Source organism: Schistocerca serialis, chromosome 2 (assembly GCF_023864345.2).
Source record: "Schistocerca serialis cubense isolate TAMUIC-IGC-003099 chromosome 2, iqSchSeri2.2, whole genome shotgun sequence".
NCBI lineage: Eukaryota > Metazoa > Arthropoda > Insecta > Orthoptera > Acrididae > Schistocerca > Schistocerca serialis.
In genome coordinates, this window is record NC_064639.1 from 380,431,107 (window position 1) to 380,719,464 (window position 288,358).

General features: G+C 41.5%; 1 protein-coding gene across 5 annotated transcripts; it reads left to right on the forward strand.

The window, feature by feature from the left end:
• The first annotated feature begins 32,142 nt into the window (after positions 1-32,142).
• On the forward strand, positions 32,143-193,572 carry LOC126457204 (aurora kinase A-A-like). Of its 5 annotated transcripts, none has more exons than XR_007585447.1 (9): positions 32,143-32,299; positions 32,421-32,494; positions 39,567-39,758; positions 71,937-72,071; positions 73,292-73,450; positions 80,730-80,961; positions 136,624-136,711; positions 167,580-167,656; positions 192,860-192,918. XR_007585447.1 is itself a non-coding variant. In XM_050093303.1 (8 exons), the coding sequence occupies exons 1-8, from the start codon at positions 32,273-32,275 to the stop codon at positions 193,566-193,568; spliced, it is 1,605 nt and encodes a 534-aa protein (XP_049949260.1). In that variant the 5' UTR covers positions 32,144-32,272; the 3' UTR covers positions 193,569-193,572. The 5 variants fall into 5 exon arrangements, 2 of the variants coding, with proteins under 2 accessions (XP_049949260.1, XP_049949261.1); XR_007585449.1 differs by lacking the exon at positions 136,624-136,711 and adding an exon at positions 133,772-133,902 and having other exon boundaries at positions 192,860-192,896; XR_007585448.1 differs by lacking the exons at positions 167,580-167,656; positions 192,860-192,918 and adding an exon at positions 133,772-133,902 and having other exon boundaries at positions 136,624-136,873.
• The last annotated feature ends 94,786 nt before the right edge of the window (positions 193,573-288,358 follow it).

Genomic DNA, 288,358 nt, shown 5'->3' on the forward strand with positions numbered 1-288,358 from the left:
AGGATGCTTGTAAGACAAAACCAGATAAACATTGTAATCTTGATGCTGTGTTTGAAATTTAAAGAACAAAGTAATTATTATCAAACAACAGAAACTCAAGGTTGGAATATCAACAATATTAGGAAAAGGATAGCTTGCTACTCAGAGTAAAGATGACTTGTTGAGCTGTAGACAGGCACAATGAAAATACTGTTACACATTATAGCTTTGAGCCAAAGCCTTCTTCAGTAAAGAAAAAAAAACACACACACACACACACACACACACACACACACACACACACACACACACACACACACGTATTCACACAAGCCAGCACTCGTCATACACACATGATCACTACCATCTGCAGCTCTGACATTACGGATATTTGCAAATATGCCCATGCATATCTGTATAGATGCAGTCTCTTATCCACAAAGCTAATACTACTGTGGATATCCACATCTGTGCAGACCTCTACCTGTAATTTATGAATTCTGAGCAACATATATAATTTACAGTGCCTCTAACTTTAAAAACAAACTGTCACAGGAGTCTGTATTTAACTTACAGAAATTTTCTGCATTACATTGTATATGGAACTCGCAGCGAGCTGAAGTCATATAAGATTTTCTTGTCTTGTCATTGCTACTTGAAAATATTGTATAACAGCATGAGTTTTTACATTTTTTGGAATGATTTTATGTAGTGTGTTGAAGTAATGACACTCATGTGTTTCCATTGAATTTAAATTGATATTTACTATTGTATTGTATTTCAATGATTTGTACTGTTTGGCTGTAACAGTTATAAATTGTACAGTGGCAAACTGAAAAGAATTTTTTTTGTTAATGTCTTGTTATTTCTGCTTGTTGAAGTGTTCCTGTGTGGGCATCAGTGGCACCTTTGTCATGGTGGTGTCCTTTTGCCATATCTAACGACAAAGCTTGGTGTGTTGTGGTTTCTTGAATGATTCTTGTCCAGTTAGCTGACGTTTCAGAAATTGTGCTTTTACTGCTTCGTAATGTATAATTAACTGTGCCGTGTCAGAACTTGACATCATGTATGTGATTTCCACTAGAGAATTTGTTTTATTGAACTGATTTGTTACACATGACTGATTTTATGAATTGTAGGTACAAATTTTATTTCTAAATGTACATTATTGTATTTCAATTGCATTCAGTTTGAAGATTGTGTTCTTATATTATCTGAAGTGTTGATAATTATATAATAAATGTTAGTGGTGGCTTTGAAATTCTGCTTATGGTCACTCTGGAAATCCCGCTATTAATCCTGAATTTCTAGCTAAGTACAAGAGCTACGACACTTGCAGTCAGCAAGCTTCTCTCCAGTATAAGTTCATTCTACAGCTGATTGAAAGTTCTGTCCTGAAGTGTAATGTTTGGTTTTCTTTTGTACACTCTCTCTCTCTCTCTCTCTCTCTCTCTCTCTCTCTCTCTCTCTCTCTCTCTCTCTCTCTCTCTAACTCACAGATACAGACAGACATTCAGGAGTGGTAATAGGACTAGAAGGATTTCTTGGTGGTGTCATGTATCATACACTGTAAAAACCCATTTTCACTTTCCTGCATTTTATGTTTTCCCACTTTGTACATTAATTTTGTTAGCCCCAACAGAAGTTCTGTACTTTCAATACAATGCTTTCATGTCACTACTGAAGTTGTGTCACAACATTTCCTACATTTTAAGTTTTCTTTGGCGTTATCACAACGTTTAGCACTGAATTTCCTACAAATTTCTGCCAAAAGTGCATGGTATTCGTGCTCGAAGCCGGCCTCAGAACAAAGTAGAAAATGCACACTATATACAAAGTTATCAATCATGTAACATAGTTTTAGCACGATAAGCAAGATTTTCATTGTTGGCATGTTGGGTCATGGATGCTTGTATTATAGGCTGGAAGAGTGGGAAAGTATGCTGAATCAGTGCCTTAACAATGATCACTATCTGGCGTTAGTGACTCTAGGAGCAGCCTTCCTTCTGGTCATTGTGTTGTTTTACAACAGCTTTAATTTAATTTCACATTAATTTATACAATCATGTTTGTATAATAAAGAAGGAAAAATCTGTATGTAATGGGGAGGGGGAGGGGGGGGGCACACAAGCACTCAGCCATTGCCTGTGTGGTTATGAAGGCATTGGCTGAATGGTAACACACACAAATATGCGCTTCCTTTTTCATTCCGATCGTATCCAATGGCATAAATAAAACATAGATCAAAAGCCTTTCATGAAGCCACATTAAAAAGATTTCATTTTCTAATGTGAGATTTATTATTGATAACCATTATAAAATTATGGTAAATAACACAATATTGGTTAAAACATTAAAGTTGGCAGTATTTGTACGCTTTTTTTGTGACAGTTCACTGAAGAGTGTAAAAAGGGGCTTTTATTCCATGCTGTTCCTAACTTATGGTTTCCACAATACATGCATTTTATCTAGTTGCAGCTATTACAAATGATATACCTTACATTGAGTTAACACACAATTGAGCCAAAACATTGTGAACACTGCCCATCACAACAGTTAATGTCACCTGGTGGCATTGCGGGCATATGATGTGGTAAGGAAATTATAGAAGTGGAACATAGGCATAAGGAAAATCATCGTATCAACATACAGTTCTGAAAAGCATTCAGTTGATATAAGCGATTTTAATAAAGGGTAGACTGTCATCGCCTGCTGCCTAGAAAGAATAGCTGAGAAATGTAACGCTGGTTGACCCTTCCTATGCTGCTGCTGCTGCGGGCATTTACGAAAAGTGGCTGAAGGATAAATAAACTATGAGTAAACAACAAGGTGCTGGGTGTCCCCACCTTAGTATATGATGCGTTGGTCAGTTGTTTATCCTCTCTGTAAAGCAAACTAGGCGGTGATCTGTGGGAAATGTTAACAACACAGTACAGTGCTAGTGTGGATCCAAGTGTTTCAGAGCATAGAGCTCAGTACACATTACCGAACTTGGGGTTCTACATGAGACAATCCCTTTGTGTTTCCATACTGACTCAGTGACATTCCCAATTGCAACTGCAGTGGGGTCTTTGAGATTGGATCACAGACCACTGGAAATGTGTTGCCTGGTTGGATTAATCGTGTTTCTTGATACGCTAGTTCCGTGGTTCTGCCCAGATTGATTGCACATGCTAGCAACTTCATGTGCATTACGTCTAACTTCGCTTTTTTCTGAGATGATTCCAAGTGCTTTAACTTCTTAAGTGGTTGGTACACTGAATCATCTCAGGAGAAAGCTAAGTTAGATGTAATATGGTTAAACACCCCGTAATAAGTAATTAACTAGGTGATATTGTCTCTCTTAATGGTACTTATCTGGAAAACTTATAGATGACAATAGTGATTGTACTTTGAATTAACATAGGTGGGGATGTTTGGCTGAATCCAACTCAGCAATCCTGCACTAACCATCTTAATAAAGTGTTAGTTTCTAGCTCTTTTCCAACAATTTGCATCAATAATACAGGGAGAGCACAAAGTCTTGCCCTGATTATAACAGTTTATTACAGAATAATCATTTGACAAAATAATTTACATTTGATGCCGTTACATAGGTTAGTGTTACTATTTTTTTATTTATTTTATTTTTATTTATTTATTTTAAAAAGACCACTTACGTTAGTAAACCTCAACGTGTACACCCTTGGTTGCTCGGAGAATGTCGAGGCAGTATTCCAGTTCCTGCCAGGTGTTAAGTAAAATGTGTTCTGTCACAGTACCCACAGCAGCTTGTATCCTAGCCTTCAGTTCATCTACGTCAGCAACTGGTGTGACGAAGACACTGTCCTTGATATAGCCCTAGAAAAAAAAGAGTGAAGGGGCATAATGTCTGGAGAGAGGAGTAATGTCCGGATCGGTGGATTGGAAGGAACGGTCCAACACCCTGACCACCTCCCTCTCCAGACATTATGCCCCTTGACTTTTTTTTCTGGGGCTATATCAAGGACAGAGTCTTCATCACACCAGTTGCTGAGGTCAACAAACTGAAGGCTAGGACACAAGCTGCTGTGGGTATGTGACAGAACACGTTACGAAACACCTGGTGGGAACTGGAATACCGCCTTGACATTCTCCGAACTACCAAGGGAGCACACATTGAGGTTTAGTAATGTAAGTGGTCTTCAAAAAGTTAATAAATAGATAAAATAATAAAAAAAATAATCAGGGCAAGACTTTGTGCTCATCGTGAATATTGGTAATAGAACAAGCAGTTTTATAGTTCAATATACTTTCTTATGCAGCACTAATGATAACCATCAGTTAATGAAATCTACATCTACATTTATACTCCGCAACCCACCCAAAGGTGTGTGGCGAAGGGCACTTTACGTACCACTGTCATTACCTCCCTTTCTTGTTCCAGTCGCATATGGTTCGCAGGAAGAACAACTGCCAGAAAGCCTCAGTGCGCGCTCGAATCTCTCTGATTTTACATTCGTGATCTCCTCGGGAGGTATAAGTAGGGGGGAGCAATATATTTGATACCTCATCCAGAAACGCACCCTCTCGAAACCTGGGCAGCAAGCTACACCGCGATGCAGAGCGCCTCTCTAGCAGAGTCTGTCACTTGAGTTTGCTAAACATCTCCGTAACACTATCACGCTTACCAAATAACTCTGTGACAAAATGCACCGCTCTTCTTTGGATCTTTTCTATCTCCTCTGTCAACCCGACCTGGTACGGATCCCACACTGATGAGCAATATTCAAGTATAGGTCGAACAAGTGTTTTGTAAGCCACCTCCTTTGTTGATGGACTACATTTTCTAAGGACTCTCCCAATGAATTTCAACCTGGCACCCGCCTTACCAACAATTAATTTTATATGATCATTCCACTTCAAATCATTCTGCACGCATACTCCCAGATATTTTACAGAAGTAACTGCTAGCAGTGTTTGTTCTGCTATCATATAATCGTACAGTAAAGGATCCATCTTTCTATGTATTCGCAATACATTACATTTGTCTATGTTAAGGGTCAGTTGCCAGTCCCTGCACCAAGTGCCTATCCGCTGTAGATCTTCCTGCATTTCGCTGCAATTTTCTAATGCTGCAACTTCTCTGTATACTACAGCATCATCCGCGAAAAGCTGCATGGAACTTCCGACACTATCTACTAGGTCATTTATATATATTGTGAAAACCAGTGCTCCCATAACACTCCCCTGTGGCACGCCAGAAGTTACTTTAACGTCTGAAGACATCTCTCCATTGAGAACAACATGCTGTGTTCTGTTTGCTAGAAACTCTTCAATCCAGCCACACTGCTGGTCTGATATTCCATAGGCTCTTACTTTGTTTATCAGGCGACAGTGCGGAACTGTATCGAATGCCTTCCGGAAGTCAAGGAAAATGGCATCTACCTGGGAGCCTGTATCTAATATTTTCTGGGTCTCATGAACAAATAAAGCGAGTTGGGTCTCACACGATCACTGTTTCCGGAATCCGTATTGATTCCTACAGAGTAGATTCTGGGTTTCCAGAAATGACATGATACACGAATAAAAAACATGTTCTAAAATTCTACAACAGATCGATGTCAGAGATATTGGTCTATAATTTTGTGCATCTGCTCGACGACCCTTCTTGAAGACTGGGACCACCTGTGCTCTTTTCCAATCATTTGGAACCTTCCGTTCCTCTAGAGACTTGTGGTACACGGCTGTTAGAATGGGAGCAAGTTCTTTCACGTACTCTTGTGTAGAATCGAATTGGTATCCCGTCAGGTCCAGTGGACTTTCCTCTGTTGAGTGATTTCAGTTGCTTTTCTATTCCTTTGACACTTATTTCGATGTCAGCCATTTTTTCGTTTGTGCGAGGATTTAGAGAAGGAACTGCAGTGCGGTCTTCCTCTGTGAAACAGCTTTGGAAAAAGGTGTTTAGTATTTCAGCTTTACGCGTGTCGTCCTCTGTTTCAATGCCATCATCATCCCAGAGTGACTGGATATGCTGTTTCGAGCCACTTACTGATTTAACGTAAGACCAGAACTTCCTAGAATTTTCTGTCAAGTCGGTACATAGAATTTTACTTTCAAATTCACTGAACCCTTCATGCATAGCCCTCCTTACATTAACTTTGACATCGTTTAGCTTCTGTTTGTCTGAGAGGTTTTGGCTGCATTTAAACTTGCAGTGAAGCTCTCTTTGCTTTCGCAGTAGTTTCCTAACTTTGTTGTTGAACCACGGTGAGTTTTTCCCATCCCTCACAGTTTTACTCGGCACATACCTGTCCAAAACACATTTTACGATTGCCTTGAACTTCTTCCATAAACACTCAACATTGTCAGTGTCGGAACAGAAATTTTTGGTTTGATCTGTTAGGTAGTCTGAAATCTGCCTTCTATTACCTTTACTAAACAGATAAACCTTCCTCCCTTTTTTTATATTCCTATTTACTTCCATATTCAGGGATGCTGCAACGGCCTTATGATCACTGATTCCCTGTTCTGCATTTACAGAGTCGAAAAGTTCGGGTCTGTCTGTTATCAGTAGGTCCAAGATGTTATCTCCACGAGTCAGTTCTCTGTTTAATTGCTCAAGGTAACTTTCGGATAGTGTGCTCAATATAATGTCACTTAATGCTCTGTCTCTACCACCCGTCCTAAACGTCTGAGTGTCTGTCTATATCTGGTAAATTGAAATCTCCACCTAAGACTATAACATGCTGAGAAAATTTATGTCCAAATGTATTCCAGATTTCAGTCTTAAGTTTCTGAGAAACCCTAATACAAACCGGCATAGGCAGAACGATACCGCATCATTGAATAGGATTTTGTTTGTGAAAAATCCCAAATTTATCACCTGATTATGGATTCAGTGACTCTGTGATCAACAAATTCTAATATATTAGAAGGCTTAAGACTTTATAGATTACCATATTACTCACATTTCTCTGTTTTTCATAAGATAAAAAACGCTAACACTGTCTTTTGTCAATGTATACTTCAACTCAGATCGATATAACAAGAAACTCAGCGATATAGTGTTTATCCTTTTTTAATGTCATCCACGTATGTGAATCCCTCTTAATACAGTTTTATTTTCTGACTCAACAGTATTTTTAAATGCCTCTTCTTTAAAAAAAAAAAGTTTCACTGCACTATTTTCTTCATCTCTTTAGTTAACATTTCTTTTCATTATCATCATTACAGTAAAGAAAATTATTAGAAAGCAAAGACCAACTCGTTGGTATTATCTTTCCAAAGTTCATTTTCAGTAAAGAATAGGAACATATTTTCGTGGTCTGGTCTTGACTTAATATTTTCTTATTTCTATGATGTTATTATCTTCACTTTTAAACTGATCAAAATCAAGGATGACATCTCTATAGAAAAAGGAACTTATAAGTTGGATGTCTAGTTTTAAATTGAGATAGCAAAATTTTATTCAGCGAAGTACATTATACACCAATAAAACTGTAGACGAGTGCCATTGTTTCCGAAACCTATTATTTGTTTGGCCTATATATAAAAAAGCAAAGACCAATTTTTTGGACGTAATTCTAATTTCTTATGTATTTTTTTGCATTTTTGCACCACCATGGATCCTTGCTCCTTCCATCTGTGTCAATACAGAAAAGTTTCCTTATCTCTAGCCAGATCCTAGTCCCACATATTGTTCCTGCATTGCTGCTTGGCTCATGAAATCCCCCCTAATGCCCGTACCATCAAATTGCCCATCTCTGGTTGCCACCCCTCCTTCCACAATGACCTCCACCTGTTCAGATTCCGCCAATCCTTATCCCTCACCAACATAGTCCTGCAAAACCATATCAACCAAGCCCAATCCTCCTTGCAGTACCTTCTCTCCATCCACAAAATTCTCCTGCTATGTAATCCCAAATTCCTGGAACCCATAACACACATTGAAACTCTTGCCCTGCAGGAACTTCAGCTACATGCAAAACGCAACCTCAAAAAGCTCTCCATCCTGCTCACTTCCTACTCCCGCCTCGGAATACCACTGTCTACCACTTCTACAACAATCTCCAAACCTCCCCCATGCCCCCTCATAGCCGACACACCCTGTCTCACAGACCTACTACTTTTACCCCACCCTCCAAAACTCCCTCCCACCACCACCACACAGAACTCAAAACCTAAACAAACCCGCAACACAGTCATGAACCTTTCCTCCAGAAGCCTTAGTCCCACAGAAATATCAGTCCCTTCCAAAGGCCTCACATTTTGGCCCACTCCCAAATTCAACCATGCAGGACTAGTTAAAGACCTTCTCTTCTTCTCCCAATCCCCACAGTGGAAACACTTTTTCACCACCAACCCGACCAATCAGACTCAACCAAAGACCATTATTGAACCTTGCCTAACTCAATTCACTCCTCCATCCAACCGTGATAAACACCCCTGCCTCCAAACCACCCCCTGTTAACTTTCCAGAATTTCTTATCCTTGAACCTTGCTTCACCATCATTCCCCAAATCTCTCAACATGCATATTAACCTTACATCCACAGAAAGAACTGCAGTCCACCATCTAAAAACTGATCCCGATCTTATAATCCTACCTGCAGACAAAGGCTCCACCATCGTAGTTTTGAACCACAAGGATTATGTGGCAGAAGGACTCCGTCAGCTGTCAAATACTTCCACCTACAAACCATGCCACACTGATCCCCTTCCAGCAATCCAGCAGGATCTCCAGTCACTACTCAAATCCTTAGGCCCATCCCAGAACCTCTCCCCAGAGTCCATCACTCTACTTACCCCTACCACTCCCCGCACTCCATTCTTCTACATGCTTCCCAAAGTCCATAAACCAAACCACCCAGGACACTCCATTGTGGCCAGTTACTGTGCCCCCACTGAGAGAATCTCTGCTCTTCTAGACCAGCACCTTTAACTTATTACCCGGAACCTATCCTCGTATATAAAAGATACCAACCATTTCCTCGACTGACTCTCCACAGTTCCTTTCCCTTTACCACACGGTGCCCTTCTTGTCACTATTTATGCCACCTCCCTGTACATTAACATTCCTAATGTCCATGGCCTTACTGATATCGAATACTACCTTTCCAGACGCCCTATGGATTCCAAACCAACAACCTCCTTCCTAGTCTCCATGACCAACTATATCCTCATGCACAATTACTTCTCCTTTGAAGGCATTACCTACAAACAAATCCGCGGTATGGCTGTGGGCACCCGCATGGCACCATCCTATGCTAACCTATTCATGGGCCATCTAGAGGAATCCTTCCTAAAAACCCAGAATCCTAAACCCCTCACCTGGTTCAGATTCATTGATGACATCTTTGCTCTCTGGATTGAAGCTGAAGACACCTTATTCACATTCCTCCAGAACCTCAACAACTTCTCCCCCATTTGCTTCACTTGGTCCTGCTCAACCCAACGAGCCACCTTCCTAGATGTTGACCTCCACCTCAGAGATGGCTACATCAGTACCTCCGTCCATATCAAACCTACTGACCACTAGCAATACCTCCACTTCGACAGCTGCCACCCATTTCATACCAAGAAGTCCCTTCCATTCAGCCTAGCCACCCGCGGTCATCGCATCTGCAGTGACGAGCAGTCCCTCTCTAAATACACCGAGGGTCTCACTGAAGCCTTCACTGACCGTAACTATCCTCCCACCCTTTTACAAAAACATATCTCCTATGCCTTATCTTTCCAGTCTCCCAAAGTCCCACAGTCCGGCCACAGAGGAGCATTTCCCTCGTAACTCATTACCATCCGGGACTGGAGCAACTGAATTACATTCTCCGCCAGGGTTTTGATTACCTCTCATCATGCCCTGAAATGAGAAATATCCTACCCACTATTCTTCCCACCCCTCCTACTGTGGTATTCCGCAGTCCCCCGAACCTACACATTATACTCGTCCATCCTTACACAACCCCTGCTCCCAATTCCTCAACTCATGGCTCATACCCCTGTAATAGACCTAGATCCTCCTACCACCACCTACTCCAGTCCGATCACTAACATCACCTATCCCATCAAAGGCAGGGCTACCTGTGAAACCAGTCATGTGATTTACAAGCTAAACTGCAACCACTGTGCTCCATTCTATGTAGGCATGACTACCAACAAGCTGTCTGTCTGCATGAACGGCCACCGACAAACTGTGACCAAAAAACAAGTGGACCACTCTGTAGCTGAACACGCTGCCAAACATGATACCCCTCATCTCAATTACTGCTTCACAGCCTGTGCCATACGGATCCTTCCCACCAACACCAGCTTTTATGAATTGTGCAGGTGGGAACTTCTGTGCAATACATCCTACGTTCCCGTAACCCTCCTGGCCTCAACCTTCGTTAGTCACTGTCCTCATCCATCCAGCCCCCTCCCTGTTCCCATTCCAGCACTTTACAGCCGTCGTTTCACAGCCACACCTAGTCTTTTAATTTCTTTTTGTTTTTATTTCTCTCCTTTCCGCTACTTACCCCTTCCCCCTTCCGCACCTTCTCTCCTGCCCTCTGTCTAAACTGCAACACTTCACTGTCCGCCACTCCCACCATACTATCCCTCCCCCTCCCCACCCCAGCCTCCTCCTTACCCCCACCCAGTCGCCACTCCCATCATGCACTGGTGCTGCTGGTGACAGTGTAGTTTCAGCTCTCTGAGACAGCAGGAGTGTGTGTAAGTTGCACTTGCATGAGTGTGCATGTGTGTATGTGTGTCCACTGCTACAAAGGCCTTAATGGCCGGAAGCTATGATTGTGTGAATCTTTTTATTGTGCCTATCGCCACTCAGCATCTCCGCTTTATGGTGAGTAGCAACTTCCCTTCTCTCGTATTATTGCTATATATAAAAAATAAATACTACTAGTGCCACCGCCACTTGAACCCTCGACTTAACATGTAAATAAAGCTCAACCTCTTCAGATGTTGGCGTCTGGTTACAACTTCATCCCAATAGTGTTACAGAACACTCTGACACATGTCACAGATTTCTCTAAGTGAATGCTAGTGCTGAACATAATTTAAAGGTTCCTTTAATGAAATCCTCAATAAGGGAATCACAAAAAAATTTTATCCATATTAGGGCAATCTGTACCACTAATTTTAACTTCCGTAACTAACTGGTCCCTGGTTGGAAAAATGTACAGCAGTTGAGTTATTTCAAAATACTCAGTGCAGCCTCCACAAACAAACAGAATAACTTACTACCAGAAAGCACTGTCTCTCTCGAGAAGGTTCTGTGCACCAGTTCAATAACATGGAACCAAAATCAGACCCAATGCTGATTACCAATAATCCTATGATCAAACACTTCCCAACAACAAACTGAATAGTCAGAGTTCAGTGGTGCTTATAACATAATTACTTAATTGACAAACTCAAATTTATGATTATTTTGAATCTTATCAGAGTCCTGACATTAACAAAGTATTAGTAGAACCCGGGCTAAAATCTTATTAGCTTAGCCTCAGCCACTTTAAGAACCCCATTATCAACAGGTAGTCAAACTAACAAGTTGACTTATGTGATCTCTTTGCCTTACCAGATTGTGTCTTTTTTAGGGTGCAAAAACAACCGAGCTCATAAGCAGCCATGTCATAACCTTCAAACACTAATTTAAAGAAAAAAGTTAAAAGCGAGTCCATCTTAAGCCCAATTGATGGAAGGAAAGAGAGCTAAAAACAAGGAATTTTTATTGGAGAAAGCTCCATAAAATGCTCGATAGTGACAGCTGAGGTCCCGAACCAAAGAGTAAATGTCCTTTGCCATATTTCTACAACAGATAAAAAGTAAAACAGACTGACAGCCCACACACAATTTGCTAAAATTGCTGATAACTCAGACAGCAAACATACATTAGAACATAAGAGGTTAAAAAAAAGGGCATTCGGTCAGGAAATGCTGAACCGTCAGAGGTTGATGACAGTAAGTACAGAGTGGTGGGGATCGCCACTTATCAAATACCAATGGCTAAAAAGACAGTGTCCAATACGCAACCTAGCTAAAATGATTCCTCCCAATAAGAGGGCCGAGAAGACATTGGCCAAGCCACTGGGAGAGCTTTAATTCCTTAGAGCTTGTTCCTGTGAAGAGAAGACAGTGGTGTTGCCAAAGTGACACCACCAGCTGACAGGCGGCAACATGGAGATCATCCGAAGGAATGGAAGAGCTAGCAGGCTGAGGTAGGAGGACTGAAGCCTTGACAGCAGTGTCTGAAGCCTCATTTACCTTCATATTGACATGACCAGGAACCCACATTAACATCACAGTAGCTCCCACAACAACAAGCAACTGGAAGCTTTCTTGGACCTGTTGCACTAAGGGATGGACAGTGTACAGCACACAGAGACCCTGAAGGCCACAGAGAAATGGAGCCTATGACACAATTAAAAAGCCTGTGCCACCTTATGCACTGATTGGCCTGATAGAGGGCAAAGAGCTCCGCTGTAAATATTTAGAAGTGTTCTGGAAGCCAATACCAAAAATGGTCAGTGCCAATGACAAAGGCACACCCAAGATCACGGTCAACCTTACAGCCATTAGTGTACAAGAAGATGCTTTCTCTAAATTGTTTACGAAGGTCGAGAAACTTACGGGTAATAGATTAAATCTGTAGTAGTTTCCTTGGGAAGTGAATGACGTCCAAAATGAAAATGGGCTGTCGCACAAAGCCAAGGCAGTGAAGGATACACACCCGTTGAAAACATGACATGTAGTGTGAAGTTAAGCTGCCAGAGCAGTGGCCGAAAGGGAATTCTGGGAGGTAACAGAGAAGAAGGGCACACTCCATAATGGCAGTCAAGGGAGTCATTGAAAAAGAGGGCACAGGGTGAGTGCCCAGGCTTGGCAGACAAGCGGCATGCATATCCACTGAGGAGAACATCATTATGGTGGCAGCTTCTGCGTAGAGACTCTCAACTGAGCTAGTGTAAAAGGTGCCAATGGCCAAATGTATTCTGCAATGGTGGGTTGTATTAAGATGGACAGACTGCCGATGAATAAACGAAACACCCATAGCCTAGTTTCGAATGGACAGGGGATTGGTAGAAACGGAGGAGAGTGATCTGATCCACTCTCCAGGAAGTACCGCTGAGGACACGTAGGACGTTGAGGGACTGGGTACAGTATGTGGCCAGATAAGACACGTGGGAGGATGAAGAAAGTTTTCCATCAAGCATAAGCTCCAAGAATGTCATAGTTTCAGTGAATGGAAGAGCAACAGGTGCAAGATGTAAAGACAATAGAAGAAACCCACTGCATTGCCAGAAACTCTTACACTGTTTTGTCAGTGGAAAAGTGAAAGCCATTGTTGATGCTCCATGAGTGAAGACAATTGATACATCGCTAAAGGTGCCGCTCATGAAGACAAGCCCATGGAGTACCGTAATGGATCGCAAAGTCGTTGATGAAAAGGAGCTGGAGATGCCTGGTGGGAGACAGGACATTAATAGGGTTAATGGCTATAGCAAAGAAAGCGATGCTCAAGACAGAGCCTTGAGGTACCCCATTCTCCTTGATAAAAGTGTCCAACAAGGCTGAGTTCACACATACCTTGAAAACACAGTTTATAAAAATTCCTGAAGAAAATGGGGCAGGTGGCCTCAGAAGGCCCAGTTGTGTAGAGTACAGAGGATACCAATCCTCCAGCAGGTGTTCTCCAAATCAAAAAATCATGGCCACAGTCCGGTATTTCCACAGAAAACCGTTCATGACATGGGTTGGCAAAGTGACAAGATGGTCAATTGCAGAATGGCGCACTCAGAATCCAAATTGTGCAATGGTTAGTAGATTGCAAGACTCTAGTCACCACTCAGTGGGCCATGAATCATACATTTCATCACCTTGCAAACACCGCTGTGAGAGAAATGTGGCAGTAGCTAGAAAGAAAGTGTTCATCCTTACCGTGCTTAGGCACAGATACGTCAGTGGCTTCACACCAGCCATCAGCCCAAATGCGATTGTTCGTCTGGAGAAGAAAGTGCTTGTTCACAAGACACAGGTGCTGCAGCATCTGAATGTGAACATCGTCCGGCCCCTGGGGCAAAAGATCGGGATGAAGTGAGAGCTTGGGCTGGCTCCCTCATAGTAAAGGTGGCATTCTAGCATTCATGATTCTGAGAGAAGAACAGTATCACCTGAACTCCCTCCACATATTTCCGAGGGTGGAAGGTGTGGTGATACTGGTCGGAGCTTGAAATCTCTGCAAAATTGTGGCCTGAAGTATTGTAGGCAGCAAGAGGGTCCTCAATGACATCATCTGCTATGGTCAGGCAGGAAGTCTGGGAATGGACCTTGATCCCAGAGAGCCAATGGAGGTTTGCCCCACACGACAGAAGAGGGAATGAAAGTTTTAGAAGAACTGGTAAATAAAAACCAGCTAGTCTTTTAGCTATCCTGAAGAATGTAGTGACACTGTGCATGCAACTGTTTATAATGAATACAGTTTGCCATCATAGGATGTTGGTTAAAAATGTGGAGAGCATGTCTCCGCCCACAAATCGTGCCACAGCACTCCTCAGTCCACCTGGGGACTGGGACAGGGTAAGGTAAAGACAAAGTGAGAGGTACAGAACATTCTGTGGCGCTAAGGATAACGTTGATAAGTTACTCTGGTCACCACAGCTGGGGAAATTTCGTTCATCATAGGTTGCCAGAGAGGAGTAAAGCCTCCAGTTGACCCTAGAAAACTGCCAATTGAGTTTGCACCATCGGTGGTGTCGGAGTCAGCAAACAGATAGCGCAGGGGAAATGGTCGCTTGAGAACGTGTCAGAGAAAGCGGACCACTCAAGATGATGGGCAAGCTGGACAGTGCAGAACAAGAGGCCCAAATGGGAATAGGTATGCGTGAAGTCTGAAAGGGTGTTGCAGTGTTAATACAGATGAGGTTGAATTGATTGAGGTCAGCCAAGAGGGTGCCTCTCAGACAGATTCTTGAAAACCCTCAAAGGGGATGGTGCACATTAAAGTCGCTGGGCAGCAAAAAGGAGTGAGGAAGTTGACCAGTAATCTGGAGGAAGTCTGCCCTAGTGACAGCAAATCATGGAGAGATGTAGACATTACAAAGAGAAACAGTGCAGCGAGGAAAGAAAATGGAGACTGCAACAGCTTGGAGTCAGGTGTTCAGTGAGATGGTTTGGTTATGGATGTCATCCTGAAAGAGCAGCATGAGTCTCCCATGACTTGGAATACCATCTTGGGGAGGAAAGATCAAAGGGGACCGGAAGGAAACACGAGAGGTCAAAGCAGTCACGAGGATGCAATTTTGTTTCTCGAAGACAGCAAATACCAATGCTGTGATTCCAAGAGCAGCCATAATTCCTCCTTACTGGATCTAATGCTACAAACATTCCATGGAGAAGAGTTATAATGGGTAATGGGGAGGAGGGAACAAAGGAAGGGTAGTCACCTCAGCAGCTGCCGAGTGCGAGCCTTTGAAGACTCACTGCTACAGGGTACAAGGCTGGAGGATCCTGTTTCATGAGATCTGAAGAGGTGTTAGCATTCTCCAAGAGTCAGTTTGCCAATTTCTGGGCAGAAAAACAGTAGGCAGTGCATACCAGTGAAATGGAGGTCGGGTGGGTTAGGTTATCACATAGTGACACTGTTGAAGAGGTCTCTTGAGTCAGAGAAGGAGAAAGCCATTTACCTTTGATTCATTTCTTAGAGCCTTTACAGTTGGCAAACGAAGACACTCAGATGGTTATTGGCTGGAGGTATGGAAAAAGTCTTCACGGGAGTATTCCTTTCGTCCTTTCCAGACTGCCAGTTGTGTAGCAGGTGATTCGCCACCAGGGGCAAAGATTTGGTGGCTTGTTGCGCAGCTGTAGGAGAAGGAGATGGTATGCTACTGTGATATTGAGCATTTTCAGAACTGCAGTACTGAATTGCAGGTTGCAAGTCTGTGTGGCAATGTCCTTTGTGGAGTGAGGCATAGCAAGAACAGTACTAAAAGTGCCAGATGGTAAAATGCAGGGCCTTCGACTAGCCAACAACTTGCAAGTGACAGGGTAGGGCACTGACCTCCTTCAGTATGTGATACCACAAGGAACCACGGTGCAGCTGAGAGAGTCTTTGAATATTTAGCCTCATTACGTTTATGTTTAGTTGATGTAGACTGAGATTGTGACTGGCTCATTGCGGGAAAGGGGGGGGGGGGCGAACCACCCATGATGCCAGTATCTCTGATGGTGTGCTCCTTCCAACTGGGGGCCTTCCTCAGAGAGGGACTCACCTTAAGTGATGTTTTACACCTCAGGCCACACCTCCCAATCTCCTGACAGAGAGACCAGTTGGTAGTTGGGAAGGCAACAGTCAGGCTATCACCCTTCCCTGAGCCTGGGCTGTACCTGGAGGAATGTGCGAACCCTACCTATTGGCACGGGGCTGGGAATTACACGTTACCCAGTCACTTGTTACGTGGAAAATGCTTGGGCCACCTTCAGGAGCGTAAAGGGAGGAAGAAGAAACAAATGCCAAAGAGAGGATACAGAGAATAGAGAAAGAAAGAAAAACATGTGAGTGACTGTTTCAATACTAGGCTATCAAAACTGCAAAATGCACTCCCAAAAAAATCCAAGACATGTTCTCCAAGGGAGGGGAAAAAGAATAGCAGGAGGATAGACATGCAGCACAGAAAGGAAAGAGGTGCTGCAAAGGCTGGGGGCCTGTGGTAGCCAAGCACAAGCTCCCAAAAGAGTGAAGAGCCTGTTGGGAGGGGGATTACTGGAAACTCACCGTATTGCAGAATAATACTGCAGCAATAAGACAAATGAGAGATTAACATCAAAATAAAACTTCAGTTGCAAAGAAAATGCACCATTTACTTCTGCATCAACATCTATATTGTGCAAACCATTGTGAGATGCAGGGCAGAGGGTACGTCCCGTTGTACCAGTTGTTAGGGTTTCTTCCTGTTCCATTCACATCTGGAGAGAATGATTGAATGCCTCTGCGCATGCAGTAATTATTCTAATCTTATCCACACAATCCCTAAGTGAGTGATATAGTGTTTCAAAAAGGACTTAACAACTTTGAAAATTTGTGTAAATTAATTCATAGTACCTACAGAGGTGATTGTAGTGTCAATTTGTAGGGAAATCAAGTTTTGTCTCGCGTTGTTCGCTGGTGCTGAATTGCACCTTAAGGAGTGCTAGCGGCGTAGCCTTAAAGACGATTGTCTTCACTGAGCTGAGCCTGTCAGCTGTGTGTTTTGGTTTGAAGAATCGAAGTCGGTGACAACAGTTCAGCATAATTTCCATAACAAGTACACTAAAGATGATCGAGAATGAAATTTTTACTTCATGAAAGGTGGTGCATCACCCCACTATCTGGATGATGTCTGGGATTTTCTCGGTGACTGCTTTCCAGGTGAATGGATTGGGCATGATGTGCCAATTTTTTTTTTCATCAAGGATATCGTGTTTGTACCTCCTGTGCTGGCTTCTCTACCTGAACTTAGAGCAGGAATTTATGCTGCCACTGAGCAAGTTACACCTGCAATACTACAGCAAGTCTGAGAAGGAACTGACTTCCGATAGGAAGTCACCTTTAGTTTAAGGTAAAAAAACTTGATGTGCTCCCCTACAAAATGACACTAAACCCAGCTCTATATCTCCTTTCAATAAATTTATATGAATTTTTAAAGTTGTAAAGTCCTTTTTGAAACACCTTGTATAGTAGTTTATGGTATATTCCTAGAGTAATCATTTAAAGACTGTACTTTAAACTTTGTTAACAGGCTTTCTTAGGACAGTTTACACCTACCTTTGAGAGTCTTTCAGTTCAGTTCCTTCATTACCATTCCGACACTCTCCCACAGATTAAACAAACTTGTGACCATTCATGCTACCCTTCTCTGTACATGTTCAATATCCCCTGTTAGTTCTATCTGGTATGTGTCCCATACACTTGAGCAAATTCTAGAACTGGTCCCACAAGTGGTTTGTATGCAATCACCTTTTTTAGACTCATTGCACTTTCCCAGTATTCTACCAATAAACCAAAGTCTAATATCTACTTTACCCATGACTGTACCCATGTGATCATTCTGTTTCACATCATTACAGAGTGTACATCCAGGTATTTTTATGACTTGGCCAGTGCCAACAGTGGCTCATTGATATAATAGTCATACACTGATAAGTCATTTCATTTTGTGAAGTGCAAAATTTTACATTTCTGAACATTTAGAGCCTGATTTTTCTATTAATATTGTCTGCATGGACATTAAAAACAATCTTAACAGAAGGCTCCCAACACACTTCCCCGAGGCGTACAAGATAACTTATTGTGTCCTCCTCACAAAAAAGTCAGTTCAGTCACAAATGTACAACAAAAAAATAAAACGCAGTGCATCCACAAGCATCTGCCGACAGCAAAAGGTGTCATAGCTTTTAGGTCAAAGATTATGCAATACTTCGTAACAAAAAACTGCTTTCGACGAGTATTACATCACAACATCTACATCTATATTCTACAAACCACTATGAAGTGTACGGCAGAGGGTACCTCCCGTTGTATCTGTTATTAGGGTTTTTTCCCATTCTATTCATGTATGGAGTGCAGGAAGAGTAATTGATAGACTGCCTCTGTACACGCTGTAATTAATCTAATCTTGTCCTCTTGACCCCTGGGCGAGCGATATGTACGCGGTGGTTGTTTATTCCTAGAGTCAACATTTAAAGTCGGTTCTTGAAACCTTGTTAGTAGACTTTCTCAGGATACTTTACGTCTATCTTCAAGAGTGTGCCAGTCTAGTTTCTTCAGCAGCTCTGTGACACTCTCCCACAGGTCTGACAAATCTGTGACAATTCATGTGGCCCTTCTCTGTATACATTCAATATCCCTTGTTATTAATCCTATTTGGATTAGCAATATTTTATAATGGGTCACAGGGGTGATTTGTAAACAATATTCTTTGTAAACTGATTGCACTTCCCCAGTAATCCACCAAGAAACCAAATTCTACTAGCTGCTTTACCCATGACTGAACCTACGTGATCATACCATTTCATATCCCTACAAAGTGTTATACCAAGTATTTGTATGTTTTGGCAGATTCCAGCTGCAACTCATTGATATTATAGTCAAAGGATACTATATTTTTTCACTGTGTGAAGTGCACAATTTTACATTTCTGTATGTTTAATGCAAGTTCGCAATCTTCGCACGACTGAAATCTTATCAAGATCTGACTGAAAATATATGCAGCTTCTTTAATAGAATACTTCATTATAGATAATTGCATAATGTGCAGAAAGTCTGAAGTTACTATTACTATTGTCCGAAAGGTCTTTAAGATACAACATGAACGGAAAAGGTCCCAACACACTTCCCTGGGGTACACCTGAAGTTACTTATACATCTGATGATGACTCTCCATACATGACAACATGCTGTGCCCTCCCTATCAAAAAGTCCTCAATCCAGTCACAAATTTCACTTTATGCCCCTTAAGATCATACTTACGACAATAAACATAGGTGTGGTACTGAGTCAAATTCTTTTGAAAAATAAAGAAACAATTTTACAGGGCACAGTTTTTTGTTTGAGGGATCTATGATAGATTATAGTTAGAAGAGGGGCTAACTCATCTGCAAATTCAATATAGAATCTGACAGGGATTCCTTCAGGCCCTGGAGCTTTGTTCAATTTTAATGATTTCAGTGACACTAATACTCATTTCCTTAATCTTTTCAGTGGTAAGAGGATTAAATTAGGGCAATTCTCCTGGATTTTCCTTTGTAAAGGAACATTTTGAAAACAGTACGCATTTCAGCTTTTTCTTTGCTACCCTCTGACATGGCCAATCAAAATCTGAAACAGTTTTAGAAACAAGGCCAAGGGAACGTGGAATGCCTAGGAAGGTTCAGGGAAGCATCTTTCACCCTTTAGTTTAAACACTTTATTTTAACAAGACCCAAAATTTTTTAATGGGGAAACATCTCCAGTGTTTACAGAAATATAACAACAAAGCTTAAAGGATTTGAATAAATAAAAACATAGCAAAAACCATAGATATACTCAAGCACTTGAGATAGATTTACAATTATCCAGTTCTTAAAAGAAGAGCTAACCAACTCTCTATGAGTGCACAATTTTAGCAAAATCTTACATTTTTCTCTCACTTAAACAAGCAACAGGAAAATTCTTTAAGTATTAACCATGTAAGGAAAAATAAATAAATAAATCTGAGATACACCCCAAAAATTTGCTTTCAACTCAAGTTTGTGAATGCTTATAAATTGCTTTATGTAACTCTTGATTCAGTGAGCTGTTTGCAGAACCATTGTTCCTCAGTTGTCACAGGTCCAGGCATCCTTCCACACCGTCACACCAGCGTCATCTTCTGCAAGGCACTAGAACACACTAAGGCCCTGTTAACGGTTGGCTCCATACTCTTCCAGAAGTAGTTTTTATAAATACACACAGGAGGGGAATACAAGTACAGCCCAAAATAGGACAGTGCCTTTGTGAAACCACAGCCAAAATGGAAGCACCGAGCTACCAGTGGCTCAAAAGGCAATGGGCAGAAAACAAGGCCCGCAACCCCTACAAGGCCCTATTGAACCAAAACACAAAAGAGATGTTACGAGCACCTTGAAGAAACAGCTGCCCAATTTAGGTCAACTTGGTAGAAGACAGCAAATTGCACAGTTCAAGGATGAGGTTTAAGGATACACATCCCATCACCTCAAAGATGTCAGGAAATATCTAGAATAGGATACCGGGTGGGCCCTCAGATTACCTGAATAAATATGAAACAACTGCCGTCAAGACAACACTATCCAGGTTCATTCTTTCGTGAATTACGTAAGCAAACATCTAAGCCATCAGTCAGTGTTTTGTAACCAGGCTCACAATTTGTATCCAGGATTCGAAGGATGCTGAGCTGCACAGCTCAGTTTCCTCCGCCAAACCCACAAAAAACCCCTCCCTTTTTGAGGCGTTGAGTGTTCAGGGAGAAGGCTAGTTCTCCTTAACCTGAGCAGCTTACCCCACTCAAGACTGCTCATAAGTAAGTTGACCAGACCCAATACTTGGAAAATCTCAGTGTGACCCAAAAACCAGGATACCAAATTGTTAGAATAGCCCTTCCCCCTGATTAACACTGGGGTTTCGGACAAAAACCTGTTTATCTATCTTGCCCCTAAATTCTCCATGCTTCTGATAACAACGATCGGCTAGCCTCTGATGGGCCCAATGAATGTTTCAACAGGCCTTCCCCCAATTCTCTTGCAGACTCTTAGTGTCAATATGCTTGGGTGGCAAATCGTTAACTGACCACTAGTTGGCCAGAAGTGAATTAACTTGATAGCTCAACACAAGGGAAGCAGGGGCAGCTTTCAGCGACTCATGTTGGGCTGTATTAAAAGCAAAATTAAGCCTCCCCACAGAGCAGTCCCACTTACTGTGGAAGGCAACAAGAGCCCCTTTCAAATTTTGGTTAACGCACTCCGTGAAAGACAGCTGAGAATAATAGGGGATGGTTGTGATATGATGGATAGCCTACTCAAAACAAAATCTCCTAAAGTCGTTGGATTTAGAAGCTTGGGCATTGTCGTTGACCAACTTGGCAGGCCAAAGATGGAAATTATCCCTGACGGATGTCGAATAGTAGTATGAGCTATAACCCTGCATCTAGGGATTAACCAACAGAAGCATGAGAATGTGCCCATCACCATGAATACGTACTGGTTACCATCACAAGTGCGTGGCAAAGGACTAATATAATTGATGAACCACTTATCAATGGGTTACGTGTCACTAGTGGATTGCAGAAGACCTTTACTGGGGCTAGAATTTGGTATGGCTCTTTTGCTGACTTCACATTAACTCACCATTTGCCGGACGTCCTTGTATAAGTAAGGCCAAGACATTTGGTGCTTAATATTAGTGATAATTTTGTGGACACCTAGATGCCCTCCAACCACTGTATGATGAAAGTACCGGAACACCAGCTGGGAGAGCTGACAGGGTAAACAGATCCAGAAACAACCTGACCCTGCCCCCGCGACAACAAACCAGGCCTTTATGCGTGAGATGGCTGGCCACCTGTGGCCTTAATCCTGGGCTCACTGTCGTGTCTTCCCCTGAGGTCCCCCAAAATGTTGTGGCACTTTGGATAGTATCTTGCCTACACAATCCTCTGCACCGGATTACTTCTCCGACTGCTGAGTCCCAACCTAAAACATACAACACAAGGTGTCGGTCACCTGATTGTCGGTGCCACGTGTATGCTTCACTTTGAATTGGAAAGCTGAAATTTGAACTTCCCAGCAAACTAAACAACTCACTTTATGTGGGCGTCCCAACAATCAACTGAGGGCTTGATTGTCAGCTTTTACAAATTCACAGTGCTCCAGGTAAAACCTAAACTTTTCTAAAGCAAAGAAGCACTGCTAGCACCTCCCATTCGTAGACAGAATACTTAAGCTCTGCCAGGGACAGCCTTCTAGATGCATAGGCCATTGATCTACATTCTCCTTCCTGCTCTTTGAGGAGGACTGCCGCTACCCCGCGAGTAGAGGCATCAGTTTGGACAACAAAGTTTTGAATAGGCAGGATGGGCAGGTTACTAAGAGCTTGCTTAATAGCTCCGAAGAATGCTTGGTGATTTTGACACCAACAGAAATTAACTCATTTCCTGCATAATTCATTAAGAGGGGCAGCCATTGTGTGAAGTTAGGCATATATTTGTGGAAATAGTTGTCCATCCCAATGGCAACCACTTTTTATTAACAGGAGGGTGAAATTTCACAGATCCTTCATATGCTCCAGATCAGTCCTAATCCCTTTGGCCAAGACTAATTGGCCAGGAAAGGAAATCTGATGGTGGGCCAAGGTAACCTTAGATGGTTTCACAGTCAAACCTACCTCCCTAAACTTCTCTAACACTGCTTCCAAATGCCGCAAGTGTTCCTCAAAGGGGGGGCTATAGATAATAATACCATCCAAATAGTTGTATACACACTTAAATTTTGAGTCGCCGAGCTCTCAATTCAGTAACCAACCTAGATAATCCAGTTGCTCCTGTTGACAGACAAAAATGAAAACTCTGTTAAATTCAAAAAGGTTCCAATCAATACAGAACATGATAAGACGCTTGGAATCCTAACAGCAGAATTTGGTAATAGGTTTGGTTCAAAACCAAAATGGTGAAGTACTTTTCTCCAGAAAACTGTGTGAAATGATGAATATCAGGTAAAGGCACAGATTCCAAGATAACCTTCTCGTTCACCGATCTGTAATCAACTACCAGTCTGAACTCCCCCTTGCTACCTTTGGGAAGCAAGAACATTGGTGATGCATAGGGGGAGGTAGAAAGTCTTATGACCTCCTCACGCAACATACTGTCTATCAGGACATAGAGGCTCTTCATTTTGAGGAGGGGGGGAATGGGAGATGATAATCTGTAGGGCAACTGATGAACTGGGACATTGTCAGTCAACTGAATTTTGTACTGGATCTTGCTAGTCATGCTGAGCACATTGGTGAGGACTTCCAGGAACTTATTGAGCAACTGTGAGAATTGATCCCTATATCATGGCTCCAAATGACTCAGTTCATAACACCCAGTAGCAGGCAAAACAGAACACACTGGCAAAGAAATATTACACAAGCATAAACCAATTTGTTCCTCAGGACAAAATTTAAAAGAAATAGTGCATTGCTGACCGTCCAACATTAATTCCACATGAGATATAAAATCACAGCCTATGATCAAATTAAGGGACAAATTCTTAACCACTAACAACTTAAAAGGCCAGGAAAACTACCCAATACTCAAACTACCAACAAACTCGCCAGCTAAAAGCAGCTGATGGTCGCTAACATATTGACATTTCTATGAAGAAGTTTGTAAGGGAGCAACCTTGCATAAAGATCAATTTTCCAGATACCAATGGTAGTATGGCAGCGATACTGAGCTTCCAGAATCAACGAAGGTACAACAGATGCCAGAAGCAGGAATAAACGTTACAGTCTCACAGTCCAGGATGCTGATTCCCACAGTGACTCATTGGCACTATAGTCATAGGACACAAAGTTTTTTGTTTCATTTTGTCAGGTGCACAATTTTACATTTTTGAAAATTTAAAGGAAGTTGCCAATCTTTGCACACTTTCAAATTTTATCGAGATCTGACAGAACAGTTATGCTTTCAGAGAGAACTTTGTCATAGATAATGGCCTTGTCTGCAACAAGTTTGAGGTTACTATTAATATTGTCCCCAAGGTCATCAGTATGGGGGGGGGGGGGGGGGAGTCCCAACACACTTCCCTGGGGTACACCCAAAGTTACTTCTACATCTGATGATGACTCTCCATCTAAGATAACATGCTACGTCCTCCCTACAAAAAAGTTCTCAACACAGTCACAAATTTCACTTGAGACCCCATATTATCGTACTTTTGACAAAAAGTGTGTGTGTGTGATACTGACTCAAATTCTTTTAGGAAATTAAGAAATACTTCATCTGCCTGACTGTCTTGATCCAAAACTTTCAGTATGTCATGGGAGAAAAGAGTGAGCTGGGTTTCACAAGATCGACGTTTTTAGCATCCATTCTGGTTGGCACTGAGGAGGACATTCTGTTCGGATATCTCTTTATGTTTGAGCTCAGAATATTTTCTAAGGTTTTGCAACAATCGATCTCAAGGATACTGGATGGTAGTTTTGTGGACCATTTCTCCTACCCTTTGTGTCGAAGAGTGTGGCCTGTGCTTTTTTCCAGGAATAGGACACGTTTTTTTGTTCAAAGGATCTACAATACATTGTACTGAGAAGAGCCACAAATTCGGTATAGAATGTGATTGGGATTCCATCAGGTTCTGGAGCTTTGTTAATTTTTAACCATTTTAGCTGTTTCTCAACATCACTGTCATTAATACTTATTTCTCTCATCTTTTCAGTGGTATGAAGATTACATTGGGGGAGTTCGGGGTTTTCTTCGTAAAGGAACATTTTGAAAACAGATTGACAATATTCTGCTATGGTAGTCACTGAAGGCTTCACACATTACTCTCTAGACAGCTAATTGTGTTTTATTCAGTATCTGTCTATCTATAGCCCTATGCTTTGTTTTACACCTTATAGTGCTTCGAGATTTTCCGCGTAAATTCTAGACCACTACTATCTTGAACACATGATATTTTAAATATAAGTGGGAGAGGGGAAGTGTATCTACTGCGCCACCTGTTTCTGTGTGCAGGTTGGAAGTTTGTTATGAGAAGACTGTAAGAGTGGTGGTCCACTGACTATGACAAGTGTTTGCCGCTAGCACCACAGATACTGTGTGAAAGAACACGGAGTAATTGTAGGCTATTCTTTGCTGTGTTAGTGAATGTGATTATTGTAAAAAGACAAACAAACAATTGATTATAGACTTTTAACTTACTTCCTGTCTTAGCCCTGTATGAGGCAAGACGTATGCAATGTCCATAAGTCATTTTGTTGTTAGTCCAATGCTATTATAAATATGTTTAATAGAGTCTAATGTTTGATGACTAAGTTGACTTGCAGAAGTTGTTGTCTGTGAAAGTTGAAAATAGATTATGATTGAACTGAAAGTGTTCTACAAGAAACCAAATTATTTCAAGAATAGAGAAATAATCTAATTAATTCCTATAACCAGCAAAAATCTTCAGAGAAGAATCTTTTGGGAGATCGACATAGCCTTATATCCAGAGAAGAGGATCGGCTAGTCACATCACGTATCTGATGAGAGTGAGGTGTGAATGCAATCCAGTTTCGCACCACTTCTAGTGTCATCAAAACTATTAGAACCTATTATTCAGTAATCTCTGTTTCTTTAAAAGTTTCTTTACAGTAACTGTATACCTTGGAGGGCCCCTCACATTATGAACTGTTCCACTGGTATATATGAAGGGCTTATTTCAATAGTGGTACAAATCCATTTTGTTCATTTTGAGATACAGAGTCCTGAAGTTGAATGAACACTGAAAAATCTGCAGTTGAGATACCAGAAATATTCAAGTATATGGCTTGTTGCTAGAGATGAACCTTCCTTTCTATTTGTTTGGATCATTAATTTCAGCAGCATTATAGACAGCAAAGTGGAGGTAATGGAGCAGTACCACTATTGAAATGTCCGCCCCTGGTAGCTGAGTCGTCAGCGCAACAGAATGTTATATCTAATGGCCTGGGTTCGATTCCCAGCTGTGTTGGAGATTTTCTCCACTCAGGGACTGGGTGTTGTGTTATCCTTATCACCATCATTTCATCCGCATCGACACGCAAGTTGCCAATGTGGCGTCAACTCGAAAGACTTGCACCAGGCAAACAGTCTACCCGACAGAAGGTCCTAGCCACATGGCATTTCCATTTTTACTATTGAAAGAAAATAAATTGAACATTGTACATAAACCAGTTAATTCTTTTAATTCAAATAATTTTTATTAAAGTTTAAATGTACACGTTCTTACTAAATTCACATGTATAATGGAACTACTGTCAGATATGTTTCAGGTCAATTGGTTTCTGTAAAACTAAGGATTACATTCTTCTTCTTCTTAATGTTCCAGATCTCTGTCTTCTGTTTGTAGAGCAAGGAAATAACTATGTTTGATAGCTGGAATATAAGGGAGCAAATCAAGCATATCCTCCTTTTTCTTTTTCAGCACTTTTCTCATGTGTGTGAAACTGCAATAATACCATATACATGTGATCTCCCTCTACCACGTTTGGGAGCAAAGTTTAGGACGTGGAAGTCAATAATTATTCATTTTTGTGCATACAAATTTATTTTTTCTCCCAGTATTCCTAATTGTTTCAAAAATATTGTCGAGGGAAAACAGAAACTCTTTCTTATTTGTTTTTCTATCTGGGCAAAATCCCTATCAGTTGGTAGTTATGAGTAACCTGGGACAGGAATTTAAATCAATAATGTTGACATGAAATTGAGGAGACTGTGTCACTTTCATTAGTGTTAGGGCAATGTTTATGTTCCTGTTTTGCCCACCACACGTGTCATTGTACACAACTACCTGTTTTTGAGAAGTGACACACTTTTCAATATCTTTCAATAAATAGTAACCAATTTCCTGTGAACCCCTTGATCCAGATTTTTCATCCCAAAAATACATATGGATTTTTCAGTCACTTAAATTGTGGCATCCAGAAATATACACGTACATATTTCTTTTGTAGCATGATATCGATGTCAGTTTAGTAAACGCAAGTGCTTTTTTCATGTGAAAGGTAAACACAAACATCTGGGAATCTGCTTCTTTACTACATGCTGTGTCTAGCCATTGCTGTTCTTGCAGCTTCAGCCCTCCTAAGGTGAAGCTCCTTTTCAGTTTGAAGCTTTCTTTTTTCTTCCGCATTGGTAGCAGCGTCCATTTCAAAGCTGAATTTGTTACAAAAAGAGTAAGTGTCTTTACGTGGTGGTCAAAATGACAGGTTGAAATCTTTGTTAAAGATTTTTCGATAGATTATATGCATTTATCTTTGTACAAATTGTACATTTTGGCCACACGCAGCTCAATACTGGGAAACTTTTGATGTGTTCCTTTACATCATTGATCAGACCTTCTGGTACAGAGAATTTGTTTTGATGTTTGCCCCTTCCATCAAGGTGAGGTGTAACTTCTTCCTTGCTTTTTGTTAAGAGCCTAGAGAGTCGTTCTTTAAAATGTCAAAAGTATTCAAGAAAAAGTTCTTGCATTCTATTGCACAGTTTTCGCTCACATGTAATCGATATTCATAAATTCAGCTTTTCTGAGAACCAGAGCCATCTCTTGGTCGTCGGCAGTTAACTGAATAAACCATTCAGATAACTATTTTGGCGATTAATATCACCCACAGCCCAGAAATTGTCGAATAACACCTTCCTCTCATTCTGAGAAATTCAATTGAAACATTTACGTGCACACCTGCTGTCCACATTGTAAAATGTTTTTGGAGGAATTATTTTACCAGTTGCTGTGACGTATAACCCCCCCCCCCCCCCCCCCCACAGTGCTCCTTTTTTTCTTTCGAATTTGATTTTCATATATGTCCATTTTCCTTGTTCCCTTGTTGCTTTGAGTACGCTTCCTTTTTGCCTCCATATTTGCGGCTGCACCGTTCGCACAGGCATCAGTAACAATGTCTCCTGTTTTGTTATTTTTTGCACTTTCATTGGAAGTTTTATCGTCATCAGTACTGGTATCTAGATATAGAAAGTAGCACAAGATGATTTATACCGCACCAGATGATTGAAAACATCAAGATGTACACCCTAATTTTCCGTTGCTATTGTCAACACGACCTTCATTCTCGCATATTCCTTTTTTAGAACAAAATGTCTATAACGCTGAGAGAACAGTAAGTAAATTCTTTTTGCCTGCAATCGTTTGAAAATCTAGATCATCAATTGTGTCACATTCACTTGATAATACTCCTGAATCCATCATCTTTGCAAGAAATAGCAACACGCTGCAATGCACAAAAGCACATGGACTTGTACCACAACTGAAAAAAATTCCTGCTTGCTTTCTCTAATGCGTCGGCATTGAGGTGCACTCCGTTGGGCAGCAGGATAGATCTGGAGATGTCCCACTATGCAAATAAATTAAAAACGACTTGTGTGAGTACATACGTGAGGATAAGTCAATTTTTTTGAAAAGTGGACTTATACCACAATTGAAATAAACCCTTCATATGTATACAGTCCATGGTCAACTATTCTTTTAAACTTGAACCAGAGTTCCTCTACATGCTTCTGTCCTGTGCTGAAAGTTTGAAGTTGCTCATTGAGAAATGACACTATCGATTTTTTATCTAGTTTACTGAACTTATTTATCTTTCTGCTTGTTTTAGTAGTCCTTCGTATTTTGGTAATCATTTTTGCTGCAAGCGTGTCTTGGTCACTGATACCATTTTCGATGTGGATGTCCTCAAAGAAGTCTGGTCTATTTGTTGCCATTAGATCCAATATATTTCCATCATGGGCAGATTTCCAGACTATCTGCTCTACATAGTTTTTAAAGAAAGGATTGAGTTATGTTTCACAGGACGTCTTATCAAGCCCACCTCTAAACAAAACTGCAATTTTCCCATTTGACTGTTGGATGATTGAAGTCTCCACCAATGATTACGTATGAATGGGAAACTTGCATACAGGTGAAGTCTCTAAAATTTTCAGTTACATGAGGAGATGGGTCTGGTGGTTGGTAGAAGGATCCAGTTACCATTTTAAGCCCACCACTGATACTGAGTCTTGCCCACACAATCTCACATGTAGCTTTAATTTCTATCTCGGTGGATGTGAGTTTCTTGTTTACTGTGACAAATACACCATCTCCACTTCCCATTTGCCTATCGTTTCAATATACACTCAAAGTTTCCCCAAAAATCTCACTGCCATCAATTTCAGGTTTGAACCAGCTTATTGTGCTTAGTATTATGAGAGTTTCAGTTTATATCAATAGCAGTTCAAACTCTGGTATTTTGTTGTGAATGCTTCAGCAGTTAACCATTACGATTTTAATTCTCTCACCTGTGGGAGGAATTTCTTTTGATCTCACACTAATACTTCTGGGTTTCCTACAGCTGCTGTTATCTGGATTGGGTGGAGAGTAGGCTAATCTAAAAAATCCTTGTGTGCACCCTACTCATAGTCAGCTACCTTGTAGCAGCCTCCGATGTGTAGTGGACACCTGACCTATTAAGAGACCCTACAGTCCACATCCATATGCCGCACATCCAGGAGGTTGCAGCCCAGCTTATCACAAAAGTTCGAAGTCTCTGGTTCAGTACTTCCACTGAATTCAGAAGCAAAGGGGCCACGACCAATTCTGGAGACAATGCTGCAAATTATGAGCTTCATTGAAAATACATGCACAACGCTGGTCTTCTCAACCGTCTCTACCAGTCGCTTGAATGGGCCAAGAATTACATCAGAGGCAAGATGATAGGCATAATTTGGACCGACGTGCGCCACAACGTGTGTAGGTTGCACTCTGTTCCCTCGATATCAGCCTGAATAGACTCCCAGAGATACACGCCGTGTGCACCTGGTGTGCTTTCCTGTCTGTTGCTGCCATTTCCCTAAGGGGATATCATAATTCGCTGTGTGTTAGAACTGCCAACGATTATGTGGACCCCTACCCCTTTGCATTTGCCTGTTATTGTCACTGGACAAAACTGGTTTTCCCAGAAAAGGGTAAGTGAGTCCTACTGGCCCAGTTTCTGGTTCAGAAAATGACAGCACCTCAAACATGTTGGTTAGGTGTATTGGTACAACGCTAAGTCCTCTGTGGACCCCGTCCACCCTGTACAGAACACCTAGCTGTACCTCTGAAACGCCACTTGCATTGCATTGGATGAGTAATGACAGATCCTGTTCTTTCTGCAGAGGAGACAGTATCCATAGGAGTGGGTAGTACTTGAAGTACCTTAGGTTCCAGTACCAAAGGTACATGACTCTCAGGAGCTCTTCCAACACAGCTGTTTGCAGCAGCTGTCAATCATTTAACAGCACCCAGGACGATTTCCAGCTGCGTACAAATGTCAGTCAACTCATTCCATGTTCTAGATCAGCATTCAGAGTGGCGCTGCATTTTTGCTGGTGCAATGTATTATAGGACGGTGAACTTTAAGTCTGCTTATTATTTTTTAATCTCTTGAACTAAGAAGTTGCTGATTCCCTATAAGAAATGAAAAAGTGTGCTCGTGACCATGATGCCAAGATTCACTGAGTGTAGAGGAGTAGTTATGTAACATAGCATGGCAGATAAGTGGCATATATTTCAGATTACCACATCTACATTCCATTTAACAACATTCACAGAAAAGTAACCAATAATTCTGCAAGGTGTCAAAAGTTAGGGTGTTCACGTCCTCTTGTGCTCTTACACAGCAGCCATCACTAACTAAAAGAATACAGGCACCGGTAACAACTGCTGGTGGTAACTGCTGATATTAGTGCAGAGCTTTACTCTATTCCTCTTTTCGATGCAACTGATAGAAATCATTTTTTTAACTGAGGTGAGAATGGCATGTAGACAACTGAATCAAAATTCTCTCTCATCTTGTTGAACTGTAAAAGAAATTGTTAGTATACATTCAATCGATACTGTCCTGTGCCATAATCTTACGTGACATTCTGGCAAAAAGAGGTAGCGCATAATATTATATATATTTCATAAGAAGAGTGAATTAGAGGTGAACTGTAGAATCCACTACCACTTTCTCAGAAGTAAAACTATCTCGGTAGACTGTGAATCCCTAGAGTTCAAAATGGAGTTTTACATTCTGGCGCAAAAGTCTGTAAAAGGTTGTTGGTAGACTTCAGGCAGTGAAATGAAAATCCCAATTCAGAAACAAACTATAGCTCATCGGCCTCACCTGTAATTCCTAATACGTACTGAGGTTGAAACACATTGCACTATGGAACTATTACCTGTAACTTGACAGAACTGATGTGTTGCAGATTTGATTTACTTTATTTGCCTCTGTGAAATCCTCCTTCCGGACAGAGTAAATAGCTTCACATGACTTGGGCATTATTTAACTCAATGCTTGTTTCGAAATTGCAGTTGACAATTTTAGCTCATTGTACAGCTACTTCCTGCTGCCAGGAGTATTAAAGTAATCGCCGACCGCACTAGTGGAGAAACTGTTCATCGCATACAAATATTTTTTCACATTGTACGAGGTTCTATGGGAGTCAAAGGGTAATTATATGTTTCCAAATCCATCCGCAAATAACTTCGCACAATTAAGGTTGTGTTCGCCCTGCAACTTGTGAAATAAATTTATGTGCGGAAACTTCATTCGCTTATGTTGCCATTGTCTACACAATTTCAATCCGTATTTCTGTTTCTCGGATTCTGTTTGCAAAGACAAGTTACGATCACAGAATATAACAGAATTATCTGCAATACGAATTTCTGAATAAATAAAAGAAATTTGAGGATGCGAGAGCCTAGACACTTGGTACTGAAATTTCATTTCTATGGCGACAGATGGCGAGCGAGCGGTAGACTGAAACTTGTGTCGTGTGAACACAAAAATTGCAGCGATTTATTGCATGCAAAGACTTTTGTGCAGATATTTGCGCATACAGACAGTTGTGTGTGAAAGGGCGTAGAGCACAATAATTTCTTGCATGTAAGTGCCGTGAAGAGTTTTATGTTGGTGCACGGCCGTGGTTGGTGATACTGTACTTGCATTGCAGCATCTTTGGTGGGACGTTCAAATTTAAATGACCGTAGTTTGTTTCTGTATGTTTGTAATGTTTTGTTGATATCGGTGTCGTAGTATAGAGAGAATCGTTTCAGTTTTTTAGAAAATGAACGAGACGTACATTGCAAGTAATGTAAGTACAGGAAGATGCGTAACGAAGGCTCTACACTCTTAGAAACTCCTGCCCCCCTATAATGAGTAATAATCTTTTCGCTTGCCTTTTGAGTGAATGGTATCTGAAATGCATTTTGCAGTCGACGCAGCAAGCAGCTTTAGATGCATACGTACAGAAGCTGAAAGAGCAAATAGCACTACGTAATGGAAAACCGTAAGTAATTTTTCTCACTAATTGCTTTGGTGAAAAGGCTGTCAATACTGGTTATTGTGCTGGAGTTGTATACACGCTAAATGATGTATTGTCATGGAGGGCACATAATGTGTATCGAAACTCTTAGCAGCTTATTTTTGCATGCTGTATTTGGCGTTATTGTAGTTTAGCTTTGCTTCTGGAGGTAGAGAGATACATTGCAGAAGCGTCCGATTCCACCAGTCTCTCTGACCCCACGACGTCATCGATATGGTGGAAACCGCTACTTGCAGCCTATACAAAATGACAACGACGTCACTACAAACACGAAGAAGAAAATAAAAATGAGACAATAACATCTCATGTCAAAACTAAAATTAAAGTAACAGGAGCCCGGCGGAAAATTGTGGTTTAGGGCGGGATGATCTAAATATCCTACAACTAAATAACACGGCACCATACGAGAAAAAATCTATAAACCTTTAAATTACATTCCTCTACACCAACAAAACTACAGGAACTGGACATCATCCGTGACCTATATAGCTCAACCATAGATATTGATACAAGAAAACTAGCACCTACAACTCTGAAAAGTGCAACCAAAACACAAAAACCCAAATACACCATATTCACTACATCAGTTAAAACACGACCGACCTACTGTGAAATACAACACACAAAACACCACAGTTACTCCAGAATAAAACCAAAACAAAAATTACTACCAACAAAAGCCTCTAGCAATACCACCTCGTGTACCGACAATGCATGCTGGTACATGCCACCAGAACTCTTGTCAACTTCATGTAGTTGCCACAAATGTAACTCCTAACATATTCAGCAATAAGACAACATCTGAGGAAACTATGTCAGACATCATCACCCATCTCAGAACATAATGATACACTTGTGAACTTCACTGTGATGTTCATATGTAACAAAACAATAAAAAAACGTAAACTGCTTTTGGCACAACTGTCACCAAGCTAATCAGACATAATAAAAAGGCAAGACATATAAACGAAAAAAAAGAAAAGGAAAAAAAACACCATAACTCACTGAAATCACTTCCACAACCCATGTTACCAACCAAAGCCCTACCTAAACTCAGATCCGTGTTAGCACGACGACAACCATAACTCAGATGAACCCACACCACACATTAAACCCTGCATATCCACATCCACAAACACAGCCAACTCAAAAACTCCATGCCTTAGTGATATCACAACACCATAGGTCAAAGCAGGCTTGACCCACTAAGGTTTATCAAACCCTACAACAGTACTGCCGTCTCTCTGGTTTCCCAAATATGTTAATCTGAAATGAATCAATTCTTAACAACTTGTTGCTCACCAAATTCAACTGTTAACGTCTCAGAAAAGTAGCAAGATAGGAATTTTCCCTGACGTGAGGAATGGAATCTAAATCTGAAAAAAAAATGGTAACACAAATTCCAATAAAACTGCTCTTTAAAAATGTCACAAAGTAGGTGCATGGTATGTCCTATAACCAAGGATAGGAAAACTAAACATTGTTTCTCTACATGTAGTAACATTTTTTGCTTAGGACACATTGTTGCAATTGAGATTTTTTTATTTTGCATTTGGTTTTTGTTTATGGGTATTTTATTTTGGGGTGAGGGGGTGGTTGGGTTGGGGGGGGGGGGGTTGGGGTGTGGCTGGGTTGGGTCTTTCTTTTGGTGTGTGTGTGTGTGTGTGTGTGTGTGTGTGTGTGTGTGTGTGTGTGGTTGGGGTCGAGGGAAGAGTTGCATTACAATGTGTGGTTGTGGCTGTTGGTGTTCAGGTATTGGGACTTGTTGAGCAAGGGAAGTGTTAGATTCCATTTTATGGCATCGGGAGCTGCTATTTAGCTATACGGATCAAGGGAAGTGGTAGATTCTAACTTGTGGGATCAGGAGCTGCTGTTGAGCTATATAGATCAAGGGAAGTGTCAGATTCCAGGTGATATAGTGTTTAGTGGAATTTTGGGAGTTTTGTGTTGCCTGTGTTTTTCGTCGTGGTTTTGCATGGGAGTGTCTGTCTGAATTTGTTTATATTTATTTTGTCCCCACCCAAAAACTCCGTATTTCCCGCGCTTGTCTCGCTAGTGTCATTAGGTTTTTGGGGAACGTGTGTGTGTTAGTTTTTCAATGTATTTTCATGTGTATCATGTTTACGTATTGACGTCATAGGCGCCATATTGAATTCGTGGTTTATGGTCATTTCCGCCATATTTGTGACGTCATGGGTCAAAGAAGATGGGTGGAATCGGACGCTTCTGTATTTCCGTGGAGGTTCATAAATATAGTTTCCACCAATATTTAGAACAGAACATTTTTTTTGTATTTCCACAAAATTAAATTTAAGGTTACATAAACTCCACCAGATAATAATGCTTAATTTGTTGACTATTAATGCAGGGATAAAAGTTAAGGACATAGCACCTGAAATTACCATCTGCAGTTCTGTAATCTATCCACAGTTCTATTGTCTACAAAGATTATAGCTGTTTTGCTAAATTACTGCACTTGGGAAAAAGTATTTCCAATGTGTATTGATTTTAATTATTAAAAGGAGATTGCTGGAACTAGTTGTAGATTTATAAATAATTTTCTAAGGTACATGGCAAGTTTCTGTGTGCAACAAATGTTATGTTCAATTTTGATTCCACCCAAATTTTGAAGTAACTACAAAATGTTAGTAATCTTTTGTCCTCTTGGACAGGGCTATAATCAGCCTATTATACTGGTGTGAATAAGTTTTATTACTCCAGTAAAGAAGGCACTTCAAACTCCAGACACAGAACAGACTCTATTAACAATGATAACAAGGCAAAAAGAATGTAAGGAAACAAAAGATTGTGTGTCATCATAAGTGGCAGAGATATAAAAACATCAGCTGTATGAATAAAATATTATTCACCTTCACACAGACTCTCATGACAAGCAGCACAAAATGTAACACTCCCACTCTTGTTTGATAATTTCAAAGACAAGATCTACATTTAGTTTCAAACTTTTCCTTGGTATTGTAAACCGGTCTGTCAGATGATCTTTGGACTAGACATAGGATACAATAAAAGAATCATCATTTATACGTTCATATAGTGAAATTTTGTCTGCATGTTTAGTCCTTTGGTGGTGGTTATTGTTTTATTGACAACTGCAATGGGATCTGGTCGACAACAAATAATTGACTTGTATGTTCCAATTTGACACCTAGCTCCACCAAGAATGTGCAAAGCCACATTATTTCAGCAGCTGCATCGGATGCAGGATACTCTGCTTCCGTTTTAGGTCTGGCAACTCATTTCTGAATGCGATATTCTGTATTTTTCTGGGGCTCAAACATTGAATACTGTGTATATGGGTGAAGATTTTTCAGTTGAGTTGTGAGTATGCTGATTACCATGTGCCTGCAGACACACTAAGGTGTACCGGTCAGTGACAGCTACTTCTGTGACTTTCTTTTCCCACTTCGTTACTTCTTTAGCAAGTGTGGAAATGGATTTATGTGTATAGAAATTGTAAAGAATGAACTTCAGTGGCAGTTTGAATCACCACTGGGAGAGCTCAGACAATTCAACTGAGATACGATCAGATAGTTGTACTACGGTTATTATTAAAAACTAAAACTTCGAGGTAAATTCAGAAAATCTACATTAACAGACAAGTCTTAGCATTTTAATGCATGTCGTGTACATGTATTGATACTTTAAAATATTGATTCTGTCCTTAATTTGAGACTGGCTGCAAACTAAAAGGAAAATTTCAGATCAGCTTTCTTAAAAACTGAACATTTGTCTGGTCTTCATGGCTTCTTACCCTGAAGACTGGAGAGATAACAAGTGTTGGCACTTTGTGACTAATCTTTGTGGTACATTATTATTATTATTATTATTATTTATTATTTCTTTACTGTCTAAGACGTTAAGTCTGGTTAAAAATGGAAAGTGACGCGGACCTTGATCAAGGGTCACTTCCTTTTAACTGTATGGTATGTGTTATATTGCATTTAGGAACATTCAGGTAATTGAACATGTATCAATAATTACAGCTTTCTGTAGTTGTATATACAAGTTTGGATGTAGCTGTATTGCATTGATGTACTGGTGGATATTGTGTGGTATGACTCCTGTAGTTGATAGTATAATTGGTATAATGTCAACTTTATCCTGATGCCACGTGTCCTTGACTTCCTCAGCCAGTTGGATGTATTTTTCAATTTTTTCTCCTGTTTTCTTTTGTATATTTGTTGTATTGGGTATGGATATTTCAATTAGTTGTGTTAATTTCTTCTTTTTATTGGTGAGTATGATGTTAGGTTTGTTATGTGGTGTTGTTTTATCTGTTATAATGGTTCTGTTCCAGTATAATTTGTATTCATCGTTCTCCAGTACATTTTGTGGTGCATACTTGTATGTGGGAACATGTTGTTTTATAAGTTTATGTTGTAAGGCAAGCTGTTGCTGTATTATTTTTGCTACATTGTCATGTCTTCTGGGGTATTCTGTATTTGCTAGTATTGTACATCCGCTTGTGATGTGATCTACTGTTTCTATTTGTTGTTTGCAAAGTCTGCATTTATCTGTTGTGGTATTGGGATCTTTAATAATATGCTTGCTGTAATATCTGGTGTTTATTGTTCGATCCTGATTTGCAATCATGAATCCTTCCGTCTCACTGTATATATTGCCTTTTCTTAGCCATGTGTTGGATGCGTCTTGATCGATGTGTGGCTGTGTTAGATGATACAGGTGCTTGCCATGTAGTGTTTTCTTTTTCCAATTTACTTTCTTTGTATCTGTTGATGTTATGTGATCTAAAGGGTTGTAGAAGTAGTTATGAAATTGCAATGGTGTAGCCGATGTATTTATATGAGTGATTGCTTTGTGTATTTTGCTAGTTTCTGCTCGTTCTAGAAAGAATTTTCTTAAATTGTCTACCTGTCCATAATGTAGGTTTTTTATGTCGATAAATCCCCTTCCTCCTTCCTTTCTGCTTAATGTGAATCTTTCTATTGCTGAATGTATGTGATGTATTCTATATTTGTGGCATTGTGATCGGTAAGTGTATTGAGTGCTTCTAGGTCTGTGTTACTCCATTTCACTACTCCAAATGAGTAGGTCAATATTGGTATAGCATAAGTATTTATAGCTTTTGTCTTGTTTCTTGCTGTCAATTCTGTTTTCACTATTTTTGTTAGTCTTTGTCTATATTTTTCTTTTAGTTCTTCTTTAATATTTGTATTATCTATTCCAATTTTTTGTCTGTATCCGAGATATTTATAGGCATCTGTTTTTTCCATCGCTTCTATGCAGTCGCTGTGGTTATCCAATATGTAATCTTCTTGTTTAGTGTGTTTTCCCTTGACTATGCTATTTTTCTTACATTTGTCTGTTCCAAAAGCCATATTTATATCATTGCTGAATACTTCTGTTATCTTTAGTAATTGGTTGAGTTGTTGATTTGTTGCTGCCAGTAGTTTTAGATCATCCATGTATAGCAGATGTGTGATTTTGTGTGGGTATGTTCCAGTAATATTGTATCCATAATTTGTATTATTTAGCATGTTGGATAGTGGGTTCAGAGCAAGGCAGAACCAGAAAGGACTTAATGAGTCTCCTTGGTATATTCCACGCTTAATCTGTATTGGCTGTGATGTGATATTATTTGAATTTGTTTGGATATTAAGTGTGGTTTTCCAATTTTTCATTACTATGTTTAGGAACTGTATCAATTTAGGACCTACTTTGTATATTTCCAATATTTGTAGTAACCATGAGTGGGGTACACTATCAAAAGCTTTTTGGTAATCAATGTATGCATAGTGTAGCGACCTTTGTTTAGTTTTAGCTTGATGTGTCACCTCTGCATCTATTATCAGTTGCTCTTTACATCCTCGTGCTCCTTTGCAACAGCCTTTTTGTTCTTCATTTATAATTTTGTTCTGTGTTGTATGTGTCATTATCTGTGTAATGACTGAAGTTAATATTTTGTATATTGTTGGTAGGCATGTTATGGGGCGATATTTAGCTGGGTTTGCGGTGTCTGCTTGATCTTTAGGTTTCAGATATGTTATTCCGTGTGTCCGAGGCTTCTTTAGTTCTGTCCTGAACCAACTAATCACACTAAAAGGGGGGTTAGCCCTATTGTCGCCTTTTACGACTGGCAGAATAATAATAATAATAATAATAATAATAATAATAATAATAATAATAATATTTATTGATAACAATCTTTATGAACAGTTAATAATAGCCATTGACATTGTTTTATTTCTTTTCGTTGTGACATGTCTTAATTTCTTGTGTTAGATTGACTGTTTCACAATTTCCTGGTCCATGTCAGTACTGCCAAGGACTGTTCCTTGAAGAGAGCAGGTGATCCACAATGAGACAATAGATACCTTTTGCTGCCTTGTCTGAGAAAGATGGTGGTTATTCCCTTTACACAGTTCCCTTACCTGTGGCAGCAACTCCCATCACCCTGCTGTAAAATGGTCTCACTGCAGCTTTAATTGATGTGATTGTTCTTACGGAGCAATTCTTTGCATTCAATATGTGTATGCGTAGTGGGATGATTTGCTTTGCAGTTTTGTTGACTTAAGTTTACGTGGTCTGGTTGTTACGACATTGAACTTGGATTCAAAGGAGCAGGACTGAAATTCTTGTGTGTTCATTCAGATTTAGCATTTCCCTAAAATGCTTATGGTGAATGCTAGTATTGTTCAGAGTGACATATACCATAGTTGTTCTACCTCAAATGAGTAAATCATCAACCTCAGCTTTCCTTAAATTCCTCAAGCACAGTGAGTCTAGCATGCTAATAGTCATTTAATGTATGTTCTGACACTTGTGAACTGGTGTTCTTAAGGTAGCTTTGAGATGACAAGGAGTACCATTTCTAAAAGATAGCCTTAATTAATTGCATTTTAACGTATTTAGAGGTCACCAGATGACAATTGTAATTCTGATGTAACTTTTATTATTATTGTTTCATTTCAATTTAACATTACGACAATGATTATGACAGCAAACCAGGTAAACTTATTCCCAAGGATTTTATTTGTGGCATGTATTTCTGCAGGAAGGAATGGTGTCTTGATGACTTCGAAATAGGCCGTCCTCTAGGTGAAGGGAAGTTTGGACATGTGTATATGGCAAGAGAGAAGACAACAGGGACTATAATTGCGCTGAAAGTAATGATGAAATCGGAAATTACTGGTGCCAGAGTAGAAAGACAAGTTCTCCGCGAGATAGAGATACAGACACATCTGAGGTATTGTATTCATTTTTTTGTCCAAATGTACAATGCAGTGAATGTAGACTTCAATAACATCTGATGTCATAGAGTGACTCACTCCAGTGAGTTCGTATATTTAATAGTTATACATTACTACCTTACTGTCAAGATGTCAAAAATGGGATTGCTTAAAAGTGACTATAACAGTAGTCTTCAGACTTAATCAGTTCTGTAAATATGAACAGAGGTATATTGATAAGTGAAACTGAAGCTTGTCACATAGGATAACATACTACAAAATATTTGAAAATTTTTCTTTCAAAGTTAAGTTTTTTTTACTTATATTCCTAATAAATTATTTGTGGAATACACTGGTATAAACACAGAAAACTTCAGATACAGCATGTTAGCTTTGGAAACATTGAAATCAAAATGGTGGTAAATATTTGGGTCTTTTTATCTCAAAATACGTTAAGGTTGGCTAACTAGGTTACTTGTACTGTGCTCTGATGGACTGATGGGAGCACATCAGAAAGCTGCAATCTTCATTTCATTGCTTCTGAAGCTGTTTGTTGTGGTCGTCAGTCCACAGACTGGTTTGATCCATCTCTCTATGCTACCCTATCCTGTGCAAGCCTCATCACCTCCAAATAACTACTGAAACCTACATCCTTCTGAATATGCTTACTGTATTCATCTCTTGGTCTCCCTCTACGATTTTTACCCTCCATTCTTCTTTCAAATACCAATTTGGTGATCCCTTGATGCCTCAGAACGTGTCCTACCAACCTATACCTTCTTCTAGTCAAGTTGTGCCACAAATTCCTCTTCTCCCCATTTCTATTCAGTACCTCCTCCTCACTAGTTATGTGGTCTATCCATCTAATCTTAAACATTCTTCCGTAGCACCACATTTCGAAAGCTTCTATTCTCTTCTTGTCTGCACTGTTTATAGTCCATGTTTCACTTCCATACGTGGCTGCAATCCATACAGATACTTCAAGAAAAGACTTTCTGACACTTAAATCTATACTTGATGTAAACAAAGTTCTGTTCTTCAGAAATGCTTTCGTAGCCATAGCCAGTCTACATTTTATACCCTCTCTACTTTGACCATCTTCAGTTATTTTGCTCCTCAAATAGCAAAATTCATTTACTACTATAAGTGTGTTTTTTCCCTAAGCTAATTCCCTCAGCATCACCTGATTTAATTTGGTTACATTCCATTATCCTCGTTTTGCTTTTATTGGTGTCCTTCTTATATCCTCCTTTGGTGTCCATTCCGCTCAACTGCTCTTCCAGGACCTTTGCTGTCTCTGACATAATTACAATGTCATCGGCAAACCTCAAAGTTTTTATTTCTTCTCCATGGATTTTAATTCCTACTCCAAATTTTTCTTTTTTTTTTTTTTCCTTTACTGATTGCTCAATATACAGATTGAATAACATCGGGGATAGGCTAGAACCCTGTCTCACTCCCTTCTCAATCAGTGCTTCCCTTTCATGCCCCTAGACTCTTAAAACTGCCATCTGTTTCTGTACAAATTGTAAATAGTCTTTTGCTCCCTGTATTTTACACCTGTCACCTTTAGAATTTGAAAAAGAGTATTCCAGTCGACATTGTCAAAAACTTTTTCGGATAAGTCGTAGGATCAGTATTGCCTTCCATGTTCCAACATTTCTACGGAATCCAAAATGATACTCCCTGAGGTAGGTTTCTACCAGTTTTTCCAGTTTTTCAATTCGTTAGTAAACAATTTGTTTTAGTATTTTGCAACCATGACTTATTAAACTGATACTTCGGTAATTTTCACACCTGTCAACACCTGCTTTCTTTGGGATTGGAAATACAGTGAAAACCCGCTTTTACACTTTTCATGGGACTGGTTTAAAATGTGGGAAATAAAATTTTAAGCTGTAAAAGTTATGTATAGGATATCCCCTGGCATTTTCGCACTTTATGTACATGCACAAAATAGGCATCAAAATACTCATGTCAGGGACTTATTCATTATCAAACAATGGTTTATTATCTAACAAAAACTGCTGATGTAATGTGAACTGACAATTGGGTAGCAGAAATGTTGGATTAAATTTCAAACGCCATTATCGATGTTTTTGAAATTCCCGCAGCTGTCATTCATAATTTAAATAATGAAACATTGCATCAGTTATATATTTTTTCATGCTTAGCACAGTGCATTTCGAGAATTTTTTCTTGATATCAAGTGAAAATATTTACATAAGTGCTCTTTGTGGTGGTTTCGTATGTGGTGTTCTGCGTCTCTTAAACTGTAGTGATCTTTTTGAGATTATCCAGTACTGTGCTTCCTCAGTTATGTAGAAAACCACAAACTCACAAACTATCACTCACATTGTTTTTTTTGTGTAACATCACAAAAAATAAATTTGTAAATATTGCACTTAACAATGAGAATAAATCTCTGAAACACGTTTTGCTCAGCATGAGAATGTACTTAATTTGCACTGTGTTTAAGCCGAAAACACTTCAGCAACAGCCACGCGGGTTAGCCGCGCGGCCTGAGGCATCTTGTCGTAGTCCATGCGGCTCCCTGCATCGGAGGTTCGAGTCCTCCCTCGGGCATGGGTGTGTGTGTTGCCCTTAGTGTAAGTTAGTTTAAGTTAGATTAAGTAGTGTGTAAGCTCAGGGGCTGATGACAGAAGTTTGGCCCCATAAGATCTTACCACTAATTTTTACTTCAGCAATGCAAATTGAATGAAGGTGTCAACTAGTGCTACAAGTCACCAAAAGACGAAACACACTAAATATGGTTCAACAGAAGTGTGACGATGATTACAATAATCGCATAACTGCGCATGCGCTGTAGAGACAATTTTGAAATTGTTGTGATTGGTCATGATACGTTTATTCATACAAACCTAGTTACTCCTATCAGCCACCATGCAGATGTGAATACTACTTGTCACCCAACATAATGCCAGTATCATTTTATGTCAGTTTTTTTTTCCACGAATATTTTTCATAAAGCATAAATTGCAGGCTAATTATAAATACGTTGATGCAAAGTCGTGTATGAATTAACATTGTGGATATAGGGAATTTAATGGGAGTGATAAAAAAATGTTGTAAATCGTGGGAAAACTTTAATTCCATGAAAGCAAAAGTATGGTTATACTGTATTATATTCTTCTTGAAACCTGAAGGTATATTGCTTTTCTCATACACCTCGCTCATCAGGTGGGAGATTTTTGTCATGGCTGGCTCTCCCAAGCCTATCAGTAGTTCTAATGAAATATTGTCTACCCCAAAGGCCTTGTTTCAATTTAGGTCTTTTAGTGCTCTGTCAGATTCTTCACACAGTATCGTATCTCCCATTTCATCTTCATGTACATCCTCTTCCATTTCCATATTATTGCCCTCAATACATCACCCTCGTATAGACCCTCCTTCCATCTTTCTGCTTTTCCTTCTTTGCTTAGGTGGCTTTCTTTTCTCGAAGGTCTCCTTAATTTTCCTGTAGGCAGTATCTAGCTTACACCGTAGTGATACATGCTTGTACATCCTTACATTTGTCCTCTGGACATCCCTGCTTAGCCATTTTGCGATTCCTGGCAATCTCATTTTTGAGACGTTTGTATTCTCTTTCACCTGTGTCATTTACTGCATTTTTATATTTTCTTCTTTCATCAGTTAAATTCAATATCTCTTCTGTAACCCAAGTATTTCTACTGCCCCTCGTCTTTTTTACCTACTTGATCTCCTGCTGCCTTCACTATTTCATCTCTCAAAGTTACCCATTATTCTTCTACTGTTTTGTTTCCCCCATCATTGACAACTGTTCCCTAATGCTTTCTCTGAAGCTCTCTACAACCTCTGGTTCTTTCAGTTTATCCATGTCCCACGTCCTTAACTTCCTAGCTTTGTGCAGTTTCTTCAGTTTTGATCTACAGTTCATAACCAATAAATTGTGGTCAGTCTGCACCTGCCCTTGGAAATGTCTTACAATTTAAAATCTGGTTCCTAAACCTCTGGTCTACCGTTATATAATCCATCTGAAACCTTCCAGTGTCTTCAGGCCTCTTCCACGTCTACAGCCTTCTTTCATGGTTCATAAACCAACTGTTAGCTATGATTAAGTTACACTCCACAAGGCAACTTCCTCTTTCATTCCTTACTCAGAGTCCATATTCACCTACTCCTCTTCCTCATCCTTTTCCTACCATCGAATTCCAGTCCCCCATGATGATGATTTTCATCTCCTTTACCTATCTGAGTAATTTAACAATAGCTTCCTAAGCTAGCATGCCATATTTGATTGGTTTTGTATTTGTATATTTTGAAAATAAGCAATTTCATTAATGCATCGCATAAAAGATCTCTCCAAAATGCACCATTTTTAGTACGATTTGTTGTGCAAAAGTGGCAGGAAGTACTACTCTGGTAGATAAAACTGTTCCCATAAACTGAAAGTTTGTGTGAATATTGCATCTCGAGCCATCATTTGTGCCCATGACAACTTTCTTCTACTATACATACTGCCTCAGTAATATATGCTTGGGCTCCAAAGGCAGGGAAAATGGCTGACGGTTAAGCTGCATATCTTAAATTTTCCTGTGGTCCAGCCATAAAAAACGTATATTTGAGGAAAATGCAGACTTGAGGAAAATGTTAAAAACCCCAAAATATGAGCAAAATGTATATAATTGGCTTATATGATTAAAATCATAATCCTCACCAATATGTTATATAAAATCTATGTAAGTGAAGGAAATTAAATGTACAATACAGAGTTTACACAATAATTTGTAGTAATGAATTTCATTGGTTCTTAAAAATCACAGATGTGTAGCAGAAGTAAAAACACATAAAAAAATTGAATTTGGTTTTCGGCTACAAGGTAATAGAGCTATTTTCTGACATACTACAAGCACAAATTATACACCAAAACACGTGTTTTTGGGAGATCTTTCGTTTTTGCTCATCCAGAAAACAAAAATTGATGAACATGTTGAATCAAACTGAAAACTTTGAAGTACAGTGAAGGGTGTGTGAATCTAGTGTGGGGTTGTTGTGTTCTTTCTGTAGTCAGTGGCAGCGCAGCATACTTTGGTGTCACAAGAGCAGTGACCTGCAGTGTACTGCTTGCAAACTTTTCCTTGTTCATTGTGCTGAGTAGTTAAAGTGGAGCATTCTGCAATATTGCCAACATGCACTGTTTGCCTTCGAACTCGTCGCTTGCTGTAGTGCAAACACAGCAGGTTTAGTGAAAACACATATATACACACGAGTTTTTCTTTGCATGTGGTACTTACTGATACCAATGAATACAAAATAAAGTTGAGGCTGCTGTGATTTCACTGTTTCTCTGTCCAAGCAATCTGTTACATTTATGACAATCTGTCTGCCATCGCAATGCATTAAACACCATTTAGGCCTCCAACGAAGACGAATGGGCCACCACACAACTGTTCACTGAACAGGTTCTGTTAACTGTGGTGCCACATATAGCAAATGGCGTAGCCTACATTGGCTAGCTGCAATTGATAAAGGCATGATACATTCTGGATTCTGTCAATGTGCTCTGATCAGAACTACCGTAAGCAAAAGTAATGCACAGTAGTGGAGGGCCTACGAGGTATAACAACATAAATTGAACCTAAGTGGAAGCTGTGGTCACTCCATTTACTATACACCAATCACATTGTCCATGTTATGGAGAAAGCTGCCAAGTAAGCTTGCCATTTATCACACTGTATGCTAGAAGTCACTGCATTAGCGTGACGTCACCTATTGCTGTTGGCTGAAGGTGGAAAACAAATATCAGAGATGTTACAAACATCTGAGGTATTGTTATCTGGCAGTTTTCACCATATTTCACAGTTTTCAGTTTATTTCGCCATATAGACTATAAAGTTTTGCCGTTTTTGAGTTGAACGTAAAATGAAAGAACCCTCAAAACTGCGTATTTTAAGATACAATTTGTAGCAGTAGTGTGTCGCGAAATGGCTGTTACCTTGTACATAACTTATAAAAGTGATGATCTTTCCAGTTGTGTGCTCTACAGTATTACTAGTGGCAAAACCCCTTTTTTCCTTAATAGTTTTATTATATAATGTAAAGTTTCCAAATTTCTTGCTTGTTTGTTTATAGATTTGCAATATGGTTGTGTCGGTTGACGTTACGAATGTCGGTAAAATTGCTGTGTAGGAGTAGGAGAATGAAATTCTCACACAGACTTCGATTTATAGCTTCTGTGCCTGTTGATACTTCATAATCTAGTACCTTAGAACTTTCGAATGTTTCATAGGCAGAAGTCTGTAAACGTATTACATGTGTTAGTGTGGCATGGTGGCTGAGCTTGTTGTTGAGTGGTGTAACAAATTGCCAGCCAATAAGAGCTCACTAGCTGATAATGGTTGTTTCCTTGATTCTAACCGAGCATATTCTTCGAGACTCAGTGTTTGGATTTAAAAGGTTGACAATAGATCATGTTGCTGAATACAGTACTTTGGAAATACATGCAAAAACATGAGACTGAGTTATAAGTGGCACAAGAAAAGGTGGTGGTTGGGCCTCTTCATCACATATTGGTTCATTCTGGAACACTTCGCGTTGACTGTCCTGCTGCAGCAACATAGCAGTAGTTGTATCATAACCATATGGTGAAGTTGGGTTGGCAACACCTATTATGTATTACATCAGCATTTCTTCTCTCACTCTCTTTTGTGCCTCTTACCACTTGTTCAGTCATATCAAATGCCAATAATAAGAAAATGGGATGGAGTCAAGTGAGGTCAAGGAAGAAACATAAAATCAGGGAATTTTTAGCATTGATCTTACGGGTTTTTCACAGGGGCTAAGAATTTATGGCATAGAATTGTGAAACACATAAAATCGAAGTTCCATGGTATAGCTGAGGTCTTGGGAGGTGGGTGGAACACAGTGATGCATTGTACATTGCATTTACATTTCGGTAGAACATCTAAGAATGATTGAGTTCTGTCTTGTTCCACTGCCATAGTGGAGCGAGTTCAGACACTGCAGGAATCTGTGTACTGTTTCCCAGCCAACTGGCCACACAACACATCTGCCATTAACTTAATGATACAAGTATGCCAGTTTAAGAACAGCCTTTTACAGAATCTTCTCAGTGCTCTTCACGTATAAATATGCTACTGCTGTTGTATGGGACAACTTGTGGTCACACCATCTGAATTTTTATGGTAGTTGCCGCTAAACAGAAAATTTTTTGCGAGGAATATTTGAAGACAATGTGCTGTCAGTGATCACACCACAAACAGGAAAGAAAATTCAGCACAGCGGATGTTGCTATTTGCACCCTCTCAGCATATGATTATAATAATTAGGTTTCCACATGGTCACCTGGTATCATAGAGGGGCCTGGATATATTGTTTAATAATGAAATTGATTTCAGATAAAACAAGATGTATGAATACAGGTGACGGTACCATGATGATCTGATGCTACTTGCAGTAGGTTGCACTTGTATGCCTTCTGTATTTATTTTTTGGCAAAGCACATCTGTGTCATTCGCACTGTCTCTGGTCAGTTCCTGATCAACCGCAGAGCTTCAAAGGACATTGTTTTCCTCTTCATGTGACTTGTTGGATCACCCTCAATTTTTCTATAAACTGTTGAGTAATTCATAGCTTGAATCCATAATGAGAGCAGTGTTGCTGCGCTGTCAGTCATCCTGTGAACTATCAGTCTCTGTCCTTGCAGCTGTTGGCTGGCTGCTATTTTTTCGTTAAAGATATTTGTCAAATGTGGCAGGCCCCTGGTAATGTTCCATGTTCCTTGGTAAGTTTCCTCTGCTGTGTTTGCACATGAGTAGGAGATGAGGTGCATGACAATGCTGCTATTAAATATTGGTAATGAAGTTGGAGTTAAGAGGAAGGTGTAATGCTTTCTCAAGTGCCGACATAAGGTCATGATCATTTGCTTTGATCATGAATCTGTCATGGATTCTCATCTGGTTACTGGTGTCTTTCTGTCACTGATACTATCTCTTTGCTGGTGGTCTGTTGTGTTTCATTGCCCAGGAGGCATTGTCGAACCACTTCAGTCCCCACCCCATCCCTGCGGGCCCGGGAGTTAGAATAGGCCCGAGGTATTCCTGCCTGCCATAAGAGGCAACTAAAAGGAGTCACACCTTTCGGCCTTTATGTGATGATCCCCTGTAGGGTCTGACCTCCATTTTTCAAAATTTTCCCGAAGAGCAGGCCTGTTGGGCAAGGGCACCTTAAATGGTGCATTGTGTCCATCGTGCATTGAGATCTGTAGCCCACTTTCTCGTCGTGGCATTGTAGTCCCACTCATCATCCATTTCTTGAGTGAGGACACCTTCCTGGGTGCATTTTCCTCCACCCACTATGCAGTGTCGTTTTCTGCTCCAACAATGACTATGGAATTCTTTGCACCCCGTATCCAGCATGGTAGCCAGTCCATTGTGGTGGGGCCCTCATGTACCCTGTTGGTTGTAGCCCTGTGACTACACAGGGATCACTCTGCTGATGCCTGCGCCATTAACTCCCCGTGAATGCCAAGGAGTAGATGTCCATCACCCTGGGGCATTGGGACTCCCAGCAGTGGCCATCCTGCCAGGTGGCCTATACTGTGGCTGGGTGGCACCCGTGGGGAGGGCCCCCGGTTGGAGTGGGTGGCATCATGGCGGATAATGCATGATGGAGTGTACCACGTCATTACTTGCTGGTGATCAAACGCCAGCAGTCTCTAAGCATTCCAAGTCTCAGTAGAATGCAAGGAAGTATGATCCTAAAATTGTTCTCCTCCATGGCCACACCATAAGAGGAATGCCAGGCAAAGGATGGCAGCAAACCTTGCTCGCCCCAGTACCTCGTATGTATGAGAGCTGATGGGGATTCCTTTGTCTTGATGGAGCATCAGTTTTTTGTAGAGCATGTAGAGGACAAGTTTGGAGAGGTGGACGACTTATCCAAAATGCGATCAGGGTCAGTCTTGATAAAAACGGCATCCTCTGCCCAGTCACTGGCATTACTTGCTTGTGACATGCTGGGGGATGTTTCCGTTACCCTAATGCCTCATAAGAGCTTAAATATGGTCCAGGATATTATATTCCACGGGGACCTTCTTTTGCAGTCTGACGTCAAGCTGCACGCCAACTTAGAGTGACAAGGAGTTCATTTCGTCTGGCACGTCCATTGGGGTCTGAGGGACAATCAGGTTGCCACTGGTGCCTTCATCTTGACCTTCGAGGGTGACGCATAACCTGAGAAGGCCAAGTTGATAGTCTGCTGCTGTGATGTTAAGCCATAAATCCCTTCCCCAATGCAGTGCTTTAAGTGCTGGAAGTTTGGGCATGTGTCTTCGCACTGTACTTCCAGCATCACATGTCGAGATTGTGGACGTCCATCCCATCCCAATACTCCATGTGCCCCGCCTCCCACTTGCGTCAACTGTAGATAGCACCAGTCCCCTTGCTCACCAGACTGCAGGATTTTACAGCAAGAAAGGAAAATCGTGGAATACAAGACCCTGGACTGACTGACCTTCACTGAGGCCGAGAGGAAATTTGAGACCCTACATCCTGTTGCTATGACCTCCTCTTATGCCGCTGCTTCAAGAACAGTTGTAGCCCCAGAAGTTCCGCGAATTCCAGTTGGCTCTCAGAGCTGGAAGACTACACCTGCCCCCCTGATGGTGGAGGGCACTTCCCTCCCTGTTGCCCCAGCACCACCTACCTTAGGAGCACTGTCTTCCCCCCAACCATTGGGGACACCAGTCCCCACTTCTGAGCCGGCGAAGCATAAGTTGTCTTTGGCTCCTCTCGCTAGGAAGGGGTCCCTCGAGTCATTCCCTTCCCAGGTTTCTGCTTGTAGAAACATGACACCCGCCAAAGGCTGAAGAGTCCAAAAGCAGCTGGTTGTAGAGCTTCATGATCATCCTCAGTCCTGGAGACTGAATCAGTGAAGCCCTCGCAGCCAGAGAAACCCAAGGATCAGTGAGAGAAATCCAGAAAGAAGACCCCAAGACCAAGGGAACTGCAGTGGCACCCACACCACTGCTGCGTACAAGCTCTGCGTCTGAGGATGAGGTGAATATTCTGGCGTCTGTTGAGGACCTAGATCTCGCCAGACCTTCAGACACAATGAATATAGCATGTTCAGGAAATAAGTTGGTGGCAGCAGATCACCCTGAGGCACAGACTGCCTAATGAGTGTTTCATGCCTTCCCAGTCTCGTGATCACATCATCCTCCAGTGGAATTTCGGTGGTTTTTTCCACCACCTGGCTGAGCTACAGCAACTGTTGAGCTTTATACCTGCTTCCTGTATTGCCCTCCAGGAAACCTGGTTCCCAGCAATGCGTACCCCTGCCCTTCATGGCTACAGAGGATATTACAAGAACTGTAGCAAATATAATAGTGTCAGGTGGAGTTTGCATTTATGTCCGGAACTCAGTTTGTAGTGAACCTGTGCCCCTTCAAACTCATTTTGAAGCTGTGGCTGTCAGGATACGGATGACGCAAGAAATAACTGTTTGCAACGTATATCTCCCTCCAGATGTTGCGGTACCCCTGAATGTATTGGCTGCACTGATTGATCAATTCCCTAAACCTTTCCATAACCCCTTGTGGGGTAGCACTATGCTTATTGGCGATGGCAGAGACGTTGAAAATGTACTGTCCCAACTTGACTTCTGCCTCTGAAATACTGGGGCCGAGACACATTTCAATGTGGCTCATGGTAGTTACTCGGCCATTGATTTATCAATTTGCAGCCCGGGACTTCTCCCATCTATCCACTGGAGAGCACATGACTACCTGTGTGGTACTGACCACGTCCCCATATTCCTGTCACTCCCCTGGATGGGCTTTAAACGAGGGTGACTGGGTAGCCTTCACCTCTGCTGTCACTGTTGAATCTCCCCCACGTGGTGTCATCGATGTTGTGATTGAGATTGAGCAGGTCACTACAATGATAATTTCTGCAGCAGAAAATGCAATTTCTATGGTGCCCCCCCCCCCCCCTCCCCTCCCCCCGGACCCGCTGAATTGGTGGTTGCCAGAAGTCGCTGAGGCAATTGAAGAGTGTTGGTGAGGTCTACAGTGACATAAGTGGCACATTCCCTAGAGCACGTAATAGCTTTAAGCGGCTCTGTGGCCACATTCGCCTGCTTACAAAATGATGGAGACAGGAGTGTTGGGAGAGGTACATGTCGACCATTGGGTGCCATACGTCACCTTCCCAAATCTGAAAGAGGATCGGATGTCTTTTTGGGTTCCAGACCCCAACAGGTGTCCCTGGTGTTAACATCAATGGCGTGTTCTCTACCGATGCAAAAGCGATTGCCGTGCACTTTGCTGAGCACTATGCTCGAGCCTCTGCGTTGGAGAACTACCCCCCAGCCTTTTGAACTCTCTAACGGCGGAGGGAAAGCAAAGTCCTCTTGTTCACTACACGCCACAGTGAACCCTATAATGCCCCATTTTCAAAGTGGAAGCTCCTCAGCACCCTTGCACATTGCCCCGACACAGCTCCTGGGCCAGATCGGATCCACAGTCAGATGATCAAACATTTGTCGTCTGACTTCAAGTGATATCTCCTCATCATCTTCAACTGGATATGGTGCAGTGGCATCTTTCTATCAGAGTGGCGGGAGAACACCATCATTCCGGTGCTAAAACCCGGTAAAAATCCTTTTGATGTGGATAGCTATCAGCCCATCAGCCTCTCCAACGTTCTCTGTAAGCTGCTGGAACATATGGTGTGTCGGTGGTAGTGTTGGATCCTGGAGTCACGTGGCCTCCTGGCTCCATGTCAGGGTGGCGTCTGCCAGGGTCGCTCTACCACTGATAATCTTGTGTCCCTCGAGTCTGCCATCCGAACAGCCTTTTCCAGATGCCAACACTTGGTTGCCGTCTTTTTTGACTTGTGTAAAGCATACGAAGCAACCTGGCGACATCATATCCTTGGCACATTGTATGAGTTGGGTCTCTGGGGCCCGCTCCAGATTTTATCCAAAACTTCCTGTCACTCCATACTTTCCGTGTCCAAGTTGGTGCCTCCTATAGTTCCCCCCTCCCCTGTATTCAGGAGAATGGCATTCCCTAGGGCTCTGTATTTAGTGGCCATTAACAGTCTAGGAGCAGCTGTAGGGCTGTCGGTCTCCCCTTCTCTGTATGCGGGAGACTTCTGCATTTTGTATTGCTCCTCCAGTACTAGAGTTGCTGAGTGATGCCTACAGGGAGCCATTCACGAGACGCAGTCATGGGTTCTAGCCCACGGCTTCCAGTTTTCAGCAATGAAGTCGTGTGTCATGAACTTCTGTCAGCATCGTACCGTTTATCCAGAACCTGACCTCTATCTTAATAGTGATCCATTCACTGTAGTGGAGACATATTGATTCTTAGGACTGGTTTTCGATGCCTGATTGACTTGGATATCTCACCTTCGTCAGCTTAAGTGGTATTGCTGGCAGGATCTCAATCCTCTCTGCTGCCTGAGCAACACCTACTGGGGTGCAGATTGCTCTACACTGTTGCAGCTCTACAGAACCCTTGTTCAATACCGCCTTGACAATGGGAGTCTGGTTTATAGTTCGGCAGCGCCCTCAGCATTGTGTTTACTTGACCCACTGCACCACTGTGGCATTTGCCTAGTGATGGGAGCTTTTAAAATGAGTCCAGTGACCAGTGTCCTGGTCAGGGTATCTACGACCCGGGACAACCGGGAGATCTGGGAAAAACCCGGGATTTTTTCATCCGGGAGAAAACCGGGAAAAACCTGGGATATTTTTTGAATTCCGGGAATTTTTCATTGTTTTAGTTTTCAGTTAAATTTTTGTAATTTTGACTAGTAAGAACCGACACACTAACAAAGGATATTACTGTATCTCGCTACTGCAGAATAATACTTCAACAATAAAACATAAACGAGAGAAAAAAATGAAAATAACTTAAATTGCAAAGGAAATGCGCCATATACAACGACGACACAAGTGCTCATGCAAGCGTCTGCCGATTGAAAATCTGTCAAAGGCCTTAGGAAGAATATGCAGTGCTTCATAACAACAAATTGCCTCCAATGAGCGTGAAGTCGCAACTGTTTACATTCGATTTGTTTTAGCAGTTAACGCGCGGGCTCATGCGCATGCGCAGTAGAGTCACGTTTGAGTAGTAGATTCTCCAGCTTCTGTCAACTGGAATGTGTCTGTTGGCTGTGCAAGCAGTCGCAGCAAGCAGCTAGATACTTCCGGGAAAAGGGGGCACCTAATTCATATTCTTGAGAGGAAAAAAACTTGTTTCACAAAGCACCTAGCATCCAGCGCACATTTGCCTATCAATTAGTCATATGATTTTGAAACGCTTCTCTGTTGGTATTTGAACACATTTTAAGTTGATTTCTGAATGAATCATAAGCTGACTTTTGAATGCATGCATAGTGTACATGATGTCTCTGTCAGGAGAATCCTCGTCGCATCTACAAATAAACTTTCCACAGACAAAAGGGGACGGGGCTATACGAGCTGAGTGGAGTAAAGCCGAATGGATGAATGGCAATCGCTGTCTGATTATGTGGCTGATTGGGTGTGGGAATGATCAGCGTTGTTGTAATTACTAGCGAAATCCATAGATTCATACTATCAGAATGGAAATAAACGACTGACAGGAATAACAAGGTGAGAAAGATTATGTATTATCTTCTCGGTGTGTCCAAGAAAATGAAGTTTTGACAGAAGATGTTTGGCCAGATCGCTACACTAGTAAGGACCAGTAGTACAGTCCCCGACTACCAGCCGCTTAAGTTCTATTATGGAAGTAACGCGGAAAACGTGTTGTACGAACACGTAACAACGCCTAACCGGAGAATAATTGCGGGAGAACTAAACCAGTGATTCTGGCAGGGTTAGTGAAGTTAATCGGCGAACAAATTTTGACAGTGGCAGCAATAGCTACAGAATTGGTGATGACTGGATTGTTTGTTAGAACGAGGACGGAGAAGAAACGAGGACATCGCACAAGTTATGGAAGAATAAGACGATTCCAAATTTATATAAAAATTTTGTAATACTAGTTTTCGATGTCATGCTAGAGAAGCTGGTGCATATGAATGAAACGTGAAATTATTTCGTAACATAAAGCTTTTTGCTTGTAGTAGGCCTAATAGGCATTTGATATTGATACTTATTGGATTATATTCTGTCACGTTATAAAAATGACCATTTTTGCCAAAACAGTCTCGTTTATTTGGTGTGTTATAAAATTGCTGCCGTATTAGAAAGGCCTATTTTGTTTTATCTAGCACACAGTGACAAAATAGATGTAATCAGATCGAGAAACCACACCAGTCTTAGGTATTATTTGTATTAACAGTTTTTTCAGTATTAGATAAATACATTTCGATTTTCCATGTAGCAAAACGTTTGACAAACTTTGATGAGGTAAAAGATTCTTTCATAGAAAGGAAAACACGCCATGTAAAGCTGTAGCAAGATTAGAGAGAGAAAAATGCTGGGAGCTAAGGTTTGAAGAAATGTGTAATTTCTTGCTTATCTCTTGTCAGTACTGGTTTTATACATCCTATATTTAATTTTATGACACACAAAACAGAAAGTTATTAACTAATGGGCAATGAAGAGTTCAGATTTTCCGAAGAGTTCTTGTTCTCTCGATTACAAATAATCCCATCCGCTATTAATTGCGAGATTTTTTTTTTTTAAGAGAGGCAGGCTGCCAAACCGGCCGACTGGGAGCAGTAGAGGCACCACAGGACATTTCAATTTCCACTCTCCTGAATATAGTTTGAACGTGCAGTAGAAAAATGCTTTATGAAGAGGCATGGAACTGCACTTGGGCATACTTAAGACCAAATAATATGTCTTACATTTCTTCGAATACATACGTTTTATGTTTCAGACTTTTCAGAAAGATGTGCGCTACAAGATGAACATATTTTGAAAATTCGATTTTATACGGGGCTGATGCGCAGAGTCGTGATGACTGGGTGGTGTGTAATGTCCCTACGTTTGTTAGGTTTAAGTAGTTCTAAGTTCTAGGGGACTGATGACCATAGATGTTAAGTCCCATAGTGCTCAGAGCCATTTGAACCAATTGATGTGCAGAACAATTTGAGCTATAGTGGGTAGTCTCCACGTGACCCGTGTTTACGTTCAGTGATTTTGCTGTTTCCCCTTCGTTTACTCTCACGTCAAATGAAAACAAAATGGATATCCGTGGCCGGGAGCTATCAAGTGAATTAAAACACATTCACATAATTACTAAAGGCTGAAATATGTCATTAGTTTCAGATTTTATTTTATTTCCACCTTTCTGACAGTCAAGCATTAATTGCCTTGCGGAACAATGAAGTTATTTTTGTCTGTTTGCTAAAGAAATTTGTCTATTGCTAATCTTTTCCGCTGAGGCAGTCAATGTATCTGAAACGAAATGTTTATTTCCACAGTACTGGGTAGTTTCAACTGTTCGGTGCATTTCAAGTGCACGTTTTCATTTTCTAGCACGTATGGCATTATGCCGCAATAAAGAACCAAACATGATATAATACAGTACTGGTGCTCCAAGAAAATTTACATCCCGAAAACCACACTTAAAAGCTTAATATCAGGTCGGGGTCTACGGTACTTCATTGGGAATCTGGACATACGAGTGTGCCTTTAAGTATGCACTTTAAATGTGCACATTTTGATATGGTTCACGAAATTCCGATGCTCTTCCAGTATCATCTTTCATTGATGATCTTTTACACGTATGTACATACGGGTTTCCTACGTCATGATATATACCCAAGCGCGGTGTCGCCTGTTACCTGAGCTCTCTGGCAACTGCTGAAACGAACCTATTTGTAACAGGACGCGGGAAAATATTACGATTGGTGGTTTGAAAAGCGTTACTTTCAAAGTAAATATTCTTTTACGTAGGTTGAACTACGTACAAGAATGGACCGTGAATTTGTTAAATCACAAAGCGTTTGACTCTCATTTAAAAGTTAGGTGTCTGATGACAACCCATTTAGAAGCATTTTGAACCCTCGAACCCTGAAGATCAGACATTTATGTCATTATTAAAAATTTTACTGGCACATTTGTATGATATCTCTTAAAGTGTAACATGCACAAAAAAATCAACAGTATATGCGAAAGCTTAGCTTCTCTTGCAGCTTGAGACCAATATTTTATGTGAAAGCTTTGCATTTCTTGTAACAACACTATGTATATTAATTTAAACTATTAACTTTCCTTGTTTGGCACGCTACTTAACACTGATGCTGCTATTGGCTGACTACATCACGTGTCCTATGCTCTGAATATCCTCTGTCATCGGCTGGCGAGATCACGTGACATGAGCTACGAACGGCTTACAAAAGCGCATCGAAATCTCGGTTTCAATGGTTCGGAAAGTAACATGCGGTGTTTGGTGGATTTTCTAATGTATGTTTTCGTAATACGAAAATACGCAGCGTACATGTTGCTGCACATCAAAGATATTTCCAAAACGTGTCTTTTTCTCTGAGTTTCGTTTTCTAAAGTGCCGGGAAATTGTACGCCCGTGTACAAAACCATAACCATTCAAAGGAGTGATAGGGGAAAATATACTGTCATCCGGGAGAAAGTGTGTTTTTAACCGGGAAATCTGGGAAAAATCCGGGAATTTTTTTTCCTTGTCCACGTAGACACCCTGCAGGTGGAGGCCAGAGCTCCTCCTTTGTGGTTCCGACATGCACAACTGCTCGCCAGTTATGTTGCACACATTCATAGTTCTCCTGAGCATCGGAATTACTGTCTCCTTTTCCCACCCGCAGCTGTTCATCTCCCACATTGACAGCCCAAATCAGGGCTCACAATTGTGGTTTGCGTGCAATCCCTTCTCTCTGAACTGTAGTCCTTCCCTTTAGCACCTCTACTTGAGGTCCATTCATGTATACCTCCATGATGTACACCTTGGCCAAAACTTTGTCTGGACCTTTTGCATGGTCGTAAGGACTCAGTTAACCCCGCCGCTCTCCGCTGTCACTTCCTCTCAATTCTTGACATATTCCGGAGCTCTGAAGTTGTTTACACTGATGGCTCGATGGTTGATGGTAATGTTGGCTTTGCCTATGTCCACAGAGGCCATCTTGAACAGCATTCCTTGCCTGCTGGCTGCGGTGTATTCACTGCAGAGCTTGTAGCCATATCTTGTGCACTTCAGTACATCTGTTACTATTCTGGTGAGTCGTTTCTCCTCTGTTCTGACTCCCTGAGCAGCCTACAAGCTATCAACCACTGCTACCCTCACCATCATTTAGTAGAGAACATCCAGGAGTCAATCTCTGCCCTCAAATGGTCCAGTCGTTCAGCGGTGTTTGTGTGGACCCCAGGACACGTCGGAATCCCAGGCAACGAACTAGCTGACAGGCTGGCCAAACAGGCTACGTGGAAACTTCTCTTGGAGACGGGCATCTCAGAAAGTGACCTGCGCTCTGTCTTACGCCGCAAGGTTTTTCGGCTTTGGGAGACGGAGTGACATAACAGTACGCACAACAAACTGCGTGTCATTAAAGGGACTGTGAATGCGTGGAAGTCAGCCCTGTAGGCTTCTTGCAGGGAATCAGTTGTCCTTTGTCAGCTCTGCATTGGTCATACGTGTCTCGCACATGGTTACCTCCTCCGTCGTGAGGACCCTCGTCAGTGTCACTGTGGCTCCCAAATGACAGTAGTCCACCTCTTGCTGGACTGCCCACTTTCCACCGCTCTGTGGCAGACTTTTAGCTTTCCCAACTCCTTACCTTGGGTGTTGGGCGACAATGCGTCAACAGCAGCTTTAGTTTTACGTTTTGTTCATGAAGGTGGGTTTTATCATTTGATCTGAGTTTTAGCGCATATCCTTTGTCCCTCTGTGTCCTTCACTCTAGAGCTTTTAGGGTGGAGGTTTTAATGTGTTGCAGAGCAGCTGGCTTCTTCTTTTTTATTCTCATGGTCAGTCAGTCATGGTAATCTGCTTTCTTGTTTTTAATCTCTTCTCCCTGTTTCTTGTGTCTCTCTGTGGTTTTCTTGTCCTGTTGTTCTTCTGGTTCTTCCTTTCTCCTGTTATAGTGCCGTACGTCTTCTTTGTTTTCTCCTTTCCCTTCAGTAATTGTTCTGCTGGGAACAAGGGACCGATGCACTCACAATTTGGTCCCTTTCACCCCCTTTTAAACCAACCAACCACTTCAGTCAGGAGAGATTGCTGCAGCCATCTCAAAGTGGAGGAGTAACTGTTCTTTCAATGTTACATTGAGTTGACAACTTGTATACCACATTCATCCTTCATAATTCCTATTGTCAGACTAAAACTACCTGTTGGTTGATGTCTGTCACTTTCTGCAGTGTTGCCACTTTGGCTGCAGGCTGCAACTTGGATGTAGGTGACACACATACTGCACGGTCACTTAATAAGTGTTGTTGCTTAGGGCATAACCCGAGGCAATGTTTGAAGTGGCTGTATGGGGGTGCCAATATGACTTGAATGTGAGCTACTCTGTCTGCAGCTAACTTTCAGTGGCGAATGACTGAACTGCAACAGATGATGCATTTTGTAGCCCAGGATTTTAGCTCGTGTCCTAACCTAACCACAACTTTGTATATGCAGTGTATCTGAGAAAGCAGCAGGTAGCAGCCTGCGGCAGAACTGTTAACCATGCTTGTTTCACCTTGACAGTTAAAGCTAACCTTTACGAGTAAACTCCTCACTTTCGTTGGTTACCGAAAACTATCCTCACACTGGCTTCACGAGCTGCCACATTACCAACTGATGAGGAATCCTCATTACAGGTTATAAATGACATGCAGATTTCAAATAGAAAAAAGAATGACAGGAAGAAAATATAAGCACAAATAAGTCAGTACAATGATAAAAATGATGTGGCAAAGTATTAGAAATAAGAGGTTACATTTAAACCAGTTTATTGAATGAAAATATTAATCATTTTGATAATGTAGGAAAAGACAGATTGCTACTTACCATAAAGAAGATGCATTAAGTTGCAGACAGTCACAATTAAGACATTTACATAAAGCTTTTGGCTGCAGCCTTCTTCAGCAGAAGAGAAACACACACAAGCAAGTACAACTCACGCACACATGATCGCTGACTCCAGTATCTTAGGCTGAGATGATGGAGTTCGCAGTCAAGTGTGCATGAGGTGCTTGTTTCTCTTTTGCTGAAGAAGGCTGTGGTCAAGCTTCATGTAAATGTCTTAATTGTGCCTGTCTGCAACTTAATGCATCTTGTTTATTGTAAGTAGCAATCTGTCATTTCCTACATTGTTGATATTCCTGCCTGGCATTGCCGTTGCTTAATCATTTTGAAAGTTTGAGAAATAAAAAATTTCAAAGCCTGTGACTGAGATTCAAACCAATGACCTTCTACACAGCTGTTACACTTACGACTTCCTGGAACCAGTCATGACAATGAAAAAGTTCGGCCTCACGTACAAAACTTATCTGATGTAGGCTGTTCTCTGTGGTGGGTGGGTGGGTGGTGTATGTGACATCAGATAGTATCGTGCGAAAAAATAATAGTGTTTGGTAGTACTCTGTATGAGAGGTGTGTATTTTGTTAGCATTGTTGTGATAATTTTTTTTTTTTTTAGCATTTTTTGTGTGTGTGTTATCATTTCTGATGAAATGTGGAAGAAGTGAAGCCCAGGAATTGGGATCCAAAATTTCAAATATGTCAAGAAACAAAGCTGGGCAGGGAATAAGAAGTGAACTGACGAATTGTGACAGTTGGGAATTGGAGAAAAGTTTGGTTGTGACACAGAGTGCTGTTCAGGAAATCGGTTCAAACAGGCTGCTGGCTAGCCCACCTGTGATGCGATTTGTTGTCATTGTCTTCAGGTGGTGAAGAATTTTAATGATGACGGTATGACAGAATAGTTGTGGCATTTGAGTAGAAATGTGAGTGACGACCTAATTGTTTTTTTCTGTTTTAAAGTTTAGATAACTTCTTTAGTTCCTGCTGTATTTCCTCCCCGTGGATGTACTTGATATGTTGAGATTTTTACAGCGAGTATGTAATAAAATTCCTTTTTAGTGTTCAGTTAGGTATAGTCCTTGATTTTGATTGATGTATTTTCGATAGTGATATGTGATACCTCACTTGTGTAACAGCTGAGGGATGATTGGTTAATCCATTGGTGTGTCTCTTCATACTGTAATCGGTATTACTGTTAAGATAAATTAGACACATTAAGATCAAGACATAACATGGTACAGATTAAAATAAAATTGCACTGTGAGATTATTCATATCACATGAAAATTATGACCCTGCAGGTGATGAAGTTGAATCAGTGAACATCAGACTTGTATGAAGTAGACCACATTTAATGAAGACAGGAATGTATAGTGTAACAGATTGATTGGAAAGAAAATTCAGCAAAATATAAATGAAATCGTAAAACAAAGCTGGTGTATGTTGATTTGTGCAGTTGATGTGGTAAATTCTGCCAACTTTAATAGGTTTGAACCAAAAAAATTGTTATGAGATTCATGTGTTTCTTAGCATTCAGGAAAACAGCAGTAATTGAAAACAGTGTTGCCTTAGTTTGATTCATTTTTTTGCAATTGAAATAACATAAGTTTCTTGGTGTCTGAATGAGTCTTCATTCTGAACAAAGACCCAAACTGAAAACTGTGACTTTTGTGGGAAAATGCCAGTAATCCAACAAGAAGTCAAGTAGTAATAGACAGAAAGTCGTTGAGTAAAACAGAATCAATGTCTGGCATTCCCCAAGGAAGTGTTACAGACCCTCTATTGTCCCTGATGTATATTAACGACATAGGAGACAATCTGAGTAGCCCTCTTAGATTATTTTTGATGATGCTGTCATTTACCATCTTGTAAAGTCATCAGATAACCAAAACAAATTGCGAAATAAATTAAATAAGATATCTGTGTGGTGCGAAAAGTGGCAATTGACCCTAAATAAAGAAAAGTGTGAAGTTATTCATATGAGTATTAAAAGAAATCTTCTAAATTTCGATTATGCTTTAAGTCGCACAAATCTGAAGTCTGTAAATTCAACTAAATAATTAGGGATTACAATTACAAATAACCTAAATTGGAATGATCCCATATATAATGTGGTGGGTAGAGCAAACGAAAGAATGCATTTCATTGGCAGAACACTTAGAAGGGTCAACAGATCTACTAAAGAGACTGCTTACACTACACTTGTCCACCCTATTCTGGAGTATTGCTGTGCGGTGTGGGATCCGTATCAGGTGGGACTGACGGATGATATTGAAAAAGCTCAAAGAAGGGCGACTCGCTTTATATTATCGCGAAATAGGGGAGATGGTGCCGCAGACGTGATATGTGAATTGGAGTGGCGATCATTGAAACAAAGACGTTTATCTTTGCGAAGGGATTTTATCATGGAAATTTCAATCACCAGTTTTCTCCTCTGATTGCGAAAACATTCTGTTGGCACCCACCTACATAGGGAGAAATGATCGTCACGCTGATATAAATCAGGGCTCGCACAGAAAAAATTAAGTGCTCGTTTTTCCCATGTGCCATTAGAGAGTGGAATGGTAGAGAGACAGTTTGAAGGTGGTTGATTGAACCCTCTGCCAGGCACTTAATTGTGAATAACAGAGTAATCACGTAGATGTAGAAGTCTTGGTGTACTTGGCAGTAGTTAGTGTGTGGTATGACCGCTTGAAACTGCCAATGCAAAGCCAATGTGTCCCATGCTAGTCAGGTAGATGAGAGCTATCACACAGAAATATCAAACTTTGATGTGACCAGGACTTCTGCCATAAAGGTAATGAGAGCATATATTTTACTTACTCATTCGTATCAAGGCAACTGCAAGCGCAATATGTTTTTTCAAAGTGTATGACGTCCTGAACATTTTAGTAGCATATTTATGTTGGCGCTATGGCAAATAAAATAGTTTTGTTAGGGCAAGGAAAACTGTAATAAACAAATATTAGACAATTAACTATTTAATGACAGGTGATACAGTAATGATCAGGTGTCACATTAAAAAGGTTTGTGGGGCACATCTTTGCATGTACCTACTTCTGGTGCCATCGTATTTCACAGATAAATTTTATACAGATTTAATGAAAATCCTATTTAAATAACACCACTCAACAATGAAAATGCTTGATATGTTCCCGGGAATTACGCTGGATAATACTGTAAAAATGCACAATATTTCAGCGAGACAGCTGCCCGCCATCTTGTCTCACTGAAATATTGTGCGGTTTTTTTACAGTATTATCTGGCGTAATTCCTAGGAACCTATCTAGTAGATGCAGTGCCGGGAAAGCCTCAAACAGCACAACAATGAAAATGTTTGGGGATCAAGAATGGCTTGTTCTTATGTATTTACCCTTGCCGAATTAAAAAATCGCCATAAAATGCTTTGGAGATAAAGTGATCAGTCATTTTTTGTTATCTACAAATTTAATTTGGAGGGTAAGTTTGATTATGAAGTTGTCACAACTGTTATGTGAAGAAAAGTACTGCAACTATTTGTAGGGGATAAATATTATTACTGTTGGCTGTAACTGTGAGTTTTATTTTTTGTGTTGTGATTTCTAGTTTTAGAATTCTTTTGAGTGTAAAATTTGTTATATCAAAATGCTACAAAAATATGTAAAATCAGTGATTAGGTTTTGTTTAATTTGTGGTGAAATAACATTTTGCCACAGAACAATAATCTGATGCCTCTTAAGAGGACTGCCAATTTGTTTTGTTTTGGTATGATGGTAGGAGATCATAAGAAGTTCTGCATATGTGTTGTAACTCTTGTTCAGTTAAGAGTTGTTGTGCATATGGTTTGGCAGGAGCCTGCAAACCACACAGATAACTGCTACCTCTGCTTAACAGCACCTATAAAGGAGGATTGTCAGTCAAGAAAAGAGGGACAGTTCAATACATCCCTAATTTTCCATCTGCTATGTGACCTAATCCACATTCAGAGAGCTTCCAGTTCCCACTACACTCCTTCATTAGGAGCTCGAAATACAAATTGAAGACACTGTGTAAGAACAACTCGACACACCTTCAGTATCCTGAGACTTTGGTTTGGCAAAAATGATGATAAACTGCACAGAATGTCTGAAGCTTACTTAGAATATAAATTGAAAATCAGCGAATGCCTTTATGGCTGATGTGATAAAACCATTTCAAATTGCATTATGAATAATAAGTCTTCTAACCTTTCTGATGAGCTATAAATTCCAAAAAGGTGTTTCGCTTCTTTTTTTTAATGCAGTGTACTCACGATTATCTAATTGGGGACTCGAAAACCACAGATAAATGAATTCTGTGGGTAACCCACAATTAAAGTGCTTTTTAATATGTGGAAGATGGTCAAAAACAAACAAAAAAAAAATAATTACAATAATATTATGAAAAGGAAAGTTGCTACTCAGCATATAGCGGGGATGTTGCATCGCAGATAGGCACAACAAAAAGACAGTCACAAGTTAGTTTTTGGCCAACAAGGCCTTCGTCAAAAATAGACACACACACACACACACACACACACACACACACACACACACACACACACATAACTCGCACACATGATTGCAGCCTGTGGCAACTGAAGCCAACAGTGATCCTGCCCTCAATTCACCCCCTATTAATTTTTTCAGAATTTCTTGACCTCGAACCTTGCCTCAACATCATTCCCCAAATCCCTCAAATGCAAACTAAACTTACATCCACAGAAAGAACCACAGTCCACCATCTTCTTGCTGTCCCAGGTACTCCAGTGACCCTTCAGCCCATTGAAATGCCGATGAATGACTGATATGTTTCTGGAATTAGAGGAATGTTGTCGTCATTATCATTATCATTGTCATTCACCTCCTCGGATTTTCTGGGTACTCTCTGAACAATAGCACTGTCACTCAACTTCTCATGACCTGGCTCTGTGCAGTCCATGTCAAACCATTCAGAAACATTTTGTCAATAGTTTCATACCCTGGAGTACTTATCAAAACTGCAGCAGTGTTGCTAATGTGGGCAGTCTTCTTTGTCATCAGACTCACTGACTTATCAGTTTTAGTATTAATGCTCTTCCATAATTGGCTATGGTTTTACATTTGTCATGTGATAAATTGTGTCTAGCACAGTCAGTTGTTTCGAAAATGTTTGGAGATTGCTGCCCTCCTCAATAAGTTTTTGCTGCAGATTGTCTGTACACATTGGCAGAATTAAGGCTGTCACATTGGGAGGTAAATATATTTAGATATCATCCCATTATCCTATTGCAGAACTAGTTCATTCGGATGTGATAGTAGTTCCAACCACATTGTAAATCAGTGCCAGATTCTATGTATTAATACTGCATTTTTTTTGATTGTGTATTTTTTTGGTTTCTGCTATATTGTCAGCACGCCATGTTTCCACTTTTCAGACATTGTTCATTACCAACACAAACCAAATGACTACAGTATCCCCCACAATAATACAGTCCAGCAACTGGAGTGTTTGAGCGACACATTGTTTACTACACTCACGTTGTAACGTGCCATTTTGTAGTCTGTAGCGGCTCAGATGGCTCTTCGATCTCCTACACAAGTTATTGTCATTGCCAAAGTACATACAGTACCACTCATATTTAAATTGTTTCACAGTCTGTTAGTTTTGAACATTTGCTTGCTGCAGATGTGTTTGTAATTGTGGTTTGTTAAAATCCTTTCTTTTTTTTGCCGTTCTTCAGAATATAAACTGAACATAACTATGTTGTATTACCTGTGTTCAGAAAGTGTGTATGGTGACCATGGGCTGTGCTTTTTGGCAACACTAGTGGTAGAGGGGATCCCCTGAGAAGAGCGAGCATCGCAGGAATATGTAATAGATAAACTCATGTTGTAGTGTCCAGTTGCATGAATGATATTGGTAAGAAGTCCCACCAAGTTGGCCACATGCTTTGATCCACTTCCTACTCGTGGAAGGAATAACACCCACCAAACTTCTTTTCATGAATCAAAACTGTTTACGGTGAATGTGTTATGAACAGAGTGCTTTAAAGTGGTGAAGGGAGATGAGTGGAGGCAGAACAAATGTTCATGACAAAGTAGCAGAATTGGTGCAGAAAAATTGAAGAAACTGGGAAGACAATCAGACAAATAGCAGTAGAGAATGGATATGACACAAAGACTATAGATAAACTGAACCACAAAATTAAAAAGGACTCCCATCACACAAAAACAAAAGCCTCCTGATCAACTTAAAAACACACAAAACACACACACATGAGCACACATGAACAAGAAACAACCACAATGACAAACAAGTTGTTCACTCTCACCTAAAACAATAAAGCAGTCCACAGAATAGGCAACATACTAAAAAAAAACAAGGGGTACAAATAGCCTACAGGACAGACACCTCAACACAGGGAAAACTAAGGACAACTAACACAAGTACAGACAAACACAACACTTCTGATATTTGCCTACTAACATGTCAGGACTGCAAATGAGTTTATATTGGGCAGACAAGCAGAAACTTTAATACCAAATACGCAGAACACAGAAGAGCATTAAAAAGCAATAGCTGTCATTCCACATTTGCTGAACACCTTATGGGCAAGAAACATAACCCAACAAATGTCAATACTGATTTGAAAATTCTCAAATGCAGCAATGGCCTGCCACAAAAACCAGTAATTGAAGAAAATTATCAGATAAAAAAGTCATAGTGGAAGGAAAACAAGTGATAAATGAATACACAGCTGTCTGCAATGAAACTCTGCTCTCTGCCCTGAAAGAATTATTCGGCAAGACCAACCTATAGAGCTCTCACCCCCCGCACGCGCGCACACGCACACACACCTCTGACAGATTCAGAACAGTTGCCACGAACACCTTCAACTGTTCCACTGTTAGCCATCTTGTTTTTCAACCTTCACTGTTCCACTGTCTGCCATGTTTGTTTTTACAGCTGGACACAGAATTAATAAATTTCAGGCATAGAAATAACAATTTTCAAATCGTAATTTTGGCTTAAACAATTTATCTACTTTAAGGTGTAAGTGGTTGCAGATGACAAACTGTGAAACAAAACAGTCACTGTAGAAACACAGTACATCAGAAAAACCACACCATGTGGTAAAAAGGTATGAATTCATAATTTTATGTGTTTTTTCAAATATCTGTAATTATGATTTAAAAACTAATAGTTACATGTATACAAGCAGTAAAGAACAATCTTTACCTTTAACAACCATAAAATAAAAGCCCACTGAAGATGCTGCAACTGCAGTGAAACAGGTTTGGTTTAAAAAACAAAATTGTGTTTTGCTAAAGGTGGACCCTATCCAAAATCATATTGAAGAAACTGTGAAGACTGCTGATTGACAGTGGATGAAACTTCTACAATGTTGCCCCAACTCTCCAGAATTCTCTTATAGGATACACCCGCTTCAGCAGTTTCAATTGGAAGGTGAGGATTTTCTGAGTTCTGTTGTGGAAATGAAATGCGGGCAGCTCATTACACAACTGAAACAAAAAGACAAATCATCACAAATAAAGGCACCACTGTTTGGGGACCAAAAAGGCATCATTTTGGGTGAATTTCTGCCTTGGGGAGACTGTCAGTGAACAAAGATATTGTGTGACCATAAAAAAAAACCTCAAAGGAGGCTTTTTAAACAAAAAAGGGAAACGCTAATGAGAGGTGTGTGCTTGTTGCACAACACCAGTGTTCACACAACCTTAGCCATCAAGGTGCTTTTGGACTCATTTGGTAGAGATTGTTTCGAACCACTCCTGTATTTTCCCATTTTGGCGCCTACAGGTTATCCCTATAATTATTTTAAACTCCTCTTTTTCTAAATGAAATCTAACATACTCAATTTCTGAAACTGCCTTCTGCTAGTGCAAGCATCAAAGATATTGTCTCAATGTTTCGTACTTAATTTGAGAGGTTTACACGCTGACAGTGGAAGAGACTCGTGGTGTAGGCGTAACCTCTTTGATTTGTAATCAAGACATCCTTGATTCCAGGTTCGAACCCTGCAACTTCTTCAGTTTTGAATAAAAATAAACAGCAATGGCAGCTGAAGACTTCTGGCATAGAAGTCACCCTCATTCAGCCAGTGGCTTTGTCAAAGGGAGTGGAGGAGCAGACAGTGTCAGGGCACTTTCTTGCCATTGGGGTGAGAAACTGCCCCTAAAGGCAAAAGAAGCAGCAATGATCAATGGCGTGAGGATGCAGAAGGCAGTGGAAATCATTGTATTAAAGACAGACATGTGGCCTTTAATTGAAAAATGGTGATATCTCTCCATTGATAAAAGATTCTGGGCTGGTCCCCTATTTGAGTCTCTCGGATGGGACTGCAAAGGAGGATGTGACCATAAGAAAAAAATTGAATAACCAACGAAAGGATAACGTTCTAAGAGTTGAGGTGTGGGATGTCAGAAGTTTCAATGTAGTACGGAACCTAGAAAATCTGGAAAGAGATATGTTAATGCTCAATTTAGGTATAGTGGGGTTCATGAAGTAAAGTGGAAAGAAGACAAGATTTCTGGTCAGATGAGTATAGTGTACTATCAATAGCAGCAGAAAATGGATAATGGGAGTAGGAATCATTATGAATAGGAAAATAGGGCAGAGAGTGAGTTACTGTGAACAGTTTAGTGATAGGGTTTTCTTATCAGAACCGACAGCAAACCGTCACTAGCAACAGTGGTTCAGGTACATGTATTGATGTTGGAAGCTGAAGATGAAGAGATAGTGTATGAGAATACTGAACAGGTAATTCCAAGAGTAAATGGGGATACTGTTGCAGGGGAAGGAGTAGAAATAAGGGTTAGGGGAGAATATGGGAGGTGACCCTTTGCCCACCCACCGCAACGACTGCATCTTCAGTTTAGCATCACAGCCATACACCCATGCCTCATTATCTGTTGTGTTCTTAAGAAAGTTTTCATTGTTATTAACAGTGGCAAGCAGTTCCTCTCACGTTTCAACATGGGTCTGTTTCTGATCTGCAGTCAACAAACGCGGTACAAATTTTGCACTCACACGATGCATCTCATCACTCAAAATTTGATGGCATGATCCTATGGTGATGCCCACTCCTCAGCAACTTCCCAAACAGTTAAATGACAATTTCCACAAATGGCCATTGTTTATTGACGTGGAAGGATGTTCAGACTTGCAATCGTCGCAGGCCGACATTCTGCCCTGTTGAAAATGTTTGAACCACTCGCAACACTGCGTGCGACTCATACCGTCCTCCCTGTATGCTTGGCTAAGCATTTGAAATGCCTCTGTGAAAGTTTTGCTAAGTTTGTGGCACACACACACACACACACACACACACACACACACACACACACACACATTGTTCTTCAAGCTCCTTATTGTACTACCCTGACGGGCAGGTTAAACATGTGGTTACTTCAGCGGCTGTGGTGTGTTTGCTAATTGTCCAAGTGACACGAGGCAAATGGCACTTTATTGTCTAAACCTGCTGCTAGGTGCGCACAGTAGCCACAGTGTGCTCTCTCTGCTGGTTGGCGTGCTATTTCAAAAGTTTAATTTCTTTTTGATAACACTAGTGGGTTGCAAGTGCTCTGAAATGAAGAGATTGGCACAGAAGAGGAATTTGTGGCAGGCGACATCAAACCAGTTAGAAGACTGATAGCTCAGAATGCCAGTTTAGCATACACGCTATTAGTGTCGAACCAGATTCACAGCAACAGGTATCTTACTACAATAAACGACCTGATGTCTTGAACTACCCAATACAGGGTCGAAAACATAATATATTTCATTATTATTTTATTTTTGTACATAAACGAAATGGGGTGTATCTGTTTTGTTAATTGCAGATGCAACTTGAAGCCATCGACAGTAGAGTATTTGTATAACAGTTCAGCCAAATTTTAAAGAACAGTATAATTAATTATTACAATAGTCATTTTGTGTGGCTCAGTGGCTGGGTGCAAGTCTTTCAGTTGGATAACAATTTGGCGACTTGCGTGTCCCAAATTTATCAGTTACCCAACGTGGGAAAGGGGACCATCAGTTTAAAGTGGAATCCAAACCCAGTTGTTCGTCATGACTCTTCACATTGTTGAGAGGTGAAGGCTATAATAAAGGCAGACCACAGATGTCTAAGGTCCTCCTGGAATCTGATCCATGACTTGTTAATCACTAGGCCCAACCATACATTGCTACTAACCTATACTACAGTGCTGCATGCTCTTACTGACAGAGCAATCCAGGCATGACCCATGACCCATCCACACAGCTTAAATTCTGGCCATCGAAAATTACCTACTAATTCTAAAAATATATTTTAACCCACAAAGCACATGGAAAAATTATATGTGAACCAGCTGGATAACATGCTAATATGGGGTGAACAGAATGAAATGGAGTGCAGCAAAAATCAGATTTGGAAGTCATTGTGTTGGCTTGAATACAAAAGCACCTGTTAGCTTCCAGAATTATCTTCTGGGCAGTGCAGCTTAAATAACCAAAGTATTTTTCTGGCATACCTGAGCATGAGTAGTACGTAAGTAGGCAACTGCACGTTGTGCGCAGGTCTGTTCAGAGACCTTGGAAATCTCACTTCAGAGTACATTTACTCTTAAACATGTCTTAATAAACATGTATCTCGAGAAGCAAAAGGCGGCATCTGACATAACTTAATATAGTGGGAGAAGGTTTCCTCTGTTCATGATGTACATCAATAATGTGGCGGATAATGGTTGTAGCTTCCTTTCATAAAGTTGTTTGCAGAAAAGTGACATTGCTATAAAATGAAAATGCGCTTGCCCATGATCAGTGCTTAATGTAAAGACTCACATAGGTACAAATACGTGAAGAAACCTCATATTTGATTTTTAAATTGCCAAAGAACTAATTTAACAAGTTTGAAAGTCACATGCCTTCATCAGAAATCTCTACACAGAAGAATCTTAATTTCATGGTATGCATTTAGAAATGTTCATCTTCATAAAGTTCTCACAGCTGTAACTAATCTATTAAAGGTAAAACACTCATTTTGGTGTCTGAATCTGTTTTCCTGGTGAAGTGGCTGTGTACATCAATTTGACACTGGATTGCTCCCAATGTTAATGCACTGCGTGACAGATTTCGATTGTCTAATTTTAAGAAGGGAACATGGTTGCCAGAGAAGTGACCATGAAAGTTGTATTAACTTCAATGTTTTTTTATATTTCTCCCTTTTTACCTTTTACATCTTGGGCACTACTGCAAGTATATTGTGTGCATACACATTTGTGAATGTATTACTTGCAGTGAAAAATCTTGTGTGCTGTTATTTGCAATGAAGATATGTACATTCAGTACACATCAATTTAGTGTTTGTGCATTGTGAGCAGCTGACATTCTAGCTTTAAACTTGAACATAAACATTTGGTAGGACTGGCCCCGCACTTCTGCTATGCTTACGCGGGACCATTAGAAGTGAGGAGAGCATGCTGTTAGATATTTCCTGCCGTTTCGTCAGTAACGCTCACAATGTCTGAGCAATAGGTGTACCCCTCCATTTGCACAATGCATAATGGGAGCTGTCAAGCAATCATCACAAATGACCTATAGCTCCATAAAGTGTGTTCCAGATGGGTCCCTAAACTTTTGACCGAAAATCTGAAGTTGAGACATTTGGATGTCTGTCAGAGGCTTACAGCAAGGTTTGTAGAAGAAGCTGATGTATTTTGGAGTCGGATCGTCACTTGCGACGAATCATGGGTTAATCGCTACACTCCAGAATCCAAAAAAAAGCCGGTAAGGAGTGGTGGAGGAAAGGGAGGCAGCACCAGTGAAAGCAAAGACTCGTCTGTCAGTTGGCAAGGTTCTTCCAACTGTTGTTGGTCCCCCCCCCCCCCCCCCCTCCGCCCCCCCCCCCTGATCAGTGAGGCATTTTGCTGATTGATCTTTTGCATGAGTGACACACAGTCAATGCTACTTACTACTGCGAACTGTTGAACAAGGCGAGAGTTGCATATCGTCGCAAAAATGAGACTGATTGATTTGACAGGTCATCATCCTCCATGACAATGCGCGACCCCATAGTGCAGCTCTGTCTCCAAGCTACAGGAAATGCACTGGACTACACTTGATCATCCTCTTTACAGCCTGGACTTATTGTCATGCAATTTTCGTTTATTCAGACCACTTAAAGGACCTCTAGAAGTGCGACGATTTGAAGATGAGTGTGTGGAAGACTTCATGCGCAACTGGTTGATGACACGACCCAGTTCTTTTTATGACGAAGGCATCAAAAAGCTGCCCATACGCTGGGATAAATGCATTTCCAAAGCAGGAGATTATGTGGAAAAATAAATTATAATTGCCTTGAGTTTTTAAATAAATGAATTTAAATAAAAAATAAAATCCCGTTTATATTTGATCCACCCTCGTACTTTGCATTCAGGGCAGTGGATGTTTGTATTAAGTTTAAATAGCTTGCAGGTTCTTCCTTGCTTAAGTAACAAAAGAAAAATGAAATAAACTGAAAGAGTTACCACCTTGATAAAAAAGCTGTGGAGAGATACAGCCTTGCTTTCGGCGATACGAAAGGGGAAATTGATTATTGTTATCTCCAACACACTGGTGCAAGTTCAGAATCGGTCTGCCATCATACGTAACACACAGAATTGAGTATCCCTAAAAGATCAGAAGAATAAAAAAATTTAAAGTAAGTCTTTTTATTAGTAACGATTATTTAGTTTGAAAAATAAAGTTCGCTGCACAGCTAGAAACAAAGTTCAGTCCGTTACAGATGTAGTTAACTGTCATTCTTTGATAGGAATGTTATGTAACTAATGTTGGCTGTAACAGTTCACAAGTATCTGTGTAATATAACATCAGGAATCATACGGATTTTTTCCAAATTAGGACTCCAGCTGTTCGTTTTGTTGCTTCACTTTGATAATGTTTCACAGCACTTCATATGGGAATCCTTGAGACTTTGAAGACGTTGGGTTTCGTGACGTTCAAACATTCAGTGCCTCAACTATATGGCATTGTTTATTTGCTAGTCATTAGTTTTTAATGTTTCCAAATTTAAGAATAAACTTGATGATTAATACTCCACAAATTGTTTTGTCATAATGAAATTATTTATCTAGTAGATTAGTTACTGTGATTGTTATCTTGTACTGCAGGCAACCGAAAAAGCACTGGCTTCACATAACGCTCATTTTAATGTTCTATTTTTCCCTCTGCAGGCATCCGCATGTCCTACAACTCTACACGTACTTTTATGATGAGAAGAAGATATATTTAATTTTAGAGTTTGCTGCTAAAGGAGAATTGTACAAAGTGCTTAATGCAAGCCCAAATGGTCGCTTTGCTGAGCCTGTGTAAGTTTGTTTCTGCAGAACAAGTCTCTCTCTCTCTCTCTCTCTCTCTCTCTCTCTCTCTCTCTCTCTCTCTCTCTCTCTCTGTGTCTCTGTGTCTGTCTGTCTGTCTCCCCCCCCCCCCCCCCCCTCAACCCATCTCTTTTATTCTTGTCATTATTTGTTTTTCTTATTATATCATCAAAATTGTTTACCAGAGGGAGGAGGCTGGATAGTTACAAAACACAAAACTAAACATGCTAGCTCGGGGACGTAATAGACATCTGCTCTAGCATTTCAGATTACAGAAATTTTCTTAAGGGGGGGTAGGACGTTAAACTGGCCGACTTGGAGCAGGAGAGGCACCACAGGACATTTTAATTTCCACTGTATATACTTTTACAAATAAATTCATAAAACTTTGTCTGCATGACCAGGAAGGGTTCAGGATTCACGCTCGTAGCAGTGGAAGTTCAAAAATACAACAAAATATTTTTTTTTTTTTACATGTGAAATTTCATCATTTTTTCGCTTACTGTTGGCTGCATTCGTTGCTATAGGTACACTTTTCTTCATAAGTAAGGGAGATTCTTCGATGAATTTTGCACAGCATACAAACCATATTTACAGGTGTATGAAACTCTAGAATTTTCCAAATCTATTAAAAACTGTGCTAAAAATTGAGATAATTAACCATAAAATTTGAGTTTTTTCTAAACATGAATTTTAAAATGTAACAGCTCATTCATTTTTTTCATTAATTAAATAAATTCTAAAGTTTCATACACGTGTAAGTATGGTCTGTATGCTGTGCAAAATTCATCGAAGAATCTCTCTTACTTGTGAAGAAAAGTGTACCTATAGCAACAAATGCAGCCAATAGTAAGTGAAAAAATGATGAAATTTCACACGTAAAAAAATTTATTTTGTTATGTTTTTGAAGTTCCATTGCTACGAGTATGAATCCTCAATCCTTCCTGGTCATGTTGACAAAGTTGTATGAGTTTATTTGTAAAATTATAGACAGTGGAAATTAAAGTGTCGTGTGGTGCCTCTCCTGCTCAAAGTCGGCCCATTTGACGTCCTACCTCCCTTAAGTGCTGATTTCCACCTTGTTCAGTTCTTTTTTTTATTGAGTTGATTTTGAGTGTCTGTCTCTATTACATTATGATTACATTTCATTTTGATTTGTGGTGTCATTTATTGGCCCTGTGATATGCCTTAAGTTTTTCCTCAATTTTCAGAGCAGCAACATACATGTATCAGGTTGCAAATGCTTTGCAATATTGCCATGAAAATAAAGTGATTCATCGTGACATAAAGCCTGAAAATTTGCTTCTTACTTCTGATGATAAAATAAAAATGGCTGATTTTGGTTGGTCTGTACACGCACCAAGCAATCGGTGAGTAGTATCTCCCTTTATGAAGTCTTTAAGGGGCCCAGGAATAAGTGTATTTCCTATGATTGGTCATGCTAATGTTTGTACCCATTGCTCAGAAACTATTTGTTTAAATGAAATGAGATTTGAAATGTACATAAGTTGTCATACACTGAAGAGCCAAAGAAACTGGTACACCTGCCTAACGTCGTGTACACCCCTGTGAGCATGCAGAAGTGCTGCAGCACGACGTGGCATGGATTCGACTAATGTCTGAAATAGTACTGTGGAGGTAATTGACACCGTGAATCCTGCAGGGCTGTTCATAAATCAGTAAGAGTGTGAGGGGGGGGGGGGGGGGGGAAATCTCTTCTGAACAGCATATTGCAAGACAGTGTTCATGTCTGGGGAGTTTGGTGGCCAATGGAAGTGTTCAGACTCAGAAATGTTTTGATGGAGCCACTCTGTAGCAATTCTAGACATATGGGGTGTCACATTGTCCTGCTGGAATTGCCCAAGTTGATTGGAATACACAGTGGACATCAATGGCTGCAGGTGTTCAGACAGGATGCTTACGTACGTGTCACCTGTCAGTTGTGTCTAGACATATCAGGAGTCCCATATCACTTTAACTGCACACGCCCCTCACCGTTGCAGAGCCTCCACCATCTTGAACAGTCCCCTGCTGACGTGCAGGGTCCATGCCTTCATGAAGTTGTCTCCATACCTGTACATGTCCATCTGCTCGATACAATATGAAACGAAACTAGTCCGACCAAGCAACATGTTTCCAGTCATCAACAGTTCAATGTCGGTGTTGACTGGCACAGACGAGGTGCAAAGCTTTGTGTCTAGCAGTCATCAAGGGTACACGAGTGGGCCTTCTGCTCTGAAAGCCTAAATCAATGCTGTTTCATTGAATGATTCACATGCTGACACTTCTTGATGGCCCAACATTGAAATTTGCAGCAATTTGTGGAAGGGTTGCACTTCTGTCACGTTGAACGATTCTCTTCAGTTGTTGTTGGTCCCGTTCTTGCAGGATCTTTTTCTGGCTGCAGTGATGTTGGAGGTCTGCGGCTTTTCGCGGATGATGCTGTAGTATACAGAGAAGTTGCAGCATTACAAAATTGTAGCAAAATGCAGGAAGATCTGCAGCGGATAGGCACTTGGTGCAGGGAGTGGCAACTGACCCTTAACATAGACAAATGTAATGTATTGCAAATACATAGAAAGAAGGATCCTTTATTGTATGATTACATGATAGCAGAACAAACACTGGTAGCAGTTACTTCTGTAAAATATCTGGGAGTATGCGTGCGGAACGATTTGAAGTGGAATGATCATATAAAATTAATTGTTGGTAAGGCGGGTACCAGGTTGAGATTCATTGGGAGAATCCTTAGAAATGTAGCCCATCAACAAAGGAGGTGGCTTACAAAACACTCGTTCGACCTATACTTGAGTATTGCTCATCAGTGTGGGATCCGTACCAGATCGGGTTGACGGAAGAGAGAGAGAGAAGATCCAAAGAAGAGCGGCACGTTTCGTCACAGGGTTATTTGGTAAGCGTGATAGCGTTACGGAGATGTTTAGCAAACTCAAGTGGCAGACTCTGCAAGAGAGGCGCTCTGCATCGCGGTGTAGCTTGCTGTCCAGGTTTCGAGAGGGTGCGTTTCTGGATGAGGTATCGAATATATTGCTTCCCCCCACTTATACCTCCCGAGGAGATTACGAATGTAAAATTAGAGAGATTAGAGCGCGCACGGAGGCTTTCAGACAGTCGTTCTTCCCGCGAACCATACGTGACTGGAACAGAAAAGGAAGGTAATGACAGTGGCACGTAAAGTGCCCTCCGCCACACACCATTGGGTGGCTTGCGGAGTATAAATGTAGATGTAGATGTACCAGATTCCTGATATTTACAGTACACTTGTGAACTGGTCCGATGGGAAAATCCCCACTTCATCATTACCTCAGAGATGATGTGTCCCATCACTTGTGCGCCAACTATAACACCACATTCAAACTCACTTCAATCTTGATAACCTGCCATTGTAGCAGCAGTAACCAATCTAACAACTGCGCCAGACACTTGTTGTCTTTTATAGGAGTTGCCGACCGCAGCGCTGTATTCTGCCTGTTAATGTCTATGTATTAGAATACTCTTGCCTATACCACTTTCTTTGGCACTTCTTTGAAGTAGGACAGTAGCATTGTTATCACAGTAGAAATTCACAGAAAAGTAGTTGACCTAAAAAACTGACATTTATTAAAAAAAATTAAATATTTGTCACGCCATTTATTTGATTGCTGTAATTCTTGCATACTTTAATGAAAGTGATACCATGAATTTCTCTACCAACTGTCTTTGACATAGATGTATTAGCTTCAGAGTTTCAGGAAAATGGATTTAAAGTATTTGAAATGATCTGTTCAAACAACATTCAGAGTTAAAACTTGCCAGACCCCTAGTTGCCTTCTTTGTGGGTTTTTGTGTCCCCCGGCTTATTTTTAGAGGCCCTCTTTTGAATTCTGTCTTCTTGTTGTTTGTAGGGTTTTTCTCAACCTACTGCACTCTCAGCTGGTCAGCTGACAGAAGCGCATTCTTGAAGTGCAGCCCAGGTTGTAAGCCCATTCTAATGGAAACTTTCAGCGTGCTGACAGAACCATCATTGAAACACAACACTTGAACCTATGACACCAGTTGTTAAGGGTTTGAGGCTCACAAATACTGTTTTATGCAAGTGTTCCCACACTGTTATTGAAACCTTCATTAGAATTTGAAATTCACCCTTGCATGCGCTTATTGAGCAAGTTCCACTAGCTAAGTTTTTGTAGACAAGTTTTATAACACCTGCTACTGACATTGGTGGGTGTTTGGTTATGTCTACAGACGTCACCAGTTATACTATAGCCTACGTCATGTAGGATGGCACTATCATGCATAGAGACGGAGCAGCAGAGAAGTGTGGAGGGAATATAATCTGCATACGCATGACAACAGAGAGCGGGCAAACAAAGTCCATGTTGCCGAACGTTATTGCTGCAGATAGTAATAAAGTTCATTTGCTTACGGTACACCTTATTACACATTCAAATCTGTGAGGGGATAATAAATTTTAAAACAGATTTTGATCAGCTGTCATGAGAGAAATGTTGCTTCGCATGTGTTGCATCCACAGCTTAAATGTGCATGATGTCTGAAGATGAGAGCACCTGACACACTTGTGTGAATATGCCAAGAAATATTTGTTCCAAAATGACATTGTCGGATGACAAGATCATTGAAACTGCTTGCAATAATTGTCATTTAATTTATTACGGTTTGGACTGGATTATAAGTAAAACTGTGATACACAATAAAATTATGCAGTGAACACATAGTGTGTTGTGGGGCTATAACTCTGTTGTAGAAATAATTCAAAAGCCAAGATTGCTTAAACACTGTTTACTAGATGACCGGTTTCAACACACTAAAGGTGTCGCCATCGGATCTGTGCAGATATAACATGACAGGTTTGAGGGTGGGCTTACATGAGTTACACTATATACTTTACTGTTAGTGCAGTGCCACATACCTGAGTGAAGCTTATCACTTATAAATCATTTGGATATATTGACACATGACACAGGCCAGCTGATATAAAATCCTTGTCACAGAACTAAAATTAAAACTTAACTGCTCTCATGGCCATTCTATTCCATCAGATATATAAGACTGAAGTCAGAAGATAAAACTATTTGACACATGACTGCAGCTCGACTAACAGTAGTCAGCATCACACTGATCAGTGAAAATTAGTTTCAAGCACAAATGGAATCATTATATTTGCTTGACAACTGCTTCTGCCCCATAGAATTTTTAAAAATGTGTATTATTTAAGACATGTATATGGGTGTATTTGACTGTAGTTAAGTGTAATCACTGTGCACAAAAAAGAGATTACAGGTTGAAAAGACTAATGTAAAAGACGACTGTAAAAGTGATCAGTATGCTGTCAACGGACATGGCTTTAAACTAACTCATTTGACATTACAGTAAGAGAGCGCATTTATAATGTACTGAACAAGCAAAAAATTCACAATCTTCTGGATTACTCAAGGGAATGCTGACTAATTATATTGAAAGCCACAGACATCTCGAAAGGTAACTGTCCCTGTCATTGTAAGGCATTTTCCAATTTGTGGCTTGAAAACATAGAAATTTTTGACGAATTTATGCAGTTGCATTCTTGCGAATTGTTAGAGCGTACAACACATTGAGAAAATGTTGTCTTCTCCTTGGACAGTGCGTTGAACACTGTAGTGTGCACAGTTCATTGGATACAAATTGCAATCAATGCCAATGGTCTTGACATGTTGGTAATGTTGGTTTCCCACCTGATCACTGAAGTTAAGCAATGTTGCCCTGGTTAGTACTTGGGATGGGCGACCGTTTGGGAAACACCGGGTGCTGTTGGTTTTCAAGATATGGAAGTCGCTGAAGTGACATCCAATTGAAAGGTTTGTACCAGGCCACTGTACCATACAAAATTTATTTAATTCCAATGTATAAAGGCTTGGAAGTTCTCATACACTATGTATGCAATTTAAATTTTGATAAACACACTTTTTAAGCCTTATGTCTTTAAAAATAAGAAATATTATTACTTTACTTTGTTCCAAAGTCTACATCATAATACCATCACTGCTATCCGAGTCTGTGTCTGAACCGTCTGCTTGTAAATTTATGATGATAGGTTCCAGTCTTATATCCATCTCCACCTCCCTACCAAAGTCTTCTTCCTGAAGTCTTTCAGCATGCTGAAAGCCTGTTCCCATGTTGAAGTGGTGGTGATGTCTGTTACTTCATGCACAAGTAATTCAGTGTCTGTTATCTTGAACATTTTGTTTTTTCTCTCATATAATCTTAGAACTTTGCCCAAATTAATTCCATGGGATTGTACTGACAGTGATATGTTGGTAAACACGAAACTATGTGACCACATTCATGTGGAAGAAAGTGAAGTTTTTGCATTCTGTCATGTGATAGTCAAATTTATCAGCTGCAGAAGCTCAGCATGTCTTGTTTATACTGTGCGAAATATTTTTATTGTTAAGCCAGGGCAAAATATCTTCTTTGCTGGTTTTTGAGTTTGGTGTTTTCTCTGTAACAGCTCAATGATAACTGGCATGGCAATTATAATGACAACTTTGAAGCAAGGTATGGCAAGAATTGTTCAGTGAAACACTTCATGAAACTGGCAGTGTTCATTTTCAAATGGTAGTCAGTGCTGTTTTTCTTACAGCTAAACACAAGTTTGCACTCAGAAATAAAACCAGAAGAAGAGCCAGAATGCAGAATAATTATCTGGGAACCTATTCCTATGGAAACTTAAAAAGCGCCAGTACCATCACTCATTTTTCAGCAGGTCTTCCTCGAATGATTCTGAATCACCCATGTTTCATCAAGGTAATGTACTGTTGAACTACCTCCTTTCCTTACATTGTGCATCTTTATGAAAGATGTGATTCGTGCTGCACCTAGGTCACTTCTTTCAACCGAAAACTCTCTTCTTAACATATTTGAAACCAATGTCTTTTAAAATTCTTTACATTGATGAAGTGCTACCTTTGAAGCCAGTCTTCTCAGCATAACTGTACAAGTTTTTGTGATATTGGTTATTTACCATTCAGGCGTAGTGCTTTAAAACATGGTTGTCAAAACCATCCATTTGTGTTGCAGATTTCTAGAGATTCCGATGCTTCCTAGACGATGCAAAACCAACTTTTCCTAACATTTCTACAACTCTGACACTTTTGTTTACAATTGTCCTTACAATTATTTTGCCGACACCACATGCTTCTTCAGTCAGTTCTTGTGTCTTCAAATGTCAGCAGTAGGAGTCTTGCTTTAAAATTCACATTTGAAAAAGTTATAAATGCAATAAATAATCCCCCTCACCTGCTTGTGATGCACTATGTTTATTGCTGTCATCAGACACATTTTTTAGTCACACCAAAACATTTGCAGACATACATTCACAGCCATATTGCTACAAGAAAAAAAAGAGCCCACAGTTGTATGAATAATTCGATTGTAGTGAAGCATGGCAACAGTGCAGCTTGCAGGAGAGATTTTCACCATCTAGCTGTAACTCACAGCTAGCAACTTGGAAAGAGAATGAACCTTATTGGCTGCTAGCAGCTAATGGGGAGGGATAGGGAGAACACCTGACAATTCGGCTGCCTTCCTATATGATGCAGAGTTAAGCTCTCAGATACTTACACCACGACTTGGAGTACTTTCGGCAGAGAGAATGACAGGGGTCCTCATCTGCAGCAATCTTATAAAAGAACAGTGCCCACACAGCTTTTCTCGTTTTTTTCTAAATTATTAGTATTTTTCTGTATTATTCTGGCTGTACTTATGATCTATACACATAAAATATAACAATAAGCACAATGAGATTACTTCTTGAAATGAATTCTCCTTCAGATCACTAATACAAGTAAAATGGAAGTCTGAATAAGCATTTGAGTGTTACTACACACATTTAGCACATGGGTGATCAACTTGAAAAGAAGTGGTTAAGATGGAGAGAGGCTGCTGCAGGCAGGATAAACTTGGCTGCATTAACCGACAGACAGAAAGGGGGTCTGTTGTTTTCAAAATGCTGTCTCTTTCCTGTCAGTTAGGTACACCCAATGTACCAAAGCTGTACATATTCTCGTCCAGGAAGGATTGGGGTATATGTTCACACAATTAAAAAAAAAAAGTTACTTTGATGGATTTTCACTTCCTGGTTTCCATAAACTGTCCTTTTTCATTATTGCTCTGCAAACTTTATCTGTCTAGAATACATGAACTGGGTACATTTGTAGCTCATGGTTTCTGATTGCCCAGAGTTCAAAAATTTTTGATAAACATTTAAATTTGTAATTTTAGAGCACTTATGGACAATACGAAGGATTGCTTTGAATGTAATGAGATTCATGTAGCATAGGTTACAGTTTGAAGACTCAATGATCCTCAGCCTTCATATATAACTTGCACACATGTTATACTGAGAAGTTATCTTTTAATAAATGTACATAAACAACTTTGGTGTATTATTGGTCGTGCGTATCAGTGTACTTGTTTCATTGATATCAGAATATCACAAATTTTGATTGGGAGGATAGGTTACTAGCCTCAGTTGCTGTTAAAAGTGTGCTTTGTCATACTTGTTACTAATTTGTGTAATCTTTGTATTTCCTTTAGGTGCTGTAGGACAAGGATTGAGAATAACTTTCTGATGTCAATACTTTTTTGTTCCAGGCGGAAGACAATGTGCGGCACCTTGGACTATCTTCCTCCAGAGATGGTAGAAGGGAAGCCTTATGATCATAATGTAGATAACTGGTGCATAGGTGTCCTCTGTTATGAATTTCTTGTTGGGAAACCGCCTTTTGAAACAGATTCTTCGAAAAAAACTTATAGTCTGATACGAGAAGTCAAATATAAAATACCAGACTATGTATCTGATTTGGCGAAGGATCTGATAAGTAAGGTATGTAATATACATTGAGGCCAATTTTATATTATTGTACTCATCTGTTGATAGGAGATGAGTAAGTAGCATTCTACAAAATCATAGGTAATACAGTTTTTACCAGGCTGTAAAGAACTTTTTCCCCAGATTTGTCCTTTGAAAAATGCAGGGTCAACTTTTACCATATGTAACAGCTTAATATTAGGGCTGTCAGCTGAGATTTGTTAGTTGAAATCTTGCAGAGATTTTATTTGATTATTTTTATAATGGTGGTATGGGAAACAGTGGCACCAATCTGGCCAAGCACTAAGATGAATGTGGAGTGGGAGTTGGCAGCAGATTTAGTTAGACTGGCAACCATGGCAATGTGTCCTGCTTGCTTTGATTTTTTTATGAGCTATTTAAGTTAACTCCACCTGAACAGGCCATGAAGGCCCGATACTACAGATTTGCCGCTGTGTCATTCTCAGCTCAAAGGCATCACTGGATGTGGATATGGAGTTGCATGTGGTCAGCACACAGCTCTCAAAGCTGTATGTCAGATGACAAGACCGGAGCCACTACTGTTCAGTGAAGTAGCTCCTCAGTTTGCTTTTATGAGCAACTACCGTGCTTAAACTGCAGTTTGTCTGAATTTTAGTAGTCAGAACTGAAATGACTTTGCAAATGGACAAATTAACAATAGTATACATTTCTGCAGTAAATAAATGTTTCAGAGATTACTTGAAACGTGGCACAGCAAGTTAAGCACAAGCTTTAACAATGGCACTAAATCTACTACTACTCTGCTGCACTGATAATCCTAAAGCTTGGCAATTTAATGACGCTTATTATTAGCATGAAGTGGTCAGATGTCTGCTGAATCACTCTAGAGGACAACCTACCAACTGAGTTGATAGAGCACTTGCCCGCCAAAGGCAAAGGTCCCGAGTTCAAGTCTCGGTCCGGCACACAGTTTTAATCTATCAGGAAGTTTCAATAAGTGCTATGAGTTTAGCAGAGGTATAAGGTAACATTTTTAGGCTTGTCTTACGATACTTCACACCAATAACAGAGTTTACAACTTCGTTTAATATTAAAAAAGAGGGAGGGGTGTCTTATGATGTAGTAAATATGGCATTTGCACTCGTGGGGACAGAAAGGCAATTGGTCAGACTAAAGTGCATGGTATATAGTCTCACTTGTACTTTACAGTTTGGCTGCCAGCCACAGATGGCAAGCACCCAATTCTTGCCTTTTCAAACTAGTAATAAAGAAATAAAATGTTGGACATTTATGGAATAGCAGTGTCCAGCATTTCGTGATAACCAGTCAGATACGGTGCGGTGGACAATGGTATCAACACAGAGAGAAAAACTTCTTGTGAAACTGCATAATCTCAAAAATAGCATTTCCTTACTTTGAATGAACAAAGATTTTTTGCAGTGGATAGTGTACAGTATTTAATCATAGCTAACACTTGGTTTAAGAATCATAAAAGAAGGTTATGTAACTGGAAGAGACATGGAGATACTGAAAGGTTTCAGATTAATTATACAGGGTGTTACAAAAAGGTAGAGCCAAACTTTCAGGAAACATTCCTCACACACAAATAAAGAAAAGATGTTATGCGGACATGTGTCCGGAAACGCTTAATTTCCATGTTAGAGCTCATTTTAGTTTCGCCAGTATGTACTGTACTTCCTCCATTCACCGCCACTTGGCCCAATTGAAGGAAGGTAATGTTGACTTCGGTGCTTGTGTTGGCATGCGACTCATTGCTCTACAGTACTAGCATCAAGTACATCAAAACTGTGTGCCCGACCGAGACTCGAACTCGAGCACACAGTTTTAATCTGCCAGGAAGTTTCATATCAGCGCACACTCCGCTGCAGAGTGAAAATCTCATTCTGGATCAAGCACGTCAGTAAGTAGCATCAACAGGTTAGTGTTCATCACAAACGTGGTTTTGCAGTCAGTGCAATGTTTACAAATGCGGAGTTGGCAGATGCCCCTTTGATGAATGGATTAGCACGGGGCGATAGCCGTGGCGCGGTTCGTTTGGATCGAGACAGATTTCCAGAATGAAGGTGTCCCGACAGGAAGACGTTCGAAGCAATTGATCAGCGTCTTAGGGACCACGGAACATTCCAGCCTATGATTCACAACTGGGGAAGACCTAGAACGACGAGTACACCTGCAATGGACGAGGCAATTCTTCGTACAGTTGACAATAACCCCAATGTCAGCATCAGAGCAGTTGCTGCTGTACAAGGTAACGTTGACCACATCACTGTATGGAGAGTGCTACGGGAGAACCAGTTGTTTCCGTACCATGTACAGTGTGTGCAGGCACTATCAGCAGCTGATTGGCCTCCACGGGAACACTTCTGCGAATGGTTCATCCAACAATGTGTCAATCTTCATTTCAGTGCAAATGTTCTCTTTACGGATGAGGCTTCATTCCAACGTGATCAAATTGTAAATTTTCACAATCAACATGTGTGGGCTGACGAGAATCCACACGCAATTGTGCAATCATGTCATCAACACAGATTATCTGTGAACGTTTGGGCAGGCGTTGTTGGTGATGTCTTGATTGGGCCCCATGTTCTTCCACCTACGCTCAATGGAGCACGTTATCATGATTTCATACGGGATACTCTACCTGTGCTGCTAGAACATGTGCCTTTACAAGTACGACACATGTGGTTCATGCACGAAGGAGCTCCTGCACATTTCAGTCGAAGTGTTCGTACGCTTCTCAACAACAGATTCGGTGACCGATGGAAGGCGGACCAATTCCATGGCCTCCACACTCTCCTGACCTCAGCCCTCTTGACTTTCAATTGTGGGGGCATTTGAAAGCTTTTGTCTACGCAACCCCGGTACCAAATGTAGACTCTTCGTGCTCTTATTGTGGACGTCTGTGATACAATACGCCGTTCCCCAGGGCTGCATCAGCGCATCAGGGATTCCATGCGACGGTGGGGGGATGCATGTATCCTTGCTAATGGTGGACATTTTGAACATTTCCTGTAACAAAGTGTTTGAAGTCACACTGGTACGTTCTGTTGCGGTGTGTTTCCATTCCATGATTAACGTGATTTGAAGAGAAGTAATAAAATGAGCTCAACATGGAAAGTAAGCGTTTCCGGACACATGTCCACATAACATATTTTCTTTCTTTGTGTGCTTGGCCGTGCCTTTTTGTAACACCCTGTATAATGGTTAGACAGAGATTTAGGAACCAGATTTTAAATTGTCAAAATTTCCAGCGGCAGATGTGAACCCTGACTATAATTTACTGGCTATGAACTGTAGATTAAAACTGAAGAAATTGGAAAAAGGTAGGAAATTAAGGAGAGGGGACCTGGATAAATTGAAAGAACCAGAGATTGTTGAGAGTTTCAGAGGAGCATTAGACAATGGTTGACAACAACAAGGGAAAGGAATACACTAGAAGATGAATGGGTAGCTATGAGAGATGAAGTAGTGAAGGAAGCAGATGATCAAATAGGTAAAAAGACAAGACCAGTTGAAATTCTGGAATAAAAGAATAGATATTGAATTTGATTGATGAAACGAGGACATTGAAAAAGGCAGCAAGTGAAACAGGTGGAAGGGAATACAAGCGTTTAAAAAATGAGATCAACAGGAAGTGCAAAATTGCTAAGCAGTAATGGCTGAGGACAAATGTAAAGATTTAGAAGCGTATTTCACTAGGGGAAAGACAGATATTCCCCACAGGAAAATTAGAGGCCTTTAGGGAAAAGAGCAGCAGCTGTATCAATATCAAGAGTTCAGATGGTTAAGCAGTGAAGGGAAAGCCGAAAGATGGGAGGGTATATAAAGTGTACAAGGGAGATGAAATTAAAAGCAGTATTATAGAAAGGGAAGTGGATGTAGATTTAGACGAAGGTGAGATGGGGGGATATGATACTGCAAGAAGAATTTGACAAAGCTCTGAAAGATCTCTGTCCAACCAAGGCCCTGGGGGTTAATGGTATTCTGTCAGAACTACTGATGGCCTTGGGAGAGCCAGCCATGACAATGCTCTTCCATCTGGCATGCAAGATGTGTGAGAGAGGCAAAATACCATCAGACTTAAAAGTAGTAATAACAATTCCAAAGAAAGAAGGTGTCTTGCAAAACACTAACATGAATTATTTATGGAAGAATGAAAAACTGGTAGAAGCAGACCTTGGGGAAGACCAATTTGGAACCCGGAGAAATGTAGGGACACGAGAGGCAATTCTGACCCAATGACTTATCTTTGAAGTTAGGTTAAGGAAAGGGAAACCTACATTTATAGCATTTGTAGATTTAGAGAGAGCTTTTGACAATGTTGACAAGAATATTCTCTTTGAAATTCTGAAGGTAGCAGGGGCAAAATACAGAGAGTGAAACACTATTTACAACTTGTAGAGAAACCAGATGCAGGTGCCAGTTATAACATAGAGGGTCATGAAGGGAAGCAGTGGTTGAAAAGGGAGTGAGACAGGGTTGTAGCCTACCCTCAATGTTATTCAAAATGTACATTGAACAAGCAGTGAAGGAAACCGAGGAAAAATTTGGAATAGGAGTTGAAGTACAGGGAGAAGAAATAAAAGCTTTGAGGTTTGCCATTGACATTATAATTTTGTCAGAGACAACAAAGGACTTGGGAGAGCAGTTGAACAGAATGGACAGTGTTTTGAAAGGAGGACGTAAGTTGAACACAAACAAAAGCAAAACACGGATAATAGAAGGTAGTAGAATTAAATCGGGTGATGCTAAAGAAATTGTATTGGGAAATGAGACACTTACAGTAGTAGATGAGTTTCGCTGTTTGGAAGGCAAAATAACTGATAATGGCCAAAGTAGAGGGGATGTAAAATGTAGACTGGCAATGGCAAGGAAAGCGTTTCTGAAAAAGAGAAATTTGTTAACATTGACATAGATTTACGTGTTTGGAACTCCTTTTCTGGAGATATTTCTGTAGTGATAAATGGAAGTGAAATGTGGACGATAAACAGTTTAGATAAAAAGAGAATAGAAACTTTCGAAATGTGGTGCTACAGAAGAATGCCGAAGATTAAATGGGTAGATCACAGAACTAATGAGGAAGTACTGAACAGAATTGTGGAGACAAGAAATTTTTTGGCACAACTTGACTAAAAGAAGGGATCGGTTTATAGCACACATTCTGAGACATTAAGGGATCACCAGTTTAGTATTGGAGGGAAGTGTGGGGGGTAAAAATTGTAGAGGGAGACCAAGAAATGAACACAGTAAGCAGATTCAGAAAGATATAGGTTGCAGTAGTCATTTGGAGATGAAGAGGCTTGCGCAGGATGAAGTAGCATGGAGAGTGGCATGAAACCAGTCTTCGGACTGTAGACCACAACAGCAACAGCATACAGTCAGTCTTCAGATGGGTAACAGTTTCAGCTGTGTAACAGTGTTGTGGCCAGTTGATTTGTGACATATAAGATGCGTTCACCCCCAGGGGGTCCACAACTCTTTTGTGGATATGTGTGTGGTGAGCACGGGGCCCTGAGCTAGTGCAGTTCTCCTTCCTTTCCAGGCTGTCCTATCCCCCTTCCCCATCCCTCCTCATCCCCAATCCGGCAGAGGAAGCTGCCCCTCCTGACCAGCTCAGGAAGGTGGCAGGTGCAGCTGTTGAGTTGATGGACCATGACTCACCACCTATCGATCGCAGCAGCAGTGCTCCCTCGAAGCTAGGCCCTCAGCGGCCATCGAGGTGACCCTTTCTTGTTCCTTCCTTTTCCCTTCGTTTTCATAATGGCACTTCTTCAATGGAATATTCGCAGCATTCGGTCCAACCGAGAGGAACTAAAATTGCTCCTTCGAATGCACTGCCCGCTTGTCGTAGGTCTCCAAGAAACATAGTTACGCCCATGCGATCGTATTGACCTGGCACACTATACCTCTGTGCGTTTTGACCTACCCCCTGTGGCAGGTATTCTGGCTCATGGAGGGGTCATGTTGCTGGTTCGGGATGATGTCTACTACGATCCAATCACATTGCACACAGATCTGTAGGCACTTGCTGTCCAAATTACTCTCCCCACTTTCACATTTTCCATTTGTACTGTTTACACTCCATCATCGTCTGCCTTTACTAGGGCAGACATGATACAACTGATTACTCAGCTTCCTATGCCATTTTTGTTGATTGGAGACTTTAATGCCCACCATCCCCCTTGGGGCTCTCCAGCCTCCTGCTCGAGAGGCTCCCTCTTGGCAGACGTTTTCAACCACCTCAATCTAGTCTGCTTAAATACCGGTGCACCTAACTTCCTTCCAGACACAACACATACCTATTCCCACTTGGACCTCTCAGTATCCCCTATCCAACTTGGATGCCGGTTCGAGTGGTGTGCTCTGTCTGACACAAACTCGAGCGACCATTTCCCCTGCGTAATCCATCTCCTGCATCACACCCCTTCTCCACGTTCCACTAGTTGGAACATCTCCAAAGCCGACTGGGGGCTTTTCACCTCCCTGGTGACCTTCCATGATTAAAACTACTCCAGCTGCGATAGTCAGGTCGCATACCTCACGAATGTTACTCTCACTGCTGCTGAATATTCCATTCCTCTTCTCCACGTCGAGCCCAGTCCCCTGGTGAACTACAGCATGCAGCGACGCTATTTGTGCTCGGCGACGTGCTTTACGCACCTTCCAACGCCACCCTACGATGGCGAACTGTATCAGTTACAAACGATTCCGTGCACAATGTTGTCGTGTTATCAAAGAAAGCAAAAAGGCTTGCTGGGTGGCTTTCACCAGCTCATTCAACAGTTTTACTCCTTCTTCAGTTGTCTGGGGTGGCCTACGCTGGCTATGTGGCACCAAGGTCGACTCACCGATTTCTGGCCTGCTTGTAGCGAATGACGTCCTTGTGGATCCTGAGGATGTCTCAGATGCCTTTGGCTGCTTTTTCACATAGGCCTCGAGCTCTGTCCATTACACACTGCCTTCCTCCCCCAAAAAACGAGCAGAGGAGGCACGACCACCTTCTTTCCAGTCTTTGAATCATGAAAGTTACAATGCCACCTTCACCGTGCGGGAACTCGAAAGTGCACTCGCCCGGTCCCGATGGTATCCATGTTCAGTTGCTGAAGAACCTTTCTCCTGCAGGTAAAGGCTTTCTTCTTCGCGCCTATAATCGCATCTGGACTGAAGGTCATGTTCCCACACACTGGCTTGAAGCAGTTGTTGTTTCCATACCCAAACCAGGAAAGGACAAACACCTTCCTTCCAGTTATCGCCCCATCTCCCTTACCAGCTGTGTCTGCAAGGTAATGGAGCGCTTGGTAAATTCTCGATTGGTTTGGCTCCTTGAATCTCGACGCCTCCTTACCAATGTCCAATGTGGCTTTTGTAGGTGCCAATCTGCTGTTGACTACCTAGTTACCTTGTCGACCTTCATTATGAACAACTTTTTGCATAAGCGCCAGACAGTGGCTGTGTTCTTCGACTTGGAGAAGGCTTAAGACACCTGTTGGAGGGCGGGCATTCTCCGCACCATGCACACTTGGGACCTTCGTGGTCGCCTCCCTCTTTTTATTAATGCACTTTTACTCGATCGAATGTTCAGGGTACGTGTGAGTTCTGTTTTGTCAGATGCCTTTTGCCAGGAGAATGAGGTGCCCCAGGACTCCGTTTTGAGTGTGGCCCTTTTTGCCATAGCTATCAATCCAATAATGGATTGCCTTCCAGCTGACGTTTCAGACTCCCTTTTCGTGGACGACTTTACGATCTACTGCAGTGCTCAGAGAACATGCCTCCTGGAGCGCTGTCTTCAGTGTTGTCTAGACCGTCTATATTCCTGGAGTGTCGCTAATGGTTTCCGTTTTTCTGGTGACAAAACGGTCTGTATGAACTTCTGGCATTGCAAACAGTTTTTTCCACCATCCTTACATCTCGGTTCCGTTGCTCTCCCATTCGTGGAGACAGAAAAATTTTTAGGTCTTACATTTGACAGGAAACTTTGCTGGTCTCCACAAGTCTTACTTGACTGCTCGTTGTACCCGTTCCCTAAACGTCCTCCTGTGTTCTCAGTGGTACGTCATGGGGAGTGGATTGAATGGTCCTGCTTTGCTTATCTTGGTCTATTGTCCGATCCAAGCTGGATTATGGGAGCTTTGTCTACTCTTCTGCCTGGCCGTCCTTCGTACGCAGTCTAAACTCTATCCACCATCGGGTGTTACGTCTGGCGACTGAAGCATTCTACACCAGCCCTGTTGAGAGTCTGTATGCCGAAGCTGCCTAATTCTCGTTAAACTACTGACACGATATGTTGCTTTGTCGGTACGCCTGCCGATTGATGTCAATGCCTGACCACCCGTCATATTTCTCCTTCTTTGACTCCCCCCTCGACCGCCAATATGGGCTGTATGTCTCTGCCCTGTTACCTCCTGGAGTTTGCTTTCGTTGCCTGCTTCAGCAACTTGATTTTACCCTCCCTACGACTTCTCGAGTGGGTGATAGCCCGACGCCACCTTGGCTTCAGGCTCAGGTTCGTGTTCATCTTGAACTCAGCTCGCTCCCAAAGGATAGGACCGTGGATTCGATATACCGCTTGAGGTTTGTCGAACTTCATTTGAGGCTCGCTAATAACGTCCTTATTTACACAGATGGCTCCAAGACTACTGCTGGCGTCAGATGTGCCTTTGTTGTTGGGGATGATGCCTTTCAATACCGGCTCCTTGACCAATGTTCAAGCTTTACGGCTGAGCTTTTTGCTGTCTATCAGGCTGTTCAGTATTTCCACCATCATCGTCATTCTCCCTATGCCATTTGCTCTGATTCTTTGAGCGCCATTCAGAGTCTCTGTGACCTATATTTGGACCACCCTCTTGTGCAACAAATTCAACGGTCCCTTCACTCGCTAGCTGATACCAGCGCTCGTGTCCTTTTTTTGTGGATTCCTGGCCACGTTGACGTGCCTGGGAACAAAGCTGCTGATGCTGCAGTCAAGGCTGCTGTTCTCCTGCCTCAGACGGCTTCCTTTTGTGTCCCATCAACTGATGTTGGTGGGGTTCTTTGTCGGCACGTTTCATCATTGTGGCATGAGTCTTGGTCCTCTCTCCATGAAAATAAGCTTAGGGCCATCAAACTGATCCCGATGGCTTGGACGACCTCCTCGCGCCCTTCCTGACTGCAGTGGTGCATCATTGCCAAGGACAATGGGCAGCAGTGAGCAGATGTTCTGTGAGAAGTGACTGGTTCTTCAAGGAGGAAGAAACAGGGACAAAGTTGTCTGAGTGGGCAAAAAAACAGTGATCATGGAGTGATTTGTACCATACGTGATGCTGTCACAAATGTGGAACAAAAAGGCTTTCAGGCTCTGAACCTACATGCAGTGACATCAAGACATAAATGGTTATTTTGTATAAAATGGCACCACATCTTACATCTGTGCACTTTATCACCATTTCTTCCACCTCTAGAGTTATGTGTCGATGCCAGTGGCAGTATTGCTGAAGCAATACAGATATTAAACAGTGTTTGTTCCAATTGCTCGGCTGCTTCTTGTCAAGGCGTTAGTGAGATTGCTGAGTTTGTTTCTTGGAGCTGTTCCACGAAGTTTATTTGAGTAGAACTAGATTCCAGTACATTCTAACTGAAGCCAAAGAAGCTTATTTTAAAAAGCAACTGCTGAATGGCATGGATAATGTGTATTATTCACTCTGTTTTGATGAAACAACGAACAGTGCTGCTGCAAAGGAGTTAGAAACTGTGGTTTTCTATTGATCAGCTGCTCAAAATAGAATTGTGAGCCATCATTTTTATTGGTATAGTAGTGTCTAAGGATATTATTATTGAAGAAAAAAAGAAATTTACTGATGTAGGCTTCTTGATATTCATCTCCTACATAATCGTTTCTTAAAAGGATATGATGCTTATGATCAGTGTGTACATAATTTTTTCAGTGGTTGGGTGTCAAAAATGGAAGATTTCTCAGACATACATTGTTCATTAGGAATGCCTATGCTTCATTTCATAAGGCATAGCCATCCAGATGGTTAACCTTGGAATGAAGTGATAATGCGTTAGCAGTGGAATACTTCTTACATTTTAGTCTGACAATAACTTCAAACAGTGGGTACAGACTGTTCAGTTTCTGAAGAAACGCACAATGAAAGTTGAACTGACATTTGCTCCAACACACAGATTTTTATGCAGTTAACCGGAACACTCCATAGAGGAAGAGTGGCTATGACAATACCAAAGATGTCGTAGGAACAAGGTAAAACATGTAATGAACTCTTGACTGTAGTCGGTTAAGATGGCCTGTTTTTGGACACTGTCTTGGTCAGGGTTATTTTTGTGATGTTTTGAATAATGTAAAAACTTCGTAATGTGTTGTTATTGTAAATAAGTATACAATGTATATGATGTTAATTAGAAGCCTTGCATTCATTTCGAGAATTGGATGTTGGACTTGCACTCTTAATTTCCAGCAGTGAATGCAGCACTTTGAGAAAATAAGTTCAGTCAGAAGGGACTAGCAACTGTGCTGAAATAGTAAGGTGAGAAAGCTTGAATAATAGGATGTCTTGGCCCCTGATCAGATTTTTCTTTGGCACTTGATAACATGGGGTGTATAAGCGGACAAGGAAAAAAAAAATCCTGGATTTCTCGGTTAAAAATGCACTTTCTCAGGGGTGAAAACACACTTTTTCCGTGTTAAATGACAGTATAGTTTCCCTCAGAACTGCAAAACTTATCAATCCTTTGAATGATTATGGTTTTATACATGGGCGTAGAATTTCCCAGCACTTTAGAAAACGGAGCTCAGAGAAAAAGACACGTTTTCGACATACGTTTGATGTGCAGCAACATGTACACTGCGTGTTTTTGTATTACGAAAGTATACATTGGAATTGGACCAAACACCTCATGTTGCTTTCCGAATCATTGAAATCGAGATTGCGAAGCACTTTTGTAAGCCAGTCATAACTCATGTCACGTGATCTCGCCAGCCGATAACAGCGGATATTCAGAGCATAGGACATGTGATGTAGTTGGCCAACAGCAACATCACTGTTAAGAAGCACGAACACACAAAAAGGGAAAGATAATAGTTTAAATTAATATACATAGTGTTCCTACAAGAAAAGAAAAGCTTTCACATATAATATTGGTCTCTAATGTTAATATGCTGCAAGAGAAGCTAAGCTTTTGCATATAATGTTGATCTTTTTTGCGCGTGTTACACTTTAATATATAACACACAAATGTGCCAGTAAAATTTTTAAAAATGACATAAATGTCTGACTTTCAGGGTTTGAAATTCTTCTAAATGGCTCATCATCAAAGAGTTGATTTTTAAATGAGAGTCAAACGCTTTGTGATTTAAGAAAATCGTGGTACATTCTTGGACATAGTTCAACTTATGTAAAAGGATATTTACTTTGAAAGTAACGCTTTTCAAACCACCATTCGCAATATTTTCCCGCGACTTGTTAGAAATAGGTTAGTTTTAGCAGTTCCCAGAGAGCGCAGGTAACAGGCGACACCGTGCTTGCGCAGCTACCATGACATAGGAAGCCCGTATGTTCGTACATGTGAAACATTGAAAGATTGTACATTATGTCATAAAAGATACAAGACATCAGAGGATATTCCAAGAGCATCGGAATTTCGTGAACCATACTAAAATATGCACATTTAAAGTGCATACTGAAATAGCACATTCATACTTTCAGATCCCAATGAAGTAGGCCTCGACCTGATATATAATGTAATACCTAACTTTATACATGTAAATGTAAACAGTATGTCACCTGAAACTTCCTGGCAGATTAAAACTGTGTGCCGGACCGAGACTTGAACTCGGGACCTTTGCCTTTCTTTCAGGAGTGCTAGTTCTGCAAGGTTCGCAGGAGAGCTTCTGTAAAGTTTGGAAGGTAGGAGACAAGGTACTGGCAGAAGTAAAGCTGTGAGGATGGGGCGTGAGTCGTGCTTGGGTAGCTCAGTTGGTAGAGCGCTTGCCTGCGAAAGGCAAAGGTCCCTAGTTCGAGTCTCGGTCCGGCACACAGTTTTAATCTGCCAGGAAGTTTCATATCAGCGCACACTCCGCTGCAGAGTGAAAATCTCATTCTAGTATGTCACCTGTAGCTAGTCATGCCAAACACAAAGCTGAAATTGAGTGGCTGAAGCAAGAAATTAGAAAACTACATAAAAAAACAACAACACCACCACTTAATGTTGAACTATTCAAAATTCACCTGGAACTAGGAAATCACATTAAAGTCTCTGAAATATTTAATGATATTATGAATACAGTCAAACAAAACACAGAAAAACAAATAAAATCAAAATGGGATAAACAACAACAAAAACTAAACACTCTTTTAAAACAGAACAAAGCTTTTGCACATAAAAATAGAAAGCAAGCAAACCACACATTCCACAAATGTCTGGTAAACCTTTCTGATATACAACTAACAAACCAAGAAATAAGTCTTCTAGAAAAAGGCCCAAAATACAATGTGAGCGCACACATCACGCACAAGACAATGGAGAATCTTATTGTGGAAAGTGAGTACATCATAAAACAACAAGAAAGAAACAATAGCCCAAACTTCAATGCAGATCTGACAAGAGAATTAGTCGCAGAAGAAATAAAATGCATTATAAAGGAAAACAAAAACAACATATTGACAGGAACAAAAACTGAAGAAGAAAAAACCTCCAGAAAAATAAAGGACAAACATAAAAACAATGAGGCACTCATTACGAGATCAGACAAGGGCAGCACCATGATAATAATAAAACAGGATGAATACAAAGAAAAAAACCTTAAAATTTCTGGAAGACAACAACATAACAAAGCTAACCAGTGACCCAACACAAAGATACCAGAAAAACACACAGAAAGCAAAATTGTTGAATCAAAAGAACCCCCAAGCACTCACACTGAACAGCCTAAGCAGCTCCACAACTATGGCATCCCGATATACCAGATAATATATTGGTACCGTTATTAGATGACATCATATGCCTTATAGATGAAACACCAAGTCGCTTCCGACAACTGCACAGTGATTTGGACAAAGTACACCCAAAAATAAAATTCACAATAGAAATAGAACACAACAAAAGATTACACTTCCTTGACCTCACAATATACAGACACAACAACCAACACCAATTCTCTTTATTCAGGAAAGTGACCACCACCAGCACAGCCATTCACACACACTCTAATCATCAGATTACACACAGACTAGCAGGCTTCCAATATATGCTACACAGACTGAACAAAAACCCCACTCACTGAAAACAATTGCAAGAATGAATTGCAGACAATCAGACAAATAGCAGCAGAGAATGGATATGACACACACTCGATAGATAAACTGAACCACAAAATTGAAAAGGACACACAACACAAAAATAAAAGCCGCCTTTTCAACTTACAAACACACACAACCCACTCATGAGCACACATGAACAGAAAACACCCACAATGACAAATAGATGGTTCACTCTCACCTACAACAACAAAGCAGTCCACAGAATAGGCAACACAATCAAAAAACAAGGGGTAAAAATAGCCTACAGGACAGACACCTCAACACAGGGAAAACTAAGGACAACCAATTCAAGCACAGACAAACACATCTGCTATTTACCAGCTAACATGCCAGGACTGCAAAGCAGTTTATATAGGGTAGACAAGCAGAAACTTTAATACCAGATACACAGAACACAGAAGCATTAAAAAGTAACAACTGTCATTCCACATTTGCTGAACACCTCATAGACATGAAACATAACCCAACAAACATCAGTACAGATTTGAAAATTCTCAAATGCAGCAACAGCCCCCCACAAAAACTAATAATTGAAGAAAATTATCAGATGCAAATAGCCATAGTGGAAGGCAAACAAGTGATAAATGAATACACAGCTCTCTCTCTCTCTCTCTCTCTCTCTCTCTCTCTCTCTCAGGAAAAATGAATCACTAACACCTCTGAAAGATTCAGAACAACCGCCAGGAAGACCTTCAACTGTTCCACTGTCAGCCATCTTGTTTTTACACCTTCAGTTGTTCTACTGCCCGCCATGTTTGTTTTCACAGCTGGTAACAGTGAAACAGTTACAGTTACAGTGACAGTGACAACTCAATATGTAGTATTAGACAGTGATGAAGATGATTAAAAGGAAAACGTAAGTGAAACATTACGTAAATAGACACACACGTAGAATTAAATAATTTCAGACAGAAATAACAAGTTTTAAAATCGTAATTTTGGCTTAAACAATTTGTCTACTTCAAGGTATAAGTGGTTGCAGATGACAAACTGTGCAAAAAAACGGTCACTGTAGAAACACAACACATCAGAAAACCACACCATGTGGTAAAAAGGTATGAATTCGTAATTTATGTGTTTTTTCAAACATCTGTAATTACGATTTAAAAACTGATAGCTACATGTATACAAACAGCAAAGAACACTCCTTATCTTCAACAGATGGAAAATAAAAACCCACTGAAGATGCTGCAACTGCAGTGAAACATCTTTGGGTTAAAAAACAAAGAATGTGTTTTGCTAAAGGCAGACCCTATCCAAAACATACATACTGATATTAAGCTTTACTGTGTCGTTTGTGGGGTTTAAATTTTCTTGGAGCACCAGTACTGTATTATATCATGTTTGGTTCTTTATTATGGAATAATGCCACACGTGCTAGGAGGTGAAAACGTGCACTTGAAATGCAGTGAACAGTTGAAACTAGCCAGTACTGTGGAATTAAACATCTCATTTCAAATACAGTGACTGCCTCTGGGGAAAATGTTAATGAAAGTAAAATTTCTTTAGCAAACAGACAAAAATAACTTCATTGTTCTGCAAGGCGATTAATGCTTGAGTCTCAGAAAGGTGGAAATAAAATAAAATCGGAAACTAATAACATATTTTAGCCTTCCATAATTATTTGAATGTATTTTAATTCACTTGATAGCTCCTGGCCACAGATATCTGTTTTGTTTTCATTTGATGTGAGAGTAATCGCAGGGGAAACAGCAAAATCACTAAATGTAAACACGGGTCACGTGGAGAGGAGACTACCCACACTTTAACTCTGACTGCTCTGCACATCAGCCCTGGATCTATGACATTTGCTAACCGGGTCAATACTAAAAAAAATTGATTTTTCAAAAATATGTTCGTCTTGTAGCACACATCTTTCTGAAAAGTCTGAAACATGAAACGTGTTTGAGGAAATGTAAGACATGTTATCTGGTCTTAAGTAAGCCAAAGTGCAATGAAACGCCTCTTCATACAGCATTCTTCTATCGCACATCACTCTGTGTCGCTCTGTGGAACTGGAATGTTTATATTTTTTAATGGATGCCATCAAACTATATTCAGGACAATGGAAATTGACAAGTCCTGTGGTGCCTCTCCTGCCCCCAGTTGGCTGGTTTGGCAGCCTGCCCCTCTTTTTTTTTTTCTTTATATGTACAAAGATGATGTGACTTACCAAACGAAAGTGCTGGCAGGTCGATAGACACACAAACATACACACAAGACATGTATATGTGTGGATGGATATGTGTGTGTGGGCGAGTGTATACCCGTCCTTTTTTCCCCCTAAGGTAAGTCTTTCCGCTCCCGGGATTGGAATGACTCCTTACCCTCTCCCTTAAAACCCACATCCTTTCGTCTTTCCCTCTCCTTTCCTCTTTGCTGATGAGGCAACAGTTTGTTGCGAAAGCTTGAATTTTGTGTGTATGTTTGTGTTTGTTTGTGTGTCTATCGACCTGCCAGCGCTTTCGTTTGGTAAGTCACATCATCTTTGTTTTTAGATATATTTTTCCCACGTGGAATGTTTCCCTCTACTATATTTATATATATACATATATATAACACAACATTCAAGCTTTCGCAACCATCGGTTGCTTCATCAGGAAAGAGGGAAAGACCTAAGGATGTGGGTTTTAAGGGAGATGGTAAGCAGTCATTCCAACCCTGGGAGCGGAAAGACTTACCTTAGGGGGAAAACAGGACAGGTATGCACTTGCGCGCATGCCCCCCCCCCCCCCCCCGCCCACACACACACACACACACACACACACACACACAGAAACAAGCTGACATTTGTAAAGGCAAAGAGTTTGGCCAATCCTTAGCTCCTAGCATTTTTTCCTCTGTAATCTTGCTACAGCTTTACATGGCATGCTTTCCTTTCTGCGAAAGAATCTATTACCTCATTGAAGTTTGTGAAACGTTTTGCTACATGAAAAATCGAAATGTCGTTATCTAATACTGAAAAAGCTGTTATTACAAATAATACCCAAGACTGGTGTGGTTTCTCGATCTGATTAAGTCTCTTTTGTCACCGTCTGCTAGATAAAACAAAGTGGGCCTTTCTAATATTGCAGCAATTTTGTAACACACACCAAATAAATGAGACAAGTATTGGCACAAATGGTCAGTTTCAAGAACACGACATCATAATTGAAGTACCAATATCAAATGCCTATTAGGTCTAATTCAAGCAGAAAGCTTTATGCTAGGAAATAATTTCACATTTCATTCGTACGCAGCAGTTTCTCAAGCATGACATCGAAAAGTAGTATTACAAAATTTTTATATAAATTTGGAATTGTCTAATTCTTCCATAATTTGCATGATGTCCCTGTTTCTTCTCCTTCCTCGTTCTAACAATTTATCTTGTCATCACCAATTCTGTAGCTACTCCTGCCATTGTCAAAATTTGTTTGCCAATTAACTTCACTAACCCTGCCAGAATCACAGGTTTAGTTATTCTGCATTTATTCTCCAGTTAGGCGTTGTTTCATGTTCGTACAACATGTTTTTCACATTACTTCCAGAATAGAACATAAGTGGCTGCTAGCCGGGGACTGTACAACTGGTCCTTATTAGTGTAGTGATCTGGCCAAAAATTTTCTGTCAAAATTTCATTTTCTTGGATACACCGAGAAGATTATGTATTATCTTTCTCACCTGTTATTCCTGTTAGTCGTTTATTGCCATTCTGGTAGACTGAATCTATGGAGTTTGCTAGTAATTATAACAATGCTGATTATTCGAAAACCCAATGAACCACATAATCAGACAGCGATTGGCATTCCATTCGTTCAGCTTTACTCCGCTCAGCTCATATAGCCCCATCCCCTTTTGTCTGTGGAAAGTTTAATTCTAGATGCGACAAGGATTCTCCTGACAGAGACATCACGTACGCTATGCACACATTCAAAACTCAATTTATGACTCATTCAGAAATCAACTTAAAATGTGTTCAAAAAGCAATAGGCATGCGTTTCAAAATCATATGAATAATTGATAGACCAATGTGCGCTGGATGCTAGGCGTTTTGTGAAACAAGTTTTTTCCCCCTCAAAAATATGAATTTGGCACCCCCTTTTCCCGGTAGCATCTAGCTGCTTGCTGTGACTGCTTGCACAGCCAACAGCCACATTCCTGTAGCCAGAAGTGGGAGAACCTACTACTCAATCGTGACTCAACTGTGTATGCGCTTGAGCCCGCTCGTAACTGCTAAAACGAATCTAATGTAAACAGTTGTGACTTCACGCTCATTGGAGGCAATTTGTTGTTATGAAGCATTGCATAGTCTTCCTAAAGCCTTTGACACATTTTGCTGTTGGCAGACGCTTGGACAAGCACTGTATGTCGCTGTTGTATATGGCGCATTTCCATTACAGATTGTTACTTTCATTTTTCTTTCTCTCATTTATTATTATTATTATTATCTTCATTATCTTCTTTCCTTTCTCAGACCTTAGGTCTGGTTAAAAATGGAAAGTGACGCGGACCTTGATCAAGCGTGACTTTCTTTTAACTGTACGGTATATGTTATATTGCATTTAGGAACTTTCGGGTGATTGAACATGTATCAATAATTACGGATTTCTGTAGTTGTATATACAAGTTTGGATGTAGCTGTATTGCATTGATGTACTGGTGGATATTGTGTGGTATGACTCCTGTTGTTGATAGTACGAGGGCAGTTCAATAAGTAATGCAACACATTTCTTTTCTTGGCCAATTTTGGTTGAAAAAACCGGAAATTTCTTGTGGAATATTTTCAAACATTCCCGCTTTGTCTCGTATAGTTTCATTGACTTCCGACAGGTGGCAGCGCTGTACGGAGCTGTTAAAATGGCGTCTGTAACGGATGTGCGTTGCAAACAACGGGCAGTGATCGAGTTTCTTTTGGCGGAAAACCAGGGCATCTCAGATATTCATAGGCACTTGCAGAATGTCTACGGTGATCTGGCAGTGGACAAAAGCACGGTGAGTCATTGGGCAAAGCGTGTGTCATCATCGCCGCAAGGTCAAGCAAGACTGTCTGATCTCCCGCATGCGGGCCGGCCGTGCACAGCTGTGACTCCTGCAATGGCGGAGCGTGCAAACACACTCGTTTGAGATTATCGACGGATCACCATCAAACAACTCAATGCTCAACTTGTCATCTCTGTTGGTAGTGCTGTCACAATTGTTCACCAGTTGGGATATTCAAAGGTTTGTTCCCGCTGGGTCCCTCGTTGTCTAACCGAACACCATAAAGAGCAAAGGAGAACCATCTGTGCGGAATTGCTTGCTCGTCATGTGGCTGAGGGTGACAATTTCTTGTCAAAGATTGTTACAGGTGATGAAACATGGGTTCATCACTTCGAACCTGAAACAAAACAGCAATCAATGGAGTGGCGCCACACCCACTCCCCTACCAAGAAAAAGTTTAAAGCCATACCCTCAGCTGGTAAAGTCATGGTTACAGTCTTCTGGGACGCTGAAGGGGTTATACTGTTCGATGTCCTTCCCCATGGTCAAACGATCAACTCTGAAGTGTATTGTGCTACTCTTCAGAAATTGAAGAAACGACTTCAGCGTGTTTGTAGGCACAAAAATCTGAACGAACTTCTCCTTCTTCATGACAACGCAAGACCTCACACAAGTCTTCGCACCCGAGAGGAGTTCACAAAACTTCAGTGGACTGTTCTTCCTCTTGCACCCTACAGCCCCGATCTCGCACCGTCGGATTTCCATATGTTTGGCCCAATGAAGGACGCAATCCGTGGGAGGCATTACGCGGATGATGAAGAAGTTGTTGATGCAGTACGACGTTGGCTCTGACATTGACCAGTGGAATGGTACCGTGCAGGCATACAGGCCCTCATTTCAAGGTGGCGTAAGGCCGTAGCATTGAATGGAGATTACGTTGAAAAATAGTGTTGTGTAGCTAAAAGATTGGGGAATAACCTGGTGTATTTCAATGCTGAATAAAACAACCACTGTTTCAGAAAAAAAATGTGTTGCATTACTTATTGAACTGCCCTCGTATAATTGGTATAATGTCAACTTCATCCTGGTGCCACATGTCCTTGACTTCCTCAGCCAGTTGGATGTATTTTTCAATTTTTTCTCCTGTTTTCTTTTGTATATTTGTTGTATTGGGTATGGATATTTCGATTAGTTGTGTTAATTTCTTCTTTTTATTGGTGAGTATGATGTCAGGTTTGTTACGTGGTGTTGTTTTATCTGTTATAATGGTTCTGTTCCAGTATAATTTGTATTCATCATTCTCCAGTACATTTTGTGGTGCATACTTGTATGTGGTAAAGTGTTGTTTTATAAGTTTATGTTGTAAGGCAAGCTGTTGGTGTATTATTTTTGCTACATTGTCATGTCTTCTGGGGTATTCTGTATTTGCTAGTATTATACATCCGCTTGTGATGTGATCTACTGTTTCTATTTGTTGTTTGCAAAGTCTGCATTTATCTGTTGTGGTATTGGGATCTTTAATAATATGCTTGCTGTAATATCTGGTGTTTATTGTTCGATCCTGATTTGCAATCATGAATCCTTCCGTCTCACTGTATATATTGCCTTTTCTTAGCCATGTGTTGGATGCGTCTTGATCGATGTGTGGCTGTGTTAGATGATACAGGTGCTTGCCATGTAGTGTTTTCTTTTTCCAATTTACTTTCTTCGTATCTGTTGATGTTATGTGATCTAGAGGGTTGTAGAAGTGGTTATGAAATTGCAGTGGTGTAGCCGATGTATTTATATGAGTGATTGCTTTGTGTATTTTGCTAGTTTCTGCTCGTTCTAGAAAGAATTTTCTTAAATTGTCTACCTGTCCATAATGTAGGTTTTTTTATGTTGATAAATCCCCTTCCTCCTTTCTTTCTGCTTAACGTGAATCTTTCTGTTGCTGAATGTGTGTGATGTATTCTATATTTGTGGCATTGTGATCGTGTAAGTGTATTGAGTGCTTCTAGGTCTGTGTTACTCCATTTCACTACCCCAAATGAGTAGGTCAGTATTGGTATAGCGTAAGTATTTATAGCTTTTGTCTTGTTTCTAGCTGTCAATTCTGTTTTCAGTATTTTTGTTAGTCTTTGTCTATATTTTTCTTTTAATTCTTGTTTAATATTTGTACTATCTATTCCTATTTTTTGTCTGTATCCTAGATATTTATAGGCATCTGTTTTTTCCATCGCTTCTATGCAGTCGCTGTGGTTATCCAATATGCAATCTTCTTGTTTAGTGTGTTTTCCCTTGACTATGCTATTTTTCTTACATTTGTCTGTGCCAAAAGCCATATTTATATCATTGCTGAATACGTCTGTTATCTTTAGTAATTGGTTGGATTATGATTATTATTATTATTATTATTATTATTATTATTATTATTATTATTATTTATTTATTTATTTATTTTATGGCCTTCATTGGACCACTCTAGTCAAAAATACAAAGTTGTAAACAAGTTGTTACACAGGGATACAGTTTGACTCAACAATAACTTAATATGATATTTAGGTAATGTAATTATTAGTCTATTTTTATATGAAAGGTGTTTTGCTCTTCTGTCTGCCCAATATTTCTTCATTCGTTCAGATATTTTCTTTCTTCATCTGAGACCACTCTTCCTGTACTCCTTTTATTGATTTTCATTTGTAGTGTGGTTTGCGGGTCTTGCAGTACTCTGATTTTCTCTGTCTCGTTTTTTAGGTCATCTACTGTAATTTGAAGTTTTTATCTCTTTCTTAATTTCTGTGATCCATTTAATGCCGCTCTTGCTATTCCACAATTTTTGTATTATTTTTTTTTTACTAATTCTCATCAGATGTCCAGTGAAGGAGATGCGTTTCTTCCTGATAGTGCTCATGACTGGTTCTATTTTCTTATATACTGTTTCATCTGATGCTATTCTCCAATGTCCATTTATTTTATACTGTTTATTTATATGTGTCCTAATTATTGTTCTTCCTATTTTTAGCATTCTGTCAATTTCTGCTGTATTAGTTGTTCTGAAGATAGTTTCAGCTGCATACGTTATTTCTGGTTGTGTAACTGTTTTATAGTGTTTTAATTTTGCATCTATAGATAGGCTTTTTTTGTTGTTTGTAGTTTTGGTAATGTAATTTGCATAGTTCAGTTTTTTTATTCTATTCCACCATGATGGCTTCTCATTTAGATTGTATGTTATTGAAACTTCCTGGCAGATTAAAACTGTGTGCCGGACCGAGACTCGAACTCGGGACCTTTGCCTTTTGCAGGCAAGTGCTCTACCGTCTGAGCTACCCAAGCACGACTCACGCCCCGTCCTCGCAGCTTCAGTTCTGCCAATACCTCGCCTCCTACCTTCCAGAGTGAAAATCTCATTCTGTATGTTATTATTTCGCCTAAATATTTAAAATTATCAACAATTTTGATTTCCTGTTCTCCTATTGTAATTTTTATTTGCAAGTGGTGGATCAGTTAGCATAATCTCCATTTTTTCAAATGATATTCTAAGGCCTACTTTCTGTGCAAAATCAAATAGGGGTAATGCAGGAGTAGGTCTAATAATGAATAAAAAAAAAAAAAAAATAGGAGTGGGGGTAAGCTACTACAAACAGCATAGTGAACGCATTATTGTGGCCAAGATAGACACGAAGCACACGCCTACTACAGTAGTACAAGTTTATATGCCAACTAGCTCTGCAGATGATGAAGAAATTGATGAAATGTATGATGAGATAAAAGAAATTATTCAGGTAGTGAAATAGTCATGGGTGACTGGAATTCGACAGTAGGAAAAGGAAGAGAAGGAAACGTAGTAGGTGAATATGGATTGGGGCTAAGTAATGAAAGAGGAAGCCGCCTGGTAGAATTTTGCACAGAGCATAACTTAATCATAGCTAACACTTGGTTCAAGAATCATGAAAGAAGGTTGTACACATGGAAGAACCCTGGAGATACTAAAAGGTTTCAGATAGATTATATAATGGTAAGAGAGAAATTTAGGAACCAGGTTTTAAATTGTAATACATTTCCAGGGACAGATGTGGACTCTGACCACAATCTATTGGTTATGAACAGTAGATTAAAACTGAAGAAACTGCAAAAAGGTGGGAATTTAAGGAGATGGGACCTGGATAAACTGAAATAACCAGAGGTTGTACAGAGTTTCAGGGAGAGCATGAGGGAACAATTGACAGGAATGGGGGAAAGAAATACAGTAGAAGAAAAATTGGCAGCTTTGAGGAGTGAAATAGTGAAGGCAGCAGAGGATAAAGTAGGTACAAAGACGAGGGCTAGTAGAAATCCTTGGGTAACAGAAGAGATACTGAATTTAATTGATGAAAGGAGAAAATCCAAAAATGCAGTAAGTGAAGCAGACAAAAAGGAATACAAACGTCTCAAAATGAGATCGACAGGAAGTGCAAAATGGCTAAGCAGGGACGGCTACAGGACAAATGTAAGGATGTAGTGGCTTATCTCATGAGGGGTAAGATAGATACTGCCTACAGGAAAATTAAAGAGACCTCTGGAGGAAATAGAACCACTTGTGTGCATATCAAGAGCTCAGATGGAAACCCAGTTCTAAGCAAAGAAGGGAAAGCAGAAAGGTGGAAGGAGTATATAGAGGGTCTATAAAGGGCCGATGTTCTTGAGGACAATATTATGGAAATGGAAGAGGAGGTAGATGAAGATGAAATGGGAGATATGATACTGCGTGAAGAGTTTGACAGAGCACTGAAAGACCTAAGTCGAAACAAGGCCCCGGGAGTAGACAACATTCCATTAGAACTACTGACAGCCTTGGGAGAGCCAGACCTAACAAAACTCTGCCATCTGGTGAGCAAGATGTATGAGACAGGCGAAATTCCCTCAGACTTCAAGAAGAATATAGTAATTCCAATCCCAAGGAAAGCAGGTGATGACAGATGTGAAAATTACCAAACTATCAGTTTAATAAGTCACAGCTGGAAAAGACTAACGCGAATTCTTTATAGACGAATGGGAAAGCAGGTAGAAGCTGACCTCGGGGAAGATCAGTTTGGATTCCGCAGAAATGTTGGAACATGTGAGGCAATACTGACCCTATGACTTATCTTAGAAGAAAGATTAAGGAAAGGCAAACCTACGTTTCCAGCATTTGTAGACTTAGACAAGGCTTTGACAATGCTGACTGGAATACTCTCTTTCAAATTCTGAAGGTGGCAGGGGTAAAATACAGGGAGCGAAAGGCTATTTACAATTTGTACAGAAACCAGATGGCAGTTATAAGAGTTGAGGGACATGAAAGGGATGCAGTGGTTGGGAAGGGAGTGAGACAGGGTTGTAGCCTCTTCCTGATGCTATTCAATCTGTATATTGAGCAAGCAGTAAAGGAAACAAAAGAAAAGTTCGGAGTAGGTATTAAAATCCATGGAGAACAAATAAAAATTTTGAGGTTCGCCGATGACATTATAATTCTGTCAGAGACAGCAAAGGACTTGGAAGAACAGTTGAACGGAATGGACAGTGTCTTGAAAGGAGGGTATAAGATGAACATCAACAAAAGAAAAACGAGGATAATGGAATGTATTCGAATTAAGTCTGGTGATGCTGAGGGAATTAGATTAGGAATTGATACACTTAAAGTAGTAAAGGAGTTTTGCTATTTGGGGAGCAAAATAACTGATGATGGTCGAAGTAGAGAGGATATAAAATGTAGACTGGCAATGGCAAGGAAAGCGTTTCTGAAGAAGAGAAATTTGTTATCATCGAGTATTGATTTAAGTGTGGGGAATTTGTTTCTGAAAGTATTTGTATGGAGTGTAGCCATATATGGAAGTGAAACATGGACAATAAATAGTTTAGACAAGAAGAGAATAGAAGCTTTCGGAATGTGGTGCTACAGAAGAATGCTGAAGATTAGATGGGTAGATCACATAACTAATGAGGAGGTATTGAATAGAATTGGGGAGAAGAGGAGTTCGTGGCACAACTCGACTAGAAGAAGGGATCGGTTGGTAGGACATGTTCTGAGACATCAAGGGATCACCAATTTGGTACTGGAGGGCAGTGTGGAGGGTAAAAATTGCAGAGGGAGACAAAGAGATGAGTACACTAAGCATATTCAGAAGGATGTAGGCTGCAGTAGGTACTCGGAGATGAAGCAGCTTGCATAGGATAGAGTAGCATGGAGAGCTGCATCAAACCAGTCTCAGGACTGAAGACCACAACAACAACACTTTCTGTGCTATTTCTTGTAGTGATTTCACTTGTTGCCTGGCTTCTTGAACAGTGCTGGGTAGGAGAGCAAGATCATCAGTGAATCCCAAGCAGTTTAAGCTAATATCATCTTATGCACTTCCAATTCTTATCATCTTTGGATTGTCATTGTACCATTCTCTCATTATGTATTCCAGTGCACAGTTGAACAGTAATGGTGATAGGCAGTCACCTTGTCTTAAGCCTATTTTTGTGAGGAATGGTTCTGAAATTTCTCCTCTAAACTTCGTTTTTGATTTGGTTTTGGTTAGAGTGAGTTGTATTATTTTAATTAGTTTTGGATGGAGTCCTAGATTCTTAAAATTTTTAATACTGAAGGTCTGTGGAGACAGTTATATGCCTTCTTAAAATCTACAAATGTTATTGCCAGAGGTTTGTTCTGTTTCTTGTATTATGCCATAATCAATTTTAAACTATTTATCTGCTCTGCACAGCTTCCCCATGGTCTGAAACCTCCCTGATATTCTCCTAACTCCTGTTCTAATTGCTCCTTGATTCTTTCATATAGGATCTTGGATAGAATTTTGTATGTGCAATCTAGGAGAGAGAATCCTCTGTAGTTGTCTGCATTGCTCTTATCTCCCTTGGGTGGATGATAGCTGTGGTCCAATGTTCGGGGAATCGTTCTGTTACCCAAATTTTTGTTAGAGCCATGTGTAAGGAGGTCTTGACTGTGTCACTTGCATATTTCCACATTTCAACAAAAACCTGATTTTCTCCACATGCCTTATAATTTTTTTGATGTTTTAGAATTTTTTCTACTTCTTGGTTTTACGATAATTACCTTCTATGGAGTTTATAATATCTTTATGGAATCCTCTCTTGATTCTTCTAATATTTTGTGTGAATTTTTTCTTTCATTTTTTAGGTTGATGGCATTTTCTTCAGTTTTATGTGTTTGAAACTTTAACCATGCTTTGTGTCTATCTTCATGGAATTTGTCCCATTCTGATGTCCACCATGCACGTTTCCTTCATGGGTTCAAGGGAGCTAGATTCTCTGCTTCTTTTTTAAGATTAGGCACTAGTTGTTCTAGATCATCTGTTAATTTGATGGTTTGTGTTATTTGTTGGTATTTATTATTTATAATTAGCTGGTGTGGGTCAAACCTCCTTTTTATTTTATTAGTTTTTCTGGTCCTCTTCTTTAACGGAGTGAATTTGATTTTAATTTTAACTATATAATGGTCTGAGCCTGTGTCTACTCCTCTCAGTGCTTTAACATTGTAGATCTCCTTACAAAAAGTTTTGTGCATACAGACATGGTCTAGCTGCCACTCCCCCTTCCTCCAGTCTGGATGTTTCCATTTTTTAACTTTGCTTGGCTTCCTCTTAAAGTATGTTGATTTAGATATAAGGTTGTGTTCTCTGCAGAGTTCTACAAGTCTTTGACCGTTTTTGTTCATAAATTTATGGGGACTCCATTTTCCAATTATATCTTTATCTTTTTATTTACTCTGTTCACAGTTTATTCTAGAAGGTCCCAAAATTTATCTACCTCTTCCTTTGTTTTTGTTAGACAATTTTTTTTCTTTTGTTGGGGCATGAGCATGTATTATTGTATAGGTTTCATTCATTGTTTTAAAGCTTAGAGTCACAATTATTGGTGATACTGCTTGGAAATCCGTTACTGAATCTATTATTTTTATGTTTACTAAAAACCCTGTTCCAAACTTGTTTCATTGCCCTCGGTCCTGGTTTCCCATTATAAATTCTGTATCCTTGTGATTCGAATGGGTCCTCTGTGGTGTTTCTCATTTATTGGATCCGTGTTATTTGTTTATTTGGTTCATCTGTGAGTTTTCCCGTCTTAAGTAGTGAGTTTATGTTGTGTATTGCTATATAATTTATCTGCTCATGTTTAATCTTCTTTTTGCATTTTAGTGTGCATTTTGATGGTTGCAAATGCTCAGATTCATTGCTGCCTTCTAATTGACTACCCACCAAATCCGATGTAGCCTTTTCCTGCCTTTTTGAGCAGGATGGTGGATTTTTTTTCCTAAAAGACATTTCCATTTTTGTCTTTCGAAGGTTGCCAACCTTAGTTCGAGCAAGCTCCGATTTACAGCTACAGTTGTTAACTGCAGAGGGTGTGTTTGGTCCATGAGAGCTATTTTATTTCACTCAAGTCCACCAGTAAACCGATGAGGACTTCCCTATCCACCACTTGGGACACCCACGTAGGAGTATCACCTCTTCTCCAACTATGACAGCATAGTAGGTTAATGGTTTTCTCTTGTTTAGGTTTTATTGTTGAAGCATTATTCTGCAGTAGGGGGATACAGTAATATCCTTTGTTAAAGTATCAGTTCTTACCAATCAAAATTACAAAAATTTAACAGAAAACTAAAACAGTGAAAAATTCCTGGAATTCTAAAAAACTTCCAGGTTTTTCCCAGTTTTCTCCAGATGAAAAAATTCCTGTGTTTTTCCCAGATCTCCCGGTTGTCCCGGGTCGTATATACACTGTAGCACAGTAAAGAACCAGTAGAACATCACATGCAGCAACACAGAACAAAGAGGAAGCAATTAAAATTTATGAAGATCAAGAGTAGTAACAGAAATTTGAAGTCTTAAAGAGAATTGGTGAATTTTGAATATGCAGGTTTGTGCAAGTAGATACTGGTTGTCAGTGTTAGTGAGAATAAACAGTGGAAATTACGTTCCAGTGCAAAATAGATGGATCAAGAATTTTGAAGAAGTTTGGATAATCAATAAACAATTATTAAATACTTTGACTACAGTTACTATGGAGAAGATATAAACTAGTCCATGAGTTGGAAAAGTTTAACTAACAATCAGTTTACATCAGCAGCCACTGATTGCAGTTGCGGCACGTCATTCTACAGCAGTTGCAGTATCTTCCGTGCAGTCACTTTTGGTGATGCAGCACAATCTACATGACTACCCAGCCTCACGTTGACATGTAGTTGTGCTGATATTCTGGAGAGCTGTATATAACCTGAACTGGTTGGTTTCCAAAAGCTTTTTGTTTGTGTTTTGTTGGAAACTGCACGTGGTTTCGCAACCAGAGTTCATGATGTGACTATAGCAGTGTAGATAGCTTTGTTACAGTATTAAACTGAGACTAATTAAACTGTGTTATTATGGACATAATATGCTTGTGGTGATGAGAAAAATGACTGCAAGTAACCCAGCATGGTTCAAAGCGTATCGTGAAGACCTGGCTAATGATACAAAAAGTGGTATCCAAAATACTAAAACAGAATCAGAAAATGATAAACAAAACACTAGAACAGCATAACAGTGAGTCAAATAGGGTAAAATAAGAATGACAGAATAGTATATTGCAATTACGGATGAAAGTTTGTACCTTACCAGACTTGCTAAATTCGGGAATATTGAAACAGCGCAATTTAGGTTGAAAGGAAGTAATTGATTACTTTAAGATTGTGAACAAGGAATTTGACACAATAGCGATAAAGTCTCAGGCACACAATTAAGACTGAAAGTGTTGGAACAAAGCAAAGATTGAAATGTAGCTGCTAATTCTAGCTCTACTCTTGCTACAAATGATTTGTTTGTAGAACATCCACAATTAAAGGGTGTGGTTAATTACTTTGAGATCTGCTGCTGTAGTACTAATAAAACAGGGCGACTCATTTATTATATTTGATAATGTGTAACATACCGTCACGCCAGTCCATCCAAGGGTTCCAAATCACTGGATCTTAGGCAGAACTAGACAAACAAGGGGCATAATAATCAACCTGAAAAAAAAGGGTTTCTGGGCAGGTAGGGCGAAGGAGAAAGAAGCCAAAAACAAAGACTGTACGCGTACTGTTGGCCATTGGGCAGCTACACGGTACAAACTGCAACCATACGGAATTGTTGAGAGCCAGTGACTCCTCCTCCTGTCAGAAGGGTTGAAGGGAAAAAGGTTGGTGAGGTTTAGGAAAAGGGGTAGAATTTAGAAAAGGTACCCAGAACCCTGGGTCAGGGGAGACTTATCGGACAGAATGAGAAGGAAAGTCTGTCCTGATCTGCTGTTCTGGGCGACTTTTCTGAACTCTAGCCCTTTTCGTAAATCTCGCCAGTCCTTTACCTTTACCCCTCTTCCTTCCCATTCAACCCTCCTGCCAGAAGAAGGTGCCACTGGGTCCGAAAACTTGCATACGCAATACCTTTTACATGTGTGTTTTCCTGTTGCCGCTTGATGAATAGACTTTGTATCTATTCAGTTACATTATGTCTTCAAAAATTGATTATTTACATCAATGATATGGAAAGACGATTAAGAGGCATAACAACTAAGTGAATGGAAGAACAAAATGCTTGAACCTCACCAACATGAAAAATTTTTTGGTGCATTAGGTAACAAGGCAATATTACATAGGCCAAATGAATGAATAGAGGATAAGACAATAAAAACTGTGATAAAAAGTGTTGGAAACATGAACTATACCAAGTAAATAATCATATATGTAGGATACAGTATGATGTACAGTGAAATATACCCAACAGCTGACAGTGTGAGTACAGTGTTTGTTTTTGGTTTCTTTCTACTTTATCCTGCCTGCCCAGACATTACACTTTTAGGTCTGTTTGAGTATTAGGCCCTCTCCTTTGTTCTAGTTTCGCCTAAGAAAAGTAATTTGGAGCCCTTGCACTAACTGACCCAACCACATGGTATGCGTTACCAAGTAAAGTATGAATCTCCTTGTTACATTAGTCTGCTCTTCTGATTTTCCCAGATATGTTGTATTATACGAGTATTTCTTCCCTCCTCTCCTTCATGTTTCACAATTCTATACAGCTGAAGAAGGGATTTTAACTTCCCAAAAGTGGTTGTGGTTTGCATAAATCATTATTACAACTGAAGTGGACCTAATTAAATTAATCTACTCTTGCTAGTAGTAGACTTGGTCAATAATAAATTATGAGAAAAGATTGAATTTTCTGTAGATACACATGATTCTAATATAGAGACAGAAAATGAAGGATGACTTAAAAGGCTAAAGAAGGGATCTTTGATGACACACATAAGTGTTGATACCATGGTACCGATAGATAGGTTGATGAAGGAACAGGAGGAGGCTATTGGTTTCTGAAGTAACAGACTCATATGAACATCTTGTTTATGCGCTGGTCAACAGCATGTACGAGTTTTACAACATGCATTACACTATGCTGTCAGCGATAATGATATTTATTCTGCTTCTGAAAACCATAATGGCCAATATAAATGGAAAATGGTAGCAAGATTAAATCCAATGGCTCACTAACAGAAGGACAACAATCATCAAATTTGATGTTGTCCTTTTGTAAATGAGCCATTACTGTTGCAAAATTTTAAAAAAAATCACCTTTTCGAAAGTGTGTGGCAAGTACAGCAATAGGAGTTCGCTGTAGCTTATAACATGCATCTGATGAATCAAAATGTTTCATATATGGTGGTATAGTCTCAAAATATTGTGATGGGAACCTTTCATGTCTGTCTTCTTTTGTTAAGGATTCGATCGCAGATAAATACTTAAGCCAAGCTCGAGTATAAAGACGATTGCTGCTAGTTTCATTCACAGTAATTTACGCTGTGCTCTTAGATTCCTGTTGGACCACACTCTCGGAAATTGCTATGTATTCCGAAAAAAGTGGTGGATTATTTGTGACAAGTAGTAGTATAAATGTCACTGTCAGTTGTTTCTCGCATAGTAATTTCATCTTTCATTTTTTAAACATACGGAAAGTCATGAAATCAGATTCTAGTTATTGAGAAAGCTTACGTATAAATTACAACGAATATTTCAGAAAAATGCTTAACTTTGATGATTATCGAAGTCGCAGAATCTGTTGCAAACATGAAGAGGAAGAAAAGAAAAAATTATGGCTTCCAGCGATATACGAACCACATCCTCTGCCACGGCAGTTCGTCACCTAACCAACATCACTACAACAACTCGCATGCTGTAGATGCTTTATTTTATGTAATTCCATTAAAGGGAGATGCAGGCTGGATTCATTGCCGAGCAATGCGAGCATAAGCCGTAAATGCATGAAAGTTTGTAAGGTTTCCTTTATCAGACTTCACAAAATTCCTTCGCATTGTTCCTTAAAAGTTTTAAACGCGTTTCAGTAGTTAATAAGTAAACCATTTGCGGAAAATAGTATGCGATGTCACTAGTAATTTGAACTAAACTCGTGTCATACACGTAATCAGAACTGATGTCTTGATACTTAGAGATTTTAAACTCTTAATTGCATAAAAATAACAGGTATTTTGAAAGAATGATGACATTTTGGTTGTTGTTGTTGTTATCATTCACAGTAACAACCTAACCTAACCATATTTCTAACCAAGGAAAATAGTCTACTATGAACTTACTTTCCAACCGGATGCATCCTGTGGTGATTGTTTAGTAACACAATCACTAAATCCAAATCTAAAATCGCTCAGTATGTTCAAAATAATAAATTATAGGTGTAAATAAACCGCAGCTAACAGAGCGACAGGGCCATACTGAAATTCAAAACCTCTCGGTACAGTTGTCGAAAAATCGTTGGGATTACCATTCAGTAATAGAGCTCAGAAGCTTACTGAATAGGAAATTAGGATAAAGAGCCAAAAATAACATCACTACTGAGACCAACCAACTGCACCGATCGCTATGAATGACATACAGTAGGGCCCCTGGAGGGTGTGGGAAGATTGGAGGTGTGAGGGGAAATGGCATGGGAGATAAATTTGTGGACTATGTCTGGGGGATTGTGCTCGTCTGAAGGCCACGGCGAGATTTGAGCAAGGGAGTTCTTGTCACTGCAGATGCGTCATTCCATGATGACCAGGCTGTAGGGGTTTGTGGATATAATGCATCAGTTATGTAATTTAAACATATCTATAATCACTTTTTTCTAAATGAGCCAGGTAATTGTGTTATCTTGTCCTCACCTTATTTGTTTTTACTACAATGTTTCTGTAGAAATATTGGAACACGGGAGGCAGTACTGATCCTACGACTTGTCTTAGAAGATAGATTAAGGAAAGGCAAACCTACGTTTCTAGCATTTGTAGACTTAGAGGAAGCTTTTGGCACTGTTGACTGGAATACTCTCTTTCAAATTCTGAAGGTGGCAGGGGTAAAATACAGGGAGCGAAAGGCTATTTACAATTTGTACAGAATCCAGATGGCAGTTATGAGAGTTGAGGGGGGGGGGGGTGGCATGAAAGGGAAGCAGTGGTTGGGAAGGGAGTGAGACAGATCGTAGCCTATCTCCGACGTTACTCACTCTGTATATTGAGCAAGCAGTAAAGGAAACAAAAGAAAAATTTCAAGTAGGAACTAAAATCCATGGAGAAGGATCGCCGATTACATTGTAATTCTGTCAGAGACAGCAAAGGACCTGGAAGGGCAGTTGAACAGAATGGACAGTGTCTTGAAAGGATGATATAAGATGCACATCAACAAAACCAAATGAGGGTAATGGAATGTAGTTGAATTAAATCAGGTGATGCTGAGGGAATTAGATTAGGGAATGAGACACTTAAAGTGGTAGATGAGTTTTGCTATTTGGGGAGCAAAATAACTAATGATGGTCAAAGTAGATGATACAAAATGTATACTGGCAGTGGCAAGGAAAACGTTTCTGAAGAAGAGAAATTTGTTAACATCAAGTATAGATTTGTCTGGAAGTCTTTCCTGAAAGTACACTCCTGGAAATGGAAAAAAGAACACATTGACACGCGTGTGTCAGACCCACCATACTTGCTCCGGACACTGCGAGAGGGCTGTACAAGCAATGATCACACGCACGGCACAGCGGACACACCAGGAACCGCGGTGTTGGCCGTCGAATGGCGCTAGCTGCGCAGCATTTGTGCACCGCCGCCGTCAGTGCCAGCCAGTTTGCCGTGGCATACGGAGCTCCATCGCAGTCTTTAACACTGGTAGCATGCCGCGACAGCGTGGACGTGAACCGTATGTGCAGTTGACGGACTTTGAGCGAGGGCGTATAGTGGGCATGCGGGAGGCCGGGTGGACATACCGCCGAATTGCTCAACACGTGGGGCGTGAGGTCTCCACAGTACATCGATGTTGTCGCCAGTGGTCGGCGGAAGGTGCACGTGCCCGTCGACCTGGGACCGGACCGCAGCGACGCATGGATGCACGCCAAGACCGTAGGATCCTACGCAGTGCCGTAGGGGACCGCACCGCCACTTCCCAGCAAATTAGGGACACTGTTGCTCCTGGGGTATCGGCGAGGACCATTCGCAACCGTCTCCATGAAGCTGGGCTACGGTCCCGCACACTGTTAGGCCGTCTTCCGCTCACGCCCCAACATCGTGCAGCCCGCCTCCAGTGGTGTCGCGACAGGCGTGAATGGAGGGACGAATGGAGACGTGTCGTCTTCAGCGATGAGAGTCGCTTCTGCCTTGGTGCCAATGATGGTCGTATGCGTGTTTGGCGCCGTGCAGGTGATCGCCACAATCAGGACTGCATACGACCGAGGCACACAGGGCCAACACCCGGCATCATGGTGTGGGGAGCGATCTCCTACACTGGCCGTACACCACTGGTGATCGTCGAGGGGACACTGAATAGTGCACGGTACATCCAAACCGTCATCGAACCCATCGTTCTACCATTCCTAGACCGGCAAGGGAACTTGCTGTTCCAACAGGACAATGCACGTCCGCATGTATCCCGTGCCACCCAACGTGCTCTAGAAGGTGTAAGTCAACTACCCTGGCCAGCAAGATCTCCGGATCTGTCCCCCATTGAGCATGTTTGGGACTAGATGAAGCGTCGTCTCACGCGGTCTGCACGTCCAGCACGAACGCTGGTCCAACTGAGGCGCCAGGTGGAAATGGCATGGCAAGCCGTTCCACAGGACTACATCCAGCATCTCTACGATCGTCTCCATGGGAGAATAGCAGCCTGCATTGCTGCGAAAGGTGGATATACACTGTACTAGTGCCGACATTGTGCATGCTCTGTTGCCTGTGTCTATGTGCCTGTGGTTCTGTCAGTGTGATCATATGATGTATCTGACCCCAGGAATGTGTCAATAAAGTTTCCTCTTCCTGGGACAATGAATTCACGGTGTTCTTATTTCAATTTCCAGGAGTGTATTTGTATGGAGTGTAGTCATGTACGGAAGTGAAACATGAACGATAAATAGTTTAAACAAGAAGAGAATAGAAGCTTTCGAAACATGGTGCTACAGAATAATGTTGGAGATTAGATGGATAGATCTTGTAACTAATGAGGAGGTATTCAATAGAATTTGGGAGAAGAGGAGTTTGTGGCACAACTTGACTAGAAGAAGGGATCGGTTGGTAGGACACATTCTGAGGCATCAATTTAGTATTGGAGGGATGAATACAGTAAGCAGATTCAGAGGGATGTAGGTTGCAGTAGTTATGCGGAGATGATGAGGCTTGCACAGGATAGGAGTAGCATGGAGAGCTGCATCAAACCAGTCTCTGGACTACAACGAAATTGTTCAGTGAACGACAGAGAAGGTTCTTCACCCAGTTTGGGCATTGGGTTAAATGTTTGCCCAGTTGCAGTTGTAAATTCCAGGGGAGACAGCTTCTTCAATACATTTTTAACAGGTATCCTGGCTTGATCCTTTTCCTCTTTTACAAAAGAGGTCCTTGGTCCTGGTGAGTGATAAAACATAACGTGCACATATTGGTTTTGATAATCAATATTGTCGACTTTGGCAATCAATCACTGTTCACCTTAAATACAAGCCACTATGTCCTTACTTTGAAGTGTTAGTGGTACAAGTTTTCCACATTGATGACTTTCATTATCAGAGGATGTTGATGTGAACTTATACTTGAGCAAGTTGTGTGACTGAGGTATAAAACAATGAAAAGACCAGGTGCCTTTTATCTTCTGACAGTTGTTGAATATTTGCCCCAAAACATTGGTGTAGAGTTCTTGTATTTCCTCACATTTTACAAAAACAAAGGTAATCCCTTTTACCTGTTCTTGCGGTGTCAAGATCTGGTTCTCATAGGTCCGCTGCAGACTAGCTTTTGTGGTAGCTCGCTTTGTTGTACCCCTGACACTAGCCTGGGCAGTCTTATCATTTTCCCGTGATCATACAATTTTCACTGTCAATATTGTAAACCAGAACTTCCAAAAGGTCATTATGGTTAAATCTAAGACTGACCCTATCTATCATCAACTATACATTCTGGCGATAAAAACAAAAGCAAACATTATAGGTGCCAGATGCCTCTGCAATCATATACTGTTTTGGTCTCAACTTGAAAATTTCGACCTTACAATTTTAATGTTAGGATTTTATTTTTTGAATTGAGTGAATAGTTCATTTAATTTAAACAAGATTAACCTCTTTTGTCTCTGAACCTATGTACCTTTTTCTTTCATAGAAACCCAGTCTTTTTTGCCAGGCATCAAAAGGCTGTTACTGTCATCTGCATAAAACCTAATAACCTTTTTGATTGTGTTTTCAGCTATGACATTTAGATGCATTTTTCATTTGTAATGCTGGTAAAATTCCCTGATCTTTTACTAAGTGCCTTGTTAATTTAACCAAATATTCTGACACATTAAATTCATCAATAGCTTTTGCTCGAGTCCAACAGTTTGGTAGTAAACTGATAATCTTAAACTTGTCCTCCTTGTTTGAAATTATGTTTTAGCTTTTCTATCAAATCACTGTATTCAGTCAGAGAATTTTTAGAACTTGTCTGGTTTAGTGAGACTTTTCTTTTGAAATGAAACTTCCAAATTCTTTTTGATAGTGGTTGCCGCTTTCTCAGTTTTGCATTCATTGCAAAAGTTTTTTTTTTTTTTTCCTTCACTTAGTTTTCTAATTTTACTAGCAGACAATACACATAGGATTTCACAAACTGAATCCACTTTTTTTATAGTTTCTGATGAGTCACAAAATTCTTTATTGAAACTATCACCATCCCTTTCTTTGTTAGTGACAAATAGATTAAAATAACATGTTGAACACAGTGAGTTTCATGGTATGGTAGTGATGAAATGACTTTTATTTTAGATCAAATATTATTTTTCTCAGATTGTTTGTTGTAGGCTTCTTATGTTTATTAAAAAGGTTCAAGCAAGACTGCCCAAAAATGTGATGAAATTTCTTTAAGTATTTAAATTCATGATAATTTCAAGTTGAGTTATCCTCTTGAGCCAACTCATAAGTACAATAACACTTTCTTTTCTTCACTGTGATCTTCATTTAAAGTAATGTGTTCAGGAAATGCTCCGTACACACTTTTTTTTATGGCAAGCTTCATTAATAAGTACACCAACAGAAGACTGAGACTCCATTGTTAAACTGCACATGTCAAGTGCTCATTGTCAACTGAGTGTGAGTGAACAGATATTGGTGGAAGAGGAAAGGCTTGCCCATTAGCCTGTACAGACTTATAGATGCTGAAACTTCCTGGCAGATTAAAACTGTGTGCCGGACCGAGACTTGAATTCGGGACCTATGCCTTTGGCAGGCAAGTGCTCTACCAACTGAGCTATCCAAGCACGACTCACACCCCATCCTCACAGCTTTAATTCCACCAGTACCTCGCCTCCTACCTTCCAAACTTCACAGATGCTCTCCCGCGAAAGGCATAGGTCCCAAATTCGAGTCTCGGTCTGGCAGACAGTTTTAATCTGCCAGGAAGTTTCATATTAGTGCACACTCCGCTGTAGAGTGAAAATTTCATTCATTTTATAAATGCTGTTTGCTGGCTTGCTAAAACTTTCTGTAGAATATTGTTTCAACAATAATCATTCATTACTTTAATTTCATGTGTTTTTTTATGTTCAAATTAAATAATTGATACATTTTATTTCATTATTCTAGATATTAAGAAACATATTTTTGACTCATATTTGTAATTCTCTTTTTTTTTCCGTAACTTCCCATTGAATCTCAAAGTTCAAATTTATACTGAAGTTCGATATCGTAAAGGGCTATTCAGGGTGTAAAATTATGTTTTTGTCTGGTTCCTTAACAAAGATACTGCACACCAAAGAATGGAAAAACATTCAAAAACTCTGGTTTTTAAAATAGTGCATTTTTTAGTGGAAGCTCCTCATCATTGATACTCCATAAAAAGTAACTGTACTGTGTCGTGTAATAGCACAAAAATATTAAGGCTGAGAAATTACTCCTTTCTTGGAAAAATACTGTTTAAAAAAATTAATTTGCAACTAATAATTATGAGCTGTTAAAAATATCTTAATGAATGCATTCAGCTAGTGACAATTGCTATAATTTGTAGTGCAGCGTGTACTGAATTAAGTGCTTATTTGAATGGTTTAAGGGCAACCCATTACTGAATAATTAAAAAAAAAAAACTGCAGATTCTTGTAAATCTAAGAAACCCCTGTGACCTGAAACAAAATTGGCCACTGTTTCTATATGGTAAACAATGGAAAAATTATCAAAATGTATTCCAGCCCACAAAACATTAGGGAATTCACCCAGCAAATATCAGTTTTTCAGAGATGGCCAAGCAACCAATTATTTTTTTCATGGACCACTTGGTATGGAATGGTCCTATTGGTATTTCTCTTGTTGTCTGTTAGACTTTATGCAGGGCAACCCTTTCCAAGCAAGCCAGACGCTTCAGAAGCAGTCTTTCTTTGAGATCTTGGAGTATCTCGTGCACCGGTTGCAGCTTAAATGTCTCCTCTTGTCCATGGCACCTACTGGCAAAGTATTACAGTACTTTCTTATTGTCATACAAATGTGAACAACCCTCAGGTCTGCAAAATTCTGGTAACGCTCTGGCCGTAAAGCACTTTCTAGTCTCCATGATCCCCTGTTACGATTTGCGCTGCCCTTCTCTGTATACGTCAAAGATCCTGTGTTAGTCCTCTTTGGTAGGTGTCCCACACACTTGAGCAATATTCTAGAAAATGTCATATGAGTGATTTGTAAGCAGTCTCGTGTGCAGACTGATTGTACTTCCCCAGTGTTCTACCAATAAACCAATGTCTACCACCTGCTTTATCCGTGACTGAACCTATGTGATCATTCCATTTCGTATTCCTACAAAGTATTACACCAGGTATTTGTATAAATTGGCAGATTCCAACAGTTACTCATTGATATTGTAGTCATAGGATACTACGTTTTTTCGTTTAGTAAGTTGCAAAGTTTTGTGTCTCTGAACATTTAGAGCAAGTTGCCATCTCTGCACCACTTTGAAATCTTATCAAGATCTGATTGAATATTTATGCTGCTACTTTTAGAGGGTACTTCATTGTAGATAACTATATCACTTCCAGAAAGTCTGAAGTTACTGTTGTTACTATTGTCCAAGAGGTCATTAAGAAATAACATGAAAAGAAAGGGTCCCAACACACTTCCCTGGGGCACACATGAAGTTACATCTGATGATGACTCTACAACCAAGATATCACGCTGTGTCCTCCATATCAAAAAGTCCTCAATCCAGTCACAAATTTCACTTGATGCCCCATATGATTGTACTTTTGACAATAAACATAGGTGTAGTACTGAGTCAAATGCTTTTTGAAAATCAAGAAATGCTGCATCTACCTGACAGCCTTGATCAAAAGCTTTCCATATGTCATGTTAGAAAACTGAGAGTTAGGTTTTACATGCTCAGTATTTTTGGAATCTATGCTGGGTGGCATGGAGGAGGTCATTCTGTTCGAGATAGCTCATTATGTTTGAGCTCAGAATGTGTTCCAAGATTCTACAACAAATCGACATCAGGGACATTGGACGGTAGTTTTGTGAATCGCTTCTACTACAATTCTTTTAGACTGGTGAGCTATCCTTTCTTCCAACTACTGGGCACAGTTTTTTGCTCGAGGGATCTACAATAGATTATAGTTAGAAGAGGGGCTAACTCAGCCACAGATTCAGTGTGAGGATGAAATTGGGGCAATTCTCCTGGGTTTTCCTTTGTAAAGGAAAATTTGAAAATGGAGTTGTGCATTTCAACTTTTGCTTTGCTACCCACAATTTCATTTCCTGTCTCATTTGATAAGAACTGGATACTAATTTTAGTGTCACTAACAGCCTATACTTACGACCAAAATTTCTTTGGGTTCCGTAAAAGATCACTCGACAGTATTCTGCTACAGTAGTTATTGAAGGCTCTATTGACAGCCAGATGTGTTTTATTCAGCATCTCTCTGTCTATAACCCTACACTTCCTTTTACATGTATTGTGCAGTAATCACTGTTTCTTTAGAAGTTTCTTTACAGTGACCACAGAGGTTCCCTCCCATTATGATCTGTTCTACTGGGTACTAGTGGGTCTATCCAGTCCATGGTCAACTATTCTTTTAAACTTGAGCTGGAGTTCCTCTACATGCTCCTGCCCTGTGCAGAAAGTTACAGGTTCCTCATTGAGACATGACACTGCTAATTTTTTTATCTAGTTTACTGAACACACGTTTCTGTTTGTTTTAGTTGTCCTTTGTACTTTGGTAATCATTGTTGTCACAGCTGTGTCATAATTACTGATGCCAGTTTCGGTGTGGACTTCCTCAGAGAGATCAGGTCTGTTTGTTGCCATTAGATCCAATATACTGCCATCACGAATGGGGTTCGAGCTATCTGTTCTAGGTAGTGTTCAGAGAAGGAATTCGGTAATGTTGCACATGATGTCTTATCATACCCACTACTAACAACACGTTATTTTCCCAGTTAATATTTGGACGATTAAAGTCACCACTGATGATTGCAGTATGACTGGTGAACTTACGTACAAGTGAAATGAGGTTTTCTCTAAAGTTTTCGGTTACATCAGGAGATGTGTTTGTGGGATAGAAGGATCCAGTGATCATTTTGTGCCCACCCCTGATACTGAGACTTGCCCAATCTCATATGCAGCTTCAATTTCTAGCTTGGAGGATTTGAGTTCTTTATCTACTGCAACAAATACACCACCTCCACTTCCCATTTGCCTGTCCTTTTGATGTACAGTTTCTAGTATTATGTTAGCTTCACTGCTTTTCATGAGCACTTCAAACTCTGACACTTTCTTGCAAATGCTTCGGCAGGTTACCATTAGGATTTTAATACTTTCACCTGTGGGTGAGATCATGCACTGATACTTCTGTGTTTCCTACACCTATTGTTATCTGGACTGGACGTAGAGTCGCCTGAACTAAAAAGAAAGAAAAAAAAAATCCTTGTGTGCACCTCACACTCAGTCAGCTACCTGAGTGGCGGCCTCCAATGTGTAGTGCACACCTGACCTATTTAGAGAGTTCCTACAGTTCTCAACCCTATGGTGAAAGTCCAGGAAATTGCAGCCTAACTTGTTACAGAACTTTCAAAGTATCTGGTTCAGTCCTTCCATCCGACTCAGAACCAAAGGGCTATGATCAGTTCTGGGGACAATGCTGCAAATTCTGAGTTTTGTTGAAATTCTACATGCAAGGCTGGTATACTCAACCTTCTCTGCCAGTTGCTGTAATGACCCAAGAGTGACCTCGGAGTCCAGACAACAGGCATCATTTGTTGAAACATGCTCCACAGTCTGCAGTTGGAAGCACCCTATTTCCTCAATGGCTGTCGGAATAGCCTCTTCAACATGTTGAATGAGGTCTCCAGACATATACTGAATGCACCTGGTGTCCTTTCCTGTCCCTTGCTGCTGTGGCCCTGAGGGGTACCATAATTTGCTGTAAGTTTAAACTGCCAGCAATTAATAGACCCCTACCCTTTTGTGTTGTTGCCTCCTGATACCGAACAAAACGTGTTTCCCCAGAACACGTGAAGTGAGTCCCACTGGCTCAGTTTTAGTTTCGGTGAAAGACAGCACCCCAAACATCTTCATTGGGATTGTGTGTATGTAGTGGTGTTATTTCAGTTTATTAAGGCGTTACTTATTTGTAGTTGTTAAGTGAGCCTATATGCAAAAAAGTTAACAGCTGCATCTATCAAATGTGTATGCACTGAAGAGCCTGTCACATGTGTAACTGGCTTCAGTATGTATTCAACAATGTCAGTTTCATTGTCTCCACTGTCACTCGCTGGAATATTTTTCACATGAGGAGGATGTCAAGCGTCAGCTCTCCCAACACCTGAAGACGCTCAGAAGCTTAAATTGCCTCCCTCTGCAAAAAAACTAGGCCATCTAGCTGTCACAGAACTTTGTATATTTCGGTAGAAGTCAAGCAATGCATTATTGCTCTAGATCTGAACATGATCAGTCTCAATCAGTCATATCCAAACCTACTGTGGAAGGTATATTTGGATGTGTGGTAAGTGGATCCACCCAGTGCAGCCTACTTGTACTAGTAGTTCCTGAATTGAGAGGTTTTTGCTGTGTACCAGTAAGACAATGATGAGGAAAGTGCAGTAACTTTCAGATCATTCAGTAATTAATCACGAAGTGACAACATAGTTACATGACCTTACAATGCACTGTCAATGATGGCAGTAAGGTGCCACATTTACTGGTCCAATCCTGTTCCCAGGAATGTTAAAAAGATTGCTGACAACTTCACTCTTGCAAACTACACTCTTCCCTGCCATTGTTCATAGGAATGTGTTCTATATGCAAGCTCACTTAACAAATGCAAATAATTACTCATTTAATAAACAGAAAATAACTCCACTAAGTAAACATAATCTCAGTGAAGTTATTTTGTCTATTCACACAAGAGAACTGGACAGCAAATGCTGGGAAGGTGTGGTGTAGTCCATTTCTAAACTGAAAAATGAGCAGCTCCCTTCACAGGAAGCAGGTGTTCTCGGCAGATCGTTACAGCTGCTGCACAGGATGGCTAAGAATCAATTTCCCCTCTAGCAGTGTAGAATAATGTACAGAGATTTACCTACATTCTGTGCATGTGCATATGCGTATGCATTTCTTATAATAGTATTTTTAGTAACTCTTACCCATATTCCATTTAGTGTTAAAACATTTTTTGAAAAATAAATATCACTGGGAGTATTTCCGCACCGTGTCACCAGTGATTCATAAGGTGCACTGCGGAGACTTGGTACACTGTGAGGCACCACACAGTTGTATTTGTGACATAAAGGGGTGATAGTGAGAAATCGTCTGTTTGCTCTTCAGCAGACGTATGAAGGAGGAGATAGCATGACCACAATTCGGCACTGTACCATCCCCCGCACTTCTGTCCTGCACCCACCCCTCCTCTACTGTACTTAAATGTGGCACACACATCTAACGTATCTTCTTGCCAACTTCATTTAAAAGCAAGTAGTAATTTTATAACACTAAAACACTATTTTCAATAATGTTTAACTTTCCCCTCAGAGAGCTCGTCACTTTTGACGGGTTTGTGCTTGGCTACCACGGGGCCCCAGCCCTTGCAGCATTTTTTCTGTTCTGTGCGGCATGTGTCGTCTCTTGCTATTCTTTTTCCCCTCCTTTGGGGAACATGTCTGGGGTGTTATTGGGAATGTTCTGCATTGCCTGTCTCAGACACAAAAACAGTCTCAGCTTTATTTTTCACTCCCTTTTCCTTTCTTTGTTCCCTTCTCCTCTCGTTCCTCCGCTTCTGGTGTCTGAGGTTCCTCTTTTTCTTCTTCCTCCCTGTGTGCACCTAAGGGCTGGCTCACACATCTGATGCGTAAGAGGTGACTGGGTAACTCGTAATTCCCAGCTCCGGGTCGACAGGTAGTGTTTGCATGTACCCACTGGTACAGGCCAGGCCCAGGGAGGGATGATTGCCTGAGCTGCAACCTTCCCAAATTGCCGACTGGTCCCCGTGTCAGGTGTTCGGGAGGTGTGAACCCACCTAAGGCCTTATGAAGGACCCCCCCTTCCTCCCCCCCCCCCCCCCCCCCCCCAGTTGGAAGGAGCACGCCATCAGAGATGCTGGCAATCATGGGGATTTTCTCGCAATGAGTCAATCAACTTCACAATCAATGTCTAAACGTAATGAAGTTAATGATTCAAAGACCCTTCCTGCTGCACAAGGGTTCCTCATGGTCTCACACACTGAAGACAGTAAGACAGTCCTTCACCACGTTAAATCCGTTTATTATTCAGAAAGGTGTTCATGCAATTGCTGCCCCTGTGAAATCCTGCATTAGTTTACGGAATGGCACTTTGTCAAGCACAACAACTGCTTGCTGCCTCGCTTCTCCACAACTACCCTGTTCGTGTTGAGGCCCAAAGAACTTTGAATTCTTCCCGTGGCGTCATTTACACCAGGTTGCTCAAAATACAATCTTACCTCTCTGATCAGGGTGTTATTGCTGTCCATTGTGTAATCAAAAAGCTAGATTCATTCTTAGTGCCCACCTGTACTCTTTTCCTCACCTTTCATAGAGTGGTGCTTCTGTCCAAGAGCAAAGCAGGCTATGAAATTATCACAGTCCGACCATACATTCTGAACCTGATGCACTGCTATCAGTGTCATTGTTTCAACCACACTAGAACATCTAGTTGACACCCGGCCAAATATGTAACCTGTGGTAGGGATGTGCACGAGGGTGATGTTTGCCTCCTTCTCTCCGTTGTATCAACTGCAATGGTGGCCATGCCGCCTCCTCTCAGGATTGTCCCGTGTGTCTTGGTGAGCAGGCTGTCCAAGTGATCCAGGTAACGGAAGAAGTGCCTTACCCAGTCGCTCGCAAGTTAGTGGCTAGTCACAAACCCTGCGTTCTCCCACCTAGCACCTATAGTTCTATTCTTGTTAGCCTTCACTTCGTGAATGGCACGGCCATGTAGGCATGCGACCTCCAGCTCTGAGGTTGTGAAATCACCCAGTGTCAAGGTAGCATTGCAGTCTCCCCCATCCAGCTGTGCAACAAGCCATGAAACTCTCACCACAAGGGACGAAGCCACCAGCTACACAACCGGTAGGCCGGAAAGGACAGAAGGAGTACTCCTGTGGAGACTTCATCTGTCCCTTCAACCAAACAACACCTGAGTCTTCCTCTAACCGGAAAGGCTCGAACAAGTCCACCAAAGGCAAACAATCTTCTCCTTCGCCAACGCGAAGATCCTCTTTGACCGTGTCACCATGTGATACCTTACCCCAGCCGGCCTCCGTGTTGCCAGTGTGCACCTCCAACCGTTTTTCAATGTTGGACTCCACATACCGACCACACAAGCAGGCCAATGCTTCTGTGGACCCCATGGAGCAGGATCCTCCTGCTTCTGTGCCCTGTAATGCAACTCTTCACAGACTGTTACTCAGCAGCCATCATGACTCTCCTCCAATGGAGGTCCCTCCCTCCCTTTGTACTCTGCCTTCAGAAAACGAAATTGCGCCCTCACGACCACTTTGAGCTTCCACATTTCTTATTGATTCATTTTTATCTTCCACCTGAGGTTGGCATTCCATCTCATGGGGGTGTCATGCTGCTCATACGGGACGACATTCTTAGTCAACCCATCTCCCCGACTACCCATCTTCAAGCTATTGCAGTGCGCCTTTTCCTTCCCTGCCTGGCTTTTTTCCCTCTGTACCATTTATCTCTCTACATCATTTGATGTCGCCAGGGCAGACTTCCTTCATCTTATTGGGCAGCTACCTCCCCCATTTTTGCAACTCGGTGACTTTAATGTGCATCATCCCCTTTGGGGTTCTCCCAGGACCTGTCAGAGAGGTGTCTTCTTGGCTGACCTTCTCAACCAACTTAACCTCTTCTGCCTTAACACTGGAGCACCCACCTTCCTTTCCGAATCCTCGCACACCTATTCCCATTTGAACCTATCCTTCTCTACTGCCCAGCTTGCCCATCATCTTGAGTGGTTCGTTCTTTCTGACACCTATTCAAGCAAGCATTTCCTGTGTGCTGACTCCTACCCCATCTGCTTGCACACCCAAGTGGCAGCTTACTAAGGCTGACTGGCAGCTTTAATCGTCCCTGGTGACCTTTGAACAGGATTTAACCAGTTGTGATGACCAGGTGTAATATCTCACAAACGTTATCCTTACCGCTGTGGAATGTTCCATTCTTCGCACTTCCTATTCACCACGCCGTCTCCCAGTCCCTTGGTGGACTGAGTCATGCCGCAACGCAATTTGAACACGGAGATGTGCTCTCCACATTTTTAACCATCATTCTACGATGGCAAACTGCATTAATTATAAACAGATGCGTGCAAAGTGTCATTGCGTTCTTCGGGATAGCAAAAGAGCTAGCTGGATTTCATTCACTAGGTCTTTTAACAGTTCCACCACTTCTTCTGTTGTATGGGACAACCTCAGATGGCTCTCTGGGACCAAGATCAATTCCCCAATTTCCAGCCTGGCAGTAGCAGATGATGTTATCGTGGACCTTATTGCTATCTCCAACACCTTGGGCCACCATTTTGCAGAAGTTTTGAGCCCTTCCTACTATCACCCTGCCTTCCTCCATCAGAAACGAGCAGAGGAGGCTTAGGCAATACCCTTCTCTTCCACGAATCATGAGTGCTACAATGCCGCTGTTACTATGAGGGAGCTAGATCATAGAGTGCTGCAACGCTCAATGTTTGACCGGTCACGGCTCGCCTGTTGACGGGGGGGACCAAGCCGCTCGTGTCCGGCCCCACACGACTCGGCTCGGTCACGTACTCGCCCCATGTCTGTTGTCCGGATTCTGGACACGCGAATAACCGAGCATGACCGATCACCGCTAACGTCTCAACTCGCCTCGCCCCAGCTCGCTGCACTGTACTCTACAAATCCAATGCCTCTCTCTCTCTCTCTCTCTCTCTCTCTCTCTCTCTCTCTCTCTCTGTCTTTCTCTCATAATACAAAAGTAGCGTTTCCTAGAACGAGTACATAACACAGCTAAATTCATAGAGCACTTTCTTTTATAATATTTACTACCATCTTCTTAACGTCCAGAAATTTTGTTATAAATAAAACATTGTTCAGAAGAGACCAATCTGTGTCAATGAAATGTGTTGTAAGCGTCAAATAGTGCACCTGATTATGCGAATCAGTCCACATATCAACTGTCGTAGCACATGTTTTATTAATAACTTCCGCAATAACAGAAGGCATTATGCTGTTTCGTATTGCATCAGCTCGTTCTTTGACATGTCTGCTTATAGTAGAGGGATGTGGCATGACATCTGCCACGTTAACTTCTCCATAATGCGCACCTAGATGTATTAATTCTTGGCCTAGTTGTCTGAAACCTCCACCAGGAATAGCATTAAAAGGTCTCATATCTTCAGCACACATTGAAACACACTTTGCTGTAATACTATTTTTTATTACTGCCTGTATCACTGAAGGAGCTGTATCTTTGTGAGGTTTCTTGCAACTGTGTTTCTTTAAATGAGTGGTTCCCGACTGGAAAAACAATAATGTGAAGTAGTTTATGCACGATACGTACCCAGTAGATGCACTGTTTTCGTCTACAGTCAACAAAAATGTACTCCGTACTTGGCTTTTTAGGCCTTCCCGTTTCTTCAATGTGTAAATGTTGGTTTCAATCTTACGTCTTACTGCACTGGCTTCCTCGCACTGCATGATTACAGAGAGAGACACACCACAAATGAGAAGCCCGTACTGGCTGCAGTCTCACATGGATAATGACACGTGTAATGTGTTTGAAGTTACGTGCTACGTCATGACTTCTATGCTCGGTAACTAGAACTAGTGCGGGCAGCCTATCCAGTTAGGGTGTGCTCGCCCCATCTCGTATTTTGTGCTCGCTTACTTGGTCATGCAGGACTCTACTAGATCATGCTCTCAGTTCATCCCGATCCTCTGCTCCAGGGTCAGATGCCATCTACATTCAGATGTTGCAGCACATTTCTCTTGGGGGCAAGCACTTTCTGCTTACCACGTACAACAGCATTTGGGCAGAGGGCACATTTCCCGGACGCTGGTGTGAAGCTATCGTCATACCCGTACCTAAGCCTGGTAAGGACAAAAACTTTTCTTCTAGCTACCACCCTATCTCTGTTACCAGCTGTGTTTGTAAGGTGATGGAACATATGATTCTTGCTCAGCTGCAATGGTGGCTAGAGTCTCGCCATTTACTGACGAAATCACAGTGTGGATTTTGAGCGCGGCATTCTGCAGTTGACCATCTCATTACTTTATCCACCCATGTCATGAAAGGTTTTCTGTGGAAATCAGACTGTGGCCGTGTTTATGGATTTGGAGAAGGCCTTTGTCACCTGTTGGAGAACTGGTATTCTCCCTACTCTTTACACGTGAGGCTTCCGTGGCCACTTACCCGGTTTCCTTCAGGCATTTTTAAAAGACCAAGTTTTCAAGGTGCGTGTGGGTTGTGCTTTGTTGGACACCTTAATCCAGGAAAACGGTGTGCCTCAGGGTTTCATTGTGAGTGTCATCCTCTTTGCTATCGCCATTAACCCTATAATGGTCTGTCTACTGCCAGGCATCTTCGGCTCCCTTTTTGTTGATGATTTTGCCATATATTGCAGTTCTCTATGGACCTGTCTGAGTGAGTGGTATCTTCAGCGATTTCTTGATCATCTTTACTCCTGGAGCATCGACAATGGCTTTCGTTTTTCTCCTGACAAAACTGTCTGTATGAATTTCTGGCGACACAGTTGGTTTCTCCCACCATCTTTACACCTTGGGCGTATTGCGTTTCCATTCGTTGAAACTATGAAATTCCTGGGGCTCATGCTTGATGATAAGAAACTCTCTTGGTCCTACCATGTGTATTACCTGGCAGCCACTGTATGTGGTTCCTCAATGTCCTACATTTCGTCAATGGTACTTCCTGGGGTGCCCCTCAGTGGTACTTCCTAGGGTGCCAATTCAACCACCCTCCTACGTTTGTACCGGTCTCTTGTCTGTTCGAAACTCAACTATATGTGCTTTGTTTATGCGTCTGCAGGTCCATCCCTCTGTCATTTCAACACTATCCACCATTGTGGCATCCGTTTGGGCATGGGCACCTTTTACACTACCCCAGTTGAGAGTCTGTATGCTGAAGCTGCTGAACTACCACTATCCTACCACTGTGACTTCCTCCTCAGCAGGTACGCATGCCGTTTGTCTGCCATGTGGGCCGCCTATCCTATGCCTCCTTCCTCGATGATTCCTTTGATGCCAGTATGGGGTGCATCCATCTTGTCTGTTACCTCCTGGAGTCCGCTTTCAGCACTTGCTACAGCGGCTTAACTTCACACCTGCAACTTTCCCGGTGCATATAAACCCTTTACCACCTTGGCTTCGTGAAGCAAGCCATGTTAACTTTGGCCTTTATTCACTTCCTAAGGGCCCTACTTGAGCCTCTGTCTATTGCTTTCAGTTTCACGAACTTCGCACATGGAACTTCGCAATAGTATCTTTGTATACACTTGGACTGACCGTGGGGTCAGGTGTGCCTTCATCATTGGCACCCATGTCTTTCGATATAGGCTACCGGCACACTGCTCATTATCTACAGCCGAGCTCTTCGCCCTGTATCAGGCCATGGAGTACATCCGGCGACACAGCCTTTTCAATTGTGTCCTCTGCTCAGACTCACTCAGTGCCCTTCAGAGTCTATGTGCACTTTACACTGCCCATCCATCTGTGCAGTGGATCCAGAAAAACTGTCACTTGCTCACTCTTGGTGGAGCCAGTGTGAAACCTGTGGGTTCCTGGTCATGTCGGTCTGCCAGGAAACGAGGCTGCTGATGCTGCTGCCAATGCGGCAGTCCTTGTACCTCAGCCTCTAAGTTCCTGTATTCCCTCCGATGATCTCCTAGTTGCTGTCTGTCAGGAAGTTGTGTCCCTTTAGCATCGCCAATGGTCCTCCCTTCACCGGAATAACCTCTGTCTTATTAAGCCTCTCCCAGTGGCTTGGACGAACCCCTCTTGGCCCTCCCGCCGGGAGGAGGTCATTTTAACTAGGCTTCGTATTGGACACTGTCTTTTTAGCCATTGTCATTTGATAATTGTCACTACCCCACCACTTTGTACACATTGTGCTCAAGTTTTAACTGTCTGCCACTTCCTGACGGACTGCCCATTTTTTAACTTTTTACGTTCCCGCTTGGGTTTGCTGTCTGAGTTGTCAGCCATTTCAGCAAATGAAGCGCGGGCTGTCAACCATGTTTTACATTGTATCTGCCACAGCAGTATGGCGAACGTCATTTAATTTTTAGTTTTGGATTTCCATTTCTGTACGGTGTCTTTTTTAGCCCTTTCTCCATGACTGTGTTTTTAGCTGTCTTCTCTTGTGTCAGTTGGGACTGACGTATAGTCGTTTTTTAACTCCTCTCTGTGTTCGTGTTCTATAGTTTTGACTTGGACGTGTGTGAACCCAGTTGTTTTTTCACCATAAAGCAAAACAAAACCAAAACCGATAATGTGTGATTTTACCATAACCTGCTACATGGAAACTGTTAGTCCTAGAGAAAAGAAGAACAGAAAATTTAATGTAGGTCAATGATGTACTGGGAATATTTTCACTAGAAGCCACAGTTTTAGCTATTAAAAAAAGGAAAATAAAGTTACCTTTAAATGCTGACCTCTTTCCCCATCTCCACACTCACACACCACCGGTAGGGATTTGTATGTTGTTGGTTACACATCCTCCTTCCAATATAAAATAAAAAAATAAAAATAAAAAAATTGGGACAACACAATTGTTTTTCTCCTACTTTTCCTTCGGCGACTTGACTATAGATGCCATATTGATTGTAGTCTTGTAGCCTGCATTGTTATCCCATCCAATCTATGCTTTTTTTTTTTTCAAGTATTACTAAGATAAAAAGTTAGACATTATCAGATATTAAACTTCCTGGCAGATTAAAACTGTGTGCCCGACCGAGATTCGAACTCGGGACCTTTGCCTTTCACGGGCAAGTGCTCTACCATCTGAGCTACTGAAGCACGACTCACGCCTGGTACTCACAGCTTTACTTCTGCCAGTATCTCGTCTCCCACCTTCCAAACTTTACAGAAGCTCTCCTGCGAACCTTGTAGAACTAGCACTCCTGAAAGAAAGGCTACTGTGGAAACATCCCCCAGGCTGTGGCTAAGCCATGTCTCCGCAGTATCCTTTGTGTCAGGAGTGCTAGTTCTGCAAGGTTCGCAGGAGAGCTTCTGTAAGGTTTGGAAGGTAGGAGACGAGATACTGGCAGAAGTAAAGCTGTGAGTACCGGGCGTGTGTCGTGCTTCGGTAGCTCAGATGGTAGAGCACTTGCCCGCGAAAGGCAAAGGTCTCGAGTTCGAGTCTCGGTCGGGCACACAGTTTAATCTGCCAGGAAGTTTCATATCAGTGCACACTCCGCTGCAGAGTGAAAATCTCATTCATTATCAGATATTGTTTTACTTCTGTGGTGATTCAAATAAGCACAGACCAGTGTAAAGACTAAGGCATTAGGCTATTCCTGGAGACAGCTGTGCACTGTTCATGATTCAGAGGATTTAGTTCAGGATTAGACACTAGTACAAGCAGTTAATTGTATCCTATCAATTAATTATAGTGTGCAGCCTGGACAGTGCCTCTTAACCACTCACATAACAGCAATCAATGTTAAAGTATCTTTGTCTAAAAATAGTTATCAGAATGTAACCCCAACAAAAGAATAATGAATGGTTTAAAGTTTCCAGTGTAACACGAAACACTTAAACAATTCTAGCTCATTGTAACTCAACAGAAGCATCACCAGAAGCATAATAATGATACCAAAGTTGCAGGAAATTGGGTTAACTGAATAATAAGACACTGTTTTGCCTAGAGTCCAGTTAAAATTGATGTTAGGTATCTGTCACTTGCCACTAAAGTGTTGGTACACTGGCTACTTTTCAGTTATAGGTGACAGATGGCAGGTCACTTTACAAGTGCTGTTAAGGGGCCTGTACACTTTCAGTATTTATTGACAACACTAGTTTATCATGCCTTTGATGTATTTAAGTGAACCTCACACATCAATAATATTGTGTGTTGGCAATCTGATTTTGCAAGGATAATATGTCGAAACCCAAAAGAAAGCATGTGCTGCAGTTATTTTAGACGTAGCTGGTAATCAGAAAACAGCGAAATAGAGGTCATAAGTCCAAGTCTGACTGAAATAAGAAGTGACTTATCGTGTGTTAATTTACTGACCAAAAGCATAACTGCAGAAATAAGATGTCATAAACTATTTTTAAATGAAGCCTGCAGCTTACGGAAAATTATTAATGTTGATGTGATATTAAACAGAGTAGCCAAATTCACTATTCAGAGACGCAATCACAGTCAATGAGTTTGGGTAAATAAGTCTATTACTACGTAGTCACATTAAAACTGTTTTGTGTTAAGAATACTTAAAACATTGAATCTGAGAGACGTTATGCTCAAAGGCTAACTGAAAACATAAACGTTTCACACTAACACTGTGTGGCTGGTTCATGAAGCTCTGCAACATCTGAATTGCACATATTGTCCAACCATCAATGCTGAGCTTCACACCATCAGTACTTAATGACAGTATTGAGAATATTTTTTGGACCGTCAGTGGTGTTCATCAATATTTCTGGTATTGTCAGTACGTCAACTGGTATTGTCAGTACGTCATTATGTGCCCTCAGGCAGGCAGTCTGTCGATGGATTGACAATATTATTGAAAGTGTGTGGAGCTCCTGTACTTACGTGTAATGTGAAGCAGTGTTAGATGCAGTCGCTGTGAGGTATGATGGCAAAAAGACACTCTCTGCTGATAACTGGTAACCTAACTACAATCCCATGATGTGCAATTTAGCCAAGGAAACACAAGTCAAAAGCTTGCAGCAGAATTTTTCATCATGCTCACTTTGTTCACAGCGACCAAAGCTAACTTCTAAGAACAAACTGCAGACAGAAATAATTGCTAAAAGCGAACTGTAATTTCTCACTTTCATTAATTATATGAAACTCCTCACAGTAGCTTGAGGAGCTGATGCATTACATGTTATAGGCAACACAGGTACAGCATGTAGAAATAAAATGTACTGTTTCAAAGTAAGGATACTCTTCTTTTTTTCTTTACATCGACTGCTAGCTGCAGGCTGCTGCATTGTCTGAAAGAGGGTAGATACCACTCATTTCAGAGTCATTGGGACTTTCCAAAATGAATGAACAGCTGGAAGCAATAATAAGTTTCATAATACTACTTATGAGAAGGCTTTCATTATTCGATTCTTCATCAATTGACATTTTCCAGGCCCTGAATAGTGAGTTTGTTACTGTTACTCAAAGTAAACTTTTTATTTTCGCGAGCAACATATCATTTCACTTGCGCCCAAATAAAATTGCATTAAAGTGACAGTGATAAGGTGGTAGTCTTCTGACTGTATTTGTAAGCTATCTCGTTGATAATGTACATTGGGAATTGTGGCTTATGAAGTGTAAATGGCTCCAACAAGTCAGCATTTTTCAGTGTGTTATCCACACTAATTCTTTGTTGTCACAGCCACTGAATGGTATCTTCCTTTCGAGAAGACGGGGTTGGAGTCTTATCCTTTAAAACTGTCGAGAATAATTTGTTAGATTTTGTAAACTTGGTAACAACGTAGTTTGAAAATAATTTAAAAATGTTTCACAAATCATTTCTCATGACACTCAGGTGTTACCTTCAATCTGAAAGTCAGTTGACAGCCAGGGTCAAAGCCATGTTAGGTAACAGCATGCAAAACAATAATTCTACCAACTTTTCTGTGGGGAGTGCCATACCTTCTCTTCTGTAGTCATTCCAACCTTTTGTGACAGTATGAACTGAATTCACCCATGTTTCATCGGCCCAAACAATGTGCTCAAAATTAATTTCTTTTATTTCAAGTAAAACTCTGCATTGTCAAGCGAATGTGTATTCTCATTCCATCAACATTATACAGCCTGAAATACTTTTGTATTTAAAGCAGAAACTCTCCAAAACCAGCCGCAACAACAATTTGCTGCCTTCAAAATTTTGGCATTGCACAATGTCTTACAAAACATGCCTAATGTAGACTGATCTCTGTTGTGCTAATAGAGTAGGTGGTGCCGAATTGCTTCTTGTGTGAAAGGATCTAAGTTTGTTAGGCATTCCTGAATACTTCTGTTCTTGCCCGGCATATGAAGACAGGAGGGTCTTGTTTCACTTCTTTCCTCATTAAATTTCTCTGTACCGATATGAAGTATGGTCCATTTGCTAACCTTATCATGGCTACAATTCATGCGATTTCTTTCGAAACCAGTAAGAGAGGACCCTCACTTTCCACCTCCTTCTCAAAGAATTCCTGCACCTTGCACAAGAGTTGTGCGTATCCTTTAAATGCAATTCCTAGCTCTGCTTTTTTTTTCTTCCTGATCTTTTTGCATCCCAAATCCTAGGTCTGCCTCTTAACTTTTGCATTTCTTCTTACATAACAACCACACCAAAAAGACTTGCACAGTGATGGTAACAAAATGTGTATGTTTCATTCACAGCACTAATCAAACAATGGAAGTGAATTGGCCATTTACTGAGGCAATGGCTAATAGTTCAGAAATGACGTTGAGCACTCTGATTGGGTGAAGGCAGCTCCAGTGCATGAATTGTCAACTATCAAGTGATTTTAGTGAGACAATAGTCCACATGTTCTAGCCCTGAATGCAAACAATATCTTACAGCAGAAAATGTAACATTTTGTGAAATAATTGTACTTTGTGACTTGTATTAACCAGTTCAATCTTGAACATGGAACAAACAAATATTCATTTGAAAACAGACTAGTAGACATCAACATAATAAAATTAGTTTCCAAAGCTACGCTGCACAATTTCTGTCTTGGTGTCAAGTAAATGACCGTGAAGTTTCCTTTGGCACACCGGAAAAGTTATGCCATACTTATTATGAAAGATTAGAACACAGTTTCCTTTTAACTAAGATCATTTATTATAAATTCTCAAAGTAAGTCTGAGAGAACTAGATTGACAAATGGATCAAATTTGCAGTTTATATCATTGTTGGAACTATTGCACTACTGGCAAGCTTCAAGCTTAAGGCAGTGATATTCACATACCAGGCTGACCTCTGCTTCTGTTGCTGAAATTGTTGAAAACAGTTGTAAGGAAACAAAATTGTGGTTTGTGAGTACCACTAGATAAAAACATTCTCTTGGCTCTTGAAGAGTTGGGCGCATTCTGTGCAGGATAAAAGAACATCTGGAAGCTGGAAAGCCCGAGTTAGTGGCTCCTTTCAGTAAGTCTACAATTCATATTTCAGCAGTGCAGTGGGCTGCTCTAAGTGATGGCAATATGCGAGCCTTCTTTGAAGAGTGTTTGTATAACCCTGCACATGGCCCGTAGTGCTATGAATGGCCTTGAATCTTTCTTCTTCTATCCCCAATTAACCTACTGTTAAGTGAGTTTTTTTGGTAAAAATGTCATGTGTCACTGACAAAAGCACCTACAGGTCTTACAGATTAAGGCTATTATATTGTGGTTTCAAATAAGTAGAATCATTTCATGTATACATTCTGTGAATAATTCCACAAAAGACACCTTGACAAAATCTGTTTTTAGTATCTAATTCCTTCATGCCCAGACTTTTTTGTTGACACATGGGGTGACTTTTTTTCGTTCTGGAAATATTTCGGGAATATATTCATTTTCACAATAGGTTAGAGATGAGGTGTAAATTTTTTTAAATAAATGTGATAGATGGAAAAGCATGTAGAACACAGATGTTAAGTCCCATAGTGCTCAGAGCCATTGGAAACTAAAATTATACCTTATTGCATTTTATTTAGTTCATCTTCTAGTACCAGCATCCTACAAGGAACATTGAAAATTTTGCCATTTATTGTCTCTGTATGGAGCTTATTGTGTGCAGTTGTTCTCTTATATGTCACAGTATTTTACTTCAACAAGCAGTTGATCACACTCCATGTTTAACACACATTGCCACAGTTTCTTCATTCTAATCCTAACTGTCCGGTGCCTAACTAGCTACCTACACAAATCTAAGCCCTCTTGGATTTCAGTCCACTCAATTTATAAGGTCTGATTGTAGGCCATCAGACATCCTCCATATGATGCTAATATAGGAACCTCAAATATCAAGGACATTGTGATTCAATCCGTAATTAAAGCCCTGAAGCCGCAGCATCTATTTTTAACAGAGTTTACTTCTTCTTTTTTATTTAAAAAGATTGCTTCTGTTGAAAAGCAGCAGCATCTTCCCACTTTTGGTTTGTTCTCTGCTGTTTATTGAGATTATTTTTCTTTTCTCATGCAGTTTAATAACTACAAAATATGCAGAATATTGATTTCAACCTTTTGTGGGCATTCATTCTTATATGACCCATACTTGACAATGCTACAGATAGTACTTAGCATAGAAGTAGGACTGAAAATAACTTCATTTGCACATTAGGGGAAGATTTTCACTGTGGTTGAAGTACAGTGACAGCTTTTGTTTCCCTGTTGTTATAGTGAAGAATGAGGACACTGTAAACTGGCAGTCAGATGTCAGCCTAAACATACTAGAATTAAGACCTCCAGAGGGGTGATATGCAATGCAGGAAAATAAGCCCAGTGTACCTCTCACAGAGCAGCCAGCCTACACTTACTTTCAGTGTTTCTGCAAAAGCATAATGTGGTGCATGGTTATAGGGTTTGCTGATCCCCTCTGATGTCATGAGGGCCGTAATGGAACACCTCGGAAGTCCAGGATTAGTCTATTTTTCTTGTTTCAAAATACAAGTAAATGAGCAACACACAACACAAAGCATTTGCTAACGGCTATTGCACAGTTGCTTGCTGATGTTTGCAGTGTTGTAAACAAGGTAGTTCATGTCTGACCTCTACTGGTATTTGATGCAATCACAGTTCGAAATACCTTCTGTGTAAAACAGCCATATTAAAATGTCCACATTGTGCCAGCCTTTAAGCTTCAGCTGGCATGCAAGTGTAAGCATTTATTCGATCTAAGATACTAGGTCCCACAATTTGAGTCCTATGATGCATTGTGCAGCATTTGTACAGTCAGTTCAGCTACCCACAATTGGAGTGACACCAGGGCATTGAATGCGTTGATATGTCCTTGTGTTTGTGCACTTGTTATTCTTCAAACACATTCTTATGTTCTTTATCTTTCCAAATTGGACATCACCAGACGCTCTGCTCAAATTCTTGATCAGTATTGTGTATTGACTATAAATTTTATCATTTTGTAAGTTTTTAAATTAGTTGCACTGTATATTCTGCCGTATGTTTGTCTGCCAAGCAGACTTTGAATAAGTCGTTCACTTTCTAGAGAAGCCAAGTTAAAGTATCAGTTTTTTTTTTATTTACAGCTCCTGCAGCATGATCCAAAGCAGCGTCTGCCATTGAAGCTTGTGATGAGTCATCCTTGGATACGAAACTATGTTAAAGACATATAATGTAAATGCCGTGTCCTTGTGCTTGTTTCTTTTACTGTGCTTATGAGAGCTGATGCAACTCATTGTGTAGAGTATTGTATTGTGTGTAGGTTTTAATTTTTATGAATTTGTAGCATATTTGTTTTTTAGTAACTTATTGACACTTATAAAAATGATTCTTGTCTTATGAGTTTTCTATGTGGAGATTTTTTTCTATTTGATACTTCTTTTTGGGTCAGTCTTCCGGTTTCAAGTACCAGATTTGCATTTTTTAAAGTGAAAGTGTTGGTAAGAGGAAGATCATTAAACCTCTGTGACTATCCAGTGGCTCAGGAAACTAAAAGTGGTTACAATGGAGCTGCAGTCACTTAAATTGACACAATGGGTTACAGTTGATGGGGTGGCGGAAAAAAGTGCTAACCCACAAGAACTGATTTTGAGTTGTTAGGAAAGAATATAAGACAAAACAGTGTTTAAAACAGTTTTGTCAGCTTGCAGAACTAATTATCAGCATGTGGTGCATTGAGTTATTGAATGTACAACAGATAAGGTGGTCAGACCAGTCTTTACTAAATCGGTTAGCATGTTCTTCCATTGACATCTTTGATTCAGTTCATTTGAGAAATGGTCTACTAAATTCACAGTTACAACAGTTGGGATTATATGGTCAAATTCAATAGGCCAGCATGTCAAAACCAGTAGGCTAAGTGAAAACAGGCAAAATGATTTTTAATGCCTTTATAGATTTTGTCACAGTTTCCAGTTATCGCAAATAATGATTATAATGGGGCAAGGGGCACTACTTTTGTAGTATGTGGCTAGGTTGAGAATTTGGGTCTGATGGGAGGTGTGTTACGGTAGTCTGTGCAGTTGTGATGACCACTGTGCTTGGGTGACTTAGTGGTCTTCCTAGTAAGCAGGAGACCCAGGTTTGAATCCTGGTCCACCACAAATTTTCATCCTTCCCACTGGTTTAAATCAGTGTCCACCCATAGCTGACGTCTGTAATTCTTGTTTGTGTTATCTTGTCTGCTACTAGACCTTCTGACTACGTTAGTAGTTATAATAATGGTTCCTCAGTGAGTATTTGGTTTTGTGCCAATACATTTTACTGGTGAAATTTCTGCAGATAAATGAGTTAACTTATTTAAAATAATCTGAAATTTTGGGATCATATGAGCCAAGGCAGTATTCTAGTAAAACAATATGTACGATACAGTCTTTCAGTTTCTTTCAGTCTTCTCTGAGTGATTAGATTGGTTGCCGGCCATTGTGGCCCAGCGGTTCTAGGCACCTCAGTCCACAACCGCGCGACTGCTACGGTTTCAGGTTCGAATCCTGCCTCGGGCATGGATGTGTGTGATGTCCTTAGGTTAGTTAGGTTCAAGCAGTTATAAGTTCTAGGGGACTGATGACCTCAGATTTTAAATCCTATAGTACTCAGAGCCATTTGAACCATTTTGATTAGGTTGGTGATGAAACTTATGAATACAATGGAACCTCACTTAATGAGCACCTCCCATAATACGGAATTTGCATAATGAGCAAAACAAATTGTAAAAAAGTGACTCACTTAACGAGCAACATTTCGCATAATGAGTGATGACGATTTAGTGTGAGCATCACCAGCCGCTTATGCACGGCGGGGGAACCATTCAACAATATGAACACCTTTCATTGTCAGCAGCGGCATATGAACAATGTCTTTTAGTATATACTCAGGTTTGTCATAACTTGTAGAAATCAAAGAGTTTCAAAAGTGTCAGGGAAATCTGGAAAAAAAAAAACCTGGAAAAGTCTCATTTTTGTCCCAGTAGAAGAAATGGTTTGTTTACTGAGATTTCATGCATTGTCGCTGGCTTGGATGCAGCTGAGTACGAGTGTTGCTTCCCTACTCCCTCATTCTTACTGCTTCTCCACTTTCTATCACTCCCCTCAGCTCGCAGTCAGTGCTGCCACTACTTCCTGATGCTAGTCTAGCAGCTGCCGACAAGAGGCAGGGAGGTGTGAGGGGTAGTTTGTTTGGATCTGATTCTCAGAGACTGTTAACGCAGTGGCTGGCGATGGCGGTCATGTGTGCATGAGGTGTGTGTGTGTGTGTGTGTGTGTGTGTGTGTGTGTGTGTGTGTGTGTGTTGGCCAAAAATTTAGTTGTGAGAGTGTGATTGCCTTTTTCTGTATGCCTGTCTGCAGCTCAGCGATCATCTTTACAGCATGCCTGTCTGCAGCTCAGCGATCATCTTTACAGCGAGTTGCTACCTGTTCTCATTAGTATTGATTCTCAGAGTATTCGTGTGAGTTATCTGTTGCATGGATTGACCACCACAGTCTCATTTCATGAACACGGCGTCTGTGATATGTGAATAGCTGGCTACACAAGTGGACTTACATTAGGGGCCAAAACCGCAGGCCATTTCTGTGGGTATCAGATCAGGTCTGCCAATCTGAAGCTCATTGGATCTGATCTCATCGAACTGCCCACAGGCTGGGCCTTTTGTGTGTTGCATTATGTGGATTTTCTTGGTTTATCCATGGACCCAGGACTGTCCCATTCCTCGGCAGGCCAGAGGCCACGGCCGATGAATTTCAGGAACTGTGACTGTCCCACTGCAAGTACGTTGTATAGTGCAGCACTTTATAGACATTTTATTTATTCTAGTACATTTTTGACACTTTGAAAGTAATTTATGTACTAGAAAGTATGGATGATAAGAAGAAATAAGTTGTGGCAGTCACTAGGAGTTTGTATGCTACATAGTCGTGTATTTCTTGAAAGAAAAATCACACAATACCTGTAAAATAATAAACATAAAATGGTAATAACAAACATAGTAGAACTAACATTTTATTGGCGGTCACCTATAGTATTGGTTTACACAACTCTTCCCTGTCGTATACACTTCTTTCAAGAAGCCTACTTTTTGCTAAGGTTATTTCTGAAATCAGTAAAAGTATTTTAAATCTGTCTTACGACTCGAAGGAAATGTGTATTTTTGTCACCAGATGTGTTTTGTTTTATTGAAATAAAATAACATAAATGGGCTTGATGAAACACACACACCATTTGGCTTGCTTTCTCCATCTAAAAACAATCCATAACAACACATTTTAATGTTAGTAGGCTACTTAAGATTTTTCCTCACCTGTTAAGAAATACAGAAGTCCGTACATTTTTTGTCAACATATGTCTTTACTTACCCTTGAGATATGAAACTTTGTCAGGGAAAAATGATAAAACTTATCTGGAAATCAGGGAAATATTAGAAAATTTCATTTGGGGTAACCCATGGCAACCCCTATACTACAATCTGGGTGTAGCACTCTTTTTGCAACTACCTTGGTGTAGCTTGTGATAACCCTTTTTTTTTTCTAAGCTTGTGTTCGTGGAGTGGTATTTTGTGTGCAAATTTTAATAACCTTTGTAGAATTGTCTCCGAAGATAAAGCCACAAGAAGACAACCATAAGAGAAAGAAAATGACCTTAGAAATGAAAAATAAAATCATTGAAAAACGAGAACGTGGTGTGTGCCTTGCTGATTTAGCATGCACATACAATAGGTCTACATCAGCTATTTGTGCTGTCCGCAAGAGCAAGTACAAGATTAAGCAGATAGATGTGTCAAAGGGAGTGACAAGAGTATCTTAACAATGGTTTCATATTCTGGACAATGTCAAAAGTTTGCTTCTTATATGAATAAATGAAAAGCAATTGCAAGGTGGCACTATTAACAAAAACATCATTGTGATAATTGAGAATGATTTTCGCTGACCTCGTTAAGAAGACACCAGGATCATCAGCAGCCAAAGAAGTGTTTAAGGGAAGCTGTGGGTGATTCAAGAAGTTTCAGAGAAAAACCGGCATCCACAGCTTTGAGAGGTACAGCGAGGAAGCCAGCTCCGATACAAAGGTAGCAGAGAGCTTCATAAGCAGCTTCAAGATGCTCCTAGATTCTGTAGGTTATCTGCCACAAGAAGGTTTTAATTGTGACAAGATTGGTCTGTTGTGGAAAAAGATGCTGAAGCATACCTTTGTAACAGCAGAGGAGAATGCATTGCCCAGCCACAAGTCAGTGAAAGACTGTTTCACACTGCTGTTTTGTGCCAATGCAAGCGGTGACTTGAAAATTAAACCCTGCTTGTTTACCATTCAGAAACTCCCCGAGCCTTCAGGATGTGTAAAGTCCAGAACAGCAGGTTAAATGTGTTGTGGAAGTCCAACAACATGACTTCGATGACACTTGATCTTTTTTTTGTGATAGGATCAATGAAGTATCAGGTCCTTTGGTAAAAAAATATTTGCTTGAGATGAATCTGCCACTCCATGTCTTGCTTCTATGGACAACTCTCTTGCCCATTCTCCAGGCCTACAAGACCACCTTCTTGAAGAATTTCAATTCATCAAGATCCAATTTCTGCCTCCCAACACCACTCCATTACTCCAACCTATGAACCAGCAGATTATTTCTAACTTTAAGAAGCTGTACACTAAAGCACTCTTCAAGTATTGCTTTGAGTTGATTGAAGCTACCAATCTCTTTCCCTCTCTCTGATAGTTTTGGAAGTATCAGGTCAACATCGTTGCCTGTGTAAAGATGATAAAAAAAGGCATGGGAAGGGGTTACCAAGAGAACTCTCGCTTCTGCTTAGAAGCAGCTTTGGCTGGAGTACATTGTTGAATGTGACTCGAGCATTTGAATCAGTACCCATGGAACCTATAATCTTTGGCGTAGAACATGGGACTAGAAGTGGGTTACAATGTTATTGATGAGCTTGTGTAAGATCACAGCCAAGAAATGACCATCGAAGAGCTTATGAATTTGCAGTGTATTTCACAGCAGGAAGTTGTGGAGAGGAGTTCTTCAGAGGAGGAGGAGGAGGAGGAGGCGATAACACCAAAGTAGCAATCTTCTGGCGCAGTAGGAGAAATGCTGAAAGCCTGGGAATCAGTTGCATCGTACATTGCAAAATCATCACTCCAATAAAGCAGTGGCTGTGTGCTACCAATTTATTTGACGATAATGCCGAGTTGTGTTTTCGCCAAGTGTTGAAGTGTTGGCAGAAACAAATGACTATAGATAGCTTCCTAGTATTAAAAAAAAGTTCTTTATTGTGAATAACAAAGTTCATAATACTCTGTGTATAATTTTCTTCGAATAAATAGCATGAATAAAATGAAACTCTTAGTACTTTTTCTGTGCAGAACACATTATCATATTTTACTTTAATTTATATAGGATAAATTGTTTTGCTTAAGAAATGTTTCACTCTACGAGTAAGATTCTGGAACAAATTATGCTCACTATGTGAAATTCCACTGTAGTGATATGTCTGCATGTTTCCATATCAGAAATTCCTCAAAATTATTACTTACAAACTGTGTTCCATTATCTGTGAGCAAATGGCTGGGCTTACCCCATCCACGAAATACTCTCTTAAACAATTTATTATTGTATTCATGTTTGTCAATTTTATAGGATATACTTTAACATATTTTGACCAACATTCCACTGCCATAAATACATATTAAACTTGGCCTTTATCCTTAGGCAAAGTTCTGAATAATTGCTGCTATTAATCGTATATAGTTGATGTTTCTGAGATGTACTGAGCCCGCCTTTGTCTTTGATAATGACGTAGGGTGAAGCAATGAATGAAAATTTGTACCAGCACCAGGGTTCAAACCCAGATCTCCTGCTTAGTAGGAATGCTCCAATGAACTGAGGCATAAATTGGATTTTATATTGGGGAGGGAGACATTCTTGAGTATTCCGTGCAGCTCTGGTAGCCACAGTGCCAGTGTGGTGCAGCAGTTTGCGCATCTGCCTGATAAGCAGGAGGCCCAGGTTTGAATCCCAGCGCTGGTACAAATTTTGATTAATTGCTTCAGTCTAAATCATTGATGTAAATCAGCTGCTGTTAAATTATTTAAAGCCTTAAGTATAACCCCTCTTATCAGTCTACTCTCCATAAAAATAATGCCTGGTGATCCGTATACAGGGTGCAGAGGAGGCAGCTAAGGCAGCCCCCCCCCCCTTTCCGCCCCCAATATATCTAGAATGAAGAAATATATTGAGGTGCAGTTTTTGCGAAGTTATAGCAGAATTCACATACAATTTTTATCATTTGTAGTCACTGTGTTATGACACTGACTTCGCTTTTTTTTCCAATGGAACTATCTCGTTTTCCTGTGGCATTTGAAAGAAGCTTTTAAGAGAACTTCAATGACATAACACACATAGAACTTGAAATTACAATGAAATCCAGACCATTAACTGCTTACAGGTGTTGATAAATATCTACGGGGACAGTTGAAAATGTGTGTCCTGACTGGGACTTGAACCCGGGATCTCCTGCTTACATGGCAGATGCTCTATCCCACTGAGCCATCGAGAACCCAGAAGATAGTGCTACTGCAGGGACTTATCTCGCACATTCTCAGTGAGACCCACATTTCCAGCTTACTGTACACACACTATATTTGTAGTGCCCCTGCCTACTATACTCATTACTTGCGGCAGCCAATCTACTGATTCCCGTAAGAGTTTGAGCAGTGCGAGTGCATCCGCACTGAAGATCATTGGCCAGTAAGCCTTATCTATATGAAGATGGTATCTGTTCTTTTGGACATGTCTGGCCAATGATCTTCTTGAGTGCAGATGCACTCACATTGCTCAAACTCTTATGGGAATCGGTAGATTGAGTGCTGCGAGTAATGAGTATAGTATGCAGGGGCACTACAAATGTAGTGTGTGGACAGTAAGTTGAATATGTGGGTCTCACGGGGAGCGCACCAGAGATAAGCCCCTGCAGCCGCACTATCCTCTGTATCCTTGATGGCTCAGTCGGAAAAACGTCTGCCATGTAAGCAGGAGATCCTGGGTTCGAGTCCCGGTTGGGGCACACATTTTCAAACGTCTCTGTTGATGTTTAGCAATGCCTATAAGCAGCTAACAGTCTGGATTTCATTGTAATTTCATTCTTTGAGAGCTGCAAGATCACTAGTCGTATCTGTTCTTTCATACATATTATTTCCAAAATTCGTTATGGTTCTCTGAATGTTATCCTTGAAACACGCAAACTGATGAGGCATATCTATGCAAAATTTTGTTTAAAGAAGAATCATATACAATCCCTGGTCAAGTCAATCTTTTCTTCTTCATATATTCATATCATACCTATAGGACCTCGTCAAATAGCACCAAGGTAATAGTGCCACATACCACTGTCCCTCTGTTAGGAGAAGAGGTTCCACTAACATGTGCACTACTATAACAAATGTAAGCAAACACATAACTCAGGTACAGTTCATGTGTTTATCATCATAACTGCCATACAAAGTACTCAAAATGTTGATCCTGAGCATTGCCCCAGGCTATAGAGTGATTCTGGATAACAATACTGCATGTTGAATTTTATCTGGCATAAACAGCAGCGTAGGCCTTTGCTATAAGGCATTTCATGCGTTAAGGAGTTGCCATTGTTTTCTCATAGACCTCTTGTTTAATTTTGGCCACAGATAAAAGTATAGGATTGTCCAGTTTGATGAGTGTTCAGGCCATTTTGCATTTCTTGAACAACCATTCCAGTCCTCCCTAAACGGTCTCTTAGGAGAGCCTGTTATTACGTGTGTGGAACAGGAGGAACATATCTTAGGAACTCAAAATATTTGATTGTATTTAGATTCGTATCAGTGAAATGGGGACCAATGATGCGAGTCTTGAAAAATACGCACCAAACCTTGACAGACCAAGAGCATTGTTTTCATCCACTACTTTGAATCGTCGTGGATTTTCAACTGACGCATAGTACATATTGTAAAAATTGACTTGTCCATGGTTTTTAAATGATTCTTCCTTAAACAAAATTTTCCATAGATATGCCTCATCAGTTTGCGTGTTTCAAGGATAACATTCAGAGAACCATAACGAATTTTGGAAATCATTGCCATGAAGCTCTACGTGCAGTGAAATGTGAAGAGGGTGATGCAATGGATTGTAATGTTCACAAAACGCTTGTTTCGTTTATCTCGCATGTACTTTGCACTGTCTGTTATTCTTGCTAAAATGCTAGTTTCATAAGTTGCCCTTCTTTTCCCTTGCCATATTTTATCCTCCACATTTAAAGTTTCTAGAACTTTTTTTTGTAATGTTTGGAAAGACAGATCGTGAGAGCTTGGCACAATCTGGATACTCTGTAGCACATGACAACACCACTGCTGTAATATGGCATGTTTCACAATATTTTGGCAATTTCAAATCTGAATAATGCATGCTAAAAACAAGATACAATGATGGTGGCCCTGTATATTAGTAGTGCAACTGCTAGTGAATCGAATCGAATCGAAATTCAACTGGCCCTTCGAAAACCATATGAGCTCCTAAGAATGTTGACTTGTGCATAGCAATTTTCAGGCAAGCACTCATTGTGTGAAAGAAATACAGTGGGAAAGAATTACAGTAGAAGAAGAATGGGTAGCTCTGAGGGATGAAGTAGTGAAGGCAGCAGAGGATCAAGTAGGTAAAAAGACGAGGGCTAGTAGAAATTCTTGGGTAACAGAAGAAATATTGAACTTAATTGAGGAAAGGAGAAAATATAAAAATGCAGTAAATGAAGCAGTCAAAAAGGAATACAAACGTCTCAAAAATGAGATTGACAGGAAGTGCAAAATGGCTAAGCAGGAATGGCTAGAGGACAAATGTAAGGATGTAGAGGCGCATATCACTAGGGGTAAGATAGATACTGCCTACAGGAAAGTTAGAGATACCTTCGGAGAAAAGAGAACCACTTGTATGAATATCAAGAGCTCAGATGGAAACCCAGTTCTAAGCAAAGAAGGGAAAGCAAAAAGGTGGAAGGAGTATATAGAGGGTCTATACAAGGGCGATGTACTTGAGGACAATATTATGGAAATGGGACAGGATGTAGATGAAGATGAAATGGGAGATAGGATACTGCATGAAGAGTTTAACAGAGCACTGAAAGACCTGAGTCGAAACAAGGCCCAGGAGTAGACAACATTCCATTAGAAGTACTGACAGCCTTGGGAGAGCCAGTCCTGACAAAACTCTACTATCTCCTGAGCAAGATGTATGAGACAGGCGAAATACCCTCAGACTTCAAGAAGAATATAGTAATTCCAATCCCAAAGAAAGCAGGTGTTGACAGATGTGAAAATTACCGAACTATCAGTTTAATAAGTCACGGCTGCAAAATACTGACACAAATTCTTCATAGACGAATTCAAAAACTGATAGAAGCCAACCTCGGGGAAGATCAGTTTGGATTCCGTAGAAATGTTGGAACACGTGAGGCAATACTGACCCTACGACTTATCTTAGAAGAATGATTAAGGAAAGGCAAACCTACATTTCTAGCATTTGTAGACTTAGAGAAAGCTTTTGACAATGTTGACTGGAATACTCTCTTTCAAATTCTAAAGGTGGCAGGGGTAAAATACAGGGAGTGAAAGGCTATTTATAATTTGCACAGAAACTAGTTATAAGAGTTGAGGGGCATGACAGGGAAGCAGCAGTTGGGAAGGGAGTGAGACAGGGTTGTAGCCTCTCCCCGATGTTATTCAATCTGTGTATTGAGCAAGCAGTAAAGGAAACAAAAGAAAAATTCGGAGTAGGTATTAAAATCCATGGAGAAGAAATAAAAACTTTGAGGTTGGCCGATGACATTGTAATTCTGTCAGAGACTGCAAAGGACTTGCAAGAGCAGATGAACAGAATGGACAGTGTATTGAAAGGAGGATATAAGATGAACATCAACAAAAGCAAAACAAGGATAATGGAATGTAGTCGAATTAAGTGGGATGATGCTGAAGGAATTAGATTGGGAAATGAGATACTTAAAGTAGTAAAGGAGTTTTGCTATTTGGGGAGCAAAATAACTGATGATGGTCAAAGTAGAGAGGATACAAAACGTAGACTGTCAATGGCAAGGCAAGCGTTTCTGAAGAAGAGAAATTTGTTAAGATCGAGTATAGATTTAAGTGTCAGAAAGTCGTTTCTGAAAGTATTTGTTCGGAGTGTAGCCGTGTATGGAAGTGAAACATGGACGATAAATAGTTTGGACAAGAAGAGAATAGAACCTTTTGAGATGTGGTGCCACAGAAGAATGCTGAAGATTAGATGGGTAGATCACATAACTAATGAGGAGGTATTGAATAGGATTGGGGAGAAGAGGAGTTTGTGGCACAACTTACCAAGAAGGGACCTGTTGGTAGGACATGTTCTGAGGCATCACAAATTTAGCATTGGAGGGCAGCGTGGAGGGTAAAAATTGTAGAGGGAGACCAAGAGATGAATACACGAAGCAGATTTAGAAGGATGTAGGGTGCAGTAAGTACTGGGTGATGAAGAAGCTTGCAAAGGATAGAGTAGCATGGAAAGCTGCATCAAACAAGTCTCAGGACTGAATACCACAACAACAACAACTCATTGTGTGTTATGAAAACATGCCCAAAGATTGCAACAGTTATAAAATCAAATTCACGATGAAATTTTGAGAATTCCACCAGCAGTTACCAAAGTCATGTTTGGAAAGTGGCTGAAACTCCTTGAGTATTGTGGACGCACGAATGGTTGTCATCTGTCCAATGCAGTATTTCATAAGTATAATGTTCAGCTTTGTTTCGTGCTTCGTTTGGTGTGTTGTTCAAATTTGAAATTGTCGAAACTTTGTAAAACACCATATAGTTTGGCAAAATTAGCCATAAATGTTACTTTTTTTGTTTTGTTTTTTACTGTTGTACACATTGTAAATGCCTCAGTAGCTTCACGAGGAAGTTATCTAACTGCTACAACAAAAGAACATTGACTGATGTTTTTCAAGTGCGCAGATAAACACAAGAACAATTTCTGAGTAATGTGTTTGCTTTCTTTGCTGTAATGCGACAGACTTATCTTGATACTATCTGATCAAGTCTCATACATGTTATGTCATTGAAATTTTCTTAGAAGCTTTTCTCAAATTCCACAGAAAAAGTATATAGTTCACCTAGAAAAAACAAAACAACGTTGATGTTGTAATTTGGCATCTATAAATGGTAAAATTTACTTGCAAGCATCATTAAATTCGCTATATTGTCGGTTAGAATTTGACAAAAACCCCAGCTTGCTATACCTATTCAGTCCAAATATACATGGGATGACCTGTCTTAGCTGCCTTGCCATGTATATTATGATTTTTGTACCCTATATTACGGCTGGAATCCCTGCAAAGTACAAACTGTGGACAATAATTATTTTTCAGTCACTGTATAGTTTATTTCATGTTTATTGGAGCTTCTACCGATAAAAGCTGTAATTGTATGGTCTCCTCCTTCAGGATCTCATTTCCCTTAAAACAATTCACAGTCTAATCCCTACTCTCAAGCATCCACAGCCAGTTTAAAAGTGTGATGCGTTTGTGGATTACTTAAAAATCTTGGCTTCCAGTAAGACTTGGTGCTGCTGAAGCATTTGATAAAATAACCATCTCAAATGCATTTTGACTGTTATTTCAGAAGGCCTTATAGTCGTAGACCATTCATTGATTGCACTCTTACAAAACACCTATAGAAATCTACTAAACTTAAAAATGATTGCAGTTGTTTTACTGTTCATGGTTCTTGTCATTCTTTTGTTGCTTGAATTATTTCCGGATCGAGTTCTATCCCTTTATACTCACTGCATGCCCCAGGAACTTCAGTTCATTCCTTCCAAAATTAGATTTAGTCAGCTTCATTGTTACACCTTTTTCTGGTAATCTGTTTAAAGCTCTAATCAGTAATGCACAATGCTCCTGCCAGGTTTTAGAAACTAGCAGTAAATCATCTGCATACATAATTAACTCTTGTACTAAGTCATTACTTACTGATTTGTCTGGAGCATGGATAAAAACAGCCACAGATAGGTTGAATCCAAAAGCAATATCTTAAACTGATAAGATTTTTTCCCTTCTAAGAGGAATGCTGCAGAACAGCTGGATTCTTCACACACGGGTACTTTCCAGTAGCTGGTGGTTACGTAAATTGAACTAAAGAAATTAGCTTGTTCAAATTTTGATGGTAAGTATTCTATACTGCTGGGTCTATCCAGCTCTCAATATGTGTATTTACAGTTCACACATCTCACAACCACCAAATGCCTTCTTCAGGTTTTTTCACCACTAACAATGGATTATTGTATGTTCAGGATGAATATTTTCGATCATGTTTTGTATATCTTCTGGGACTGCAACTCGAACACTTGTTGGTGTAGGATGTGGTTTGCAGAAGAAAAGTTTTCCTCCTCTGCCTTAATTTACACACATACTTATCAACTACACCTGGTGTACCACAGAGTACTTCCTTATACATTAGTAATATGTTTTGTAATTAGCTCTTCTGCTTCAGTGTGAGAGTAATAGATTCCTGTGATTTTAACTTAATGCTTTCCATTGATTCCTCCTTTACTGGGTTCTGGTTCTCTACTACCACTATATTAGCTGTTGCCACTGAATGTACCTGTTTCACCATTTGTAATTCTTGTTTAAAAGCAGAAGCATTATTTTCATAATGTACTGTATAGGTATTATTTTATTTCCATGTTATTTTATCCTCATTAAGATTGAGTGACTCTTCATTGTCAAGTAGCTAGTCTAAAGCTACAACCACATCCGAGTTAAGGGGAGTTGGAATGCCCTATCTCGCCAATGTTAAATTTGCTAACTTTGTGTACCTTTTTCTTTGGAACTATTATCTTCAGAACTTTGAAATTCTGGCAGAGGTTTTCAGCATATATTGTGAGCCCACTGAACTAGAACCAATGTTTTCTTTTTGTTGGTATAGTATTTATGAATTTTTTACCATTAAGCCATTTTTTATTGGAAAAAGTATAACATAAACTTCCCTAGTTCAGAGAATAAGCCAGTTCTTGTCATGATTCTAGTTCAGTGGCCTCTTTGAACTGTTTTGCAGCATTTCTGAAAATTTGAATGTTGTTGGTTGAGTGGTTTATGAGATAAAGGTACATGTAACACTAAAAATGTCAAATGCCAGAAAATGCGATTAAAGTAATTTATTATGAAAATTCACAAATACCTTTTATTCTATTATCAAAAGTGTCCAGCAGAGTAATCAGGGTCATCTTCTAGTTCTTCTTCTTCACCTAGAAGCTTTCTTCTCCTTGCTGCCCTTGCTTTTTTTGTATTAAATTCAGCTGCATACTGAGCCTTCCTTACTCGCACGCTGTCCAGAAGCTGAAGACCTCTGATGGTGTTGATACCAGGAGCAATGCCGAGCCTTGCCATGACCTTTAGCCTACCCATATGACCATCATTGAATGAAATAACAGCATCACTGACTCCCCATTTCAATGTTTTTATCCCAACAAATACATTCTTAGGTACACGAGTCCAAATGAGGTTGTTGAACGACTCGTTTTGATTCTGGGTACAACCATGAAGACATTTTCGCAGAAGATCAGGATGCCCCAAGTCTCTATATATTGGTTTAATTACTTCCATAACAGCCAATGGAATATAATTTTTATGGTGATAAGGATCCCCAGTAGCTTGAGATTTTCTATAATTGCACCATGACTGAGGACCATCTGGACAAGCAAAATGTTGAGGATTATCATCAGTTGATGATCGATGTAAATATGTGGCCCATACAGCTTGTCTCATTTCCTGCAAATTATTTGCATTATTTCTTATTGCCATACCATAGTATTGTTGTAATTCATTTATAATTTTATCTGACAGGCGACCTCTAATGGTTTTACCATCTGACAAAATTTTGTCCTTCAGATTCTGTTTCAGTTTCCTTAGACGAGTGCCCATTCGTTTCTGAACATGACCGACACATTCTAGTTTAGTTATTGTCTTATTGACATATGGCATGGATTCTGTAACACTTTTGTATGCCTTGGAGTCCCCATCTCCAAGGAATTTTGTGTAAAATACTCCCCGTTCTTTTTCTGATCTGCTAAACATTTTCACAGCAGCGGCAGCCTCCATGCCTCCACTCGTACCTTCATAATTCTTGCTACATATGTGAGCTGCTTCTATCTTACCAGATGCACAATGGTAACAATGTTTAGTGAGCACTTCATAGTCCAAAACTTTACCGCTGTCCACACTAGTAACAGTAGCAACAGCATTTTTGGATGTGTGACCCCTTTTCTGCCAGGTTCCATCAAAAGCAACAGGGATATCTGGGTTTCCTTCATTTATATATTTTGCTTCACTGGCAGCAGCTTTCATTGATAAATCTGCTACAGACTGAACAGCATCTCCTATCACTTCAGTGTAATTGTCAATTTTAGCAGGTGGAGGTGGAAGATTCATTATGGCACAAAATGTTTGAGCAGCAGTATGTCCTTTACCAATTGCTCTCATTGCATACATTAGCCTGATATTACTCTCAAACAAATTGCTACTGCATGTTTTAGAGCTCCAAAAACAGGTCTCATTTTCACAACTGGCACAAACTATAGCAATTTTGCAGGAAAGTCCTATAGATTTTGTTATGTTCATATCAAAAGAACCTCCACAAAGATTACAACACAAACATTTCTTCATAAACTCAGTAAAAACAGGAAAGTCGACTAAAACATATTGTTCATTAGAAGCTTCATCTGTAATTTCACTTGCACAGTTTGATAACTTCTTTTTTGATGCACTGGTGGGCGTGTCTCCTTCACACATCTCAGCTGTACAAACGTCAGAACTTTCACCAGCATCAACAGGTGCTGAAGCAGAATCACTTGAACAAACGTTATTTGTAAATCTATTACCGCGAAACTTTCGCTTTTTAAATAATGATGCACTCCTAGGCATCGTAGAAACTACGCACTCACCACTGAAAGTCAAAACAAGACAGATAACAAACTCCAAATGAGCGACAAACTAAACTCGAGGCTCAAAACAAACACTCACAGATCAAAAACTGAACAATAAACACAGCTAGTCGTAAAAACAATGGTACCTATGGAAGGATCAAAGATTCTACAACTGAAGAGTGAAATCCACAGCCTTCTATATGTAATGTTTTCGGAAATGCGAAGATTTAAATGTGTACAAATCACAAGATGGGTAACTTTGCTGGGCGCACATGTAATTTTGAAAAATTAAATAAAAATACTTCCAATTGGAATTTCTTAACAAATTTTGCACCATTTTAAGCAGAAAATTTCAAATTAAGTTATAAGGTTAAAAACTGAAAATGTGAATTTTTTCCATTTTCCGGCATTCCAACTCCCCTTAAAAGTGTTTGATGAAAAGTAAACGTACTAATTAGTATGGGTAATTGACCCCTTACTTTATTGTCTCTCCTTTACTACCAGTTATGCCTACAACATAAACTCCAGTTACTGGGAGTGGCGAACAAGCAGTCTTATTTCATATGATTACCATTAGTTCCTGCAGTACGGCATATCTGATAATGTGAATTAAAGTGGATATGATCATTTGTTTCAAAATTTTCCCAAGTACTATTGTTTCTATATGTTCTTCCACTTTACTACTTTCCTTTTCCATGCATAGGGCTAGAGTGGGTGAGGGTACTAACTTCCTCACCTGAGGACCTACTACTCTGCTGTTGCATTGTGGAGCCTGGCCCCTGACCTAGGTCTTGTATTATTTTCCAAATCTGAACATTCAAATTGTCCATGGATTTAATGAAAGCAGATGTAACTATTAAACCTGTAAATATTATAAGTTTAAATTTAATTTGTGTACGTAATTTTACTGTTTATTGACTGAGGATCATTAAAATTAATGAAACTTAAGTTTTTCTAATTAAATTTTTGTAATGTGTTTATCTGACATGTTCCACACCCAGGAGGATTCCCTCTTTTATGAGTCTATGGAATGAATAATTAATCTAATCTATCCTAAGCCCCGTTTAACCTTCCTTCCAGATTGTACACTATTTTAGTCACTATGCTTCAGAAAGTTACAGTATGTTGATGCATTCTTATGTGGAAAATACTGTGGATGATAATAATTACCATTATTACCCTTATCACACTGTCAATTTTGCTTCACGATTATACTCCCCTCATTCTTTGTTTAATGTAACAATTCCTGTGATAAACATTAATAGATTGATCACTGTTGACCAGCCGCAATACCATATTTCTTTTCTCATATGATAAGTTAGCCAATGTACTAACCCTTTAATTAAATGACTTTCTGCTGTAAGGTTGTCTAAGTATTTAGACCTTGTTAGGTGCCACTCAGTATTTTTCTTATATGTGTATCAACTTTTATTGTAATATCCAATAATTTGAGTGTTAATTTCTCTTGCACACTAGATGGCCAGGATTTCCTTTTAAAATTACCTTGAAAATCATTCTGGGACGCCATTCTTCCAAATGAGCAGTTCCCCACTGGATTGCCTCCCTGTTTAAACAGCTCAGGACAGTCATTTTTCTTGGAATCATTCCAGAGCTTAGACAAAGATGTAGAGAATACACTAAAAAAAACTGGAGTGAACATCTCTTGCAGATTTAAATTTAGAAAATCATTTGACCAGGTTTGTTCAACTTCTGAAATGCAATTTTTCTATTAATTCTACAGGGAACCAGCCATTTTCATTAATCCTCTTTTTATTTAACACCTCCTTTGTTTGGGTAGTTAATTCCGGACCTTTCGCAGTTCTTTCTCAGTCCTATCGATCATAACTGTGGGTTGAGGTGTACCGACCAATTATTCACTCTTATTCTGTGCTTTTTGCTCAGTTAAATCTCCAAAGTCACAAGAGTAGAACCTGATATTTCAGTTACACCTGAGTCTTTGTTCTACTCTTAAACATTTAATCTTACTGTCATATCTGACTTTTGTTTATGCACCTCTGTAAATCCCTGTCCAGTGTAATCTTTAATCTGTTGTAGATCCTTATTTATGTCTCTAAACTGGTCATCATCATTATTTCTAACTAAATTACACTGTTTATCACCTTCAAATATAGTGCCTGTGTTAAAAACAAAGTAGCAGAACTTAGTTTGTGAACCTTATTGTTTATCTCTAGCTTTTCTTTATGTTAAGTCCCTTATGTCTTCATCTCATTTTTGGCTTGTGTCTCGTAACTTGATTCTTGATCCATCACCTTGAATCTTTAATTGTTCTGTTACTTCTGTTTTATTGATATGTAACATATTTAATTTAGTATCTGTTTTTTTGCTAAACTGCTCACTCCAACTTGTCAAAAATTCCTTCATATGTTGCTCCATTTCTGAAGTTAATACAGGCCCACAGTTACTACAGTATGTAATTTGAAATTGATCTTCTCGTGGTACACACTCTCACCCCTACCACCAGGTTAATTTCGTTACTACAATCTTTCAACCAAAATACACTATTTAGCTATTCATGGGACAAAAAACAAAAAAATCAGATTGTATTTAACACAGTTCACGAAACAATGCTTGAGTGGTTCTCACTCTATGATGCTGATTGGAAGCAGGTTCACTGTGCTTGGTGAAATGTGTTATTTTAGGTGTGTGCTACTAATGCTGCCATTGCTTGATGCTGGGATGTAGCTGTTGAATTCATGAAACAATTGTAGTCGTTTTGTAAATCCAACTGCCAAGCTTCCAATTAGTAGACTTTATAAACTCTTCTTTGATGTAATTGTTGTTGATGGATTGAATATTAATCATCAACCAGTCAATTCTTGTTAATTCTCTTCAGCTGTAATGCTGGTAATGGTTTGTACACTTGAGCCCTAATTTCGGGTTTTGATCACGTTGCTAAGGACAACAGCACCATTTGTCAAAAAACTTTTCCTTCAAAAATGGTTGATTTCTTCTTGATTTTTATTTAATACATTTTTCTTACTTAGATCTAACTGATTTTCACCTCATAAATTATCAGGTCCGGCACTGGGGCCAGAATAAACCATTTCATGATCTGCAATAAGTTTGATATATTTACGTGATTATTTATTATGTTCACTATACTGTGTTCCTAATTTTACAGACACGTAAACATAAGTGTGTGTGTGTGTGTGTGTGTGTGTGTGTGTGTGTGTGTGTGTGTGTAAAACCACTTCTTCCAATACACAATTATATTGGTGCTTCAGTTACAGTAAGCTGTGTAAGGAAACTCTTCATATACAATGTTTGAACAGACATCAGTACTACATTACATGTAATATGTATGGTGTTCACAAATTACAGCTTTGAAACATCTAACTGCTAAGCTTCACCTCTCCTCCATGGCATCACAACCATTGCCGCATTATACAATGTTCCGTGGCATGTCTCTCTTCTCTGAGACACGACGTGGTCACATGGAGTATCTGCCCCACCAGCTGGTACTGCAACACGTTGCCAAAACCACTATTACTGTCCCATCTTGGAGACGTGCAGTATCCATCCAAGCCAGCATACTTGCACAAATAATAGCAAACTTCCCAGCAATACATTATTCGTAACACAGCATGAGATAAAAGTATTTTCAAACTTTGCGATCCTCATTCATTGGTTGGGCAATGAGAGGTAACAAATCATGATATTCCAAATGATACCTTACACCAGAACACATGACAATTATTGATACAGCTCTGTGAATTAAATCATAAATTCACAAATATAATGCATGAATACTGTGAAGACTTGCTCGTAATTATACTTCAAGGGAAAACTGCAGCACAACATAGTGCTACACCACTAGACAAAAGATGATCTTTCTGTCTGCAGTGTAGCCTGCATAGCATTTACATGTTCAGACTTGCATGTGTTTGTTGACGACAGTCTGAATCAGTTCAAGCACCACTAGACAGCACACAGACTGGACACAGACAGAAACACTGACAAATTTTTTCATTCACATGCAACAATTAGTCTGTGCAAACACTGTTTGCACAGACAGGTTGGTGCAAATATTTTAGTGTGTCAAAGAAATTAACTAGAAAGGCTTGTGTGTTGACACAGATTTAGAGTTGGCTGCTTTGGAGTTAATATATTTAATATAGTTGATGTTTCAGTGTACCATTCTCTATGTGGCCACTTCAAACACTTTCTAACCCAAATGAAATGTTGCCTATGCTGCTTAATGTTCTTGAAATCAAAAATTGTATTGTGTGGTGATTTCAGTGTACATTTTGGGAAATAGACTACTTAAGGAAACAGAATTTATTAACTTAGTAGCCAGTTAGGGACTGCTTGTAACAACTCTTTTCCTAACCAGAGGTGATGTCTGCCTTGACACTGCAATCATAAAACTAAATACCCAAAGATCTCTGACCACCGGGCACTAGTTATGGAGCTTTACACAGAAAGAATTAATAATAATAATAATAATAATAATAATAATACAGAGAGAGAGAGAGAGAGAGAGAGAGAGAGAGAGAGAGAGAGAGAGACTGTATCTATCCACAGAAGACCAAAAATGCCCTGTGAACATGTCACAACACAGCCGAAATGCAGTGAATGGAAAAAAACCATTGTGTACGAGTGAATGGAAAAAATTAAAATGCGTTATATCACTGTTACATGATCACTTCAAAGCAGCAACGGCTCCCAGCTCAAAGGAAATTTTTTGCAGCACATATTTACAGGCAAGAATAATTTATGAGAGGGATATACGAGGGTGGTTTGGAAAGTTCTCAGAATGGAATACAAAAAATGTACTTACATCGCTGGAACCTTTTTAGTTTTCAATGTGGTCTCCTTGTAGATTAATGCACTTTTCCCAACAATGTTCCAGTGCCTTGATCCCATCTCGAAATGCATTTCCTCTAGGCCTGCAAAATAGTTGTCAACTTTGTCTATCAATTCTTCATATGAAGTGAATCTTCATAAACCAAAAAATAAATAAATAAATAAATAAATTAATTAATTAATTAATTAATTAATTTCAGTTTTGAGAGGAGATGGAGTCTGACGGAGCCATATCAGGTGAATAAGGTGGGTGTGGCAACAATTCGTACCTTAGCTCATGTTATTTTGCCATGGCGACGGCACATGTGCGGGCGCGTCAAGAGTCGCGGCACCCATCTTGCAGATTCTAATTCTTCAGTTAAAATGTGATATACCCCTTCAGATGACATCTGGCAAGCATGAGCAATTTCACGCACTTTCAGTCGGTGCTCCTCCATGACTATTTTGAACAATTCTGCAATGGTTTCTGGAGTAGTGACTTATCTTGGATGACCACTGCGCAGATGATCATCTAAGCTGTCTCGACCAAATTTAAATTCGTTTGTCCACTTGGCAACAGTTGAATATGAAGGAGCTGAGTCCCCCAGTGTATTCTGGAAATCGGCATGAATGTCCTTCGCTTTCATACCTTTCTTTACAAAATATTTAATCGCTGCTTGAATCTCGTTTTTTTTTTTTTTTTTTACCCCCTCCATCTTCACAAATTACTACGTGGGGACAGCTACAGAGCCACGTCACCGCCACAGCTCTCCTCCAAGAGCACTGATGAGGCACGTGTCTACAAGCAACAGTTCAATGAATATCACGTGAACAACTCATTGCGCTAGTGCTGACCTCTGGTGGTGATTCCAAGAAGTTTTAAACCATCCTCGTAGAAGACCAAGAAGAAAAGCAATGATAGGTTCATTAAAGTAGCTTACCATATACCTAAGGCAGTGTGGGACATTACCAATGTGCACAATAAGAAATTCACCTCTGCCTTAAGCCTGTGTAGTCCAGATGACTGTAACAATTATTTTATTGATGTTGTAGAAAACACTACAAGTGCAGTCGAAGGCCTGAATATAGACCTGTCAGCTGCTGTAAGAAATGACAAGAGGTGCGTCATTGTGAACTGAAGGAAAGCACAAAAATTGAAATAATAAAGATAATAGGATTTTATAAAATCCTCTCTCTCTCTCTCTCTCTCTCTCTCTCTCTCTCTCTCTCTCTCTCTCTCTACTGAAGCCATTGAAATATCTCTTAGATCAAAAAAAGTTATAATTCCGATTTGTTTGTGTTGGAGGGGGACATCCAATGATATCTCATTTGACCCCCCCCCCCCCCCCCCCCTCCTCCATCCCATTCTTGGGTGGGCAGGAGACAGTCATCAGTGGGAATCACAGTTTCTTATTGCAGATTATGATACTGCGGCAAAATCTAAATACATTTTTTTCTGAAGAAGTTTCCTCCTTTTGCTACAGATGGCACTGTAGTCAGAGGAATAGCAGTGGGTGTACAATCATATTCTGTGACATGTTACTCAATGCCCCTTGAACATCCTTTGGCACATGGGACCCCAGCTCCATACTGTGAGGGTAAGATGGGCCAGTATTTCATAACTTTTAATTGCAAATTCCATTCACAACATTGTATTCCTCCAACATATTGAACAGAGGACTACTCAATGCACCACTGTGGCCATGGATCGAGGCGGTGAACGCTACTCCACTTTTCTAATTAGAGTAACTGTTCAAACGTAGTACCACCAACTGTAATACACTTAGTGATTTGCTTCTCAAATCGTACACAGGACAGAAGCAATGTCAGGACAGGCGTTTCTGATGCATTCGACCATGTCTTTACAGCCTGTTGGCACTTGCTGCTACACCTTATCGTTTAAATATCTGGCGATGTCAAATCCAGTGACCTTGCAGGCCAGTTAATAGGGCCAACTCTCCAATCTACCGACCAGTCTTAAACACAGTCTAATGCAGTGGTGGGCTGAAGTGGTATTGTTGGATGCCCCCTCTGAGACAAATTAGAAATATAGCTTTTTTTGATCCAATGTGTAATTTTCAAGGTATTTCAATGTCTGCAGTTAAAATGAACACCCTGTGTGTTTTTCTGAATCTACTATGTACAGAGCTACCTCATAAGAAGGATGACCCAGGTAAGGTAACAACCTTTGTGCTAGTGACAGATCAAATCTCAAATTACTTTGAAATTAATGAAGAATTTTCGGATGCACAGCATGGTTTCTGGAAAGGGAAAACTACAACAGCATTAACGCTAGGTGTGAGTACTGGGATGAAGTAAAGTTTTGAGGAAAAAGAATCTTTAGTACTGACACTTTGTGAACTTAGTAAGGCATTTGACTGCAATCCTAACAAGAGCCTTCCAAGCACACTCTGTCAGTATGGAGTTGGAGGCACTATTCTGGCAACCCTCAAATCTTATTTAGAAAATGGAAGGCAGGTTATGTGAGTCCAAGGAACACAATCATGTGAACAGAAGTTGGGATACCATGTGTCACAGGGATCAGTAGTAGGCCTCCGCCTGTTACTAGTTTATGTAAGTGATTTAAGTCCTCATGGGCAGTTCTTGCAATTTGCAATGACATGACTTAGTACTCGAAAGGGATCACTGCTAGCAAGGCTCAACAAACATCATTGAAGAAAAGATGCAAAAATTAGTATGTAGTCTCAGTGACAAAGGAGACCTGAACTGTGCAGGGACTGTGAAACTTGGAAAGAGCACTGTTGGACAGAAGGTTCAATTCCTGGGTGCACACATAAATTTTTAAAATTATTACTTGGCCCTGACGGCAGAGAATCAGATCCAGTTCATAAAGTGTTTCACAAACGTACATGGAGCATTCTGAAGAGTGCCAATGATGCTGATTACAATACATTGCCACACCAAACTGAGTGACATCAAGGAATGCAAGTGGCCGTACACAATACGTCATCCTGCGGCCATGTAATACAGGGTCATTACATGTAGCATTCAAACTCAGCAGTTCTACAGCACTAATAGAAAGTGTGAAGTCCAGGGAAACTGACAATGATTGAGACACCCCAATTGGAACAAGTCCACTTTCATCTCGGGATAATGAGTGTAAATAAATTGCCGGCCATGATGACATTATTTGAAACTTAAATACTGCTATTTCAGAACCATCACTCTCCATGTCTAATTGTCCCGACTAAATCTCTGGTGATTGCAATGGTGTGTGTGTGTGTGTGTGTGTGTTGCTTTGCACAATATGGTGGTGTACAAGTTACGTAAGTGCTGGATATATTTAGTAGTATGCGAAAAATACAATCCTGCAACTTCGCAACAAAATCGCGCGGAATTTTCGACGGCAACAACACACCAAAAATACCTAGCCACAGTGGAATAATAAAAATTGAAATCGGACGATAGTGTAAAGTGCATCTTGAAAATCATGTGAACAGCCGTCTGATGATGAACTTGCCAGTTCGAAACCGGTGACGGCGCTAGTTACCTAAATAAAAAGCAGTATTAATAGTGGCTGGTTGCTGTTTTCTTCTTTGTAAGAATTAAACCTACATTAATTGTACACAGCCACGGTCTCACCATATCAGTTTTAGACAAAATATCATTAGTCCTACAACATTCATGTAGCTATGCAGGAGCATATGAAGGGTGAAGGGAAGGAAGGGATCACTATATAGTAATTTTGAGCCACTACCAAAAACAAATCTGGGATCAGTGTATCTTGTTACTGAAATTTATTTTAAAGAACTTTCATGCAACATAATATAAATGTATTATTAAAATATTATATTACATTATTGAAATGGCCACAAATACTTTATTATAATTGCATTAATCTCAAACTATCAAAAATGTAGAAATAAATAAGAAATTAAAAAAATAAAAGGACAGATGCACTGCACATGCAACAGGCTATATAAGAAAGCTAAGGTTTCTTATTGAATCTGGTTTTTAATAAGAAAGCTACGGGTCTCTTATTGAATGTGGTTTTCGTTCATTATAGTTGCAAAACAAAAGTAAATACAAATATATAATTTTTCGTTAATGTCACTTGTGATGTTGAACTTTTTTGGCTATGTCGTCTATATCTACTTTGTTTGGGCTGCGTGCAATCCTCATTGCGTCTTCTAAATGACTGGACAACCGATTACGATATTTATTTTTCAGGTACTTCGTTTTTGAAAATGAAGCTTCACTAAGGAAGGTAAGTTGAAGGAAGTAGTGTTCAAATGAACTGTGCACAGTCTCGTAAATTTTTATAATTGTTACGCACACATTTCCAAAATTCAGTGTACTGCTGTGTTTCACGATGTTCTATGAACAGAGCTTTAAGCTGTGTGTCATGCTGAAGTTCGATTATTTCATTTAGCAAATTAAGTTTTAGGAAATCCAAATTGGCAGAATAATTTGTGATCATCATGTCAAACATGCCAAGGTTTCTCTACGAGGATGAAACAGCTTCGAATATTTCTACCATCTGCAAATCTGTTTTTTATTTCTTTCAAATAGGCTTCCAAATATTCTTTCATGTTTTGGTAAACAGTTTCGACGATAGTTAAGCCTGATCGGAGCATAGAAACAGTTGGAAAATTAGACAGATCTTTTACTTCGAGTTCATTTATATATAATTGCAGTTTGGCTTCAAATGCAAATATTTTGTTAGTCACGTGCCCAATTATCTTGTTTGGTCCTTGTAATTCCAAGTTAAGTGTGATGAATTTTTGTGTAATATCGAAGTATCCACCATTCATCATCATCATCAAGTTCAGGATAATTTTTGCCACTTTAATGTAAGAATAAAATAATTTCAGATTTCAAATTGACAAATCGTTCCAGCACTTTTCCTTTGCTTAGCCATCTGACAGCAGTATGTAGGAGAACATCACTGTAACAAGCTTTCAGTTCCTGCAGAAGTTCTTTAAATTTTCGGTGATAAAACTCACGGGCACGAATGAAATTTATAACGCTTATAATCGTTTGCATAACATTTTTCAATTTTGTATTTGAAATTTGACACGCCAAACTGTCTTGATGCAGTAAGCAGTGAATGGAGAGTAAATTTGGCAAATTCCATTCCTTCTTAATCAGTGTTATCAAACTATTGTTAACGCCCATCATTGACAGACAACCATCTGAACATACTGATATTAATTTGCTCATAGATAAGTCATTTTTTTTACAATTTCTTCAATTGCATCCACAAAATCGCATCCTTTTGTGTGACCTTTCATGGTATAATTGCTAAAAAAATCTTCCTCTATTATCCCATCATTTGTGCAGTAACGCACAAATAATGAAAACTGAGCCATCGAAGCTAAATCTGTACTGGAGTCACATGCAAGTGTGAAGTATTTGAATAGTTTGACTTTATTAATTACTGCCTCAAACGTATATTTTGAAATATATTCTATACGACGTAGACAGGTAGATTCTGAAAGTGTGAGCTTATTTATTTCAGCTGATATTTTTTTACTGTTGGAGAAATTTTGAAACAAAGTTCCAGAAACAATCGTACATTGATTCACTAATTCAGTGTCAGTGAAAGCTTTCATATTTTTTGCCAGAATATTACATACTTGGTATGATGCTCTTGTGACAGCCTAACTATGCCCAACTGCTGCTAACATAACGTTTTGTTGACGACGAATGGCAGATTTTAGATGAGCAATTTTTTCCTTTCTCTCATTTGAATTCAAAGTAAAAGCTACTACTTACTTGTGTAGTGGCGAAATAAATTCTCTCCCTTCAGCCCCACAGTCGTATCCCGGCATATTAAGCAAGTAGCAGTACCTTCTTTGTGTCCACTTATAAAGCAAAACTCTTCTTCCCATTTATCTTGAAAACTTTTCTCTTTACATATTTTCCTCTTAGTCACTGTTCTTGAGCGTACATCAGACATTACTTATCCCACTAATAATTATATCAAGCCCGCCGCCGAAAAACGAGCGGCCGTGGGCACGCGTCGCGTTTATGCACGGCTCGCATTGTTAGCTAACAGGCCGCTCACGCCTTCAGCGCTACGGATCACCGGCAAGTGGCACGTTAAATGAAAGTGGTGGATGGTTTTCAGTTACCTAATTACTTCGCCGACTTTAATCACAATTATACGCAGTTTCCGTAAACAAAACGCCGCTACGCCAGACAGGTAGATAACTAATGCTATCCGTGCGAAGCCGAGGAGAGTCGCGGGCCGCACGAAAGCATGATCTGGGCCGCATGGCGACCAGTCTAGACTCCTAATCTAGCTACCTGCAAATCAAAGCTAGGTCCTGACCTTTGTAACAACGGTGTGCTGCATCCATATTTCTTATTATACTCGAGTGTGCAGTGGAAGACAATCCTTACTGTAAAATCATGAGTAATGTTTCCAGACTATGCTGTTTAACTCTCACTTTCGGGCATATGACAGCCACTCTAACCAGCTCCTGAGCTCAGCCTCCTGCACCTGTGGCACCACCACCTCACCTGAGAAAACTGAAACGTGATAACTGATCAGTACCTGCAAATTTTTTCACCCTTTCACAGTCGTATCAGCTATGGCTGTGGCCTATGCGGTCACTCCAAGAAAGTATTATCACTCAAAAAGAAAGAAAAAGGAGCCTTATTGGCAATAGTGCAGCACCAGTGTGGCCACGGCCAGCACTTTGTCATGCGACCAGCCTCCGGCCAACGCGCCGCCGCGACCAAAGTGACACGCAGCTGAATGGGGCAGTGCGCACGTTGCACTGCCAGTGCGCAGCCAGCACCAGTGCGGTTCCACCTTTGGAGATATTTTACATTTTGTTATTTGTTTGCTGCTACATGTCTGCAGAAGGATCTGTCTGTCATCATGGACTCTGATACGGAGAAATTTATTATAGACATTAGGGAGAGGCCTGGTTTGTGGGACTTGTCATCTGAAGAATATGCTGACAAAAATGAGAAAAACAGAATGTGGGAGGAAGTGACTATGATGTTTGGGGGCAGAGAATGTGCAGCACCACAGGGAAATAAACATGCTGTGTAAGTTTTATTACTTTTATTTACCTTTATTAACACAACATGCCCCCCCCCCCCCCCCCCCCCCCCATGAACCATGGACCTTGCCGTTGGTGGGGAGGCTTGCGTACCTCAACGATACAGATAGCCGCAACCACAACAGATAGCAGCAACCACAACGGAGGGGTATCTGTTGAGAGGCCAGACAAACGTGTGGTTTCTGAAGAGGGGCAGCAGCCTTTTCAGTAGTGCAAGAGCAACAGTCTGGATGATTGACTGATCTGGCCTTGTAACACTAACCAGAACGGCCTTGCTGTGCTGGTACTGCGAACGGCTGAAAGCAAGGGGAAACTACGGCCGTAATTTTTCCCGAGGGCATGCAGCTTTACTGTATGGTTAAATGATGATAGCGTCCTCTTGGGTAAAATATTCCGGAGGTAAAATAGTCCCCCATTCGGATCGCCGGGCGGGGACTACTGAAGAGGATGTCGTTATCAGGAGAAAGAAAAGTGGCGTTCTACGGATCGGAGCGTGGAATGTCAGATCCCTTAATCGGGCAGGTAGGTTAGAAAATTTAAAAAGGGAAATGGATAGGTTGAAGTTAGGTATAGTGGGAATTAGCGAAGTTCGGTGGCAGGAGGAACAAGACGTTTGGTCAGGTGACTACAGGGTTATAAATACAAAATCAAATAGGGGTAATGCAGGAGTAGGTTTAATAGTGAATAGGAAAACAGGAATGCGGGTAAGCTACTACAAACAGCATAGTGAACGCATTACTGTGGCAAAGATAGATACGAAGCCCACGCCTACTACAGTAGTACAAGTTTATATGCCAACTAGCTCTGCAGATGACGAAGAAATTGAAGAAATGTGTGATGAAATAAAAGAAATTATTCAGATAGTGAAGGGTGACGAAAATTTAATAGTCATGGGTGACTGGAATTCGGTAGTAGGAAAAGGGAGAGAAGGAAATGTATTGGTGAATATGGATTGGGGCTAAGAAATGAAAGAGGAAGCCGCCTGGTAGAATTTTGCACAGAGCACAAGTTAATGGAGATACTAAAACGTGTCAGATAGATTATATAATGGTAAGACAGAGATTTAGGAACCAGGTTTTAAATTGTAATACATTTCCAGGAGCGGATGTGGACTCTGACCACAATCTATTGGTTATGATCTGTAGATTAAAACTGAAGAAACTGCAAAAATGTGGGAATTTAAGATGGGACCTGGATAAACTGACTAAACCAGAGGTTGTACAGAGTTTCAGGGAGAGCATAAGGGAGCAATTGACAGGAATGGGGGAAAGAAATACAGTAGAAGAAGAATGGGTTGCTCTGAGGGATGAAGTAGTGAAGGCAGCAGAGGATCAAGTACACGTAAAAAGACGAGGGCTAATAGAAATGCTTGGGTAACAGAAAAGATATTGAATTTAATTGGTGAAAGGAGAAAATACAAAAATGCAGTAAATGAAGCAGGCAAAAAGGAATACGAATGTCTCAAAAATGAGATCGACAGGAAGTGCAAAATGGCTAAGCAGGCATGGCTAGAGGACAAATGTAAGGATGTAGAGGCTTGTCTCACTAGGGGTAAGATAGATACTGCCTACAGGAAAATTAAAGAGACCTTTGGAGAAAAGAGAACCACTTGTATGAATGTCAAGAGCTCAGATGGCAACCCAGTTCTAAGCAAAGAAGGGAAGGCAGAAAGGTGGAAGGAGTATATTGAGGGTCTATACAAGGGCGATGTAATTGAGGACAATACTATGGAAATGGAAGAGGATGTAGATGAAGATGAAATGGGAGATAAGATACTGCGTGAAGAGTTTGACAGAGCACTGAAAGACCTGAGTCGAAACAAGGATCCCGGAGTAGACAACATTCCATTAGAACTACTGACGGCCTTGATAGAGCCAGTCCTGACAAAACTCTACCATCTGGTGAGCAAGATGTATGAAACAGGCGAAATACCCTCAGACTTCAAGAAGAATATAATAATTCCAATCCCAAAGAAAGCAGGTGATGACAGATGTGACAATTACCAAACTATCAGCTTAATAAGTAACAGCTGCAAAATACTAACGCGAATTCGTTACAGACGAATGGAAAAAACTAGTAGAAGCCGACCTCGGGGAAGATCAGTTTGGATTTCGTAGAAATGTTGGAACACGTGAGGCAATAGTGACCCTACGACTTATCTTAGAAGCTAGATTAAGGAAAGGCAAACCTACATTTCTAGCACTTGTAAACTTAGAGAAAGCATTTGACAATTTTGACTGGAATACTCTTTCAAATTCTGAAGGTGGCAGGGGTAAAATACAGGGAGCGAAAGGCTGTTTACAATTTGTACAGAAAGCAGATGGCAGTTATAAGAATCGAGGGACATGAAAGGGAAGAAGTGGTTGGGAAGGGAGCGAGACAGGGTTGTAGCCTCTCCCCGATGTTATTCAATCTGTATATTGAGCATGCAGTAAAGGAAACAAAAGAAAAATTCGGAGTAGGTATTAAAATCCATGGAGAAGAAATAAAAACTTTGAGGTTCGCCGATGACATTGTAATTCTGTCAGAAACAGCAAAGGACCTGGAAGAGCAGTTGAACGGAATGGACAGTGTCTTGAAAGGAGGATATAAGATGAACATCAACAAAAGCAAAACGAGGCTAATGGAATGAAGCTGAAATAAGTCGGCTGATGCCGAGGGAATTAGATTGGGAAATGAGATACTTAAAGTAGTAAATGAGTTTTGCTATTTGGGGAGCAAAATAACTGATGATGGTCGAAGTAGAGAGGATATAAAATGTAGACTGTCAATGGCAAGGCAAGCATTTCTGAAGAAGGGAAATTTGTTAACATCGAGTGTTTTTAAGTGCCAGGAAGTCGTTTCTGAAAGTATTTGTTTGGAGTGTAGCCATATATGGAAGTGAAACGTGGACGATAAATAGTTTAGTCAAGAAGAGAATAGAAGCACATCCTAAGGCCGGAGCAATTCGGCTTTAGGAATCACCACTCGACAACACAATAACTCCACGCGTAGTCGAACGTATAACACGCGGGCACAGCATGATCAAAGCCACAGGGACCGTGTTCCTGGACATCGAAAAGGCTTTCGACCGTCTCTGGCACAACGGACTCATAAGCAAACTAAGCGAAGCTGGTTTCCCGGACGGACTCGTACGTCTCATACACTCATATCTCACGAACAGATGTTTCAACACTAACGTGCAGGACAAACAATCAGCATAACATGATATCCAAGCTGGAGTACCCCAAGGAAGCATCCTAGGGCCCATCTTGTTTAACCTGTACATTAGTGACTTCCCAGCAACACAAAACGCGACGTTAGCCATCTACGCGGATGACACCGCCATCCTTGCACAAGATTGGAATCCGTCGTACATCAGTTCACGAATACAGACAGCACTCAGAACAGCTGAGCCTTGGTTGGAGCGATGGCGTATTAAAGTAAACGTCGACAAGTGCGAAGCAATTCTGTTCACGCGTAGACCGAAGCTACTGCGCAAACATCAACACTGTAGACCGATAACACTACATACACGCCCAATACGTTTCCGAGAGAAAGTCAGATACCTAGATGTCTGGCTGGACCGGAAACTTACATGGGGGGACCACATCGAGTACGTTGCCAACAGAGCGCACGCGAGGCTCAATCAGCTCTACCCAATGCTCGACTGGGAAGCACACTGAATAGGATGGTGTCGAGGTCCATATACATGAATCTGATTAGACCTCTGATGACGTACGCAGCTCCCGTCTGGGGCAGCTCCTACACGACTGCGCCGCCTGCAGATCATAGAGAACAAAGTGCTACGAATCATTAGCAACGCTCCACGCTACACACGCACCGTGGATCTTCACCACGAATACCGCCTTGATACCCTCAAGGAAGTATTCAAAAAACACGACTATACAGGAACTCGAGACACTCGAACAATCCTTTCATTCTCACTCTGGGAAACTACGACCACAACCATAGGTGGAAGCACAAGCGGCCAAAGACAGTACTAGCTAGGGCATAGCCACCTATGGTAAACTAACATACACAAACAAGCGATAAAAGTCGGTAAGCCCCTGCTTATCACCAACTCTGACTGGTAATTACCAGTTGCTATTAGAGACGACCAACAGGCCACCGCAGGGACACCGACGAGCTCGCCCACTGACGCACAAACAAACCGCCAACATTACCTTACACTGTGCATCCGATACATGACCTATTGGACACAAGAACGATAATAAACCTAACTGTTGCAGGTTGCTGATGCTGAACGAGAGCTCTACACCGGCACACAGCGCCAGCCTCCGAGCAACACAGCCGCACAACGTCAAAGGTATCGACATGCATGATACCCGCTACTAACAAAGCCTACCCGTGCACGACCTATCGCAGGCAGCAAGACATCCGCTACTGCTCTTACCACCCGACCTAACTACCGCAGAGGTTTTTCTCCCCCTTGGCTCTTGCCTTGACACTTTTTTTCCTCTTCCCTTCAAACCGCTGCCCTTCGTTCGACTTCGACCCAATCTATCTCCAGATGGGCGCGTATTAATGGTTAACCTTAACCAGACGTACGCAAACATCGCAGTACCCACATCCTGCGACACCTCACTTTAGTGAATACTAACCCTTATGCAGAGATGGCAGTAGACTTATTGAGTTGGCCATCATGCCGGTGTGGGCGTCGAGGGGCTCCACCTAAAAAAAAAAAAGAGAGAGAGAATAGAAGCTTTCGAAATGTGCTGCTACAGACGAATGCTGAAGATTAGATGGGTAGATCGCATAACTAACGAGGAGGTATTGAATAGAATTGGAGAGAAGAGAAATTTGTGGCACAACTTGACTAGAAGATGGGATCGGTTGGTAGGGCATATTCTGAGGCATCAAGGGATGATCAATTTACTATTGGAGGGTAAAAATCGTAGAGGGAGACCAATAGATGAATAAACTAAAATAGATTCAGAAGGTTGTAGGTTGCAGTAGGTACTGGGAGATGAAGAAGCTTGCACAGGATAGAGTATCATGGAGAGCTGCATCAAACTAGTCTCGGGACTGAAGACCACAACAACAATGGCGAAATCCACGTCCACATTCAGGGGTCTGTGAAAGATCCTCCACTTACTTCCCATTATCCCGAGCATGCACTCTACAAAACGTCTTGCTCGAGAATGATGATAGTTGAATACTTTTTTGTATCAAGTTGCAGACCTATGTATGGACACACAGTTCTGTGTGACTGCGAAAATGCGTGATCAGCAACAAATTCGTAAGGCACTGGCGTTTTGTTTATGCCTGAAGTGTGTTTGTCTTTCGGAATGTCCAAGTTATTAGACAGTATTCGCTTATAGAACACTGATTGTTGAAATATCATTGAGTCGGCACATTCACCATACGATCCCACATCTACACATTTGTGGTTTGCATCAAAAAACAGCCATTAGTACAGTAGAGAAATATTTCTTATAGTTGAAGAACTTTGATGCAATGTTTGCTGGTTTCACTAGTCGCACATGCTTTCAATCAACGGCGCCGAGACAGTTTGGGAAATTGGCCTTAGTTTCAAAATCTTTTGCTATTTGCAACCAGTCATTTTTGGTCGCTTCTGACGAACATTCATCTTTTAAGATAATCCAGATAGATTAACATACTCTTTTTACAATTTCTCTGATTGTTGTCACTCCAAGTCGGAAAATATGATGCAAATCAACGAACTAATTTCCAGTTGCCAGATGTCTGAAACGGAGAAATTACTAAATTATTTCACACTTTTGCGAGATAGGTTAGTTTTAAGGCAACCTTTTTCTGAACAAAATGTGTTGATATATTTTTCTAAGATAATCTAATAAACAGAACTGTTTTAAACATTTTCTTTAAATTAACGTATATCCCACCTATTACATACGGTACGCAGAAACCGATCTAACATATCACTTCTGGTACCTTCCCTGTACAAAGAAGAGACATTATTGGTAGCTAAGATAATATTTTATTTTTACAGGTATATGGTTACAGAGGAAATGGCGTAACATTAAAGATTCAGACACCCGAGAAAAACGGAGATTAACTAGTAAAAGTGGTTCTGCAGCTGTGAGAAAGACGCCATATCTATATTTTAATCTCCTATCATTTCTACATATTACCACTTCACTGTCGCATACACACAGCAGCGTGTCACCTGAGAATCAGGCCACAGCAGAAAGCGAAGTTCAAAGTGGGCCATACCAGGCTAGGGAGCTCGGTAAGAAAAGGAGAGCAGAAGGCGAAATTGGAAGACAAGTAATCGATATTCTGCAAAAATCTGCAGAAGCCAGGCAGCAACTGGACACACAAATGATGACAGATGAGGAGAGGATTTTTTCTTGTCTTTGGTCAGTGACTTCAAAAAAAAAAAAAAAAAAAAATATTGAAGTTGCCTGTAAAACGACGAATCTTAAGTATTATTGAAGAAGCTCAACCGCATCCTAACTGTCAAACACATCTTCCTGTGAACATTATCCAGCGTACATTTTTCACCGTCCACAATCGTCAACTGGATATTCCTCACATCACCAGCCTCTATCTACATCGTTATCTTGTGATGGAACAGGATATTATCAGGAGACCTATCCCACACAACCTCCTCATCCTCCTCCTCCTCCTCCTTCACAGAATAATAATTCAGCACAGTCTCCACCAGAAACCATCGATGACGGCAGTATTGATAATCGTTTTATATCCCCACTACTTACCTGTTTCGGTGAATCATCAAGTTAATTTTACTTACTACATAATGTAACAGTAATAATTTCATTATTCTTAAAATTTTTCTTTAATGAAACTTACCGTAATGTGATTAGCAATTTATCTTCATTTCCTATGCATAGTTGCATTGCTGTGTCTGTACCTCTTATGCTGTCTCCAATTTTCTTCAACATTTCATCAAAAGTTTTTATGGACATTATAGTGAAATTGAAAAATATATCTTCGTGTTCACGGAGTTCACAAAAAAAAAAAACAGACAACCATTCTGAAACTTCCTGGCAGATTAAATCTGTGTGCCCGACCGAGACTTGAACTCGGGACCTTTGCCTTTCGCGGGCAAGTGCTCTACCGTCTGAGCTACCGAAGCACGACTCACGCCCGGTCCTCACAGCTTTACTTCTGCCAGTATCTCGTCTCCTACCTTCCAAACTCTTCGCGAAAAACCTTGACGTGACGTGGTGGTACCTTTATGCCTGTGTAAATGCCACCGTTTGAAATGCATTGTGGGAATATTGATGTGACAGCTACAGTGAATTGGCCCTTGGTTGACGAAGTCAGCAATACGAAAGCTGTTAGTGGTGTCAGATTTATCGCCAGATTAACCCATTTGAAAATATCTCCACTGATATGACTTATAGTATCCACGTATTTACGTTGTCGCTGGTTAAAGTTGACAACTGGTACCAAATATTCCTCTTCATCCCATAACATCAAGCAGGAAAGTAGACCACTGCAAACACATCTTCACACGCCAAGAAGTGATAAAATTATTTGTCAATATGCCATCAACTTTCGAATACGTGTGAAGGAAAATCAAGAAACATGCAGCAACGGGAGTGTTATCCACAGTTATACAGACGGTACAAATAAAACATAGACTTACCAAGCTGTCGACTCTCCAATGACATGGGACAAATTTCCAGCAGTGGCTATGAAAATGTTCAATCATCTAAATACTGAGATGTACGAAAAAGTCACAAAATCGACGTCAAAAACCACTGTACAGTTTGAATGAGCGATTACACAGTGAACCAGCAAATTTCAATGCCTAAACAATTCTTTACTCTTTGAAATTAATTACTGGTTAGTGTAATTCTCACTCTGTATGTTATTCGGTATTACACTGCTCTTATGCTAATTTGTTATTGTGTTAAAACACCTTTGCAATTTTAAGTTCGTAAAGATTCTGTCTGCACAAATATATGTGCTCGTTACATCGGCGCAGACATATTGTTGTGTATGCACAGGATATTTGCACAGATATAAGATGTGCGAAAAGCTGAAAGTTGAAGTTGGAGGTTTGAACAAAACTGCTCCGAATAACATCGCTTTGGTTCACTCCGAGACGCCTGGATACTTCCCTTGTTGAGAGCCCTTCCTGGCACAAAGTAACAATGCTGATACAATCGAACCGCGGTGTTGACCGTCTAGGCTTGGTTGAACTACAGACAACACGAGCCGTGTGCCTCCTTCCTGGTGGAATGACTGGAACTGATCGGCTGTCGCTCCCCCTCAGTCTAATAGGCGCTGCTCATGGATGGTTGTTTACATCTTTGGTCGGGTTTAGTGACATCTCTGAACAGTCAAATGGACTGTGTCTGTGATACAATACAATATCCACAGTCAACGTCTATCTTCAGGAGATCTGGGAACCAGGGTGATGCAAAACTTTTGTGATGTGTGTAAATATAAGTGTAAGTTAGTACTTACTGATGCTGCCTGTCTGCAGTTTAACCTTGTACAGAAGTGAAACACAGGCAATAAACAGTTCACACAAGAATGTTTTGAAATGTGGTGTGCTGAATATTAGTTTGGTACATTGGGTAACTAATGAAGTTACTGTGAACTGAATGGGAGAAAGAAACTTGTGGCACAGCTTGAGAAGGGTGAGTTGATAAGACACATCCTGATGCACGAAGGAATGGTCCACTTGGTCATGGAGGCATGTGTAGGTAGTAAAATTTATAGAGGGCGATCAAGGCTTGACTACAGTAAACAGCTTCAAGTGGATATTAGCTGCAGTAGCTACCTGGAGGAGAAGAGGCTCGCCCAGGGTAATCTAGTTTGGAGCAGTGGATGAAACCAGTCTTCTGGCAAGACGTCAACAGTGCACAAATACTTTAGTTTCTCAGCACAGATTCTTTCAATCTCTCCACTTCCCTTGGAATTCGTAAGCAAATATCCTTGTACTACTGCTGCTGATCTTATCTTTGTGTTTATCGTGGCTAAAATAATGTGTTCGCTATGCTGTTCATAGCAGTTCACCCACTTTCCTAGTTTCTTATTCAGTATTAGATTTAGTCCTTCATGACCTCTTTTTGTCGTGAGTCCGAGGCGCTTGTTTGTGTTTTTATACTTGGCTGTCTCTGCCCGGTTTTATGGACACATATTCGCTATTTGTGAAGGATGTGTATTAAATTTCAAATTTTGTTGTCTACTTGCCACGTTACGAGCAGCGTGGCTGGCTTGCTGTGTGCGCAATACGCGCTTTGTCATATCATTCTATAAAGTATTGCCCTGACTCTTTTATGTCATGTTTGGCAACATTCTTTGAAGTGTCTTGCGTTTTATTAGTGTTAAAGGTACTTACGTATAAGGTTAACTGTAAAATATGTGCCTCAAATATTATCTAGTGTCTTGTATTTAATGAAAATGTGTTTATTCAGTTTTTGCCGTTGATGTTTTTGGCATTTTATTACACTGTTGTTCAGCGATTAGTGCTTGGGCAGTTGACTTTACTTATTGGCCTCCAGTATTTTGTTAGAATACTGTTTAACGCTTTGGGTGCTCGTCGAACCTATTCGTGCATTGGTTTTATATATTTAACTAGAATAGTGTTTAATTCTGTCTGCATGCACGTTTTAGAGCAAGAATAGCCATTATTTAATGCATTGTTGATTGGGGACCTCGTTGTATGCTTTACTCATCTGACGACATTAACCAAACGATTTTGTAATATACCCGTTGAAAAGGTACCTGTTTTGCTAAGACAGCTGGTCAGCTCATTAAAATACTGTAAGTCCGCATTACTAGTCATTTGCTATTGTCCGAAACAGCCCCTGTGTGATAATAACCTTTTCAGTTGTTTATTTACGGTTACTACCCACCGGGCTTAGTTGGTTCCGTCTGTACATATACACTACGTGATCAATGGTATCCGCACACCCCCAAAATATATGTTTTTCATATTAGGTGCATTGTGCTGCCACCTACTGCCAGGTACTCAATGTCAGCGGCCACAGTAGTCATTAGACATCGTGAGAGAGCGGAATGGAGCACTCCGCAGAACTTCGAACGTGGTCAGGTGATTGGGTGTCATTTATATCATACGTATGTACACGAAATTTCCACACTCCTAAACATCCTTAAGTGCACTGTTTCCGATGTGATAGTGAAGTGGAAACTTGAAGGGACACCTACAGCACAAAAACGTACAGGCCGATCTCGTCTGTTGACTGACAGAGACCACCTACAGTTGAAGAGGGTCGTAAAGTGTGATAGGCAGACATCTATCCAGACCATCATACTGGAATTACAAACTGCATTAGGATCCAAAGCAAGTACTATGACAGGCGTTAGGTGAGAAAACTTGGATTTCATGGTCGAGCAGCTGCTCATAAGCCACACATCACGCCGGTAAATGCCAAACGACGCCTCGCTTGGTGTGAGGAGTGTAAATGTTGGACGACTGACAGTGGAAAAACGTTGTGTGGAGTGACGAATTACGGTACACAGTGTGGCGATACAATGGCAGGGTGTGGGTATGGCGAATACCTGATGAACGTCATCTGCCAGCTTGAGTAGTGCCAACAGTAAAATTCGGAGGCGGTGGATGTATGGTGTGGTGGTGTTTTTCATGGAGGAGGTTTGCACCCCTTGTTGTTTTGCGTGGCACTATCACAGCACAGGCCCATATTGATATTTTAAGCATCTTCTTGCTTCTCATTGTTGAAGAGCAATGCGGGGATTACGATTGTATCTTTCAACACGATCGAGCACCTGTTCATAACGCCGCATTGTGTTCAGCGATGAATACCGTTTCTGCATCACCCCAGACGACCGTTGTTAAGTGTCGGCCATAGGGGAGGCACAATTATCCATCGTTTTTGAGAGGCAGAGAAGTGTTACTCCTGGCGTTATGGCGCGGGGAACCATCAGGTATTACTTCAGATAAAGTCTGATAGTGACTAAGGGAACTCTGACAACCTGTTGGTACATTAGACATCTTGCCCGCACATGTTACTTCCCATGTGACAGTGTCATGGTGCCTTTTTTCAACAGGACATTGCTTGTCCACACATAATATGTGTCTTTTATGAACTGTGTACATTATGTTGAGATAGTCCTGTGATTAGCAAGATCCCCTGATCTGTCCCCGATGGAACATGTGTGGGGCCAGTTGGTATGTCAACTCCGTCCCAGTTCCAGTATCCGGAATATCAAGGACAAGTTGCAGCTGCTGTGGGCCAGATTGTCTCGGGGGGAGGATACAGTGACTTCATGCCACCGTTTCCAACCGAATCAGTGCATGGGTCCAGGTCAGGGGGTGCAGCATTGTACTGATATGTGGGCTAATACCACCAAGCTCATTATAAATTGGACTCGGTTCTGCTGAAAGCACACTACGTATCCACTCAACCTGTTAAGTATCTTTCTACTTCTGGGTGCTTCACTTTGTCAGACAATGTATGTAGAATGTGTTCTCAGATCATAAATGTTTATTGAAGATATAGATGTGAATTTAGAACAAAGTTAAGAAACGTTCAGTTGCATGAGGCATCTTGTGCTCACCCTTGCTGTGAGATCTGTTGAGCATCCAGTTTAGAGACCAAATACAGTATCCACACATTTATAAATTACTTCGTAGTAACTTTGAACTACAGCACATAATTTACACAGCTGAACGTTTAATTCCCTCGTCAGATATACTACTTCCCTTGTTAATGTAATACACTCTACATGGATACTTAGTGTTTGCTGCTGTGTATAACTGTAGCTGAAATAGCATCGATCAGACTTGACCTGTAGGTCACCAGACATTTTGTACTAAAAATACAGCCCGCCGAGTTAGCCATACGGTCTAACGCACGGCTTTCCGGGTTGGGAAGGAGCGCCTGGTCCCCGGCACGAATCCGCGCAGCGGACTTGTGTCGAGGGCCGGTGAGCCGGCCAGTCTGTGGATGGTTTTTAGACGGTTTTCCACCTGACGCGGCGAATGCTGGCTGGTTCCCCTTATTCCGCATCAGCTAGAGTATGTCGGCGATTATTATACAAACAAGTTCTCCACGTATGCGCACACCACCATTACTCTACCACGCAAACATAGGGGCTACACTTGTCTGGTGGGCGATGTTCCCTGCGGGGGTGCGGGGTGGGTCCACTGGGGGCCGAAACGCACAATAACCCTGAAAGAGTGGTTCGGTGTGGGGCGGTGGAAGGGTGAAGTGGACTGCGGTAGTCGTCGTGGGGTTGTGGACCACTGCGGCTGCGGCGGGGATTGAGCCTCTCCGTCGTTTCTAGGCCCCGGTTCACGTACAATACAATACTAAAAATACACTTTATACTGCGATCAGCAACTTGTAGTGAACTGTTATGCTAGGCGCAAATAGAGACGCGTATAGCGCGTGTGGCGCGACGCAGCGCAGCGCGCGTTTTTCTAACATCACAGGTTCAAATGGGACCGCGCAAATTGCAACGTGACGCGACTGGGACGCGACACGCGCCTGCGCCAGGTCGCGCGGCGTTGTGGTTTAGGCACAGTTTCTCGCGCCGCGCGTCGCGCGTGCCTCGCTAGCACAGTGGGAAATTTAAGGTGGGGAGCGGAAAAGCAGCCCAGCCATATGCTCACATCGGAACGGCGCATATGAGCAGTGGTAGTATTGCCCATACGATAAATTTTGCCTTACTGTGTACTAAATTTTATTGCCTTTGGGTAGTGTTTCGTTCTTCCCCATTTAAACGCCCCAGTTTTCTTCGTTAGTACATTATACTTTTCTGTTATTTATATCTGTATAGTTTTGTTTTTCTTCTGTCAAGAAAAATTCATACTTCAGTAACTGATGAGCCATTGGCCGCTGGAATTGTATCATAATATGCCTCCGCGATGTTTTCAGATCGCAAGAAGAGACAGTGGGTAGCGAATAAGGAAGCAAGGAATGTTATAAAATCATGTGATTAAGAATCAAGGCAGGAAAGTAAAACAAGGTTATCTTCTCACTACCTAGTATGCTGGCGTATCTGTACGATCTGTTACAAAAATTTAGAAAGGGATAATCTCCTCAGTTGTGATCCCTTCGTGCTCCTGGTAAAAAGTGTCCAAGAAGTATAGAAGTCTCACTGTGATTACTCTGATATGGACGCAATAATGTAATACGACACACTGTACTACATGCATGTGAACATCAAATTTCCACTGCAAGCTAGAAACAGTCGAAAAGCACTCACAAATAACGTTTTAATTGGTTCGCCGTGATGAGAAAAAGCATTTCAATTGTTGCATGCACATTATCAGCATTAATAAACTAATTATACAACAGGTTACACAAATGAAGAAAATGGTCGGTATTATTACGAAAGTAGGAATATCCTAAAAGAATGTTACGATTAGATATATTTAATTTGTTGAAATGAACAGCTGACAAAGGGAGATACACTTTCATGACAATGTTTTTCGAACTCCAACTCACAAGGCACACATGGCTAGCTTCTGCATTCCTGTCGCGCGCATTATCCTCCGCTGCTGACAATACACTGACCATTGTGTTGTGCGACAGATCAGTTGTATTTTTTTCTAAATAACAACTATTTTATACGCAATCACACATTGTCAGTTTGTCAAGCCGTAGGTGAGTAACCAGTATCTGGCATGTGCCTATCATTCCGCCTGAAGCAACGCTCGTTATTATTTTAACACTGCTCAGATCAAGAGAAGGAATAAAATCCTTTGGTAAGTTTCCATTCCAGTCGCTCAGGGTTATGGGGATTCCATCAAAATTCCAACAGAATTCGCAATCTATTTTTGTGTGAGTTGTTAACCTTTTCTCATTCGAAGAAGCATCACCGTTTGTGAGTAACGGCCACATTTCTCTTGGTGACTGGTTTAATTGTACTTCCTTTGTCACAGTGTAATTTGTCAAACTCATCTCACAGCAGCTATTGAGACAGAATTCCGAAATGGAGTGCCTCATTAAACAAGTAATTGGCAATCACAGTGCTCCAAAGCTTACGAAAAATATCATAGTGTCGGTTTGCAATAACATACAAGAAGAGATTTCATATTTATTTTCATTCTAGGAAGCTCCTGTTTCGCTAGCTGTCGATAACTCTTAAAAAATTACAGTCACTGGAGTGAAATAAATAAAAAGGGGAGTAAAAGTACTGATATATTGCCATAGATAAGAAAGTTCCGCGTGTGAAAGAATTGACAAAATACTCTCCTCCTTGTGTGCTATCATTCGCCAAACTTTCGTTTCGATGTCTCGAACGGTTTAGGAGATACGAGAGATGTTGCGAGTATTTCACTCTCGCGGGCGTGAGATCGGAAGTGAGCGCGCTACATGGGATCCATTTTCTTGAGATCGGAGGCAGATATAGACCTCCTCCCAAGTCTAAACAAAAATTCAGGATGTTAGCTAAATTTCATACGCAGCAACATATGGTGTAATACGCATCAAACGCAAAATCATAGCGACCCCTAATTTTCGTTTCCAACTTTTTGAGTTTTGCGTAGTGGCTTACTAAAATGTGTACATCACAATAAGATTGGTCATTAGCGAGGTGATGGGCACTTCGCCACGAAGCTGACATATAACGCTACAGGTAAGGCAAAAATCATATATTTTCCGTGAATAGTTTCTGTAAAATCGTTTGAGAAAGATAACAGGTTGCGCTCGCTTCCGTTCTGTCAGCGCACAGCGTCGCCAGTCGGCGCGTGCGAAGTATGGTGTACACGTCGCAATATGCGCTGGACCCGCGTGACCCGTGCGGCACGCGCTGTAGTGTCGTATCACGTCACACGTGCTATACTCGTCTCAATTTGCGCCTAGCCTTACAGACAGTGTGTCCCATTTTCTGACTGTCGGACCTTACAAACACATTAACATTTCAGAAAAGTAAAACACAAAAAATAAATGTATGACAAATTAACGTTCATACTTCTGGTTATGTTTGTAGTGATACACAAATGATTAAGCTTAAAAAATTGCGTGATGTCTTTAAGCCCACGTGTTACGGAGGCTCCGTATGCTGCAATCAGAGCCATTAAATTTAGTGGTGTGGCGTCAGTGAACCTCTATGTGATCGTGGCAGTCCTCCTCCAAGTGACTTATATATGCGTCCAAAAAGCAGAACTGCTTGCTGGACGTCCATTAGCAACCTCCTTATTCAATGAAAGGACATAATTTAGTTCCAATATGATCGATGCAGAGGAATTACGAGCAACGTTCCAACTTACTGTAAATCACACTCTGGAGGGGTTGGGCAAAAATATGGGATACTGCGAGAAATGCATGCTTGAACAAAATTGCAGCTGTTAGCCAAACCTGCAGGTTGCGCTGCTTTCTTTGACCACAAACGGTACCTTTGCATTGTTCTCAATGTTCTGCCAGTGGTAGGCGTAGTCAGAAAAGTGTTCTTTGCAGTTTGGAGTGCATTATGTAGGAGATAACAGAATTTGAACATAGGAAAATTGTTGGTGCTTCCTTAACCAAAGTCTCCAAAGTGTCGAAGAGGTAACCTATCGGGCACTTACACCACATACAGGGAAAACAGAGAAACGTCATTCACTAAGCAACAACACGGATTGCGGTGTGTGTCGAGAGGCTGTGACGGACGGTCATTGAAGAGGATTTTGGTGAAAATAGAACGACGACAGCTGCAAAAGTCACTGCAGAACTGAATGTTGCATTCGCGAATCCTGTCAGCACCAAAACAACATGAAGGGCGCGGCATAAGCATGGAATTGCGGGGCGAGCTGGAATAAAGGGAAACATGGTGCCGAAGTCATAAAAACTGGACTATGGATTAACTGAAGAAAGTCATTTCGTCAGGTTAGTCTTGTTTCTCACTGTCTCCAACTTTTGGCCGAGTTCACGATCCCGTAGTGAGACACGGCGATAGCCAGGGTTTTGTGATGATTTGGGCAAGCGTATCATGGTGTTCCATGGGCCCTATGGTTATTGTGCAAGGTCGCATTATTGCCAAGATTTATGTGGACATTTTGGCTGATCAGGTCCATCCTCAATTGTGATGCTGTGTTCCAAGACGACAGAGTCACTGATCAAACGGATTGAATCGTCCAGCAGCAGCTTTGTGGGTATGAAGATGAATTACCGTGTCTCCCCCGGCCACCATAGTCACCAGATCTCAGTATTACCGAGCCTTTGTGTTCTATTTTGAAGAGAAGGGTGATCGCTATTTACCCCTATCATCGTTGCCTGAACTTGCCACAATTTTCAGGAACAGTAGTGTACGATTCCTCTGAAGACGACACAGGACCTGTATTTATCCATTCCCAGGCGACTGGAAGCTTTTTCGAATACCAACAATTATCGTACACCGTATTATGTATAGAAAAGTGTTGTGTTTGTAGTGTTTCCTTACTATTGTCCATCCCCAGTATATACCACTGCTGTTTCTTCGCCTGACAAAGCAATTTTTATTTCTCACTTTCCTTTTTTAGAGAGTGCCACTCGCAGATTATCGTTGTATGTAACTATTATTAAGTTTTTTCGCATTATTAAGTGTTTGTCATTTCTAATAAAAAGTTCATCTTAAAGTTTAAACCCATTTAGCACATCAAACACACGCGCTTTTTCTGTAATTGCTTGTGTTGGCGTCTATTATACAACTTCATAGCAAGTAGCGAGACATTCACACCGTTTCCTATCACCTGTACGGTGAGATTGAATGTACAGAAGCCGGCCGAAGTGGCCGTGCGGTTAAAGGCGCTGCAGTCTGGAACCGCAAGACCGCTACGGTCGCAGGTTCGAATCCTGCCTCGGGCATGGATGTTTGTGATGTCCTTAGGTTAGTTAGGTTTAACTAGTTCTAAGTTCTAGGGGACTAATGACCTCAGCAGTTGAGTCCCATAGTGCTCAGAGCCATTTGAACCAATGTACAGAATAATTTTTTAAGCTCGAACTTTGGTCACAACGAGGGTTTTGCAAACATATGCTAGAAATTAGAGGACCTTAGCAAGTTTGTAGAAGCGAACATCAGGTGTGAGCAAATCTTTGTAGCAGTATGTGATCGAGTAACATGAAGCAAATGACTAACAATTTGTTGGACATTCTTTTTCTAGAATACTAAACCTTTCACGCTAAGGCAAAGAGATATCTTCAATATGTTATGCTTTTGACGCAATGCAGATCAATCGACTCTGTCATAGACAAACATGTTATTATGAAAAAGGTACATTCTCCCAGAAGCACAGGGGGAAAAAATCGAGAACAGAGTGATATGAAATACGTGAGTGAACAATCGCTTATTATACATGTATATACGAGAAGATGCGTATTTGGAGTCTCCGTAGCCCTTCCAGCACGAGAGAAATACGTAGCAATATTGTTGTTCGTCTCTTGTATGGTGTTACGGCTTCTTTCATGATTACAGCTGCTTTCTGATCGAAGATGATGTGGGTAATAGCAGCATCAAATATGTTTCTCTATTCCTGTCGGTGTATCTTCAGCTCAAAGTAACTTAATGTGAGAATACGTTTTCTGTTACCTTAACCAGTGTTCACTCAGCACCATGTTACCTGAAGTCGTGCGGTCAGTATTGCGTCCTGTTTTCCTACATTTCTCCGGAAGACTGATTTTCCCCAAGGTCAGATTCGAAAAGTTTTCCTATTCTTCAGTAAACGATTCGTGTCATTGTTTTGTAACCAAGACTTGTTAAACTGATGATTTGATAATACACACATAAAAAAATGTTTTGCATCGCCTTGGTTCAGAGTTCCGGAACCTGTACAGAAAATTGGAACAGAGATCAACATAAACATCATTTCCGCCCTTTTTATTCCTCTTGAAAACCACACACTGCATGTTGTACCACAATAAAGCGAGACCTTCAGAGGTTTTGGTCCAGATTGCTGTACACACCAGTACCTCTAATACCCTGTAGCACGTCCTCTTGCATTGATGGATGTCTGTATTCGTCGTGGCATACTATCCACAAGTTCATCAAGGCACTTTTGCTACGGCGATTCGGCGTAGATCCCACAGAGTGGTTGGTGGGTCACGTCGTCCATAAACAGCCTTTTTCAATTTATCCTGTGACCACTCTTGAAATTCGACAGAGGGCGTCCTTTATCATTTTCACAATGTGGAAGATGTTGAAAACTGATCCATGACTGGTTTTATTTTTCCCTTATCGGCTAAATTCTAACAGGCCGGTTTTTGAGCATCACTTTACTTATGATTGTTAGTTCTTCATAGAGAGATTGTCTGCCACTTCATTCTTCGTCGTTCAAATATGCATGACAACACTAGAAGCGTCTGGGGCACGTAATCACTGTGTCATAAGATGGTCCATCGTTGCCGTTCACTTCCACCAACTCAGCATGGATTATTGGTGATTTTATACTTTTTTTACAGTTCTATTCGGGCTTTTGAATTTCTATAGCTTATTTGTGCAGCCTAGCAATTTTAGTAATTGGAACTTGTTAAAACTTCGAAGTCTTTATAGCCTCTGAGGATGTCGCCAGCATTAGGAGACGAAAAGACACAGAAACATGGCTTGAACAACGACGTAATGCCCATACCACTAAAAACACCAAGGCTATAAATACCGTCCGTGAAAGCCTAAATTGTATGACCAGTATGGATTGCAGCAGCGTTGTTACCCTCCAAATGCACAAAGCGAAATACTCCAATTTATGAACGTGTGGCACCAATTTGTTTTGCCGCCTCTAGCTGTGTGCCTATGTACTGTGGCACGGGGGTTTCCTGCAAATAATGAAAAATTAACTATGTGACTTCATTATTTTTGCTAGTTAGTAGTTTAAACTTTATGACTACCCCTCGTATCTTATTTCAGTCATTATTATAACTATTATATTGTTTAGAACAATTTCCCACTTCAGCTTCTTAATTTGTGATACAAGCTAGCAGCTTAAAAATGATATAAAATTAAATAAACAACAGATTATTTGAAAGACCTTAAAAATTACGTACATGTTAATTAATTTGAATCCTGGTGTAAAGTCACCAAATAAAAGACGTATGTTTCATTATCTGAGTCATTAATTAAGTTGATCTTGTGGCAGGCAGAGCAAAAGTTCATCAGAATGACGAATTTAAAAAATAAAGATCTGCAGCACATAATACTTGGCTATACTTTACTATAAATAGTTTATTCCTTGTAGGGACAAGAAATTGAAAGCATATGTCTGTGCTATCTATATCAGGTCGAAACTAAATAAATGATTAACTGAAAAAATATATATCTACATCTAACTATGATAACAGATCTCCACTGGTTTATCTGCAAGGGAAAGAAAGCTTGAAGCATTGATATATTTTTGGTCGCCTCCACAGGTCTCAACTAAATATCGCTCCTATCTCACACAATAGCTTGTGCTGTACGTGGTTAGAGCTTTCTGAACTTACTTTAACGAAATTAAAATTCAAAGAAGATAATTACTTCTTTACTATAGTAGCAGAGAGAGAATTTCACAATAAATTATTTTTAGAATATTCAGGGTGTGGCATAGGCTTAAGATGGTCTCTCTGGTAAAAATGGAAATGTCGTGTGGCTAGGGTCTCCCGTCGGGTAGACCGTTCGCCTGGTGTAGGTCTTTCGATTTGACGCCACTTCTGCGACCTGCGCGTCGATGGGGATGAAATGATGATGATTAGGACAACACAACACCCAGTCCCTGAGCGGAGAAAATCTCCGACCCAGCCGGGAATCGAACCCGGGCCCTTAGGATTGACAGTCTGTCACGCTGACCACTCAGCTGCCGGGGCGGACTGTCTCTCTGGTAATGGATTGTGAGGAAATGTTACTATGATTCCAGTGTAAAAATCACTCATGAGGCCGAAATTAATTCGCATATAGCTATTCATTTAAACAAGAAGCACCGGAGCGGGCACTGATCCGCTCTCATCAACCAGAAATGGAAATAGCATGAACTCTACATAAATCCGCTGCCCAACATTCACAACATAAAATTTCAGTCTCTTGAAGAGAAGTGACACAAAATCATTACGAACATAACTTTAGCGTTCAGTTCACGAGGGCGTGCTGAGAAGTAATGCCTCCGAATTTTTTAATGTGAAAACTCTAAAGCTCTTTAAATGAAACCAACTTTATTTACATTTTGCTTCTTTATTCTTCATGTTTGCGTAAATATTTATCACTATAGTCACGCTGGCGACGAACGCAATTGTCCCAACAAGAGACCGGTTCGTTGATACCGTCACAGTAGAACGTTTGGCTTTGTTGATGGAGTCACAATCTCACGTACTCTCCGAATTCGTTCTTCCAGTTTTCTGAGGGTCTGTTTCCCATGCACCGACATAGTGACGTCACACTCCAGCTTACACACTACAATTCGGAGCTCTCTAGCGGCAGAGGGTTGCAGTTTGCGTCAGCGAAGCGGGAAAATCGACCGAATAATAAGCATGACATTTAATACTTCAACCGATACTGAAAACAGTATAAAAATTCCCCAGGCATTACTTTTCAGCACACCCCCCTAGATTAACTCTTCCAAGCATAGACAGTAGAACTTTCAAATCACATGGCCTTCTAGTACATCAAGTAAAAGAAACTCACAAAGCTCCCTGACGTCAAAGCTACAAATCATTGTCACAAACTAGCCTTTGCGAATAAGGATTCACACTAACTTCCGTTTGAAACAGGCTAGTGTTGGCAAAGGTGCGGAAGGACAAATGTCGATGAGATAAACTGTGAACGGCCCAGGAGATAAACGCATACTGGGCTAGCACTACTGCATCCACAGTTCACAGAGTCTCACACGCCGTTAATTATACACGTACGTGGATCGAAATATATAATGATTGTGTGCGTAGGTCACGCGTACCTGTTTGTCGCATCGGCGCTTATGTCCTAACCACTGCTACCGTCAACTAAAATTTTATTCTGTAATTATGTGTATACTTAGCTGCTTATCAGGGGAGCATGTACATAATGAGGAGCACAGTGTATGATACAGATTCAGAAATGTTCTAGCAGTAAAACACATGAACGTGGGCTCTGTTGCACATATACTGTTTTAGACGTACACTGAAGAGCCAAAGAAATTGGCACACTTGCCTAATATCGTGTAGGGGTCCCGCGAGCAAGCAGAAGTGGCTCGAGGGAATTGACACAATGAATCCTGCAGGGCTGTCCATAAATCCGTAAGAGTACGAGGGTGTGGAAATTTCCTCTGAACAGGACGTTGCAAGGCAGCCCAGATAAGCACAATAATGTTCGTACCTGCGGAGATTGGTGGCCAGTGGAAGTTTTTTAAACTAACAAGAGTGTTCCTGGAGCTACTCTAGCATTTCTGGACGTGTCTGGTGTCGCATTGTCCTGCTGGAATTGCCAAGTCCATGGGAATGCACAATGGACAACAATGGATGCAGGTGATCAGATAGGACGCTTACGTACATGTCACCTGTCAGAGTCGTATCTAGACGTATCGCTCAACTGCACACGCCCCACTCCATTACAGAGCCTCCACCAGCTTGAACAGTTCCCTGCTGACATGCAGCGTCCTTGGACTCATGAAGTTGTCTCCATACCTGTACACATCCATCCTCTCGATGCAATTTGAAACGAGACTCGTCCGAACAGGCAACATGTTTCCAGTCATCAACAGCTCAATGTCGATGTTGACGAGCCCAGGCGAGGCGTAAAGCTTTGTGTCACGCAGACATCCAGGGTACACGAGTACCTTCGGCTCCGAAAGCTCACATCGATTACGTTTCGTTGAATGGTTCGCACGCTGACGCTTGTTGATGGCCCAGCACTGAAATCTGCAGCAGTTTGCGGAAGGGTTGCATTTCTGTCAAGTTGAGGGATTCCCTTCAGTCGTCGTTCGTACCGTTCTTGCAGGATCTTTTTCCGGCTGCAGCGATGTTGGAGATTTGACGTTTTACCGGATTCCTGATATTCACGGTACAATCGTGAAATGGTCGTATAGAAAAATCCCCACTTCATCGCTACCTCGGAGATGCTGTGTCCCATCGCTCGTGCACCACGTTCAAACTCACTTAAATCTTGATACCCTGCCATTGTAGCAGCAGTAACCGATTTAACAACTGCGCCAGCTGCCTGTTTTATTATATAGGCGTTGCCGACCGCAGTGCCGTATTCTTTCTGTTCACATATCTCTGTATTTGAATGCGCATGCATATACCAGTTTCTTTGGCGCCTGAGTGTATAATAGTCGGTAGTTGAATTTAGAACTTCAGCCACAGTGATATATTTGCAGTACACTGAAGTGTGTGCGTGGTAGTCAGTCACGCTGTTCATTTACCAGCTCCTCAATAATTTGAAACTTACTGTTAAGATATTTAATAGTGCTTGCTGTAACTGACACAGGTTTTTGTGATTCATTGGCTCATTCTAAAAGCTACCGATCACATTCGCAAGCACACGCTTCTGTGGCGGCCGCAACGAAGACTCCCTAACAGTCACACTCCGCACTCTTGAGAGAGACTCCTGTCGATTATCAGGTGGGTAGCGATAATACAGTGCATTTACATTCCTCCTGTACTGAAATGTTACCGAATTCTGGAAGAGATCTGCGGAAAACAAGAACACTCAGTCTATCTGGTAATGGGTGGATTGCGTACCTGGTACCCACGAATGATCACTTTGGCATACCACGAAAATTAAGCAAGAATAATGCATTTTTGTCAGTAGAATCCATAAACAAATGTAAGTATACCTACAGTAGAGTCCATCATAAGAAGTATAATCCCATTATTTATCAATTTCCATGTTAACAGCATGACATAAACTAAAAACTAAACTCCTCCCGAACCGGCCATGAAGTCCCAACGGTACTACCGGCCACCGTGTCATCCTCAGCTCGTAGGCGTCACTGATGCGGATATGGAGGATCATGTGGGCGGCACACCGTCTCCCGGCCGTATGTCAGTTTCCGAGACCGAAGCCGTTACTTCTCAATCAAGTAACTCCTCAGTTTGCCTCACGAGGGCTGTGTGCACCCCGCTTGCCAACAACGCTCGGCAGACGGGATGGTCACCCAGTCCGATAGCGCTTAACTTCGGTGATCTGACGGGAACCGGTGTTACCACTGCGGCAAGACCGTTGGCAACAGCGTGATATAAGTGCAATGAAATTTAAGACAAGAGAAGTGAGGAAAAAATCAGTCAGTACCTAACAAAACTCTGTACAATATAATATGGCCTTATTACTATCAATGTAGTGAGTATTGTTCTGAGAGAAAAAGGAAGTGTCAAAGGAAATACTTGTCAATATAAATATTAATTCAATCCCTGCAAGGAAAGAATGGTTACATAAATAATACAGAGCAAGCAGTCGTGTTACATTCCGCTGTTGGTACTTCACACACACACACACACACACACACACACACACACACACACATGTGTGTGTGTGTATGTAAAATGAGACTAGCACGCCATCTCTTGGTCGTTCGCGTATGCAAATTTATGCTGCTCACAGCGCTACACTATTGGGGGTTCATTTACATGGACAAGTGTGACGGGGCTGGTATATAGTAGCACCGCCTGTTTGCAGGTTCAGTCTCAGCAGCCGCTGCTGCAGCATTCCACAGTCGCCACTCATCATGTCGCCATCTCCACCTTGAGGTTATCTCTCCATGGCATACGCGAAGAAATCTTAATAATGCACTATCAATGTAGGTCTATTCCCAGCCTCCACATCACTATAAGCTTTTACCAAGATGTAGTTGCCCTAATAGTGTATGTAACTGAGATAAACAAGAAAAAAATTAAGTTCTTTAGCTTAAGAAAATAGTCAGGTAACCTGTACACATCACACATTTTCATCATTATATGAAAATGAAATAATAGTTTTTTAATTATGTCAGAGAAATGACACGTCAAGTACAACAATATTACGAAAAATTAAGTACAGCCATCTGACTCCCTAAAAACAAGTTCCTATGTCACTCATACTGTGTGTATACACACATAGTGTAGGCAGAAGCCGAACTGCACAAAACGTCATTTAAGTTGCTTTATCTCACATATATCAACAGCAAACATATCACTGCAGTGGTCACGTAAAAATGTTAATATACCGGGTGATCAAAAAGTCAGTATAAATTTAAAAACTTAATAAACCACGGAATAATGTAGATAGAGAGGTAAAAATTGACGCACATGCTTGGAATGACATGGGGTTTTATTAGAACAAAAAAAAAAAAAAATCACCCTATATTGCTAGGCGCGTGAAAGATCTCTTGCGTGCGTCGTTTGGTGATGATCGTGTGCTCAGCCGCCACTTTCGACATGCTTGGCCTCCCAGGTCCCCAGACCTCAGTCCGTGCGATTATTGGCTTTGGGGTTACCTGAAGTCGCAAGTGTATCGTGATCGACCGACATCTCTGGGTATGCTGAAAGACAACATCTGATGCCAATGCCTCACTATAACTCCGGATATGCTTTACAGTGCTGTTCACAACATTATTCCTCGATTACAGCTATTGTTGAGGAATGATGGTGGACATATTGAGCATTTCCTGTAAAGAACATCTTCTCTGCTTTGTCTTACTTTGTTATGCTAATTATTGCTATTCTGATGAGATGAAGCGCCATCTGTCGGAAATTTTTTGAACTTTTGTTTTTTTTTTTTTTTTTTTTTTTTTTTTTTTTTTTTTTTTTTTGGTTCTAATAAAACCCCATGTCATTCCAGGCGTGTGTGTCAATTTGTACCTCTCTATCTACATTATTCCGTGATTTATTCAGCTTCCAAATTTATACTGACTTTTTGATCACCCAGTACTCTTGTATCCTGTTCAGAAAATAGCAGTGCACAAGAAAAAACAAAAGTTCCAAAAAATTATATAAACTGCAGTTTTGTATCACTCTAAATGGCATCTAGAATTAATGAAAATTAGTCATTATGCCATTTCCAGTGATAGAGCTTGATGTTTGCCTCACATTTCCCAGACTGCACAGATTCCAGCTCGATGTTATTCGGACCCTCAATGCTTATAATATTGTATGGGTCCGTGCACTCATAATGAAACTTATGTATCACATTTTCTACCTTACCCAGATGCTTATGAGTGTTAATCAGCACAAGGCCTCCTACTTTATGTTTAATGGGCCATACTATCCTGTCATGAAGTTCCTTTCTCTGATGGAAGTTCACACTTAACCTTCCTATTGCCAACTCTACATTTTCATTTCATGTTCGATCTGTGGCTGGAGAGTTATTTAAAAATTCCGAAAATATGCTTTCAGGTGTTTGATTAAGCAGAATTTCATGTGACGCAAATCGAGTTGAGCTATGTGGCTTCCTTCCATCTACTGTGTTTGTGGTTACAATACCTTCACCCTCTTTCATAATTCACTCTGTAACATTAGAGGCAAGTCAATATTTAGCTATCAACACTTGTTCTACGAGTATGTTGTTCCTTCTTAGCAACTTCTGAATCTCGTCTTCCAATGCATTATGTCTTGACTGCGGGGCTGGGCTTGGCTGTACAAAAAATAGTTCATGTTCTGTCACATATAACATACATTTAGCAATATTTATCATTCCTGGTCGAGAAAACTTGCTTTTGCCTTCTCAGAATTCCTATCAGATTCTTCAATTCTTCCTGGTTTTGCTACTCTAGTGACAGTAGTTTTCATTCCACTACCAGTTAACGGTCTTCTGTGTATGCCTTGCCTTCCCATCTCCGTTTTTTCTTGGATAATACTGCCAAGTCTGCCTTTGCGATATTTTATAGTGCTAATTTCACTTGACCTCAGGTGAGCCGCAGCGACCTAAATATATGCTGTTGAGAGGTCGTTGGCAGCGTGTTGCTTGTGGGTGTGTCTCTGGCCTCTCTCGTGATAGGCGCGCTTGAGCCAGCACTTGTTAATCGATCTTTGTCATTCATCTTTGCTGACTGGTGTGCTGGTGACAGCTTATGCTCAAATGATTCAAATGGCTCTAAGCACTATGGGACTTAACATCTGAGGTCATCAGTCCCCTAGACTTAGAACTAATTAAACCTAACTAACCTAAGGGCATCACACACATACATGCCCAAGGCAGGGTTCGAACCTGCGACCGTCGTAGCAGCGCGGTTCCAGACTGAAGCACCTAGAACCGCTCTGCCACAGTGGCCAGCGACAGCTTATGCCAACACACACAAAGCATCTCTGTAATACTTGCATTTTGATCGAACCTACGGGTAACAGATCAAACACCCCATCTCTGACTTACTTTAATGTCTTCCTTTAATCCCAATTGGCGGGAATCCCAAAACTTGAGCAGTACTCAAGAATGGTCCCTCTACTATTCCTCATGTGGTCTCCTTTAAAGATGAACCACACATCCTTAAAATTCTCTGAATAACTCGAAGTCGACCATTCGCCTTACCTGTTAAAATACTTATGTGCTCATTCCATTTTATATCGCTCTGCAGCATTGCATCTATTTAATCAACTTGACTGTCAACCAAATCAGAAGTGATTTGTCAGGTCGAATTGCTCCTTGTTCGCGACCGCCCCAAGCAGACACAACAACGACTGCATGCACAGCCGCGCGGAGATCTACATAGATATGTAAACAGGCCTGTGAATTTAGTGAAGCCTTGCCCTAGATGTTCTGCTCGCCATGAAAGAGAGGATTGTCCATCACGTAACGCAACGTGTTACCCGTGTGGAAAAAAAGGCCATGTCCAAGCAGTATGTTTGCACGCTCCCAGAAAAAACAGGCTCGTGCACATGCAGTGAACAACAGGTTGTGACAAAAGTAAAATTAAAGTTGTGCCTCCTTCTGGCCCTAGTGCTGTCCAACGACGTTCTAACAAACTATTTATCTCATGGCGAATTGCTGGCCGTCATGCGAACTTTCAGTTAGAGACAGGTGCCTCAGTAACTTTCCTTAACCGTGCCACGTACGAACAGTTAGGCTCACCACGCCTTTCTCAATCTAGCAGGCACATCACTGCTTACAGTAGACAGGAAATTCCAGTACTTGGACAGTGTAGCTTGCCTGCCACTTACAAATCTCACACTAGGATGGTGAATTTTACTGTGTTGTAATCAAGAGAAAGTGAGAACATATTCGGTTTAGATGCCTTTGATTTATTTGGACTTAGCATCCAAGACAATGTACTTTCAGTGTGTGCTTTTGCACCAAAAGACAGTGTAGCTAGCTAACTTGCTTAAAGAATGTCCTGAGTTATTTTCAGAAGGATGGGAAAAGCTAATAACTTTGTAGCGCATGTTACACTGAAAGACAATGCACAGACTAAGTTTTCCCGGGCCCGCCCCTTCCACTTGCTTTAAGAGACAAAATAGCCACAGAATTGAAAGATAATGGTGTAACTGCTCCCATTCAAGCTAGTCAGTGGGCAAGTCCTTTCGTTTTGTTGCCTAAGTCTTCTGGTCGCATTCACATTTGCGTTGACTTCAAGTCTACAGTCAACCCACAGACAGTAGTTGACACTTATCCGTTACCTCACCCTGAGCAACTCATGGACAGGCTTGGTGCAGGACATTACTTTTCTAAGACAGATTTTCGTGATGCCTACTTGCAAATTCCATTGGATGAAGAATCACAGGAAGTGTCTTTTGTAAAAACACACTTAGAACTGTTCAAGTATTTGCGTTTGCCCTTCGGCAGTGCTTCCGCACTCGCCTTTTTCAACGTTACTTGGAACAACTGACTTCAAAAGTGCCATTTTGTTCAAACTATCTTGACAATATTGTCGTCTCAGGTCGTACACCAGAGAACACATCGACAATTTTATGTACTCTACCTCGAGCGTTGTCAGAAGCAGGGCTCAAGTGGCGTCTTGATAAGTATGACTTTATTCAAACTGAACTGCAGTGCTTAGGTCATGTGATAAACAGTCAGGGTGTGCACTCCTCCAATCTCATTTGCTTGCAAACCGTATGCTGCCTGTTCCTCGCAATGTGTCTGAACTGCAGTCTGTGCTAGGCTAGATGACATACTACATTCGGTTCCATTGCATCGTTTGCGTCGCAGAAATGTTTCTTTCGTGTGGACCAAAGAGAGTCACGACACACTTCGAAACCCAAAAATGCTTTGTTCAGTGACAGATGTTCAGTGCGTTTTGACCCTGGCAAGCCAGTAGTTTCGCAAGTTGACGCTTCTTCCTACGGAATCAGCGCTGTGATTCCGCACAGGATTGGTGCACAAGACAGACCCATTGCTTTTGCCTCCAAGTTGTTAACTCAAACTCGAGCAATTATTCACAAATTGAAAAAGAAGCTCTCGCTACTGTGTGTGGTGTGACCAAATTGCACTTCTTCTTTGGGACAGAGCACAATCCTTTGCAGCCCTTATTTCATCCTTCAAAGCCGGTTCCTACACGCACTACTCAAAAATTGCTTTGTCGCTTTCGCAGTGTCAGTATGAAATTGTGTACGGACCGACGGCAAAGCATGGCAATGCAGACGCCCTATCTCGCCTTCCGATTGACCGAGACTCTGATTTTGATGAATCTGTCGCATCTTGTTGCCAAATAGATGCGCAGGAGTCTGAATTGCTGGAATCTTTTCCCTTGCACTACAGAAAAGTTGCACAAGCCACGGAAGTAGACCCAGATCTCAAGGTTTTGTTGCATTACATTCGCACGTTTTGGCGTCGTTCATTGAACAGTATCCAGAACTCAGTTCTGCGCCGATATTTTGCACGTAGGCATAACCTTTCAGTACAACAAGGTATGATCTTAGTAAAATATGACAGAGGACAATCGCGTGTGCTTATTCCCAATGTGTTGCAAAAGGATGTGTTGCGATTGCTCCACCAAGGACATTGGGGAGTTATTCGATTAAACAGGTAGCGCGACGGCACTGTACTTGGCAGGGCATGGACGCCCATATTGAGCGGATGACATCACAGTGTCGTGCATGCACGAAAAACCAATCCGCTCCCCCCCAGATATTCTCAGCTGGCGTAAGACTCAGTCCCCATAGCAACGAGTGCGTATAGACATTGCAGGACCGTTTTGGAACACTTGTTGGCTCGTAGTGGTAGACTCTTTTCAGCAAGTTCCCATTTGCGGTGCCTATGGTTTCTACCACATCGCGTAGCACCATTCAAGCGTCGTCCTCCATATTTTGCATAGATTTGCCCGAATTACTTCTAACGGGCAGCGGGCCACAGTTATATCACTTGATTTTGAGTAGTTTTGTGAACGAAATGGCATTCATCATCTAATAAGTGCTCCGTTTCACCCCCAGTCGAACGAAGTAGCAGAAAGCTTTGTACGCACTTTTAAATAACAGATGGTCAAGCTTCGCACCACCCACACATGGGAACAGGCGCTGTAACTCTTTCTCGCCTTCTATCGCTCCTACCCACGAGACGGACCATCACCGGCGGAACTTCTGCATGGACGCAGCTATCGGATGCTGCTACACTTGCTACACCCACCGCAGCATACGGCGCCGCCAATGGTCCGCAATTATCGCTTTTCAGGGTGTATGGCAACAATGGGCGCTGGGAAAGAGGTGTGATCCAGGAACGCATTCTCTCTTTTATGTGTTACAGGTACCGATGGGTTGGAGCGCCCCCATCAGAATCAAATTTGTGCTTGTCACGTGCCCTGTAATTCTGCTGCTTTTCTCCCCAGGTGCAGGGCCTCACGGGACCGTACGGCCTTTGCAGCCGCACGCTGGCACCACCAGGGCACCCCAGGAGAAGCGGATGGACGATGCAACCTCGCGTCCGTCGTCCGCACTCGGCGACCCGTTGGATGTGGACCCGTCGTCGCCGTCGCCGTCATCGTCCCAGGACACCTCCTCAGGCTTGGACGTGTGCCCAGACAGCAATTTTCTGGAGGATGTTCCTGTTGCCTCGCAAGCCAGATAGCGGGGTCCTCCACAGTCACGGCTCCCAGCTCATTCCTACGTCCAGCTTCCCGCCACCCCCCTCCCTCACCACTGTCGTTCGCATCCTCCCTACACGACAACGGTGCGACCTTTGGGAGGATGGGGGGGGGGGGGGGTATGTGCTGGCGTAAGCTGTCGGCAGTACACCGGTCGGCAAAGACGAAGCGCGAAGATCGATTAACAATCGCTGGCTGGATCAGGCGCGCCTATCACGAGAGAGTACCAGTTTTGCGTCTGTCAGTTTACTCGGAGAGAAGCTTACTTCGTCACAGTTTACGACAGTGCATAGCGAGCAGATTGGTGACTATAGTGGGACTATTTTACCTCAACAAGAACTGTACTTTACATCAGTCTGCAAGAGAACTATTATTGATGAGCTTGTACCGCAACACATGGATCCTATTCAAATTAAGTAATGTAATAGTTCATATCAATAAAGAACGGTACTAACCAATGAGTGCATTTGTGTTGTAGAAAGAATACCCATAACTGCATCCTCTCACTTGCTTCCTTGCAGTACAAGACTCTTAATTGTGAACACAAATGGAAGTGCCTGGAGGGAAGACCACGTTCTTTTTGCGAGACACTGCTGAAGAAATTTAGAGAACAGGCATTTAAAGCTGACTGCAGAATGATACTACTGTCACCAATGTACATTTCGCGTATGGACCACAAAGACAAGATAAGAAAAATTTGGGCTCATACGGATAGATACAGACAGCCATTTTTACCTCGGTCTATTTGCGACTGAAGCAGGAAAGGAAATGACCAGTGATGGAAAAAGGTACCCTTCACCATGCACCGTACAGTGTCTTGCGGAATATGTGTGTAGATGTAGGTGTCGTATCCTCTGTCTTATTATCGATTCTACTGCTGCTCATTAAATACTCTGTTATGTGTTCAGGCACCAGTATTTCTCTCGTCATATCCTGACTGCCCTGGATCATACTCCGACTCTTCGTTTCTGTGCTGCTCATACAAGTTGTCCAGTTACGCTAATGCTGGCCTTACTGTTTTCTCATCGCCCTTATGATTGCCAGCAACTTTTTCTGAACTTCATTAGCAGTTTACATATGATCAGATATAATGTTGCCTGTGTTTTGACCAGTTTTACCCTTTCCAGCCCAAATTTTATTACTTTGTGAAAAAAAAATGTGTTTTCGCATATTCCCACACAAAATGACTGGCTTAATGTATATTTGTAAAAATATTTAAATTTGTTTTGGTTTTTGGAGGGAAATATTGGATGAATCCATATGGTTTCATTGGACAGGATTTGTTTACTTTACTTAGGGCGTTGGTATATCACAGTGTCTGGTGATGGAACCCGAATAAAAACTTAAATTATACAATTAGAAGCAGCCTATTTAAGGAAAAATCTCTCTATATATTGCTGTATCTCCTAAACCACTGGACCGATTTTAACCAAACTTGATACACATAACACTTATTGTCTGGAAAAAATCGCTGAGGGTATAAGGACTACCAGTAGTAGGGTAACAGAGGTGCGAGCATACTTTTGATTTGAAACTGATGTGCAAATTAATGAAATTGTGACAGGTGGTTGATTGATAACCTTAACCCATTTTTCTGCTCAGTGGTTTGTGACCCCCTGAAGATTGATTTATAACCCCCTGGGCATAATCTGTCCTTCTGAGAAAGCCCCCCATCCCTCCCTCTCTCCGTCCTCCTCCCCCCCCCCCCCTCCTTCTGTATGTATGTGTGTGTGTGTGTGTGTGTGTGTGTGTGTGTGTGTGTGCGAGCACCTGTATTGATTTCACTTGGTGGTCCCCAGACCTTACTCCAAATCTACCACTGGTGAATCCACCTTCAGACACTGCCCCGGACATATGACGAGTGGACTCGCTTTTGAAACGCATCCCAGCTGGAATATATGGCGGATCCATCTTTGAACCATATCCCAGCCATAACGTGTGCTGGATCCAGCATCCTTGGTGGATCCACGACTGAACCCAATTCCCGCCCACAATGCATAGCAGATCTACCTTCGAACCCTATCCCTGGCCATAATGTATGGTGGATCTACCCTTGGCACCTATTGCTGATGTAACACGTGGTGGATCCACCTACGAGATCTATCATTCTATCTCAAACCTACCTTGTGCCATGGGAACCCCCCACATGAAACTGATACAGGCACACACACGTAGAGAAATAGTGCATTCACACTAGGTGTTCGTTCATAACCGTACTACCCTTACAAGTAACTTAAGAAAATATGGCGGGACGTGATGTCATGATTAAATGGGCAGAAGGGACATTAAATCGATAAAATTTCGAAAATTGACGGAAAATACGTATAAATTGAAACAAAATACGCCAGTGTGCGGGGAAATTGAGTGGAATGAGGTTATGCTTAGTGCAGGAAAATGCTTGTTCATGGAAACGAGTATGTGACATCAAGAGGAATACGAGAGAAAGTTGACATGGAAGCACCTGGAACCAAATAACAGTAATTTTTCATCGACACCGATAAGACAGCTGGAACAGAATGTTAATGTGAGTGATCACCAAATGAAGAACAATAAATTTATATATGTCACATCATAAGCACAGGTTATCAACAACCACCTTATAGATTTTTGTAAAGTGTCCTTAGCTAAAGAGCGTTGTATTACCAGCTGATGGACTGCAACAGCTACAGAACAGAACGCGTGTTTGACCCTATGCAAGACTTTAGGTATTTTAAACCCTAACAAACAGTATTTGCAATGCACTTCTCTGTACTCTCCACCAATCACGATCATGCGGTGGCAGCTAAAAAATACCTTAAAAACAGTTGTTGCATGGTTTTTAACAACATTCTGCTTTATGTCTATCGAAGTAATAGTGACACATTCATGTAGACTGCTGTCTTTGATGCTTTCCTGGAAAAGAGAACCATCTGCCTCTAAGTTGACATGGACCTGCATTAAAGGAAGATAGAAAGTAGATGGGGTAATCGTTTGAGAGGGTTGTAACGAGGTGTGATTTAATGGTAGACTGATGATGCATTCTATATATAGAGAGAGAGATGCTGCTGCATGTCATTTATTCCGCATTTAACCATTTTTCCCCGTTGTTCTCTCGGGGTGCATTCAGTTGTGTGGTGGTATAACTTGTGATCGACTCATAACAACTGCGTGTTCTTTGCTTGATTTAGGGAGCTATCTTCCTGTAATTGTTAACAGCAACCCTCTCCATACTACAGTCTACAGTCAGTAGAGAACTTCCAACACATGTGTGATGAATCACATCCTCTAGATGAATGAAAATGTATGTGAAGTACTCCATTTCTGTGCCACATCTTGGACGTAATTTGAGTCTTCAGTTTCATAACTGCAGTGATTCTAAGATAGTGACTGGGGATTGTGAAGTACTGCAATCCCTGTGCATACTTTTTCTTGAGAAATGTTGTGTGTGTGGAAGAGAGCGTGTTCTGTTCACGTCTAAGGCGCTGCAGTCGTGGACTGTGCGGCTGGTCCCGGCGGAGGTTCGAGTCCTCCCTCGGGCATGGGTGTGTGTGTTTGTCCTTGGGATAATTTAGGTTAAGTAGTGTGCAAGCTTAGGGACTGATGACCTTAGCAGTTAAGTCCCATAAGATTTCACACACATTTGAACATTTTGTTCCGTTCACAGAGTTAGTGCAGCATGATGGGTAATTTCATCCATCAAACAGTGCTGTTATGTGCCTGTATTTATGTTATACGATCATTTCTCTCTTCCCATCACCTTCTTGGTGGAATCCAGACACTACAACAATGCTACAGAATTGGTAGCGCAAGGGATTTACAGGAAATGTTTTAAACTCTTTCCATCTGGAGCTCCGTCATGCATAACTGAAACTTTTCTTCTTCTTCTTAATTGTCAAATGTATCAGGTTTTTATCTACTAAACGCCAATAAGGAGTGCTAAACTCCTCAGCATGCAAGCACCTAGAGAGATTGTGTGTACTTGAATGTGTGACGTGAATGATATTGCTACAGAACAGTCTTTACAGAATGTCCGTTACAGTATTGGAATGACAAAACCGGTTCATAAAGTTAGCGCCAGTCAGTAGAAGTTCGGAGGGTGTCATACTCTTTGCAAAAGCAAAATATCTTAGTGTGTCAGTTACATTAACACAGCTCATTCTGTTCCTTAACGAGATGTTGAATGTAGTGCGTGTAGTACCATCCTGCTCCTGGTGGCAGTGTTGCAGGGAGTGTTGGTTAAAGACAGAGGAAGAGTTACGAGATACGCAGGGAGATGCCATATAGAGTTTTGATCAGGGCCCTTAGCCTATAGGTTCAATGAAGGGGGAGCTCTTTTCGAAATAGAGGGATGAGTGCTAGAGCTCTGTACGTCCAACTTTATCCCACAAACGCGAGAATGCTTTATGACTCCATCCACATAAAGGGGGGGGGGGGGGGGGAGAGATGGCAAATCGCCATAAAATCTTACCGAATTTATAAATTGTTTCGGTTTAGGAATGTAGTTTTGCACCTCCTCTCTGATAATAGCTATTTCTTACAGAAAGAAACAGTATTCGTGTCATGTGATGTAGGCTGTGTAATGGGGTTCATATGTCCACATGTATATGACCCTCGTAAAGTAATGGAGGGAGTGGTTTAGCGATGATACAGAAATTGAGAACGATTCTACAACACCATTGGCTGAATGCATCACAAGATTGACACAATGAGACTTTTGGTTGACATGACAACTTTTCAAGAGTGGTGGTTTCGACCTTGAGTAAAATGCGTTGAAATTACGGAGAACCTGGTAAAATTACGAAACTTGATGGAAAACATATAAAATTGATGAAAATATGACAAAAAAATGTGGAGGAATGAGGGTATTTACATGCTTGCCTAGGTGTATTAAAACCATTCCGTTCCTCTATTGGTAGGATTGACAACTGATGGCGCATACTATCCATGCTCTATGGGTTTGAGCTCTGCAGAATACCTCCTTGTTCTGCATGTAGTTATGCACTGGAAGTCATAAAAATGAATGGCACAGTGTGCAACGATTTGGAGGTCAGGATGACTTCCAGCTAAGACACCAAAACATCGATCGTATACTCGGGTGCAATATGCAGCTCCAATATGAGGAATCAATGCTCAGGGTCTCTTCGAAATACTGATGTGTGGTGAGCATGATGTGCTACTTCTTTACAGACTTAGGCGGTGATTTTGGGTGGGAGTTAGTTCACATTTCTTGAGCTAGGAGCTTCCTGTAATTTTATGGTCGTCTGTAAGAATCACTATGGGGCTCTCAAGAGCGATAATTTTTCTAGCAGTTAACTAGATACAGATGAGAGCTAACTGGTTCCTCATCCTATTGCGATTCTTTCATGCATCTTGATTCTGATTGAGTTCCGTATTTCTTTCCGCTACGAGTCACAAGTCAGTTTTGACGAGTCAACTTTGCCTAGAAAATGATAAGTATTATCTTCGTTTATTCTGTGAATGTGTGAGTCTTTCCATATGAGAGCCCATGTCACGTCCCAGAGCCAACGTACTCCTCGCTGGATAATCGTGGTTAATACAGTTTACCCTTACGGAACCATAGACTTAGGCTTTCGTACATGTTCCACGTTTAATAAAGTACACTCCAGTTTGTGAATAAACGTTCTTCAAGCATCAATTCGGTTCGTTAAGCTTTCCCTCAATGTGCAAACCAGCGCGGCTTCCATCCACCTGTGATCACTAACCTCATGTACTTTGTAAGAGAAAGTTACCAGGAAGCATTTAGTAAAATTCACCGCCTGATCGATCGATCTGAAATCTGATAATTTCCATTGTGCGTTTTCCTTGTGATAGAACCTAGGACAAAATTCAGTTAATATTTCTGGGACTTCAGTCGATTTGGCAATCAAAGGGAGTTAGCGGATGTTAAGCACTGGTTTGTTCAATAGGAAGTTCATGGCTACAAAAGGTCTATGTTATACGCTGAAAGAAAATCCCACTGATGAACCAATTACCAATATTTGAACGTTTTGTTAGTCGTTAAACAGTGAGTGCTTTCACCAAGAGTTCATCGATCTCATTATCTGACAACGTGAATTAAACTATGTCACATGAATAGAAAATACAGTCGAAACACTGAATCGCAAGCAACTTTACTCTGTTATAAACTAAAAATTAAAAAATCAAATTACAGCACTATGAGTTCAACACAGTACGCAGTGCCAAGAAACACAACAAATATACAAACTGTCAAATGACACAAGCATCTTGTGTTGTAAGTGTATAGAAGATTCAATCATAATTTAGCAATGCACTACCCAGTTATCTTGGACTACTTACCAAAAGACTGGGTGAGTACATTTATGTTGGTGATTAACAAGCGCCAAAGTATAAGATCAGATTTATAATTTGCCATCACTATATTGAACAATTACTGTTTACATATACTGCAACTATAAAATCAAGGTGTGTATTGCCAGTCTGCTTCACTTAGTGGCCTCGTTTACACGCGAAGTCACAGAATTGCTGCAAAACTTACGCCAGACAGCTGGTCACTCTGCAGCGTGTGTAACAATGATGTCAAACTCTTCCAGTGTTGAAACGGAGCAATGCCATCCAGCAACTGTTTGGTGACCTACTGCAGTGGTGGCCACCTGCAGTTGATTCGTTCGACGGTAGGTGTCCCTCAAGTCGCAGATAACGAAGCATGAAGTTCTTTGCCACTTCTTATAGTGGGACCTCCGTCCAACATTGCACTAGGGTGAGTAGTATCACTGCACACAACGGTTCCTTGCATCGTTCCACGCACAATCACTGTGACAGCACATGACAATCAGTTTATCAGCACATGACAATCAGTTTATTGTTCACAGTTCTTGTTTAACAAAACGGCACTTCTTTACTGAATACTCTGGAGAGCAGGCCGCTATGTAAGTGGCCTGGAGGTTATAAATGTAGTAGAGGGTAATCCTGCGTCCACAGTTCACATTGTCAAATACAACTAAAGATACAGGTACGTGGACTGGAATATGTAATGTCTGTGTGCTTAGACTGCACGTACTTATTTTTCCCCTCGGCGCTTATCTTCTCAGAGCCACAACCACTAACTACAATTTCGTCTCATGAATGCACACTTTTTATTTTTGCTTAGCTGCAGGTTTGGGGAGCATGCACGTAAATAGTATCATAGTATCTATGATAGAGTCACATGTTTCTACCAGTAAAACACATTAAAGTGAGCTGTGCTGCTCATCCACTGTTTTAGACATACAGTAGTTTTAAGTTGAACTTAGCACTTCAGCTACAGTGATCTGTTGGCAGCGCACTAAAGCCAGCGTGCAGTTGCTGGTCAGTCACAATGTTCGTTTACTAACATCTCACTATCTTGAAACTCATTGTTCAGATATTTAGTACTGTTTGTCGCAACTGGCACTGTTTCTTACAATTACATTAGTTCATATATATGGTTCATATGCCTCTAAGCACTATGGGATTAACATCTGAGGTCATCAGTCCCCTAGACTTAGAACTACGTAAACCTAACTAACCTAAGGACTTCACACACATCCATGCCTGAGGCAGGATTCGAACCTACGACCGTAGCAGCCGTGGAGTTCCGGACTGAAGCGCCTAGAATCACTCGGTCACAGCGGTCGGCTCACATTAGTTCATTCTAGCGATACTACCTATCACTTTCATAAGCATACACAGGATGGTTTTGCGATGCAGATGCTGTTGATATTGCAACACAATGTACGAACAAAAGTATCTCCACTTGTGAATATTTATCACACACGGTTTGTAAGTCTCTCCTAGTTAGAATGTTCACTGAATTGTGATCAAGTCCACGTTTGTTGATTCCCTAACCATCGTGAGACGGTTGATTGTTACCTCGATGACATTACACACAACTGTGGGAAGTTCACTTTTAATATTAATTTCATATGCTTATACTGATGAACACCTGTATAAAACATACAACTTACTTGGTGAAGGCGTGAACAATGTTTGTGGCACCCACATGAAATAATCTCGCACAACTCACTATCAATCATACTCTGCGCTTTCGAGGGAGGTACTGTCGCTTCTGAGGCGGGCAGCAGTGCTACAGTACACTTACATCTCGACCATGTGGCCGCCTTGTTCAAAACCCTTCATAGTAACCACAAGTCCCTGTTCCACATAAAATTGCTGCCCTTGCAAAAAAAATCAATACTGCAGGACTCCTGCAACGCCAAGGCAATAAGAAAGCCAGTTAGGGTTGTTTGGTGGAGGAGACCAAACATCGAGGTCATCGGTCTCGTCGGATTAGGGAAAGACGCGGAAGGAAGTTGGCCCTTTCAAAGGAACGATCCCGACATTTGCCTGGAGCAATTTAGTGAAATCACGGAAAACCTGAATGGTGGTGGTCGGGCGCGGGATTGAACCGTGGTCCTCCCGAATGCGAGTCCAGTGTGCTAGCCACTGCGCCACCTCGCTGAAGCCAGTTAGGGAAGACAGCAAATATTAACAGTAGCAGTGCATTTTACACACAAAGTGTCACTAGATCTCTCCAAAAGACACCACACTGAGCTGTCAATGTCTGTGTCTTTCGTTACCTGGGACAGAACAGAACACTCGACAATGAGGTAACAAAACTCGTTGATACCTCCAGATATCGTGTCGGACCTCCTTTTACCTGACGTAGGGCAGCAACTCGACGTGGCACGGACTCAACAAGTCGTTGTAAAACCCCCGCAGAAATATTGAGCCATGCTGCCTCAGTAGCCGTCCATAATTGCGAAAGTGTTGCCGGTGCAGGAGCTATTGCGCTAACTGACCTCTCGATTACGTCCCATAAATATTCGATGGGATTCATGTCGGGCTATATGAGTGGCCAAATCTTTCGCTCGAATTGCCCAGAATGTTCTTCAAACCTATCGCGAACAATTGTGGCCCAGCGACATGACGCATTGTCATCTATAAAAATTCCATCGTTTTTTGGAACAAGAAGTCCATGAAAGGCTGCAGGTGGTCTCCAAGTAACCGAACATTACCATTTCTAGTCAATGATCAGTTCAGTTGGACCAGAGGATCAAGTCCATTCCATGTACATACGTCCCACACCATTATGGAGTCACCACCAGCTTGCACAGTGCCTTGTTGACAACTTGGGCCATGTCTTCGTGGCGTTTCCACCACATTCGAACACTACTATCAGCTCTTACCAACTGACATCGGGGCCACTGTTTTCCAGTAGTCTAGGGTCCAATTGATATGGTCACGAGTCCAGGAGAGGCTTTGCAATCGATGTCGTGCTGTTAGCAAAGGCACTCGCGTCGGTCGTCTGCTGCCGTAGACATTAACGCCAAATTTCGCCGCACTGTCCTATCGGATACCTTCGTCGTACGTCCCACATTGATTTCTGCGGTTATTTCATGTATTGTTGCTTGTACGTTAGCGCTGACAACTCTAAGCTGCTCTGTTGTTAAGTGAAGGCCGTCGGCCATTGCCTTGTCCGTGGTGAGAGGCAATGCCTGAAATTTGCCATTCTCGGCATACTCTTGACACTATGGATCTTGGAATATTTAATTCCTTAACGAAATTCGAAATGAAATGTCCCATACGTCCAGCTCCAACTAGCATTAAACGTTCAAAGTCGTGCGGCCGTAATCACATGAATCCCCCACTTACAAATGACAACTCCGCCAATGCACAGCCCCTTTTACATCTTGTGTACGCGATAGTACTGCCATCTGTATGTGTGCATATCACTGTCCCATGTCTTCTGTCACCTCAGCGTACTACTCCACAGTGTTTCTCGTTAGCGTTTAGCACTTCCTCTGTAGTCGTGTAAAAGACGTTCGAAGGTACTACTATCGGCCTCCCGCACGTTGACTCTAGGAGCTCTGGGTTACCACAGGTGAGGCTCGCAAACGCGCGCTTCTTTGGAAATGCCATTTGCCACTAAATGCACGCACAGAGCAATTGCGCTATAGTGAACAAAGTCGTACAAAGCAATGGCTGCCCCTCTTTTGACTTGTGGCTCAGAATCGTAGACAATAAGAAAGCAAGGTAGAATCCGTATATAAGCCACCGAAATGTGATTTAGGAGACGCACGTTCGGTGGCAGAGGGATTAGATAAGAAACGAAGATATCAGAGCTGAGTTGTGAATTTATTCGAGTAACAAATTAATAAAGCTAAAGACACTGAAATGACTGGAACATATCAACAGTGTGCTAGAAGGAAGTACATAAATATGAAGCACAAGGAAAACACGTGATATACTGAGAACCATGGATGAAGGGCAAAAGGCAGATTCCATATTTCTAGATTTCCGGAAAGCATTTGCCACGGTGCCCCATCGCAATCTGTTAACGTAGGTACGAGCATATGGAATAAGTTCACAGATATGTGAGTGGCTCGAAAACTTCTTACATAATAGAACCCAGTATGTTGTCTCGACGGCGAATGTTCATCAGAACAAGAGTGTCGTTCTCGCTTCCCACGCCCGGGTTCCCGGGTTCGATTCCCGGCGGGGTCAGGGATTTTCTCTGCCTCGTGATGGCTGGGTGTTGTGTGATGTCCTTAGGTTAGTTAGGTTTAAGTAGTTCTAAGTTCTAGGGGACTGATGACCATAGATGTTAAGTCCCATAGTGCTCAGAGCCATTTGAACCATTTTGAACAAGAGTGTCGTCAAGAGTGCCCCAGGGAATTGTGATAGGACCGCTGTTGTTCTCGATGTACATAAATGATTTGGCGGACGGTGTGGGCAGCAATGTGCGGCTGTTTGCTGATCATGCCGTGGTGTATGGTAAGATGTCGAAGTTGATTGACTGTAGGAAGATACGAGACGACTTAGGCAAAATTTCCAGTTGGTGTGATGAATGGCAGCTGCCCTAAATGTGGGAATGGAAGTTAATGCGGAGGAGTAGGAAGGAACTGTCCTGCAATGTTCGGATACAGTATCACTAGTGTCCTGCTTGATACAGTCAAGTCGTTTAAATATCTGGGCGTAGCGTTGCAAAACGATATCAGGTGGAAAAAGCATGTGCGAACTGTGGTAGGGAGGGCGAATGGTCGACTTCTTTTTATTGGGAGGATTTTAGGAAAGAGTGGTTCACCTGTAAAGGAGGTAGCATATAGGAAGCTGTTCCGACCTATTCTTGAATATTGCTAGAATGTTTGGGATCCGCACCAGATCGGATTGAAGGAACACATCGAAGCAATTCAGAGGGGTGCTGCCAGATTTGTTATCGGTGGATTCGAACAACAGATGTTAAGGAGATGCTTTGGCAACTCAAATGGCAATTCCTGGAGGGAAGGCGACGTTCTTTTCGAGAATACTATTGTAAAAATTTAGAGAACCGGTATTTGAAGCTGACTGCCGAGCTATTCTACTGCCGCCAACACACATCGCGCTTAAGGACCACGAAGATGAGATACGAGAAATTAGGGCTCATATGGAGGCGTATAGACAGTCGTTTTTCCCTCGCTGTATTTGCGAGTGGAACAGGAGGGGAAATAAGTAGTGGTACATGGTACCCTCCGCCACGCACCGCACGGTGGCTTGAGAAGTGCACTATATGATCAAAAGTATCCGGACACCATCAAAAACATACGTTTGTCATATTAGGTGCATTGTGGTGCCACCTACTGCCAGGTACTCCGTATCAGCGACCTTAGTAGTCATTAAACATCGTGAGAGAGCAGAATGGGGCGCTCCGCGTAACTCACGGACTACGAACGTGGTCAGGAGATTGGGTGTCATTTGTGTCATACATCTGTACGCAAGATTTCCACACTCCTAAACAGCCCTAGGTCCACTGTTTCCGATATGGTAGTGAAGTGGAAACGTGAAGAGACACGTAAAGCACAAAAGCGTACAGGCCGACCTTGTCTATTGACTGGAAAAAAAAGGTTTAAATGGCTCTGAGCACTGTAGGACTTAACATCTGAGGTCATCATTTCCCTAGAACTTAGAACTACTTAAACCTAACTAACCTAAGGACGTCACACACATCCATGCCCCACACAGGATTCGAACCTGCTACCGTAGCGGTCACGCTGTTCCAGACTGAAGCGCATAAAACCGCTCGGCCACACCGGCCGGCTGTTGAGAAGTGGTAGTGGAGGGTTCTTGTCGAGAAGTCGTCGTGGAGAGTGCATACTGAGAAGTGGGCAGTAGGAGTTCCGATGTAGCCGTGACTAGTTGTGAGCATGTTGTATGCAGTTGTTCTGATGGGCTAGACAGCCGATGCTGTTCGATTGCGGATGTTGTAATGATCAGAGTGTATGTTTCGTCAATATATATGAAGGTAATAAATTTTTTTTTTATTTTTATTTCAAATGTCTTAAACAATAATGCCTCTTGGTCACAGGTTCAGTCAACAAAGCATCTGGCTTGTGTTCATGTATTAGAGTGTAATTCTGGTTTCTATGTGCAAGTATAGTATTTCAGTTTTATTTAATTAATTCAGTGTAAATGGTATTTAAAATATCTTGTCTTTTTGAGGAAGAATCGTGCCAGATGTGTCCGTTGAATCACACTTCCACAGACAGAACAGCTACACTTGTGCCTTGTAGTTTCGTAGCTTTCATAGTTGCTGGGGACTTAGTTAATTAATTGTGTTAACGGAAGTTTTCTTTCATTCTTTGTTTTTATTCTATGCAGTCCGATTGCGTACTAATGCTAGTCAGGGCCAACCGGTTACGAGACTGCGTAACCGGACAGACAGCGACTAAAAACTAAAATTATTTGCATAATATTTGAATTAATTAAGCCCCCATGCAAGGTAGGTGAGAGAACTTGAAATTCATGGTCGAGCGGCGGCTCATAAGTCAAACATCACGCCGGTAAATGCCAAACGATGCCTCGCTTGGCGTAAGGAGCTTAAACATCGGACGACTGAACAGTGGAAAAACGTTGTGTGGAGAGCTAATCACAGTACACAATCTGGCGATCCGATGGTAGGGTGTGAGTATGACGAATGCCCGGTGAACGTTATCTGCCAGCGTGTGTGGTGCCAACAGGAAAATTCGGAGACGGTGGTGTTACAGTGTGGTCGTGCTTTTCATGGAGGGGGTTTGCACCCTTTGTTGTTTTGCGTGGCATTATCACACTACAGGCCTACATTAATGTTTTAAGCACCTTCTTCCTTCCCACTGTTGAAAAGCAATTAGGGGATGGCGATTTCATTTTTCAACACGATCGAGCACCTGTTCATAATGCACGGCATGTGGTGGAGTGGTTACACGACAATAACATCCCTGTAATGGACTGGCCCGCTCAGAGTCCTGACCTGAATCCTATAGAACACCTCTGGGATGTTTTGGAACGCCGACTTCGTGCCAGGCCTCACCGACCGACATCGATACCTTTCCTCAGTGCAGCACTGCGTGAAGGATGGCCTGCCATTCCCCAAATAACCTTCCAGCACCTGATTGAACGTATGCGTGAGAGAGTGGAAGCTGTCATCAAGGCTAATGGTGGGCAACACCATACTGAATTCCAGCATTACCGGTGGAGGGCGCCACGAACTTGATAGTTATTTCAGCCAGGTGTCCGGATACTTTTGATCACATAGTGCATCTGCGTAGATGTAGATATAGATGTAGCATCCTATGGAAAAGATTGGTCAGATTGAGTTCGGAACAAGCGAAGGGGCGCCTCCTTAAAGTGAAGAAGAAGAAGAAGAAGGAAAAGACATTTGTAATGTCTGTATTCACAGTCAAACGGGAACAGAAGGCGACTGTCTGTAGTATTCTGAAAAAGCTTTGCATGTGAGAAATGCAGTAGGCACATCTCGCACATCGTAGGCAGCTCGTGCGTATATTACGACAATCCGGTGCTCCGCCTGCAGTGGAAGGCAATTTGTCTCTTTGTGTCCGCTCCTGGCGAGGCACTTCCCTGTAATTTGTACGACCAGGCCAGGGTGCAACAAACTGCGGGTCGAGATGAAAGGGAGGCGCCGCTCCCCGCGAGACACACCTCCCTATTGGTCGGTCGCCGACCTGCCGCGCGGTCCATTCTCAGCCGCTGCTGCGTGTAGCAAGCACCATGCTGTCAACACTGCTGGCGGCTCATTGTCGAGTTAATTAAACTACTGGATTCAGGGATGTTCAGTGAATGGAGCTGTGAACATCTATGCCTACACTTCGCAATCCACTTTATGGTGTATGGAGAAGTATTTTCTGTGTGCCACTGTCACTTACCCCTTTCCTGTCACAGTCATGAATGGTTTCGCGCAAAGAACGACTGTTGGTTAGCCTCCATGTGATGTCGAAGCTCATTTACTTTTTATCATCCTTTGACGGGATATATGTAGGTGGAAGCAATTTATTAGTTGACTCTTGTAGAAAAGTACATTCTCAATTTTAACAGAAAACCACTGTGCCGCTAGTTAATTTAATCACCCTAACCAAACTGCCGTGGCTGATCGGAGTGTTAGAACAGGAGTACAATCAAAGGTAGCTAATATTCAGCCATAGCGTCCACTTTACTTATCACGCATAAAAGATTCCAAAAATCAAATAGCTCTCCAAAAGTTAACACACATCTGTACATTCCTTACATTTCAATCGTTAGTCAGAAAATATCGAGCCAAGAAGTTCTTAAGATCAACACAACAGTTCAATTCAGGGATAATGACCAATGTTTCTAACAGTGTACATCATGCCAGAACTCCCACAATGTCTCAAAAACTTTAAATCAATTTCCCCAAGTGTTAATTAAAATAAACAGAGTTGAATTATGGAAAATTTTAGAAAAGAATAGCATACCCCAGCATCTAATAAGTGTAATTCAAAGTATCTTATATATATATATATATATATATATATATATATATATATATATATATATATATATATATATAGGAAAGAAGTCCGTTTGCGAGCTTCTATATTATCTCTGTGCATAAATGGGAGTGTCCTGACTGACGTACTCACTGACTCGTCATCGCCCAGCCCAAAACACTAAGGATAGAAACTCGAAATTTGGAAAAGGAGTGGTGTTATACTGTAGGCGTCGTTTAAGAAAGGATTTTTCGAAACTCCATTGCAAAGGCAGTAAAATAAGGGATGAAGGTTTTTCTTTGGAAAAATGTCGCTATTAAGGCAGTTTTGAAGCTAGACCTACGAAAATTGGTATTTGATTTCTTGGCCAGAAATAAAGAGATACGTGTTTCAACATTTTTGGAAATTTAGCCCTATGAGGGTGAAATAGAGGGTGAAAGCTTTTTTTTAAAAATATATCACTATTAAAGAACTACTAACACTGAGGGGGTGAGGTAGGTGCTGATGAAAGTATTTTATTATGAAAATATTTTTAAAGCTAAATATTTGAAAATTGGTGTTTGGCGTCTCGGCTACAGATGAAAAAAATATGTGTTTCACTGTTTTTGGAAATAAACTCCGACTGATTCACTTACCATCGCCTAGCCAAAACCGCTAAGGATAGAAACTTGAAGTTTGGAGAGGGTGTGGATGTTATACTTTAGGCATTGGACGAAATTGCACTCCTAAGGGGATGAAATGGGGGATGAAAGGCTTCTTCAAAGTTTTCCAGTATTAAGGGATTTGGTTTTCAGCGAGAAAATAAAAAATACGTGCTTCAGAATTTTTGGAAATTCAACCACTAAGGGGATAAAATAGTATGTGAAAGTTTTTTTAGAAAATGCAATTGTTACTAAAGAACTACTAAAGGATTTGTAAGGCGACATCTGTGACAACTGATATTTGACTTCTCGGTTAGAAATGAGAAAAAAAATGTGTTTCAGTTTTTCTGGAAATTCAACTCCTAAGGGAGCGCAATAGGGGATGAAATATTTTAAGAAAATATTTCGTTACATTAAAAATATTTTAAAACTAAATTTGTGAACATTGGTATTTCACTTCTCGGTTAGATATAAAGAAATGTTTGTTAGGGGATGAAAGTTTCAATGTAAATGTTTCCACAAGAAAGCAAAAGGCATTATTAAACAAAAATTTTGGTCTCCAGCTATCAGAATCACTTTTTGGTCAGACGCATGTTCAGAAAAGACCACACATGTATGCCGTTAATTAGAGTGAAAAGCGTAGAAGGTGTTGCAGATTGTGAGGAACATAAGAATTCAATTACATATGGAAAAAAAAATCTCTTCAGGCCATACAAGCGAAGCAGCGGGCGTTAAGTTAGTTTGATGTATAGGCTGCATAGACGACGTCATGAAGACATGCAAGAATAAATTAGTGAACCATTATAAGCTTAATAACATATTTATAAATACACTCCTGTTTTCAGATGATCAAATAATCTTAGCGGACTCGGAAGATAAATTACAGAGAGCAATTTGGTATGACAGTATCTAAAACTAAAGCAAAAAACTTCTATAGTAAGGAGCATATATGAGCAAAAATAATAATTGATGATAAGCCTTGAGAACAAATAAATACTTTTAAATACCTCGGATGTGAGGTATCATACATCGCATAGTGACCAAGAATACAAACTACAAAAATTCCAGCAGCTTGTGCGTACTACAAATCGCTCTCGCCTCAAAAATATTAGAAAAGAAACATTACTAAAATTTTATAATATGATGGAATTACCTGTTGTAATGTATGGGTCAGAGATTGGACTCTAACCGCCAGTCAAAGGAGGAGGGCTGAGGCAGCAGGAATGAGACTCCTAAGACCTCCATCTGGTTACAAACACATAGATCGGATGAAAAGCAGTGAAATAGGGAGTGAACTGGGTGTCTAAAGCATACTTCAGAAAATAGAGGAGTACGGAAAGAAAAGGCCTGAACACATTCAATTGATGGCAGAAGAACGAATACCTAAAATAATATACAGATATACACCTCAAGGGAAGAGGAACGTTAGGCGTCCTGAGAAGGGATGGAAAGATCACCTGCCGTCTGCCAGAAATTGGAACAGGCGAGGGTGCCTAAGCCAAAATTTGATATTATGACGATGACGCGAAAGCCAACACGAGTTGTAAAACAAGAAGCATAAAACATTACGCAAAGCTGCAAAAACATTAGGTAAGTCTCTTCATTTCCATTATTAAAATATAAAATCAGTCACTAGAACACTAACATAGTATAACAAAAGCGACAACCTGGCTGGAAGACAATTTGATCTGTGGAAATCACAGCTATTTTAGGGCATACTGCACATTCCACATACGCTGAACATCTCTTAACGAACGGGGGACCCACTACCGACCGCTTTTCGCTACAACACAAACCAACTTCGCAGTATACGTCTGAACATAACATGCACTGGTTTACAGTAGACCATCAACAAGCAAGAGACTGACAGTAGCGCTTATTGCGTGACAGTGATCTTTTTAAATCTCGTCCAGAAAAATGACATCATTTATCTTTGAAGGTGAGGCGCAGTAGTTCCAATAAACCATGATAAAGTTCAGCGAGACGTGCAAAACACTTCCAATCTCACCTCAGAAATACATTATGTAATCAAAAGTATCCGGACACCCTGCTGAAAATGACTTACAAGTTCGTGGCACCCTCCATCGGTAATGCTGGAATTCAGTGTGGTGTTGGCCCACCCTTAGCCTTGATGACAGCTTTCACTCTCGCAGGCATACGTTCAATCAGGTACTGGAAGGCCTTTTGGGGAATGGCAGCCCATTCTTTACGGAGTGCTGCACTGAGGAGATGTATCGATGTCGGTCGATGAGGCCTAGCAAGAAGTCGGCGTTCCAAAACATCCCTAAGGTGTTCTATAGGATTCAGGTCAGTGCTCCGCGTAGGCCAGTCCATTATGTAGTGTTGGCAGAAGAGCCAACACCGTGTTACTAGTGGAGGCCGAAATGCACGCGTTTTAGCTAACGCAGGCTGGCGTGAGGAGGGAAGAACTATACTGACGTGAGGTCTGGAACATGTCAAGGAATTAGAATTCAGAAAGCGTACGGAATTACTTTCATTCTTAACCTTAATCCATTAATGATGAACGTCGCTCTTGACGGTACATGATTCACAATATTATCTGTTCAGAATAGTAACTGAATATGGCGCCTTGCTAAGTCGTAGCAAATGACGTAGCTGAAGGCTATGCTAAACTGTTGGCAAATGAGAACATACGTAGTCAGTGAACCATCGCTAGCAAATTCGGCTGTACAACTGGGCGAATGCTAGGGAGTCTCTCTCTAGACTAGACCTACCGTGTGGCGGCGCTCGGTCTGCAATCACTGATAGTGGCGACACGCGGGTCCGACGTATACTAACGGACCGCGGCCGATTTAAAGGCTACCACCTAGCAAGTGTGGTGTCTGGCGGTGACACCACACATTAAGCGGTGTTATTGTCGTATAACCACTCCGCCACAGGCCGTGCATTATGAACAGGCGCTCGATCGTGTTGAAACATACAGTCGGCATCCCCGAATTGCTCTTCAACAGTGAGAAGCAAGATGGTGCTTAAAATATCAATGTAGGCCAGTGCTGTATTAGTGCCACGCTAAACAACAAGGGGTGCAAGCCCCTTCCACACCATAACACCACCGCCTCCAAATTATAGTGTTGACACTAAACACGCTGGCAGATGACGTTCACCGGGCATTCGCCATACCCACACCCTGCCATCGGATCGCCACATTGTGTACCGTGATTCGTCACTCCACACAACGTTTTTCCAATGTTCAATCGTCCAATGTTTACGCTCCTTACACCAAGCGAGGCGTCGTTTGGCATTTATCGGCGTGATGTGTGGCTTATGAGCAGCCGCTCGACCATGAAATCCAAGTTTTCTCACTTCCCGCCTAACTGTAATAGTCCTTGCAGTTTATCCTGAAGCAGTTTGGAATTCCTGTGTGATGGTCTGGATAGATGTCTACCTATCACACATTATGACCTTCTCCAATTGTCGGCAGTCTCTGTCAGTCAACAGACGAGGTCAGCCTGTACGTTTTTGTGCTGTGCGTGTCCCTTCAGGTTTCCACTTCACTGTCACATCGGAAACAGTGGACCTAGGGATTTTAGGAGTGTGGAAATCTCGCGTACAGACGAATGACAGAAGTGACACCCTATCACCTGACCACGTTCGAAGTCCGTGAGTTACGCGGAGCGCCCCATTCTTCTCTCTCACGATGTCTAATGACTACTGAGGTCGCTGATATGGAGTAGGTGTCAGCAAAATGGACCTAATATGAAAAACGTCTATTTTTGGTGGTATCCGAATACTTTTGATCACATAGTGTATATCTACACTTAAACCTATTGCATCCTATATAAATTTCATGGGCAGCTTATTAAAGAGTTTCACACTCCTTTATGTAGCGAAGTTCGATTCACTAAAGGGAAGTATATTTAATTTTTTTCTGGTATTGTATTTTTGAATACTTCTATTACACTCAAGCTGCAGTGAAATCATCAACGAATAAATGTACTTTAAGGCTGTTCGTAATTTCCCAATTCTGCTTATGAAAATAAAAGTCTTAACTCCAATTTTTTTCGGATAATGAATACTGATAGGACATCAGTGACTGAAAATGCGTTAACATACTGCTTTCTGTCTCTTTTGCAATTATTCTGTTGGTAAAGTATTTCAACGTAAACATTTCAGCGGCTCTTCTGTAAGGTTTTTCCAGTTTAAATTTTCATCAATATGCACTCACACGAACTTAGAACTTTCTACGCTGTTTATTGTTTGTTGGCGCACTACATTTGTATGAGGTGGGTGTTTTTGAAGTATATAACTGGATGATCCACTTTTAAAGCTAGTCTATTTGTGCAGAATTAGTAATTTTACGAAAAAGATTGTACATTGTTTTGCCTGTTGGTTCCCCTTTACTGGGCTTGACAATAACGCTTATAGACCGAGCGAGGTGGCGCAGTGGTTAGCACACTGGACTCGCATTCGGGAGGACGACGGTTCAATCCCGTCTCCGGCCATCCTGATTTAGGTTTTCCGTGATTTCCCTAAATCGTTCCAGGCAAATGCCGGGATGGTTCCTTTGAAAGGGCACGGCCGATTTCCTTCCCAATCCTTCCCTAACCCGAGCTTGCGCTCCGTCTCTAATGACCTCGTTGTCGACGGGACGTTAAACACTAACCACCACCAATAACGCTTATACCAACTGCATAACGTACTTATTCTGCATCTGCCTCGTGATTCAACTAAAATTGTTCCTCATTAACACAAAGTAAAAAAAACTAGGGGCTCGTGATTAATTTTGTGGAATGCTCTTTATAATTTCTCCATGTCAGTCTTTGTTAGTCTTACGTTGTGTACTAGAGACCCTTGAAGCAACGAATTATTTGGAAACTCAGTAAACAAACAATAAAGAGTGGCAACACTATTTGCTCACGTCTCCTGACCTCTTTGAATCGGTGACTATGGTCAAGGTTACATTTCCTTTTTTGTCTTTTCAAGTAATAATACACGAATTCCTCGTTCCTCCCCACTACCTCTGCAGGCATACAGAGCACCACATTAACTTCATGTCGGGCTGTTATCTTGATTCCCTCTGCTAAACTTAACCAAGGAATCACGATCTATCGTAAGCCAAGAAACCTCAGCATCAAGTGTGTTAATGACACCGAGAATCAAGCTCCAGGAAAAACACTTACCAAAAGATGTTAAAAGCCAGCAATAACCTACGTTGGTTTATAGCTGTCGTTCCAACTATGATGTGAAGACAGAGATAGTTAAATTCTCAATTCAAAAAACAATGGAAGAAAACAGAGAGAGAAATGTAATGATAACTCGTGTATCCATAAAAATGTTTGTATGAAATCTACGATAACCTCCACAGTTTGGTCATGACGGAGAGTCTACACTGGCGGAAAAAGATTATTACACCTATCTGGATGAGGTATCGAATATATTGCTTCCCCTAGTTACACCTCCCGAGGAGATCACGAATTTAAAATTAGAGAGATTAGAGCGCTCACGGAGGCTTTCCGGGAGTCGTTCTTCCCGCGAAACATATGCGACTGGAACAGGAAAGGGAGGTAATGACAGTGGCACATAAAGTGCGTTCCGCCACACACCATTGGGTGGCTTGCGGAGTATAAATGTAGATGTAGATGTAGAAAGACGACGTCGATGTTGATACGACGACGGCATATGGCACATGGAAGATAGTAGACGTACTGATAATGATTTCAAGTTTGTCCGCCAACAGAGAGCGTAGATGCACAGCTACCCGTGTCTAGCTTTTAATAGGGAATACTCATATCCAGAAGCATCAGAGTAGTGAAACGTGTTAAGCAAGCAGGCAACCATATGACGGAGACGCATTCGTGCTTACCATAGCCAACTGTGCCAGTTTCAAAGGGGTCAAAATATGGCCTTCTGAGAGTGGGCGGATGGGCCTTTCGGAGAATTGCCATACAAGTTGGAGGTGCTGCATCAGCTGGGCAACGATGCTGGAATCAGTTGTCACGTGAACATTCTCACATGCTTAGACGAGGTTCTTTACGTACACGCAGCGTAGACACGCGCCAGGATCGACAGAAGTGGCAAATCGTACAGCAACCACAGCACACCCAAGAGGGCTTATGAGTCCAGACGTGTCAACGTGAACTGTTGCGAACCAGTTATTAACAATGGGACCACAGGCAGGTACTCTTCCACTCACGCCGCAGCATCGACGTAAACGGCTCCACTGGCGCAGAGGATCACTTTGAAGATGGAACGGCGTGCCGTGGTGTTAGCGATGGAAGCAGATTCTGCCTGGACGCAGGTGATAGTTCTTTCCCGTACGACGTAGACCTGGAGAGCTCTGTCTCGCAGTGTGCATTCGCCCCAGACACACTGGCCCCACCCTAGGCCGTATGGGCGTGGGTGCTATAAATTACAACCCTCGTTCACCTTTGGTGTTTCTGAAGGGGACGCTAACCAGCGCGCGATACGTGTCCGCCATTTTGCCGTTCTTGCAACAGGAAGGTGATGTGTTGTTCCAACAGGGTAATGCTCACCCACACTCTGCCCGTGAAACTCAACATGCACTGCAAGACGTGCAGCAACTTCCCTCTCCAGCGCAATCAACAGACTTGTCTCCAATCGAGCACATGTGGAATATGATGAGACAGGAAGTGACTCGTGCGACTTTTCAGCCAACTCTTACATACCTACGTCAACAGGTCGATCAGGCGTGACGTAATATATCTCAGGATAGTATTCACCATCGACTGGTTGCCAGACTCACCGCACGCATTTCCGCATGCATACGATACACAGCGTACTAATACGGTGTTTCAGCATGGATAGATGCTTGGTACCTCAGAACCGCTTGTACTCTTGACCTGTAGGTGTAATCATTTCATGTACTCCATATGCACTTTTGCAACAATTAATCTAAAATGAATTGGATACTTCTAAAAAGGTCTACTACTTTTCTTTCAGCATTGTATTAGAAAACCCCAGAAAGTTCTAATTCTCTATAAAGTCAGTGAATGGATCAAACCTACCAGCCAATCTTTCTTAAATGAAACTGGTAGTGAAACCGAAGACAACAGACAAAGAGCTAAAACGCAGTTACGGTTGTTGACCCTATTACCGTGCCGCCATTTGTCCATCGCACACATTCACTGTTGTATGATCATTATCCCGCTCCTCTGTTGCCCTCTAGGGACCTCGTTTGAAACTACCGATGCTGGACGTCGTCTTTGATCCTGGAAGGAATGGTGTGGTGTGGGACGTAATATATGAGCAGGTAGAGAAAGAACAGTAGACTGATAATATTTTTATTTTATTTTTTGGCCTATGCGTTCTAGTTAGAGACTAATCTATAGTGTAGCCCGAGGTCTAGGTTGGGTTGGAAGGCGAGTGATGTCAAAAGAATAATTTTTGTGGAGGTGCTTATTTTATGCATGTTGCTTTTGGATGAGTAGTTTATGACCGCAACGGCCTTGCCACAGTTCCCGTCAGATCACCGAAGTTAAGCGCTGTCGGGCGTAACTGGCACTTGGATGTGTGACCATCTGGGCCGCCATGCACTGTTGCCATTTTTCAGGGTCCACTCAGCCTCGTGATGCCAACTGAGGAGCTACTCGACCGAATAGTAGCGGCTCCGGTCAAAGAAAACCATAATAACGACCGGGAGAGCGGTGTGCTGACAACACGCCCCTCCTATCCGCATCCTCAGCTGAGGATGACACGTGGTCGGATGGCCCTGATGGGCCAATTGTGGCCTGAAGATGGAGTTTATGTCCGCCATTTTGATGACCTTATGGTCAGAGCAGACAGGTGGTATCACTGGGTCCAATATTTGTGCTCAGTACACAATCCGATGCCATGCCATTCGCCATAGAGTAATTAATACAGCACATATACGAGCCACAAGAAAGGAACAATAAGTTACGCCACTAACCTGAAAGCATATTAGTAAACCAAAATCGCATAACCAATGGGACATCAACGAGAATAGAAGATCTGATCGAGGAAGTTTTTATTGTTAATACCCTCAAACAAACTGGAAAAAATTTCTACGTAATTTGTGACGTCACACTTCAAGGAATTTGCCGATGAGTCGTGCAGTCCATTGGACCCTATCGCTTCAGTAACAAACGAAAATTGTTCCCTAATGTCTAAACACATGTGCCGTCATACAGCAGAGCGAGGTGGCGCAGTGGTTAGCACATTGGACTCGCATGTGGGAGCACGATGGTTCAAATTCTCATCGTCGCATCCCTACTTAAGGTTTCCGTCATTTCCCTAAATCGCTCCAGCCAAATGCCGGGATGATTCATTTGAAAAGGCACGGCCAATTTCTTTCTCCGTCTTTGAAACTATCCGATCTTGTGCTTCGTCAGTAAATGCCTCAATGTCGACGGGACGTTAAACTCTAATATACTTCCATTCCTCCTTCCTGCCATACTGTCCCTACTTATAGAAAGTGTTTTGTAGGCATTCCTTTCCTCGCTGATTCCGCGGAGAGGTTGCTCGTTTCTCATTTTATCAGTCAGTTTATACAGTGTGTCCCAGGAGCAATGGTCAGTACTGAGGGATATGACAGCAACGTTCATTTGAAGCATAAACTTCATATGGCAATACGCCATATTTCGAGTGTTTTCCGAGATAAAACACATGAAATATACGTAAACGTAGGCTTCCGCGGCCGTTGTCGCAGTCAATAAAATTCTTTTGCGTTTGAGGTCGCATTGTCAGCTACAAAATTCCGACGTTTCGGCGACTATTGCCAGACCCCTCCCTCAGGGTGTTTTGCTAACAGCATTTAGCAGTCAACTGCTAACAACAGTCGGAATTTTATAGCTGACAATGGGACCTCAAACCCAGAAGAATTTTATGGACACGAAATGTATATTTGTTTTTGGGCTAGTGGCGCGCACGCATTTGTCTTACCTAAGTGAGCTCTTCGACGTTTTATTCTAGACCAACTTCTCTGCTCGCAACCTCTTTGCTCGGGTTGTCTTTCTGCCACAGCAATAGGAGTGGACCCAAAATAGAACCCTGTGGGACTCTCTTTGTGATTTCTCACCAGTCAGCAAAATTTTATGTCTTTTCAACATTGTTTAAATTATTCAGCACAACTTTTTTCCATGTGCCCATATGAAGTTTTTCTTCAAATGAGCGTTCCTGTCGTATCCCTGAATATTGGTCATTCATCCAGGAACACTGTCTATAAAATTATTATACGAGGGTAATCATTAAGTTTTATGTATCACCTCGAAAAAATCCAGTTGCGGCCATGAAAGTTGGTGATCGTGTTGGTCCTTCTCTGCATATTCATTTTCATACCTTGGTTGTAAAACAGTGGAGTTTAGCAGTTCAGGAAACGTTCTATTCCGAAAGTGACACCGTCGTTCTGGAAGTGCCTGCCACGTCAGTGACTTCTTCTTGCGATTGAGAAAAATGATTTGTTGCCGTAAGAGAAATGAGTGTGTGCCTTATCAGAAGAAGACGGGATGGGGGGGGGGGGGGGGGAGGGGAGAGGCAAAATTTGACAATCTGCACTGTGCAGAATGAGAGTGCAGAATAATCTCCTGCGTGGACAGCTTCCTTCGACTCTTCGTCTTAATATATGGTGCGCAGCTCGCGGTCTAATGATAAACGATGCTGTCTCTGGATAAGGAGGTCCCGGGTTCGATTAGCGTCTGTGTCGGTGATTTTATCCGCTCGGGAATTGGGCGTTGTGTTGTTCTAATCATCATTTCATCATCATCGAACCGCAAGTCGCTGGAGTGGTGTAAAGTAAGAAGACTTGAAAAGCGGCTGTACAACCCTAGATGGGGTCCCCCGGCCAATAGTGCCAAACGACCACTTCATTTTTGCCCATTAAGAGGATAATTTGTTATCATCACATCATAGCAGTCACTAAAAGCAGTCAGCACCACCTTCACCGATGATGGCTCGGCCCTTGCCTTCTTCGGCGGTTTTGAATCCACATGCATCAATACTTTTTCTGCGCCTTTAGCGATGCACATGGAACTCGTCCATAATGATTAGATGGCTAAAGAAGTCACCCGGATCGGCCTGGCACGGCCGCAACATTACCCCTGCTGCGTCAGTTCAGCAGCTGCGGGCATTGGCGGCACCCATAATCACCTCGTTTCTTATAGGTCGGGCTTCGAGGACCAGGACCGCCTCTTCTCTTGCGGTTCCCAGTTCTTTGCAGAGCTGTGGTCCGCCACTTCGCTACGATACTGTGGTGCGGGAATTTCAATGTGTACCGGGATTGTTCCTGCAATCAAATAAAAAGTAATAATTATGTAACTTCATTTTTTCGAGGTGACAAGTAAAGAAAAGAAAACGAGGTCTGTTAGATCAGTTGTCGCCAAACTTTTTTGCCCAAGTGCCAATACTGACACCGGGCCAGATATGTGCCGATTTTATTATTAACTGGCGACCAGCATTGTGTTTTGTTATCCCGCACCGACTACCTATAATGGGGCGCGATAAGATGGTCGCCGGCTCTCAAATACCTATCGTTAAAAGTCGGCACGATTCGGAACACTTGGAGACAGCTCTTCTCTGTTTGAGACTGCTACCACCTCTGACGACCCCAAAGTTGTGACACTGATTCCCAGACGATGTGGTATTGTCATGTCTGTGTGAGCGGATGATTAACTGATTAATAAAAATTACAATACATGTATTTATATGCATTATGCAATATAAGACACTAGCACGAATGTTTACTAAATATTATGAATGCCATTTTTCTTCTACTCAATGCGTTGTATCGCAACAGTCGTAATTTCACATTTCTTGCTGAAAATATGTACCACATCTGAAGATGACACTGTCTGCAATGGCCAAGGGGAACCCATGTGACTTCCACGTCAGAATTTTACCACAGCAGCTGATCGTACGAGTCTCGCATACTCTTCAGTTGTGAATACTGGTAGACAAACAATAAAACATCCCCTCCCTCACTCCCTCTAACCTTGCAGTCGCCACGCTACTTACCCATTTGTCCCTGATATAAGCGGCCGAGTTTGCTTAAAATTAAAACATCTTAAAATATTACTGCCTCTGTAATTACTTTTGTTTGGCATTGAACCGGAAAACTACACTCTTAAGAAGTTAGTTAAAATTTTACGATTCGGCTATCAGTTGCTAGATGCAGTATTATTATAAAAGAAGTTTTACGATTCGGGTATCAGTTGCTAGGTGCAGTATTATTATAAAATACGGCTGAGAACCGCGAGACGCACTAATTAGGTGCCGCATGCGGCCCGCGAGCCACTGTGTTAGTTGATGGTTAGTTTGGCCTTAAAAACCAGATGCGCTTGATAATGGAAGCAAGACTTAAGAAATATCAAGACTGACTTTTAGGCTTTGTTGATTACAAGGTGTCTCAGGAGCAATGGATTCGAAGATATGACAGGAAGACCATTTGAAGCAAAAAACGTCAAGTAGATATGGGCTCTAAAATGCATACCTAACGAGCTATGAGCACTATGAAGCAAATCTCTTCTACTGCAAGCTCTTTGCTTTCCATATTTTGAGAAGTGTAGTATAGACCAAAAAAAGGAAAAAAATCCATTGAACATGGGCTTTAAAGTACGTACCTTAAGAGATATGAGCACTTTTCCTTCTTGCTAATCTGAAACACATCGCTTCTACTGAACAAGTGATCATAACTCTTAAGTTATGCATTTTAGAGTCCATGTTTACTAGACTCTTTTGCTTCAAATGGTCGTTCCTCTTGTATCCCTGACTACTGACCGTTCCTCCTGGGACAGCCTGTGTAAAAAGTGTTCGACAGAGTGTACTGGTGCAAGATGTTAGAAATCCTCAGCAAATTAGGTGTAAGTTATAGTGAAAGACTAACATGTACAACAACTAAGGCGGAAAAATATCAAGGGAAGACCCACTCCTAATATATCTGTACACAGGAGTAGCAATGACAGAAATTAAAGAAAGGTTGATAAGTATGACTACAATTCAGGGTGAAATGATATTAATGATAAGAGCCGGCCGGAGTGGTCGTGCGGTTCTGGGCGCTACAGTCTGGAACCGAGCGACCGCTACGGTCGCACTTTTGCAACAATTAATCTAAAATGAATTGGATATCTCTAAAAAGGTCTACTACTTTTCTTTCAGCATTGTATTAGAAAACTCCGGAAAGTTCTAATTCTCTATAAAGTCAATGAATGGATCAAACCTACCAGCCAACCTTTCTTAAATGAAACTGGTAGTGAAACCGAAGACAACAGACAAAGAGCTAAAACGCAGTTACGGTTGTTGACCCTATTACCGTGCCGCCATTTGTCCATCGCACACATTCACTGTTGTATGATCATTATCCCGTTCCTCTGTTGCCCTCTAGGGGCCTCGTTTGAGCCGGCCGCGGTGGCCGTGCGGTTCTGGCGCTGCAGTCCGGAACCGCGGGACTGCTACGGTCGCAGGTTCGAATCCTCCCTCGGGCATGGGTGTGTGTGATGTCCGTAGGTTAGTTAGGTTTAAGTAGTTCTGAGTTCTAGGGGACTTATGACCTAAGATGTTGAGTCCCAAAGTGCTCAGAGCCATTGGAACCATTTTTGAGCCTCGTTTGAAACTACCGATGCTGGACGTAGTCTTTGATCCTGGAAGGAATGGTGTCGTGTGGACGTAATATGTGAGCAGGTAGAGAAAGAACAGTAGACTGATAATATTTTTATTTTATTTTTTGGCCTATGCGTTCTAGTTAGAGACTAATCTATAGTGTAGTCCGAGGTCTAGGTTGGGTTGGAAGGCGAGTGATGTCAAAAGAATAATTTTTGTGGAGGTGCTTATTTTATGCATGTTGCTTTTGGATGAGTAGTTTATGACCGCAACGGCCTTGCCACAGTGGATACACCGGTTCCCGTCAGATCACCGAAGTTAAGCGCTGTCGGGCGTAACTGGCACTTGGATGTGTGACCATCCGGGCCGCCATGCACTGTTTGTTGCCATTTTTCAGGGTCCACTCAGCCTCGTGATGCCAACTGAGGAGCTACTCGACCGAATAGTAGCGGCTCCAGTCAAAGAAAACCATCATAACGACCGGGAGAGCGGTGTGCTGACCACACGCCCCTCCTATCTGCATCCTCAGCTGAGGATGACACGGCGGTCGGATGGTCCTGATGGGCCAATTGTGGCCTGAAGACGGAGTTTATGTCCGCCATTTTGATGACGTTATGGTCAGAGCAGACAGGTGGTATCACTGGGTCCAATGTTTGTGCTCAGTACACAATCCGATGCCATGCCATTCGCCATAGAGTAATTAATACAGCACATATACGAGCCACAAGAAAGGAACAATAAGTTACGCCACCAACCTGAAAGCATATTAGTAAACCAAAATCGCATAACCAACGGGACATCAACGAGAATAGAAGATCTGGTCGAGGAAGTTTTTATTGTTAATACCCTCAAACAAACTGGAAAAAAGTTTCTACGTAATTTGTGACGTCACACTTCAAGGAATTTGCCGATGAGTCGTGCAGTCCATTGGACCCTATAGCTTCAGTAACAAACGAAAATTGTTCCCTAATGTCTAAACACATGTGCCGTCATACAGCAGAGCGAGGTGGCGCAGTGGTTAGCACATTGGACTCGCATGTGGGAGGACGATGGTTCAAATTCTCATCGGCGCATCCCTACTTAAGGTTTCCGTCATTTCCCTAAATCGCTCCAGCCAAATGCCGGGATGATTCATTTGAAAAGGCACGGCCAATTTCTTTCTCCGTCTTTGAAACTATCCGATCTTGTGCTTCGTCAGTAAATGTCTCAATGTCGACGGGACGTTAAACTCTAATATACTTTCATTCCTCCTTCCTGCCATACTGTTCCTACTTACAGAAAGTGTTTTGTAGGCATTCCTTTCCTCGCTGATTCCGCGGAGAGGTTGCTCGTTTCTCATTTTATCAGTCAGTTTATACAGTGTGTCCCAGGAGCAATGGTCAGTACTGAGGGATATGACAGCAACGTTCATTTGAAGCATAAACTTCATACGGCAATACGCCATATTTCGAGTGTTTTCCGAGATAAAACGCATGAAATATACGTAAACGTAGGCTTCTGCGGCCGTTTTAGCAGTCAATAAAATTCTTTTGCGTTTGAGGTCGCATTGTCAGCTATAAAATTCCGACGTTTCGGCGACTATTGCCGGACCCCTCCCTCAGGGTGTTTTGCTAACAGCATTTAGCAGTCAACTGCTAACAGCAGTTAGCAATACACCCTGAGGGAGGCGTCTGGCAATAGTCGCCGAAACGTCGGAATTTTATAGCTGACAATGCGACCTCAAACCCAGAAGAATTTTATGGACACGAAATGTATATTTGTTTTTGGGCTAGTGGCGCGCACGCATTTGTCTTACCTAAGTGAGCTCTTCGACGTTTTATTCTAGACCAACTTCTCTGCTCTCAACCTCTTTGCTCGGGTTGTCTTTCTGCCACAGCAATAGGAGTGGACCCAAAATAGAACCCTGTGGGACTCCCTTTGTGATTTCTCACCAGTCAGTAAAATTTTATGTCTTTTCAAATTTGTTTGAATTATTCAGCACACCTTTTTTCCATGTGCCCATATGAAGTTTTTCTTCAAATGAGCGTTCCTGTCGTATCCCTGAATATTGGTCATTCATCCAGGAACACTGTCTATAAAATTATTATACGAGGGTAATCATTAAGTTTTATGTATCACCTCGAAAAAATCCAGTTGCGGCCATGAAAGTTGGTGATCGTGTTGGTCCTTCTCTGCATATTCATTGTCATACCTTGGTTGTAAAACAGTGGAGTTTAGCAGTTCAGGAAACGTTCTATTCCGAAAGTGACACCGTCGTTCTGGAAATGCCTGCCACGGCAGTGGCTTCTTCTTTCGATTGAGAAAAATCATTTGTTGCCGTAAGAGAAATGAGTGTGTGCCTTATCAGGAGAAGACGGGATGGGGGGGGGGGGGGAGAGTCAAAATTTGACAATCTGCACTGTGCAGAATGAGAGTGCAGAATAATCACCTGCGTGGACAGCTTCCTTCTACTCTTCGTCTTAATATATGGTGCGCAGCTCGCGGTCTAATGATAAACGATGCTGTCTCTGGATAAGGAGGTCCCGGGTTCGATTAGCGTCTGTGTCGGTGATTTTATCCGCTCGGGGATTGGGCGTTGTGTTGTTCTAGTCATCATTTCATCATCATCGAACCGCAAGTCGCTGGAGTGGTTTCAAGTAAGAAGACTTGAAAAGCGGCTGTACAACCCTAGATGGGGTCCCCTGGCCAATAATGCCAAACGACCACTTCATTTTTGCCCATCAGGAGGATAATTTGTTATCATCACATCATAGCAGTCACTAAAAGCAGTCAGCACCACCTTCACCGATGATGGCTCGACCCTTGCCTTCTTCGGCGGTTTTGAATCCACATGCATCAATACTTTTTCTGCGCCTTTAGCGATGCACATGGAACTCGTCCATAAAGATTAGATGGCTAAAGAAGTCACCTGGATCGGCCTGGCACGGCCGCAACATTACCCCTGCTGCGTCAGTTCAGCAGCTGCGGGCATTGGCGGCACCCATAATCACCTCGTTTCTTATAGGTCGGGCTTCGAGAACCAGGACCGCCTCTTCTCTTGCGGTTCCCAGTTCTTTGCAGAGCTGTGGTCCGCCACTTCGCTACGATACTGTGGTGCGGGAATTTCAATGTGTACCGGGATTGTTCCTGCAATCAAATAAAAAGTAATAATTATGTAACTTCATTTTTTCGAGGTGACAAGTAAAGAAAAGAAAACGAGGTCTGTTAGATCAGTTGTCGCCAAACTTTTTTGCCCAAGTGCCAATACTGACGCCGGGCCAGATATGTGCCGATTTTATTATTAACTGGCGACCAGCATTGTGTTTTCTGATCCCGCACCGACTACCTATAATGGGGCGCGATAAGATTGTCGCCGGCTCTCAAATACCTATCGTTAAAAGTCGGCACGATTCGGAACACTTGGAGACAGCTCTTCTCTGTTTGAGACTGCTACCACCTCTGACGACCCCAAAGTTGTGACACTGATTCCCAGACGATGTGGTATTGTCATGTCTGTGTGAGCGGATGATTAACTGATTAATAAAAATTACAATACATGTATTTATATGCATTATGCAATATAAGACACTAGCACGAATGTTTACTAAATATTATGAATGCCATTTTTCTTCTACTCAATGCGTTGTATCGCAACAGTCGTAATTTCACATTTCTTGCTGAAAATATGTACCACATCTGAAGATGACACTGTCTGCAATGGCCAAGGGGAACCCATGTGACTTCCACGTCAGAATTTTACCACAGCAGCTGATCGTACGAGTCTCGCATACTCTTCAGTTGTGAATACTGGTAGACAAACAATAAAACATCCCCTCCCTCACTCCCTCTAACCTTGCAGTCGCCACGCTACTTACCCATTTGTCCCTGATATAAGCGGCCGAGTTTGCTTAAAATTAAAACATCTTAAAATATTACTGCCTCTGTAATTACTTTTGTTTGGCATTGAACCGGAAAACTACACTCTTAAGAAGTTAGTTAAAATTTTACGATTCGGCTATCAGTTGCTAGATGCAGTATTATTATAAAAGAAGTTTTACGATTCGGGTATCAGTTGCTAGGTGCAGTATTATTATAAAATACGGCTGAGAACCGCGAGACGCACTAATTAGGTGCCGCATGCGGCCCGCGAGCCACTGTGTTAGTTGATGGTTAGTTTGGCCTTAAAAACCAGATGCGCTTGATAATGGAAGCAAGACTTAAGAAATATCAAGACTGACTTTTAGGCTTTGTTGATTACAAGGTGTCTCAGGAGCAATGGATTCGAAGATATGACAGGAAGACCATTTGAAGCAAAAAACGTCAAGTAGATATGGGCTCTAAAATGCATACCTAACGAGCTATGAGCACTATGAAGCAAATCTCTTCTACTGCAAGCTCTTTGCTTTCCATATTTTGAGAAGTGTAGTATAGACCAAAAAAAGGAAAAAAATCCATTGAACATGGGCTTTAAAGTACGTACCTTAAGAGATATGAGCACTTTTCCTTCTTGCTAATCTGAAACACATCGCTTCTACTGAACAAGTGATCATAACTCTTAAGTTATGCATTTTAGAGTCCATGTTTACTAGACTCTTTTGCTTCAAATGGTCGTTCCTCTTGTATCCCTGACTACTGACCGTTCCTCCTGGGATAGCCTGTGTAAAAAATGTTCGACAGAGTATACTGGTGCAAGATGTTAGAAATCCTCAGCAAATTAGGTGTAAGTTATAGTGAAAGACTAACATGTACAAGAACTAAGGCGGAAAAATATCAAGGGAAGACCCACTCCTAATATATCTGTACACAGGAGTAGCAATGACAGAAATTAAAGAAAGGTTGATAAGTATGACTACAATTCAGGGTGAAATGATATTAATGATAAGAGCCGGCCGGAGTGGTCGTGCGGTTCTGGGCGCTACAGTCTGGAACCGAGCGACCGCTACGGTCGCAGGTTCGAATCCTGCCTCGGGCATGGATGTGTGTGATGTCCTTAGGTCAGTTAGGTTTAATTAGTCCTAAGTTCTAGGCGACTAATGACCTCAGAAGTTGAGTCGCATAGTGCTCAGAGCCATTTGAACCATTAATGATAAGATTCGCTGATGACACTACTATCGTCAGTGAAACAGAAGAAGAATTACAGAATACCCTGAGTGGAATAAACAGTCCATTAATAAGTGCAGAATATACAGGGTATTTATAAATGAATATCGCGGTTTTAACGCTTTATAATATTTATTACATTAAACTTACCGTTATAAATTATATGTCGAATGAAAGAGCAACTCAAACAGTTGTGTTCAGCACCAGTACGCATAAGCAGCGCGCAATGTTTCCGCCGCAATCCGCTAGACAACGGTAGTAGCGAAAATGTTTTGCAGTTTGCAAAGACCGAATCTGTAGTTACTGTGCAACGTGCGTTCCGGCTGAAGTTCGGTTGTGGTCCTTCAAATGATAATAACATTCGTAGATGGTATCATCAATTTTAAGATACCGGCTGCCTTTGTAAGGGAAGAGCACACAGGACGACCAAGAGTTAGTGAAGAGACTGTTGAGCGAGTGAGAGAGTCGTTCACTCGTAGCCCAAAGAAATCAGTCCGGAATGTTAGTCATGAATTACAAGTTGCCATGTCGACCGTTTGGAAGGTTTTAAGAAAACGCGTGCAACTACGTCCTTACCGTTTACAATTATTACAGGCTCTAAAGCCGGCAGACCATGGATTACGTGCCAACTTCGCAAACGAAATGTTGTTTCATGATGATGAGGATTTTCTGGATGATGTTGTCTTCAGTGATGAATCGACTTTTCACTTTAGTGGACATGTTAACACTCATAATGTGTGCATCTGGGGCTCAGAAAATCCTCACGAGGTGGTACAACTGCAACGAGATTCCCCTAAAGTGACTGTTTTTTGTGCCGTATCCCAGCGGAAGATTAATGGGTCTTTCTTTTTTGGTGAACCTTCTGTAACTGGCACTTCTTACGTTGATACACTAGAGAAATGACTCTTCCCTCAGCTGGAAGAAGATGAGCCAGAGAACTTAATTTTCCAGCAAGATGGTGCGCCACCTCACTGGCATAGCGCAGTATGCAATTGGTTGAACTTCACTGTACCCAAGCACTGGATACGCCGCAAGGGGCCCAATGACAGGGCTTGCTTTGCATGGCCTCCACATTCACCTGACCTAACGCCATGCGATGTTTTCATTTGGGGCTTCAGCAAGGATCGTGTGTACGTGCCTCCGCTGCCAGCAGATCTCCCCGAATTAAGAAACCGGATTGAAGCAGCTGTTGCTGCGATCACTGAAGACGCATTTATCAACGTTTGGGAAGAACTCGGCTATAGACTTGATGTGTGTCGTGTAACAAATGGTGCTCACATTGAACATCTATAAGCTTCTTGGCAAAAATGTTTGAGTCGCTCTTTCATTTAATATATCGTTTTCAACTGTAAGTTTAATATAATAGATATTAAAAAGCGTTAAAACCCGATATTCATTTATAAACACCCTGTAGACTGAGGGTAACCGACGAAAGACGAAACTAATGAGGAGTAGCAGAAATCAGAGTAGCGATGAATTTAACGTCAAAATGAAGTGAAAGAATACTCATACTTCGGAAGCAAAATAACAAATGACGGACGAAGCAAGGAGGACATAAAAAGCAGACTAACACAGGCAAATAAAGGTATTCCTGGTCAAAAGAAGTAAACTAGTATCGAAAACTGGTCTTAATCTTAAGAAGAAAATTCTGAGAATGTACGTTTGGAGCACAGCACTGTACGAAAGTGAATCATGGAGGCACACTCCATGTTCCACTAGCATGCAATGCTGTGCTCCAAAAGTACATTCTCAGAAATGTGTTCCTCAAATTAAGTTCTGTGTTTGATAGTAACTGATTTCTCTTGGCCAGGAATGCCCTTTCTGCCAGTTCTATTCTGATATTCAAGTCCTCCTTGCTCCGTCCGCCATGCGTTGTTTTGCTGCCTAGATAACAGAATCGCTTTACTTCGCCTACTTCGTGATCACCAATCCTGATGTTAAGTTTCTCACTGTTATCATTTCTACTACTACTCATTACTTTCGTTTTTCTTCGATTTACTCTCAATCCACATTCTGTGCTCGTTAGATCGATCATTCGATTCAACACACCCTGTAATTCTTAATTTTCAGCAATGTCATCAGTGAATCTTACCACTGATATCCTATCGCATCGAATTTTAATTCCACTCTTGAACCTTTCTTTTATTGCCGTTCTAGCTTCTTCGATGTATAGATCGTACAGGTTGAACAGTAGGGACAAAAGACTGCATTCCTGTCTTACACCCTTTTTAATCCGATCATTTCGTTCTTGGTCTTCCACTCTTAATTGTTCCCTCTTGGCTCTTGAACGCATTGTACATTACCCGTCTTTGCCGATAACTTTCCCCTATTTTTCTCATGATTTTGAACATCTTTCACCATATTAATTTGTGAACGTTTTTTACAGGTCGACAAGTTCTATGAATGTGTCTCAATTTTTTTGTAAAGTTGATTCCGTTATCAACTGCAACGTCAGAACTGCCTCTCTGGTACCTTTACCTTTCTTAAAGCCAAACTGATTGTCATCCAAGACATCCTCTATTTTCTTTTCCATGGTACAGGAGAGAAAGTCGATGCGGGAGGCTTCAAACCGTTAGGAAGACTGATAACCGAGTGAAATTACTGTGCACTTCAGGTCCGCGCAATAGGTTTTTCGTGAAAACTTCGGAAAAAAATCATAACATTCATATTAATATTTAACGTAATTATCAATCTCTTTAATGTAGTGGTTACACGGAGTAGTCTAATGGCTACAAAATGGGTAAATCTCCAGTTTATCGCATGTACCAAACGTCTACGGACTTATGCAAAGGTAATTCGTAGTAACGGCTGCCATGCCCCTGCACTGGTACAAGGGCGTCACAGGCAACTTTTCAAAATGCATAAAGTCCGCAAAATTTGGTTTGATTTGAAATTGTGCATTTTCTGACCCGCTCCACACACTCCTACAATCAGACCCCTTCAAACCGCGTTTGAAACCTTCAGACAGAGGTTTGAAAAGTAGGAAATACAATATATACGATTTTATCCTCTAGTACGAATGACTCAAACTACAAAAATTCCATCAGTTTATTTTATTTTGTTTTATTAAGCAATGTTGGCTCTAAAACTGGTGGACTGAAGTTATTTTAAGTGTCCAACAATGACCAACAGGTGTACATTTTTTTTATTCTGACTGTTAGAAACACGGAAGTCAGATGTAATAAAATCTTTGTTCTGTGAAAACAGAGACTATAATGAAGAACAGACGTGTGACGGATGGAGAGGAAATGAACCGCGGAAGGAGAAGACGAATGAAGAGGAAAATTGTACAATAAAACATAACTAACCATTTTAGTCTATCGCAATAGTCTTTGTGTCTTGAAAGTGAAAAACAGAAAATTTACTGTGTAATTAACGCATTTTTTATCGACAGCCTTGAGTATTTTGTGTAAAATGGGAAAATACGAGAATTAATAAAACACATTTTTCAGTAAAAGGTTTTCGCTTCTGTTGAAAATTTTACTTTCTGTGGCATTACATGTTTTCCAACATTTCTGCGCGACAAGCACGTACAGACATGATCACCGTTGTCGGTTTAACTAATGCTTACACGTCATTAGTCTTGTAATTATTACCGATTCAAATCTGATGATATTTTGTCACACAATGAAGTTCAACCGACGAGCGAATAAACGATTTCACGGCAAAAATAGGTTTTATGGTTATCCCTCGTAGAAAGTGTTTTATTAACAGTCACGGGGTTTTTCGATATCAGTGAAAGTGTGCACCCCTGACCATTCCTCTGTTGGTCATTCTATTGCTGTCTGTTCCACGTGCCTTGTCGACAGCTGATGACAAACTAGAAACATTGTTGAGTCGTGCGTTCCTTAGTGTCCAACTGTAAACCTTGGGAAGTGCCATTATTGATCCCAGGGCACTGTACGTGTTACTGTTTTCTGTATGGTCAAAATTTACTTATAACTAAGTGTCATTTCATTTTTAGGCTTAAGTAGTATTTTCATTTATTTTTCAATTTTACTATGGCTTCGAACTCTCATTCGCGTACGTCAGTGCTTGATTCAAATTTTGCGGACTTGTGAGGAAAACTTTAGGGGAAGAAGGACGTAGCGAAGCAGATGATCCCAAATAATGATTCTGGATTGAAAGAGGAAAGGATGTACTCTGTAGTCCCTTGCCAGCGAGAAAAAGACCAACCAGTATTGTACCCTGCAGTCTAATGATGTGGAAAGAGTATGGAGGGTAGAAGTTATGTGAATGGTTCAAATGGTTCTAAGCACTATGGGACTTAGCATCTGAGGTCATCAGTCCCCTACACTTAGAACTACTTAAACCTAACTAACCTAAGGACATCACACACATCCATGCCCGAGGCAGGAATCGAACCTGCGACCGTAGCAGCAGCGCGGTTCCGGACTGAAGCGCCTAGAACCGCTTGCCCACAGCGGCCGGCCAAGTTATGTGAATATTGAACATTTGTGAAAAATTGTGTGTCAGTTAATATTTCAACCTTACACGCTGCTTTTTACACCCTGTGTGTACGTCTTGCAGCATTCTATTACTGTTACATGTTATTAATAACGCAAGGAACGAGGTGAATTTTTATATTTCATTTCACTTCTTTTGTTGATAAGTGAGGGGGGAGGGGAATACAAAATTTATAGCTTATTTTCACGTTTCATCATGAAAGAGTATTTATTTGATCTGAAAGTAAAAGAAATATCAATGAAATTCATAACAAGTACAATTTTCAGCTAGCTAAATTGATTAGAGGCCTTTAACTCAAATATCAGTGAGGTTTTTAAACGATCTCTAGTTTACTGCCGTTGCCGTAACCAGCCAGTGGACGCCTTGGAATGGTAATAACAAATGGAGACAGTAACATATAAAGGATTACTATAACAGACAGAAAGCAACAGAATCAAAACAGCATTTAGACCGTGAAAACATCAATTTAAATACAAATCAAATCTGGCTACTAGAAGCACGGGAGATACACATACTTGGCTCAATCTTTTAAAAAATTAAAATTACGCCAGAACAGAAACAAAGATAGTTATCATTTATTGTTGTTAACTATATTCTGTTTTGGCATTCTAGAAATCAATATCCAGTATAATAAACAACTGTTATATTAAAAGGATTTCACAGTTCAGGTAATCATAAAAAAAGGAAACACAACTTTCAACCGCCATCAGTATGTGTTACCACACAGAGTAAATGACACTGGTGAACACGAACACGAGAAGTCCCCCATGCCACATAGGAAGGATTTAAGGTTCAATGCCAGTCTCCAGTGCCATCGGAAAGGACGATGTTTAATATATAATGTTCTCACCAACATAGTTTTCCTCTGTGACCGTCAGGGAATTTGGAAATTTGTGGTAATTTGCATGGGACTAAGCTGCTGAGATCATCGCTCACTGGGCTTACACACTACTTAATCTAACATAAACTAACTTACGCTAAGGACAACACACACACTCATGCCCGAGGGAGGAATCGAATCTCCGACGGGGGGAGCCGCGCGAACCGTGGCAGGACGCCCCTAGACCGCACGACTACCCCGCGCAGCCGTCCTGGAATAACGATTTCATAGCCGTCAGTGCCGTGTGGCAATGTTAATGCACTCGGTTTCAGTTTCTTCTTAAGGTGCTTCTCGGAGTAAACAGCCAGGCCAGGACTGCAGGGGACGCACCAGAAACACAGGCCCCAAGCAGAAGCCTCCCGCTCGGCCACAACATGGAACGATACTACCGAGTAGCACGTTCAACCCTTAAGCCCTCGGCACACGGACCGTGCTGTCGAACGTTAACGTTGAGCGTGCCAAGTTCAACGTGCTGCTGAACGCTCAGGAACGATGCGACTTGTGCGTACGGTACGTGGGCCCCAGCGTGGTATACGCGATCACAACGCACTCCAGCGGCAGTTGAGGGATGTTTGTAGTTCGTAAATCACACTGTTTACTCAACGGGCACGCGTAAAATTCCCACGTCAGCTCTATTAAAACGCACATTTCCTCCATCGTCCACGAAAAGGAAAGTACCATTTCCAATCAATAAGGACACAGGCTTATAAAAGTTCCATTACAAACAGTGCGTTACAAATTTGGAATACTTGTGCGCATAAGATAAACATTATTTCATCATTCCCACATTTTAGTGAAACCCCAAGGTCAGTCTTACTTGATGACTGTTCCTACCCCGTAGCAGAATCTTTGCAACATGTGGATTACGAAGCGTACAAGAAAAAGGAGCAAATTATCTTTATACAAGTAGCGCAAGCTATCCTGTAGATTAAGCCAATCGAACAGTCACCCCTCAAAAAAAGGTGAACTTAAATTTACATAACATCAGATACTATAGTATATACTTACATTAAACTAATAATAAAGTATCAGAATCTAATAAAACCGCGAATGTTAGGAAAAAAAATTTGGAAATGTCAAGACGCGAACCACCGCCCCAACAAACAACTCAACATACGACAGCAAAGCTATTTACTACGCTACACCAACATTACAGCTAATGTATCTCCACATATTATGTTACCCTTGCTGAAAACCTTAATGGTTAGATATGTTACTAATTAAAATTTAATTATAACAAATTGTACCAAGAATAATGCGTTTTGGGTGGATCTTCAGTGAGTCGCTGCCTTCAAATAGCCTGCTCTCATAATATGCAAGTTACAATAATTGTTTTGCCACGAATATGTTGTTTCTCATTATTTTATTGGAACGAATCACACAACTAACAACGGGTTTTCCAGTGATTCTCAATTTGCTGGTGCTCAGAAACGGCATATATACATATAGGCTTGAAATGAGTGCCAATACGGCGCCTCATAACTCTGTACTGGAGGAAGACAACGTGTGTATGACGTAGGTGGCGTTGTGCCATCTCTTTTGTCAACGCTCAGACGCACGCTCAGAATATCTGACTTGCCAGATATTGCTCTGCACGTTCGGAAAGACTCCCGAGCGTGCTACTCCACGCTATGACGTCAGAAACTCGGCACGCTCAACGCTCAACGTTCGGATGCACGGTCCGTGTGCCGACGGCTTTAAGGGGCTCCGGAACCCCCTATACTTGCAATGTTAAAATAACGCTTATAAATTACATCTTTCCTCACAAAGTATTTGAGGTAGGAAGTTGAACTTTTTACAGGTTATTTATTGGATTATGGGCTACAACTTAACACAGGGATTTTACAAAATTTTAGTTCAGTTATTAAAGATGATTTTTTTTCAATTGTAATGAAAATTCACAACATTTTTTTGAAATTTTTTATTTATATAGCCAAAAATATACAGTTTTTTGGAAAAAGGCTGTGTTAAATTATGCAGAAGATACTGTGTAACATTTACTGAAAGTTTGAAACAAATATGTTTGGAAGATCCTTAGAAAACATGTAATTAGTATGAGAAAATAAAAGTTTTGGGAATCGAGCGACAAAGATTGGATTAACTTTTTAGTGCATTCCAGGTCCATAGGATGGATTATCTTCATCCTCTGCAAACTCCTCCTCCAGCTTCCTCTTGTTCCTCCTCCTGTTTACTCTTGCTTGTATTTTTAGACTCTTTACAGCCCTGTCTGCAGCCCGAAGGCGTTCCTTGTCTAAAGCAAGCATCGCTCGTTGTTGTGTTCGTAGATTTTGCTACCATTTTCTTCAGTTGCAGTTACTGCAACACTGTTCCAAAAGGTGGTCATGTATGAACACTTATCACATTTCAGTTGTATTTCACTAGCAAGTCCTACGTGCTTTATTATGGAGAGTTCCAGACCAACTTCACTACAATGAATACATCTTACACAGTTTGAAAAAATTCCTTTGAGAACCGACATATCTAATATTTCATTCACATCCGATTCGCCCATAAAACATTCATAGTTTTCACTAATTGAACCAAGCTTCTTCTGTGAAGTATTTTCTTTCCCACTTTGACTGCTATGGGCAGGTGTACTTGAGAGGTTAGGTTCACTCACTTGGTTATCGTCTTTATTGTTTACAGTAATAACACATACCTTTGGCTTTCCAACATTTCTTCTTTTCTTAAAAGCCTTCAGAGGATTTCTAATAACTTTACTTTTATTCATAATTATACTTCAACAAAACAGAGGCTCAAGAAACAGAATTAATTACGAATATTTTCGAGATAACGACAGAGTAAATAAACATGAAACAATCGACAATAACACTAGCGATATATATTGAACCATCACAGGTTAGCCACAACACATACTTCATCTCACATCACTAAAATGTACCTGATGAACACGGACGTTAATAATAACACCATTTGACAGCAGTTTAACAGCGCCACAGTGGGTCACGCCCATGTAGAACACATTTTTAAAAAAATTTAAAAATAGTTATAGTCTTCGGAATTGAATAAATTATATATCTATTAAAAGGTAATAGTCTGCAGATTCAGAAAACGCAAAAAAGTAAAAATTGAACTTTTCATGATTTTGAGCCTTTCCGGAGCCCCTTAAGCAGAGACACGGTGCGCGCTTCCTGCAGCACACGACTCATTTGTCGAGCACGACCCGGTAAACGCGGGTTGCCTCCACTAGGCAAGAAAGGTAAACACGTACTTGCGAGTGTAGCAGGGAAAGTCACACACACATTATCGATCCCGCGTACTTGCACGAGTCAATTTTTACGCGGGGTGATTTATTTTCAGTTTTTTTGTATTAAACTGATGTTTTCTGTTCTAATATATCCAAACATGAAATTTAGAAATAAATATTTATTATAAAATTAGGAGGGCACACTTAAAAGTAATGCCTCCGGATTGTTTTATTTTAAAACTCTTACAGCTTTTTAAATGAAACAAAAGTTATTAACATTCCACATCCGTAACATCCTTATTCTTCACTTCTCAACGTAGTTACCCTCGCGACGAACAATTTTTTCCCCAGAGAGAGAGACCAGTTTGTTGATACCGTCGCCGGTCCTTTGGCCGAGCGGTTCTAGGCGCTTCAATCCGGAACCGCGCTGCTGCTACGGACGCAGGTTCGAATTCTGCCTCGGGCACGAATGTGTATGTTAGGTTTAAGTAGTTCTAAGTCAAAGGGACTGATGATACCAGATGTTAAGTCCCATAGTGCTTAGAGTCGTTTGAACCGTTTGATACCGTCACTGTAGAGTGTTTGACTTTGTTGACCCAGCTTCAACCTCATCGTTGCTTGTACCGCTCCATCACTATTAAAGTGAAGTCCTCGAAGGTGTTCTTCAAGTTTGCCCGCATCTCGTGGTCGTGCGGTAGCGTTCTCGCTTCCCACGCCCGGGTTCCCGGGTTCGATTCCCGGCGGGGTCAGGGATTTTCTCTGCCTCGTGATGGCTGGGTGTTGTGTGATGTCCCTAGGTTAGTTAGGTTTAAGTAGTTCTAAGTTCTAGGGGACTGATGACCATAGATGTTAAGTCCCATAGTGCTCAGAGCCATTTGAACCATTTTTAATCTTCAAGTTTTGGAAACAGAAGAAACAACACGGCGTTTCTCACGCACCGACATACACTGCTGGAAAAAGCTGGTACATCTGGAAAGCCGACGAAGATTTTGATCCGATGACAGCATACGCCGCCTGCGGGATAGTGGATATACTGAAGATTGTTTCAGAGCCATCCACCAACAGATAACGTAGTGGCATAGCTACCAGGGCGCCGTCTGTGTCTACCCTTTAATAGGGAATGCTCATATCCGGACGGCTCATTGTGGTACTAACGTGTGAAGCAGGCAATCATGACACAGAGATGCACCAGTGTTTCCTGGAGCCAACTGAGCGAGTTAGAAAGGGATTAAACTGGGGCCTTCAAAGTGGTGGAGAGTCCTTTCGGAGAACTGCCACACAAGTTGGACATGCTGCGTCAATTGTGCAATGATGATAGTATCAGGGGTCACGTGAACATTCTCACACCCGTAGACGAGGTTCTGGACGTCTACACAGAACAGACGCTCGCCAGGATCGTCGTGTTTTAAGGCCAGCAGTGACAGATCATTTGTTTACACAGCTTGCGAGCCCTGGCGTGTCAACACGATCTATTCAGAACTAGTTATTAGCAGTGGGACTGCAGGCACACAGACACCTCCAGCCCGCCTTCCACTCACGCCACAGCATCGACGTGCACGGCTCGACTGGCGCCGTCAGAGAATCCCTTGGAAGATGGGGTGGTGCGCCGTGGTCTTCAGCGATGTAAGCAGATTATGCCTCCACGCAAGTGACGGTGGTTTGAACGTGCAACGTACACCTGATGAGCTCTGTCTCGTACAGTACAGTCGTCCAAGAGACACTGACCCCATCCCAGGATGCGGTAAGTTACCATTGCCGTTCACCTATGGTTTTCTGGAGGAGACGCTAACCTGCGCTGGATACGTGCAGAATGTTGTTAGACCCGTTGTTTTGCTGTTCTTGCAACAGGAAGGTGATGTATTGTTCCGACAGGATAATGCTAGCCCACACGCTGCCCGTGAAACTCATGCACTGCAAGGTTCGAATCCTGCCTCGGGCATGGATGTGTGTGATGTTCTTAGGTTAGTTAGGTTTAAGTAGTTCTAAGTTCTAGGGGACTGATGACCTCGGATGTTAAGTCCCATAGTGCTCAGAGCCATTTAAACCATTTTGCACTGCAAGACGTGCAGCATCTTCCCTGGCCAGCACGATCTCCGGACGTGGCTCCATCCGAACACAAGTGGAATTGGATGGGACGAGAAGTGACTCGTGCGACTCTTCAGCCAACAATTCTTACTGAATTATGTGTACGGGTTGAGTACGCGTGGCATAACGTATCCCAAGGCAGTATTCACCGTATGTATGTACGACTGGACGCCAGAGTCAGTGCGTGCATTGCCGCCCTTGTAGGGTACACCACGTACTAATATGGTTGTTCCAGCATGGGTCGATACCTGGTGCTGTTGATCTGTAAGTGTAATCATTTCGTGTACTGCACATTCACTGTTGTGACAATAAATCTTTGAGTGAATTGCAAATCTCTAAAAGGGTCTATTAATTTTTTCCAGGAGTTACCGTCGTTACAAACACGAATTCTTTGCAGACGAATGGAAAAACTAGTAGAAGCCGACCTCGGGGAAGATCAGTTCGGATTCCGTACAAATGTTGGAATACGTGAGGCAATACTGACCCTACGACTCATCTTAGAAGCTAGATTAAGGAAAGACAAACCTACGTTTCTAGCATTTATAGACATAGTGAAACATTTTGACAGTGTTGGCTGGAATGCTCTCTTTCAAATTCTGAAGGTGGCAGGGGTCAAATACAGGGAGCGTAAAGTATTTACAATTTATACAGAAACCACGCGGCAGTTATAAGAGTCGAGGGGCATGAAAGGGAAGCAGTGGTTGGGAAGGGAATGAGATAGGGTTGTGGCCTCCGATGTTATTCAATCTGTATATTGAGCAAGCAGTAAAGGAAATAAAAGAAAAATTTGGAGTAGGAATTAAAATCCGTGGAGAAGAAGTAAAAACTTTGAGGTTCGCCGATGACATTGCAATTCTGTCAGAGACAGCAAAGGACCTGGAAGAACAATTGAACGGAATGGACAGTGTCTTCAAAGGAGGATATAAGATGAACATCAACAAAATCAAAACGAGGAAAATGAATGTAGTCGAATTAAATCGTGTGATGCTGAGGGAATTAGATTAGGAAATGAGACAATTAAAGTAATAGGTGAGTTTTGCTATTTGGAGAGCAAAATAACTGATGATGGTCGAAGTAGAGAGGATATAAAATGTAGACTGGCAATGGCAAGGTTTCTGAAGAAGAGAAATTTGTTAACATCGAGTATAGATTTAAGTGTCAGGAAGTCTTTTCTGGAAGTATTTGTATGGAGTGTAGCCATGTATGGAAGTGAAACGTGGACGATGAACAGTGCAAACAGGAAGAGAATAGAAGCTTTAGAAACGTGGTGCTACAGAAGAATGCTGAAGATTAGATGGGTAGATCATGTAACTAATGAGAAGGTATTGAATAGAATTGGGGAGAAGAGGAATTTGTGGCACAACTTGACTAGAAGGAGGGACCGGTTGGTAGGACACGTTCTGAGGCATCAAGGAGGGAAGCGCGGAGGGTAAAAATCGTAGAGGGAGACCAATGGATGAGTACACTAAGCAGATTCAGAAGAATTTAGGTTGAGGTCGTTACTCAGAGATGAAGAAGCTTGCACAGAATAGAGTAGCATGGAGAGCTGCATTAAACCAGTCTCTGGACTGAAGACCACAACAACAACAACCGTCCGCCATGTTAGACGCTACAGTTCGTATCTCTCTGTGGCAGAGGGCTGGAAATATGTAGACATGCAGAATAGAGATGTAGAATTTGATAACGATTGTTTCATTTAAAAAACTTTAAGGGTTTTCACATAAAAAGTTCAAATATACTACCCTTCAAAACGCGCTCGTAAAATAAATTTCTTTTCATGATTAAAGCAAAGAGGTATCCTTTTGGATTCGAGAAAAGAAGATACACTGCTTCCCTCTCGTGCCTCTCGACTCTTATAACTGCCATCTGGTTTCGGTACAAATTGTAAATAGCCTTTCGCTTGCTGTGTTTGACCCCTACCACCTTCAGAATTTGAAAGAGAGTATTCCAGCCAACATTGTCAAAGGCTTTCTCCACGTCTACAAATGTAGATTTGTCTTTCCTTAATCTATGTTGTAAGATAAGCCATAGTGTCAGTATTGCCTCACGTGTTACAACATTTCTACGGAATCCAAACTGATCTTCCCCGAGGCCGGGTTCTACTAGTTTTTTTATTCGTCTGTAAAGAATTCGTATTTGTAACGACGGTAACACCTGGGAAAAAAAATTAATAGACCCTTTTAGAGATTTGCAATTCACTCAAGATGCAAAAGGGTATGTGTGCCTTTGTCGAGTGATTCCCCCGCCGCGCGCAGACGACTGTGCAGTGGGGCGCCGGCGGGCGCGCAGCATCCAGGGGAGCGGTGGCGGCGCAGCGGCTCTCGTCCGCGGCTGTCACGTAGCGGGGCGCGGCGTGTGATTGCCGTAATGGCAGCGCAGTCGCAGTCGTGCCCGGCCGCACCGCCACTCGTCGCGGCAGCCGGGTCCCGCGCGTCTCACCCACGTCACCTATTAATTCTAGCGGCTCGCCCTATTACAGGGCGGCGCAGCCAAACTACAGGAGCACTTAGCCGGCCCTAATGCCGTATTACATTACGCGCCGCCGCCGCCGCATCGCCTCCCCCCGGGCTGCGCTCGCCAGGTGCTGCCACCTACCGGTCGGTCGCGCCTCCTCTCCACCTGCACCCAGATGCCGCGCGGAGGAGGGGGAGAGGGGGAGGAGGAGGAGGGGGAGGAAGTCTAGGAGAAGGAGGGGGAGGGGGAGGAGGCAGGAGGGGAAGAGAATTATTGAAATCGTTATGATTACACGCCGGCCCGCGCGGCGCGATGCTCTTGCAGAAGTCGCCAATTACCGGGGAGGACGTGCCCCGGCGCCGCTCTCTCACCTCCGAAATTACCGCCGGCCGCAACCGTCCATTATTGTCACACGATTTGCCCATAAAAAGGACCGCGCGCGCGGCGCAGCCGTCATCAGGCGCGCTCTCGCAGTTGGCAGGCAGGCCGGGGGACGTCATTAGGTCTTAATTGCCGCCTCGCTCGCGCAGCGCCGAGCCGGCGTAGCGCTATCACCCGACCTTGGTCGCTCGCGGCCGCGGAGCAGTACAGTACCACTCCGCCGTCCCTCTCGTGTCCTTGCGCCAAACTGACCCTCCGATCGGCTGCCGCTTCATCTTCGCACCGAGCTCTCCATCCCAACTTTCCAGCGAGCCCCTTCGTCGTCAGTTACAGCTGAAGGTGCAGAGACTGGAGGAATAAAAGTCGTACGGCGCTTTTGTCTCGGAGACGCCAAGGGTGGTAGGTTCGGCCGATTAGTCGGAAAGGGTTCGCTTCCGTGGCACTCAATGGTCCCTCTCCTTGCCAGTATGTCACAGTTATGTCTTATCTACACTGAAGAGCCAAAGAAACACCTACACCTGCCGAATATTGTGTAGTGCCACCGCGAGAACGCAGAAGTGGCGCAACACGACGTGGCATGGACTCGACTAATGTTTAAAGTTGTGCTGGAGGGTTCAAATGGTTCAAATGGTAATGAGCACTATGGGCCTTAACATCTGAGGTCATCAGTCCCCTAGAACTTAGAACTACTTAAACCTAACGAACCTAAGGACATCACACACATCCATGCCCTAGGTAGGATTCGAACCTGCCACCGTAGCGGTCGCGCGGTTCCAGACTGTAGCGCCCAGAACCACTCGGCCACCACGGCCGGCGGGGTTGGAGGGACATGACGCCATGAACACTGCATGGGTGTCAATAAATCCGTAAAAGGACGAGGGGGTGGAGATTCTTCTGAACAGCACGTTGCAATACATCACATATGCTCAATAATGTTCATGTCTGGGGAGTTTGGTGGCGAGCGGAAGTGTTAAAAAAATGGTTCAAATGGCTCTGAGCACTATGGGACTTAACATCTGAGGTCATCAGTCCCCTAGAACTTAGAACTACTTAAACCTAACTAACCTAAGGACATCACACACATCTATGCCCGAGGCGGGATTCGAACCTGCGACCGTAGCGGTCGCGCGGTTCCAAACTGAAGCGCCTAGAACCGCTCGGCCACAAAGGCCGCAGGAAGTGTTTGAACTCAAAAGTGTTTTCCTGGAGCCACTCGTAGCACTTCTGGACGTGTGGTGTTTCGCATTGTCGTGCTGGAATACACAATGGATATGAATGGATCAGACAGGATGCTTACATACGTGACACCTGTCAGAGTCGTATCTAGACTATCAGGAGTCCCATATCATTCCGAATGCACACGCCTCACACCATAACAGAGCCTTAACCAGCTTGAACAGTCCCCTGCTGACATGCACGGTCCATGGATTCATTAGGTTGTCTCCATACCTGTACACGTCCATCCACTCGACACAATCTGAAACGAGACTCCTCCGACCAGGCTACATGTTTCCAGTCATCAAATGTCCAACGTTGGTGTTGACGAGCCCAGGCGAGGCGTAAAGCTTAGTGTCATGCTATCATCAAGGGTACACGATTGGGCCTTTGGCTCCGAAAGCCCATATCGATGATGTTTCGTTGAATGGTTCGCCACAGCCACAGTCACCTAATGAACAAAATAAGAGCTTACGGAATTTCAGAGAAGCTGTGTGATTCAATTGAAGAGTTTCTAGCAAACAAAACAGAGCATGTCATCCACAACGGAGTGAAGTCTTCAAACGTAAATGTAACTGCGAAAGTACCCCAACGGAGTGTTGTATGAGCATTAGTTTTTACAATTTATATAAATCACTTAATCAATAACGTCGGACGTTACATGAGGCTTTTTGCGGATGATGCTGCTGTGTACAAAGATATCACAACACTTGAGAATTGTACTGAAATGCAGTAAGAATTGCAGAGAATCTACGCTTAGGCATTGATACTTGACCTTCAACATAAACAAATATAACCCACCGCGCATTAACAGACGGAAAAACTCATTATTCCATGATTATAAGATTTCAGAGCAGCCACTGGAAGCAGTTACTTTCATAGAACATCTAGAACTATGCGTACGGCGTGATTTAGAGTGGAACGACCACATAAAACTCATCATAGGTACGCCAGGTATCACACTGAGATGTAGTGAGAGAATTCTCAGAAACTGTTGTCCAGTCACAAAGGAGGCAGCTAACAGAACTCTCGTTCGACCAAAGTTGAATGTTGCTCGTTAGTCTGGGATCTATACCAGATAGAGCTGACAGAGCAAGCAGAGATCTAAAAAAGAGTAGCGCGTTTCGTCACAGTTTCATTTAGTAAGTGCGAAAGCGTCACTGATATGTTCAGGCAACTCCAGTGGCAAATCCTGCAAGAGAGGCGTTGTGCATCACGGTGTGGTCTACTGTTAAATTATTGTTTCCTCCTACGTATGGTACTAACAGCTAATAACATTGATAAGGATATTAAGACGTTCAGGCCGTCTTGTGTATCTGTGGAAGCAGTACGCTCAGCAGTGCGATTTAAAAACTGCGTAGCATACTACACTACTGGCCATTAAAAATTGCTACACCAAGAAGAAATGCAGATGACAAACGGGTATTCATTGGACAAATATATTATACTAGAACTGACATGTGATTACATTTTCACGCAATTTGGGTGCATAGATCCTGAGAAATCAGTACCCAGAACAACCACCTGTGGCCGTAATAACGGCCTTCATACGTCTGGGCATTGAGTCAAACAGAGCTTGGATGGCGTTTACAGGTACAGCTGCCCATGCACCTTCAACACGATACCACAGTTCATCAAGAGTAGTGACTGGCGTATTGTGACGATCCAGTTGCTCGGCCACCATTGACCAGACGTTTTCAATAGGTGAGAGATCTGGAGAATGTGCTGGCCAGGGCAGCAGTCGAACATTTTCTGTATCCAGAAAGACCCGTACAGGACCTGCAACATGCGGTCGTGCATTATCCTGCTGAAATGTAGGGTTTCGCAGGGATCGAATGAAGGGTAGACCACGGATCGTAACACATCTGAAATGTAACGTCCACTGTTCAAAGTGCCGTCAATGCGAACTAAGAGGTGACCGAGACATGTAACCAATGGCACCCCATACCATCACGCCGGGTGATACGCCAGTATGGCGATGACGAATACACGCTTCCAATGTGCTTTCACCGCGATGTCGCCAAGCAAGGATGCGACCATCATGATGCTGTAAACAGAACCTGGATTCATCCGAAATAATGAAGTTTTGCCATTCGTCGTTGAGTACACCATCGCAGGCGTTCCTGTCTGTGATGCAGCGTCAAGGATAACCGCAGCCGTGGTCTCCAAACTGATAGTTCATGCTGCTGCAAACGTCGTCGAACTGTTCGTGCAGATGGTTGTTGTCTTGTAAACGTTCCCATCTGTTGAGTCAGGGATCGAGACGTGGCTGCACGACCCGTTACAGCCATGCGGATAAGATGCCTGTCATCTCGACTGCTAGTGATACGAGGCCGTTGGGATCCAGCACGGCGTTCCGTATTACCCTCCTGAACCCACCGATTCCATATTCTGCTGACAGTCATTGGGTCTCGACCAACGCGAGCAGCAATGTCACGATACGATAAACCGCAATCGCAATAGGCTACAATACGATCTTTATCAAAGTCGGAAACGTGATGGTACGCATTTCTCCTAGTTACACGAGGCATCACAACGACATTTCACCGGGCAACGCCGGTCAACTGCTGTTAGTGTATGAGAAATCGGTTGAAAAAGTTCCTTATGTCAGCACGTTGTAGGTGTCGCCACCGGCGCCAACCTTGTGTGAATGCTCTGAAAAGCTAATCATTTGCATATGCCAGCATCTTCTTCATGTCGGTTAAATTTCACGTCTGTAGCATGTCATCTTCGTGGTGTAGCAATTTTAATGGCCAGTAATGTAATGTCACTTGGAATAAATCATTCTCTCCCATTTTCACTCACGTCCACCTGTCTACTCATATTCATTCGCGATGAATGTAAACATGTCAACTTTGTTATTGTTAAATCGTGCTATTGAAACTGACGGTTTACTGGGATATACACGGACGGAAAATAATCGCAGTACCAAGAAGGAGTTGTGCGACACAAACGGAAGTTGCTAGTCGTGTTTCTATATCTGAAGGATGATGTGTGTTCAAACTGTGCGCCGCTATGAGCACGAGAACCAGACCTGCTGTAAATGTCGTGAGCGTTAGTTATCCTCGAGATGGGCGCGGTGAGATGATGTTAGTCAAGAATGCCTTTAAGGCAACAAAGACGCCATTATCAACACTTCATTGAGATTGAGCGCGGTCGTATTACGGAGCTACGAGAAGCTGGACGTTCCTTCTGCGATATTGCAGAAAGACTTGGCAGAAATGTACCCACTGTACACGGCTACTAACAGCAATGTAGGGTCCCAAGAAGACCGGGCTTAGGACGGCCACGTGGCAATACCGAGAGGGAAGACCATCGTGTTCGGCCCGCGGCTCTGCGGCATCTGCAGCAGCAATTTGAGCAGCTGTTGGCACCACAGTGATACAACGGACTGTTGCAAAGCGGTTAAGCGGTTACTTCATGGACAGTTCCGAGCAGACGCCATGTAGCGTGCATTCCACTAACCAAAACGACTGCCATTCGCGATTTCAGTGGCGTCAAGCGACAGCTCATTGGAAGGCAGGGTGCAGGTCTGTTGTTTTTTCTGATGAAAATTAGTTCTGCCTCAGTGTTAGTGGCGGCCGTGTGTTAGTTAGGAGGTGGCCAGCTGAGGGCCTGCAACCAACTTGTCTGCGTTTTAGAAGCACAGGACTTATACCTGTGAAAGGGTACAGTACCGCCCGACATTGAAAATAGGTACAACATTCTTCGTTATTCTTGTCAGTACAACATCTTTTTTCTAATAATAACTCAATTTCAATTAATACAGCGAAGCCGGATAGCAGTGTGGGAAAGAATGACAATTTATTTATTTAATTGATCACATGTGCACTCCCACAAAATAAATCCCTACATTCAGTTTGATGAGATCCGTGAAATAAATGAATGTATGGTCGTCTGCTAACCACAGACAGGGAATGTGAATATATGATCATCTTTGAGACGATCGTTTGGTCAGCCTTGGTGGAACCAAAGAGATGAAACTTACCAGAGCTTTGAGCGCCTGAAATGTGGCTGACCAATACGGTAGCATGGTCTTCCCCCACCTCGACAGAGGTGCGAGATGACCTGAAGAACGCCCATGTTTCAGCACTCTGCCGCTGGATCTAGTGTTGGTAAGACCTGTCTTAGGTGTGCTCCGTAAAGACAAAAGAGTGGAGACATGGTAAGCATGTGAAATACTTAAGAGTAGTTTGGAATAATAATATCTCTATTTCAGGAACTTTTGTGGCGAGAACTAAATGTCAGGCAGGTAATATTAAGGAGATCGTAGTAATCTTCGGAAGTGACCAACGGTCACAATGAAACCACGTGTAGCAATAAGCTGAAATACTTCCGAGTGCTTAAGTTAAGCTGAATTACTAGCGTGTGTACTATAAGTTGGAAATATTTAAGAAATGGCGTGTGCAGGACTTGAAATTAGAGACGAGTACTTCCACGTGGTGAGTACTGTGTGAGCCTCAATCTGTGTATGAGACAAAGGATAAAGAGAAGTACTCGTCCATGGTATCAGTTGAGGACTCGCGTGTGTGATGAATATGTTCTTAATATTACTTTGCGTGTTATGTTTCCGTGTGACGCTTGATTCAAACTATAATACTCTTGAGAGAGAAGCAAGGTGAGTCAGCCGTCTATCCAGCAACGCCACTTGGCTTGCATTGCACAGGAAGACGTGCATATATCCTCCAGAGTTCATAGTAGGAAAGAAAAGTTGCGAAGTGGGGCAGTGTCGTGTGAAACTGTGATAAATACTAATTGAAGTGGGAAAGCTGAAAGTGATGTGATTATAATGTTGTGACTGTTCTTTGTATTGTATGTTGCCAGTGTGATGTATTTCATGAAATTTAAGTATGTGTGGTTGGCACGGGAGAGTAACAAGATAGTTACAGAGGCAGTGGGTTATGCATGTTCCTTTTTGTACCGCTCGGTCTGGAGGAAATTTTCGTGATGATGGCTGTGAGAATCGAAGTGTGAGACATAGCAAAAGATCCACCACCCTAACCAGAAAGTGCACTGTAGCGTTAAATAATTACGAGACCATAGGATAGAGAATCACCAATGTAAAGCCATGCCCACTTGGCGGAATTTCTCATGTGTTATTGTTGTAGGTTATAGAATTTGTGTGTCTAGGTTATAGAATTTATCGGAATAAATAAGATAGCGAAAAGAAAAAGCTTGGTGGCCTTTTCCTTCGAATAGTATGTTGTCATGATACCCAGGAATTATAATGTGTGCGCCATTCATATTCATTGCGATGGCCACGTGTTGGTCAAAGCCGTTAAATAAGAAAGAAAATGTGGTATTGCCAGTGCGTGGTGAACAGTCAGAGTTGTGTAAATTACTAATAGTCAGATGTGCGTTTCCGTTTCCGCTGCGTAATATTCAAACAGGAGAATAACTTGTAACTTAATTGTGCGCACTAGAGTTCATGTTACTCGATAAATAAGAATAAATCCACTCGCTTGGCAGACCACTCATCTTGCAGGCCTGACTGCTTGATGCCACAGTGTGAGCAAGGCATGTGGGTGCCTCTCACCCGGACTTATAGTCTGGGGTGCGATTTCGCATGACAGCATGAGCACTATCGCCGTTATTCTACGCGCTCTGACACGAATTTGCACGTCAGTCTGGTGATTCCACCTGTTGTGCTGCTATTCATGAGCAGCATTCCAGGGGTTGTTTTCCAACAGGATAACTCTCGCCCACATACAGCTGTTGTAACCCAAAATGCTCTACAGACTGTCGACATATTGCCTTGGCCTGTTCAATCACCAGATCTGACTCCATTCGAGCGCGCTTGGGACGTCATCGTACAATATTACCCGTTCCTCTGTGGACCGACCTAGTGCGACAGGACAGGCGTGGAATTCCACAGCACAAACTGACGTCCAGCACCTTTACAACTCAGTGCGTGCAGATTTGCATGCTTGCATTCAACATTCTGGCCGCCACACTGGTTATTAATGTACCAGCATTTCACATTTTCAATGGCTAATCTCGGACATAACGGCCAATCTTGCAACGTTAATCTCTTAAATATATTACCTAGATACATGTATTCCCGAAATTTCGTTACTATGCATTAATTTCATTTTCGTGTTGCGATTTTTTTTTTTCGTCAGTGTAATACGCAATCAGTTGCTTTTTCGAATTTTGACACGATTTAATTTCTGTATCATAAACTAGTTTTCAAATAACTGTAGTCTCATCGCGTTACGGGAACATTTTTCGAAAAAGCTACTGGTTGCATATTATACCAAAATAAATCGCCAGTTTAAACCACAGTTGCAGTTCGCCATCCACAATGGACATAGCGCTATTAAAATACTAACAGAACTATGGAATAAAGACAGGATGTTTGAACGCACTGTGGAGAATTTACTGGTAAGCAAACAAAATATATAAAAAATATTACACTAAATTGTTCCTACTAATTCTGTAGATGGACGCCTTGAAGTATTGGAGCAAGTGGAGACTTTGGGGTTGTAGGGTAAGACAGCCTATATTGGACCACATAATAACACGGGGATTAAAACAAAACATTTGAACAGTGGAAAATTCGGAAATCTTATATACCGTGACAGAGGGATAGCGTCTTCGATTACTAATTTAAACGTCGTGGGTCCGGGGTACGAACCCAGCCACTGTTTAAATTTTGAATAAAAATCAACAGCAATGACAACTGCAGATTTCCGGCAAAAGAAATCGCCCTTGTTCTACCAACGGCATTCAACAAGTGCGGAAGAGCGGACTGAAGTGCAGGCCACTCCCTTGCTTTTGTATGGGAAAGTGCACCTCAAAGGCGAAAGCATCAGTAGTGATCAACGACATGAGGATACTGAAGGCAATGCCGATCACTGCATTAAAGACGCACAATGTGTATCCACAGGATACGTGGCCTGTAAGTGAAAAACTGCCACGATGATCTTTCCACTGGCAAAAGATTCCTCATTAGTCTCCCACTCGGGTCTCTGAGGGAGGCGACCGTGAGAAACAGATGGAATAACCAACGAAATGATGACATTCTACGCGTCCGAACATGGAATTACAGTAGTTTGAATGTAGCAGGAAAGCTACAAACTCTGAAAAGAGAAATGCAAATGCTCAGTCTAGATGTACTGGCGGACAAGGAAGTGAAATTGAAAGGAGATAAAGATTTCTTGGAAGACGAATATAGAGTAATATCAACAGAAGCAGAAAATGGAATAACGGTTGTAGGAAAAAAGGGCAGAAAGGGAGCTGCTACGAACAGTTCAGTGATAGGGCTATTTTCATCATATTCGACAGCAAACCAACGCCAACAACGATAGTTCAGGTATATACGCTAAAGTCGCTAGCAGAAGATGAATAGATAGAGAAGATATTCAAGAATTTTTTAAAAGAGCTCATATTCACCGTTGACTGTAGAAATGATTTATTATTTATTTTGTGAAATGAATAATTTCCAGAGTCAACAGGGAATACGATGTCCTTTAAAATGTCGTACATGACTGCGAACCCCGACCATGAGATAAATTTGAGGATATTGAACGGCTATTCAGTACCTAAAGGGGAATGAATATCTAATGACCATGGGGGATTGGGAAGCAGTTGTAGGGGAGAAATGAGCTAGGCAGTAGGAAAGAGAGAAAAGAAGGAGTAATTGAGTTCTGCAATAAATTTCAGATGGTAATAACGGATACTCTGTTGAGGCGACACAAGAGGAGGAGGTGTTCTTGGAAACGACTCGGGGACACGGGCAGATTCCAGCTGGGTTACATCATGGCCAGACAGAGATTCCGAAATCAGATATTGGATTCTGAGGCGTAACCAAGTGCAGATGTAAACTCAGATCATAATTTAGTAATGATGAAGACTAGACTGAAGTTGAAGAGAATCGTCTGGAAGAATCAGGGTGGAAGGAGATGGGATACCGAAGTACTGAGGAATGATGAGACTCATTTGAAGTCTACTCAGGATGTGGATACTACGGTAAGGAACACGAGAGTAGCCACCTAATATGAAGGGGAGTGGACATCGCTAAATAGGTCAGTCACAGATGCTGGACAGACAAACATAGGCACAAGGTAGGTATCTGTGAAAACATCTTGGGTAACAAAAGAAATACTTCAGTTGATCAACGAAAGAAGAACACACAAAGATGTTCGGGGAAAGACAGAAATACAGCAGTATAAACCCCTTAGAAACGAAACAGACAGGAAGTGCAGAAATGCACCAGGCGAAGTGACTCCAGGAAAGATGTAAAGAAATCATCTTTGGGAGAACTGACTACAGAAAAGTCAAAAGAACCTTCGGTGAAATTAAAATCACATTTGTTAACATTAAGAACGCAATGGGAATTCCGTTGTCGATCACAGAGGAGAGGGCCGATAGGTGGAAAGAGTATACTTGTCTGATGCGTGATAGAAGAAGAAAGTGGTGTCCATATGGAAAACTTAGAGGGTACAGTATTACGAGGATAATCCCAAAAGTAAAGTCTCCTATTTTTTTATAAGTACATAGACCTGTTTATTTCTACAATGGTTCACATCAGTTTACAGTTTGAACATTTAGCTATTTTTCGACATAATTACCATTTCTGTCGATGCATTTTTGTAGACGCTGTGGCAGTTTTTGTATGCCCATGTCATAACAGCTCGCCGCCATGTTGTTCAGAAAGTTGTGAACCTCTTCTTTCACCTCGTCGTCGGAGCTGAATCGCTTTCCGGCCAAATGTTCTTGTAACCTAGGGAACCAGTGATAGTCACTGCACGCCAAGTCAGGACTATAGGGTGGGTGGGTGATTATGTTCCATTGAAACTGTTGCAGGAGAGCAACGGTTTGCCGAGCGATGTGTGGGCGAGCGTTGTCCTGGAGAAGGTGTACGCCCTTGCTCAACATTCCTCTTCTCCGGTTCTGAATTGCCCGTTTGAGTTTTTTCAGTCTCTCACAGTACCAGTCAGCGTTAATAGTGGTCCCAGTGGGCATAAAGTCGACCATCAATACCCCTTTCCGATACCAAAAAACGTTTGTCATGACTTTACCGGCAGACTGTGTTTGTTTGAATTTCCTCGGCTTTGGCGAAGAAGGACGCCACCACTGGCGTGATTGTTGCATGGTCTCAGGTGTAAAGTGGTATGCCCAGGTTTCGTCAGCCGTGACAATTGAGTCCAGAAAGTTGTCCTGTCCGGCTGCAAGGCGGTGAAGAAATGCGCGGGAAGCGCGAACTTGTTGTCGCATGTGGTCCTCAGTCGGCATGCGTGGCACCCATCTTGCGCACACCTTCCGGTAGTTCAATGTTTCCGTTAAAATTCAGTGAGCGGTGCTTCGGGAAACCTCAGGAACCAACGTGCAGAGATCATCCAGGGTGATCCGCCAATCTTCACGCATGCTTTGCTCAATCTTCAACACTGTCTCCTCAGAAATTGACGGTCTCCCGCTCCTTTGTTCATCGCGAATTTCAGTCCGACCAGCTACAAACTCTCTACACCACTTACGAACATTTTTGACACCCATGCACGACCCACCATACACTTCCGTCAATTGGCGATGGATTTCAATCGGCGCACTGGCCTTTGCGTTCAAAAACTGAGTAACTGCGCTCAATTCGCATTTGGCGATAACATCCAACGGGAGCTCCATTTTCAACGGCTGCCGAGACAAGACTGGGCGCCTCAGCGCGGCGTGCGCATGTTTACACACAGCGCGTGAAGCACTCTTCATAAAAGTGTGACCAAATGCCACACAAACAGAGTTCTGTACTTATAAAAAATAGGTGACCTTACTCTTGGGATTAGCCTCGTAGAGTCAGAATTTAAGAGAGCTCTAGAAGACTTGAGATCAAACAAGGCAGAAGGGATAGATACCATTCCACCAGAATCCTTATATCATTCGGGGAAATAGCAAACAAACGACTATTCTAGTTGGTGTGTGGAATGTATGAAACTAGCGATGTACCATCAGATTTTCGGAAAAACATGATCAACGTAATTCCGAAGAAAGCAACATCAGACAAGTGAGAGAATCATCGAACATTCAGCTTAACAGCTCAAGCATCGAAGATGCTGACAATAATAATGAACAGAAGAATGGAAAAGAAAATTGAGGATCTGTTAGATGACGTTGAGTTTAGCTTTAGGGAACGTAAAGCCACTAGAGAAGCATTTATGACGTTGCGAATGACATGGGAAGCAAGACTGAAGACAAATAAAGAAACGCTTGTAGGGTTTGTCAACATACTCGTAGAAAAAGCGTTCGACAATGTGAAATGGTTCAAGATGTTCTAAATTCTGAGAAAAAAATAGGAGTAAGCTATGGGGAAAGTCGGGTAATATATAATACGTACAAGAACCAAGAGGGAACAATAAGCCTGAAAGACAAAGAACGAAGTACTCGGATTAAAAAAGGTGAGAGACAGGAACGCAACCATTCGCCTCCTACTGTGCAATCTTTACATCGATGAACCAATAACGGAAATAAAATAAAAGTTTAAGAGGGGGAATAAAATTCAAGGCTTAAGGATATCAATGATAAGATTGTTATCCTCAGTGAATATGAAGAAGAATTATCGCCTGGATGGCTATACAACATAACGCCATTCGCGCCTTATAAACGTCGAAGCCATCACACATGGACCCATTATGACGGACCCTGCACCCACTAGACAACATGACACGTGTTGAACTGAGGTGAATGAAATGTTAATCATTTCTGCAGAACGTACTAAGGTACATGTCCCGTGAACGTGAACGTCCTATTTCTGGTCGATCAAGGTGCTCTTTTTTTTCTGAACATGAGTGTATTTATGTTTTCACTGTTGACTCATGTTTAAAAAGAATATAGTACAACTCACCCACCTTCAAGAGTACTGCGTCTGTTGATATCAAAGATACGGTACACATAGACAGGCTGTGTCACGGTGTTCAGCGCTCCCTGCGGAGCCACACTGTACCATCATACTTTCTGAAGCCATTGTGTATGAGTGACAAAAATGAGGAAGTATTACCGCGTGCAATTAGCGTTCGGTAATCGGTCACGTGGTGTCAAGTGATTGGTCTGTGGTGTGATCTTTGAATTGACCGCCAAATTTACGAAAGCGTTATTAAGGACTCGATGACAGCTAAATATTTGTGGCAAACTAGACTATAAATATGATCGCTGCTCGTTTCATTCGCAGAAATCCAAACTCTGCTCTTAGGTTCCTTCCGACTCACACTCTCGGAAATTGCAACATATTCTGAAATAAGCAGCCAACTATTGTGACATGAAAGAATACAAATGTTATACATTAGATTCCTGCCTAACCACACCCTTTGAAATAACAAAGTATTCTGAAAAAAGAAAACACTCTCAAATATTTGTGACGAAAAAGAATATAAACGTCGTTGCTCCATGTTTCATTCGCAGCAGCGTTATCTTTCTTTCTTAATCCGAATAAAGTTACTCGTTTCTGAGAGAGCACGCTCTTACATGCAGATAACATCGAACGTTGCAGAATATAATTCTGTTACATGAGTAAGGAAGTCCATGGGTGTGTTACAAACGCGAAGATGCTTCTAGATCTCCATACGGTCATACAAAGACGGCACTTTCTTGTAGACAGCATCGTTAGCAAACTGTGTTATAGTGGTCCTGATCCTATCTGACAAATCGTGTATGTACATTAAGGAAATAAGAAGCCCTATCACCCTTCCTTGGGGCAAACGCGATGTTAGTTTCGTTTCTGTGGAATATTCACCACCCAATATAACGAGCTGGTTTTTATTAGTCAAATATTCCTCGACCCAGTTGTAACGAGAAAACTTTTTGATGGAATGCAACATGCGTGGTGTGGCCAAAAAGACTTTCCAGACATGCTTATCATAAAGAAAGAGTGCCAAAGAAAAATTTCATAATTCCGACCACAAGTTCAGTTTACCTATAAAATTCCTAGCTTATTGATAATATCAGACTGGAAGGTTCATTAACTAAAAAGTCATAGATCTTAATTAATTTATACAATTAGATTGATTTACCATGGACAATGAATACCACAAATGGATTGTCTACATGGAAGACCATCACATGGAAGGGCCAAAGTAATTTCCACAAACACCACATGTTTAATGTAGAAAGTGTTTAAGATGGCGAAATTCTTTAAAGGTTCCTGGCTATTACATTTGAATTTAAAAAGTTGGAGCCAAGTACTGATGGAGACCTACCAATTCCACCCTTCTTTGGGGAACTGGCGCCTAAGCAGGTGACCCAACTTGAGAGTCAAAAAGACTGTGCCGCTCGCGGGAGCGAAGCTGCACGATCCATTTTTTCCTCTCCCTGTCATATTGGCTGCGGAAATCTATTTGCTAACTGCGGATGCACACTGTGGTGCGTTGTCTGAATTTAGAAATAGCATAGGGAGCCACTCCTGCCCCATTTTTTTACTGATCTTGGACGAGGAAACATGGCAGGTAGCAGGAGTGCAACAACTGACACCATTTTGGGATCCAAGCGTTGGCTTACATCATCTTGGGAGTAACCTTTTGTTAAGAGGGGATGTAATAAATTTTGGTCCAAACAATCGATTTTTCAAAAATTTTATTTTCTTCATCTACTTAGTTTAATCGATGTTGGATGTGAATTTTATCGTGATAGCAGCTTTAGAAATGCCTTTAAATTGTTAAACTGATTAACTCTGCACTGGCGGCCACTCCCACCTTTTCCGACATTTGGGAAACTGCTTGCTTCAGCGGGATTTTTGTCAGTGTGAAGGCTATTTTCTTTCGATATCTTTGACTGACATCTGTATTTCTGGGTGACATCTATATCTTTGCCTGAAAACTTTCTTGCATGTGGTTTATTACTGTTTTGACAACACTAACACATATAGTATTAGTAGGTGGAAGGTTGAATTCGAGAACCTTTACGCGGAAGTCAAGATTTATGCATAATGGGTCGTGGAAAAACTGTGCTTAGGAAATGAGCAGAGGAAGCAGCTCGAAATGAAGAACGTATGTTCTCAGCTTCAGCATCGAAACTTGGGATAGGAAAATAGTACAGGTGCGTGAATGATGATGATATGGATTCCACTGGATTCAGACTCATTTATTTAGAGCTTCTCTGCCAGGCTATAAAGTTTTAAAGTTCATGTGGTATCTGTAAAAATAGAGAATGCATGATTGTTGTTGAAGAAAGAAGAGTGGGAATAGCTTGTTATTTTAAATTAATTTGTAATTCGTGTGGCTATGAATTTTCATTTTCCTCCTCCAAAAAAACTGACACTGGTACCCATGAAAGCAGTTTTAGGTTAGCATATGCTCTGAGATGCCTTTGACAGGGCAGGGAAGGAGGTTATTTATTGTATGGTTTTCTGAAGATGCCACTACCTCGCGCAGGGTTTGAAAAAATAAATAAAGAAATGTCTGATGCTGTATGCGATACTGTCAAAGTTTTTATGAAGAAAGCAGTGCAGTAATTGGTGGAAATACAAAAAGAAATAGATCCTAGGGTAGATATTCATGATAGTGAATCTCCCACAAATGTTACTGACCTGTGTGTGTCTGCAGATGGGACTTGGATGAAAAGGGGTCACACATCTCTGTATGGAATTGCATCTGTTATTGGTATTGACTCAGGTAAATTTTTGGATGTAGAAATTATGTCTAAATATTGCCAGCGGTGTGAAGCAAGGAAAATGTCCAACAATGAAGACAGTGAGAAACTGTGGCAAGTAAAGCATGCAGTAGCATGCTCTAAAAATTATGATGCCTGTATTGGGGGCATGGGGGCTGCTGCAGTTGTGAGTATGTTCTCCAGATCTGAGGACCAGTATGGTGTTAGATAGACTAAATACCTTGGTGACGGGGACTCCTCTTCGATCAAAGCTGTAACAGATAAAAATTCGTACAATACAACAATAGAGAAGTTGGAATATGTTGGCCACATCCAAAAGAGGCTTGGTGGTAGGCTTCGTCGCTTGCTGAAAGAGAAGAAAGGTGAAGTACTTGAGGATGGGAAACCACTAGGAGGAAAATGTAGGCTTACTATTAAAGAAACTGATTTTCTTCGGTTGTTTTATGGGAGAGCTATCAGGAAAGACACTCATAATTTAGAGGCAACGAGGCGTGCTGTGTGGGCAATTTTTTTTCCACAAATTGTCCACTGACGAAACACCAATGCACAACCTGTGTCCGAAAGAAGATTGGTGTAAGTTCAACAACAGAAATGAGAGGTATTCACATAAACACTCATTGCCACGACCTGTTACGAATGCAATTAAGCCCACATTCAGGTTCCTTGCAAACCGTGATTTATTGAGGAAGTGTCTTCACGGAAAGACACAAAATGCAAATGAAAGCCTCAATAATTTAATTTGGATTAGATGCTCAAAAAGGACATTCTGTCGACTTGAAGTACTCAAAATAAGTGCCTATGATGCAGTTTTATGTTACAATAACGGAAATAGTGGCAGAATTGAAGTGCTGAAGAGAGTTGGTATAGATCCTGGTGTATTTACAGCAAAAGCATTTTACACCATCGACGAGAACAGGGTCAAGAAAGCTAACAGACCAGTGTCTTACCTGCAAATACAGGCCAGGCAGATTCGAAGAGGAGAGAAGAGGAACCTGGAGGATGAGGAGTGTCAGTATGGAGCATTTTAAAATTGAGGTAAGCTTATTGCATGTAGAAGTATGAGAAGAAAATCTTTGAACCTCATTTTCCCTGTTTTACATTTCTTACGTTATTGGAAGTCTTTTCTCAAAAAGTATATGCGCTATTGCTATGAAATTTCCAGAAACTATTTGCAACGTGTTGCTGTCTCCCTGGAACTAAAAAGTACGAGATCGTGCAATTACCTTCTGATTTTTTGAAGGCTGTATCTAGAAAAAAAGTTAATTTTGGATGTGCAAAGTTGAAAACTCTGTTAATGATACATTTTGTACCATAAATTAATAACTGTAGTTCGGTGATCTTATAACCTTCTCGGGACACTACAAGAAAATTTTCAGATTAATTGCATGATTAGAATTTGAATTATGGCTTTTTATAAAAAAGACAATAAAAAAATTAAAATTTCAAATTTCTCGCATAATATTAATCTTGCATATGTTTCTATATTTTTACGTTAAAACACAGCTCTTTTACTTTACACGTGCAAAATTTTATATTTGTACATTAATAAATATGGCTGTAACGATTTTTTAAATAAATGTTTACATTTTCCGTTACATTCCCCCTTAAATTCGTCTGGTTTGGTCTGCATGTTCACAGTATGAAACGCGGAGTACCTACGATGGCTGCTATAGTGGGATCACATTATTTTTCACTGTGAGAATGCAACTTCTTGACTCCGCTGATCGCGATGTGGTAAGCTTTGTCGATCGCCCCTGCTTCTGGATGTCATGGCTAGCAACTGCTAAGGGGCAAAAATTTAAGATACGTTCGTGTCTATATAATTTCGGTAAGCTAGCGGCAATGCTCTGACTTTTAATTTCTTTGCTATGCCCTGAAACGACTGATTTTCCGCACGCACCGTTAGAGGGACGTCGCGCAAGGACACAGAAGGAGAAGTGCTCTTGGGCGGCGTATTGGCGACAGTCTACTAGCAGCTACAAGTACACTGGGGCTGTCCAGAACAGTGGAGAGAGTTACCTTGCAAGGGCGGCAACTTTTCCTGTTTGGGCGGGACTTCGTGGTGGGCGGCCATGTACGAACTTGTCCGGTCCTCAGGGGCTTTTGTCCTGTTGATTTGGAGTATTGCCATTTTGGTGTGATTCACCGCTGACATTTCTCGTGGTAGTCAGGCTGCCTCAGCATCTAACTGTTCCCTTTGTTTAATGTTTTCAAAGGGAGTGCCAGAGTTAACTTGTGTGCAGCTCGAATGTTACAGTAGTTGTAACTGCTCACTGTCTTGGTGACATCTTACATTAGGCTGTTTTGGTGCTTAATCGTTAAGTGCTGGCACTCGGTTGAATGTGGGGTGAGAACTGATAATTCATTTGGTAAACTCATTTGTATTCGTAAATGGTAAAAGGAAAAGGGGCAGAACTGTTACCTTATCATTAATTGTATGTATTTATTTGAAGATGCCATTGTTTGTATGTTGCCGGCCGGAGTGGCCGAGCGGTTCTAGGCGCTACAGTCTGGAACCGCGCGACCGCTGCGGTCGAGGTTCGAATCCTGCCTTGGGCATGGATGTGTGTGATGTCCTTAGGTTAGTTAGGTTTAAGTAGTTCTAAGTTCTAGGGGGACTGATGACCACAGCAGTTAAGTCCCATAGTGTTCAGAGCCATTTGTTTGTATGTTAACCTTGTTGTTTTTCTGTTTTAGAGCTACAAAACGTTGGTGCATAATGTATGTCTGGTTAATACAAATCCCAAATTTCGCAGACATTCAGGCATTGCAAAAAGAAGTTTTGTTATTGCAGCAATGAATTTCGTTTTTTAATTGGCAGGCAGAAAACTAACCATTTAACACTTTTTATAAGCAGAATTTAAATTCTATCAAGGGATCGAGTGAGAACATAACTCTGTGGACCGAATTTAGTGTATTACCGAAACCCACTGATAGTGTTTATTCAGAATACTCGGAGATTATCTACTGAAAATAGTAACCAAATTTTCGAATTATTTGGTTAACTGTTAGATTGCAGAGAGAGGCTGATGTGCTGCATATTCTTCAAGGCATTGAGTTACATTAGGGTTGGCTGATTGAGTGAGCTAATTGCTGAAGTTCTGCAGGGTGGAGGCTCACTAGATGAGTTGCAGAGGAAACTTCTTTTTGAAAATTTGGGGACTTGAAGATGAAAGCGGTGAATGAATCTTCAGGGGAGTATGTTGATAGTGTACGTACAGCATTTATGGTGTTCTGCTTAGATACTTCTGAAGTGAAGTTTTACTTAATATTTTGGAAGGGGTGCAACGAGAAAATTGGGCAAAGACTTTACTTAGTTATAAGTCGCATACATTTCTTGATTTAGTAAAAATGGTTGTCGGCGTTGAGAAGATCGGATTCAGTGACTAAAAGTGGAATACTGCGGCACTGCAGCTGTTTCTTCCGGCCTGGGAAGAATGTGAACCTTGCCTCAGGGTGCTTGTTTTTGTTGCGACAAGGTAGGTTACTTTGGTAAGGTTTATGAAGAGCCATGGTCTGATGCCCAAGAAGATGACACCGTCAAGCGGCGGTGAGGTGTGTTAGGCGCGCTTCGCCACCGAACAGCTAATGTATGGTTGATGCCGCTGATTGCTGTTGGCGTTGTAGGTATCACCGGTTGAGGAAATTTCCTAAGTTACAAGCCGCTCGCGACAAATGCTATTCCATTTCAGGTGATTCATTAAATGTTGTAGGGCAAGATCTTTTTAAATTAAGAGTTGGAGACCTTATATGGCCTTTGAAGGTATTGTTGCGCTGTGACTTTTTGCGTGCTACTCAGTGTGTAGTGGACTATGAGGGGAAAGGTTTTTTCTTCAATTTTTAGGGGCACAGGAGACAGTCATGGCGGCACTGGCAATGTTATTAGTGTCCTGGCTGGTGACACTAAATTCATCTAGGTCACTTAACCAAAGCAGAGGCCACGCAGTTATTACAGTTGTTAGGTGAGTTTCCTGAGGCCTTGATGGACAGATTAGGTGTTGCCAACAAGTCACTGTCAGATTCAGTTAACTGACCAGATTCTGGCCCGGCATACTCCATATCGTCTTTCCCCACCAATGATGCAGGAGTTATGCAAAATCGTAAGTCAATTGTTATACGATGGCATTATTAAACTTTCTGTTGCTCCTCCTACATTTCTGGTGCGGAAGACTAATAATGCAGGATATAGACCGGTCGTCAATGACTGTATGTTAAATCAGAAGGTGGTTTGAATCGATTCCCTGTCCTGACCTGAATAACTGCTTCACGTTGTTTGCCAGGGCACATGCTTTTATAGGTCTGGATCTTAACAAGCCTATTGCCAGATACCCATCACTGCGGATTCTAACCTATTAACAGCGTTCTGCATCGACTACAATCTCTTTGAATTTAAGAGTTCATTCCACAAGGGCAATGGTTTTGTCCTGTTTGTTAGAGTCTGTAATGGGGGACCTACAATTTAAGTGAGTCTACAATTAATTAGACAAAGTGTTCATTTACAGTGCATCCATTGCTGATCATTTAGAGCATTTTAGGCAAGACTGGGGTGTCTGCGGGAGGTGGACTTGAGCGTTAAGCCGCTGAAAGTGAATTTGGCCTGTAGTGATATCTAGTTTTTAGGGTGCGTAGTATATGCCAGGGGAATTACTGTAGATGAGGCTTGCACCCAGGCCCAGGGACAAGAAGAGCTATTGCCTGATTCATAGGCATGGCGAAGTTTTTTTAGAAAATGTATCCCCAATTTTGTGCAACTTGCAGCCTTGCTGAACCAACTGCAACAGGGAAGTTAGGAATTCCAACGGGGTGATTCTCTACAGCAGCCCTTAACGTCTTGAAATAGGCATTGAGGAAATCTCCCTTGCTGGATATTCCTGTTTTTAATTTGCCATTTATTGTACAGACAGATGCGACCAATCCTAACGCAGCCACCTCTTACTGCAAGAACAGGGTGGAATGTGGAGGCCTTTGGCATATGCATCGAGAACTTTGTCTGCTACTGAAATAAATTTAAGTTTTGACAGGAGCGTAATAAGTTTATATTAAAAACTGTTAACTAGGTACTGAACTGGGATCTTGTTTGCCCCATAAGACTGGAAGAAATGTGCGATGGGTGGTCCGAATATCGGCCTTCCAGTTCAGACCAGCACATATACGAGGCCTACAAAACCAAGTCACAGGTGTGTTTAGTTTCGTGTTTCAGGACAACGCGCCGGAATCTGCTGAAGATGATAGGCGATTGGATTGTTTGGTAATTGCTGCTGTTATCTCTGAAGTTCCTTCACTATTTGTTGGTCTTATGGAGAGACAACAAGAAGATGTGGAACTAGGCGAAATTCGGCGAAGGCGGAAGACCTGTTGGAGGGCTATTCCTTGGAGAAAGGAAAGTAATGTTATATTATGATAGGAAGTTCGTGTTCCTGAGAGCCTACTTCCCGTTGTCTTTATTTATTTTCGTTGTTTCTTGTGTGAGGTCCACAAGGGGGTTTATAAGATCGGGATGAAAATTACAGAACACGTGACATGGAACAGTATGGACTCTGATATTAAAAAATTAGTAGTTCAGTGTCATGAACGTAAAATTGCTAAACCTGATATTAATACCAAAAAGTGTTTTTTGCAGTCCACTAACGAACATCAGCCTACGGGCTAATTTTTATCATTTATGTCGGGCCACTCCCACCTACGAAAAATGGAAAGAGATATATCACAGTGGTAGTTGATGTCTTTACCATGGTTGTGTGTTTGGTGCCTAGTAGAAGAGTGACGATCACCATTATTATGCAGCACTTCAAGAGTTCTATTTGCCAGTTTTGTGCCCCCTAAGGCCTTAGCGACAATACCCCTGCATTTACGTTATGCGAATTCAAAAGATTTTGTTTTAAAGATGGAATTTCTCACGTGACTATTATCCCACAATACCCACAGTTGTCTTTTGCAGTCAGCATTAACAGGAATCTGAAATCGGCCTTAATAATTTGTCATTCTCGTTCGCAGTGCCACTGGGGCAGTTCTGTGAGTTGGTTTAGCCTTGCCTTTAATACCGCCTGCCAACAGGCATATAAGATGAAGCCTGCCAAACTAAATTTGCGTTCTCCCTTAATTCTCCGTTGAGTAATTTGTAGTCGTTAAATGGTCTATTACCTGAGGGGATTGATTCCGCGGATATCTGGAATAAGTGGGAGGTGGCGAAAAATAGAGACTCGTAGGTATAATCGGAAGAGATACGCGGCTTCATTGTGGTGGGGGATGTTGTCTATGTGAGGAATTCTGAGGGGTAAAGCGAAGAGCCACAGAGTGTCACAGGGAAAATGTTGCCCTGATTTCTCGGGTCTTCTAAGGTCATTAAGATTTCGACCCCTGACGACTTCTTGTTCCAAAATTTTAAAACTCGAAAGAAAGTCACGACTTTCTGAGTCATTTGAAAATAGCTAGCGCCAAAGAAGAAACTAGTATGAGTACATGAGGAATTAAAAGAAACTGAGCTGGCCCACCCCAGTTTCTAATTTAAGGAGAGGAGATGGATACGTCCATATCGATGTACTTTGTGTAGGCTAATGGCAGTGCTTTGACTGAGTTTCTGGGTCACCGCGAGAGAACTAATTTTCCACACGCACCAGTAGAGGATTGCTGCGCGTAAGCGCAAGAGGAGACGAAGGCTTGAGAAGGACGTTTGTGGCAATCTGCTAGCAGTCATGAGTACGTAAGGTTTGCCCAGAACAGTGGCGAGAGTTACCTTGGTAGGGCAGCAACATTCGCTCTTTGGAGGTGGCTATGTGATGCGTAGCCACGTATGAAGTCGTGGGTGCCTATGTGGCATTTACCGTGCTGGTTGGGGGCATTTCCATAGGGAAAGCTGCTTTTAACTCCACCGCAGTGGTACCTCACTGAGGTGTACTTGCTGTGAGACGTTTGTGGTAGTTGTCATACTATGGAAGCCAATAGTGAGCCCCCGCCAGCCGTATTACAGCCTAGTGAGGCGCAAAGTGAATGAACTTTTTTCTTGGTGTGATTCACGGCTAACTGTTCTCGCGGGAGTTAGGCTGCCTTAGCATCTAAATGTTTCTTCTGTTTAAAATTTCCAAAGGGAGTGCGAGAGCTAACTTGTGTGTACGTTTCGTATTTCCAGAAACTGTAATTATGCCTGTCTGGGTGACATCATAGATTAGACTGTTTTGGTGCTTAATCGTCTGACGTGGCACTCAGCTAAATGTGTGGTAATAACTTATGGTTCATCTGACAAATCATTCTTCGTTCTTAAATAGTAAACGGAAAAGGGGAAAGAACTGGTAGCCCTATCTTAAATTATATGTATCTATTTTAACATGCCATTGTATGTACGTTAACGTTGTCGTTTTTCCGTTTTAGAGCTCTAAAACGTAATTGTATTCTACCCATGTAAAATAAACTGAACGGCCTCTTGTTTCTGATGCCGAATGTAAATACTGGTTTCTGAACGAAGTTTTCAGGCGGAGTACTTGGCGTTCTTCGTTGGTAAACCCTGGGTTGTAAGCTTGCATTTCAGACGTGTTGACAATAATTTTCGTACGTGGTCTAAGCTACTTTTGGGTGCATTAAAATTTTTCTTGATACTTTTTCTTATTGACGTCTCTGAACTATTTTGCAATATTGGTGTTTTTAAAATATTTTTAAAAAGTGGTCCAATCTACTTTTGGCCATATTTAGATAGTTCCTTGATATTATTCCTTATTGGAGTCGTGAAATATTTGGATTCTGGGCATTTTTTTGAGTCATCAGCCTTCTGACTGGTTTGATGCAGCTCGCCACGAATCTCCTGTGCCAACCTCGTGACCACAGAGTAGCACTTTCAGCCTACGTTCTCAATTATTTGCCGAATGTACTGCGATCTCTGTGTCCCTCTTCAGTTTTTACCCTCTACAGTCCCTCTAGCGCCATGGAAGTTATTCCCTGCCTAATGTCTTAACAGATGTCCTACCATTCTGTCCGTGCTTCTTATCGGTGTTTTCCTCGCCGATTTTCCGGAGAACCTCATTTTGTACCTTGCCTATCCACCTAATTATCAACATTATTCTGTAGAAACACATCCCAAATGTCTCGATTCTCTTCTTACCCGGTTTTCTCACAGTATCATATAATAAAGTGATCCAAAAGTACACTCTCAGAAATTTATTCCTCAAATTACGGCCTGTGTTTAATGATCTTGGTCAGGATGCCCTTTTTGCCAGTGCTAGTTTGCTTTTGATGTCTTCCTTGCTCCGAGCGTCTTGGGTTATTTTGCTGCCTAACCTCATTTACTTCGTGATCACCAGACATGACGTTAGTTCCTTGGTGTTATTATTTCGGCTACTTCTCATTTCTTTCGTGTGTTTTCGATTTACTACCAACCGATATTCTGTACTCATTAGACTTTTCGTTCCATTTAGCAGATCGTGTAATTCTTCTTCACTTTTACCGAGGATAGTAATGTCATCATTCAATCATATCATTGATTCCCTTCCCCTTAAAATTTATTCTCGCTCTTGAAGCTTTCTTTTATTTACATCATTGCTTCATCGATGTATAGATTGAAAAGAAGGGGCGAAAGGTTACACCCTTTTTAATCCGAGCACATCGTTCTTGGTCCTCCACTCTTGTTCCCTCTTGACCTTTACACATATTGCATATTAGCCGTCTTTCCTTACAGTTCACCCTACTATTCTCAGAATTTCGAAAATATTGCTTTATTTGACACTGTCGAACTCTTTTTCCAGGTCGGCAAATCCTGTGAACGTGTCCTGATTTTTCTTCAATCTTACTTCCATTATGAACCGCACACATCAGAACTGCCTGTCTGGTGCCTTTATTTTCCTAAAGCTCAACTGATCGTTATCTAAGACATACTCAATTTTCTTTTCCATTCTCCTGTATATTATTCTTTTAAGCAACTTCCATGCATGAGCTGTTAAGCTGGTTGTGCGATAACTCTCGCACTTGTCGGCTTTTGCAGTCTTCGGAACTGAGTGGCTGACGTGCTTCCGAAAGTCAGTTCTACACATCAATGCGGTCGTTTTATTGTCACTTTCCCCCAATGATTTTGGAAATTCTGATGGAATATCCATCACTTTTCCCTTTGTAACCTCCCCCCTCACTTATCGACCTTAATGACAGTGAAAAATTAAACCGCGTGTACCTAATGGAAATTTGGGAAAAGCAATCGTCACCGAAGTTAATCTATCGGTAAAGAGGGAGGAAAGGGTTACATCTAAATGAAAGGAAAAATGCAAATGAAACTGGTGGAAATTAATTTTGAAAAGGGGTAAAGTTAATAAAGAAAGTAAATGTGCGGCCGTTACGTTAACAATTAACTAGCGGTAATTAGATATTTGAGATTTGGGGGAAATCACGGTCGCCAGTCCTAAGGACAATTACTATAGTAACTGAAAAAGAAAGGTTATTACACATATAATTAACACTAGAAGCGTGGCAACTGAAGGTTGACACGTGTAGTGTGAAAACTGAAAGTTTGTCAGAAGTAATAAATTTCGCTACACTCTGACTTAATTTAGCAAAAGAATTAATAAAACCGGAAAATCGAAAGTTAATTTAGTGACTGAAGTTAATAGTGAGCTTTCTTTCTGAAGCACATCGAAATCCAGTAAAATACGGTTAGTCTTGGACTACCTCAACAATCATTTCAAAAGCAACTTGACTCTACGCAATTTAGAAACAAGAGATTTAACTTTGAACTTGAATTAAATGATTCTGAACTATTAACAATAGTAAAATTTAGTACGTACCAAGCTGAGCTGCAGCCACAGGTAACTAAAATACGGTAACAAAACTCGCACTCTTAATTTGTGCTCGTGTAACCTAAATATTGTAGCCAGCTACTGAACTTTGAAATTAAAGCAGTGAAATCTAATTATATTATTTTAATGCTGGCGTTTGAATTTCAACGACACTCGGGTTCATTTCGGAAAAGGAAGGGACCCTGCTTGGCAATGCAATTGGGACAATGAGCAACAAAGGTTCATGCTAAGTTGCTGTAATTTTGCGAGGCAAATGGAACAATTTGAAAAGCTGAGGTCTGCCATACAGTTCTGAAACTTTACGTGCTTTTAGTCTTCCTTGTTGGTTGATTGAAGGTTTGAAGCCGTCGATCGAGGAGGTGGCGACAGTCACTCATTGTCGGCCGTCGCTGTTGCAGAAGCTGGATGTTGGCGCGCCTTCTTCTCGACACGGTCACCAGGCGAAACGGGCTCTTGATGTGCGCCAGCTAATGCTTCCCGTCCGCGACACCATGTCAGAAACTATCATCGCGAGTCGAGCGCAATTACATGCTGCCAAACCCCGAAAGCGCGGCAACTCGCGGGAGGGTCACACAACACCTGCTCCACTCGCTACTCCCGCCAGACTCCCACTGCTCCCGCCCCACGCGGCAGAGTTAACACTCCCAAAGATCCTACACACTTTGATTCTTCACACGACCCATCGATGTAATCGTTCGATAGCAGTTTTCCCTAGGCAAGACCCAGCGTAAAAATACAAATAATCTTTACGAAACAAACCAATTATACATCGACATAAGTGCATAAATATATATATACAAACAGTAAAACAATTACAATATATAAAGAGACAGAAATGTCATATCTTGAGGTAACAAATACAAATAATATTTACGAAACAAACCAATTATACATCGACGTAAGTGCATAAATATATATATACAAACAGTAAAACAATTACAATATATAAAGAGACAGAAATGTCATATCTTGAGGTAACAAAACAAGGAAAAAAATAATAGTACAATAGATGAAAATAGGAGGATATGCATTTCCGGGGTTACACCTTATTAGATCTTAAGTCTTCCAAAACTCTTTTAAATTCGGATGCAAATAATGGACGCCCTATCTCTTCTATGTCGACTCCTGTTTCTTCTTATATCACGTCATCAGACAAGTCGTCCCCCTCATAGAGTCCTTCAGTGTACTCTCTCCACCTATCAGCTCTCTCCTCTGCATTTAACAGTGGAATTACCATTGCACTCTCAATGTTACCACCCTTGCTCTCAATTTCACCAAAGGTTGTTTTGACTTTTCTGTATGGTGAGTCAGTTTGTCTGCAGATCATTTCTTTTTCGATTTCTTCGGATTTTTATGCCACCACGTCTTAGCTTCCCTGCACTTCATATTTATTTAATTCCTAAGTGGCTTGTATTTCTGTAGTCCTGAATTTGCCTGAACATTTCTGTATTTCCTTCTTACATTGATCTACTGAAGTATTTTTTCTGTACGCATCGTTTCCTCGCAGTTTTTCTTTCCAACTTCTGTGATTGTCCTTTTTAGAAACGTTCTTTTCTCTTCAACAGAAATGCCTACTGAACTATCTCTTATCGTACTATGCACAGCCTCAGAGGTCTTCAAGCGTATCTCTCCATGCCATAGTACTTTCGTATCCCACTTCTTTGTTTATTGATTCTTCCTGACTAGTCTATTAAACTGCAGCCTAATCTTCGTCACTATTCAGTTATTACCTGGGTAGGTCTTAGAATCTAGTATCTGACTTTGGGATCTCTGCCTCACAACGGCCTTCTCCAAGTATACCTTCTCCTCTTCCTGTGATTCTTGAACAAAGTCTTCGCTGTTATTAGCTGAAATTTATTGCAGAACTCCTAGTACCAAGCCCATATTCCCCCGCAACCCTTTCTTCTACTCCTTCCCCTACAACAGCATTTCAGTACCCTATGACTATTAGATTTTCATCTCCCTTTATGTACTGCATTACTCATTCAGTATCCTCATATACTTTATCTCTTTATCTTCAGCTTGCGACGTCGGTATCTATACCTGAACTGCTGTTGTCAGAGTTAGTTTGCTGTCGATTCTGATAATAGCTACTCTATGGCTGAAGCGTTCACAGTTACTCACTCTCTGCCCTACCTTCCTATTCATAACGAATCATGCAACCGTTATCCGATTTCTGCTACTGTTGTTGATACCATATCTGACCAGAAAATCCTTGTCTTCTTTCCATTTCACTTGACTGACCCCTACTGCATGTTGATTGAGCCTTTGCATTTTGCTTTTCAGATTTTATAGCTTCCCTACAGCGTTCAAGATTCTGACATTCCACGCCCCGACTCGTAGAACACTATCTTTTCATTGTTTATTCAATCTTTTCCTCATGGTCACCTATCCGTTGGCAGTCCCCTCTCGGAGATCAGAAGGGGGGAGCAGTCCAGAATCTTTTGCCAATGGAGTGATCATCATGACACTTTTTCAATTATAAAGAATGTCTCAACCAGAACCGGAAACATGATTTGTTTATCTTTTTTCAAATCGATTTCGACTGATACCAGTCATCATCGGTGCATTTTTGTAACCGATGCATGCCATAAGTAGAAGTATTGTATTTATCTCACGATAGAAATCTTCCAAGGACAATACAGGGCTATTACAAATGATTGAAGCGATTTCATAAATTCACTGTAGCTCCATTCATTGACATATGGTCACGACACACTACAGATACGTAGAAAAACTCATAAAGTTTTGTTCGGCTGAAGCCGCACTTCAGGTTTCTGCCGCCAGAGCGCTCGAGAGCGCAGACAATATGGCGACAGGAGCCGAGAAAGCGTATGTCGTGCTTGAAATGCACTCACATCAGTCAGTCATAACAGTGCAACGACACTTCAGGACGAAGTTCAACAAAGATCCACCAACTGCTAACTCCATTCGGCGATGGTATGCGCAGTTTAAAGCTTCTGGATACCTCTGTAAGGGGAAATCAACGGGTCGGCCTGCAGTGAGCGAAGAAACGGTTGAACGCGTGCGGGCAAGTTTCACGCGTAGCCCGCGGAAGTCGACGAATAAAGCAAGCAGGGAGCTAAACGTACCACAGCCGACGGTTTGGAAAATCTTACGGAAAAGGCTAAAGCAGAAGCCCTACCGTTTACAATTGCTACAAGCCGTGACACCCGATGACAAAGTCAAACGCTTTGAATTTTCGGCGCGGTTGCAACAGCTCATGGAAGAGGATGCGTTCAGTGCGAAACTTGTTTTCAGTGATGAAGCAACATTTTTTCTTAATGGTGAAACGAACAGACACAATGTGCGAATCTGGGCGGTAGAGAATCCTCACGCATTCATGCAGCAAATTCGCAATTCACCAAAAGTTAACGTGTTTTGTGCAATCTCACGGTTTAAAGTTTACGGCCCCTTTTTCTTCTGCGAAAAAAACGTTACAGGACACGTGTATTTGGACATGCTGGAAAATTGGCTCATGCCACAACTGGAGACAGACAGCCCCGACTTTATCTTTCAACAGGATGGTGCTCCACCGCACTTCCATCATGATGTTCGGCATTTCTTAAACAGGAGATTGGAAAACCGATGGGTCGGTCATGGTGGAGATCATGATCAACAATTCATGTCATGGCCTCCACACTCTCCCGACTTAACCCCATGCAATTTCTTTCTGTGGGGTTATGTGAAAGATTCAGTGTTTAAACCTCCTCTACCAAGAAACGTGCCAGAACTGCGAGCTCGCATCAACGATGCTTTCAAACTCATTGATGGGGACATGCTGCGCCGAGTATGGGAGGAACTTGATTATCGGCTTGATGTCTGCCGAATCACTAAAGGGGCACATATCAAACATTTGTGAATGCCTAAAAAAACTTTTTGAGTTTTTGTATGTGTGTGCAAAGCATTGTGAAAATATCTCAAATAATAAAGTTATTGTAGAGGTGTGAAATCGCTTCAATCATTTATAATAACCCTGTACTTATACTTATGGCATGTATAGGTTAGAAAAATGCACTGATGATAACTGATATCAGTCGAAATCGATTTGCAACAAGATAAATAAATTATGTTTTCGCGACTGGTTGCTATATTCTTTATAATTTTATATTCCACGGTCACTGCACAGAAAGGGAATCTTATGGAGCCCAACACTCAAAACTTTTTCAATTACAGGCCACATGTCCTGTGGATACAATTTATGTGTTTTTAATGCAGTGGTTTCTATTGCCTTCTGCATCCTCATGCCGCTGTTCATTACTGGTTCTTTCGCCTTTAGAGGAAATTTTCCACCCCAAGGGCAAGAGAGTGTCTATAACCACCCGTTCCTCCGCCCTCTTTGACAAGGTCGCGGTTGATAGAGGATCGAAATCGCCGGCCACCAATACTGTTGAGTTTTACTCAGACTGATCGGTCTGATATTGTTCGCAGCTGGGCACACGCGGCAAAGGCCAGAACGTTATATTTTACTTTTTACTTGAGCATAGCTGCTCCAGATTCTGACTATTGCTTTTTAGCAATGTAATTTTACGACTTAGAAACATTTCTTTCCAATGAATAAACCCCCCCCCCCAGTAGGTGTCGAAACGTAGGTCATTGTACGTACCGTTTATGTGCAACCGGTTGGCTTTTTAATCCACTGTTGAGAATGAAAGCTGGAAGTACTATATACAGGCTGTACACCATACAGATCGACAACCCTTCTGGCAGCAGTGGTGTACCAGCGGCCTCACCTCTAAGGGGCTGCATAAGCAGGCGACAGAGCTTCAAACATGCATACTGTCTAGTCCAGCAGGTGGCAGAGTGAGCGCCACTAAAAGTCGCTGGCACCGCAGACGTGTTTGTCTCCATGAGACACATGACTGCAAGTAGTTCCTCTAGTATCTCTTCAAGGTCAGGGTATTTAGGGCGGCGTGTAGCACTCCGAGGTATCTTCCGTTGACCTCTGGACCAGGCCCCGGCTGCAACTGCAGTACGACACCGCTACATTTGATGCCGCGCCACAGCAGCCGCTGCTGGCTGAGAGAGTAAGCCAGTGTCTACCTTCACCATCACCAGGACTTGGCCCCTGCATCGCAGACGATCAAGAACTTGATCGGCCCTTGATCTACTTCCAAGTGAAAATTAATCTTTGACTATATCATCATTAAGATCTCCAACTTAATTTCGCACTTGTGTAAATTCAGTGCTAATCTCAAACATTCACACTATTAGAGGAGCATGTGGTCAGCACACCGCTCTCCTGGTCTTCGTCATTTTTCTTGACTGGTGCCACTACTTCTCAATCAAGTAGTCTCTCGATTGGCCTTACAAGAGCTGAGCAACTCGCTTGGGGAGTTCAAGTACTTTTGAATAAAACTGTTCTAAGTTGATTACCTGGGCTGTGTTGTCATTGTGCCTCAATATGCGGAAGACTTAGGAAGTGGCGATGAGGAAGTTCTCTTTGAACCAATATTTCCACACATGGGGTACACCTCAGGTAGACAGTGTCAGAGTGCATGTGAATCCTACGTCGCGAAGGCCTTGATAGTGAGTTTTTGCTCCACAATATCTTACCGTGCAAATGTTATTATCTAGGTGTTGCTGCTACTCCAAAAACATCACATTTCACATCATATGAATGACATAAAATGTGATGTTCTCCATAAAAGATTTAGAGGAAGAAAACTAACATAACAAATTCTGGCTATCAGTAAACACTAATCAAAGAATCCTGACTTGGTCCTTAATGATAAAATACAGTACCATTACTCACCCTTATTAAAATAGCAGCCAGTTATTATTCCTCTCACCGTTAGTTAATAAGATTATTATAACTGTTCCACACCCACATTCCATGGACGTCTTTCTTCCTCTCTCTTGATTCAGTCTGTTCGTCACATTTACCAGTTTGTCCATTAACATAGTAGCCTGTGCCATTACTCACTCGTAGAACATTTCTGTTCTATGCACTCACGTATTTGAATATACTGTAATATACGACTTATTTGTTCCGCATCTCTTTAGGTATAACATCATGCTTGTGTTTTGCATTGATATAGTCATAAAATGTGACATATCTTTGTACAGCTATGAATTCTGGCTGAAGTTGTGTGGAGTAACTGTTTATCATTAAATTATCTGACGATGTTCGAAGAAGCCGGAAGCTGGTTCGTAACGAACTAATAAATATTATTGTGGAACATTGTAAGTTTGTATTCAAGTTATCAGTATGATAAGGAATGGCTTAAACCTGAGGAACAACAAATGTAAACACCAGTGCAGATTAAATACCGCCGGCACAATTGGTGCGGAACAGTTCAAACACAAATTTACGACTTCAGTCAGTGGCTCTTCTAAGTAAGCATACACTGTCCGGTTACATTTACACTATGTGATCAAAAGTATCCGGACACCTGGCTAAAAATGACTGAGAAGTTCGTGACGCCCTCCATCGGTAACGCTGGAATTCAATATGGTGTTGGTCCACCCTTAGCCTTGATGACATCTTCCACTCTCGCAGACATACGTTGAATCAGATTCTTGAAGGTTTCTTGGGTAACGGCAGCCCATTCATCACGGAGTGCATCACTGAGGAGAGGTATCCTTGTCGGTCGGTGAGGCCTGGCACAAAGTAGGCTTTCCAAAACATCCCAAAGGTGTTTTATAGGATTCAGGTCAGGACTCTGTGCAGGCCAGTCCATAATAGGGATGTTATAGTCGTGTAACCACTCCGCCACAGGCCGTGCATTATGCAGTACCTGGCAGTAGGTGGCAGCACAATGCACCTAATATGAAAAACATATGTTTTTGGGGGTGTTCGGATACTTTTGATCACATAGTGTAAATGTAACCGGAGACTAACTCGGAGATTCTGACAGTGCAGTTGCCCGTACAATCCTTTTTATACACACAGGAATCCAAAGATAGCACAACGCCGCTACCGCTCAGTTGGGCCTTCTCCTTTCTCGGTGGTCGTAAGCCCACACGCATCCTCCGCTTTCTTTGCTCTAGTTTCTCATAGGCATACAACCAGGACTCGCCAATAGCGATTAGGTGGCAAAAGTAGTCATCTGGGTTGGCCTGACACAACTGCACTTTTCCGCTGCTGTCTCGGTTCTGCGAGATGTATAAACTGCTGTGAGAAGTCGCGGAACCAACAGTCAGCGACCTTTGTCACGTTCAGAATATCGTGCAAAATGTGGAAAACCGATACACGACTGATTTTCACTTTTCTCAAGAACTCTTCTATTGTGACAGGCCGGCCTTCGAACACCAGGAGCTCCACTTCTCTTCTGATTCCAGGTTCTTCTCAGAGAGAGGGTCTACCACCCCATTCGACGTCATTCAAATTTGTTTGACCGTACTGGAGTCATCGGCGCCACCTAACCGCTGTGTCATGTGAGTGTGCATTGTTACCGTACATTTCTACCTGCTAAGCATGGATTGTTACAGTGTTGTTCCCTTTCAAATACAGGAAACGAATCACAGCAGGATACCACACTTTACAAAGGAGCAGCATCATTTAGTCTTGGCTACTCTAGCGGCTTGTTATGGTACCGAGGCACGGGGTTTCAGTGTGTACCAGAACCGCAGATCGGTACCTGCAAACAAAAGAAAGTAATGGCATATTCTTTCAGATTAAATTTTGTCAATGCGGTGGAGCTGTCGCTGATATGAAACTTGTTGGCAGATGAAAACTGGTTGCCTAACCGGAAGCCGGCTGGGGTGGCCGAGCGGTTCTAGGCGCTACATCCTGGACCCGCGCTACCGCTACCGTCGCAGGTTCGAATCCTGCCTCGGACATGGTTGTGTGTGATGTCCCTAGGTTAGTTAGGATTAAGTAGTTCAGTTCTAGCGGTTGATGACCTCAGAAGTTAAGTCCCATAGTGCTAAGAGCCATTTTGAACCTAACCTGAACTCGAAACCGAGACTCTTGCCTTTCGCGGCTGAGTACTCTACCGACTGAGCTATCCAAGGTCGACGAAGGACTCTCCCTCACTTTTTTACTTTCTCGAGTACCTCTTCTTCCGTTGTAGGTAGAGTACTTGCCCGCGAAATGCAAAGGTCCCAGGTTCGAGTCTCGGTCAGGCACCCAGTCTTAATGTGACAGCGAAGTTTCATCTACATTTACATTTATACTCCGCAAGCCACCCAGCGGTGTGTGGCGGAGGGCACACACTCTGCTGCAGGGTGAAAATTCATTATAGAAACATTCACTATGGCTGTGGCTAAACCATTCCTCCGCAGCATCCTTTCTTCCAGGAGTGCTAGTCCCGCTAGGTATGCACAACTTCTGTGATGTCTGGATGGTGGGAGAAATGATAGTGGTTGAAGTAAAGCTGTGAGGACGAGTCGTGAGTCATTCATAGATAGCTCAATTCATGGAACACTTGCCCACGAAAAGTCCACTTTTAAACTTCCAGGAAGTTTTAATTGTGTATTTTGATTTTTTTTGAAGTGATAGGTAAACCCTTCGAGTATTCCTGTTTGTCAATGAGAACTTGTTTAAATTTCAATAAATAATTTGTTAGTTTCAAATTTACAGTAGAGACAAATTATATTTTATATTACCACTACAGCTGACATATTCGTCCCGACAGAATTGGCAACTATATTGATATTTAAAACAATTTTCATTTATTCTTCCGTGTCAGTTGCACATCTTTAATTGCATGACATGTTTCGATCACTGTGGATTATTTTTAAATTTGAAACAAAGTAATACTAAGTAGTTGCTTCGGAGTACTCTGATATGATGTTCTGAATAGAGTTGCTCTCTAACAATACTACGGTTGGATAGTTTTGGTACAGTACTTAAATGACGTAGTAAATGGTGGATTCCCGGTGCTACTGGTAGCGGCGGTATGGAAAGAGAAAAAACGAATGGGCAGCAGCGAAACTGGGAGCCGACGATTTCTTTTTGTTTTTATTTGTTTGTTTGTTTCTTTTGCACGGAATTGAGTGTAAGTCCATTGTATATTTTATATCCTTTGCAAGGAGTACAAATTAGTTGATCGCGTAAATTCTGAGCTTTTAAGTAAGCAAAGCAACTACTTTTGCTGCAAGTACAGTTTACAAGCACAAACATAAAAATTACACGTACTCATTGATGTTATTTAGTACTCAATAGAAAGTTCTTGATCATAATCAAAGTTTCCTGTTATTATTGATAATTCGAAAGTTGTTTATGAATAACAGAAACATGTTTTATATAGCTTCGATGAAGTACTAAAGCGAGGTGTGATATATTTTTGTTTGCGTTTTTTATTTTTTAAATTAGTTTTTTTTTTTATTAAGAAATTCCGTTTTCGAGCTGTATATGATAAACCGTGTTGTTTTCTTTTTTATTTTACTATAACATCCGCTGTTTCACGTTAAAAATCAGCGATTTTCGAATATAACCTGAATTAATCATTGAAACTTAAATTTTACTATAAATTATTCTTAAGCTATAGACAGGAGGGTAGCTGTGCAGAACAGAAATAAACTATAGGTTCCGCAGCCCTTAATATATTCTCAGTTTCTGGACGTTTCACCACTTCCGGTTTCTATGGCAGTCCGGTAAGACAATGTTTCTATATGTAACAAAAGCGATCGTTATGAGGTAACGCCCGATAGGTACGGAACATATCTAATGTGCAAGTAACGTGGATAGAACCTTAACCGACCAAAGCTACTAGGAAAGCTACCGCAGTCTATGCATACTTATGATGGTCTACAGTAGCCTACAGTAGTTTCACAACTCTAGTTCTGAACAGACAAGACGAGTGGCTGACGCAACTACTTAGTTTTATTTTGTCTTAGCTCTGAAGATCATCGAGAGTGATCGAAACAGGTCATGCAATAAAAATGTGCAACTGAGACAGAAGAATATCTGAGAATTGTTTGTTTTAAATTACGTTAGTATTCTTTATTCCAATAGTAGGAGAAAAAGCCGCAGATCTTTACATTCCCATGTTTCTATTTCTTCTAAAATACTGACTTTTTATTTCACGCTCTTCGCTTCCTTTAAATGATAAAATTTTTTTGTAACTCATTGTAATTGCTTTAAAATTTTTTTTCTAAATTTTTGATGTAAATATTTGCTTGTGATAAGAAACAATCTATGTGATAATATTCTTCTCGGGTATGCAGCCGGATCATAACGTCTTCATGACACAATATTTCCGCGGTCCATCTGGCCGCCATCTTCAGGTGAGAGTGCTGGTGCACGAACTCGCCGGAACTGACTTCCTAGCGCAAGCTGCGGCCCCATATAGGCCAGCAGAAGACCCACAACGCGTGCGCGAGAAGGTGCCGTAACTGCCCTCTAGCGCAGTAAACATACCGCGCCGCCAGTGGTGGAAATAGGCGAAATCGAGATATCGCTGTCAAAAATTAAAAATTTTTTTATTCCGACGATCGAAACACAGACCGTTGTTTTTTGATGTCAGATAACACCGGGTTCCAAGTCTTACTTAAAAGATAGCCCTTGTCTCTACTAAGAAGATTGTCAGATAAACGAATCTCTATGGATTCTTTTAAAACACAGTCCCAATAGCGAGATGCAGGGGCAACCATTTGTGTCTTGTCATAGAGCATTCTGTGTCCTTCGGTGAGACAGTGCTCCGCCACTGCAGATTTCTCAGGTTGAAGCAGCCGTGTGTGCCGCTGATGCTCAACACATCGGTCCTGAATGGTCCGGATTGTCTGCCCAGTATAAGCCTTCCCACAGTGGCAAGGGATCTTGTACACACCGGGCTTCCTCAAACCCAAGTCATCCTTTACAGAGCCAAGGAGCGCTCTAATCTTGGCTGGCGGACGAAAAATACTTTTGATATGGTATCTTTTCAGAATTCTTCCTATCTTCGAGGAAATGCTCCCAGCAAAAGGCAGAAAGGCCACCGATATGCAGGTATCTTCTGGTGGTTCAGGGGCCGCAGCTTGCGCTAGGAAGTCAGTTCCGGCGAGTTCGTGCACCAGCACTCTCACCTGAAGATGGCGGCCACATGGACCGCGGAAATATTGTGTCATGAAGACGTTATGATCCGGCTGCATACCCGAGAAGACTATTATCAATTATTACGCCGGGAAAGCCTTCGTAGCCACAACAATCTATGTCATTACCTGAAAAATTGCGAAATGTGCGACTTGTAACATTAGGCAATAGGTCTTTACATATGCAATAAATGAATGAATGAGTCAATTGAAAAGTGCCAAAAAGAACCAAACGTGGTTATGACGGAGGGCCTGACTACTGTAGCAGTTGGTGAGACGATCAGTGCCGGGGGCAGAGAACCCTCGGCCTGAGCCCGGCAGTTAGGAGCCGGCGGCCGTGGCGGCTGCGGAGCTCGCGTGATGGCGTCGCGTCGCGGCGCGGTGCAGCGCCCTGGAGACCGCCACCGCCGGCTGCTGCCTCCAGACGGGTGAGCGGCGCGCACGCGACCCAACCGCCTCCGCCGCCTGCGCCGCCCCCGCAGTTGCCGGCCGATTACCGGCGCTCCGGCTGATTGCCGCCGCCTGATGAGCTACGCGTCCCCTGGGTCTCGCGTGCCCCACCTCGCGCCAGAATCATCGCTATCCACTCCGAATCGTTACGAGCTCCAAAGGGCCGCTCTTTGCCCAGCGGGAGTGCTGCAGGTAAACCCCAGTCTCCGTCGCTGACGCCGCCCAGTCTCTGGCGGCCAGGAACAGGTAAACGCCAAGCTAGATCTGCAGACCTAGAATTACTGAGGGCGGCGCTCTAGGCCAGAGACGTTTGTCCCCTCCACCTCCCCCCCCCCCCCCCCTCTTTCATAACAACACGACTTTCGAAGATTTTATTTTTCGTGCCGTTTTGGTTGCCTTACAGAGTCAAACAAGGTTAGACAATAAATGTAATCAGTAAATGATTTATTAAACGAAATACACTGTCTAGTCACATTAATGTAGACCACCTGTCAAAACCCTTAATAACCATATTTGACAGCGCAGACTACTGCAACACGTGCAGAAAGAGTGTCAGTGAGGCTCTGGAAGGAACAGACAAGGATGTGAGTGGAGTCACGCCGACCGCAGTGTCGTGACCAGCAGCGCTAGGCTTCTCGGTTGACGATCCAAGCCGCGAACAGACTCATCGATGTGCTCTCACAGATTCTCGATTGGCTTTCAATCCGAGGAGTCTGGTGTCCAGGTGAGTAAATGAGGCAGATGGTATCTTACTTTTCAGTCAAAAAAATGGTTCAAATGGCTCTGAGCACTATGGGACTTAACTTCTAAGGTCATCAGTCCCCTAGAACTTAGAACTACTTAAACCTAACTAACCTAAGGGCATCACACACATCCATGCCCGAGGCAGGATTCGAACCTGCGACCGTAGCGGTCGCGTGGTTCCAGACTGTAGCGCCTAGAGCCGCTCGGTTACTTTTCAGTCAAAGTTTTTTTAAACAGGAGTATATTCGTCTTTCTTGTGCTCCAATAGGAGCAGTTTTCTTCTTGTTCTCTGGTCACTAATTTGAAATACTGGTAAGTAAAATTCTGATAGTCTTCTTATGTGACATTGAAATGACGAAAAAATAATTTTACTGCTCAGACCGGATTTTACAACCATAATAGTTTTACAAGTGCTTCACTACAACATGGGGTTCCCAGAATCGTTCTGATGATAACAATTTACACCATATTTATCCGTGCTACGTTACTTTATAAGCTACATTTTCGCCTCACAACGTATTTTATCTGCGTATTTTACGTGCACAAGTAGCGCAACTTTGAACGTCTCTGTCTTGGAAATGGATAAAACTATAAAAAAAAATTTCAGAGTTGTTCGAGACTTGATTCTATGGAATATGTCATAAAATTACATCCATTTACTGTGCATAGCCGTCTTAGAATCCGCGGCTCGGATTTGTTACACAAAAACCATGTTTCTGACGTGATTCGCGATTCTCGGTAAGAGATACAGATTTTTGAAATCTGGAAGATGCCACTTGTACATAATTACCGCTTTTCGTAGGTGATAAGTTAGTCTACAGCTGTTAAATAATTTGTAAAAACAGCATTTGTGCCATCAATTGTACAATTTCATGTTTACTCTTCACCAGTTTCGATTGTTACAATCATCTTCAAGGATAAAAACATTGTACGTGAATGTACCAACCGTATATTTTCGTCATATATGAGCCATATAAATGTAAAACATATGAATTGTCATAATAAGCTGTCTTAACACAGTTCATATAAACACTCTGAGCCTTCGCACAATCACAATAGTGGAATTATCACCACACGCGCATCACTGTAATTGTGCCAAGGCTCAGCGTGGTTGTATGGACTGTGTTGAGGCAGCTTATTATGACAGTTATATATGTTCTTCATTTGTATGTCTCATGTATGACGGAAATATACGCTTGATCCATTGATGTACAAGGTTTATAATGTTTTTCTCTTTGAAGATGACTATAACAATCAAAGTCAGTAGAGAATGAACATAAAATTGTACAGCTGATGGCACAAATATGCTTTTTCCAAATTCTAGATATACACCCAGAGAATATACGGTTAAAATTGAACAATTTGCTGCGTTTACTTCTTTAGATTTTCGCTGCTAAGGCAAAAAATGGCGTCAAACGCATTTTTCGGGTTTTCTCAGGAATCGCCTATGGTGCCTCCATAAGCCCCTTATTACGCACCGTAGACCACATTTAATGCAAAAATAACCAACCGATTTACTCGATTTGCCTAAGCTGAAGAGAATGTGTAATATACACACTTTGGCCGTGTACCATAGGACAGTTGCAGTAAGGTAATCCTTCTGTTGGATGTACAAATGGTCCCTAGCCCAAGGGCTGTCCAAAACACTTGACCCTACCTTTCTGTCATCAACTGAACCTGTGGTATGAGCCCCGGAAAATCCCATTTTTATGCGTGACCTTTTGGAAAATACTGGAAGCGCATGCCTACCGATAAACATCCCATCGACGACGAGATCATTAGAGACGAGCAGAAGATCGATTTTGATAACGATGGGGAAGGAAACTGATTGTTTTCTTTTCCAAGTGACCTTCCCTGCAATCGTTTTTAAGCTATTTGGAGAAATCGCAAGGACCTATATCTGGATGGGTTTTGAACCTTCCTTCCCAGGGTCTAACCACTACACCATCTCGGTCGGCCGAGTAGAAGCGTGTCTAATTCCATCTTAATAACTATTTACAACTTTTGACTAGTTCGACAAATCCGTGGCAAAAATATCGAGTAGTATTTCCTAATATCACATGTGACGCATGTACGATGGGAAAAATAAAACTGGCCCAGATAATACGAAGGGCCTTCAAAAGATACACATGTCGTCCCACGCTAAGACCACTGCGCAACAATACTGATGCATTATCAGAATGCAGTACGTGTTCTGGGTTACCTACAGGCACGGTTCGGGTCCGATACGGGTAACAGATGCATCACAGTGTGGGAATGAAATGGTGCGGCAACTGGGAACGTACCCCAAAGCTGAAGACTGCGGGACATTATAGTTGTTATGGGGCAAACGTCGAAATTTCACACATATTCCCTGTGAAATTTTGGCAGTATAAGGGCTAAATGGAATGTCGTGTCCAGCCGTAGTGAAATGTTGCCAATTTGGCAAAGGCTGCAGAATGTGGGTGATGGTGAGCAGTAAGGACGACGATGTCCAGGAAATCGGAACAGTTTTGCAGCAACCACAGTTTTTCAGACGTTGACGCATCGTTGGTTCGTGATGGCTTCGTGACTAAGGAGCGGATTTCTGCCGTCGAGGAATCGAACGGTTGGTAGAACGTCCCGACCGTTATTTGCAGAAGCTTGCTGACAATGCTGAAAAATAATATCGCATATCTGTTACTTAGGAGTGTAGCGCAGCATTCTATAAAAGCTGCTCGGCCCACCATAATAATGTGAACCTTTCTATTTGAGGTTCCATCGTATTTGATGGACTTACAGATAGGCAACCAACTAATATCATGCATTACCGTGGAGGATGATGTAAGTTGGGTTCCTTATCTTAACGTGAATTAAATACACCTTGCAAAATAAATAAAATGTCACTTTTTGAAACCCCATCAGTTTCCCCCGTTGCGATGCAGAAGTGTGAAATTTGGCCAAAACCTTCCTCCCCTAACGGTGTAAAAGCGTGGCGCATTGTGACGTTACCTCGTGCTCGGTACGCTTCAAACAGCGAGGTGTCAACATACGAGGTCAAAAAAATTCGGAAACATTCTTAATTTCGCGCCAATGGTGTGTTGAAGGAAATGCGGTTGGCATCGCTGCAGACGCCCTGTGTTTAATGCGTAACTGTCGGATGTACATTGTTGTATGTCTGTTAGTTATTATTCAGTGCTGTACTGAGTAAAACGTTGTGTCGCACAGTTTGAGAATTTCAAATAACAGATCTAATGGAGCAACGCGTCTGCGTTACATTTTTGCGTGAAACTTTAGACACACACATCAAATGATGCAGGAAGCCTACGTTGGTGGATGCTTAAGCCCTATTCTGTGTTACGGGTGGTCCCCACGGTTTAAAAATGGCCGGACGGAAGTTAAGGACGACCCTCGTTCAGGACGCCATTCGACGTCTACCGACGACGCAAATGTCAGTAACGTCAACGGAATTGTGCGTGCCAATCGAATCCAAGAGACTGCAGAAGACTCTAACATTTCAGTTGGATGATGTCATGAAATCTTGACGCAGCATCTTGGAATGCATCGTGTTGCCGCCAAGTTCCTTTGCTGAGCACTTAAAAAATCGATGAACTCTGAAAGTGGACGAGTAGTTTATTACAGAGTTGGCTTATGTTATGTCGGAAAATATAGGCGAAAGTGCTACTCTTGAAGATGTGTGAATATGTGTCCTTGTGTACGTGTGTCTGTGTGTGTGTGTGTGTGTGTGTGAGTGAGTGTGTGTGTGTGTGTGTGTGTGTGTGTGTGTAAGAGAGAGAGAGAGAGAGAGAGAGAGAGAGAGAGAGAGCAAAACAAATTTACCAAAATAGTGAACTTACCAAATGTGCTCATGCAGGGCTGGTCACCTACAAAGTAGAATACATTTTTATCCACATTCGCTAGTTCCACAGCTCGAAATCTTTTGCTTGTCATTTCCTGCGAGGCTGCGCAGGGGCACCGCCATTTCTTTGCTTCTTGTAAAGTGGAAGACCACGTCTGTAGCAACCGTGTCCTCTACTACCACTACATATTATGGGGGCCGATGCAAAGGAGTAGGATGAAAGTAAGAAAAATACACTCAAAGGTGAAAGAGTGTTGCAAGTTGTGGAGCATAATCAGTTGGTCGTGGAAAGAGAGAAGAAGAAAAGGTGACTCTTGTGCAGGAAGTTGGCACATCTTTGCTGGGAATTGTCGCATCTTCGCCGTGTGCGGGCTGACCCGACACGAGCGCGATCCGGGGCGCGAGAGACGCTAGATTCATCTCGGTAACACTTCTCCGTGACGTCAGTGTGAGGTCTACATATTCAGTTTTGTCCATCGGGGACGTCGATCGACTTTCGTGGTCATATCGAGTTCTGAGAAGTGGGAGAAGCCATATTTGATAGGTTTCCAAGTACTACGTGTGTCCTAAGAACATAGGATGCTTCAAATATTGAGGATCTCTCGAAAACGCGTCGCTATTGGTACGATTTGTTGTAAGGCAAGCGGAGTCTCCATGGCCTTTAAATTTGAAACCAAGTACAAGTTGCAACGCTGTATAATGACGTAGTGGTTTGAATGTCGGGTTGTGGAAAGGCATTTATCTGGTGCGTCGGTTAGCTTACTAATATCTCTAAATTTTTTCCCTTCACTTGTTTAAAATATTCTGGGACCTTGTTAAGTTAAGGAAAATTTGTTTTCTAGTATTTGATGTTTTGTACTTATAAGACCGGTCTCTCTCAAGAGTGAACTGTCATTGTCAACATTTTACAAAATAAGCGTGAGATGCACAAATGCCAGTAAATGTTCGAAATACGTTGACCACTTGGTAAAATAAAGTAAGTACCTTTCAAAATAAAAATCATAGAAAAGACTGATAAATGTAAAAAAGAATTGAAATATTACTTACTCTCATCCGTCTATAAAATATAACTAAAAACATTCAACAGCCTCGATTGCTTAAATATTTATTTAATTAAGACATGCGGTTTCAACATACTTTGCGTCGTCTTCACGTCTTAAAAAGTCTTTCTGTTATGAAACGTGTTCATTTTGCGTTAGACCTCACGCCAAGTTGTCACGTAGATAAAAATCAGCACTTTGTAAAAGGTTTATCAGAACTAAAATATTTTATGACAGACCTTATATAATCTGCTGATTTTTATCGACATGAGAGCGTGAGGTTCAAGGTAAAAAGAACAAGTTTCATAACAAAAAGATTTTTAAGACCTGAAGATAACAGCAAAGTCTTTCGAAACCAGTTGTGTTAAAATAATGTTTATGCGATCTAGGGTATTGCATGCCTTAGCAAGTAAGACAGATGGCTCCTTTGGTCTTCTCAAAATGTGGAAACTCTGTAAAATATAAATGAAAATTTACGAGCTAGTTATTTTAGGACATTTCTTTTCCAAAAAAGAACATCTTATACGTACACAGATGTAATGCATTCTGGTACTGGTACATGAATGTACCTACAGCTGTTTTTTCTCGTTGATTCAATCACTTTGGAAACTGAAAAGGAAGAAGCTCATTTACCTCGCAGTGAATTGTAATTTTTCGCACAACTCAGATCGTACTTCACACAACCACGGTATGTAAATAACGAGTATAAATCTGGTAAGTTCTCACTTCCAAAGGAAGAAAAGGCAAGAATAGTTTCCAAAATTGCAATCAATGCACCAGTTGCAGATGTGAGTTCCTGCTTTAATTCGTGAGCAAGAAACTACTCCGTATTTATAATCTTTTTACGGGTTTCGGAGAGTGTTATAATAACATTACATTTACTTCTGTTGTATGTAAAGAACTTAGAATTTCGTATATGTTTATACGCTGAAGAGCCAAAGAAACTGGCACAACTGCCGCGAGCACGCAGAAGTGCCGCAACACAACGTGACATGGACTCGACTAATGTCTGAAGTAGTGCTGGGGGGGAACTGACACCATGAATCCTGTAGGGCTGTCCATAAATCTGTAGGAGTACGAGGGGGTGGAGATCTCTTCTGAACAGTAAGTTGCAAGGCATCCCAGATATGCTCTATAATGTTCTTGTCTGGGGAGTTTGGTGGCCAGTAGACGTGTATAAGCTCAGAAGAATCTTCCTCGAGCAATTCTGCACGTGTGGGGTGTCGCATTGTCCTGCTGGAATTGTCCAAATTCTTCGGAATGCAAAATGGACATAAATGGATGCAGATGATCAGACAGCGTGCTTACTTACGTGTCACCTGTCAGAGTCGTATCTAGACGTATCAGGGGTCCCATATCACTCCAACTACACACGCCCCACACCATTACAGAGCCTCTAGCAACTTGAACAGTTCCCTGCTGACATGCAGGGTTCATGGATTCATGAGGTTGTCTCCGTACCCGTACACGTCCATCTGCTCGATACACTTTGAACTGAGACTCGTCTGAACAGGCAATATGTTTCCAGTCATCAACAGTCCAATGTTGGTGTTGAAGAGCCCAGGCGAGGCGTAAAGCTTTGTGTCGTGCGGTCATGAAGGGTACGCGAGTCGCCCTTCGGCTTCGAAAGCCCATATCGATGATGTTTTGTTGAATGGTTCGCACTCTGATACTTGTTGATGGCCTAGCATTGAAATCTGCAGCAATTTACGGAAGGGTTGCACTTCTGTCATGTTGAACGAATCCCTTCAGTCATCGTTGGTGCCATTCTTGCAGGATCTTTTCCCGGCCGCAGTGATGTCGGAGATTTGATGTTTTACCGGATTCCTGATGCTCACGGTACACTCGTGAAATGGTCGTAGGAGAAAATCCCCACTTCATCGCTACCTCGGAGATACTGCGTCGCGTAGCTCGTGCGCAAACTATAACACCACGTTCAGACTCACTTAAATTTTGATAAACTGCCACTATAGCAGCAGTAACCGATCTAACAACTGCGCCAGACACTTCTTGTCTTATATAGGCGTTGCCAACCGCAGGCCTGTATTCTGCCTGTTTAAATATCTATGTATTTGAATACGCATGTCTATACCAGTTGGTTTGGCGCTTCAGTGTAGACAAAATTACGTTTTGTACGTAGTCCTCAAATGAAAAAAAAACAAAAAAAACAAAAACAGATCAATTGAAACAGGTCACATCGAATAAGATGACGGAAGATTTGGCTTATCCCAGGTACGCAGCCAAGAAACCCGTTTCAGTTTTGTAATATTAACAGACACACACTATGACAGGGTATTTGCAGACCGGGCCAAATATGTCACGAAATAAGCATCGAACGAAAAAATTACAAAGAACGAAACTTGTCTAGCTTGAAGGGGGAAACCAGATGGCGCTATGGTTGGCCCGCTAGATGGCGCTGCCATAGGTCAAACTGATATCAACTGCGCTTTTTTAAATAGGAACATTTTTATTGCATATTCGTGTAGTACGTAAAGAAATATGAATGTTTTAGTTGGACCACTTTTTTCGCTTCGTGATGGATGGCGCTGTAATAGTCACAAACGTATAAATACGTGGTATCACGTAACATTCCGCCAGTGCGGAAGGTATTTGCTTCGTGATACATTACCCGTGTTAAAATGGACCGTTTACTAATTGCGGAAAAGGTCGATATCGTGTTGATGTATGGCTATTGTGATCAAAATGCCCAGCGGGCGTGTGCTATGTATGATGCTCGGTATCCCGGACGACATCATCCAAGCGTACGGACCGTTCGCCGGATAGTTACGTTATTTAAGGAAACAGGAAGTGTTCAGCCACATGTGAAACGTCAACCACGATCTGGAACAAATGATGATGCCCAAGTAGGTGTTTTAGCTGCTGTTGCGGCTAATCAGCACATCAGTAACAGACAAATTGCGCGAGAATCGGGAATCTCAAAAACGTCGGTGCTGAGAATGCTACATCAACATCGATTGCACCCGTACTTTATTTCTATGCACCAGGAATTGCATGGCGACGACTTTGAACGTCGTGTACAGGTCTGCCACTGGGCACAAGAGAAATTACGGGACGATGACAAATTTTTTGCACGCGTTCTATTTAGCGACGAAGCGTCATTCACCAACAGCGGTAACGTAAACCGGAATAATATGCACTATTGGGGAACGGAAAATCCACGATGGCTGCGACAAGTGAACATCAGCGACCTTGGCGGGTTAATGTATGGTGCGGCATTATGGGAGGAAGGATAATTGGCCTCAATTTAACGATGGCAATCTAAATGGTGCAATGTATGCTAGTTTCCTACGTAATGTTCTACCGATGTTGCTACAAGATGTTTCACTGCCTGACAGAATAGCGATGTTCTTCCAACATAATGGATGTCCGGTACATAGCTTGCGTGCTTTTGAAGCGGTGTTGAATAGCATATTTCATGACAGGTGGATTGGTCGTCGAAGCACCATGCCATGGCCCGCACGTTCACCGGATCTGACGTCCCCGGATTTCTTTCTGTGGGGAAAGTTGAAGGATATTTGTTATTGTGATCCACCGACAACGCCTGACAACATGCGTCAGCGCATTGTCAATGCATGTGCGAAAATTACGGAAGGCTAACTACTCGCTGTTGAGAGGAATGTCGTTACACGTATTGCCAAATGCATTGAGGTTGACGGACATCATTTTGAGCATTTGTTGCATTAATATGGTATTTACAGGTAATCACGCTGTAACAGCATGCTTTCTCAGAAATGGTAAGTTCACAAAGGTACATGTATCACATTGGAACAACCGAAATAAAATGTTCAAACGTACCTACGTTCCGTATTTTAATTTAAAAAAACCTATCTGTTACTAACTGTTCGTCTAAAATTGTGAACCATATGTTTGTGACTATTACAGCGCCATCTAATACAGAGCGAAAAAAGTGGTCCAACTAAAACATTCATATTTATTTACGTACTACACGAATATGTAATAAAAATGGTGGTTCCTATTAAGAAAAAAAAACACAATTGATATCCGTTTGACGTATGGCAGCGCCATCTAGCGGGACAACCATAGCGCCATCTGGTTTCCTCCTTCAAGCTAGACAAGTTTCGTTCTTTGTAGTTTTTTCGTTTGACGCTTATTACGTGAGATATTTGGCCCGGTCACGATCAATGGACCACCACGTATAGTTGAAATCCGATGATGGTTTTGCCGTTGGATGTACGGATGCTAATGGTTTGAAGCTCCGATACTGCACAGTTCAGATGTGCAGCTCGACACGCAGTGGAAAACGTATGTGTCAGTTTGTTGGTGAACGTTATTGCTGTTTATCAATCCTTTCCTCTACTTGTTAGACGAACTGTGTATTCACCGCATTTAATTTGTGTTGAGCGCCAAGTTGTCAGTAGTGAAGTGCGTCAGTCTTTGTTTGTAAGTGCTTTCAGTCAGCGAGGTTAATCTCTGTGCGTTCTTGTATTAGCGCGTGCCATTGTTGTGGTCGCATTACCAGCCTGCTGTGTGTGTGCGCACGCGAGCACTTGGGTGCAGCACCAAGCCTGTATCATTATATGTAGTAAAGCTGACCGAGTTCATCTGATCTTTTATTGGTTCTTTTGTGAAACTGCTTGTTACTGCGCAGCAAGTGGCTGTTGAGAAAAGTGTCTGGAGCTGATGCCCAGTGCTGTCATTTCTTAATATTGCGTTATTTGATAAATGTTGTAATTGTTAGCATAGGTTAGGTTTCAGGTTAATGGTTAATGTTCCCGCGTAACGATAAGCGCCGGCACGAAGATGAAGAACGCAAGAGCAGAGAAGGCTGCGGGACGACGTCGGCCAATAGCACGCTGACTAGGGCCGCACCACGACAGAAGCGGCCTCTGTACGAAGAGAATAAAGCGCCGCTCCTGCCAGCATCGACCGGACACTAATAGATCGGGACTAGAAGAAGAGCATTAGAAGAGACGTGACGCATGAACTTGCGTGATCTGTTATTCATTGCTTACATGGAAATTGTATACTTTGAAGGACATTGATTATTTGCTTGACGCCAATTGCTTGCGACAACTCGTTGTAAATACAAAGTTAAGTAATATCAATTAGATTACTGTAATAAAACCCATTAATATGATTTGCTTATGTGTTGTTTAGCTATCCGAGGACAGCTTCCTAGGCACCTTGTAAGACACGAGTGGGCACGACCCTACAGTTAATTCAATCGTATCTGCCTTAGTGACCAGAATTCAGTCTTACGCTATTATACAGTAACTCTTAACTGGGGAATCTTTAATTTCTAGGTTTTAAGTTAAGGTTGTTAAAGACGTAAGAAACGACATTATGAGTAAAGGTAGTTGCTACTGAATGTTTCTCTGGTTGGGTTTTAACACTTTGCTGTCGGCACGTCTCGTACAAATTTATTCGCGGGCTACTGAATGTTTCTGTGGTTAGGTTTTAACACTTTGCCGTCGGCACGTCTCGTACAAATTTTTTTCGCGTGGCGCCGGCAGCGCTAATTCGGATTACTTGGCTTGTCGCCGGCCGCTTGTCACCTTTCCGTTGATGACAAGCTTCAAACACATTGACTTTTGCGAGCTTTAATTTTCCGTAAATCCTCTATTTTACCGAATCGTTCCACAAACTCCAATTTTCTTTTCAAGTACCTTCCCTGCAAGTTCTACATTGTTATAAAAATTATCCATGCAGAGGTGATGCCACTTTCCATCCGAAGGTGTCAATAGTTCCATCACTATTTTTGCCAAAGACTGTCCAGCGCCGGAATATATCTTGAATGAGGAAATGTATCCCGTACTCGAATCACACAGCATCCGAATGAGTATGCCGTATTTCGTAATTTTCGACGGATTGTAAACTTTAAAATTTAACAGTCCACGCCACGGTATAATTCCTTCATCAATTGAGAGGTTTTCACTTAGATTAAACGTTTCTTTAAACTTTTTGGAAAAAAATAATCAATTACGAATTGCACTTTGACAAGCCGGTCGGCATTATCCAGTTTATTGTTGCTGTCGGAAAAATGTAAAAATGATAATATTTGTCTGAATCTGTTGCGGGACATCGTTTTGCGAAATATCGGCGTGTCTATCAACGGATTCGTTGACCAACAATCATTGATCCTTGCTTTTCTTACAATTCCCGTAAGGACAGCAAGCCCACAGCATTTTTTAAGTTCGGGTTCCGTAACGTTGACAAGTTTGGCATTTTTTAAATCCAGTTTCCTTCTATTGCAACTTTGATTGTAGAACTTTTTGGTTTCGTTGCTAATATATTCAAATAGATCGTTCCCAATATATAATTGTACGATATCCTCGACGCTCTGTGTATCTTTAGGAAATATGTTTGGCCTGGGGATCCTTCAAATTTATTATTGGTCCTCGGTAAATCAGAGTCTGACCACTGTGCACTTCTTCTTCGTCTGTTTCAGCCGAATCAGTTGGCAACCGAATTCTTCTTGGACGTATTTCACTATCTTCCTACGATTCTGCTTCACTTTCATTCTTTTGATATCCAATATCTTCTTCCCAATCGGCCAAGTCGTACGGAACGCCAGACAAGACGTCCGCGCATTCATCGTATATAATCCTATTGTCTCTTTGGTCCGCCATGATGAAAGGGCACAAGTTCTTATAAAAACAAAACACTTGTTGATGTGTGTAACTTATTGTTGCCTAAACAAAACACCAACAGAATGCCAAGATACTAACGTGTTGTCGCCGGCCACTGCGCGATACTATGCTCACGATACCACTATGGCATCGCCGGCCACTGAGCAATACTAGCCGGCCGGAGTGGCCGAGCGGTCCTAGGCGCTACAGCCTCGAACCGCGCGACCGCTACGGTCGCAGGTTCGAATCCTGCCTCGGGCATGGATGTGTGTGATGTCCTTAGGTTAGTTAGGTTTAAGTAGTTCTAAGTTCTAGGGGACTGAAGACCTCAGAAGTTAAGTCCCATAGTGCTCGGAGCCATCTGAACCATTTGAACTGAGCGATACTATGCTCTCGACACCACTGTGGTGTCGCGGGACGGCATAGTGTTAATATTGTTTCCCTTTCAGATGAGCGAAATGTGACATCCGGTGGCGCCCATGGAACGTTACTTTGTATAAACTAAAGCTAAACTGTGCTATGGGCGGTGGACCCAGGTGACCTTCAGGAGATAATAGGATACATTCAAGTTATGTATTGTTTACATAAATACTAGT

Excerpts from the sequence above, each read along its gene's own strand:
- LOC126457204 (XM_050093303.1), top strand. The coding sequence starts at position 32,273 with ATGAACGAGACGTACATTGCAAGTAAT. Across the intron at positions 39,759-71,936 it reads GAGATACAGACACATCTGAG|GCATCCGCATGTCCTACAAC; the intron begins GTATTGTATTCA and ends TTCCCTCTGCAG. Across the intron at positions 73,451-80,729 it reads GTACACGCACCAAGCAATCG|GCGGAAGACAATGTGCGGCA; the intron begins GTGAGTAGTATC and ends TTTTTGTTCCAG.